The sequence below is a fragment of the Vidua chalybeata genome, chromosome 11, assembly GCF_026979565.1.
Source record: "Vidua chalybeata isolate OUT-0048 chromosome 11, bVidCha1 merged haplotype, whole genome shotgun sequence".
Classification (NCBI taxonomy): domain Eukaryota; kingdom Metazoa; phylum Chordata; class Aves; order Passeriformes; family Viduidae; genus Vidua; species Vidua chalybeata.
In genome coordinates this window covers 16,707,506-16,949,686 of record NC_071540.1, presented here as the reverse complement: position 1 = coordinate 16,949,686, position 242,181 = coordinate 16,707,506, and the positions used below count along the sequence as shown (strand labels likewise).

Sequence of the window (242,181 nt, the reverse complement as noted above, 5' to 3'; positions counted from 1 at the left end):
TAGGGATGCCACAGCATTTTCAGGCAAGATCTTGGCCATTTCTGCAAGGGCTGTGCCATGTTACAATGGCAGGTCCTGTATTCCAAATCCTGATTTGCAAACACTGACATTAAATTTCATGCAGATAGTTCTTCATCTCCCCTCCCTCCAATACTGGTATCTGGCACAAGGGAGTGAAAAGCACAGGTCTTTTAACAGACTAATCTATTCTATTGAGAGGGGGAAAAGTTTTCCATAATTTCAGTCAGCATTATGAATAGTTGAACAGTAATCAAAAATTAATTGATACTTTCACTCTATACTTGCAGAAACTACTGAAAAAAATTATTCTTGCCATGGGGTTGTGCACCAAATGCCACCAAAAATACTCCCTAGCTTCTTCTCCCTACACAGAAGAAGAAAACATCAATTGTGTCCAGCTCTTCTGTAGGAGCAATTTGGGAAGATCTTCCCAAAAGCAAACTAACAAGCCTTTAGCATGCTCAAAAGTACCAAAGGGTTTCAAACAAGTATGGCCTATCAGAAAAGAACTGAAGAACACATTCAAAATATACCACCACAAAAGGAAGAAACCCAATACCTGGGAAAGGTGTGGTTCATTTCAAATGCAAAACAAAAAGATGATCATTGCAATCTTATCACTGTTTGCTATTCTCTGAGTACTTTTCACATCTTTCCAGAAGTCTAACCTGGGAAAAGTTTCTCTATTTATAACGTGTGACTCCGTTACAAATTCACAGAACAACATCTAACAGGAGCCATGGTAGTAAATGAATGAGAATAGCAGAATATTTATTAATCACACCATGGTGTCTCTGCCATACATTATTTTTAGCTCTTCATCTTTAAAGTCTCCAATGTTTCATGTTGAAGCTGCTTTTGAAATTTTGTGAGCAGTGGCAAAAAGCAAGAGCCAAGCAGCCAATTTCCCCAGCTGCAGAAGCTAATAGCCAAACATCCATCCACACCACAGAGAGCTGAAGGGTGCAGGTGATCCTGGGCATTTTTCAAGCAGGAGATGGCAGTATTCACTTAACGTCAGCTGTCAGATCCAGGAGTCATCTGGGTCCATTGAGAGTGAATCCAAGTTCCAGCAAATACCAGCCCCAGCAGCCCCTCCTGGTTCTGCTTCGCTTGGCCAGGTACCAACAGTCTCCTCACCAGTCATTTGGCACAGCTTCAGCACAGGAACCACCCTTGAACAACCCAGAAGCCACACAGGCACAGAGCTGCTCATCTTTTTGGTATTTAGAGCTGTGCTGCAGTAGTTAAAACACTGCTGCAAAGAAAAACTTTGGTCTGGACATACTTGTGCTTGTGCCTCATTGGTGTTTTGGAAGGACAAATAAAACCTACCCATTCCCAACATTTCTTGCATGACCTTAGTCCTACCTGATAAAATGCTCTTAAAGCTGAGGAGTCATTATATAGCCAGAGAAAATATGTATGTTGAAGAGAGTCATAGCTGCAGTGGGGATCATAACACTGAATCCTGTAAATTGCTGGATGTAACGAAATCTCAGATGGAATAAGCAATCCTTAAAACCAAACCAATAAAAGAGTAACTCTTAGAAACACCAGCTGTTACTCAGCACGTTCACTAGACCCGAAATAAGAGCACTCAGACTTCCTCACGATCCCAACAGATCTGAGTTATCAGAATCAGCAGCTCTGCTGTCAAACAACCAAATCTCAAAAGTGAGAACTTCCAGGCAGACAACATAATTACCTGTAAGGATTATGGATCTCATAGCCACAGATAACTACCAGGTGACATCTCCAGTCCTTTTTTGTAGAAAAAAAAAAAAAAGCCTGTAGTTTTTTCTCTGAGGAAAATATATGCTGAGGACAGGTGTGGGAAAATTAGGTTTCTGAGTTAAAGAATCTGCCCCAGCAAAGCCTGTGTGTTTAAAAAGAAGAAGGTTAACCACTAGAATAAAATCTTCCTTCCTTTTTTCTTTTCAGTTTAACTTCCTTCTTAAAATTTTTAAAGACCCCTTGAATTGTTAAAATATCACAATTTATACTGAAAAGTGAGTTTTTCAGCTAGGAGTATAGTTTTACATTTTGGTCACAAATCCCTCAGAAAGGGAATTTATAATGTTCATGCTGACAGTCTCTTAATTACAGCATTGAAAAGTTCAACCCTGTCTTATATTTGGTAATGAAGTGTTGATTGCTTCCCCTGAAGAATAAAGCAAGGCATGAAAGAGAAGCACAGGACTGGCTAGGTGGCCTGCATATAATAAATAATGGTCACAAAACTGGTGCCACTTCCTCACAGGAGATACAAAGAAAAAACAGCTTTTGTGCAGAAGACAGAAATTGAACATCTTTACCCCATCAATTGTAAAAAATGCTAAAAAGTGATTAGGCAGGAGGAACAAATATTTTAGAGACTGTCACAGACATTTTGTAGCCAGAGGATTTACTAATCACCACAGTCTCTGCACTCCTTAGCAGGATGTATGTTAGCTCAGCTAGATTTTCTGGTTAGAGCTGCAAAACTATAACCAGATGTTTCATAAAGAAAACTTAATTTTTAAGGTTTGCCTTTATGAACTTTTCATCTGCATGGCTCAAGCTGATTTTAAACCTGTCAAGAGAACTCGCATACTTAAGGTTGAGGTAGCAACAACTGCTGCAGTCTGGAGGGAAGAGGGGAAGGATGTCCCTGCCAGTGACTGTTGTCACTGGCAGAGCAGTCCTGTGCCACCCCAGCTCCTCATGGCAATAGCTTCAGCTACTCTGGGAAGCTTTAATCATCTTTACTGGCTCAAAGGACCTTTGTAGCATGAAGCTGACCTTTGAGAGCAATGTTCAGCTGTAGCAGCACAATTCAAATAGTGAATTTTACAGATCCACCTTCAACACCATCACAGAGTGACAGGTCCAACACCCCCAGCACATCTCAGCATAACAGAGCTCAGGCTCCTTGAAGAGAATCTCTTGTAGAAAGTGTTCTAGTGTGTACTTGGCTCCATTCTTATCAGAGCTGCATTTTAATCTTGGTAAATTATTGTCACTTAATCATAATATTTAAAGTAAATATTGACTTAAAGTAAACTACTAAGGTCACTAGCAGAAAAGCTGACATGAAGGAAGGGAGGTTGTACTTGTAAGTGGCTGGCCTGTTGCCTGCTGAAATGTTTGTCTGAGTCCTCAAAAATTGAGCTACTCCTCAGTTCAATCACCCTGTCTCTTGTTATTTGCAAGATCTGCATTTAAAACATCTTCTGAGGAGTTACTGCCCATACATAAAATACAGTGCTGTCCCTTACAATTTCTGTAACAATTTGCATTTGTAGATGTCAAAACAATTAAAAAAAAAATAATGGAAATCATTATATCACATTTTCAAAGGCATCAGGCCCAGAGGGTGAGGAGGTTTGCCAAAGATCTCACAGATCTTGACTAGAACATTGCTTCCAGGTTTTATCCTAATGTCCTGGCTTTGGAATGGCATTTCCTCATAGCAAAGCTCGTTGTGCCAGAAGAAACCTTTTCATTTATCACAATTATACTTTCAAAAGTTTCAGTCAATTGAAAACTCTGCTGTGTGGTTTGGGATGCCCAATAAAAACCTTTTTAAAAACACATATGAAAATATTTGAAATAAGTGTTAAAGTGCATTTTTTTAGACACATACTAATGGGTTATTTACTCAGCATCTTGAACCAGTTTTGACCACAGAAAACACCAGTATGTTTAAAGGGCCTGCAATCCCACCTTCAGATGAAGAGTTAAATATTACAGTCACTACATCCACAGTGATAAAATGCCAGCAGCTCGTTACCAGTACTATCAATGAGTTGATACCAATGTTACAAGGCCTCAGCAGAAAAGGAAAACTGCAGAAAACTCTGCAGGGAACCAGAGAAATTTTTCTCCTGTGCTTTTTAAGCCAATTACATTAAAATATTTCATGAAAATAATGTGCTTTTGAGTGGGAAGGACTGGGGAAAAAACACGATTTGACAATAGTTTCAAATTAAGTGAGTTGTATCTCAGCAAGAAACATTCCAGTTCTCTCCCCCCCAGATCACTTTCAGCCTTTCTTTTCTTTCCCACTGCAGCGTAGCACCACGGGTGAGTTGAGGAGAGAAAAGGCTCTGTCACCATCTGCCTCAGCCTCCTGCTCCCACTCATTATCCCTGTACACTTGGACTCAGCCTTCAGCCACTGCTCTGACCCTGTCCCAGGGAGCCCCAGGGGGACTCAGTGTGAGCAGAACACCACCAAGGCTTCTCTCCATGGTCATTTTCCTTTTTCCTCCCATTCTGCTGAATCCTTCTTAACACTGATCTGACTACTGCTGGTGGAAGCTTTTCTGGGATCATAAAACAGAGATAGGCCAGGTCTTTCTCTGTTTTCTACATGGCTGATTGCAGGGATTTATTATTGTGCAAGGCCTTCCCTCAGGGCAAACAGGAAGGGAGGAGAAGTTCCTTGCATCTGTGCTCACTCATGCATAGACCAGCTTTAATCTGACACATGCTACATCAGAAAAGTTTAGAAAAGCCCTCTAGTTAATCAAAGCACAAGAATTCTCTGGGGATGGCGAGAGCACGCTGGTCCTAATGCAGATAAGCATGTAGTCATGTAAAAACACATGTCCAAATGCCACTAAAATCAAAATATGATTGAAAAATTAATTATATCCTTGAGTGATAATTTCTGAATGGGGATAGCATGAGAGATACTCTATAGGGATACACCTTCCAGATGCCTGTGCCTTGGAAAAGCGTCCATCTGGTTATATCTCCAGGATCAGCATATTTGTATAGAATGCAAATCACTCCTGCAACTGCTGTTATCTTTCTGCACTGTAGTCATAACTGAGTGAGTCATGTTAAAGGGTCAAAACCTTCTGTTCCACTTTTTGTGATAAGCATCTTTTCAACATGCAGTGTTAGAGATCCTGTTTGCCAACAGATCGAGGTAGGAGCCGGTACGGGGTGATCTACAACCATGATTTTTACTAAGAGATTTCTGAGTATCCTGGGGAGCAAATTTACCTTTGTAGCTTCAGAAGAGCCTTGGTTTAAAGGAGCAAAGGACAAATTTTCAGAAATGCAGGCAGATATCAACAACCCCATATGGCTGCTGATCTCAGATACACGTGTGTGTGCATGTATGTGTGTGTGTATAAAAATGAATATAGACAGAACCATATTATTTCACTTATCATATTAAAAAATAATCCTTTCACATCTCCATAGCGATTATATTTGTGCAAAATTCAGAAACTACACAATATGTTTGTAAACACTAGCTACTATACCTCTCAATCGCTAACATATGACTGAAAATCTGAACTTAGACACTCTATGAGATGCTTTAAAAATAGACACAAGATTTGAATTCTACAGAGAAAAAACAACAAAAAACAACCAATTTTCTTTCCATGGAAAATTTCTAACATCCTCTTCATTTAACAGGAGACAATGTCTGGAATAAAGAACCTAGCAAAGTGAATTTACAAGTGCTTATTTGGTCTGATCTCCAATTAAAAATATCCTGGTTAACTTCAGCTGAGCATCCAGGACTTATGTGTGCTTGTAATGATTGTAATAATGTCACACACACATACAAAAATTGTTTCTTCTTTTCCCCTTAGACTGGACTAGTAATTTTCTTATAGCACCCTCTCTTTCAAAAAAAAAGCTTTTAAAATTTCCTTTATGATTAAGAAAGTCTTTTTGTCCTGGAGCTAAGCTACAGAATATTTTACAGGAGAGAAGGCAAAGGCTGGAGCACTGAAGGCTCTGCCAGGTAATTTAAACCCAACTGTGTTCTCTCCAGAACCTTTCTGCCACACATGGGGAATTATTTAACCCCACTTTTGCCCTGCTGAGCCTCAAAGGCAGCAATACAGAGTTTACCTTTAATCCTGTGCAGAATAATGAGTGATGCACTGCTGAGATTAGTGAGGCAGCGTCAAACAGAGGTTTCCTCCTCTTTGTACTCCACCTGGCTAAAAGCACACTGTTAAGACTCCTTGAGCATACAAAAATCTCTAATCAAATTTTCAACAGCCTGTGCCTTTTAGTTAATTTAAAATTTAAAAGAAAAGAAGTTGTCACCTTTGATGACATTCACTTCTTTGCAAGGACAGATTTTGTTATGGCTGCTGCTAGCAGGAGGAAAAAAATAAAAGCAAAAAAAAGTTCTAAGAAAAAAGTGGAACACTAATTCTGAAATATGGCCCTTCCAGCCAGCAGGACTCTCTCCTCTTGTAGCACCCGCATGGGCTGAGCCCTTTTCACATCCCTTGCATCATGGGTTAATAGCCTGGCAATGTGTTGATACCCCCACCTGAGATCAGCAATTCTAACAGTTTCTGGTTGTCTTAGGCAAATATCAAGTTCTTTGCCTTCTGGTTTCTAAATTTTTGGGATGCCCTTTTTTTCTGATTTTTTTTCTGCATCCAAGGGGTTTATAAATTACTTTTTTTACAAACACTAAGAGTCTCAGGGACTCTGCTCATTGAGCTTTTAGGAAAATATCAAATATTTTTAATCCTTAGGAAGAAAAAAAACCCAAAACCCTGAGAACTGAAAAAAATCACATCTGTTTCATTTATGCATTTATATGCATAAATGATATGGATTTATAATATATATGCAAACATTCAGCTTGTGTTCAGCCATGTGCTGTCAGGAGAAAATGATTTAAGCATGGAATCTAGAATTTAAAAGTTAGACCAGAAAAGAAATCCTGGTTTTTATCCTGGAGGGAAACAGATTAGGAGAAGGTTCACTTTGTTAACAACTGATAATTGGCACTAATTTTATTTTTTTTTATTTTAAAAATAGTGGACATTGAAGCTGAATAATACCAGTTTTCAATTTATTTATATGCAAATAATAGTCAGGATGTATCATTAGATCTGTAGATAAATCTATTTAGAAATAAATACAATTTTAACAGCTTGAAATGCAACACAAATATTTATATCAAAACAGAGTTTGAATATGGCAAAACAGAGCTCATTTTTGAGACATTTTATCAAAACAAAACAAGACATGACACTATTTGACAAAAAAGAAAACACAGAAAACTAAAACTAAAAAGCCATGCAGGAATAAAACTGGAGAAGAGGTTCCTTATAGGACCTCTAAGGAAGAGTAAGAAAATCCTGCTCCCAGTTAGTGCCAGTCAGCAGCTTTCCCCTGGTCTGGCAGCACAGATGGAGGGAACACACAGAGCTGCTGACTTGATGACAGACATCTTCAGCAGGCTGAGAAGACCTTGGCCACTGCTGTGGCAGGAAAGCCTCAGTTACACAGCAAAAACATGAGCTAAAATTGCTTTTTTGATGATTTTTGTAGCATGACAACAGCCAGGCTTTAGCAGCAGTCACTGCAATAGCAGCAGTGCTGCAGCACTAATTTTGCTAAGAAAATTGCCAGACAAAAAAGGCAGCAAAAGAACATCCTTGATGCTACAGAAAGAATATAACAAAATGTTTCCAGCCTCCGACTACAGTGGACACCAGTGAGGTGCTTTGATGTCAGGGAGGAGATCAGTCAGCAGAATCAGAAGGGGCAGGGCTGCGGAAGGTGATGTCTTCAACCCCATGTCCACCTCTGCCCCGCTCTGCTTTTAGCTCCCTTCCTGTCAAGAGCAGCTTGCTACCCCCAAAAGATGAGAGATAAGGTCAATGGAAATGCAAGGTGTTGCCAGACCGTGGCTATTTTTTTTTTTTTTTTTCAAAGAGAGGAAATAATGTGTGCAGAGCAGCAGTGGTTCATATTGGGTCAGTCAGGAAGTGTGGGGCTGAGAATTTAAAAGATAGGCATTTTTGTTTTGTGGTTCTCTCAGAGAGAAAAAGCATACAAGAAAACTTTTTTTGGCTAAAAAATGCAAACTTTGAGTTCACCTACAGCTAGCTGAGGTATCAACATCATGTTTCACTCTGAAGAATGTCACTTTAAGTGGAATACTTTGCATCTATGGCTGCACTTATTACAGAAATGCTAAACAGCTAAAACCAGTGCTCCTTTGGATTGTAGCACAGATAACAGCAGAAGGAGGACAGGAACACAATGAGAGATTATTAACTCAATTCCCACAGGTGAAGAGCTGAGAAATAATTGGTTTCACACACATCTTCATCCAGCACTTGCTGTGGAAAAAGGCAGTCCCTTCTTCTGCTGTCCTCCTTTGCCTCTTGCCATCTCTGCCTCAGCTCGGCCCATGTAGATAAGAAAGAAATCTGAAAACACAAATCCAAAACTAACACTGTGACTACTGCAGGTAATGGAAAATAGAGGACCAGCTGGAGATATAGCTCTTTAAGTTACAAAACTGCTTTTAATTTGGCCTTTCATGGTCGTTACTTATTAGCAGTAAACGAGCTGATCATCTTTACTGCTGGAAATGGGCATGGAAAATTAATGCAACAGAACCACTCAGAAACTCACAAGAGTAGTCCTGGAGCAGCATAGTTGGCTGAAATACCTGGAATTCAATCTGCATGTTACACAGTTACATCTACCTTCTGATGAGGAAGCTGAAAATAGAGACTCTGTCATTAAGCGAAGCACTGTGTGTTTTGAAATTTGTTAAGGAAAAATGCAACCAGCCAGCAAACAACTGATTCTTGTGTTGACAAAGAGAAAAGGAAAAATCTGTTGTGCCAAGACATCTACAAACAACTTAAAATACATTAAGATATATCTCAGTTGATGTGACAAAAAAAAAAAAAAAAGGAAAAAATAGAGTAAGAAATTTGTCAATGATTCACTTAAAAAAAAAAAGGCATTTTGCAAACACAAAAAGAATCACCAAGCATGAGTTTTTTGAAAACCTCCATGATGATTAAAAAAATCCACACTAATAATTTCTGTTTAAACATTCCAGCAGAAAAGTTGAGAGCAGAGCTGCCTTGGAAATGCAATTTCTTGCTGACATATGTTTTACAGATATTTTTTAGACCTTCAGACATCATGGCGTTATTTATGTGTGTACTGAGAACAAATTTGCTGCCTTCCCAGGCTTGATCAAAAACAGTTTTTAATCACTCTATCAAAAATCAGGCACTGCAGAAAAATTTGGATCAGTTGAAAAGAAAAAAAAGCTGCAGTTGCTACTCAGTGTGTGTGGAGTCCCTGCACCACATTGGTTCAACACTACCTCCTTTTCATTTTTACTGTTAAAAGGAAAGATGAATGTCTGAGGGATAGGCTGGTCCTACCACCATAATAAATATGTTTTTTAATTAGTATTCCCTCTGACTAAAGGAAACCAGCAGTCTTTCTGGATATGTTTCAGTTGAGAAAAAACAAGGAAGAAATGGCCATACTTCTTATACCAAAGTACAAGGTTGGGTTACTGCAGATGAGAAGAGAGCCCTGGCAGAGTGACAATCCCAGCTGATTTACAGGAAATGCCTTTTTAAAGAAATGACAGACACATTTTTAGCAGCTGATTTGCAACAATTTGTTCAAAAAGATACCCTAAAATCCCAAACACAGCAAACAGATCTTCTTTACTCTGTAGGGCGTGTTGCAGCCTCTTGAGAGCAACGAGCAGAATAATAAACCAAAGGACATCAGCGAGGCTGTGCTGTGGTTTTGTAGCACCAGGTCACATCTCAAACCCCACCACCTGAGCTGCTGCTGTTGTGTGACCATGGCTGGGCCACCTGCACTCACACGAGAGCAGTCGTGGCTCCTTCGCTCGTTCACATCACCGCGGGCAGAAGCCAGAGCTGGGCCAAACAAAACTCTTGCAAAGCATCCAGGAGAAACCCTTGAACTCAATGGAAAGCAGTTGGCTGCTTGTTTTCCTTCCTTGTTTGCCCTCAGATTGTTTGGACTGCAAATATGGTGGAGGTTGATGTCACCAAGGGGACAGGGACAACTTTCTGCAGAAAGCACTGCACAGGCATCCCGAGAGAGCAGCAGCATTCCAAAACACTGAGCCTTTTTCAAGGGATCAGAACATCTCGTTGCAATGGGAGCTTCCCAATCCCTCCCCAGAGTCCCTGCATGGCAGCAGCTGGTCTGCACAGCCCGGAGTTTGCATGGCAGGACACACTTCCTGCTGGGACTGCAGCCGCACTCGGCTCTCCCCAGCCCTGCAGCCACTCCTTGGGGACTTCAGGCAAGTCACTCTGTGCCTCACCTTCCCCAGCTGCAAAACGGAGAGGAGGATACTTCACTTTGCTGAGATTTTGGATCAGGAATACAGGAGGCAGTGTTTTTGATACAGTATTTGTGGTACAATATCTATCAACAAGGCTCCACCACTAATGCAGCATTATCATTACAACTAACATTGCTATTGTTTTACTCCAAATGGAATCTGTGCTATCAGAAGTTATCTTGCTATATTTAAAAATTAAATCTGCATGAGTGTAGCACTGAATAAAACAATTTGTAATTCAGAGGCCATTATGCCAACCATACTTATTCATACCTCTATTTTTTCAGCTACCATATGATACAATCATGTTGGCAAAAAACAAATGTATTTTAAAGCGGCAGTTGTTGATGGCAACTTTAACACCTTCTATACTCCTTTCCCAAAGGCAAAAGATTATGTAATAAAAAGAAATATTACAGCACTAAGATTTGGAATTAGCATGATAAACTGAATTTTAAAACAATACTGGCCCTGTCCTGTACTTACAGATAACAGAACAGATGACTTATAGGTGCTGCCACTGAGAATATAACACAGAAGGAGACTGCCAAAGTAATATTCCTATTTATTTATGTCACATTACATTTATATATCCCTTCTGCCACACTTCCTCAAGCTAGAACGCTGTGGTGTGTGGACTGTGAGTCTCAGTCAGGAAACTTGCTCCAGTTCCTATTCCATTCCTCCTGCCTGAAGCCCTCAGCAAACCTTCCAGGAGCTCCTGGCTGCTGTGGTTTCAAGCCAGTGACCCAGGACACCACCAAGCATCTTTGCATGGTTCAGATTCCTAAAATTCTCCTTTCCCAGGACATTAAAATATCATCCATGCTATCTGGCACTTGCTTTGTTATTCATACCAGGGTTTGTGTGCATTCTTCTAGGACCATTTATGCCATCCTCCCTTTTAATGACAAACTAGTGATGGTTCAGTGAGTCCAAACGTAGCAGGTGTTTCCTTCACTAGGATCTGTTGCTGTGCAGTGCATTTCTACAAGCCATGCAGAAGGCATATCAGTCCACAGGGAGAGAGGAGAGATGCCTGTCTTCCTTATCTCTGGGAGCTGCAGGGCAGAGATGAAGGAGCAGCACAAGTTTCACTGGTCAATGGTACTAATTTCCATAAGCTGCAGTGTATAAAACTTATCATGTGTGGGCATGTGAACAGAGCACTAAACACAGGTAGGATCCCCATCCTGAGAATTACCCCTCCTCAGCCTCTTATCTGTCCCTCTGCTGTGTGTAATCCTCTTAGTTTGTTGCTCTGCTGCTTCTTCTGTGATACCACAATGCCACTCACTGCCCACATACAGTATTAACAGACTTTCTGCTCAGGATTCATTTAGGAGAAATGTTGCTCAGTGAAATTGGTCAAGTTTCTGGCTTGGCTTCTAAGTGCCTCTGCCCACTGGGTCTTTTCAACTGGTCCTTTTCAAAGGGGACTCATAAGTGAGCAACTAAATCTAACTGCATCAGCAAAGTCACCTCCAGACACACCAACAGCCATATGCCTTGCACTGATACAATTATACAATTTCAGTAGTTTGGATGTTTCAAAATTTAATAATTTTCCCAGTTTCCCAATTATTTTTCTCAGGTTTTATAATTGACCTCATCCACGCAGGCTACTTAGTGCCTGGTGATCTCTTTCTAGATAGTTTACAGCAAAGATGGATTAAAGATCAGTTTATCTATTAGCTCAGCTGTTTCAGCCTGCCAGCCTGACTTTCTCCCATAGACTGGCCAGTTTAGCAGCTTATCTTCTCAAATCTGCCCTTGCACATGTGACCCATATTTGCATATGGCACACATCCCATGGGACAGCACGTTTAGTCCTTTGCATGCTGTAGTTACTGTCCCTTGTACAATGAGCTTACTTGGGGTTTGGTAACTGCCACGAGAGCAGGCACACAGGTGTGCATCACACTGCAGACTTGCCCACAGAGACTGAACAGTAAGAACAGTCTTGTATTAAAATTAAGCCTAAATAAAATGAAAGCAAAAGTCTACAAATTTATAGCTGGAAATGGTACTGGGTATGAGAAACTCAGAGCACCGGAGTTTCTCAGAGCTGAGAAGCAGAGTCTATTCAGACTTTCTTGACAGCTAGAGCTATAATTTGATACTTTTATAAAATACAATTATTCCTAGTAACAGCAGTAAGAAGACCCTAATGCAAAAGAAATTTTTATTCTTACCATCAGGTTGGAACAGCCTTCTTTAATACCTATTCAAGGCAGGGCTCAAAGCTGTGTGTGGTCTTCAGGATGAGTAGTATTTTGCTAGGTGATGATTTGTTCTTGGCGAGTCTAGCTGATTAGCTTCCTGATAACCTTGGGTGGAGAACATTAGTGAAGAACAAAATGACATTATAAAGGAAAAAAAAACACTTAGCAAAGAGCAGACAAGGACTCCCTGCCTGGACACATGCAGATTGATGGCCTGGCTTGTTAGGTCTGTATTTCAAGACCGTTCCTAGAAAAGCTCAGGTTTATTATTGAACACGGCGTTGAATGTGACAAAGTCCAGCGACGATCAATTTTCGGTGGTATTACCGCGGAAAGGGTCATGACCATCAGCACTTGCCAAACTGCCTGCGAGCCCGCAGTGGCGGTCACTGATGGCACATGTCCTCTTCAAGCCCGAATGTGCCCAAACGCGGCTCATTTCCTTTCCTAGACGTGCCATGCGAGGGCAGCAGAGATTGCGGGACGGGAGCGTGTGCGGGCTCTGCGGGGACACCGCGGGAGCGATCCCCGGGTGCCCCAGCCGCCCCGGCCCCTGCCTCGCGAGCACAGGGACTCCTGCCATCGGTCCCGGACTCGCCACGGGATGCGGAGCCTGAGAGGAACCTGTGGCCAGAGAATCAGGTGATAAATAAGTCTCTCTTGAGATGATAGCACTTTTAAACTTTTGCGATGGAGTCACCATCCCTTGAGGGATTTACAAGGACAAGGTGAAGTGGGGGGCTTGGCAGTGCTGGGCTAATGTTTGGACTCGAGGTTCTTAGAGGACTTTTCCAACCTGATTCCAGGATACTCAGCCACCTACAGTGCAGAGAGGGGAGAGGATACAGAGCAGCCAAAGCCTGTGAGCGACTTTCACCTCTTAAGCAGAAAAAGATCAACACCGAGATTCCGGCTGCACCTGACTCTGATTTCCAAATCCAGGTCTGTTTGATTTGGTGACACTCAGCGAAGCAAACGCTGTCATCCCCACCCTGCGGAGCCAAACCCCAGCTCTGTCGTGCAGTCACCAAGAGGTGGAGCCGTGCACCAAATGCCAGCCACGAATAAACGGCGACCAAGGGCTTTTAGCTCTTTTTTTCTTCCACTTCAGCCGGGTTGATCCTAAGGCTCCATCCGAAGTCAGCTGATGTTTACAAGCAGCGATAAATCAAGCAGAAAGCGCTGACGGTAATGCTGCTCGTTATTGATCGGGCGCTGCAGGTGATGTTTAGGGGAGGGCTGGCCATTCCCACCATCCCCCGGGTAATAGGGTTGCTTCGGGATACAGTCAGGCACCAAGGACGGAGCTGGCGAGACAATGCTTTGGGCTTCTCTTCCCGTGTCTGTGTTGGGCTGTCCTGATTACCCTTGCACAGGCCCCTCGGTTCGGAGGATTAAAGAGGGCTGAGCAGTTTGAGTCAGGCAGGGCATGGAGAGGCTGATACAGATGCTTTTCTCTAAGCTGCCTCTCCACCCTATAATCTTTTCCCCCATCAGCTGAAACCTTCAGCTTTTCCTACAAGGGTACATTCTGCTTCCTTGCACCTCTTTGCCCAGGGACATGGTGGCTGCCAGGGTGGATGCCCCTCTTCAGCCAGAAGATGAGCCAAGCCTGTTTGCAGGAACTAGAGGGACAAAGCTTCCAAACATAAATCCCCTAAGTCTTTCAGCAGCTCAGGCAAGGATGGGTTGTTTAAAACTGCTCCAAGACAAGCACTGTGATTTGGTTTCATCTGGACCATTCCACATTGAAATAGCTGTTCCAATCCTGGTGTAATTTTCATGAAGGAAAATTTGAAAATCTGTGAGATCTTAATTTTGCAGGTACATTATTTCCCACTTAGAAATAAACATCTTGGGAAAATTCCCAAGAAGATCTGAATAATACAACTGTAACACTGATAGGCAACCCCTGTGATCATCTGTCTTTCATTGCCTGGGGTCTATTTAAGCTCTGAAGACCATCTGTGATGCACAAGGATGGCTACTGAACATCCCAATAAGAGAGTAGTGATTTATCTGGAAATACATCCTACAATAATCTTTTCTGGTATTTGCTGTAACAAAGGGAATATTGTCGTTGATTACCTCACTGATATGTAACTTTCTGCAGGCAAATCTTTCACAGTAAGGTTATAATAACATCACTCTTCAGCATCTCTGCCAGATACTCAACTCTTTATTTTCTGTTCTGTCATATAAGCTGAGTAATTTATATGCCTGTTCGATACAAAAGGTAGTTATTATATGTTTCAAGAAAGAGATTTGACAATATCTGCCTTGTAAGAAATACTGAGTCGTAGAGAGGCAAGGCAAAGGAAAATACTGTAAATCAAGAGGTGACAAGGCAGTTTTCAGATGGAAGATTAGAACACTGTTCAGGGTTCCACAAACAAATATGTTGAATTATAGACAAAAAGCCACTTTCTAGCATTTGTCCCCTGTTGCTGCAGTCCTTTTAGGGACATAAATCCCACTGAAGTCAAATCTTGTCTATAAACTAAATTCCAAAATGAATCCATAAGTACAGTCTGACATGGAAATGCTTATTATTAGTTTGATTTGTACAAGATGTATAGATATGATTTCAAATAAAAGCAACATTATGGAAAAAATTACGTCAATTGCAGTTTCGTCTGAATAAGGACTGCACAGTATGAATGTGTCCCAAAATAACACAGCTGCAGTGATCTAAGTGAAGCTTAGCTAACGTTCCCTGCTCTGTATTTTTACACAGGTAGTTCTGTGTGACTGCTTAACCCCAGCTCTAAAACAACATTGATTTGACAAATGGATGGGGGAGAGCCCCTTGCTCCACCCAGGGAGAAGGAGCAGTGGCTGCCTTCCAACCCATACCATGTTGCAAGTGGATGTGCTGTAACTGAGGGACTGAGAACCCTTTGCTGTTTGCTGGTGGTCTGATCACAGGTCTGCCTCCAGCCACCCAGGTCAGCAGCCAGGCACAAAATGTGGAGATTAAATACAGCAAGAGCACGAGGTGAGAAACCCATTTGGGTGTGGGACAGTGTGGCAATGCAGTGAGGGAGCTGCAGAAAGGTTCTGCCTGGGTCTGCTTTCCTGCAGATGACCAGGGTAGGTAACCCCAGCCCAGCAAGCAGGATTCACAACACAAACTATTAGGGGTTGGGTGCCAAAAACTAATCATGCAAACTGCCTTAATCCCCCTGAGGAGAATGCCTGAGTACCTTGGGAAAGAGCAGCTCGTCATGGGCAAACATCCAGTGTTGTCAGTCCAATGCTGAACTCCTCTTTAGAGACTCACAGGACAAGCCCACCCTGCTTCTGCCACTCTGTTCTGTCCTGCTTTTCAGGGCAGTGCTGCTCCACCAGTAGCCAGTTCCTGGGCCACTGGTCCATGGGGACTACCCTGCTGTCCCTGGACATCACCATGCAGCCCAGCAGCCCTTGGCAGCCACAGGGAGCAGGACTTATCCTAATCCTGAGCAGCTCCTGGCTTTTGCAACATCGCAGAGGAACAGGAGACCAAGGCATGGGAGGAGAAATTCATCCTCCTGCCAGCTTCCCCTTGAGCAGAGATGTCATTTTCTAGTCTAACACTGGAAATCCAGACCCCGATTCAGAGAGTAAGTGAGATTATTATTAGCTCTCAATTAAAACAGGAAGATCATTGCCACTGAAGATGGAAGGGGACATTCCCCATCTCAGAGCAGCCCACCTGGGAAAGGAAAAGCACCCTCACATTGCACTGGGGAGAGGAATGCTCATCACTGCTCTTTTGAGGCAGCAGCTCGGGTAGGAGCCTGGTGACAGCAGATGTGATCCTTCCTCTAGAGGAGCTGCTGAACTGTGAACGTGCAGAAGTGGATTTCCAAGCTGTGCAATACCTGCTGCCTTGAGTGACCTACTTTTTTGCACGCTATGTGAATAGGGTTAGGAAACAGTAAATTTGGTGCTAAAAACTGAAACATTTGGGTAGCAACAATTACCACATGTCTGGTGAATGCCATGGCAAACCTCAGTGCCCCTGACAGGGGTTCCTGGGCAGTACTACATTTCAGTCCCCTGCTTTGGGAACATATCCAGCAGGAACACAGTGCTTTGCTAAATTGAGCATAATCATTCAAATTCATTTATCAGATCCAACAGGAGTTTTGCTTATTACCATGAGTGGTAGTTTACCAAATGTACTGTTTTTAAGGTTATCTCTCAAATCACAAAAAATGAAAAGCATTTTCATGTTGAGCATCCAAGCAGTCCTGTGCATCCAGATAAGCAAAGCTGAGCAAGTGAGGCTGTCAGCAGAATGAACACACCAGCACATCCAGCTTTCCCAAAGGCCTTGCCACACAGCACAAATAGCACCAGCTATAAAATCCCACCCTACGCCATCATCACTCTTCACTGGGCCCTGTGCTAGCAGGTGTCTCATGATTCCTCCCTACCATTATTTCATTTCATCTGGGTCAGCAAATGCTCACTTATATCTGTACTCATTTATATTCATCCCTAGTTGAGTCTTCACTGAGATTTTAAGTATTTGTCACCCATACGGAGAGGAGAAATAAGTTAAGAAGTGAATCACTCATTTGGACTTTGCATTAGTTTCCCATGCCTGTGCTAAACGACTAATAACTGTTTCCAAAGTTGGGATTCAGTATGATATTTCAGTATGATAATTCAGTATGATATTTCAATATGATATGGTACTTTGACTGTATACAAATTTTAATTTTTTAACAAAATCTGATTTCTTGATACATTGGCTAATTAAACTAAACAGGTCTCTTCAAAATGAACCCCAGTTACCAGCAAGAAACTTAACCCTAATAGTTGCAACTCAAAAGCCTGGTGTGTTTTATCTCCCTTTTTTTCCCAGAATGAGATCCTGGCACCCTAATTCACAGGCACCAGAGCTGATCTCCACAGAGAGTCGCAATCAAGTCAACTCTTTCTTTGCAGCACAAAGGAAATCACATTTCTTTGAAATGCCGAGGAAATCTGAATGTGTGTTCCTGTTTAGCATGATTAAGGTGTCACATAGCACTCCCACGCACCCCGACACAGAGAACTTCTTGCCGGCTGCTGATGTCAAAGCAAATCAGCTGAAAACACAGAGGGGTTCTGAGAAACACAACTAGGGCACGCCAGGCAGGCTGGCAGTGAGCCACCCTGTGCCATAGGGACTGGGCAACCTCAGGGACCATCCCTGAGGCAGGGCACAGGATGGGGACAGCACAGGAGTCTCCCCTGCCCCCCTGAGCATGTTTCTAATACAGGCCTGGGGCACGGATCTTTCATCATGTAGAAATTTCTGTGTGTGAGCTGCTTGTTATAAAACCCTGATAATAACAGTGCATGTATCCATAGCAATTGGGAATCTCTCCAAGGGGTGCGCTGCTTTGCTTTTGGATTTTCCCAAAACCTTCTCTGTGTGTGCTCCATTTTGGTCCCAGTTATGCAGGACATATCTCTATCCCTGTTCTGTCTCTCATCACCCTGATGATTTCGGCTGCCATCCTCTTGCTTTTCTTCAGCTCTTTGTTCTGTATATTTTTGCTTGTGTCCTGTGGTTTGTCCACTATTAACATTAATAATTTAGGAAATTGTCTGCTTCTGCTGAAATCAATTCCTGTGTTACTGCTGCTAAGTGCTGGGCCTGGGCCCAAGTGCTGCTATGATGGGGACCAAACAAAGGAAACGAAATGAGAACAGAGGAAAACAGGCGCCTCATCCTTCTGCACCCTGTGAATTTAGGTGGGGATGCTCAAAGCCTAAGAAACACTAGCACCAAATTTCAGTTGACATCCTTTTTTTCCATAGGTCTCCCACATATGTGTTACCATCCTGGTGCTGGAAGAATTTGGCCTCAGTGCAGGAGCCCCACAAGGTCCATCCCCAAGGCAAAGCTGCTCAGACACAGGCAAAGGGGACTGACGGTGGAAAATCCATCACCCTGTGCCTCTACAGCTGCTCACCTAATGAAAACTGTAAAGAACCAAAGGGCTTGTGCAAAGCCAGTGACAGAAGTGGCTCTTTCTTAGTGCCATCAAACCTCCATCCCTCTGCCAGGGTCCATCTCCCAGAGCTACACCAACCTCATACAGAAGATGCCATCCTGACGGTGACTCACTCTGTGAGTGGCAGAGGAAGAAAAGCACCATGTGCCTCAAGGCTCAAGCTGGCGGGACCAAGTTCTCCTTTTTTCTTTCTCTGGCCCACACAGCTACGCTGCTGAGGGCCTCACGTGGGTAAACTGTCAACAGCAGAGGGCATGGACTCTGTCTTGGAGACACATTTTATGTTCTTCATCCCAGGACTTTAATAGCTCTGTGAGGGAGAGAGATAAATAACAAGATAATGAAAACAGTGATTTAGAGACCAGGTATGCAGACATTTTAACTAAGGGTGAGAGGATAAATTCATCTGGTATAACATCACCGAAGCTCAACTCTCATCTATGCTGTTGAGCCATGCAGCTGGGCTCCTCTGTCCTTCCTACAGCAGCATTTTAGCAGAAGGACTTTTTTACTGGGTTTTTTAAGTAGCTGGATTAAGACACCACTCCCAGACATAAGCAGGCTGCAGCTGTCCCCTGAGTGCAGGAGAGATTGGATGGCCAGAGGAGGGCTCGTGCCAGGGCTGGGACCCAGCTCCCACCAGGAGCTGCCAGCACCCCGCAGCTGAACCGAGCCCTGGCACACCCCGGGACCAGCAGGAGTCCTGGGAGCACGGGGACAACACCACCACACAAATCCCACTGGCACACCCGGGGAGTGGGCATGCCAGGAAGGGTGTGGACACCCATGCCTCCACTTGCCTCCTCCTCGAGGGCTTGGCTGATGTCCCCTGGGGACCACAGGTCTGGATGTTGGGGACCCAGTGCTTCACTCCTCAGCTGGATCCAAGGCATGTCCTTACTCTGTGCTGGCTGCCCACTCACACAGCCGATAGGCAGAGAATGTGAGGACACACTTCCCATACCCACCGGAGCTGGAGGTGCCTGGAGGCTGGGCAGGAATGCGGTGCCAGTCATGATGGGTTACAGCCAGAAGCAGTGCAGTCACGTAATTAAATAATGAGAGCAGATTAGGCAATCCCTGTGCTTCACGTTGACAGGGCTGGAGGAAAGAACAGAACATGTAATCAAATGAGGGGGGTTTCTTTTTTTCTCTATTTACTTTGAAAGAAAGACAATATTACAGCACTGTAAGAGGTGGCAGAGCATGCACTAATTGTGCTGCTGGGCATATTTCTCTCTTGCAGGTTTCAGGATAAGACTGAGATTTTTACTAAAGCCTAAGGGAGAAAAGAACTGGAGGAGCTGGCATTTGCTGGGAATTAAGCCCCCAATTCACTTAATGCTTATTCAATAGCTTCTGCCCTCCATTTGGCTAACCTGCCTAAGAACACATTCACTTCTTCACATCAGCAACCTGCAATCAGAAAAATCACCTGTAATCCAGCTCCCTCCAGGCACACACTGACAGCCACACAGTCTCAGTGACAGATCAGGCCAAATAAAAAGCACAAATCCACAATCTGCTATCAGGAGATGGCTAAGGCTTCCTTCTTTTGATGATTTCTGCCAAGATATTCCTGCTGAGTCACTGGGTTTGCAGAGCCATGTGCTGAAGGGAGCTGCCAGACCTGACCCAGGGGCTGCTGCTCCCTGCAGAGGCTGAACAGGAGCTGAAAGGAGCACCTGGGCACTTTCCTTGGGCTTTCCTGGCAAAGCTGCAAGCCAGGATTGGAGTGAAAATGTACTGAAGAAATCATCTGACTGGTACAGGAGGTGCTTTAGCTGGATTGCTTCACTGGCTTAACAGGCAACTAGACATCCACTTATTCAGCTCCCCGTTTCCCCAACCCAAGGATATAATTTGGTGACTCACCACCATTCAGGTACCAGTAATGACAGTTGGAGTTTTTCCCCAAACAACTGATTTCAGATACATAATTCATTTAGGTCGTGTTAAAAAAATATGCTTCTGATTTTTGTCTCTGTGGTGCTAAATACATCACGTAACGCCTTCTGCAGCAGCGACCTGGCTTACCCTGAATTTGGGAATCATCCAGCCGAGTGAGGCTCTCTGCTTTTTTGAGCCACCCTTCTGAAGTGATCTGCAGAGAAACGATCTGCCTGAAAAGTGACAACCCCAGATTGCTAATAAATGTCCCCAGGCTTTAGCAAACCTGCCAAAAACTCACTGGACTTAGCGCAGCATCTTTGGTTTAGTAAAGACCTCCTGCAACATGCAAGAGGGCAGGTACCCCGGGCTGCAAGGGGATTTGTGGTGTACAAGCAAAGAGACATTTTGTCCCATTTGGGAAATTGCTGGCTAAGCTATAGGTGACACCATTCCCTGGCAGTGTCATTCGTCCTGACACCTTTTCAGTGGGAAGGCAGCTCGTCACAGCCGAGATGTGTGTGGAGTTGCCTTATTTACTCTCTTGGGGTGGCATGAATCAGAGTTGAAAAGTGCAGTATGTTGAAGTCAACCCATATTCCCATGATGTGCGAGTGTGAGTCACTCAGCAGGGAGATTCTGCCAGGGTCCCTCCTGGACGACCCGGCTGTGTTAAACACGCCGGAAAATCCGCGGATAAAAAAATCCCCAGTGACGCACGGGAGCCGAGTAGGCTCCGTGCCTTTTTGGGGAAGCTTCTGAAACGCCGACGTTTCCTCTTGATCAATAATCTGGTTGGCAGAGCAGGGCTTTGAAGCAATCCAGAAAGCTCAGCTCTCTGCTCACACGGCCACTGCTGTTCCTCTCCGGGAAGATGACGCGCGGGGTAACCCCAGGCGCAGGCAGGGGAAGGATTTCTCTTGCACATCTATTTAAATCTCCTGGAAGAGCTGCTGCTTGCAGGAGAGATGATGCAAGATGTGAAAGGGCTTTCTAGGGATGGCAAGGAAAAATTTAAAAAAAGGACAAGTCCCATCCCAAGGTCTCACAGCTGATTTCAGGTTTTCCCCATCATCTCCTTTCTCCCTTCTGTCCTCATTAAATACCATTTGTGGACTTATCATGGGCTGCTTACTGCAGCAAGTCAGCTGGAACATTCAGACAGGGTTTTCTTGGCCTTACACCCATCACTCCTCTGATTCTCCACTTACCAGAGCTGATCCTCCTGTCCCTGCATCCACCACAGTGAGGACACCACTGTCTCGGCGATGTTTTCCATGCTGTTGTCCTGACTCAAAATACAAGGAAAAGCCACTGACAAGAATATTTCCAGATAAATATCTCATTAATTTAACCACAGGCAGCTGTGAGTCATTTCCCTTTGACTACACTCCTCTCCTGTGACCAGAAACCGGGTAGTGGAGGTCTGGTACTGTGTAAAATTCATAACTATTTTTGAAGGGATATCAATAAATTGATAATTATTCTCAAAAATTCAGGCCTAAAAATTTCCTTCATTTTCTCAAGAGATTTGCTATTAGTTAATGGCCTTTGCTCCTACCACAGCTGTAGGATAAAATTAAGCCATTTTACTGCGAAACTGTTGGACTTCCTTTAAAGACTCAAGCAGCAGGTTGGGCTTTCCTAGGACCACGGTTCTGCCTCCTGGTAAACTGTGTCTTTTTCCCTCAGAATAAAAGTGGCATGAGGAGATTTTCAGCCCTGGTCACCTGCTCTACTGCTGCCTCAGTGCCCTGGTTGGAGCACCAGGCTGGCTGCCTCGTGCCATTGGGATTTGGCAGCTCTGCTTTTCCCTTCCTTTCCTTCCCAGCAACTGGCTCGGCACAGCCACAGCGTGGCTCGGAGCCTGATGGATCACAGACCCCGAGCCTGAGCGCCAGCAGTGTCTCACATGCCAGATGTTTCTCTTTTAGACACATTGCTGCTTTTTTTTGCTTTCTTTTTTTCTGAAATAACAACAGCTTGACCAAGACCCAAACCCCCAGCTTCTAAAATCAAAGCCAGAGCTGTACCTTGGAGTGCAGACAGGCAAGGAGACAGTCCCTGGTGGGGTGGCACAGGGCTGGCCATGGTCACACGTGGAGTGATGCAGTGGCATCATGTGACACATTCCATCACTGGAGCCTTTAGGCCTGTACTCAATACCCACTTAAAAACACAAAACCAAACAAAGATTCCCAGACTGCTCTTTAATCACTGGGGTCTGCCTTAAAATGAGCTAGAAAATAACATTTTCCATCAGCTTTCGTGGGATTTGGGTTACGCTTTTTCACTGGAGATGAATTCACAGCAGGACAGAGCCCTCGGCCACCAGCCACCAACTTGCCTGCCACCATGTGGAGAGGCCTCTGGGGTCCTTATGGGCTGCCAGGACTGCTGTGGGAGCACTGGTCAGGGTGCTCACACTTGGCCAGCTATGGCATGGCTTCAGCTGAGCACAGCACTGAAATCAGGACTTTATTCAGACCCAAACCTCTTGCCAATTATTTTTCATCACTTCACTCACTGCTTGTTAGCCCTGGGTTCACCCTGGTGACTAATGACTGCTTTTGTCTGAATTCAGTGTATTTCTAGAGAATAACCAAACTTCAGGAGAAGCTTCCCATTTGTACTAATGAAGAGGAGGGAAAACGTGATGGTGGGGGAGGATAAACACTGCTGTCATGTCATGAATTTCCTTAATTCTTCTTGGGGGTGGTCTCTGACGCTGTGGGTACTCAAAGGATTTTAACCTGAATCATAGGAAAAAAAAACTATCCAGACCCAACCCATGCTGTGCTGGGACAACCTCCCAGCCAAGGAGTGGCCACAGATGGGTTTGTTTCATGCTGCATTTTAAGACATGGAGGAATGTAAAATATCCCACCCACCTGCTCCTCCACAGTCACCCCTCCAGCCACTTGCTGCCTTGAGGCCACACCACACCATGTGCCAGGAAAGGAAGGGTCCCCACATCAGGCTGGGCTCCCTGAGCACGGTGTCAGCCCAAACCAGACCCCAAAACCCAAAGCAACTTCACTCATGAGCTGCAGGAAGCCAAGAGTTCTGTTTGGCCGCCATGAAGACATTGGAGCCCATCAGTGGACAGCAGGTGACTTGTGGTGTGGCAATGGACAGTCACAGAGCCACCATGTCCCCATGTCCCTGCTGATGGCAGCTCTCCCTCATCATTCCCAGGATGAGCTGGCCCAGCAGTGGGGCAAAAAATGGACAATTTCACCAACTAACTTCCACATGGGACAGGGAGCAAGGTGCAGCTCAGAGCCCTTGGGCAGCAGGGCAGGAAGAAGAGGAGGAGGAGGAGGAGGAGGAGGAGGAGGAGGGGGAGGAAGGCCCAGGACCGCAGTGGCTGGTGCTGGAGCTCGGGCGGGTTTCCTTGGCAGCCGCAAGCTCAGGGCACTCACCATACCTAAGTGAAGATTTTGTCACCATGGAAACATTGATGTCATCAGCTCTGCAGCAGCCTCAACCTCAACTGCAACTTTTTTCTCTTTTTCTTCCCCCCCCCCCCCCCCCCCCCCCCCCCAGTTTGGGGTTTTTATTTATTTATTTGAGAGTTTCTCACAGGAGATGACCCTGGTGCTGGGCCTGCCAAAACATCCAGGGATGTTCACTAGCCCAGACCCTCCTCACGTCGTTTGGGGGTATTACCTCACTGGTAGCAATGGGATGGGGCTGCATTTTGGAAACACCCATGAGGACCGTGCTCTGCCCTCTGTGCACTGACCCATTTTCCCTGTCCTCATAAATCGACTGCATTTCCAAGAAAGGTGGTTTGGAAGTTCTCAAATGTGAAGGAGGTGACCTGGGCAGAGGCTTGGCACTCTGGGGTCCTGCAGCTCTCACTGTGCAGGAACACAAGCTCACTGTCACAGGCACTAAGGCAAAGCCACCACCACTCACTCTCCTGTCAGGAGGAGCCAGACAGACCCTCCAAGAGAGAATTCCACATCTCCATGAAGCATGTGATCCTGTGTGAACATCTGATGGCCATGCACGGCTCTTGGCTGTGCAGTGGAGCTTTGCCCTCAGTGCTCAGGGGAGGTTCCCCCAAGCTCTAAACCAAAAATCCCTCTGACAGTGACACCCAGCACATTTTCTGAAGGAAAGGAAAGGAGCATGGCATCTTTACCAGGCTTGAGCAAGGAGACTCAGCCCTCTGCCAGCCTCCATTCCAGGGATGGATTTCATCCTGTTAGCCACATCCACGATTCCCCCAGAGCCTCCTTTAACTTATCAGTTAATAGTGGACGGGTGCAGAAGTCTGGGTCAGACTGTTCCAGCCAAAAATACTCTACCGAGTTCACTGCAATGTTAAAACAAGAATTTCACCTCAGTGAGGGCAGGAGCAATGCTGTGTCTGAGCTCAGCTGTCCCTGCTGCCCCTCACACAGCCCTTCCCCCAAGTCACAGGGAGGTTTGTTCCAGCTGTAGCTGGGATTTTTATAAAGCTCTGATTTATTTTATTTTTTTTGTTGCTACAGTGGACAAATCCTGCTCCTAAGCTAGGTCATCGTGTAGAGCAGAATCTCTGTTCCTTACCATGAGGGGGATCTTGATGGGCCCCATCCAGGCACAGGGATGCTCCCCCAAACCTGCCACTGCTCATTCCATCTGTCAGGCCTGGAGACATGGAAGGGAGACAGCTGGTAAAACAAAATCAGAGAACATGAAGCCCTAGTCAATAGATAGGTTTACAATACCTTTTCTCTTTCATAAACAATCAACCACAGATTGTGTGCTTCTAACATTATGGCCCAAACTGAAATTTGAAGTGTTCTTGATAAATGTGTTTTTGCAACCTTCAGGGATCACAATCTCACCCTCTGCAGCAGTAAATAACAAACCTAGCCCCAAGATCATAAAGCACCTGGCAAATGAGTTGCTAACATTAATTATCTTTAATATCATCATAATAGGTAAAATATAGAAAGAAAAGTGCCCCTAAGCTAAGGTTTCAGTATTTCAAGATAAGGAGGTACAGTGCATACCAAAGACAGCAGCAATGCTTCTATTAAAGTGAGACAGTCAGTGGGTCTCTGACCTCAGATTCAAAGCAAACTTCACTTTTTAAAAGAACTTCTTTGTAATTTAATGCAAAGGCAGGGATTTCATAGCAAAGGCTTATTTAAAAACAGGAGATTCTGGGTGGGAGAGCCTGCTATGATTTAAAAGTATCTCAGTATCTACTGTGAACAACTCAACTTCAAATGTATGCTGCATAAGAATTAAAGGATTAATGTTTGATATCCTATCCCAGATGGAAGAAAAATTAACAAGAAACTGGGTCCTATGTCAACTGCCAGATCTGTGAAGCTAACTGGTGAATTTAGGTGCTGGGACCAATTTAATGGTCTGAACACAAACTGGGAGCTCTGGTCTTCTACACAGAGCTGTGTTTGGATCTTTGTAGAGATTGACAGGAAAAAGATATTTACATCAACAAGGTTCATCCATGGCCAGCAGATCTGTGAGGTTTGGGTATGTATTTAAAATCTGATGGGGCCTGGTGGAACATTAGAGAGGTATTACACTACTTGTTCTAGCTAGCTGGTGAAAAACATGAAAGTGAGATTACCTGAAAAAAAAGCAGGTATCGGGCTAGCAGAAAAAATACTTGCATGTTTGATATTACTGGCAAAAAGGCCATTCCAAGATCTGTTATTAATAAAAATGGCTAGTCTCAAATACTCAAGCTTTTCCCCTGTCAATAGAAAAGAAAATGGAAAAAAAATTGCATTGCAACATCTACTTAAAAGAAATATTTTGATATGTGTACTCCATTTAGTTGGAAAGAATCATTACAAATTCAAGAGACAGCAATATTACTGAGTGATGTGTTCTAATGGGCACAGCTGGTCGGTGTTACAGGGGCTGGGAGAGGTCAGCGCTGCCTTTAGCAGCACTTACTGCCCTACTGCTTACAGATCTTTGGAAAGTTTCAAGGATTAAAAATCTTTGTACATATGAGAGAGGAGGGTACTGCTGCTGCCAGCCATCAGGGCAGTGGAAATCCCAAAGAAGGCAACAGGAACTGTTTTCCAGAGCCAGCAGTCCTTGGCATCCCTGCTTTGCTTTTAGCTCATTACGATTTGATTCCCTTACTGCTTTTAGGGATTGCCAATCCAGAGCCCACTTTACTCCCAAAAGGACTTTACCTGAACAGAGGTTTGATGCTCTCTGGGAAGCACAAGAAGTGTCAGAGGCACTTCTTGTGCTCGGTGCTGGAGGGCTCAGAGATGGAGCCTCTCCAGGCCTTGGGGACCAGGCCAGGTCACAGCCCCAGGACAAGGCCCACCCGCTCTGGAGACAGGAGATCAGGACCCTGAGGAAGCTGCAGATCAGCCCCAGGGATGCTGCAGATTCCCCACAGCTGCCCAGTGCCACCACGTCCCACACCTCAGCCAGCGCTGGGCAAGGAGCCTCAGGTCACCAGGGATGGGACTTGTGTGCCTCCACCTGGATCCCATGAACAAGACATCCCAAGCTCTAACCTGGTAAAAATCCCACCAGACAATGCTTCAGCAGCTGTTTCAGCACTCCCCTATAAGCAAATCCATGCTGAATTGTGAGGATTTTAGGTATGTATTTCATTCTCTGAACAACAAATAAGCTGAGCCCACACAGCTGGGAAACTGGAGGCAAAGGTACTTTGTGAGATTCATCTCTGTGTTTGGTCTTCTGAAACTCAGAAGGTAGCTGTGAGCAGTGGAAGCAGCAATAGGAAGGCAGGACAACCACAGGCTTTTAATGAGGACAGGAGAAAATTGCTCCCAAAACTCGGCAGTGCTGAGGCTTTGTGCTCTTTGGACTTGCATCAGAGCTGCTGCATGAGTTCGGGTTGAAAGCCGAGAGCTGCAGGTTAGACCAGCCCCTGGCATTCCGAGTCCCTGGGAAGGTGGGCTGCAGGCACCTCCCAAACGGAACCAGGCAGCTTTTGAACGGCTCCATTAGCAGCAAGCAGCAGCTGGGCACAGGCAGAAAGGCATCATTATCCAGGGGAAACCACCAGCCAGCTACGAGGCCCAGCGCTCTGGTACAAAAAGCTCAGGAAAAGCAGAGTGCAAGCTCAGACACAGCATCTCTATTACAGCATGTCTAATCCTCACCTTCTGTAACCAACAGGAGAATCCTCACTCGGACACAGTCCTGAGACAGCCTCACCGTGCTGCTCTGTAATTGCCACAGGTCTGAGACCCAGGGCAGCTGCCCTGGCACAGTGATGACTCCAGCCAGGTGAGACAGATCCCGAGCACCATTTTACTTAACTCCACACTGACCACCTCCAATCTCAGACTTTGTTCAGCCTGCTGCCACAGCAGGGGGAGATTCTGCTGTTTCAGGAGTCAGGAGCAAGCATGAAGGAGGAGTTTCTCAGAGGCTGCAGCAGAAGGCAGGACCAGGGCAGGTGCTGAAGAAAGATCTCACACATGCCCGTTCCCTGCTCACTCCAAGTCACCACGTAGCATCTCAGCAAAGCTCTGTGGCTGCCCCCAGGGCTGATAATCCAGATGAGGTTGTGGAACCCAAACGTTGTTGCCAGTTCCCCCAAAGGCAGAGCCTGGGGAGCTCAGGGAGATGTCACTGTCCACAGCAGGAAAAGAAGCTGTATCCAACATATGCCTTCATCTCACCAAGGTCTAAAGCTCTCCTTCCTTGGGCAATTTTTCAGTCCCTCATGCAACATGCCGGGAATATTTCTGGCTCTTCTGGGTCCAGAAAGGTTTTGGAAGTCCTTGCTGTTGCCAGGGCAGAACAACCCATATGCAGTAGTGATTGCTCATGGGGAAACACCCAAAAAGCCCAACAGACTCAGCTACAGCTATGTGATTTCAGTGAAGGAAAAAAAAATAAAGGCAGGTTATTCTCTTTATCAAGGGCCATCCTGTGAGCACTTCTTAGCTTGGCTGGAAGCACAGTATAAACCCTTGTGTTTCTCCATGTCCTGAAGTATCTTTTGTAGAACAGAACAGAAATCCAGATAAAAGTGAGAGTACAGGAGCCAGGTAACACAGGTGATAAAGGTGGCTCTCAGAACACCTGCAGTGTTCTGAGGTTTCAAGTGGGACCCATTTGTTTGAAAGATGAAATTCAGTAGCTGTGCAGACAATGGAGGCAGTCTTGGAGCTCCAGCTGGGTCTCCTGCTGGCGTCCAGCCCACACCCTGCAGGGCTTCATCCAGGACAGCAGAACACAAACACAGCACATCCCTGCTTTTGGAGGCTGCCCTAAAATACACCTTAATGTACAGAAACCCTTCTTGAGCCTGGAGATGCCCCAGTGCTTCCCTCATTGCCTACATCAGGCAACCAGTGCAAGAAACCCTCTTCTGATGGCCACTGCAAGGACTCCTTTAGCCTTTCAAGGACTGGGGACAGGGCACAAAACAGGCTTGGGGAGCGATGCAAGAACAGGACACAGAGCTCAGCTGTCCTCCTCCTTCTCCTCCCTTCTCCATGGTGGTTCCTCGAGTCTGGGAGTGGGGGCAAACACCCTGGCTGCCTGCTGGTCCCCTGCTCTGGAGCCTGCACCTCCCACAGCATCCCCACATCACCGGCCACACAAAGGCTCCTTCAAAGAAAACACAAAGCACGCAGCTAAAAGATATTCACTTACAGTTTATTTTTGCCTGAAATTATTTCACATCTCTTTGTACACAGCTACAGAACAGTAGTAGTAAACCATTGGTAAAAGCAACAGTGCTAAGGAAAATGTTGGCATATTTTTTTCTTTTTTTTTTTTTCTTCTTCCTTCCCATACTGCATCTTCATACAGTGTGGGATTTGAAGGGGGGGAAAAAAACCTGACACACTATATGAGTTAAGACTCGATTTCTGTTTCATTATTAAAAAAAAAAAGAAAAAAAAGAAAAACAACATCATTTGGGATGGGGTTGTCTACACAGCAACAAACTTAAAAAAAAAAAAAAACCAAAAAACCTGAAAAAAAAAGCTTGGCTTTCCATTGAATAAGATTAAATATATATATATATATTTATATAAAAAATTACATTGGCTGTATGTGAAACCTTGAGGTGCTGAAGAATAAAATAAAAGTGTTAAACAGAGGAAAAAAACTTTTTTGTTTTTTGTCTGATTTTTTTTAAATAAGCAGCTCTGTACAATGAAGGCTCATTATGAAAAAAAAAAAGTCAACAGCATAGTTATAAAAGAAACCACAATTTTTAAAAAATCATCTTCTAAGCAACTGTGGAATTTGAAAAATGTAGCAGTCACATTTACAGACAGGTCAGAGCTATCGGATCAGCAACACCGCGATTTCCTCAGTCTCCCCAGAGGAACATGCAGAACAATGCGTGCACAGAACAGGGCAGGGACGGGGGGCACAGGACAGGGGAGGGAAGGAGGGGAGGGGGGAAAAAAAAAAAAAAACCAGAAAAAGCTGATGCACAAAGTGGAGGGAGAGTTTTTTTTCTCTTTTTGAAATATCGGACGTAAACAGAAAACAATGGAGGCAATTTGTAAAATCTACAGTTTGCAAACACGCCATTGGCAAAATAAATGTCTTGTCCCCATCTCCCGTATTTAAACCTGACATGGCTTAAAAGACTAAAGAAAGTTTTCAGACTTTGGAAGGAATTGTGACTTTTATTAATCCCTGCACCCCCTTCCCCAACAACCATGCCCCCCTTGATAAAGATTTTCCTTCCTATTTGATAACATTTGAGGCATTTTGAAATCAAAAAGACAACGCGATGAATGTTGACAAAGAGGGAGTATAATACAGTTTGCATTACTAAAAGGCAATTCTTCAAGGAGGACATTTCCTTAAAAAAAAATAATAATAACAACAAGACAGCAAACTAGTTTATACAGTACTATACGCAAAAAAAGGGTAAAAGAATTACAATTCATAAATAAAAGACAGGTCCCAGACCTGTTATTTGTGAACCATTTTCTTAAATAGGTGCATTATGTAAATCTTATGTACAACAAAATTACTTTGCATAACAACTGCAAGGACATGGAGGGAGGTGAAAATCATATTTGTTTTGGTTTTCTTCTCTTGAGATTTCTGAAGTTTGATTTTCTGGAGCAAAACTGGTGAAACAGGAGTTCTGGCTGGCTGAGTGCCAGCCAAGGAAACCCAGTTAAGTAAGGACAAAGGAATATTTTTTTTTTTCTCCACACGGCATAAAACACAAAGGCAAATAAAATCCACAAAGGTGTTTTTTTCCTCTTTATAATCCTCTTGCTGCTACAAAGTCCTTTTTTTGTTTGTTTGTTTCCTTTCTTTTCAATTTAAATTATGTTGATTCTGAAATCACAAAGCTGAAAGAATCCAATGGGGTCCAGGCTTGCCCCATCCTCCCAACACACACAACTCCACTCTGCTACCCCACAACCACAAGTCCTGCCACCAAGTCCCCAGACTCACTGCTCTACAGGAATTGGCCAAAAGTTATTTTCTGGTTTGTTTCAATCTGTCTGTTTTAAAAATCTTTTCCTTCTCACAAGAAGCAAAAGAGAAGAGTCGGAGGCAGGGAGAGTTCACCAGGCTTCGGTGTAGCGGACGTCCACCTCCTTTAGGTTGGGGAGTTTAGCCTGTGAGGAGAGGAAAGGTCAGAATTAACAACGTGTTCAGGGCTCAGGTAAAAAGTTCCTGTCAAATCTCTTGTGTAGGGTCATTCCCTGTACTTATCCAACAGAGCAGTGGTATCCCAATCAGGAGGAGGAATAGAGAAGGGAGGGGTGGAAAGAACTTCCTGGGGAAGGAGAGCACCTTGCCCCGCTGCTGTTGGTGTTGATGCTTGTGAAAAACCTTGTGTCCTGTGACTTTTTGTGTGACAGCAAGCCTGGGACCTGTGCAGCTCTGAATATTGTACTTGTATTTTGAATGTGGGCTCCCAAAAGAGGATGAAAGCACCTCCCCTTGGCTAGGAAAGCACAGAGCCGCACTGGTGGTGAGGATGACAGGCAGCCCAGGAGAGGTAAAGGGCAGACACAGCTTTCTGGCCTGGGAGCTCCTGTGTGGAAACAATCCCTGGACTTACTCAATTCAGAGGTTGTATCCAAATCTGGAGGAGGGCTACGGAGAGAGACAGAGCACCTCCCAGCAAACTGGGAGGATTGATCTGTGAACCACCAACTGCAGGAAGAGGCGTGACACCCTGGCCCAGTGCTGAGCTCAGCAGTGAGCTGCAGCAGGTGACTGTGGCAAAGGAACATGATGCTGAGCCCTCACAGACACATGCAACTAAGTCCCACCTGCTCTAAAACCCATGCACCATCCCCCAGGGTCCAGATCAGACCCTGATCTTCATTTTTTATGCAAATGCTTAGCAAAACATGCCTGTCCAACTTTCGCCATGAAGGCAGTGGACTCAAACTGCAGCAGAGAGACATTCCTCCTTCAGCCTCCACATTGCTCATTTTCCCCTTCATGTACTAAAAAAACTCGTGGAGCATTAGCAACTTTTGGTGTCTTTGTGGTCTCCCTTCCACAACTCCGCTGCTTTTGGCCATATCATTCCCGGATCACCCGGCACGAGGCAGACGGGGACCGGCTGTTTGGGCTGTTCCTACTCGTCGATCCCCCTTTCCACGCTCTCTGACCATAATTGCACGGCTAATTCTCTCAAAACAAATAAACACGTTTAATTAGGCCAGGGCATAATTGAGGACTTGGAAGTTTCTAGGAGTCATTATTACCTCACTCCTTGATTTATGTGCGCGCATATTTTGATAAGAGCTATTCATAATCCTACAGACACTGCCAGCAAATAATTTTTCAGTTAGGCAATAATGACTTCAGTAGTGGGTGTTTATTTATTGTCTGGTTCAGCCTGCCTGGTACATATGTGGGTGTCTGTGTGTGTGCAAGCGTGTTTAGTGGGGTGGGGGATGGAGCTGAGAGGAAATGTCATCATTGGCTTGTGCCCCAAATGCTCTTGCAGACCAATGTGAGAAGAAGGAAAGATTTGTATCAAAAATATGTTCTTTGAAGTCTGAGCTGTTCTTAACAAACCTACAGCCACGTGCCCCAGGGAGAGAAACTGCTACCTTTGAACACACACAGAGTCCTAAAATAATGGCCACCAAGATAAAACTCAATGGAAGAGGTGAAAGGGGAAAAAGTGATGCCTGCCTGTTTTCTCAGCTTTTTGAATTCTCTGCAATCATCAGGACTTTGCTCACAGGCAGTTTTGCTGTTTGCCCTGGCAAGTCACTTTCTTTTGTGGCTGCTAAGGACTATTAATGCCATACCAGAGCAGAGGGAACCAGTTAGGAAAATGTGAGTTTCAGTAAGGAGTGGCAAAGGGACTCAGAAGCAGGGGTGGGACCAGGGGAGCCTTTCAATAGATGTGATTTCAGAGCCCTGGGCCAAATACAGTATTGACCTTGATTGTCTGTAAATGCCTGGGGCCTGATACAAGCTCCATTGTGTGAACCCATCTGCAAGCCAGCTGTTAACTCCAAGGACTTCTTTGCATATACAATTGTGACACAAGTTTTTAAAACTTGATCTTGAAAACTCCATGCAAGCAGCATTGCAGCTGAGTCCCTGGGGGAGCCCTGGCTCCACAGTCACAACCAAAGATAGATGTTTGCAGAGAATTTTGAAAGCAGAGCAGTTACAGGACTTGCTTCAAGTTCCAAACTCAACCCAAGGTTGTGACCTTTTAAGTAAACGTGGCCCAATCTGTTTCAACATCCAAGACAAGCAAATGTCAAGTTTCATCTTGAGTCCTTGGGTGTCTAAGGTAAGATATTGGGAGATGCGGCTCACAAACCACCAGAATGAAGGCAAAGTCCACGTGAAGTCACGAAAGCCAACACATCTCAGGCAAGCTTTGAAACCACCTGGCGCTACATCCTGGTTCTTGACACCATTTTGCCTAAGTGGTTATAAACTCAGAGTAAAACCAGACATTGCATGTCAAATTTCAGAATTGAGCATCTATGCAGATGTTTCTGCTCAGAGCCTAATTCCAGTCCTAGAGGTGTCAAGATAAATTTGCATCTTCCTTGATGCTTTCAGTTCTCCATTTGCTTTCCAGATCAAAGTTTCACAATATGCTTCACTCAAGTTACTTTTGGTCCTGTTAATAGTACAGGATATGATGTGCACTAGATTGTACCTGTCTCAGAAACAATCAATTTATGAAACTTTTACTGATAAAGCTTTTACTGTTGATAGCTCAGGCAAAAAGACTGAGCAGCTGATTCTATCTTATACTTCTCCATTCAGTATATTAAATGCTTCCTGAATCCATTGAAGCCAGCAACCTCACAATGCTGCTTTCAGTCATTATATCTACAAAATAATCCACTTCACCCTTTTCAGATAACTTTCATGCTACCCACTCCACAGGGTCAGTTCTCCCTGCCCTAGGCATCACCACCATGTTCTTTCTACAGATACTTCTCATCTTTAGAGGATGCAATTCACAAATACCTTGAGATCTTCGTAGGTATCTGCTGAAAGTTTGGTGCTGTTCATATTTAAACTACACAGGCTCTTCATGGCTGAAAGAGAAAACACACAGATATTTATGATCATGCTGCATTTTCTTAAAATATCATGCTTGCAGTAGGCCAAAGCATAAACAAGACATGCCTATGTGCAGCACTCCCAGGAAAAAGCTGAATAGCATAAAATATAGAAATACAAATGGATAAACAGCTGTTTGGGCCCTCATCCAGGAAAAAGTCCCTATTTAGGAAGGGCCATTAAGCATATGCTTAAGACTGCTGACTTCAAAGGAGTTCAGTCAACTTCTCATAATCGGTTTCCTGCACATTATTCTGAACAGTGCCCGTTCTCAGTGCTCTGCCTGGTGCTCGCAGGGGCCGTGCTGATCTGGCAGTCCTCCCTCTCCTCCCCCATTCCCATTTTAGGCTCCAGTACTTAGCAGAATAGTTTCCTAAGATGAGCCATAACTACTGGCCTGTCTGGCACGTCTGCCTAGGATCAAGCCTATTAAAGTAGCCCTCCGAACCCAGCAGTGAGGTTTGTAATGCACTGCTGGGTGCAGGAGGGAGTTTCACTCCAGCACTGTCGAGCAGCTCTCAGTGCTCAGGGAATCCTGGACTCTGCCTTGTCTTGTTTAAACCAAGAACAGGGGGAGTGTCACCTCCCCAAAAACGAACAAAAAATGCCAGAAGGAGTATGGAACCTGCTGCACACAGCTGCTGAACTGACTGAGAAGCTGCCAGATGGCTTTGCAATCTTCCCCTCCTGTACAACAAAGGCAGGTCCCACCCAGAGGGGATACCCACAGGAATAAATCTGGGAAGTCCCTGGGCAACAGGTTACCACGTGAGATGGGGACAGGTGCTATCAGTGAAGCCAGAGGCAAGATTTAGTGTATGGCTCAGGAGGAAAAAGCCCACAGGAGGCAACCCAGTGCCATCGGGCTCAGGTCACCATCCCATAGCTGGACAGCTGCAGGACTGGGCAGGGAGGAGGGAAGATTAAACCCAAACCCAAACCCAGCCACCGCCTGTCCTAAACCCCTGCAGAAGCAGCGCTGTAGCACTGAGAGATCCACCTCCTGCCTGAACCCACACAAACTCCTCAGAACCCACCCAGGTGTCCCACACAGCCCCCGTCTGTCACTCACAGCTCAGTGCCAGCAGCCCGGCGTCCGTGACCGGGGTCTCGCACAGGTTGAGCACTTGCAGCATGGTGAGGTGCTCGGACAGGAGCCGCAGCCCCGCGTCGCCGAACTGCGGGGCACAAGCAGAGCTGGGTCACACACAGGCTGAGGCACCCGCACCTCGTGCAAGAACCTCAGTGCAAACAGGGCCGTGGAAATGGGGTTTGACCGAGCCCTCCATCGCTCACCGCCATGGCCAATGACAGCAGAGAAAGCGAAGAGTTTTATCTCTGTCTCGCAGGCAGGGAACGGAGGAATTAAGTGACTTGTGTGCACTTAACCACAGGCCATCACTTAATTAGACTGGTGCCTTTGAAGCCTGGACTTTGTATGAGTGGGCTCCCACCCAGGCTATACACGATGGTTATGGCAGCCTCAGACAGTTCCCAACCACATCACACAAAAAAAGCACAGTGCAAGTGGTATTAATTAGCTATTTTGGTCTCAAGAACAATGCACTATTGATTGGTAATTGTTCTATTGACCCACTTGGTTTCTGCTGTTTCTAAATTCTAGATTAATGGAAACCAGGATATAGCAAAATAAAATGGAATCTAAACCCCTTTTTTCCCCTTTTTTAATTAAAAAAAAAAAAAACCTGCACAAAAAGCAAGCTCATTTTGAACAAAATAGTATCAAAGATTCTCAGATGCAAAAGTTACATTGTTAAGACAAATCTGGAGGACATACAAAGAGTTAAAACAAGCAAGCAATTAGTTTCTACTTAATATTCCCCATACAAAAAAAATAGGATATTTCTAGAATATAAAGTAATTAGGAAAACAAAACAAAATATTTACATGATGTTTTGGTAAAAAATGCTGCTTTCTGTGGTTGCACTGACAATAATTGTATTTTCAGTGAGCACTATAAATAGGTGCTAACAGAAAATAGGGAAAACCTATTCAGTGGAGAACCTCAGAGAGCAAAACCAGCAGGGAAACATAGAAGAAAAAATTTAATTTTAGAAGTTCCTTCAATCAACAGCTGAATCATTTGTTCAGTTAACTTGGGTCTTTTTTTGCTTACAAAATAATTGCATTCTCATTATAATTTCCTTCTACTTATTCATTATCTGAGTTTCTATTTGTTGCTGTTGGGTTGATCAGCTTTCAAGCAATTCGCTGTCTGAAGACTGTGCTTTGCTTGACCATATGAGCTGCACAGCACCATTTTTTCATCCTAACTGGGTGAAAGCCGAAGCATTTCCCAGATGAACAGCAGCACAGGGTCTACTCAGCACACAGTACCAACCATGCCCAACTGGAACATTCAACCCAAGATAGTAGCAACACTTTTATAATTAAAAATAAAACAAAAATTTAAAATCAGAGAAAAAAAAAGGGGCAAAGAGAAAAAAAAAATCAGCTGCCAAGATGAGCTAAACCACAGGAAGGCCCTATAAAAATAGCAGGAGGACAAAGTCATTTAAGCAAGCCTCTTCACACACTCTTCTCATGCTGACGTAGTGTGGAATTTCGGAATTAGTCAGCACTGGCTCCTGCTCTGAGTCTCAGGCTGCAGAGCACTTACCTGAGTTGACCACAGGTTCAGCTGCTTGAGCGAAGGCAGTTTGATGAGGTGCTCAGCACAAGCACTTGTCACATTGGTAAAGGCCAGGCTGAGGTTTTCCAGATTCCCAAAAGATCCCGAGCTTAGCAGGCGGGCCAGGTCTGCATCCTGAAAGCAGACAGGAGATTGGGAAGAGAGATTGTGGATGCCCAGCCTGGAAGTGTGTGGTGTCACCGATACTGGTAACCAGAGCGAGTTGCACAACTGCTCCACTTGTTTACAGTAACAGAGAACCACACAGAGCAGTTTCTGTTTGTTTGGCAAGCAGCTGGGCTCTTGTGGCAGCGTTGCTTCACACACCCTGGGAAAAATTTGTCCAGACATTAGGACAAAAATGTCCTTTGCGTGTGTATCCTTATGAGACACAAAGGCTTCAGTGTCAAAGCAAATGCTGAACATCATGAAGATTTAATATCATGAAGATTTAACATCATGAAGATTTAACCACGAGGTCCAGGACCCACCTGTGCCCAGCACCATTACCTGGCCTCAGTGAAGTTAGTCTGGGTTTGCAGCAAGCTTAAATGCAATAGTGCTGGGTCTCTTTGAGACTTCCATGTCTAAAATCCAGAACTGGACATTATGAAGTTTGCCTTTGTAATGCAAAACTCTGTCCCCAGAGCAGATTCTGAGCATTCCAAATCTGAGCAGCACTCTAAATGTGACAGCCTGCTTCTGGTGTTGGAAACTGCTGCACAGACCCAAAAGCAGAATCGTGCCTTTAGTTGTGTAAACTCCAGTTGTGTTGACAGAGCAGGTGGAATGGCTCCCCACTCAACTGCCCAAAACCACTGTGCCACATGGCAAACATAAATCAAGTATTTAAATATGGAAAGACAAAGGTGTTTTTCTATTGACATTGATTAACTTACTGTGGACTTGGATGGCAGTGTTAACCTTGTGGGGCCACCTTTTCTTTGCTGTAAAAGAGAAGACATTTTGGTCAAACAAGCTGCCATTCTACATTTCAGACTCACTGAAGTACAGCAAGCTCCTCACTAGCGCTAACCCTGCTCCCATTTCGAAGCTTCCTGCCAGCCCTTCCACCTCATCCCTGCTTCCCCTGCCCTGAGTGTGCCTGCTGCTGCCCAGGGGACACCCACTAACCACAGCTAAGTGGGTCCTCATGCCATTTGTCTGCTTCAGCCTGCCAGCCTTTGGCTACTTTCACTTTAAAGAAAACACCTTTAAAATGCTGGGCAAAGTGAGCAAAGGGGGGCACAGCTGATAAAAACATTTGCTTGATTCCAAAAAAAGCATCTACTTTTCAGGCTGGGAGAAAGGGTTAAAGACAAATATAAGAGGGAAGAGGAAGTTTGTGGGTACGTTTGCCTAGGTGAAAAAGTGCTAATGCGAGCAGGTCCATTTTAAATCTCTAGGTCCTCTCTTTAAAATCAGGAAGAATCTTTTTCTTTAGGCTTTAGTTCTGAGAACTAGACCTAAAGACCATCTCAGTGAAATGCTGTGAATGCCAGAGCATTCAGAAATGCTGGCCAGCACCAGAACCATTTGCTACTCATATGTCAAAAGGTGGCAGAATTTGACAAGCTGACTTGTAAGATCTTGAGACAGCAAGGTTTCACCTTTATTCCTTCACACAGATCCTAAGCAGGTTATTGAATATCATTCATAAACATAGTATGGGATTAGTCACGTCAGTAAATATCACACAGTATATATATTCACAGTAAAATCCTCTGAGGACTGCTCCCATCCTGTTGTTAACTGGGAATTTCACACCCTGCTTGTCTTTCTTTTGTACCTCCATTTGTGGAGAGCACAGAGCCCAACGTGCTATGGCAATATGTGCAGGGTGACATACCAGCTCCTTTAACTCCCTCTGCCTCTCACACAGCTGTTCATACATTCTCTTTCCCACGTCTGTGCTTTCCAGGGTGGAGATGATCTGGAGCTGGGTGTCGTTATTGTCAATGATGTTGTATTCCAGCATCAAACACAAAATCTAGCAGCAGAACAAAAGGAGAGTGGTCAGTGCAGGGTTTTCATTCCATTTCTTTCAAATATCCTAATTACACTGGGCATGGTAGTTTAAATTCCTGGGTAAGTTTTTAGAGCATGCAATAAGGAGGTTAGATTAGAGGATATAATAGCAATATTTATGCCAATTCCATCACATGAAATTAATTTTTATTTGTAAAGAATGAAGTGTAATCTCCAAAAGCCAGCCTGTGTATCCTGCCCCCCCATTAGTGCTCACGCCTTCTGACTGAGAGGTGCAATTATTTGCATCAGACCTGGAGATGGCTCCATGCCCTCTCCAGAACAGGTACAATCGATCCAGTATTTCCAGGTCCACGGGCTGGGCTGGGCATTGGCAGAGCTGGGACATTGCACAGCAGCAGCAGCAGTGCCAAGCAGCTCCTCAAGGGCCAGATTTTCCATCCCTCAGTGCTGGGGCTTCTGTGCAAGCAGAACACGTGTGAGGTGCACCCAGCCCACGAGGCAGGATGGGTAAAGGACACAGAGGCTCCAAGAGAAGATGCTGGGAGCTCACTGCTGTGGGCCAGGACATCCCTCACCCCACTGGGAACACACCCAGCTCACCCTGGGGAAGGGACTGCCAGGAGCAAGTCAGATCCCAAGGGGATGATTCCAGTGGGTCACACAGATTTAGGACACAAGCTGCCCCTCCATGCTGCCTTTCCTTTTCAGCTATGTATCATGCCATTGCAATTAAAATGCAAAGCTTTTATTCCCTCCACAATTTCAATTATTTTTAATGAAGAAAAAAAAAATCCAGAAACATTATATTCAAATGCATGCAGCATGCTCCTTTATTTACTGGATTCAATTAGCATGTAAAAATCTAAGTCAATGAAAAACTGTAACTCCTTCCATCTATTCATCCACCCTCTTTCTGCTGATAATTACATTTATGAAGAACTTTATCTTAAGAAACCCAGAAAAATATGTATAAACTATTAGCACAACAAAAATAACAAATCATAAGCATAAAAAATGTGCATTAATGCAAGCAAATAAGGTTTTATATAGGCACTTCCTGTGCACTGCTCATTTTGCAGGTGGCAAGACAAGAATCAGGCATTTCATCATGGAAAAGTCTTGTGGTTGTGAATTGTGATCTCTCACCACAGCCTACCACCACGGCCACTTATTTCCCATCCTAACTTCTCCAGCTGCATTACAGCAAACAACCTCTTTGTCCAAAAATTCATGCACCCACCTTTCATTTCATTCACCCTCCTATCCACAGAACAACAATATTCTGTTCTCCTTAGTTCAGAGAAACACAACCACCCACTGCTGGTGTTTAACATAGCACAAACCTGACCCCTGCTAGAGCCAGTTCTGGGAAAGGCAGTGTGAACCTCAACACTGCCCATAAACCTCTACAACCACATGTTTTTAGGGCTTACCTCTACCATTGTCTGGTTACCCCTCAAAGCCAGCAGCATGCAAGGTCCCAATTTATTTTCAGCCAGCGAAAGCAGGAATTTCTTTGTTTTATAGCAGGATCCCATTAAAATATGAACCTATTCAAGAAACAGAGGTAAAATTAGGGGTGTAGGCTTAAGAAACACATATACCTCTGGAAGGGATATTGTTAAGCAGTCAAAAAGTGATAAATATTTGCAATTAACCTAAAGGAATGAAGGCTCTCTTTACAATTAGGGCTGCAGTGTCTCAACAGCTTTGCTGCTGAATGGAAGTGACTTTTCGAAGAAGGTGATGCCCAGCGAGATCTGAGGGAGTGGGAAGTTTTACTCCATAAAGGAGCCCAGCTGACAGCCTGATAGAGGCTCCCCAGAAAGCATCAGAGCAGCTGTGCAATTGCCCCCATTCCCAGTAACCTGATGAACCCAGCCCCGGGGGAACCACCGGGGATTTTGCTGTCGCATCTGTTTGCGCTTGGGTTTCTCTGGAAGTGCCAGCTGGGGAGCAGGGGCTGCGTGGGCCGGGTGTCTAGGTAAAAGGCAGTGCTGCTGGCAATCTGCTGGCCTTGGATCAGGGGTGGTGACAGACAAAATCACCTGTTCAGGAAGAACAGACAGGACATGACTGAGGAAGGAAGGAAGGAAGGAAGGACTGCTTTAAGAAAATCTGACAGTCCTGAGCACTAACTCAGACATGACTTCATGGGTTTTCATGCTCTTGGACCACTATCCTGCTTTCTCTTTTGCTCAGTTTTCCCTTAAAGGAAAGAACTGCTGAGAACATGCCCTGAGTGACACTCCTTCGAGTCCTTGAGCTGACAAAACTGTTGTGCAGACTCTCTGAAAGCTCCAGAAAGCACCATCTGATATCACATAGTAATGCCTATGGCAGGAATGCAAAGCCACTTGTACAAATCAAATATGTCTCTTCTCAGAAAATAAGTTGGTCATATTATTTCCAACGCAGAAGCCTTAGAGATTAAATGCAGGAAGTCTGGGTTCATAGAAGAAAGTCTTATTTCATAACCCAGATGTCTGATTCACCATTTGCCGCAGAGCACTACGTGAGAATTTGCATTTTCCAACAGCCTAGGCAGAAGAGCTCCATTATGTGGACTCAACATCAGCACAACCCTATAATAACCTTGTAAATACATTCTGCCCCTCCTGGGCTCATGCCCCCCTTGAGCCCCCCTGGCTCATGGCATTGCCTGCACTATGTTCAATACTGCTAAAATATCACAACCATGCCATGATCAGGTCAATTCTATGTGAATCATGGCTTCATTATCAGCAAGCTCTTTAGAAAAACAGAAAATCTTTTATTCCTTAAGCATCCATCAGCTTAGGTGGCCTTTAAAAATGTGAACCTCCAGGCCAAAAGAGATTTAATTTCATGCAGTTTTCATTAAGTTTTTTTAGAAGTTTTCTTGAGCAATGGAAAATACTGACACTGACAGTAAAGTAACATTAGGTGCATCTCAGAACAGGGTGTTTTTCCAACTTTATGGTTAGTCGTTAGAGCTCTTTAAGTATTTATCAACATCCTTGCAAAGGGCACAGAGTACTGCATATTAATGTGTGTTAGCATTGTGCTTTCTCATGCACGCCATCTCCTGATGCTCATAAATATCCTGAAGGCTCTCAGGAGAAATGATACAGTTCTGAAGAAATTTTCTTTTCAAAGATAAAAGACAGATGATCAGTGAAGAGGGGTGAAACCTTTTGTAAACACTCTTCTTCCATTATCAGTTTCAGAGCTAACTGATTGTCTGAATTTAAGGGTATAGACAGACATTGATGTTCTTTTCATCCCAAAATGTTCAGCATGTGGGAGATGCACAAAGCATAGAGAGTCACTTCACCATGTACCCAAAGCCAACTTCAACAGATGTTTTCCCCCTTACCAGGGAAAGGCAGTAATATAATTTCCACCTTACTTGGTTTGTGGAGAATTAATACAGCGAGAGACCTACGTGACTTGACCCAGGTTGCACAGGAAGACAGTGCTTAAATCTCATCACTGATTAAAACCTGTTATTTTCTGTCTAGCCCTTCTCAGAGTTACAAAAGAAACTGCTGAAAATGGAATGCTGGTTTCTAATTACACCTCTTCACAACAATGTAATTGGGCAGAGACACTGATAACACCTTTTATATCTATCCATCCATCCCTTGATTAAACAAATGTATCTGTTGGTTTTAAATTCCAGGGTAGCCTATAAATGTAAACTATAGGTGTGGATGTACAGAAGAGTCTGTCTCCCAGTTTTCCATGTTCCCTGAGAGAGTTTTTTATACAGACAGACAAAGACAGATATTTATAAATACAGAAATACATACATATGCACAAGCTTGGTTTGTGTATTACACTACCAGTGAGAAAACACACCAAGGTTCAAAAAGAGAACAGTAATGTGCTAACCAAACTGTGACTGCAAGGGAGGTCGATGGATTTGGTGGCAGAAAGTTCTGGATTTTCTGGTGAACACTCATGGTTAACAAAATCGTGATTTTGGTAATTTTTTGACAAAGACAAGTAACTGACCACCAGGCATTAGTTACTAATTGCAGAATTTCTAAACTCACATTACTGCAGACACCTACCATACTGGCAAAGAGCTCTCCATCATCATCACAGGCCACTCCCCCAGGGCTGTAGAGCTGGAACCAGCCGTCTTTGCCAGCCCTCACACTCAGCAAACACGAGTGGACCTGCCAAGAAGTGAACACATTGGGAAGGTTACAGTTCCTGCCAATAACCACCAGCATCTCCCACACTGGGCCAAAAGTAACTGCAAAACCAGGGACTGCTGGAAATCTCATGGTTAATATTCCAATCTACAGAGCTGCAGGCCAGTCTCCACTCCCAGAATCCATTTTTTCAGTATAACCAAGAGGGAAGCTGCTTCAGCCTTTACTGCATGGCCCTTTTCATTCCCTTTACACAAATCCAACATGAAATGGCTCAAATCTAGAGCAGCTCCTTTCACTTGGGAAAAAAAAAAAAACACCATCAAAAAACACACAAAAGAACCCCACAAATTTCTCAGCTTATGTCATTTTCCCCCTGTCCTCCCAGCATGTGTGTCTATACATCTGATGTGATCTGCATACCAAATGTGCTGGCTGATGGCTTGCTCATTCCAATCATTAACAATTCTTATAACTCCTGCTCTAATAATATTTGACCAGAGTCAGGGTGAAGGAAATCCACAGGGAAAACTCAACAGGGATACATAACACGGAAGCTGCACTGGAAAACTGGCACCAGTGAGCAACCATTAGTCTAAATTTGGCCCACTGTAGAGATTACTATATTTAGTCCCACAATTTAATAGAGAAGTCATAATTAAGCTTTATTTTTTCCTTTTCTTTTTTTTTCCTTCACTTGAAGAAACAGATGTTCCATTTCAATTTTTGAGGTGTGTGTGTGTGGGTGGTAAATTCTTTCCTTTGGGCACAGAACTCTAGGGACAGATGAAATCCTGGTGCCATTCTAGGACAAGAAGGTCTCTTCTGACACGGGTAACTGCTGCTCACAAGATCTAAACCCATGAGAATGAGGAGTTCTGGGCAGTGATGATACAGCTTCAACCACAGTTTGAGGGAGCTTTCTTGCCTTTATGCCAAAAGCAAGAATCACTGTGGGTGAGAGGCTCCCTGTGACTCAGCCAAAGCTGGTGATGCTGAGCAGGCTCTGAGTGCAGCAGGCACCACGAGGCTGCAGCAACACTCTCACCCCAGTAACACACTCCCACCCCTTTCTGCTGCCAATTCATGAGAATTACGGTCATTTGCACACAACAGAGCTGAAACACAGCTACACAAAACCTGCTATTTTGTAAGCTGTGTGGATCCATGGATTTTGCTTCCATTTTTTTTAGTATGGAAGATGAAAAGCTCTGAGTGATCCCCAGAGAGGGTGAAAATCTTGCTGGTCTGCAGTTTACTGCAGAACAAGGACATCAGCTGATGCCAGACAAGGAGGTGACAACACATAAACCTTACACATAAACCACCCTGAGTGGCCACTACTCCTTAGAGCCCTAGGCAGAGTAAAACCACACCGTGTTTTGGAACAAACTACTTAAGGAGAGATCTGAACATGTGCAGTTGCAATCCCTCCAACTAATGCTCTGTGTAAACTGCCAACAAACTCACTTCTTGCCTCGGGTCTTCTGCAAATCTCTGAATCACATATTTCAGCTCCCTGGAAAAAATAAGAGTAAGAAGGACAAGCTGCTGATTGCAGTATTTGCACAGGTATCACATTTCTCTTGAGTAACACCTAAAATTATATATATTAATGGACTTTAGAGAGAAACACGTTGAACTCCTTCCACAGAAAGGACATATAATGCCTAAAAGTGATTACCAAGGACAGTGTCTGCTCACAATAACCTAGAAAATGTATCAGAGATGTGCACTGACAAACTCCTTTGTAAATTCTATCAGCACCCAGTGGCTTTAGTCCTTGGGCTCCTGCTAGCACAATAAATTACAAAGAGAACTTTTTATTGCTAACAGAACATGCCTACAGCCCTTTACAGATAAAAACCATTAGAGACACAATACTGAATAATGCATCGCTGCTATTATTGACTAATACAAGAATTTATTCAATAAAACAAAGAAGCCCAGAAACTTACTTTGTGAATTTCTCATGTGCGAGAGCCCTGAAATTCAAAACAGAAGAGTATGAGGATCTGAGAGAAAGGAGAGAGGGGGGAAAAAAAGCCCAAAAAACCAAACAAGCACTTTTCAGTTCTTTCCAGATAATAAAAGGACTTGCTAAGCAACTGCAGCAAATAAGACAGAAAAAAAAGTTTCAAAAAATCAGATAAAGCCTCTTTCATTAACCTAGAGGGGAAAATTACTTGGAACAAATCTTGTAGCTTTTCTTGAGTCTGTCTTAGACAAGACTCTGACTAACGTCAGTAGGAGCTTTGGGTCAGAAGAAAGTAAAAGACTTACAATGCCATTATATAATTACAGAGTTTTGCCTACCTCCAAGAGCCAGGTGTATTCTTTAATTGCAAGGCAATTAGGGTATGGTCGCAGCTAATTAGCATCATACATGAGTAAAGCAATTAATGGTCATTTTGTGAAGTGCCTTGGATCAGGCTATGGTTTACAGCTCCCCCAAGACTCACGTTTGACTTAATGATGTCTCTGTTACCTATCTCCAAGCTCTCACTGTAGCCCAGGTAACCTGGCATGGAGGATTAGACCTCTGTGATTCAAGACATCAGGTCATCAGGGGATGTGACAAGCCAGCAAATTGTACAATTACAGGTTGCAATTTTTGTCCGTGGAGGTCTGCACTTTATAAACACCACTGTTCATTAACAGGCTTCCGAGGGAGCTCGGCTGATCCATAGGGCAGCTTCTCCATTTAATGCAGAACACAAATGACAGGAGTCTCTGTGACGCCAGTAAAGCATCCTCCCCCACTAAATCTCTCACTTTGCTCTCCTCCTCACCAGCTTTTCTCCCCTTCCTGTCTGCCTGTCTCTAGTTAACCGTATTTTCTTTTCAGGATCATCTGAGAGAAATGGGGAAGGAAGTCGAACGTGGGGAGGGCTTCACATCCCTCTGCATCAGCCAAAATCAACTTCAGTTTCTAAATCAATACTAGAGGCACAAAGCTCCTATTACCATCACTTTTTACTTGACGTATATTTCACCATAAAAAAACAGTAACAAGAACAAGCCAGTAAAAAGACAGTGCAAACTCACTCCTTGGGAAATGGGATAGGTTGAAGCAAGCTGGCCAGGGCTGGTCTCCAGTCATCATAGTCTGACCTGCAAAATGAACATTTTGTTAATAGGTTACCAGGTTTTAAGTATGGTTTGCCAACAGTTAGTTCAAGGAGTTAAAAGGTTTTTACTGTGGGCACCAACACCCTTTCTGGTTTACTGAAGCACTCTCAAAATCTACAGTGACATTTCCCTTTCCATTTCCAGCACATTCTCCATTGAGACACAATAAATCTGGTATTTACAGTAACCTCCAGAGAGGCCTTCTTTATGTCAACTTAAAGACATTTGCTGTTTATGAAACCTGTTGACATTTAATTACTAAGTAATACTTTCATCTAAGTTGGTAGAGCAATTACCAGGCCACTGCTATTTAAAGCTCTTCTCTACATTTAACTGGAAATTTTCTTTGCTATAAGACAGAAGCCCATTAGCAAAAACAGAGATGCCCCCAAATCCATTTCTGACACAAAACCCACCAGCCAAAGCCCAGACCCTGGCTCTCAGTCCCATTAGTACCAACGAGTACACACAGAAGTGAATCTCACATGGGCTGAAACACCTGGGGATGTCTGCAGAAACAACGCCTGCCACCTCCTCTTAGTGCTGCTACCTTTTGGATTTCAGTGTTAAAAACCAGAGTATTGGCTGCAGCTTACTGGAAACTTGGCACAAAAGTGTGGTGTGTCTTTGGGAAGGAACGAAGTGTAATGTTCTCAAATGGACAGTATCTACTGATAGCATTACAGACAGACAACATACGCACAGGAACTGTTCCAAAAGAATGCAGTTTTGCAAAGGGAAACTTCTAGCTCAGAGAAATTGAAGATGGATGCATTTCCAAAAGTCTCATCCATCTTTTGAACCACAAAACCCGGAAATGTCCATGAACTAGTAATACACATGATGTTGGGACAATCCACAAAGATGTGTTCACAGACAGAAAATTTAAATGCGTGAGCAGGGTTCTCTTAAGAAGCAACATGCAGAGAAGTTTTACCTGAATGGAGAATTGTGATGTAAAAATCAACCAGGGAAGCAGTTATCACTTGCCCAAGAGCAGTATGAGTTCAGGTTACACAAATGTGTGCTATGTCATGCAAGCAACCAACCCATGAGGACCACTGTGACCTGAAAGTGGTTTAGTGCATTAAAAACCAGAAGAGCACATGTGAAGTTACAGTAATCCAAAAAAGAAACCTCGTGCCCATGCCAGTTGTGCTAAAAGCCAGTGAACTTAATTTTCTCCTCCATGAAAAATTCTGTTCTACTAGGGCCAACTCTGAGACAAGGGGTGTCTCACAAACCTGAAGTGAGTGTGAGTCAGTGGCAGCAAGAGCACTTTGTGATCACCTATTCACAAGGTTCTTTCCAGAGACAACAAGTCCCTCACCTGCTTAGCCACTGAACAAATAAGGAAGATGATCAACTCTGTTTAATGTCTCAGAACAGCAAGACATGAAGCAGGACTTCATTACAGGGGTTGTTTTTCCATTTAGTCAGTGTAAAGTGAGTATCATGACACACCTAAGGATGGGGCTTGTCACATAAACTGAAATAATGGAAGGAAACCTATGACACAGCACCTCTAAGATGAGCTTTCTGCGTTCTTTCAACAAAGCTTTGATTAATTAAAGCTATCTACAAGATTATTCATTGTTTCTGACCTACAGACACATTGAATGGGTCAGTGACACAGAACTCTGGCCTGTGTTCAGGTTCAGCTAAAAGTCTCTTGTTAAAATGCCAGGTGTCTTGTAGGAAAGAACTGATGCAACCTATCTATAGCTGCAGCCCTGAGAAGTGCCACAGGTCTTACCACGTTTGTCAGGTGTGAGAACATAGTCCAGACATTTTGTTTTATTTAGATGTACATACCCTTTAGAAATTCCTAGCTGATTTTATTCTAAGAACAACACATTTTATTGGTAAATAAAAACAGCACTAAAAGCAGATTTTTAAGCAGGGGAGACTCAGAAGTGAAAACCTGAGTTAGAAAATCCAGAGGTGTTAAAGGTGCTTCATACCACATGAGATACAGCACCTACAAATCTTTTCTAACAGAAGGTTAACAGCTGAGAGCCACTTTGAGGCTTAGCTCCTGTGACATCCCAGGCTAAGTGTTACACCACTGAAGTTCCTTCTTGAGCAATCTGGAGAGTTGTGATTACTAATAATATGAACCAATCAACTTTTCATGGCTGAGCTTCAAAGGAAATTGCAAGAGTAAGAAAAAAGTTGTTTTGCAATGAAATGAAACTGCAGACAGAATGGGACAGTATCACTGACTTTTCTCAAAGCTGGGGAGCAGGGCAGGCCTGTGAGAGGGCAGTGAAAAGAAATCAGTCTGCTTCCCCAGCAGGAGAAGGAAGAAAGAAAGAAAGGAAGGAAACCATCTCCTATTGAAATATATAAAATTTGGTTGCATGAGTGGGACCTGAACATAAAATCTGCACAGCCTGTAATCCCTTCAATCTGAGCTAGGAAACATGAAACAAACACAGCGCAAGAATAAAACTAAACTACTTATTAAAAGCCCACAGTGTTTCTCCTCCTCCCACCTATTCCCTTTTCAAAAACATTTTCCTTCTGTCTGTGCTCATCTCATCTGCACTCTTCTTTCATTTCAGACAGTTCCTTTTTTCTTTTTCCTTTTTTTTTTTTTTTTCAGTCCATTCAAAGCTCCAGCACAAGACAGAAGTGTTTGAAGCATGGAAAGAAAGGGAGATGGATTAGTTCTGGCTGCAGTTAACAACCACTGCAATGAGCCAGACAAAGAGGCTGGGCCAGGAGAAGGAGGGAGCACAGAGCTACAGGGAGATCCTGGGACAGCGCCTGTGACAAACTCCCTTTGCAGCTCATCCAAGGGCGCTGGGCTCAACACTCATCACACAGCTCAGATCCCAGGACTGGCCTGATGAAAGGGGGAGAACGGCTCCCTGGCTCTGATTTTTGCAGGATTTGCAATTCTAGGTGAGCAGCACAGCAGCCAGGCTGCAGCCCGACCCGCGGGTTCCCAGAAGCGCATGGGGGTCGCGGGGCCAGGCGGTGACAGATCAGAGCCATCACCTGCCACTGCACACAGCCTCCCTCACCCTGAAACTGTCCCAGGGGACTGGCCAGGGCACAGAACAACCATATTAATTAAATAATCCCTGACTGCAGTGACTTTGCCTCTGGGCCATCATCGCTCTTGGCCTGCCAACATAATACATTTTCCTTCCCTGGGATCACCTTTCACCAAAATGAAAACCTGCCCGCACGTCATGTGCGGCACAAACAATCCAAAACACACGAGCAGCCCAGGGCAACCTCGATAAACATGACATAGGATAATCCACTTGGGATATTCAGAGCATGCCACTGACCTATTGGGGAATGCAGAGCAGCCAGGGGAAGCTCCAGTGGGTGCTCGTGTTTGGAAAGCTGTGGCTCTCATCTCTGAAACACTGCAAGCCCCAAGTCCTTGGGGTTTGGGGGAAATGAAGAGACAAGAGCAACTACTGGGAAGCAGCTTCTTCTCCAGACTGAGCAGACTGACAAGGTAACCTCTGTTGTCAGATATGTCAATATGACCATACCCCCAGACATGTACCTGATCCCTTCTTTCCCTGGCTCTAGGTTCAATTCCCTGAATTGTATGACATCAGGTTTAGCTCAGGGTGCCAGGACAGGCTAAGAAAAAGCCTCATCAGACCTCTTGTCAATACAAGGCACAAACTTCCTATCTGCAAAACACTGAGGTGCCTTTTCATGCTCAACCTTCTTTTGAGATGGGCTTGTTTGGCTTTTTCAAAGGAAGAACATTTAGCACTATTGCAACCCTAGAAAGGTTCTGCCCTGACTGCTGAGAACAGAAATGGGCTCCACTGCTCACAGTTGGCATGGAAGCATCAGGAAACAGCAACACAAGGTTGCCCAAAACAGGTTGTGACACTGGCCCCAGAGAGGGGTACAAGAGTCTGGACATCTGGACGGACCCTTGCCACTACAGGCAGCCATGGAAACAAAAAAATAACACAGACAAAGGGTAACAGTTTATGATACAACACCAACAGAGCTTCCCCAAGAGGGGTCTCACAACCAGCTGACGTAGATTTCACTGCAGACAGTTTAAGGGTCTTCCCACCCCCTAGAACCAGTGGGGTCCTTCAGGTGGAAGAAAACTTTGAAGTTCTCCAGCCCAAGGAGTGGACACATGGCCCCTTCTACTGCAACTTTCTTTAACCATGGTTGTTCTATTCAAGTACAACTCTGTACTGTACAAGACATTCCCAAATGCATGGAAACATTAACATGCAAGTAGGAGCTGGGCAATGCCGAGCTGTTCTCAGAGCCTCTAATTTAATATGATGAACAAAAATTTTTCAATTAACTTAGTGCATTTTCTACGCACCAGTTTAAAACTTGTAGCGTTCAGGAGACACTGGCTGCTGTCAGTAACACTATCAGAGTCCAGAATGAGTTACAGAATATTGACACAGAAGTTTGATCCACTTTTGACTGCAGGACCAAAATACTGTGTTACCCTAGAGACTGTGTCTCCTTTAAAATCTGCCCAGACTTTGGGTCATCTGCCAAGATCTTCAAAATCATGATTTTCTATTTCCCTTTAGTATGCAAGAATTGTGTTTTGTTACTCAAGTACATTAGAAAAAGGGTCAAAGATGTTCTAGGTGCTGTAAGAGCCCCACAGACAAACTTTCTAAACTGCCCTTTTAGCTTTCTGTGCAAAAAGTGAAGTATTACAGAGATTGTTAAATAACATCTTCATTGCTATTAGAAGTGAGTGTTTCTCCCAAAAAGTAAGCACTGTGTAAGAGTTAGGTGAACAATAAAATGTCCTCTGTTGAGAATTCTTATTTGCTAGACTTCCAATAATTAAAATTTGCCTAAATAAATTACTCCCTGCTGCCCTAAGTTAATTATGTAAAAAAGATATCATCCGTGGTGACTCTCTTGTTTTGATGATGATACTGAGTCAGACACCTAAAAGAACAATCAAACTCAATGCTAAGCAACTTATTTATGTTTGGCTTACCATTGCTACTAATAAGAACATTATTTTACTGAATGCCCGCTGAGAGCTCAGCTCCTGGATAACAGTTGTTTTATAATTAATGTTTTCTTCCTACTGGCATGTTCTTCAACTCTCTTTCTTCATATTCTCAGATTTTCAAAGTACAGTAATAGTATTTCATGCAACAGAAACCCTTTGTTCAGAAAGAGCTAGAGCATGAAAGTAATCAGCATCACAACAGCATTATCTTGTATTTTTGGTAATAACTACAAGTCCTTCTAAAATGCTTTTCCATCACTGGTTTCAGCATTAAAAAAAAAAAACAACATTGAAAATCTTTACCTATAGTTTACAAATAAGGAAAATGAGGCATTTAAAAGTGACTTATCTAAGACCTCCCAGTGAGCCAGTGGCAGAATGAGGAGCAAGCAGATTCTGCATTACTGCTTTCAGGCACCCAAAAGATCAAGGGATGAACAGGAATGGAAGGGAACTCAAATGAGTGGAGCTACAGCCAGAGCTCTGCCTTAGGAGCTGCCCTATATTCTCACAGGTTGTGATTTCCCAAGCAGGGTGTGGGCTCTGGCACTCTGAGGAGAGTTGCAGTTTTATGTTATCACTGGTCCCTCACTGTGCACACATCCTGTGGGTTTCACCTTTCAGAACTCCTGTTGTACAAGCAGAAAAAGGGCCCAAAGCTGCCCCACACCTACAACACCTCTAACAGTAAAACATTCCCATTTTCATTGCTGCTGCTGAACAACTTGATTTTTAAAAAGATAGGAAACACATCAAAAAAAATAGATTATTTTAAGGTATGGAGTGAAACGAGCTCTTTGTGTAGCAAATTAAATGGGAATTGGGACCTGGCATATCAAATGTTTAAAAGTGGAGAGACTGTGAGGAAGAACATGCCCATTTGTGAATTTGTTTATAAGTGTGTGTCAGCTGCATGATGAAACCAAAACCGTCAATGCTTAGTGAGTCAGCATCCAAACCAGCATCAGGACTGGGAGAGTGCTCAGTGTTTATGGAAAACAGGGAGAGTCAAGGGGACAGGAATAAATACATGACATGTTTAATGTAGCACCTGGGTGCGTGGAGACTTAGAAGCCCCCAGATGAAGCAAACTCAGATGCTGTGCTTTTTTTAATGCAATCATTTTTAAAGGCAGAAGAACCTAGGCCACAGGGGAAAAAAAATATACAAAATTAGCCTTCACAGCAACTTCCTGCTCAAGAATCTAATGGGAACAATATCTGGTGTTGACTTGTCCTGTCTCCAGTTTTGAATGAATGCTTAAGCAACTGCAAGTCAGCTGTGTAGTGAGTGGAAAAGTGATGCTGCAAATTTGTACTATGTATTTTGAAAAAAAAGAAACTGTGGGACAAAAACCTTCACAAAATCCTCCACCACAGCACTTTGACTTCATTTTATTCCTTGAGAGTGTACCCCCCGATGTGCATTTGTCTGCAGTGTAGGCACATGCTCACGGTTTACAGAACAGTCCAGATTTCACCCACGTCTTGGATTCTAGAAAGTTCAACTATGACTTCATTAGGCCTTACACTGTTTAAAAATAATTAATATAGAAGTTTAACAGTTTGCCACAAAACATACTGCAACTCAGAGCTAGCTGTCAAAGTCAACAAAGTTGTTTTATCGCACTTCAATTACAAGTTCCCATTCTGCAGCCCACCTTTTCTGTTATTCCTTTTCCTTTATTTATCCTTTATTAAAACAAAGCCTTTCCTGAAGGACATTTTCCTTTATATTCCTATTTAAGATATTCAGGAGATTTGCCTGCCAGTTGCAGGCAAATGTTGCCACCATTTTGTGGCAAAGACTTATTTGAACACCCGGGGTCTAATACAGGTCTGCTGTACCAAAGCAACTGGACAGAGACTCCACTCTAACACAAACAAATCTGAATAACTCATAAAACTTCTACAAGCACAAGACAGGAGCACATCTAAGTGAACAACAATGACAGTATCCAACTCCTGCAAACGTCAGGGTAGTGGTGCTGCCTATCACTGCACAGACCTGCCTGTTCTGGCTCTGTCTCAGGCAATCCCCAGAGCCCTAGAGGAGACAAATAGGTTTTTTTTGTTTATTTTTGGTGGCCAAGAACAAAAAGAGAAACCACTGGCACCAACATCCCATCTTCTGTAAAATGCCTGAGGCTCAATGTACAAATAAGCTTTCCATTTTCATCTTCCTACTAATGCTATTTTTAGAACATCTTGGCAGTGCCAGATGCCTCTTTCAAAGGCTGGACTCTCCAGAGCTGGAGTTAAGATTTATAACCATGTGCTGGCTCAGCACAGATGTTGAAGACAACAGGCCTGTGGGAAAAGCCCCCCCCCCCCCGCCCAACGTTAAGATGACATTGTTCTAAAAGCTGTTCAAAATAGTCACTCACAGCATCTTGAGTATTTCCACGTAGCAGCCCAGGATCCTGTCTGCCTGGGCACTGAGCTCGATGCTCATGGTGCTGCAGGTGGGGCTGACCATCAGGCAGTCGATGAGGTTGGGCTCGCTGTCGTTGCCAACGCCGGCTGTCATCTTCTGGTTGGCCGTGTTGTTGCGCTCCACCTCCACGTGGATCTCGTTGGAAGTGACAATAACTGGTTTGAGACGGGATTCAGTCAAGGTGGCCTCCTGAGAGACCAGGTCAGGACTCGTGTGAAGAAGGCGGAGGGGGAGATTGGGCTTTCGGTCACACTGCTGCTGGCAGCCATTCCGAATTTCCTTCAGGCTTGGCGAGTTGTCCCGACTGAATTTCAGAAAGAAACAAATCACTTCAGTAGCCAGACATACCAGCAGAGAGCAGGAGAGAGAGTGCAACACTGAGAAGCCACGATTTTTTGCAATTTCCCACTGCACTTCACCCCAGCCCACCGGATGGCTTTCTTCTGTGCAATCGGATTACTAAAATCAATTAAAAACATTAAAAGGCTCCAACAGGACTGCTCTGCAGCCCCTATTTGACAAAGACTTGAGCTTTTCATTACTCTAATTGACAGACCGGTTTAGTCTAAAGGTGAACTTTCCTGTCCAAGTCGTGCAAAGCTGTAACAGAATCCATGCCCAAGTATGTATCTGGCTATAGTACATGCCCAGACATTTGTCTGCAGCCCTCGTGTCTGGAATTTGTGTTGGACACTGAGCAGCCCCTGTCCGTGCTCTACCATGAGGAAAGTCAGATAGGCATAAACAAACAGGAAACATAGCAGAGGGGAACCCTTAGTGTCTACTGGAAACTGGCTCGTGTGTCAAGAACTGCGGCGTCTATTTTGCAGCGAGGAGGAATCAGATTTTCCACAATAACGGAGACAGCCTTGTGAAACCAGCTCGGGTTCAAAGCTCCAGATACACAGGGATTTACACAGAACCTTTCCTTCAAGGTCTCACTCCTGCCCTTCCTCATTCCCTTGGTGAGCACCAGGGAAGGAAGGTTCAGCTTCTCTCAGGTTTTCAAGCACACCCATCTCACGCTGATCCTGTCTGTGAAGAACACGTGGTCAGCTGGGAATTCATACTGACCTGTTGATGAATTCCTCATAACAGGAATAAATGGCAGCTAAGCACACAGCTACGAGATTTGGCAGGACCCTGGGATGTGGGCATTGTCCCGTTGGACCATGCATGCTGGGAAACAAAAAACAAGATTATGTCATTGCGAGCAAGATTCCTGTGGGCAAAACCAGTCAGACAGAATGTGGTGACAGACCTGGATAGGCATCCTTGGGGGATCTTCAGAAGGGCCATAACAGAGAGATATTTTAACCCTGTAAATCCAGTGGCCCTACTTATGAACAAGGGTAAGCTGAATCATTGATTTAATTGATGTGGTATCCCTGAAGTCCTCCCCAAATCTCACACCTGAGTGGGCATGATGAGCTTGGAAGTTAATTTGAATCATTCTGCAGAGGCTTTGAGTCTAAACATACGTGAAGAACATACACACAGCAAAGTCCATCAGCTTGCAGTGCAGAATTAGGCAGAAAACCCTAGACTTATCTGAGAACTAGCGTTTTGAAAAAGAGCCTTCAGCAACACTGCCTGATGGGCTTTTGATTTATTTGCTTATTTGCCAGTACCAAAAAGCACCAGCTACTGTTAACAACCAGTAAAGCAGGGCTGGGAGAAGTAACACACCAAAGCATTGACACAGGATTGGAAATACACCATAAATTAAATGTAACTAACCTGTGAATAAACTTCTTCACCACCTCCATTCCAGCATTCAGCTCATTCAGAGACAGAATGTACTCCTGAGTAAAGAGGCGCAACCGAGGGCACTTCCCAAAATCCTGTCCAAGAAGGGGAGACTCAGTGAAGATGGTGAATGCACATGGAAACTGTAGGTTTTCAAAAGAATCCAGCTCAAGCACAACTGAATTCACATTGCTATAATGCTGACAAGCTTCAAGAGAAGAGCATCTCTGTACACTGAAGTAATGCTCTCCCCACTAATAATGACAGCGTTTCCAATCTCTCCTTTATACCCACTTTGAAAACAAGGTTCTGTATAATGAACCAAACAGCTAAAAACCAAAACATCTCACCTATACTTACGTTTGTTTTGCAGTTTTCACTTAATATTTTGATTTTGAGATACATTTTTTGTTTGGCGCTTTTGTTTCCACTCCTAACTGCAGATTTTTAGAAATAAAACTCAAAAAAATATTGTATTTCCATTTTTGGCATGGGTATCTATTCTGGTTTTAGAGAAAATTATTTTGACATGCTATCAATACGCAATCAAGTACAAAACCAGAGATCAGTTTTTTCTCCACGGATTTTACTCCAGCTATGCTGTGAATTTGACAGGTGAGCTCAAGAGTCACTTTCTTTAAATCCTGCAGTCAGAGAGGCACCTGCTAACTGAAATCCTGCATCCCCTCACATCACCTGCTATTTTTAGATGTGAAAGGAGTAAATTCTGCTGTCTGGTGAGTGTTATTCCACAGCACATTTCCTCACATTTACACAGGTGTAACCTTATTACACAGGTGTTGCAGAACTACAGAGTTGAATTTCCAAGTGGGGAACAAGGTCCACTGAGGACAAACAAGCACTCCCAACTATTCCTCCAGCAGCTGCCTGTGGAAGTTATCCTGAAAAAAATACATGGCAACTGAAATGTTAAAGAAATGCCACAAATGGTAATGAACTAGTGGTGGTCTGCAAAAGGGATGATAAACTCCCAGAGCACTGAAACCTTCTGCTAAATCATTTTGGTTTCAGGCACTTCTGTAGAACAACCTGTATTAATACCAGGTAAGTTTTACAGCCAGAGAAAATGACCAAAAACTTGACAACAAGTTTAGGCTGAGCAATGTCTCTTTCAAGCCCTAAATGTCACTGCTGGTACTGAATGGCTGCCTGGTAACTTCACCCAGCAAAGGGACCGTGGGCAATTCCACATCATTACAATTAACATCATTAAACTTTTAACAGCTCCTTCTGGCAACTTGATCCAAGGGGCAGGATCAAGGAGACCATGTGTGCTTCATAGAACATTTAATTAATTTCATGAACATGCCTTGCAAGACAGCTTTTGCAACTGCAATTTGCTTATGAAAGTTTTCAGCCTTCTAGGTGTCCTAACTGAAGCTGGACTCAAAGTCCAAGAGATCATAAAGAGGATGTCACTGCCAACCTCTGTAAAATAAAATATCTCTCTAAATTTAATATATCACATACCAAGCACAGAACAATACACACCACCATCACTGTTTGCTCAAAAAAAATAAAAAGAAAAAAGAAGGAAGGGTTTATATTCAAACATTTGGGCTGAGCCTACAAACAGCTAAAACCCAAATGTCTGGGAGGTTGCTGAGCACTCCTCAAATAACTCAGCACACAACAGCCTCCAGTCCTGCATGTAACCAGTATTATCACCAAGACAAAAACCCACCTTGGTTCTTCTGAGATCTTAAAATCAGAGATAAATGAGACACTCTTTCCCCATTTTATAGGTAGAAAACAGGGGAGCAAAACTTGTTGGGAATTTTCAAAGGCCACAGAACAAACTGGAGGCAAAGGTGGGAAGAGCCAGCTCAGTCTCCTGCCCCAAGGACTGCACAGGGCCTCCTGAGGTGATGAAGTTTAGTGTCCCCCTAAAGAATAACTTAATTTATGTGCACACACACACACACACACACACATTCTCTAAAGCACTATTCAGTACAGAAGTCCCCAGAGAGTGGTAAAGTGCCCAAATCCACTCCAATTAATACCTGACACCATAAATTCTCCAACTACACACTGCGGTACAGACATGTTGATTTTCAATCTGCAAATGTTAAGTATGGTAAATATACCCAATTCTCTGAAGCTAACCAAATACAAGCATTATACTATGCATTTAGATTTTATTTGAGACCCCTCAAGAGCTCTGGATGCTTTAAAAAAAATCAGTCTGGAATCCAAGAATAACATTTACAGAATATTTCACTGAACACTACAGAATATTCAAAAATGTTTACATGTCTGCAGAGTGCTGGCACAGAGCCAGGAATATGACCTTTTTACCATCTTGGGCTTTCTACCTAGTTCTGTAAACTCAGGGAGTTAAATAATAAGATTGGGAAAATAAGAAATATGAAGTGTTTTCTACTGGGTTCATGCTAATCACAGCATGACAATGGATGATCTCTAAAATTATATGTTAGTGAAAAGAAGTTGATTATGAAGTTACAGAGGTTCATCCTTGAGATCACAGCCAAATCAACTGCCTTAAATATTTGATTTTATTTATTTGTTATTCTTTGCCACTGCATTGTGAAGTAAGACTTCTTCACATAACTTCAAAACATTGGCAGGAAACTTAGTATGCCACAAAAGCTGGAGAGCTGGTAAATACCCCAGACCTCTATTAGGAAAGTAATATGGACCATGTTAGAACATTTTCAGAAATTGGGGGAATCTGGTCTACAGGGTAGAAAGCAAAGCAGGGCATATATTTCAAACACTGACAAGGAATTGATCAGCAATGAGAAGAGAGAAAGCCTGGGTAAGAACAGCCATAAAAAGACAGAGTACCTAAATCCTGTAATGAGGAAACCAAGGTAAGAACTCACTGGACATGGCCCAAAGAAAAAAGGAAACCAACAGGGCTGGTGGTGTCTTACAGAAAAAGTGTTGAGGGCTGAGCTCAAAATGAACAAAGTTCCCATTCTGCTTTTGTTATTTATTTGATTTTAAACTGTTTTAACTGCAAGGATGGCATGCAGGGAGTAAATAAGGAGCCAAGGGCCAGGTGGGAATGAGCTGGAGCTGCATATGCTGGCACTGCTGCCAAAAGAAACATCCCTCAAAAGATGGCTTTGCTTAGATGCTTTTGAGGATCCCACAGAAAGCTTATTAGCTCTGCACTGATGAAGTAACACACAATTACATGCAGCATTCAACACTTTGGGGGGCAGATTTAGATACACCAGCACATGACAGGCAATAGAGCAGCTGCTGATCACCAAAGGTGTGGCAGTAAAACTTCTCCAAACTGCTGGAGCTCCCGTGGCACGTGCACTCACCATGTTGTGTTTGAGAATCCTCTGCACCACTGGGGTGAACACCTCGATCACCACCATGGACCGCGGGCGCTCTCGGCAGTGCTGGAAGGAGCAACAGGTCATGGTGTGAGCTGCAGGAATCATGGAGATGGGCATCCCCTGGCTTCACACCCCATGCATGGATTACCCCAAGGTAAACAACATCCAGGGGCTAAATTAATCTTTCCTGAGATTAAGCCACTCCTAACACTGCTCATTCCTATGGATTTGCTGGCATCTAGTAGAAGATTCCCATGGGAGCTCACAAACTGCAGATTCCCATTCTTCCCAAAACTCACTGCAATGTATCATTTTGGGGTCTTATTGCCAATAGTTTTAAAAGGAAAGGGGCTGTGGACAGGAAGATATGATCATACAGGCACTGTAATGCCACAAACCTCCTTTCTCTGGGATACCACAAACCTGTGGTGGATCTTGGAAGGTACCAACAACCCACTCTCCCATCACAGGATGAAATATATAATCATAATGTATCAGAGTAATTTAGGTTGGGAAAGAGCTGTGAAAGTTATCTGGTCCAAACTCCTGCTCAAGACAGGGTCGATTTTGAAGATAAATTCTCCTTCTCATTACCCTGTCCACTTCTGTTCTGGGAAGTCCATAACCTGTTTCCCTTCCTGCAACTATACACACCCATCACACACATTTACAGAAAATTGGGTGCCCATCTCTGAGAAAGGTCTAAGGCAAAAAATCCCAAATCAGGAATAAAAATGCCTCAAGTCTGAGGCTACTGATGACCTAAGAGTGCTTATAAAATTTCAAGTCAGAGGAGTTTTCTGTAACTTGACTCCATTTCTGTAGGAAGAAGAAGCTGATGAATAACTCTGGATGGGAATTACAAGCAGCATTCAGAATGTTTGACAAATACATACTTAGTCATCAGCAAACAAATTTAAGCAGACTCAAAACTGAAACACACAGAGGTCTCAAGGAAAAGCAGTATTTTAAAATCTAAAAGGTCTGCAATCCAAAGTACTCTGAAGTTTATGGATAAAGGATACAAACTGCAGCAGAAGCATGGATTTACCAGAGAAATGGATGAGTCCTTATGATCTTCCCACTGCCATGACCCAATGACAAAATACCATAAGGGCTGAGTTACACACACCTGAACACAGTGGCTCCAGTGATTTCTGCATTAGCTGAACACAGCATGCAGTAGGACACCTCTTGTACCCAGACTGAGCTGTGGGAGTCTCAAAATTTTAACTCTCACACAGTATCAGGACAAAACACTCTGATACACTAAGCATATGATTGTATTTATCATAATGGTGCTGTTCACCATTCCAGTATCATTGCTTGCTGACCAAAAACTGAACTCAATCTGGGCAGGAGGTAAGAAGTTAAAGAAAAAAAAAACAACCTCCCATTCTGATGATACCTTGCAGAAGAATTCACAGAGGTCAGGAGGAGGATGGTTGTTTTCCAGCAAAGGTGCAATTGCCTTTAAAAAGAAAGGGAGAAAAAAGAGAAAAATGTGCATTTCAAGGCAGCAACTGGAGAAAGCATATTGCAGGGAAGTATTTTTCTTGGGGGGATAAAAGCTCACTTTTAGAAAAGGACAAAAGCATCAATAGAGAAATTAGAGGTGGGCCATGTATTTATTTTACAAGTAAGCTCAAGCACACCTCTGCTATGAATCCTCAGGAAAACTCTGCTTTTAACTACATCAGTGGAAATATGTAAAACGGGCAAAGGAGTACAATATTTATAATGGTTTAAATGGAAATAGGAGCAGACATTTTTGCTTTAGGATGTAATAAAGCAAGGATGAATCTGGCTCACTATTTCACCATTCACTATCTCCCTAAAAGAAAAAAACTGAACATCACCACACACACATACCCTTTGTGAAGGAGTTCAACCTCTTTTTTTGTGAAAAAGAGTTCACTAAAAGCAACCTAGCACTGCTCTTACCTGGGAAGACCCTATTTATCAAAATCAAGCATCTAACTTTGTAAAAGCTGAGATCAACCATTCCTTTGTTGCTACAAAAACCAATGTGCTTGTGCTGGGTAAACACATTGGAGATCATACCTGCCACTGAGGGGGTAATGAACTTATGCTGCTGTTACTTCCTTTGTAAACTAGAAAATGGTACCAGAATAATATATTCTATGTGGTGGTGCCTTCAGGCTTTTCCACTCTTCAGTTACAGGGATTCCCAGTGCCCATTTCAATGTAAAGCACTAAACATAGCAGCCAGAACATTTTGTATTAAGCAACTGAACACCAGATATTTTATCTGGATGGCACCTGGGGTTTTACTAAGGCAGCCTGCTTTGGTTTTTGCTCTCCCTCTCATGTCCTTACTCAGCCCTGTGAGCCTGCTTGCAGTAGCTGTGTTTCACAGTCACACATTCAGGTCAAGATTAGTGTGGATTTTAACAACAAAACCCAAGCAAACTGCAAAGCTCTGTTTGGTTACATGTCAGAACTATGATACTCATCATATGCCACCCTTCTGCAACTGTTCACTCCTCCTCTGGCAGTGGCCCAGCCACAGGGGACTGATGGAGAACACAACCCCATCCATGAGCCCAGAACATCCTCACTCCCCCATCCAACAGCTGAGCTCTTTCCCAAACCCATCTTTGGGATTGTTTCCTTCAGGATAACAACAACAGAGATAGTCAAGCAGGTTATGGCTCTGCCTCTGTGGTCAGTGTGGAAGACTGACAGCCTGAAAGGACCTTTTCCTGTGTTTTCCTTACGAGTGCCGTGGCCAAAAGCAGCCACGTGCTGTGCCACATTGCCCAGCCGTGGCGACACGTGCGTCCCCACCCTGAGCAGGAAGGGATTGGTTGGGATGTTGACCTGCCCCAGCACCATCCAGACAAGGAAAGCTGGTCCCAAGCATTGTGTACTTTCCACATGCTACATAAACACACAGTATTAGCAATTCTTTCCAGGAATAGCCCAGGTTATCTGGGTAATGGCAGTGAGCTCTGAATGCCCAGGAACTGCCAGCTCCTTAATGGCTTGGGCACAACCTACACGAGGGCAGGACTTGAACTGAAGAAGCCAGAACAGAGGAACAACACAGGCTGAAAGGACCTTTGGAGGCCACCAGGTTCACCTTCCCTGCTCACAGATGGGCCACCTTCCATATTTTATTAAAAATTCCTTCCCCCAAAAACAAACAGCTGTAACTGGGGGCTTGAACTACCCTTGGCACTAAAGTTAAATGAAAGTTATAGCAAAAATAAGTAAATGCTACTTCAGAAACTTCCCTCAGTGGCTGATTTCAGCTAAAAGGGTATCTTAAACACAGCAGTTAAACACAATTAACACCTACTAGCAGCTACCTGCCACCTTGTCATTTTGCAGAAAGAGTTACAGGGATGTGATACAATCAGGTGGTGGTGAGGCTCTAGATTAGATTACTGTGAAAATCTGGAAATTACCCAAGAATGAAATTAAATCACAGTGATAAGGAACCAAGTTCCACCTCTCTGATAAACTGTTGAGATCTTATAGTTTGTTTCACAAGCAACAGAGCTGCCATTTGATTCACTTATTTCTATGTCTAAATAAATGTGACCTACAAAAAAGAAAAAAGTTGAAGAGGATATTTTTACAAGTAAGTTAGCAGGGATTTAAACTGGAATGACACAAGAGCAATCCCTTGCTCACATACCCTCAGCAATGGAGACATTCTGTATATGGTAGCATCAGCCCCTCAGGAAACTACTTAGCCTAAGGGTTTTATAGGGCACATCTGGAAATGATGGAGTTTGACTATTTAAAGTACATCTACAGATATGGATATTGCTGTGTAGCCTCCTAAGGAGGCCATTTGGAGACACTGTTAACACTCAGCATGCTGTGCTCTCTCACACAGACTGATGAGAAAGCTTTATTGTAATTCATCTATGAAACAAGAATAGAAAATTGACAAAGCCACACAAAAAACAGACAAATGGTTTTCATTCCTGCCTAAGCTCAGCAGCATTGGTGGAAAGGCTTTCACATTCGCCCTACTTCAGTGGGGCAGAGACAGGCACTAAGAGAACTGTTATCAAACAATATAGATTTGTCCTCAGCTTTTGACAGAAAGATACTCACCACAATAATGCTCTCATGGTCTTGAGTGGTTAGGTTGTTGTTCTGAAAGAGTTGAATAGAAGAAAGATGAGTGAAGGAAGAGCACTCTTGAGTTGGTACATCAGCACACACAGTCCCCAGCTACCACCAGACACAAGGAGAAAGGCTCAAGACTCAAGTGGTTATTTTCTGAATAAAAACCATGGCATTAAAATCACCCTCCTAAAGGAGATGGTGCAGTGCCTGCTGTGAGGACTGGTGCAAGCTTTCATTGCTCCTTCAGTTCAGCACACTAACACCAGGATGCCAGAGGTCTCAATCAGTTGAGAAAGTAAAGCTAGCAATACATTTCTTTAAAATGTTTTCTTAGGACAAGCTGTATATATAATAATTTCTGTCTCTACAGAAATTATTAAAAGGATTGTTGTGGTGGGGTTTTTTTGTGGCCAGTTTTCCCAAAATTCTTTCTTTAAAGATGGTACCAGGAAAAGCCAGTAAATTGACTGGAAGTCACCTATGCTACCACCTATGCAGAAGAGTTTGCTCTGTGCTTTTTCAGCAGCATGATCCATCCAGAGCTTACAGTGGTGTGAGTTGCTAAGATTTTTGCCTACTGCAAGAAAAAATAATAGTGGATTTTTTTGCTTATATAAATCTTTCTGCTATCACATCAGAACTAAGACAAGAAGAGCCTGCTTGGCATTACATTTCCTGTCCATGAAAAGTTAAATATTTGAAGCAGATGTTGTAGGAGGAAGATAGATAATTCTCAAGAAATACACTTTTCTTTACCAGAATTAGTAAAAATAAAATAGCTACACAATTAATTTATTGGTCTGTGTATATATATAGATACAAAAATTATTGGTCATGGAAGCAAAGCCAATGGAATAGAAGTCAAAGGGAGCTTTACCACTTTAGATTTAAGGCATGAGTTAAACCCATGTAAATTTACCATAATTAAAAAAACCAAAGAAACAAAAAGCCAACCAACCAAAAAAACCAAACCAACAAACACAAGATTAACAGGGCTTGTTTTTTTCCTAGAAATCTACGTAAGATGGGTCAAATTTTCCTTCTCCCCAGCAAGTGCAAACTCCACTCAAGTGAGCAGAAGTCACGAGCAGACTCGCAGGCAGAATTTTGACAGCCCAAGTTAAAATAAAACCCACCCCCAAACTTTTAACTGTTTGTCTCTCATCTGAGAGCAACAGGAGCCCTGCTGAGGTACCTCTGAGAGCAGCTTGGAGACAATCTCCAGGGGTGCCTGGTGGATGGAGTCGTCCTGCAGCGGGGACGTCAGTGCCATGTCCACCAGCGTCCGGATCTCCTTCAGCACTACCTCCCAGCGGCTGGGGTTACTCAGCACCTTCTTGTACTTGTAAATCTTCTTCTGCAAGACACATGAAAGGGCCACACTGACACCACCAGAAACCCCTTGAATGCAGCCGTGCCTCCTGCTGCCCAAGGGGGCTGCTCTGTATGTCGAGTTCTGCCTTTTCTGGTGGCTGAAAAGCTGTACTTGAAACATTTAAATGGACAAGAAAACCTTTTATGTCAAAACCAGTTTCTTCTGTGGAAGCAATGAGAAACCATGATTCTTTTCATTTCAAAATGAGGGTTTTTTTAACTCCAAAGCATCTTTCTTTTCATCATCTCCTCTCACAAACATCTTCTTCCTCAGGCTAACAACAGATACCTGCTATTGAACTGTTTCTAAAGCTTAAGCTCTTTTTAAGAGACTCATTAAGCAAGGGAGGGAGAGAGAGAGGCCATCAAAACATCACTCTTATAGATCCTTTATTCTGAATGTGAATTCACATTCAGAATGCATTTCAATCAATTTTACCAAAGCAAAAAAAAGCCTCATAGACCAAGAGGCATTTTTTTTGTCTTGAAGGAGCCTGAAAAGTCATGATGCCACCCTCCAGCTGTAACAGAAGCCAACTTGTTAAGTCTCTAGATCTCAAGAACAACATTCCTGATTGCCTAACCCCATCTGCCCCAGTTCCCTGCATGCCCCTGACCGTGTCCAAGCTATTTCATCAACTGCCCCATCCACAGACCAGCTGGATAAGCAGAGGACAACTCTTACTCCTCAGCAGCCATGTGACCACAAACTACTGGGACAGAGGCTGCTTTATATTATGAAAAGCAATCTTTAGAGAAAACCCAGCCACCTGAATTTCCAAAAGTGGCTTGGTGGCACTCTACAAGTTCAAGGAAATTATGATTTCCTTCTCAAATGTCACTTCTGAAAACAACATGAAGGGCACATGAGAGCCAGGAGGGGCTCCAGAAGAGCCTGGAGGCAGTGCCAGAGGCAGGGAAGGAACTCTGCACCGAGGGACAGCAACTTGAGGGACCCCACTTGTGTTTAGTTCACATGCCCTTCCACTCCCCTCTCTGCACGAGCCTGGTCCTCTGCAAAAAGGGATGTTGAGAAGTCTGGACACATGCTCAGGTTTATTTAACAGCACCGGCTGGGCACTCATGTTTACATGAAAACATCAGAGTTTTGCACTAAAATTGGATCTTGCATTCCTCAGCAGCATTTCCATGAAAATCACATACACTGCCCATTTTGGGCAGCTTTGCAGATTTCAGCTGCATGCTTTGGGCTATACATGAGTGTTAACACAGGCAGGGGACTGCAAAGGGCCTGTGTGCTTTGTTTTGCTTTGGAGCTTTGTGGCTCCTGGCGTTTTCCCCCGCGCTGGCCCAGGGCAGCCCCAGCAGGAACCACCTGACCACGCTGGCTCTCTGCTTATCAGCCACTTCCTTCCCACCCTGGAGCAGATCTACTGCCCAGCAGCAAACAGTCACCTCTGAACCCCCACCTGAAACACAAGAGAAGAGAACAATGCAGAAAAATACAGATTTCATATGCACTGGGTTTGTCAGCATTGTTAGAGGGGGGAGAGGAGAGTGGCACTAGGCTGACATGTCAAGGCTGATAAAGCAATCCAATTATCTTTTTAATTAAATTCATGCCAAGTACAAAAGCACACTGGCAGTCTAGTTCACACTTCCAGTGCATTTTAAGCCACTGAAAAGCTAAAGGAACATAAAAACATGCTGCAGACATTATCAAATATGGCTGGGATTTCAAAACTGCACGAAAATCTTTGTTCTTCTGAGAGCCTTGGGACAGAGCAAATCCAACGGTGAATTTAAGCTACCAGCACTACTTCTACATCACAGATTTCTTGGACTCTTTAGGAAACTTCAATCATAGAATTTAATTTCTCTTATTCATGTAGTGCCTTTATTTAGGGTCTTTTTGTTAGACCCATTCCAGCACTAAATCTAAGACAACCAGACATTTTTTTTAAACTGGAAACAACTCCTTTCTGACTAATTAGACAGTTTTTAAACTGGAAACAATGCCATTCTGACTAGTTGAGGACACTAAACCAAGCTGGCTCAAAAGATACAATTTCCAATGCTGAAACTGACCCCTTGGCCCTGTACTGTGGAGAAGTCAAACTCAAAGCAGAATTAGAAGCTGACAAAATGTGGGGACAGGGGGAGGATGAGAGTTAGATCACTGGGTTATTGCATCCCTGCCTCTCTGGGCTGCCCCTTTTTGGGTGAGTTACAACTTGTTTTCAGAGCAGCTCCTTCAGCCTAAGGGGAAGCTGCTGAAGGAAACTCTTGCCCAACAGGACACTGCTCAGACAACTCCACCACAAATATCCTTCTTTTGCTGTCAAATCCAGTCTTGCTTGGAGTGAGGGAGGAGGAAGGGAGTTTTTCTTTCCCTTTTAGAGATGTCCATTACAAGTGAAAATTCTGATGTTGCTGACGTACATCAGAGGGGAGGCAGCAGGAGCTTTACCCGCTGCCATGCAGGGAAGACCAACCAAAGCTCCTGCAGGGCAGGCAGGCAGGGACTCAAAGGGAGCATCAGGGAACAGCCACCTTTGCAGACACACCGAGCCTGCTGCAAGCACAGAATCCAAATTTATCAGTGTGTGCTTCACATTTCCAGCACAAAGGATTGAGTGGCACTGACAGACTGAGCTGCAGCCTGCGAATGACATTACAGGAGTCTTGAATGATGGTGGGAAAGCAGCAGAAAATAAATAAATAAATAGAGAAGCCATCCCCAAGAGGGTTGAACTCTGCTGTCCTGAACCTTTGGCCATGGTTACAGTGCTGTTTTTCTCAGCAGAATGCTTTTCACTGGTGAGTGCCTTGCTGAAAGCCTCAATTAAAGCCTGAAACCTATCAGTGGGTTACAGAAGCAATTTGCTGTGTCTCAGCAAGCACTTAGGCAACACTGAGCCATCTGCTCCATTCTACCTGTGCTGGCTCCAGAGAAGGGAGTAACAATCACTCACAAGCTGAAAAACAAAGCTGCCTGGTAAAGACCCACATGGAGAACAAGAATGTCAGTCCAAGGGTTCATTCCCCCTGGATGTAGGTGTAAAAGATACCTTCAAGTTGCTGAAAAAATTCACACAACATTTATCATTAATAGCCTGAACAAGAAAAATACCAGGGTAGGAATCCAGTTCCTAGGGGGATTTCACTAAAAAGCAGCAGCTCCTGTGAAAATTTATGTGAGTGAAAATAAGACATGCCAACTTGGAATTTGACCCTCCTAGTTACTGACCAGCCAGAGCTACACAGCCAGTGTCACTCCAAAATCTTGCAATGCTGACTTTCAATGGAAAACCACTGAATTTGTTAAGTACCCAGAAGAAGCAGGATGAGGAGAATAAGTGACACTGACAGGGAACCCTTCATTCTTAAATCACTCTAATTAATTAAGTCTTGCAGAAACTCCAAGACCTAAGTCTCAATCCTCTTTTACAGGAGGAAAGAACTCAAGTCCACACATGAAAAATTACTTTTCTAGAGTTATTAAGCTAGGATATGTGACAAAAATCCATAAGCAGTCGCTTTTACCATCAGTGCTCAAAAGCCTTTGAACACTGCTGTGAACAGGATGTTCAAGAGAGCCTAGGAAACTTTCAGCTTTTTTAAAGTAAGATCATCGTATATTTTTCTATCCTATAATAGCCTCATTTTGTAGCCCTTGCTCATACACCACTTTCTTGGACAAGAATGATAATACTGATGTAGTCAACAGCTAAGAAAAATGGACTCTAATGCACAAATCAGCCAGGATGGAACATTTGCCTTATTCAGCCCTAGCAAGACCTTTCATGTTAGGAACATCTTAAAGTAGCCACCACACCTGATCCAAAAAGGGAAAAATGAAGTTAGCCTTTTTGATGACAAAATTTCATCCTTGCTTTGCCACTGCCAGCCAGAGAACGTTCTGTACTCTCAGGAACCTGTCTTCCCATTAGCAAATACTATTTCATTACATAAAGAAAATTAATGGCCATCCCCAATGCTGAAGAGCCTGCTAAATTCTAGCTCTCTTCCCCCTTTACCACATGCAGCCTGCAAAGGATGGCTTGAGTCTTTAGCAGAGAAACTACTGCAGGAACAGGACAGGCTGGAGCTCCTGCAGGAACGGGACAGGCTGGAGCTCCTGCAGGAACGGGACAGGCTGGAGCTCCTGCAGGAACGGGACAGGCTGGAGCTCCTGCAGGAACGGGACAGGCTGGAGCTCCTATAGGGACAGGCTGGAGCCTGGGACAGGCTGGAGCTCCTGCAGGAACGGGACAGGCTGGAGCTCCTGCAGGAACGGGACAGGCTGGAGCTCCTAAAGGAACGGGACAGGCTGGAGCTCCTATAGGGACAGGCTGGAGCTCCTGCAGGAACGGGACAGGCTGGAGCTCCTGCAGGAACGGGACAGGCTGGAGCTCCTGCAGGAACGGGACAGGCTGGAGCTCCTGCAGGAACGGGACAGGCTGGAGCTCCTGCAGGAACGGGCGCTGCCCTGGAGGGCTGTGGGTGCCAGCAATTGTTTATTTCTTGCTGAGCAACGAGAGCAGCTCCAGCAAGAGGGAAAAGGTCAGGCTCCCGCACAAAGGTCCCCCCAGCTCTCTGCGGGGACGGATGACACGGGCTAGTGTTACACTTGATGTTGACAGTGGTTATGTAAAATGGAGGTGCCTCTTGCTAGATGCAAATCTGCAGAGATAAAAACAACACAGAGAGCAGACTCTGGAAAGGTTTTCTCCACTACAGCAGAACATTTTGTTCAAATGCTGCGTAACAAGGAACAGGAAGAGTTGCTGGCGATGTCCAACACACGTGTTGGCCTGTCCTACAAAGCCCAGGTGCACCATGTATTCTGCAGCATCACCTGCTGGCATTTTGACCTTTAACTCATTATCTTCATGAAAACAAAGAGGGCACGGCATCCCAAAAGTCAGCCACACCCGTATTCTGCTTTTAATATTAGCAGGTATCACTTACTTCATGGTATTCTGAAAAATACCTAAGGTTAACTTGCTGCTAACAGAGTTTTCCCTGCTAGTCGGAGATGGACTCAAATCACCAGCTGAATCCACTGAAAGCTTTTGGAACTACAGTCCTACCTGCAACATATACCAATATGCAAAGAAAAAAGAAAAAAAAAACAAACTTACCTGAAAAGACTAAGTCTATAGAAAGTCCCAATCCAGGCAAAGGGCTGGGATGAGATTATGGAAACTTTTCTAAATCAGGGACTTCAAACTGCTCGTGCTGCAGTAATCAAACTCATCCTGAACTTCTGAAAGTTCTGTACAGAAAAACTAATGTGCTGCTCTCTAAAATAGCGATATGCTGCCAAACAGCAGCAGCAAACTTTTGCTCTCCACCATATTTTCAGGTCACAGCATATTTTGCATATTTCATTCTACCCAGTGCAAAGTGCTGTAGTGCATCAAGTTCTCTGCTTCAGTTGCTTCTCTGAATGCAATTGCCTTGGTTGAGGCTCACTTTCCCATAAATTCCTTGCCACAGGCCAGAGAAATGGAGGGAAATATTATAGGATAAGCTCTTCTGACTCTCACTCAGGATCTAAATAACACTTCATTTTTTGCCAACTCATATAAAAAAGATCCTGGTAAAATCACCATTATTTATTACACTGAGACTGGCACCTGTGAATCTGTGGCCTGAGTAAATTCACCCAGTGACATTCTCTGCCCCAAGCAGCTCGCAGTCTAGATGATTAAAAGCAAGAAGGAGAGAAAGACCAAGAAAACCAAGGTGATTTCCTTGAGGTCATATGGCAAGCCAGGAACAGAGCAGAACTGAAGTGTTCTGAGCCTCAGGCCTCCAAGGCAATTGCTGGATCCTGATATCCCAAGGAGAAACACCACTGGCAGGCACTGTGCCTGCAGCAACTTGAATGTTAACACCCTGCTGCTGTGCTTCCCCATCTCACCATCTCCGGCCACCACCTCTTCCAGTCTACCCTGATTCACCTGTTTTTTTCCACCAGTGTCTGCCACCTTGCTCCAGATCTCACCAAGCCAGGCAAGAACCCCCCAAGGCTCAGGTCAGCTCTGTCCCAGAGCTGCCAGAGTTCACTGGGTTCAGCAAGGGGTGACGTGGGTTCAGCTGTTACTGATGCACGAGCTGGAACAACCACACAGGCACTTCCCCCAGGCGCAGCGTTTGTCCTTTGCTCAGGTACCACTGGGACAGTACCACTGCAAAGGGAAAGAATGCTGAAATAAACACAATTTTAAAAGCATGGAACAGAGATAAATCGCATTCCTGCTTGATCCAAGAGAAGTGCAAAGTGGACACGGGACAAAGGGGGGATGACAGGGCAGGCTCCTCAGTCGCCTCTCAGCATGACACTGGGCAGCTGCAACATTAATGCACTGAACAACTTGCTCCCGAAGCATATTATATATCTTATCTACATATATATATAGCTCCACCTCCTTTGCACACAGCTGTCAACTGACTGCCCATCCTTATGGGCTTCTGCTCTCTGATGTGCTCAACACTGCTGCAAAGATATCCTTCAGTAACAACAGGGGATGAGAGGATGGAACAGGAAGGATTTTCTAGCCAAGGGAAAGGAAGAAAACGAAAACCATTAAATTCATGAGCTCCACTGAAGACAAACCTGCATGCAAATGCAGTGTGTGTGTGTGCCTCCAAAAACTGAAAGCAACTCAAAAATTGTGGCTTTCTTCTAGCCTCCCTAAGCAGGGAGGGAAGAGGTCATCCTTGGCAGAACTCCCCACTACCAAGAAAAGAAGCTGTGCTTTGTTTCTGCTGGTGCCTTGTCTTCCCTCCAATCCCTGCACAGCCCTCGAGTCTCTGTAAGATGCAGGAACACAGCTGGTTGAGCCAAACCCAGCTCTACCTCATTCCTGCATCTGAGATGCCGTAAACCCAGCTAGAAAACGCAAAAAGCCAACGGTAGCTCCAGCTGCACTTTGCCTGGGCTAATGTGGTTACTCTTGTAATCAGACCTGTCCACAGGGGAGACATTTTTTGGCATGGCTGATGCTGATGCATTCCCCGAAACCCTCCATCCCTGCTTCCATTTCCTTTTGGCAAACGCTCCCATTCTTCAGGCCCCAGTTCCAGCACCAGCTTTACACTTCAGGCTGGCAAAACATCAGCTTTCATCCTGCACACAGCAACTGCTGTTCCGTATTTTTCGTACCAGAGCCAAGTTGGGGTTTGTTTTTAATGTTGCTTTGGCTATGCGGAATTTCACTATGACTGCAGATACTCCAGCAGAAGTACAAGCCACTCCCTGCTTGCAAAAAGCATTGGTAGAGACCAAGCTGGTATCTTGGGTTGAAAATTCCATGTGACATCTCCCCAAGTGAAGAAATATTCTAAAATATGTTGCCCATGAGCATTTGGGTGTTTTGGTTTGATTTTTTTTACTACGCCAAAGTCACACAACATTTTTTCCTCCTTATCTTGGGCAGGAGAATGAACTTCAGAACAGTTTATCAACACAATTGTCCCAGACATACAGGAAAGGTTTGCCCTAACTGCAGGCTGGTGAGGAGGAAGTTTAAACCTGAGTTTAAACCCTCCTGAGTTACTTAGGTATCTTCTGCAGAATGAGTGGGAAAAATTTTCATAGAGAGTTTGCTAGCCTCACACAACAGGGCAGGAGCCAGACACGCTGCTCGAGCTACAGGACTTGAACAACCTCTGACTCATTAGCAGAGGGAACGTTTCAAACATGTTCAGACACAACTGTCTGTCTCCTCTTCTTGCAGGACCTCACTGCTCCCTGCAGTTGGCCCTTTTCTCCAGAGCAGCAAGTGCCCCACATGGCCACTGCCTGTACATCAGGATCTCAGTGTTCTGGCAAAACCCACAGTTTCCAGAGAGGTGTGAGTCTCATCTGCTCCTGTATTTGCAGCGTGACCCAGAGTCGGAAAAATTATGTCCAATTAAAAAAAAAAAAAAAACCCAAAAAACCAAAATCAAACAAACAAAAAACGAAAACCAAACAAAAACAAACCTTAAAAAAAAGCAGGCTACTAGAAAAAAGCAGGAATATGTGTACCATACACGCTCCACGCTTTCTGAAGCCTTCAGCAGACTAACTGCATTGAGTGCACAGGGGCAAAAAAGTAGTATTGAATAACTAAAGCACAGCAGACACAGTGTGACTGTGGATTTTGACATGCAGCAAACAAAGCACAGATGACACAAGGCACTGTGACATAAAGTGCCATCTAGGTGTGGTCCTTGCTGTGTGCTTCTCTGTGCAGAGACCTACAGTTACTGACTGCATTATAAATGCCTCTGACACCCAGCTGAACTGATCCAGGTTCCTAATTCTTTTTATCTTCATGTCCTTTATGTTCTACACACGATGGCTGTGTCTGTGGAGCCTTGGCATCCACCAGCTCTCAGCCCGTGGTGGGAATAAATGACTTGGCCACTGCAGAGAAAAGATACTGTGTAGGAAAAAAAAAAGAGCATGCACAATCTTATCATCACTGCACTTTGACCAGGTCTGGCAAAGCACAAAGCTGTGCACAAGGCCACCATGGAGCACAGCCAGGCATACCTGCTGTGCAGAGCCCCCTGCTCTGGCACTGCACCCTTCAGATCCCGCTCAGGCACGAGAGAGCTGGTCATCAACGGGAAAACAGGACGTGGTGGCCTCCTCTGCAAGGCTGCACAGCACATGCCAGTAATTTCAGGCATGTGAGGACCCTGATCAGAAGAACTGCCACCTGAGAAACCACCTCCAACTGGAAGTAAGCAGCTACTATCGCTACACATTGTAGTAACTGCTAACAAAAGATAACCGCAGAAAGATAATCTATCCCCCCTTCATTTTCTGGGAAATTGCAGTAAGCTGAGGTAGCACCAAGTAGCACACAAAGCAATTATTTCTTCCCAGATATGCAAAATGGATTAAAAAGCCACGTCATCCCTTTTCCCTATTACTCTCTATTGCTGGCAGTGGACATCCTCAGCTTTTTCTGCTCTCCTCCCCTCTGACCAGTCAGCAAAACCTTCCAAATGGGCGTTTACCCACCTGTTTCACTTTCTCCTCCTTGGCAAATGTATTATTTTGCTGATTTTCTGGCTCCTCAACACCATAAATGGCTTTGAAATTGGCTTCTCTCTTGTGCACCTGCATCATCAATGTCGTCAGCAAGAGAGATGTGCACGGCTCGAGGAACATATTTGTGTCAGAAAGCTGCTGCAGAGCCTTAGGGAGAGCAGGGACTGGATGCTGATGTGATGCTTGCAAGCATCTTAAAAGGGACTTCAGAAAAGCAGGGTATTTCTTTATGGGCTTTGGAGTACTGAATTTTCCAGTTTCTCACAGGGAGATGCCCAATTTCACGAGCAGCATTTGCATTTGAAACATTGCCATCATTTTGTTCCATGTTTTTATATTGCATCTTATTGTGCCACATCAGCACAAACCCCCAAACCTCCTGCAAGTCTTCAGCCTACCAAAATGCCCCATGATTTCTGCAATTTCCTTGTTTTCCTCCTCCTCTGTACAAGTGCCATGTGCTGTGCAAGACTGAATGAAGACTCACAGCTTTCAGCTTTCTGATCCAAAGATTCACAACCTTGCTGAGAACCAGAGATCACTGGGGTGCTCCCAGAACCACTGCCCACCTCCTGTTCAGAATCACTCACAACATCCCTTCTGTCCCTGATGGATCTCCCCTCTGCTCACACAGCCCAATCCAGGATTCCACTCTTAAGTAAGACAGTAAAGAGCACCAGAGACCAGGCAATGGGAAATAGCTGCAATGCAATGGCTTCTGAATGAAGAGAGGGGAATGAAGGACATAGTTGCTTTTGGATACTTTTTTTTCTAATTTTAAACCCATCAGTGTTCTAGGAAAAAAGACAAGGAGCTGTGATAGACTAGATGAACATGAGGCTTACAGCAAGAGCTAGGGCAGATGACACAGGCTGTGACACTTGCAATATACTGTTTTACAGTTTTCTTTGGGTATTAGCAGCAGTTTTATAATCCCCTAATACATCATGTATACAATAATATAAGGACAAAACTGTGCAAGAAATGAAAGAGAAATTTAAAACAACACCTAGATCCCCTTTGCTCCTTCAGGATCATGGAGGTCTTCTGACACCAAGAGTTCTCATGAGATCCAGAATGCAGAACTGGGCCCCATGGCAGCAGCTTAACAAGGCACTTAGCATGTGACATCTCCCAGAGTTAGGTTTTCACACCCAATGCATCATGCCAGGAGAATAATTACACTCCTGGGAAAGCCTACCAGTCTTGTCCTGTCTCCACAAGAGATCTCCTAAAACCAGGTATTTCTGCAGCCAGAAACCTGAACAAGAGAATAATTTTGGTGCAGCTCTATATTATGACAACTATAGATGAGAAGTTGCAATTTGGTGAAATTCTTGGTCACCATGACCTCAAAATTCTGAATTGCAAAGGATTAGTCATAAGGTCAGGCCTGGAATAATGCAGAGGAGCAATTCACCGGCACAAAACCCGAGGATCTCTCTTGGCCAGCAGCTCAGCATTCCTGAGAAACAACATATTCTAGCAATTGTATCTGCTCCTCTTCAGAGCTGAGACCCAAGCACACAATAACAAGCTGACCTGTTTATTCAGCTGTTTTTGACACCCCTCTATCTTCAGACCTAATATTAGTTTGAATAGGATAGCATCCAAGTCTAGAGGGGAAAATTTAGAACTGGTCCTGACTTAGCTAAAGCAAGATAGAAAATAACTATCTAGTTTCTACTCAAATTTCACTTCTAGGCCATTAATTGGCTTGAGTTCTGCCTCCTTAGAAAAGGCCATTTTGGCAATACAGGAGGCAGCTAGGGGTGCACAAAGCACAGGTGCCTATGGCTGGATGAGGGCAGGGCAGCTCAGAGCAGCAGCTCAGATCCAGGCTGGCACCCCAGTGTGCTGCTGAGAGCCTCCTTGGGTTGGACAAAGTGCTGTGCTGACATGGATATGCAGCTCTCAGATTTGAAGTGATTCATGTGAAGCCAACACAGAGCACAGCCCGTGCTCAGCTGCCACTGCTGCAGATGGACTTTCTGGGAGGAACCTGCTCCAGTGGCCCCCCAAGAAGAGTGAGGTTATTTTGCCAGTGCAAAGGCAGTGAAAGCTTAAAAAAAAAAATCTATCCACTCCACCTGTTCCAGTTCTTAAAACATTACCGGCATTTCATAAAATTAATAGAAGAAAAAACTTTCTGTCAACATCTTGTCTGTTTTTCATCTATCCATTTCCACCTCCCAAGTGAGATCTGTGCCTTTCTGCTGTGGCAGCACAGCTACCTCTAGCAAAATGAGATCCCAGAAACAGAAAACAAGGCCAAGAATTTTCAAGTGACTTCTGATAACAGATGGCCTGAGACTGTCAAACTTGTGCTGGAAAATGAGAGAAGCAACAGACTTCATGTGAAGGTATCTCAAGCCAAAAAGAAAGCAAAAAAGAAGACAAAAAGACATCCCCCCCCAGCTTAACTACAAAAATTAAATGTTATGGAAATAAAAGGCTGTTAAGTATGACAAGATTTCCATTATGTTGCTCCTGAATTTGCAATGAAGTTGTTCAGATAACAGACAGGGTGGTCTTATCAATCACTAGATGAACAGTAAGCACACACAGCTGCATTTCATGTTACCTTTCACATAGAAAAGAAGAACAAACCATGACAGCAAGCATCAACTTCACCATGAGAAGAGTCATCAAAAACTGAAAAATGGTCTCAGTATGTTCACCAGAAAGCTCAAACTGGTACCAGTGTCACTTCTTGGCAACACAGATCCATTTACACAGCCCTTGGACCCCACATCTGTTCCCTACGAAGTCTGGCCTAGGACAGCACCATGATGCAGAGACAAGGCAGGATATCTTAAAAAACTGTTCAAGGTCTCCCACAACTGGTACCCAAGCATTTCAGAGGAAGAGTACAGCTACCAGCCAGAAAGTTGTGGGCTGCCTTTTATCTGTCCAAGCAATAAATCTGCTTGTCCAAAACTAGTGTGTCATCGAAGCCCATAGTGCTCCCAAAGCCCTGGGGCTTTGAAAGGCAAAACATAATTCCACATCTTCTGTTCCCATCATTATATTGACTTGCACACAGACACAAAAGGAAAAAGAAAAAAAAAAAGCCATTCTTGGCCTAATTGTATCATAAGTATTTATTGTTTTACCTTAAAGTAAAAGAAACTGAAAACTTCTCTGTTCTGTGGAAATACCTCAGTGTTTCAGCTAAAGAAAGCAAAGAAAAAGCCAAGAGAGTTATGGTTTAGTGTGCTGGGTAACCACCAAGGAGAGGCCTAAAGTCCACAACTACCACTCCAAAGAACTGCTGAGCTCTTCAAATAGAATTTTCACTATGTAGTAGAGCATGAGGCTATGGAATTGTCACAGGGTACCAAATCTTCCTCTCTCAGATCATAAATTAGGTCACTAAACACACTGGCCCTTTTAACTGTATCCAATGTGATTTTTTCCCAGATCTCACAGTTTTAAGGCAAGATTTACTGAGATTTAAGGCTGTAAATTTCTTTAATGTCATCATTTAAATTCTGTATAACCCTCACTCCTGTATCAGCACTATTTTTAATCATTACCATGGTGACAAAGCCGTAAAGGTGCTTTGCACAAGGAAGGCTTTACCACACTTTCGAGAACAGTTGCTCTTAACTCAATTTTTTGCAGTTTTAAATTTCAAAGAGTAACTCACTCTGAACATTCACCGTTTGATACAAAAACTGATACTCACCCATGGCTATTGCATAAAAAAACCCTAATTAACAAGAAATTCATAACCTGGTCACAGTAAAGACCAGAGAGCATATCATCATTCAGGTCAAGTATGACTTTATTTGACAGTCAATCCCTTTGCAATTAATAGGGCTGCTTGTGCATGGAAGTATCTGTTTCCTGAAGACACAGATAGAACAATCCCTATGAGAACCAGGGAAGTATTAATCCAAAATTAAAGTTTTTGAACAAAGGCCAACATCACTTGTTTTAGTATTCAATGCAAAACGTTTGCAAATCCCAAATGACAACATTGTTCCAGTTTCCTATTTCATGGGATTCAAAGCATGGAGTCTGGGCTGAAAATGAATTTTAAAACAAAAGGTAATGTGACTGCTGACTGCAGGTCAGCAGTGTGCACGTGTGCTGGGCTGCATGAGCACAGACAGCAGGGTGGGGAGGGGGCTGCTCCCCTCAGCCCAGCACTCCTGGGTTCATGTGCCTGGTTTGGGGCTCCACAGGCTCTCAGCAACCTCCTATCACCTCAAAAGAAACCTTGCACTGCGTGAGGACAAGCGTGGCGTGGGTGGAGAGATGACCAGATGATGTTCAAAGGTCCCTTCCAACCCAAACAATCCCACAATTAACACATTTGCACTGTCCCTGCTAAGAGATGTGTAAACTCCCTAACCAAGCAGCAGCACTCATTAGGGGACACACGGGCACTGGTTAAAAGCATCAGTGGGAAAGACGAGGTACAGGCAAGCCTTTCTGTAAGATCCAGGTCAGAAGCACACAAAGCTCAGTTTGAGTCATGCTTCATGCTCTCCTGCAGACCTGGCTCTGCTCTTTCTGTGTTGTGTCAATTCAGGACATTTCCCCAAAGGCTGTCAACTGACATGTTTGACTGCTGCATCACCCAGCTGACCAGAAAACATGAGCAACTCACCCCACAATGAGGACAGTGTTCAGGGCTTACTATCAAGCACCATAAAAAAATGCCCTGCATGAACTTAGGTGAATTCCCACTACAAAAATGTAAATGTAAACCTGTACTCCTGGGGAAAAAAAACCTCACTGATGTCTTTCTAACTGAAATGCAACATGGCACTAAATTAGTCAAGTGTACCTTTTAATGATTAGTACTTTCAGCATGTGGTGTAATGGGGCTACAGGTTTTCCACAGAGGATGGTACCTCTCAGTGTTCAGCACTACAAATGCACACAAAGTGCATTTAGCCCAAAGAGTGCAACACATAAACAAGCAACAAGGTAGATGGATGCTGGCTGGGAAAATACCAAGAGTATGTATTTGCTTATTTGTGTGTGTCCCAAAATTACTAACCCCAGTATCTCTCAAAGCCAAGTTTAGCTGTATCTATCCCCTACAGAAGTGGTTGGTTACCATTGTATCTGCCCTGGATCCAGCCAAGGCAATGAACTGCATGAGTCTCTTTTGTATAGCCACAGAAAGTGTTGTTATCTTTATTGATACACTGTTATGACTTATCAGTTTCCACATACCAAAGATTATGTATCATGGTTTCAATCCAACCTCCTCGGTTGAGAGGAACTTTCCTTACACAATGGATTAATGATTTATGTTTGAGGAGCTGGAGAGTTGTTAACATGTTCTGTTTATTCCCTGGACAAAGACAGTTTGGCTTAGCTAGAACTCAAAGGAAATCAGGATTTCTAAAAATAGGCTGAGGTGGCCAATAATCCTTTAGGAGTTGTGATACCCACTGATATCCAGATTAAATGAGGAATTATGAGTAACCCTTAGTGGGAGGGTTTGAAATGGAAAACCCAAAGAGAAGATGACTACATAAGGAACACTTGCGCTGTCCCTACACCCTGCTGACTTCAATGAGCACAATATTCAAGGAAAAAGACACAACTAAAAAGCTCTGTCAGCATCTTGACAGCTAGTTAGCTGGATGACACATAAAACCCCTTGGAGCTGGATCTAAAACATGGATAATTACGTGTTTGATTCTCTTTTATTTCTGTTAATCTGCACCATCTCTTTTATTATTCTCTGGGTCGCAGGAAGAAATTATTCTTGACTTTTATTTCCCTGTTTGTCTCTAGAACAAAAATAATTTCCAGGATGCCAGTTGGCAAATTGAATTCCCACAGCATGTTAAACCTTAAAACTGCACCACATCAAAGCTCTCTCACAGACCTTAGCACCTTCCTACAAAACCAAAGTATGTGCCTGAACCTAAAGAGCTTCCCCAAATATTTGAGACGCAGCTATTCACTGTTCCTTCCCATTTCCCATGTAGCTCAGGGTACATGCAGCATCTCCCAAGGCTTTAAGCACAGGAAAAAGGGTCAAAAGGACACTGACAGAATATGAATCTGCTCCCATAACTGTAATTTAAGAGGGGGCAATCTCCACTGCTGGAAATTCTCAGAATATCAGCTTGCTGTCTGTACAGTGGATTCCTCCAGCCCTGTTTGGGCAGGGCAGGAGAAAATCAAACTTAAATCTAGTGCCAAGTACACTGGGCTTCAGCTGGGCTTCCTAAATGCTCCCACCACACAAGTACAAACAATAGCAAGATCATCTCTGTTGAATATTTTCCCCGGAACAACTGTTACAGCTATCTGCACCAGTTTGTATCTGTGTTCTACATCCCACAGAAATGTTTTGACCTATTATTTGTAAGACCACTGGACAACTATATCATTCATCAGCACAACCACCCAATTATAATACAGCTGTGGCGATCTCTCTGCCATCTGGTGCTTTGTGTAAATGCCCCATTCCAGAAGAAATGTTTCCTGTTTTTTGTGGGTTCCCTCACTACCTGCTTAATCATCAAACCATACAAATTATGGAGTGAGATGAACCTCGGCACCTGGCTCTTAAAGTCATAGGCTACAGTGCCAGTCAAGTGATAAATTTCACTAAGGCAGACACAACTGCTCTCCCTCACTTCCCTTCTACACTGACAGCTTCTCCTGGTTCTTCAGCCCATTGGGATCTCACTATAGCCTGCCAAAGAGCAGAAAGTTACCAGGTGCTCTTCCTCTAACTATTAAGCAACAAAAAACAAAAACTAAATTACCTCCATTTTAGCAAAGAGGAATTTCATAGTGCCAAGTACCTGGGCAGTGACTAAACCCTGTCACTGCTCTTATGGGAAAACACTATTTGCTATTCTTGGTAAAGGGAAGGGCTTTCAAATCAAGATAATGTTTCACTTGTTTTTCAGAAACAAATTTAATGGGGGTGGGGAGGGAAGCAGGGAAGCAAAAATAAATTCTACTTTGCACCAAGTTAAATTACTCAGAGTTTCCCAAAATGAGAGGCTTGGGTCAGAAGCACTGGAAAGTTTAAGAAATGCTCCTTTAAAAACAACTCCCACAGAGCAAAGCTCCTTCTTCATGACTGAAAGGCATGTAAGCAAGCCAGGTCACTCTGTCTAGCCTGGCTTGCTTGCTTTCTTTTTTTTTTTTTTTTTTTTTAATAATTTATTTGGTGGGTTGAATGATAGGGCCATGTTGCATCTTTACCACATCTTACTCGACATTTTCCAGAGTTGCACCTCCAACCTGAATTCTCCCCTCACTGCAGGAACAAAGTTGGTATGAGCCAGCAGCACTTTGGTACCACAACCACCCTGGCTGGGGGTGAGGTAGAAAAAGAAATTCCATCATCATTTCTATCCATGCTTTCTCTGATCATTCCTGCCCGCCAAAGCAGGAGAGACAATAATGGCCACATGGAGATAATGCCTCTGCATGTTTTAAGTGCTCTGTTATCCTCAGGAGTTGCAAAGAAATCAAGGCTGGCTGGGTATTGTGTTAATGATACTGTCAAGAGGCCAAAATAAAATGCTACACCACAACCCAGCCTTCTGCTATCAGCACTACTGTCCCACTCTCGTATGGGCAGTCAGGGTAACAGGCTGGAGAATATGCCAGTGGTCTGGGAAAGGAGATCTCAACACTTGGCTTTTGCTGATAAGAACCTGGAGCTGCTCAGAACACCATTCTGCCAGATGCTGATGGTTACACAAAGCACACCAACACTGTAGCTTTGTCCCACAACTATTTTGCAACTATCAAATACACCTACAACAAAACCAGTTTGGTGGGAGGGACTTCCGTATATTTTTCCATGTGGTTGCTGTCAGCAGGCTGAAATCTTGATAAGCTGCACAGCCAACTTGGCTGACTTCACTGAAACCCTGCTGAAGACAAGTCCTGAGCTGAAAAGCTGCTGCTTGTGTTGCCCACTGCAAGGCAAGGGAGGACAACCATACTCAGCATCTGGCCAAAACTTTCCAACTGCATCAAAGATCCATACAGATTCCATCCAAAGGTCAGCAGCTACTGTTTTTGATGAGGAATGTGCTGCTTTGGAGAGACAATGCTGTCACTGTGATCCACTTTCCCTACTCAGGGCAATCAGTCCATTGTTCCCACTGAAAATGAGAAAGGGCTTGAGGTCTCTGAAATGGAAATTGCCTTTAATTCCAAATCATCCTAAAGTATAAACATAGACTGATGCACAACTGATTGATGTTACACATACAATAAATAACTCTAAAAGACACTTTTTCTCCCTAGCTTCTCAGAAAAATCAAAACCAACCAAACAAAAAACCTCAAAATAGCCCAAGAGTCCAGAGGATATAATGAGGTGTACTCACTATAGCATATTACACTTCACAGTAACTGTGAACTAATTAAACTAAAACCATCCCATCTCTGTTCTGTTTAAATGTGAATTAACTGCCTATCTACTTTTTGAAACCAGTCACATGTTGATAAAGCTGGGCTGTGTAACAATTTGTCCACTTCCTTCGTGACACAGACACATTAAAACTGCAGACATGATCAGATTTAGGGCTTCTGTAAGAACATACCTTATCCATTCAGGGCTTTGACAATGAACAAACAGGGAATTCTAAAAAGTACTCTTGAAGGCAGAGAATGAAGATGAAGTACAGAACTTACCTTCCACTGCAAAGAATGGAACCACTGATCCCTCAGGTAACTGTTTGCAGCCTGCAATAAAGAAAAGTTACAGACAGAATTATTAATTTCTATCAGTCCTTCAGGTCACTCAGGTACTTTATATTATAACCAGTTTATTTTCAAAGAAAGCAGTGATAGAAAGATCTTGCTGCACTATAAAACACTGAACCAAAATCTTACAAAATATGAACCCCCTATGAAATGCTGTCCAGCCCAAAGACTGAAATGTGAATTCAATCAGGTGTGGGTCAGATCTATAATGCCTGTGGGGCATTTGCCTCTGTCATTAATCACTGAAAGCAGAGTAGGAAGATGGGCTGACATTTTAATAGGAGGGGTGGGTTTTTTCCATACTCTGGTTTCTTTTCCTGTCCCGCTCCTCAGCTGGCCCCAAAGCAATTCAAATAATGTCTTAGCTTTTTCAGTGATATTAAAACAGTGAAAGGCACAGCACACACTGATGTGCAGATACATGCACAGACTGTTTGCAGCAACAGCATAAATGTTGCAATAATCACTCCCAGCCATCACCCATTTTTGTCCATATTAAGCACAGCTGCCAGAAATTCCCAGTGTGAAGCCAGGTCGTAGCCAATGGAGGAATAGTTCAACACTCCCAAAGGTCAAAAGGCTTGGTATCAAAAAATATAAAGGCATGTACAGTGACGTAAATATGCATGCCTTAACAAGGTGACATAAGTCTGAAATATTTGAGTGGGCAGAGATGCCCTTTGGCCTTTCCAGTTCCCCCTTAGCGCTGCCTATGGGCAATTTTTACCCACATTTCAAAATGTTTTACAAAAACACTGAAAATTACAGGTTAGCCTGTAAATCTATGTTAAAAAAAAAAAAAAAAAAAAAAAAGAGAGGTTCTTTGCCAATCAAAAAGCACATACTTCTTGCAAATTAGAGCATCACTTATCAAGTTACACTCCTCAACAACTTTTCAGGTAAGTATTCAAAATCAACACTACAGAACGTATTTAATCTCCCAGCACTCATTCAGCTCACTGATAATGGCAGGAATACCAGAAGTAAAAATGCTGTATGGTTACCAAAAATGTGTTTAATCTCAAGGTCAGCTACTGATGGTTCAGTGACATAAATTTGGACTGATTATTCTGAATTAAATGGAATGATATCCTTTTATATATGCATTACATATTATTTATATCTTAATGAGAATCAACTGCTCCTCCAGTAGATGTCAAGGTAATAAAGCAGGAATAAATATATTCTAAATAATCTTGGCTGACCACAGAATTTATCAAAAACCTTCAATTTCAAGAAGAATGCTGACATATCAGAATATGAAACTGCTACCAATGTAATAAAAAAACTTCCTCTTGTATTTTCTTCTCTTTGCATGCAATAAAAAATTTTAAAAACATTTGGAGTGCAGATCTGCAGGATATTTCGGTCAGCCAATATTTAATGATTTTCTGTTATTTACACATTTATTTCTGTTATTTACATATTTACTTTATGTATATGTGATCATTATAACACAAGACAGACTTTTTACCTGTATGTTATAGAATTAAAATTCAATATACTTTATACTGTATTTTAGTACAATGAAAAGGTCAAAAACAATTTGCCACCAAAAGGCAGAAGAATGTTTTTAACATAATTAAAAAGACATGAAGGAAATATACTTAGATATTTCTTATCTTTGCCCAGAGAGAATGCTCTAAAACCTAAACAGACTTATCTGAAAAATTTAATTTCAAACTGAACCTTTTCTTTTCCAAGGAGACAACTGGTTCATGCAAGAGAACAAAAAACTCCTCTCCAAATTCTAGCATCAAATCCCTTTAAAGAATAAGTAGAACTGTAGGTTTTTGTAGGCTTCATGTATACTAAGCAATTGTACCAATAATACTGCAAGGTACACATCCACTACATCCTTGAAAAAATTAGGAAGACTGAGTTTATAGGAACTATACAAACTAAGATGCTGCTATTTAAATCAATATAATCAAAACTATTCTAGAGGAAGGAAGTACTTCACTCAAAGAGGCAAAATATCAACCTGATTCAGTCCCTAGTCAGAAAGAAAGACCAAATGCTGAAGCCCTAAACTGAGATCTGTTAATTATTCTCCTACTTTAATGATGTCTGAAGTACAGACTGTAAGACCACTGCAAATAATTGAAGAATATTATGTGTAGGTAGATTCTGGAAGTGACTGGAGCCCTAGCTATTAGTGAGGACAACAGCATCATGCAGAGCAGGAGGCACAAGTGGACTGCAAATACAGGGGGAGAAAAGAAATGAAGAATGCTGCAAAACAAAAAAACCAAAACTGGCAAAGGAAAGACTTGTACAACTCTATGGCAGCAATATACAAAAGGCATTTTAGAAATAAAATTAGCAAAGTGACTAAGTTCCAAGTGTGGGACCAACCACTGTCTACACACAGAGTTAATTATTGTAGAGAAGTGATCAAGCAAATTGGCACCTGGCTCTAGGTTAGGAGTCTGAACCCTCTAAACACTCAAGAGCTCAGGCTGTTACTCAAGACCACTTCCCAGGAAAATCAAGGCAAAGAAGACAAAGTGCACAGAAAATAGAAAAACAAACCTTTAGAGAATCCCCATACTTGTTCTAGTGACCCAGACTCAGTGGTAAGAGAAGCTTGGAAGGCCAATGGCCATTTCACCAGCGTTTTTAGGTGAAATTCACATTCAGCACAGACTGAATGCTTTACCCCAAGCACCCTTATCCTGAGGGAGCTGTCTGACACCAGCATCTGCAGGGACTAATCCTCCCCTGCACCCTTCCGGCCACCTGACCCCAGCAAAACCACAGCACCCTGCAGGAAATGCTGGATCTTTTGCAAAGGGAAACAAAGATCTCACTCTTGCACAGCATCCCTTGGTCCTCCCTCCTCATTTTCAGGCTTACACTGAGAAGGCACTACAGGGAGCATTTCTTTCTTACCAAAGGAACAGTGAGCTCATAGCATGCCAGGATGAAAAAAGAGCCACCAGGCTCTTGTGGGTGCTCAGCTGCCCAGCCAGCTCTGCAGGCATTGACTTACTCGAGCATTCGGGTTCTCGTGAGTAACACTTCTGAAGTTTAAGCAAAGAGCACCAAAGTGTAAAGCAGTGGAGGGAACCACAATTCACTTATGGGGCTGCACACAGACATCTACAGTTTATCTGATGTGCATGGACAGAACCCAGGCTTTCTGCACTGAAGTCATCACTTCCTGGGAACTGACACCTACAGTTTTTTACTGCAGCTAAGGGCATGGTTTACTCTATTTGTTCAGCTCTAGGGTACAATAAAAAGGAGAAAATGAGACAGAAAATACTTCAAACCAGGCTTTCCTTAGCCATTCTGACCACACAAGGAAAGCTTTTTTATTTTCAGCCTTGCCCTTGCAGTGAGTCCAGTTCTACCCCACTCTTTTGACAGCTACCTTTCCAACTTAGAATTCAACTGGAAATGTTTTGCCTGCTGTTGTCTCAAACAGTAAATGAGACAGGACTGAAGTACAATGAAGACTCTATAATTCTTCACTGTACTTCAATACAACTTTACATATAGACGTATGCAGAATAATAGTTTAGCCCCTTGTGTGTTCATTACGCTTAGGCCCCAGCTCTGCAAATAATTTTGTTTTCAAATGCAGTGGCTTTAACGGGGTAGTGGGTGACACACGGTCCAGCTGAGCTTCCTGCACAATCAAGACCTCACACTGTTTCTGTATAACCACAACATAGTAAAAAAATACTTTAGAAAACAGGAAAATGTGGGAGTAAAACTCTTAAAAGGCGCAAGAAGATTAAACTACTTGAAGCTTATTTATTACTCCAATGAGGAAGAAGAATATCTACTTCAAGAACATCTACTGTTGGCAGTATTTTTTTTAAGATTAACTGATCCTGGAACTGTGTTCTGAAGGATTTTATATTCTTATTTTTGGGGTGTAAAGGTTCAATCAGAGAGGAAAAGCCACCTGGGATCAGTTGTAGTACAAACTTCACTCATAGGACTAAAGTCTCCTACTTTAAAAAGACAGCTCACAGGAGAAAAACATTGCAAGAGATTAAATGCCTGCATATGCAAAGCTTTGGTCAACATGAGTGAATTTATACCTCTGCTGAAAAAGGATGTATTTGCTCTGCACCCCAACTACTTCATTTCTTAGTCAGTGAGTAGGAATACAAGCTCATCATTAAAAAGCAGTGAACGATATAATGGCAAGTTTTTCTTTTTGCTCACAAAAGTAGGAAACTGAACACTTGCTTCATGCCAGTGTTACAGCCCCTGCAATAATTTGTACCCAGGCAAGGAGGAGACTAAATAGGAACCTGCATGTTACTGAGAAACAGAACACCTGAAACTCTGCAAGAAACAGAGCACTCTAAAAATTATGGTGAAGACTTCTGCCATTCCTTTAGCAGTAAATTACCACCACAACATCCCTTGCTACTGGCATGTGTGTTATTCAGAAGAATACAAGAACAGGCTTGTCCATGCAGCAAACTGTTCCCAAGTTTCTCCTTGCAACAGCATCCTTCACACGTATGCTTCTAGGGGATTCTGCCATCTGAATGGATGTGGCAATAAGTGGGATTTGATGACCCAGATTTTGGCTTTGATTCTTCCCAAGTTTATTCTGTGATTCTCTCTCTCCCTCGCTTGCTTTCTGGTCAGCAGGATAGGGATTTTGCTGTGCTTTTTTTCCAGCTGATATTCATTACTGGGACTGGCTTCTCTGCCCCCATTTATTATCAGCCACGAGAACAGAGAAGTGACCCCAGGCTGCAGGAAGCCAGGCCCCACACAACTGTACAAAACCTTCACATTGCTGATGCAAATCCCACTGCTGCACCTCTGACTTGGGCAGACCTGCAAGGGAAACCTGCCACTCTCCTGGCTTAACCCAGGGTACGGACAGAGTTGCTGGGAATTGCTAGAAATGCCCTTTTCCTCCTTAAAATATTCCCTACCTCTGCTGGGTTGTGGTCCTTGAATGACCTCTCCACACCGACAGCACTGGCTGGACTGGCACTTAAAACAAAAGGCAGGTTCTCCAAGGAGACTAAAATAAAGTGTTACTAAAAACCCAGTGGAAACATTTACCGTGGGGACTCCCTGGCACAAACAGCGTGGTCAGGCACCGAGCTGAACGTGTGACTGTTGTGCTTGTCAAGGCTTCCTGCTCTGTTTGTTTTTCCTTCTGACTGCACTCGATTGCCAAGAAATGAATAAAACAACACAAGCAACAGGGATGGAAGTGGTGGCTTTAAGGCTAAAAGAAAGGACTCCACAGGAAAGCAAAGCAGTACTGTTGTGACTAAAATACCAAAGCCTTTTTCCTGGGACTCTTCCTACATTTGGTGCTCAGCAGCTCATGAAATTATACTGTAAGGGATATACTGTAAGGGGTTTTTTTCAATCTCTTTCAAAAGGTTCTTCCAGTTATTTCACTATCAAGGGTAGCATCCTCCTCATAATCATCCACACATCACAATAATCACACCTTGTGCTTCACAAAGGGAAAGCAGAAGAGCAAAAGCCCAGCTCAAGGAGGCCCTGCTATCTCTGATACTAAAGAGTTCACATTCATCAAAAGCTAAATTTAGCTCCTATTTCCTGGCCTGAAGAACTCGTGGCCTAATGAGCCAGCTTCAGCAACACCTTCTTTCCAACTGGAGAGAAGAAAAGAAAAAAAATCTGAGATTTTGATTGCTGCTCATGGAAAGAACCAGGGACCCCCATCATTTGGCAGGGGGAAAGAAAACACAAGCCCTCAGCATGTCTAGAAAACTGACACTCCATGATCCCCAGAGACCTGACTGCCCATGACTCCCACATGGGACAATGGGAATCCCCAAGCACCAGGCAGTGAAACACTCAGATAGCCGTGCTTATTCAACAAACACTGAGTGGGAAGAGCTCCACACATGAAAACGACTTTTAAATGTGAGCCCAGCCAGGATTAAGCTGTTTGCTGCCTGAGAACAGGTCTTCCTCTGAAACCCAGGTAGACACGTCCTGTTATCGTGATCCGATTTCCTAAGAGGAGCTGCATCACCTCCGGCACTGCCTGTCAGATTTCATGTGCTAAAATAGGTTGGGATGGTCAGTGTTGCTATGGGAGGGCTTGGGATGATGTAAGGAAAGGTAATGGCACTCTTCCCTCTCTGACTCATTACTGTGCACTAATAAGCCAGAAATAGAGCCTGGTGACAGCAGACAGAGGGCATGAAAACTTGAACATGGACAGGGGCTCTCCTGTGGCATCTCGCACAGAATTGTTTAGGTTAGAAAATACCTCCAAGATCAAATGCAGCACTGCCAAGCTCATCATTAAGCCATGTCCCCAGGTTCCACATCTACATCTTTTAAATACCTCCAGAGCTGGTGACTCAATCACTTCCCTGGGCAGCCTGTGCCCTGAGAACACTTTTGGTGAAGAATTTTTTCCTAATAGCCAATTCCAAACCTGCAGAGCCTTTCCCTCACCAAGCAGGTCACCTTGTCACAAGGACAAGGGCAGGTTGGTCAAGCAGGACCAGCCTTTCATAAATCCACACTGCTTTCAATGAAACAAATTGGAATCTTAAATTCTTCTCAAAAATGAAAAATTGGGAAAGCCTGTGATTCATAGTACTAAACTGCTTCATTTTATATCAAATCATGTCAATAATATCCCATGGTATTAAAGAATTTACAATGCAGCATGTGCAAAAACATAGATCAAAATATAAAATTTTTATTCATCAGAAATATTAAATAAGTTTGGGGTAGTCAAAACAGTTCATTTAGACATTTTTACATATATATACACATACACTTTATTTAAAGGCTTTGGAAAAAAATAAAAATACAGATTTCACCAAAAGTGCACTTCAGAAGAAACAGTACTGGGAACATGTTTTGGACTAGTTTGACTTGTTCCACTATCATACACTTCCTGATATTAGAGCTGGACATTACATCAGAGCATGCTGCTGCTCAGATTAACAGAGCAGAATGATTTCATAAAACACTGGAAGTCACGATTTCCCAGAGATGTACTGAAGCCTCTCGCAAATCTGGAAATAACTGAGCTATGCAAGGGCTACATTCTCAGCTCCTCAGTTGAAGTGTCTTTTGGATACCTCTACTCTTTGTTACATCTACTAGAAAATTTCTGCTGAACTCAACTACTTCATAAATCCAGCTTTTTCAACTTGATTTCTTCAGCAGACTAAACATAACTTTGAGAACTGTTTTGGATTTGTGAATACACATTACAACTGTATAAGGGAAATCTAATTTTACTCCCTCCAATGTGACCACATCTGATGAATCAAGATACTACCAAGGACCAAGTCATATTAAAAACATTTTTTAAAGTTTGTATTTCCAATTACGTTGAAATTCCCATAGTTATAATGTAATCTGACCCAGGGTGCTCAGCCAGGCAGCAATAAACACAAGTCCAGCTCAGTCCACTTCTCTGTGAGTTCCTACGAGGTTACATAAAGACACCAATCTTTCTGAAGAAAATACCTAAGTATCCATGCTAAGATGTAGCTGTTTCACAAACATAATTATTTATGTGTTTGGTTTGTTGGGTTCACTGGTTTTTTCTTTTTCCTTTTTTTTTTTTTTTTTAAGAGACAAATGTCAGGTTGCTCCAGATTACAGCCTGTCTACCCTACCAATTTCCTTTCCACTCAGCAGGAAGCTGTGGGTTCAAGTTTTATCTTGTAAAGATCCAAAAAGGCAGCTGCCATAAACTACAGTATAAAGACTTGGAAATAAAATTTGGAAAGGCAGGTGTAACTATTTCATCTGTTGAAATTGATATAACCTTAAATGCCAGCACCACTAGAGAAATTTATGGAAAAAGCAGAATCAAAATTATCATGAGAAAATCATCCAACTTGAGAAATTTAGACAACTTTCTGTCTAATTAAGTCCATTAATACATTGGCCAAGGAAGATTTCAATAATGAGGGCCCTAATCTAGCTGTTGGGAAATCTTGTCTTCCTACCTTCCCCTTACAGTCCTACCTGGATGAAATACATATACACCATAGTCATGGCTGTATAATCAACTGAAAAAGTAAAATCCCAAAGGGTAACAGATAAACTATCTTCAAAACAATGTTGAGAAACATGAGAGAGAACCATGCAAGAGTTAAGTTGAAGCCAGATTGGTATTTTTAAGTTATGACCTTTCAAAGTTCTTTGGGGGCAACGCAGCTTTTCCTACTTACTCCAGAGTATTTCCAAAGCTCTGTGCTGTGGAGTGCTTTTCTGTCACTAAAACTTGCAGTGACCTAAGGGGGCCTATAAAGCCTCAAGTGATGAAGAAATCTGGAATAATGTCAACACAGTCTTCTGTTTGAAAACAATACTTCAGAGAACCAGTATTATATAGACATCTATACAAATATACTGGCATATTTCAGTGAAGATTTAATATTTTTTTAATATTAAAAAAAAAAATCTGTCAGTTCCAGTGCAAGTTCTGGGTTTCCTATATGAATTCAAGGATGAAACTTAACTTTTTTTTCATGCAGGAATAGGACTGTATGTGAAAATACAATAATTCCAGGCCCATATCAATGTGCCTTTACAAAGAGCACCACTCTGCTGCACAAATTCAGCAAGAAGGTTTAATCACTGTGGCCCAAAATTTCCATTCTGACTGTTGAAAACCACAAAGAGCTTCAGAGCTATCACCCTGAGCAAATTTTCTCGTGGTTAGATAATTTCACAGCACCAAGATCTCTGCCTTTTCCGAGTCCATCTACTTAAGATTTCATGAACAGGAAACAAATTTGGAGATTCACAGTCAGAGAGAAAGAAAGTTGTACTTTTATGTTTACTGTACCTGCAGTAGGACAGTACCCCCTGGGATTGTGAGCTGTAAACAGTACTTAGGGGCATTCTCCCAGGAGAGCAGTTGAACATCTTCAATAGCACTGTAGGAAATGGAGTTTTCCATGTACCCAGTTGGCTGCAAGAAAACAAAGGAGAAGGGAAAAAAAATGTTTACTTAGCCATCATTAGTTTCACAACTTCCAAATAAGAACGGCACTGTGAAAATCACTCTTGGTGTTGAAAATATCTGCAAAATCTAATTGAAAAGCAAACTTCCTACCCAGGTCATTCAAGAGAGAGACCCATGCAGCCACCTTCCTCCAACTCGTTCAAGTGTTAAGATGACTCACATAAAACCAAAACCAGGCCCGTCCGTGCCTGAAATACACAAATGTCGACCTGTCCTGGACCCAAAAATCAATGGAACCTAATTCCAGGTTGAACTGAGCTATGAAGGGGTCTGTCCATGCACATGGTCTCAATGCATGAAGAAGCACCTCAATCACACAGACAGATCAGCCCTGTCCTATAACAAAGCTGCTTTATGCTACACATTCTCCAGCTGCAATTTTGATCAACCACATCACCAAGATCAGATTCCTTCACTTGACAGTGGTTCTTGGGGCTCCAAAGATACAGCCCTCAAGTTTCAGAGTCAAGCAAAAGCAAAGCAACCAACGTACTCATCTTGGCCTATAGGTAAGTACTGGTTTCCTGAAGCAAGTGCTGGTGTCTGTTCAAAATGAAACTCACCATTAAGGCACAAATAAGTAACTGCATTTTACAATTAAATGTACAATACAAACTGATAGTTGCAGGAAAACAAGCTTAAACATGAAACTCCTTGTTAGTATCCCTGTAATTCTTAGGCGTTACAGAACTCCAATTATCTTTGAGATAAGATTAAATATAAATGCATCTATGCAAGCACACATGAAATTATGTCTTTAAGTAAATACACAGTGCTATAGCTGTGTATCTATTGAGTATGCGTACATACTCTGTACTTTATGCAAGTTATTTTTAAAGTAATTGAATATTTAACAGAGGTCCTCCAAAGACATCATTTACTTTGCTGTGCTACAGCATAAGTGAACTGCTCAGTACTGCCGTGGCAGAGAAACTATTTTCATACAAAAATAATTAATCCCACCTCATGGATAAACCATAGACTTGACCATGTCTTTCAAGAGAACAGAGCTCATTACATTTATGAATTATTTTCTCACTATTACTGATTTACATATAACTTCAACTTCTCAAACTCACTCCCACTGTGCCCAATACATAAGTTATTTTTAACTGACGGTCCTGAAATAACGAAGGCAATGGAGAAACCACTTCTATTTCAGGGTCAAACAAGGCCAACTCCTAAAATCACAACACAGGATTCCTGGGGGCGAGTGTGAAATAAGCAAATTGCATTTGGAATGTCTCTTCTTCTAATTGGTACAACTTTCTTCCATAAGTTAAGTAGGTGGTGCATCTGGAAACGGTACTTTGGAGTTCTACACTTCATACATGTTTCTAAGCCCATAAACGTCATCCACCAAAAATGCAGTGACAGCCCTGTCACCCACCTTTGCTGCTAACAAGAATTCAGCTGTCTTTTCAGCGAGAAAAACCCAGCCAGCCACAGAACTGAACCTCAATATCTTTTTCCCTAACGGTTGTTGCAGCAGCGCTCATTTTGCACCAGCCCTGGGTGAAAACAATTTTCACTGTGTCTTTAACGAAAACCTTGTTATGCAGGAAGTATGATAAACTTCTGCTTATTCATTTACCCACAATATTGTTCTACACTAGTGACTGGAATCCCAGTGGCTTAATACTGATACTGTACGTCATGCGTTGCCTTCTGGAGAGTAATTATCTCGTTCTCACAGGAAGCCAAAGGCCCAAGATCCTTTGGTAATCAGCATTACAACACTCAGGGAAAAATATCAAAACAGCCAACATAAAAATCTAGTATGCTCAGGGGGCAAAGTTATCAAAAACATGCTCTGAAAGACTGGAGAAGGGAGAAATCCAGAACCAGTTAATGCAAATATAAAATGAACTTAATCAAAGCAATTTAAATTTCTCTTTTAAAAAGGTGATGACTGCCTTTAATACCCTCCATTAACTTCAAAGAGGATTTGAGGAATTCTCACAGAAGCTATTTCAAAGAGAAGCTTCTCCTATACCTTAAATCATCCACTTAAACAGCAGTAAAGACAGCTGAGCCAGTGAAGCACAGCTCTGTAGCCATACACAAGGATTTCATCCCAGGCATACACCTCTTCTCACAGCACAGTCCTTTTCCTTAAGGAGAACGGAGGAGCAGAGTTCTGCATTTTGCCACGGATGGGAAGACTACCTAAACCATAGGATGGAATTATGCAGACGATCAATCACTCTAAATGAAAGCCAATGAGGTACTTTATGTAGCATTCATATATGATCCCATGTCCACACCTTCTATCTAGCCATATTACACACATACAGTTGTTTGCTATCTTACTCAAAAAATGAGTAGCCTGAATCTACTTCAATCCCTGTAAGCATCATCATATGCATTGCTTCTGCTTTCACTAAAACACTATCTTTTAAGAAGTGAAATATTTTCAGTTCTGAAAACACTAGTTATAGGCAACTTCACCTCTGTTTCACAACGGAGAGAGTTTAAAGCAGAGTAATTTATCACTGTATAGAGCCCCTTAAAATTTTGCTGTCCAACACTTGCTCCCACATCAGGGCTGGGCAGAAATGCCCTGAAGCACCAGAACAGAGCTGTCATCAGACTTGAGCTCACAGAGCTGTGGTACTCCTCACAGAGACCATGACACCCACAAGTGGAAGGTCAGTCCCACACCAAGGTGTCCTTTCCCTAATCTCTCCACACACACAGATACAAGGACAGAGCTGTGTTCCTCAGCAGTGTTTTCTCAAGACCAAGCACAGTTCAGCCATTTATCAGGAAATGGCCTGAGGTAAAACCACAGCCTGAGTCACTGGTTTCTCTTAAAACACAGGTTATTCTGACATTCAGGTATGTGAACGTCAATCACAGTGAATCATTGTGGTTGATAAATAAGCAGTGCAAGTGCTGCACATTCTCATGTTGCAGCTGGTCTTGCTTGCACCCACCCCCCAGAAGCTGCATCCTCACCCCCAGGTCTCTCCATGGGAAAGTCAAATCAGAACAACACGCAGGGCCAGAAATGTGGATTCAGAGGTTTGAGAATACCAATAATAAGATAGATCCTCAGCGGGTCACCACGAAGCATCTGGCATGAATACTAGTCTTAAGCAGCATTCCCACCTCCATCCACCCACTTTGTCTCTGCCCGTACAAATATTTGTCTGGCTGTGGCGTCAGGCAGATCAGGGAACCCATCCAGCTTTTGCCAGATTACTTTTGAGCTCCTTCAGCCCCATTTCTAACACGAAACAGAAAATTGTATGTTACTATAACTTAGGGGCAGCACATCATTTGGAAGGGGGAGCTGAGGACCTGAATACTTCAGTTTAATTATTGGTATCAGACAGTCTAAAGCCACAGCATCTTGAGCAGCAGTATGTCAAGTTCAGTTGAAAATGCCTTTACTTAAGAAAATAGTCATTCTTGTTTTTAGAGTTGTCATTTTTGAAAGGAGATTTATATTTCCTGGCAAAGTCTGAAATCTGTGAAATGAAGCAAGATAATGAACTTCTCTACCTCACTCTACAAAATTAATCCTGACTTAAGAAAGTCTGGCCAGAGAATCTACATATGTCAGCTTATAGATTTACAGGTGCAGTTTGAACTTCTGGCTGTTTGCTGTTGAATATGTTCAGAAAAAACTGTAAGAGATTCGTAAATGAAAATGCAATTTCTTACAACAAACAAAAACCCCATAAAGAAACATTTTTCTCTTCCCAGTAGCCTTTAGCCCCCTAACAAAACATGCAACTTCTCCACTGGGAAATCAGGCATGTTTTAACTTGGTCTTTTTTCAGTTCCACAAAGATTTATTAATCATACAGCTCTGAAACTTTGCACCAGAACAGGCACACACCAAAACCTACTACAAATCAAATCTTAGGGGAATCCAGTGCCCCCAATACTGGAAGAACATGTAGGTTCCTGCGTAAGCCTGGTTTTCTCTTGTGCTTCTGGGAAAAGTCAGCAGCAGCAAACTACTCAATAATGCAAAAATCTGCCCACTTGTTTCCATGGGAAATTCTAAAAGGGAAAGAATAAACATGACGTCCATTGTTAACAGGAGGCTTGTATGCACTTACTCATATAATGCACTAAATCTTCAGCTGTATATTTTACAAATAAAGCACCTAGAAAAGATGAATTCTACAAATAGAGATGGTTATTTGCATTAAAACATACTTAGACTGACAACTCCCACCGACACAACAACAATGGAGAATGATTTTTCCAATTAAATACTCCAGATGGTGGGGGGAAATGGGCTATTCCAGACCCTCTCTCTTCCACTGTCAGGTGTTTATTTCTCTTTTGGCTGCTCTTAAGAATGAGCCATGCTCCTGCTGTAGCCCAGGATGCTGAGCATGCTGTGTCACATATAAGTTTTCCATACTCAAGTAAGATTCAGACCTGCTAAATAACACATAGGAAGAGCTGATTGCTCTCAAAACTTTGATGGGGGTGGAGACTATTCAGTTGATACTGAAGGGTAATGGACTCTGAAACTGCTGAAAACAATGGCTGATTTAAAATAAATCTCTGTTACAAGACATCCATAGCTCCAGAGAACGTCCCTGCAACAACAGATATTTCAGATAAGGGCAATTAACATATTTGCCCATTAACTACAGAACCTATCAGAAGACATTTATCAAGTTCAGCAATTAGCAGTACTATACCACAATATGCAGTACAGTACAATTTGTCTTTTTCTTGACATGGAAGAATTTACTGCCACGCTCACTTGCCAGGATGACTTGGGAGAGTCAATGTTAATCTCATGGAGATTGACCTGAGAACAAAACAGACAAAAGGACTAACAGCAAGAAGACGCCAAACTCTGCCCCAAAACTACACAAAGGTATTTCTGAGCTTTCTTGGAACAACATTCTCGTCTTATCCATCGGACTTCCTGGTCTCCCAACCTGCCCATCATAACCATTCCCTCCCCATTCCTCCAGGTAAGTAGGTGGTTTTATGTGTTGGACCACAAGAAAAGATTCCACCTGCTCTGTGTAGTGAAATGGGTGCTCAATCCAAGGACCCATGGGGTCTCCCCATGGGGCAAATCTAAATTATTTCTGCTTGGAGCTGCACTGTCCCTAAGTATCTTCACGGTGGGTATCGATGCTTGGTGGGGTTTTGATTGGTTGGTTTTTAAATTTTTTGGTACATGAAAACAAACTGGGACACTGTGACCCAAATCTTCAGTGAGGTTCCATGTCAGTCAAAGTTGAGGGTGTATTAGTTCAGTGACAATAGGAAAAAAAGGGAGGGGGTTTTGCAGCACAGTTCTCTGCGTGTGGGTGACTGTGTGTATAAACACCCATGCACGTCTGTGTGTGTATAAATGTACACACACACCTGCCTGCCTTTATAGCCACACAGTGATAAAAGACTGCAGGAATATATCCCACATTCTCTACACAAAAACACAGCAGCAACTGTCATATACTCAGTGCAAAGTAGCTCAGGTGCAGTGACAAGATTTAATTGAGGAAGACCAGATCCTCCACAGAGCTGGTCATCCAAAATAAATCAGTGGAGCTTCACTGATTTACACAAGCTGGGAATCTTCACTCAGAAATCCAACAGAAGTTCAACCAAATCTAGCTCAGCAGCAAAAATGTGCATAAATCTCTTCCTTCCTCTAAATATTTAAGACAACCAAGACTGGAGGCTGTTGCATTAATTAACCTTACAAAACTGATAAAAATATAAGAGCTGCCAGTAAGAAACAGCTTACCCCACACTGTGCAGAAAAAAAAAAAACTTCCAATCTGCAGTGGGGCTGAAATATCAGTTCTGTGGAGATTTAGCAAAGGGACAGGCCAAAACTGTCCATCAAAGAGCTGACAAGAAAAAACTACTCTCAATATTAGGCTATATGAGCTTAAAATATGTAAAACCTGTGCGGCAGACACCAGCAGTGGGAAGAACTTCAAATTAATTCAGATCTGAAGCAAGTTAAAAGCACAGAAGTTCATTATTAAGAAAAAGAGAAAATAAGGTCATGTAATGGAATGTGTAACATGACAGGAGAGTCAAATAAGAAGGAAAAATGTATTATTTAGCTGAAATTCATACTTTTTTTTTTTTTTTTTTTTTTTTTTTTTTAAACAAGGACATTCTTGTATTCTGTTGTCAAACCCAAGTGACGGAGCACTTCTGAAGATTTGCTTATTTCAATTTCTGGGAGTAAAGTAAGACATATCTTGAAGACTTCCCAAAGAGGCCCGTTATCAATATGGCCTTGTCTAAGCAGCCTGTAAGAAATCAACCCTTTCTCTTTGGCCAGCTTAACATGACAAAGGGAATTCCTCCTGAGACTGCCAGTAGCACTGAATGTTAAATTGGTTGCCATGCTGATGTCCAAAAAGCTCTAAGGTTAAGCCTATCTAAGAAACCTTGTATGCTGCTTTCAGACCTCTGCTAATAGGGATGACCACAGTGATGGCCAGGTGACCACAGCTCACCACTGACATAGTGGCCAAATGTGCCAAATCACTGCCAAAGGCCAGAAATCAGGAGTGGAAAGGGAAGAATTGTGTTTGATACAGTGAGATTTTCACAGACACTGGCCTGACTGCCCTGCCAGGTGGAGCATCTCTGCTTGGAGCAGCAACTCTCCAAGTGTGCACTGAAGACTTCAACACCTCCCAAGGAATGTGAAGAACTCAAAGAGCAGAATTACTATCCCCCACTTTCCAACCAAGAGGAGGAAAATCTCAGTTAAAGTTGCAGCTGCACCATGCTCTTGATCACACCTGAGGGAACATGAGAAGCCTGAGAGATGTGGGAGAAGAACTCAGACTTCCTGACTCCAACCATGTGAATCAGCTTCAAAAACATCCTCCTCCAAAATTGGGTCACCAATTCACAAGAATGACCACTCCTTAGAAGGGTTCATGTTCTCCATATTTTTGCATTTATCACTGCAGTCTCCTTTGGGAAGAAATACTCCCCAGCCTTGACAAGATGGGTATGTTATTTATCCAACTTTCTTGAAATTACTTCTGCAAAGAAGGGACACCACCAGCCAAAATACAGCAGGTACTCACAGGAGCAGCAGCAAGAGAAGCAAGGACTTCTTGCAGAAAGACTAAACACACACCTACTTCTGTAAGACAGTTGTTAGAGGAATATTGAAAAATCCCTAACTTTTGCCCAGAATATGATATATCTACCAAGTGCTAAATAGATCTTAGGTCACTATAGCAACGATGATTTAACAGAAAACAAAACCACATCCTTGTTCAAGGCTGCTCTCTATTATCAATTCTCTTTCAACAAATCAGCTGTGTCACACTCCATGAAATGCATCAAGTGCTGCTAAATGAGAGACGGGAGAGGGTTCCATGTAAGGATTTCAGACCACGCAGACACAATGTCTGCTAGATTAAAATGCCACCCTTTAAGGACTGCTTTAACCAGGGGCAGCCCTGACAGCTGGGAATGAAAGGTCATCAGCTGGTTTCAAATACAAAAGTGGCACCTGGATAATCAGTCTGTTGAATAACTGGAAGCTGCTGTGTCACGTGAACAGGAGACCTCTGTGCAGCTGGGTTTTTCAGAACTGGTTTAGGTACTGGCAAGAGCATGTTCCTAATGCAGATCATCCTTGCACTTGCAGTGGTTTTTACTTCTGGTTTACAGATCCCCAAAGGCCTGCTCTTCACTATCTCTGTTAGGTCAACAAAAGGTGAAGAAGGAAACCACATTTGTTATCAGTAGGGTCACATCTGCTGGTACAAGGATCTGCTCCTCCCATGGAAAACTGTAGGGCTTTACACACCAAAAAGGCTGAAGGCAGCTGTGAGGGAAGCAACATTCACCTCTGTCACCTGGGAATATGAAGTCGAACCTGAAAGGCCATCCAAGTGTAAATTACTGAATTTGTAAGAAGCTGGATCCAGGATCTCAGGTCCCATTAGAAATACAGAATCTGAATCATGGAGTCTGTAATATTGACAGTTCTCACCACCTCCTCAATGCTCATACCAGCTCATTTCTTACTATACTTTATTTACAAGAAATTAAATTGTTGCAAAATTAAACATAGCATAAATAAAATATAAATTAAGATCTGTTTTTCATTTCAAGAAGCATTCTGCAACATTACTTATCATGCCCATGCCTTCTACCTGTCGAACAGTGAATCCCTTAGACACTGTAATAATCGAACAATTTCCATTAACAAATTTTTCCTTTTCTTTTTAATGCACCCTTAACCTTGCAGTTCCCAGGAAACCATATCCAATCTCAATTTGATGAACAAGTACAGAACAGGGAGTGCAGTAACCCAACTAAGCTTCTAATTCCCCATAGGGAATGCTCTTATCTCATAGTTTTTGGAGAAAATATGAACAGCTCTTGAGTTCCCAGGAAAAATATTAATACAGTTCTGTGCTGTAATAGAGAAGAGAAAGTACACGCAGCAGAGCCTTCAAGAAAGCCATAGATACCCTGCTAATGACAGTCTCACTAAACTCACACTGTTATTAGGAAAAAAAAACAACAGGCACCTCCTGGGGATGAGTCAGAGCCATTTGGAATCACCTTCTGCTACAGGAGGAGGTGGGAAAATGTGCTTAAAGTGACAGTGCTTTGTCTGACCCGTTTTACCTCCTACAATAACTTGGACGGGTCTACTTAATTTTAAGTGAGATTCATCTCTCATGTCTGCAGCAGTGATTTCCCCCCAGTTCTGTGTCTCTCAGCACTACTGAATGACACGACTGGAAAGTGCCCTTTCCTTCCCTCCAGCAGGAACTCTCCTGGAACCACCCGGTACCTCCTCCACTGCTGTCTCCCTCATTGTTTAACATCTGACTGGCTGTTTGTACTGGGAGGGAGTGTTGCTATTTAAAGAGAGCTGACTGAAGTATGTGCAATACCTCTGAGGAAGGGAGACAGTGAGGGAATGGAGAAGGAGAGGGCAACTGCAGTGAAATACCAGAGTAAATATTGAAGAAAAGTGTCAGTTGACTGAGAAATGCATAATGGAGAGGACACAGAACACCAGCTAGAACCTAAATTACCTTTTTAAGTTCTCTTACTGTGCAAAAAGATACAATGCAAAGGATACCATGCAAGGCAAAGTGCGACTTTGGTTTAAGAAATAAAGTAATTAAATATTTAGCTAAAATCACAAAGGCATTGTGCTCATAGAGAATGAAGTGGTATGAAAGTGGCATACCCAACTAGCAAACTTTTTGTTTCAATACAACATTTAATAATCTAGCAAGTTACTTTTTCAAGAAAGGTGTCCTTATCATCATCTCCACAGACACACTTTGAAAAGCAGAACAGAGAGCAGCCCTACAATTAGGCACTATGAAACTGGCAAACCCTTTCATCTGGGTGGCTCCTGAAAGGCTGGAGAAGAATTCCAAGGAATTGCAATAGTTCCCCCAGGGATCCCTGTGCACACAGCTTTGAAGAGATGCCTCCCAGCCAAGCCCTGTTTATCAGGAGCTAATGCATCACGCACTGCTCTTCTGTCTCACAGTGTGCTTTGGAAAACTAAGCCACCTTAGTCCTCCAACAGCATTTTCTGTTCCAACAGGATGATTCAGCCCTCAACAAGACACACTCACTTGTTTCCTCTGCATGCTGTGACACAGGGCCCACTCGTGGGCAACTAAATAGATGTACCTGTCCTCCTTGCTACTGCTTGAGAGACGAGCCAGGGGCTCCCACAACACACCAGACCATGTAGGTGCATCTCTGGGTGATACAATTTTGGAAAAACCCAGTTACTTGCACAGACAGCAGCTAGTGATGCACCTCTGAAGGTGAAAAGAAATACAAGTGTTTCCCAGGCTGCAGGAAAAAGCAGCTTTCTGAATTTCCTATGCCTGTCTACTTGGCCTTACTTATATTCCTAGACCATAAAAAAGCCGCAATGCTGTTGGGGAAAAATTGTGTAGCACACAATCAATCAACACAGAGATGGCCTATACACTTGAGAGTTACACATTCAGCAGAAAAACACCCTCCCAAAACAGCATCTTTGCATACTAGATTAGGGTGACTTCCCCCTGCTCCCCCCTTCCAGTTTCACATCAAAAATCAGTTTTGAAATAACTCCAGCCTTTAAGACAAGCTGAACTTTCAGGCTGTGTCAGCAAAATGGCTGCAAGTTTCACTCCCACCTTTGGCAACTATGTTTTGGTTTTCAAGCTCAATTACATTGTCAGGTCTGTGCATAATTCTGCAGCAACATCTTTGTCATCTATCAGAATTACTGCATTAATTTGTTTACTACCTATAAATGAAATACCTAATTTCTAGAAAAGCTTCAATATTGCAAACACAAGTTTGTAAGACTGAGTTTTCCAGTCAGGGAAGAAAGCGCACTTGTTCACGGCTTTGACCTCAATGAACAGTTACTACTATTAGCCTAGGAAATTTCCACCAAGGAAATCTGAATGTCATTAGGGAACTGCTTGCCCAAAATTAAACTGGCCACAGTTTTTCCAACAGAAAGCTAACAGAAAGCCAATACTACTGAAGTACATTAGCATTTCCTGGTAAATCTGAATTCAATCCATCAGTCTTACAGCGACCAGTGAGAATTATGATGTGGACTCTAAACACTGATGAAAACAGGAGTTGCTTCCCCTTGGTGACAGTCTGGTTTCAGCAGAATACAAAAGCTTCCAAACTAGATGTATGTTTGAACTCTACACCTGAACACACATCCTGCATTTTGCCCACTACTGCTTACATCAGCTTTACTCAAAGCAGGAATGGAAAAAAGGGATAAGCGTTCCTGCCCTCCTCTGTGTAATTAAAATCCACAAATGCCACCACGTCACTGTATGACACCATTGCTGCACAGCTCACAACCTTAACAGTGACCCAGGAATTGCCTTGGCTACATGTTCCTACAGCACTAACAGACTCTCATGGCACTATTACATTGAAAAATGTGGCTTACCCGCAAATCAACCTGAGCAGAATGAGCATGAAGGGCTGAAAATCAAGAATAACTAGCACCATTTTCCTCCTTACATCTTTCCAGATACCTTTTACAGAAGAATGCTTTATATAGAGATTTGTTTATTAACTTCCCCAGAGACAAAGAAACAGGTCAAATAAATATAATGCTTCCTAAAATAAGGCACAGCATCCATGTTTAACCTCTGAAAAAGGCCCAAGTGCTCAGCAAGCTTCAGCTAGATGTTATCAAGTCATTTTAAGGAAGTATTATTATTGGAAAGGAAATACAAAGCTTGCAAAATAAAGTAACCTCTGTCTTTATCCTACATCCTACTGAAAAAGACCTTTTTGCTTTCTGTTTCTGAAAAATATGTAATTTTAAAATACAGATATTTGAGTATCGAACCAGATTCTGTTCTTGTTTTCTTGCAACAAATTACCAGGTCTTACTGGAAATTAATAAAACAGAAACCAAAACCAAATTCAACATTGTAAACAGCATAGCAGATGACTTCCAAATAATGCAACATTTTCAAGATTTTGGATCCCTAAATTCAACTCAAAAGTTCAGACAACTGAGGAAAATGCTTCTCTGCTTCAGATTTAAGTTCAGAACCTTAACCTCAAATTTTGCTCTTTGGAAAGCAAAAAAAAAAAAAGTAAAAAAAAAGTCAGACTCAGATCTGAAGTACCGATAGAAAGTTTCAGTTTGACCCACATCCTAACACCTCCGCAGCTAATCCTAATAATTTTCTGCCAGCACCACTCTCGAAGCACAGATCAAAGGTTTTACTGTACATTTGGAGCCATTCCTGATGCAAGGATTAGGCATGAAGAAGAAGCATCTTATTTTCAAAGGTGCAACTGCCTGTGAGTGTATCTAGTGCATATCAGAGCATTACGAGCTCAGCCACAAACCCCAGTGCCAGACAAACCACACCTCTGAAATTCTTGTCTTGTCTCCCATATTCTTTTTATCTCATCTAAGCTCACTGTCTCTACATGCCTACTCACCAGGAAGATATACCTAGTCATCAGCCTCCCTATTATTTTGTTTTTATTAATATTTTAATGAAATTGTTTCCATTTCTTTCCAGTATATTGTTCATTTGCGAGGTTGTGACATGGAGCTGGAAACTGTAGGTGCCACTGAATTCTAACAGCACTTATAAAAACACGGCCCTCACATCTAACCCTGGCAGTAATCTAGCACTAGATTAAGGATATTATTGTCTCTAGAAATATTACATCCAGCTCTAAGTATACAGCTCCAGATGCATGCAAGAGTCAACAACATTGCAGAGAGAAAACTGGCTTCAGGATGAATACAAGTCCTGGTACTTTCAAGAACAAAGGCTTCATCATGAAGACTCAAACTGGTTATTTCAGTAGCTGCATTAGGTTTTACTCATGTGAAGAAAGGGAAACAACTCTGTCCTTCAGTAACTATGAGCACCTTGGGCAAGTCATTAGGAAAACTGTTGGTGAACTCAATTTAGAAGCCCAGGTACTACAGACACATTTTGAGACAAGCAACCAGTGGCTGTAACAACCTTTATCACATGAGTAAAGAACTGAGACTCAACCCCTAAACTTGTCATTTGTTCCCTCACACATTCATGAACAGAATGAAAAGCTTGTGAGCTGCAAATTACAAGTCAATGCCAAACTTGCTGGATGAGGTTTTGAAGACGTCAGACTAGACAATCACAATGTTTCTTCTCAGGCGTTAAAAACTACGGTCCCTGACTAATGCTGCACCCATTCAGTTTTCCTAGCAGGAAAAAATCATCCTAGAACAAAGAAGAATGGCAACTGTATTGTCCTTGCTGAGAATGAAGTAGCACAGGCTTGCAACACTGCCATGACAAATAAACAGAGCTATTGACAAGGCACGTTATGAGAACTATCCATCAACATTAGAAAAGCATAAATAGCCATGGCAGACCATTAAAATGGTGGATCAGAAGAGATGAAGATGACATTTTTCGTGCCAAAAAATGTTTAAGGCATATACATAGGTGCAAAAATTCATCCATTTCACTAGCAGGATAAATACAACCCTTGATCCTATTGGTCCTCTTTCCAGCATTCAAACCTGCTCTGAGCATCTGCAGTTCACAGGTGCTGAAGGTTTAGGGAAAAAAAAGAAAGCCCACAATGACCAAAGCTTTATGGAATTTACTTGTCACCCTAATAATCCACATCACACAATTGCTCTCCACAACATCTAATTAAAATGCCTTCAAAATGACAGTTCTACAGGAATCTTGGATGCAAGTTATCAGACCATTCCCAGAAATTACTCCAGCCCTGTCAGACACAGATGATCAGCAGCTTCTCTGCCATTATACTTGAAATTTGGACTCCTTGAAATCTCAGTCATCTCACTAATCATTTTACTCAATTAATGACATTCATTAGTATGGACTGACATTATATGGAGACAGAAATCAGTAGCTAAACCATCAGCATGTCTTTAAGAAGGCTGAGACTGAACCAGGCTGAGGATGGAGATGATTCAGGTGATGCTCTATGACAGTTCTGTCTTGACCTATAACAAAGTCTAATGCTCTCCACAAATGAAAACATCAAAGGTGTGAATTCAGACTACAGACATAATTCAAAAGGCAAAAAGATGTCCCTCTGAGTTATGTAAATAATAAAGCAAATGTAGTACAGCCAAATGCAACTGCATCATGGAAAGTAAGTACATACTCCTGCATCTCTTCCTTTTTCTTCTGAATGGCCCCAAAATGCTCTAGAGATATCATTAAAAACCAAAAGAAACCAAAGAATTTTATAAATCTGAGTCTTTGCTTCTCCAATTCATGAGCAATCAAATGAAGCCCAGGAAAATCCAGCGCTCAGTGAATCAAACACTAAGATTCAAATCAGGTGTCATGGTTTCTGTACTGTATTCTAGTCCTGGCATTTCAGCATGACACCAGAGCCAAACCCAGACAATTCACTGCCCAGAAAACAGACATTCATGTGGCAAAAAACTGCACTTCTGATCTAACTTGTTCATCTGGCCAGGCTTGTGCACATCGTGCTAACATTCAGTGTCAGCCAGGTACAGGCTCCTCTATGCTCATGTTTTGATTCTAACAGAAAAAGCTTTGAGAATGCAGGACCTCAAAGTGTTGACATCAAGTGGGTTTTAGCAGAAATTAAAATGGGGATTGCAGAACTGGCAGACAGCAGCAGCAGAAGTCATCTCTCCCAGTGTCAACAGGAATCCCGCTCTCTCCCTGGAACCCAGGTTCACTGGAATGCCTGAGACAAAACTAACTCCATGCTGAAGTCTGTATTTATAAACTGTTAGAAATACCCTATGGAAATATTTTTCTTAGAAGGTTTTTTTGCATGGGTTTTTTTTCTTTTTTTTTTTGTTTTGTTTGCTTTTTACTATTAATTAGTGCTGTATAATGCGCCAGGGACCCACAGCTATTGGCAATCACAACTGAGGGGACACAGTCACTCTGCTGCTCTCACTACAGCTCTGCAGTTCTCAAAACACAAAACCTTACTACATGAACCTGTCGGTTTTTACAAGTCTCTTCTTTCACTACTGTTTATCTAAAACAATATTTAGAGACGAGTTTACCACCATCCATCAGAAATGGTAAAAGCAGAGGCTGAAAAAAGCACAAACTCCCCCAGTCAAATAAAAAAAATCGCTACGTTGTTCTTTTTCTTTCTAGCAAAATCTCTAGCAAACAGAACAGTAAATTTGCAAACCCAGTGAGACTGATCAGAAATTACATCTTCTCAGATGCTGGCAAGAGCTCATCAATGACATGCAATAATATCTCTACTATGGGAAGAAGGAAATCTACGACAACTTTCTACAGCCACTGTTCAAATATAAGCCTTTAAATTTCTGAATAGAGCAAGAACACTGAAAAACTGAAAGCACTGATCTGGCAAACATAATGGCAGGTCTTTTGTGCTCTCATTCTACAACACTGCCCTTTATAATTTGTGCATAACTCATTCACAGAAACCCAGGAGTAAAATCACCATATGGTGAGAAGGAGGAGAATTGAAAATGGTTTATTTCTCAGTGTTTTAATCCCCTTTTGTGAAAGCAATGTGTTTCTATAATGCTAAATAACAAATTATGTGTCTGCAGAATCAGGCTCCTATTTCAATACTGAAAACAGAAAACTCAAGTCTTCCTGCTCTACTAAAATTCTTTGCAAATTATTCTCAAAGAGCAAATGAGATTTCTCATTCCAGTTGTATTCCAACACAATCAAGACTTACTCCTTCCAGCTCAGAACCTGTAACACTCTTTCATTTTAGCGACTATTAGAAATTAGAGGATGTCTATATTTTATCTGGCAGTCAAGAAAGCCTTTGAAGTTTGATGTCTACAATGTCAAAAGACAAGTAACGACAGAACTTGATTTGTGCAGATGAGAAACTATTTAAAAATCAGCATGGAAATTTCAGCAACACTCAGTCAGGATCTGGCCTCTCTGAATGTGTTCCAGCAAATGCTTCCGCTACTAACCAGAATGTGCCTGTACACAAGGGTGTGAGTTAGAGATAGTGACCTTAAATACACACAAGGGGAGTTTAACATCCACTCTCTGCATGCTTAAAAAGAACAAGGAGAGAAGCACAGCATTCTTTTCAGATTTTGCTGTGCATTTCTGGACACCCTTTCTGAACACTCGCCCCTCAAATTCGGGTTTGCTGTGCTTGGCAGTCTCCTTTGTGTCTTTTGCAACACTGCACACACACAAATTGCCTGTGGTTTCATGCTTTGCTTCCCATTTAAAACTAACACTTAAACAGTAGCTTTATTTTTGTCAAATAAAAGGTTTTTTTTCTTTTTCCCTCTGAATTCTGACAGCTATTTCTCTTTTCAACCTGAGGGAAAAATAATTTTTACAAGTGACACAAATCATTCTTAGGAGTAGTATCTTCTCTTTATTGCTTTGATTCACTAACTTTCATTCATGTTATTCTTCAGCTTTTTGTGCTGTCACAAAAGCAATGACAGCAGGCAGCAAAATGTTAATTTTTGGACTATAAGCTCTTACAACACATATATGCTGGAGACTCCAAACTACAAAGAAAAGAGCTTAAGATAAGGAACACATAACCAAAAAAAAGACCATATAACATAACCAAATACATAACAGTACATAATCAAAAAGAACCACTTTTCCCCAATTCTTATGTTGAGGGGGATAAAAAAAAAGAAGTCAGATAATTTCTCTATATGGCTGCAATCCATCTCCTCCTGCAGGCAAGATGAGTTTTATCATTATCCACTGAACACCAGACAAAGCCTGGACAACAGATGACGCCTATATGGTTGACGCTCTGGTTGGGGACAAGAGAGCCTCTGTGCTTGGGCTGTTAACAGCAGCTGACTGTTCATTCAGCTTTTGACTTTCTCAGCAAGCTCAGGTGCCAGGGAACCACAGAAAGCATCCCAGAGAGGAGAGAGCTGTCACAGCCCGGCCTCACAACTCTGGCCACCGCTCAGCCCTGCAGGCAAGTCCCCCTCCGGGGAGAAAACCCGTACTTCTCACACACCCACCAACTCTCCACATTCCAGCAGTATCAGCTCCTTGGCCAACAAAGCAGCCAAGAGTGGAGGGAGAGCTGTATTTACTACTCTGTATCAGGGCCGTGATGCGCGACTCTTGAAGCCGTTTGTCCACAGTGACGTGCTCTGCCTTCCCCCCCCCAAGATTATGAAACCACTTTCAACCCCAGAGCTTCCTCCCTCACACGGCCTTCCAGAGCTGGACTCTGCCACAAGCACTCCCTAATTGCTTCAGCAGAAGCTCAAAGACGTCAGCAACTGGACTTTCTGCTCCTTATTCCCTGAGAAAGCAGAGAAAAATCTGCGGAGAGCAAGCCTCCGGCTGCAGGTTTGGTGTTAAAAGCCTGCTTTTGGCCAGCCATGCAGGGAAGATGAAGGCTGGCCCCGCGTGCTCCGAGCGGTGCTCCCTGACCGGGGCTCAGCAAGGGCGACTCCAGCCAGCGCACCGAGAGTGCTTCTGTAATCTCACCGACATCTGACATCTGCAGCTCAGCTCGGCCCAGGGAGGGAGGCAGACCTGCCAGGCAGTCAAAACGGAAAAATCAGAACTGCTTTAATTGCACGATGAGGGAGAGGAGCTCATCAGCTCCTAAGTTGACCAGCATGTTACTGCCCTTCTAGCAACTTTGCCCCAGCTTCCAGAAATCTGTTCTGATGATTTTAACAGGCTGCTTTGACCTTTAAGGCTCTTGAAGGTTTCTAGGTTTTATGCGCCTTCCTTTAGGCCGTGCCGTAGGCCTGGTAATGTATCACTGTCTACCTGAAGATTTTCTTGTTTAGCTCATTTTGAAATAGCTCATACTCAGAATCTGCCTTCTGTCGTCAAAGAGTATCTTTTATTTTTGGCCAAAGGAAACCAAGTATGTCAAATAAAAAAAAAAAAAAAAAAAAAGAATTACTCAAACCCACTTTCTGCCACAGAGAACTAGCTGCTTCACTTTACTTTCTATAGAGGAGCAAAAAAGGCATAGCCCCAAACTTGAAGAATCTGTCAAACTAAAATCATCTCACACATAAGATGCCTTATCACAAAGTAGCACACAACAGCTGAGCTTATTTTCTCAAACTGCCTAAATTAACTTGGCAAAAGCAAGGACAGCACCACTGACAACGTGGTATGGTACAAGCTTACGCTACGTGCCAGTTTTACAAAGCGACCATTCAGCCTGTGACTTCCACATCCTTGCAGGCACAACCAAGCTCAAGATTCTCAAATAACATTGTCTCCTTACCAGCAAAGAGAACCTTTTCCTAATAAATCACAGAGGCTCCTGGGATGCTGTCACAGCACAGCCAGGGTAGTAAAGTGCAGATACCACCACTATCCTGGACACAGGGCAACCAGCTCACACACACACCCTGCCCACCACTAATGCCAACATTTCTGTAGGCCACTTATGTCAGCAAGCAGAATCCCTTGTTTCGACCAATTTTAAGTTGAAACAACATTAATAGCTCATTTAGCTCAATCAGTCCATAAACTGTACTGGTGCCAGCTTTTGAGGAAGCACAGGCAACACCCTGGGATCACAGGAGATGCACATCCCAAGCACCAGCGTGCCCATCAGTACTGACTGTGGGTGCTTCACACAGCAAGAGTTTGCAAGATGTATCACTGTGAATTACATTAAATGGACCAATTCAGGAGGAACATGTCCCCTAGGCCAGGGGACAGCATTCAACTCCTGCTCTTGATATGAAAGCTCTTGTTATGAACACAGCACTGAGGCTTTGCAAAGTGACAGCTGGTTATCAACGAACAGAAGGAAGGCAACGTCATTCAGCCTCAAAATCTTGTTGCCTATCCCACTTAATTTCTTTATTCTAAAATCTTGGAACACAGCAAATAGAAACCTTTGCTTCTGTATGAAAAAGCCTGGTAAAAAACACTGTCTAGCACAACCATGCTAGGCATGGATTGACACGAGCAAAATCAGAATGAAGGCCAAAGGAAAGATTGGGTCAGGAGTGTTGAGGCACCTCTGACCTCACAGGCTGTCCCCAGTGAGCAAGGGATGGGATGTGTAGTAGTGGGAGTCTGTATTGTTGATACTCCAGCTCTGTAGATAAACAGAAATCTGATTCTGGAAGAAGATAAGCAAACATCTTTCATCAGGGCTAAAACAGATATTTCAGAGCAATGTGCAACTGCCACTGATCCCTATCAGAAAGCTACCTTTTGATTTCAATTTCAGAGAAAAGATCAGCTTACACATTGCAAAATGGTACAAACCACCCTCCACTTACACAAGCAAAGCCTTGGCTAACCACATGTGGGATTATTTACCTACGTCACAGATCTGTATGTCAGCAAAGCCACTATTTCACCAATCAATTTCAGAAAAAAAAGGCCAAAAATGAAACTCAACATGGCTGCTCTCTGTTTCCCAACTGTCCTACTGCCAGCCCTAGAGAAAATGAGAGGTGTCACAGGCCATCAAAGGAAATACAAAACCCAAAAGAAAACACAAACCTAACTTACATGCAATAGCAATCTCCAGATCTACAAATTATAACAAAATCTGAATGGCTTAAAAGGAAATTACATACAACATCCATTCAGTTAGGATAAGAAATGCAAGACAAATCTTCCAGAAACAGATGGATGTGCAGTTACTCAGCATGTAGAGCAAGGGCAGGCAAGAAGTCAGCAATGGTGGGCACTTCTACCAAAGGTAAGGATACTTAGCCCACTGAGACTCAGAAACCCTTGCTTCCCCTTGGGGTTCAGTCACTGTCAGGCTGGGTATTTGCTTTGTTTCTCTGTGTCACAGGTTTCCCATCTCCTTATATGAAGGAATTTTCTTTGCAAGGCACTTGGAGATCCACAGATGAAAGGCACAGTAGCAGAACTAGGTCAGACAATGCTGATGTACACAATTAACTCTGCAATTTACATGGCTGGAAAGTGTAATTAAAACTCTACATCACTTTTCTCAAAGGTTCAAAATAAGACAGGGTGGGTTTGATTCCAAACTGTAAGACATACATTTGCACTTTGGTTTACATAGCTGCGTAAGAGCTTTTTTAAAGTAAATGCTGCATTTCAGAAGAAAGCAGAGGACAAATCCAGGGATTAGCTAGAAGCCACGTCATTTCCTATGATATATCTATTACTTTACCAAAACCTTTAAAAAAAAAAAAAACACCACACACCAACATGAACTTCCTGTACTCTGACCACTGAATGAGCAAGCACAGTTACACTTCAAGAGATCCTCTGAGTAGCTGTACTATTGCACAAGCCACTGCACACAGCACCCAAAACCTAAATCCCAAGCTGTTGGTTTCTTCCAGTGCTACCTTGCCGTACATCTGAAAATATGGTTGCATGTATTTAGACCAGGCCAAATGCTTTCTCTTGAAAGATATACACAATCTGTTGGCTTTACAGTGGCGTGTAGTGTAATGCAACACACCCATTTTCTTCCTTTCTCTCCTTAAAGAACCAAATCCCACAGGTTTCCCTGATTTCAATTACTAGCACAAAAACCACCATCACAGTTGGCAGCAGCCGGCACCTTTTCAAAGGGCATCTGTGGAGAAACCCAGAAATGACTGGCACGGGATCTCTTAGAGGTGGTCTCGCCACAGGGGCAGAGCACTGCAAGGAAACCTTTTTTCCAGCCCTCTGCCCTCGCTGCACGCCGATGACCTCACTCGCAAGGCTGCCTGCGGAGCACCTCCGCCAGCCGTAATTCCAGCCGGAGGAACATACCAGCCACTCATAACCAAAATTATCAGGTTCCATCTCCAACACAGCAGCCAACACCGCCTTTGAAGTGGAAACTGAAGCCCAGGGCTTTCTGACTGTGTGATGAGGGTGCGGATAAACAGAGGCAGCCTTGGTTTCCTGGAAGAGGGGAGAGGAATGAGGGAAGCAATGCATAGCTGGGGAGGTCTGATGTTTGATTCAGCTCAGCTGAGGTCTCCCCTTCTTGCATACCTTTGCACACAGGGAGCTGGTGTGTTTACTGAGGGCTCTGGTTGCTCCTTGGAGGTACAACAGGGACTGGCAGCTCCTGTTCAGGAAGTGGCCAAGAAATGTGGCCGCTCACAGGGGCAAATGTTCCTTCACCCACGCTTCTGCAGAAGACATGGTCTCCTCATCTGTTCCTCCCCTCCCAGCTCCCCAGATTCCAGAGGGACAGGACACAACAAATGGAGCAGAAACTGATGTTACTATCTTTTTGTAAAGCTGGTTGTAGCACTTGAGGCACAGTACAAACTATGTTTCTAGACAACAATTTAAAACACAAAGAAGGTAAGTAAATCCCAGTGAATCCTCTCAGAAATTATTAATACCAGTAGGTTGGATTTACTGTGTGAAATACACACATCAAACTGTGAAGCAACACCCAGCCAAAGCTCTTTTATCATGTCTGTTACACACAGAAAACATAGATAAGGGACATTTTACAGACTGCAATGTGATGAAAATGTAGGAAAAGGACACAGGTAAATGCATCATGTTTCCTTCTACCCAAAGGGTTAATGCTAGTCTGGATGACCTCCAATTGCATCAAGATGATAAACTCAAAATGAAAAGGCAAAGTCTCTGTTGGAGCCCTAAATGTTAAGGGTTTTTTTGTCTCCTCTATCTCAAATATGTCAGCTGTTACTGGAATTTATTGGTTAAATGGCCACAGAGAACATTTAAGTAAGAAGCAGCAACATAACCACAAGGGAATTTATTTTATGATTTGCAACGAGGTGCAAATCCTGCCAACCACTTTAAACAATCAAATCAAACCTCATTTCCCCTCCCTGGAAGGACAAAGAGTATATAAATCTAGAAGAAACTGAAAAGGCCTGTTTTGCTTCTGATCCACATAAACATTCCTGGTACCAACTTTAATGGGTTATGGTATCATCCCCACTCTTTTTTCAGGAAAACTAAGGTATGACACAAATAATCTCTTCTTACAGAGCAAATCATTAAGAAGATTAAAGACATGGCTTACTCACAGGTCCCCAAGGTGCTGCAAGAGCCTTTCCCAAAATGTTTTGTCCCCAAGAGCCCAGAAGTCCAGTGCCATTTGGGACACAACAGGATAAAGTGGCCTTTGCAGAAGGCTCAGGTCTTGTGTATACCCTAGATATCTCTAAGTTTATAAATTGTCCCTCATTCTTAGCTACTGAATCACATCCTTTGTAACGACTGTTCCACAAAAAAGTTTTGCATCTAAGACTGCAAACCACTCTTTTTTGCTCCCTATTTCAAAGAACTAAAATGAAACTGAAATGAAAGTGACAGAACAAGGTTTTTCCCAAAGGGCTGGCACTGGGGAAATGAAAAACAACCTGTTTGAGAAGCAGTCATACACACCAGCTCCAAATGCCATCACTGAAATCCTCCTTTTGCGTGTTTGGCATCTGTCAGAGAATAAAATGGGGAAAATAAAAAAGCTCCGTCTTTAAAGGACAGTGCACTCTCCCAAGACTTCTTATGGCCTGCCTCTTGTTAAAATGTTTATTTGAATTTATATATTTAGATGGGTTGTAAATACAAAGGCTCCCTTCCTCATGCCAATCTTTCATGGAGACCGCTGGTTACATCTGCTAGTATTTATATGAGAAAGAACAACAAAAAATTTGCAGCTCTTGCAAACAAGGATAACCCACACATTATCATGTATGCAACTGTGGTGCACTTCCACATTCCTCGTGGAGGAGATGAAAGGGCACCAGGCTGCCAAAAGCACCACACAAGACCAGCTACTGTGAGCGGCTCCAACATCAAGAAGTCTCTGGTGTCCCAGCAGCTTCCCTGAGTGCTGGAGCCTGTGCTGCAGCCCACTGTGGCTTGGTCCCAGGAGCCAACAGGCAATAAAAGTGGTACTCTGCTTCACACACAGCCAAACCAGGGCTCTCTCTCTCAATGTCCTCCTCTTGACTCAGGGCAAAGTGAGGGATACGTTGATCTGCTGCCATTTACACCAGCAACTGGCCTGGGCAGAGGCACAGCATCAGGAGGGATATCAGGGAAGGCTGCAGCAATCCTGGGGTCACACCCTGAGTCATAACTTAAGAAAGCTACCTGATGTCCTGAACACTGATTTTAATTCAAGGAAAAGGATGTATCAGTACAAGGCTTCTTGCATTCATGCAAATCCTCACAGCAGAGCCTACACTCAGGACTCCTGTCTCTGCCAGACCTTTACTGCTGTACCAAAAAGGCAAGTCTGGAAGGCAAAACTATAAACTGGGAAGCACCAGCATGTGAGTCTACAGCTGCAGTGAGGAACCAGCTGACCATCCCCACACACATCTGAATTAGCAGGTTCAGTAGTGAACACAACAAAGATGGGCGCTTCCCTTTTGTGCAATTCTGATCTACAAATATCTGTCACCAATAAGGTTATCCCAAAGAAATAATTTTATCTGAGAAAGGAGAAAAAAAATAAAAATCAGACAGCAGACACATTTTCTCCTCCAGCTGAGCCAGAAAGAAAAAGGTGAGCCCATATACAGAACTGAAAAGCAGAACTCCTGCACCAAGTCTGGTTGCTGAGGAACAGTGGAATCGCTCATAAAGTGGCTGTTCCAACAAAGGGGCTCCAAAGTGTGGTCACTGTATATTTACACAGTTGCTTTATCTGCTGTAGCTAACACAGCATGTTTGCTTCTGTTTTTAAAAGTACGAAGTACCTGCAGAGAGGAGCACCAGAGCAAAGATAAATTAAATAAATGAATAGAAACCTAAAGAGAAGACTCACCAAGAAGGAGTCTTTCACTTCACCGATGAAAACAGGCACTGCAGCGTGCCTTGAACAGAGATGGGCAGGTGAGCCCACAAATCCTACTGATCCTCTAAGAAATGACCAATTTTCCCAGCAAAAATTCAGGCCTGAGACATGTTTGATACGTTTTTCCATCTAGCCCTACATTTTTGGGACACTTGTGTTATGAATCGCTGCTGTCTCAAGAGGTCAGCACCAAGATGAGAGAAATGATCTGAAGGTCAGCACTGCCAGTGAGCAAACAAAGGCAGAGAGACACGGACCAGGAGGAAGAGACATCTCAGGGCTCCCACTCCTGCACAGCTGCTGCCTCCACCCAAAATCAATTGTTGTGTGATTGGAAACGGCCAAGTGCCTGCTCTGAGGGCCAGGCAGTAAATGCACAGCATGGGTGTTGCTTCCTGACCAACCTGTGGTAAAAGTTGATTGGAGATTAGTGTTGCTGTCCTTGCTGTCAGCCTCTAGCTAAAGTGTTTACTAACTTTTCTGTGCAAAAGATAAACGAGTCCAAAATCTATGTGTCAAAAATCCCAGTAGGAATAGCAAGATATTGACAAAGAATAATCAAATGAGGAACAAGTGTGACAGATGAGACATTTCAGGATATCAGATTTCTAAGGCTTGCAATTAACCAAAACGTCATCACAACTCCTAAATCAACTTTGGTCAGAAAACCTTTCAGCCTGTAAAAGAAGAAAAGGGGGATAAAAGGGAAGTAGAGAAGAATAAGGAAGCTACCTCACTGTAACAGCCAGTTAAATTGAGTACATGCAATCTTGTAAAACAAAGACTAAAGAGTCAAAAAGAAAGCAAAAGACTCATCTGTACTTAATGCACAGAGCCATGTTCCACTCAGATCTAGTAAATACTTGATATATGACCAAGTTTCTTGCAGTCAAACATTTTTGGGATTTCCCACTACTTCTTGGTGACTAGACATTCATGCTCATTTCAGCCAACACGACCCAGCCATCTAGGATACAGACTCCTGAAATCCCCGTCACAGTGGCTCCTCTGAAAACAACTCTTAAGTATCTTAACCCAGTGATCCAGCACTGGAGTCACCCAACCAGCCTGTGCTTTCAGTGCTTATCTTCCAGAGTATCAGTTTCCCCTCAATTAAACCAGGCCATTAAAACTTAACTGTAAAAGGAGCTATTCATTAAAGTTTTGTCACATCCTTGGATGAAAATGCCCAAAACAGATGTGAAGAGTTACAAGATTTGCACTCACAACCAAACCAAAAATGAACATAAACAATTATGGTACATTTGCACGCAGCATGGGAGATCCCCCCTCCTCCCATTTCCCTTCATGCTCCAGTGCTCTCTTTTCAGAGGATGGCAGCTGTTAGGAAAACAATGAGGGAATAGAGCATACGAGAATATTTACATCAAGAACATAAGATTAGACCTCAGCAAGCAATTTTCTCTCCTATTTACACAGGCCAAATACTCATGCATATATATATATATACACACACACTCATATATATATATGTACAAATACATGTACACAAAGCATTCTGAAATAAGAAAGGATCTTCTTCACGATTTGCATCCTTGCAATCATAAAAGCACAGATTACTCTTAGTCAAATATTGTTAGAAACTACTAGATGTTCAAGTTCCACACCAAACAGTAAAATGATTATAGCCTCCACCCAACTCCTGTACTGGTAAAGCACGTCATAATAAAGGCCACACACCCCAGGTGTTTGGGAAACAGTGAGTAATTCTTCCCCAAATTTATTTCTACTATACTTCATCCAAAGTCAATGTTCAGAACCGGATAAAAGTTAGTGGAAATGGTAAAAATATGGACATTCTTTTGAACTAGAAGCATACAAAGTATTATTAACAAAACTCACTACTGGAGAGTTATGTGAAAATAAACTATTAAATAAATCTAATTTTTTACTGACATGTCATGACAATTTGTTGTACTTCAAAGGACTCAATTCAGTATGCCCCTAACTATCATGAAGTAATTTTTCTCCCACAGCAAATGTACTTTACAATTACATTTACTGGAAAACATGCCTATTTCTAAAACACTAACACCTTCTTTTAATGACAACAGAAGTTACAATCCCCAAATTTCCTGACAAACTTGAGCAAAGTACATCTTTGGCAACTGTAGAGAACATCATGCATTTCTGTTCATGCCCTTCAATCTTCCCTACCCCTTGCTTGGTGCTTTGCAGATTATTCACACCAGCATTTGCTGGAGTCAAACATAATCCACACACTGAAACAGAGGTACCAGTAACTTGCTTGTGTATAATCTTTGTGCCAATCCAAGAACCTCCCCTAGACATGGGCACACGCTGCAATGCCCAAATTCATCTCCATCTGCCCTGAAGTGGTTAATGGTGTGTGACATGGAGCGAGGAGGGCGGGAGGAGGGGACTGGACTGGGAGCGATGGGGTATTTTGAGTGTAGCTGACTGAGGAGTTGAACAGTCCCAGGACAGGAGTTTGCTGGGAGATCTGTTACGCAGGTTGTGACCTTCATCAGCCTGGACTTTTATCAAAAATCATTTTATGAGCATGTCAGAATGCCACACCACATTGCAGCATTCACATCAAGTCCATTCTCTTTACTGCTCTCACTCTCTCAAAAACTGAAACTTCAGACAGTGCTGGAAAGACTATGAACACATCCACAGCCCAGCACACACTGGTATACAGAAAACAAATTTTTGTTCCTACTTCCAGGAAAAGGTTCCCAGAGTTCCCAGATGACAGTATCATAGAATCATTTAAGTTGGCAAAGACCTTCAAGATCATTGAGTAAACCCATTAACCCAGCACTGCCTATGCCACCACTAAGCCATGTCAGGTGCCACATCAACACATCATTTAAATCCCTCCAGGAACGATGGCTCCACCATTTCCCTGGGCAGTCTCTTCCAGTGCTTGACAACTCTTCCAGTCAAATCTTTCCTAATTTCAAACCCAAACCTACCCTGGCACAATTTGAGGTCATTTCTTCCTGTCCTACCACTTGTTAACTGGGAGATTGACCACCACCTGTCCAGCTTACTGAGGGTGTACTTGATTCCCCCAACCAGATGATGGATAAAAACACTAAAGAGACCTGACCCAAATACCAGAGAGCCCCAGAGAACATCACTAGTGACCAGTCCCAAGTGGATTTAGCTTCATTCACCTGCTGTCCTGTGCTTGTTGTGTGATGGCACTGGGGATGGGCTGCTCCATGAGCTTCCCCAGCACCAAGGTCAGACTGACAGGCCTGTAGTTCCTTTAATCCCCTTTCTGGCCATTCTTGTAGATGGGTGGCACAATCAGACATGCACACTCCTGCATCAAAAAAGCCCAAAGGGCTTGCTTGTGTACCTAGATCAGGTCAAAGACACAGTACTTGCTGCCCAAGCACTTTTTACTGGTGTGCCTAGGCCATGGGTGGCCCTTCAGAAGCCAATTTGTCTATCTGCAGTAATTAACAGCTCTTCTGTGCTCCTTTGGTTTTCCACTCATCAGAGCCCTACCCAGCGAGGCAGCAGTTCCTGGCAGCCAGTGCTGGCACTGAAAGCAAATAATACAGATGCCAGTTTCTCAGCTCAGTGAAAGATGGTGAGAGAGCCAGATAAATTGAGCTGTCTTTCTCTGGATGTTCCCCTGCAAGGTTTCCTACCACCACAGGTCTGCTGCCACCAGGCAAACTATTCCACCTCAGCAGAATACTTCTACAAAATAAATAAAAGCACTTCTGTGTGGAATAAACTTTATAACATTGCCTCATCACAGACACTCAGCCAGGGAGAGATCCACCACACATTCCCTTTCCACATGTCTGCAGATATTTGTATCAGCTGATGAGGAATATTTGGGGCTTAAACCCCGTAAATATCTGCTGATTCTCCCCAAATGGCTCAGAACTGTCATTTGGGGAAAGGCAACAAAAAAAATCTCCCTTCTCAACGTGCTTTTACTGGCCAATCCTTTACCTGTTTATGGTAAAAACCCTTGTGTGGTACACGGCACCAGGCTTGGAAAGGCAGTGCAGCATCCAAGTTAGCAAGTCAGTGAGCTCAAATATGGTATTATGTGTGTCAGACTCACTTATTAGTGCAACTTCGCTGATCTCGGTGTAGGTGCTCTCACCGGAGTTTGCAACAATTAGCAATTAGTTTCCAAAGAATGGTGGGAAGTAACTCCTCCCGAGGAAGTTAGATCTGTAACAGTTATCACCACTCCAGAAACTGCAAGTACATTTCTCTTTTGCTAAGAAGTAGAACTGGTTAGCAGTGTCTGGCAATATCCTTGTTAAGAAAAATTAAGATTTAAAAAGCAAAATTTTTACCTTTTTATCTAAAAGGCTAATACAACATGTCAGTTGGTCCTGGGCATCGTGTAGGATATTTTAGGGTGAGTCTACAACTGTCATTATGACTTATAGCTACAGAGGCTGTCAGAATCCACTTTTCTCCACTCCAGCCCAGAGAAAAGCCCTTAGCCTGACATGAGCTCAGGGAGATGTTCTCTGGGATACAAGGTCATGGACCCACCTTTACATTTTACTTTCATAACTCAAGGCTTGACAGAACAGCAACCCTGAAAGCAGATCTGACATCAACAAGTTAATCTTCTCTAATTGCAGTGTTGCCTTCAAAATTTAATATATTACCTGATGAAGGAGAAAAAAAAAAAAAAAAACACAACCAAGAAGCCTTCTCACACGCACACAGATTGCACCACACCTTTCCCAGGAGCTGGGAGGAGACGAGCATTTTAATGTATCTGGTGTTTCAGCATGCAATTGAAAAGTCCTGTCTTTCTGGAGCAGACTGGCAGGTGGTTTGGCAGTTCCACACCTCTCCTTGCTATTTGAGTACCAATGGAGAAGTGACAGAGAAAGGAGCAGAGCCCTCTGTTTCAGCTTCCAGTCATCCTTGGTTAAACTTCTTTCCTTTTTTTTGTTTTTAAGAAGAGAATTCAAGCAAAGCTTTAGTTCTAAAAATTCCCAATAATAAACTGTAGTTATCAAAGAACTCTAGTTAATCTATAATCTTTACAGGAACAGTGTGGCAAGAACATGCACCTATAATGAAGTTCATACAGATGAATTTGTCCTAATGCAGCCAGAACTGGATGAACATGAGGTAACCAAAGCCCCCATCACTGCCAAAAAGCTTAGCACTGAGATTCACTGGGCTATTAAAACAGGTTTATTTTTAAAGAAAATTTGGTGCTTGGAAAATGAATGTGGTAAGGTCCTTTTCTATAGCTTATGTGAGCCAGCACAACATAAAATAAACCTCTGGCCAAGAAGCCAGCCTTGAAGTTCTTTATTTAACCTACAGCCAGTGAAAATGGACTGCTTCTCTTGGGCAAAGTTGTGACCTAACCCATTTCTGCTTTACCACTGCCCCCTCAGCTGGGCTACTTCAACCATTTGCAGGCCTGGAAGGTAAAGGGGTGATTAGAGAACTGATCCAGGCCAAAAACAATCCCCCCTCCTCGCTTTTTCCAGCACTGATGAATTTCTTGACCTCTCTCACCAGGCTGCCTGTAAACAGCTGGACCACCCAAGCAAAGGGTGGTGTGGGGGCGGGAATGACAGGACAGGAGGCTTGAGGAGCTCCAGCCAGCTCTTACACAGAGACAACTTCCCAGCTGACAGCCTTTGTCAGTGCAGCAATGGCCTTTTCCACCAGCTCATTTTCTTTCCCAAAACTTGATTCACCATTGGCAGTGTGCTCCCTCGCACAGCTGTGAAGAGCTTTGCTTAGGTAGATGATGAAAATAAAGCTAAAGCTGAAATCAGAGTACAGAATCACAGAACCATTTAGGTTGGAAAAGACCCCTAAAATCATAGAGTCAAACCATAAACCTCCATACACACTCTGGAAAAGCAGTTGTTTTCCTCTCTGGTCAGGCCTGGCTGGGAAACAATTTCAAGCAGCAGTGACCAATTTCAGTGTTTTGTCCATTCCAAACCAGCAACAGCTGAAAACACAGGACCTGTGTTACTCAAGTGATAAAAGATGAGTAAACTGTATTGAAATATTGTTGTTGGGTTAGTCAACCCAGGTCAAACCTGGAGCAGTGTGAACATAAGAGCCTCCTTAAAACTGCTGTTGGAGCAACTTATTGCAAAACTAAAAATTCCAGGGGAATCTGTGCCCACACCTGCCCACTTTTTAGAGACAGCACTGCTCTGGCTCCCACCAGTCAGGTACCTGTGTACAAAGCAGATACAGTGTCTGTATTTCATAAAGGCCATTTAGACTGTTTCAAGTGTAGCCAAGGGAGCTGCTCTCCTCCTATTGCCGATGCTTATCTCTGTCCAAACCAAAAACACAGTGTTAAATTTAACTGTTGTTCAAAAGCACATTTTAGCATCCGAACAGGAAACTGGAATAGTTTTGAAACACTTGTCTTACTTGTCTCTTTTAACAGAGAGCAGTTCTCAGTCCTTAGTAGCACAAGTAACATCTCCATAAGCTGCTCAGTGTTCCCACAGACACACATACATGCTGCTCTGTTCACAACCACCCAGCCAAATTTCAAGAGTGTGAAAGCAAAGCACATCCAGCAATTGTTTCCATTCAAAATGCCTTCTGTGATCCAAATTTGGGGGTGGTGCACATGGAGGAGATGAGGTTTCCAAATAAGGATGTCAAAATAGAGGCTAAATTTGAGAAACATCAAGCATTCTGCAGTGTTCTTCATCAGCATCTCCCAAGGGCTCCACTCCACCAAAAAAATGTGTGTTTGTGGGAGAACAACTTCAGCTTTTGGCCAAGAAGATCACCAGCTTTAGCACACTAGAACCACAAGCTGTAACACTTTATCAGTTGTTCTGTATCAGCACATTTAGTTTCAAAAGTCTCTGCACTTCCATATTTGTATAAAGTCTTTGCATTATTTAATAGAGAACCCTGAATGCACACATGCAACTATTGCCTGCCGACCTACAACGAACTTGTAGACATGTTGATTTTATCTGTTTAACAGATTAGGTTTGCACTGACAGATGGACAATGCTACTGTTAGATTAATTAAAAATTAATACCATTAATGTTAGATGAGCATGAAACAAATTACCTTTCAGGTAATATACTTCTAAATAGGGGGAAAAAGAAAGCAGTTAATGAAGTTTGAAGGTAATAGCTCCTAGTGCCTTTAAATGTATTTACCTGCAATTTTTCTTTTTTCTTCTGTTTTTCCTCTGGCAATGCTTTCACTAGACCAGACTCTTATCTATTTTATTTGTGTTAACTAACTGCTAGCATACTTACTCAAATTTACAGAACATAATGGCAAGCCAAATCATTTCAAATGTCCCTTTCATAGAATATAATGTACCGGTGAAGATTTACAGAACTATTATCTTCTCCATTTTCTACCATTAGTTTTTTGTTAGCAAGAAGTCAAATGAGTATTTCCTTCACTTTCTGCTAACTGGCATTCTTACAAAGCCCATAGATCAGTTCTCATTCTCCTTACATTTCTGAGGCAGAAGATTTAGGCTTTTGGGTAACATGCAGCTGGTAAATTTTTCTGACATCACTACCCACACAAATTTGTGAAGGCGCCCATTGAACCATTGTTTGAAAGCAAGTCTTCAAAATTACTAACCAGGGTAAAAATTCTGCAGTGCCAAGAAGTCAAGCTGAGCTACTCATTTCTAGTATCCACAATTCAATTAGCTGCAAATACCACAGCAGCAGCAAACCAGAGTTTCAATTTCTGCTGGCACATAACTCTATAAACTCAGTTCAGTGAACAGATTTAAAACAAGTAACCTCTCCACAGCATAAATCAGATACCAGTACTTAGAAATATCTTCCCAAAAGAAACATATACAGGATGAGAGAGAGATTAGGAGTATTTTTAAGATGTGTTATTTTAAATCTGAACTATAAGATCAATTGCTATTGCAATTATTAGTTTCACATTTTTATATCCAACAATAAAAGACTAAGTATGTCATAATAGAAGAAAATTCTGTCTCCACAGTACCCAAATATCAGAAATCTGATATCCACTGCAAGCCTACAATGTAAAGAAACTAAAGAATAAAACATTCCAGTGGTCATGCTGGGCAAATAAACCCAAAGCAATAAGGACCCGAGTCATTAAAAAGGATGTGCCTGACTTCAGTGGCAGCACTTACAGGCATAAACCTCAGCCATATATATAAAGAGCTGTCAGAGGGCACACATTTGCACACATTTTACTGTTTATGATGATCAAGATAAACTGGAAATGGATGCAGAGTTCTGCATATTTTAACCCCAGCTCTAAAATTAACTCAAATATCATGTTTTGAGTTCAAGATGGTAAAAGACCTTGCAGGCCACAAGCTGAAGAGTAGGTTACTGGAAGGCAGAGAACAAGCAGAATATGGGTAACTGCATGGAGTGTGGCAGTTCTGATAGCCTCATAAAATTTTATGTGTCGGGATGTTCAATGAAATTTAAAGGAACTTCTGCAATCAATTTCAGTAGCAAGCACAAGTGACAGGCTACCACAGTTTGGCATCACTTGAACATCTACAACACAACCAGTTTTTTATAGGTCCATGTATAATTCTAGTATTTTGAGGTTCTGATCAAAATGGGTCAATTTCTCAGCATTACTCAGCACTGCATTAAATTAAATACATTTAAAATTAGTGACAGGTTTTTTAAAGTGCATTTTCAGGTAATTCTTTTGCCCCATGGTTGCATAAACTCATCCACGTTTCTTCTCTGAGGGCAAAAAAGGTGAAGGAAAGGGAAGAGCTCTCAACTGTGTTTCTGGAGTATTTCTTTCCCTAACTACTGCTTTTCTTTTGACTTTCTCTGGCTTGCACTGCTACATCCCCACCTCTGAGACAGAGTACCAGAGCACTGGAAGCTCCTGGCCCAAATGTTCACCCACATAGACCAAAGCAAGATCTTGGTACCCTCTCCATGGGACAAGCTCTGCTGGTAACACTGGGCATGGAGGGCATCTGAAACACTTGTCACATGGATGCTTCCTCTGGTCTCCTCAGCTGCTGAACTACTTATTAACTTTGCTGCGTTCAACCTGCGCCACATTTTGACAAAGTAAGAGAAAAGCTGTTAAACAATCACTTTTGACACGAGGTGCCTGGCATCCCTGTGGGAGACAGACTGACAAAGCCTGTTTCCACTCTGGTAGTCACAGCAGAATTTAGACTGGTGGCTTGTTTCAAAGGTGAACTTGAACAGATACGGGCAGGTGAAAGGTGTCACGATGAGGTCACCACCCAATTTCACCACAGGACAGCCCCCGCCTAGAGAAAATCCAGCTGACATCCTCAGTCCCATCTGGACTCAGTCTTGCATCCCAGAAGTGATATTTGAACCTCCATCACCACTTTGCTCTTTGGCCTCTGATCTAAGTCCTCCAAGAATACTGATAATTGCTGCGGAACCGTGATTATCTGATGGTCTGAAGTTTTAGATGGCCCAAATACTTGGGGACACATTCACAGAGGGATAGAGGTGATACAACTGTGCAGTATTTAACTTCCAGGCACACAGCTCCCCATAAAATCCACCAGCAGCAGGCCAGGACTTTGCCACCTGGTCATAGCACAGTCACCTCTCACCAAAAGGTGCTTGTGAGAAGAAGAGGTATTTCCAGAGAGAAGAACCTGCATCAGATGCAACCTGAGCTACAAAGATGTGAGAACACACTGGGTTTTTCTCCTGTGAAATCAGTTAATTCACTTGATTTTTTAACATCTTCTGGGTAGTTAGAGGGGAGGCTAAAAATAAGAAAAAAATTCTAAAAGAAGCACAAAAATAAACCCCAACTTTACTGGGTTCTGAGATACACCAGACAGGCAGTATCAATGCCAGCAGAGATCAATACTCCCACAAAACAGTGTTATGCTATGCCTAGAAAGCAGAGGGAGCAGGAAGGGATATCTAGCACAAAACCCCCCAAGTCTCTTCAAGAATAGCTGTGAGAGCAGCAGTGATGACTGCAGCATACGTACAAGTAATTACTGTCAGGACTCCATCTGCATCAAAAGTTTGGCCACTGTTTTACTAGCAGAACAATCTCCAAGTTAAAACTGAATTTTGAGTTATGAGCCAGTACCTCCCTGTAATTCTCCTTTCTCCTTCCTGTACAACCACAGCACTTAACCAAGGATTTTTTTTGTTTGTTTGTTTCTTTTTCTTATCCTGCAGGAGAATTTTGATTCAACCAAGAAATTTAACTCAGAGGCATAAGTAATATTATTTTCACCGCAAACCATCCCACTTTTCATTTTTATACTATTTTGTGGCAACACTTTAGTGTTCCAAATAAATATAAATAAAACAAGATAAAAAGGAAAGCAAACAAACACGCAGTGTAGGTTGCCCTCACCCAGACAGGGATGAAAAGAACAAAAGCAAGCCCTGCACAGCTGTAAAGTCAGGTTTTTTAAGTTTAAACATGGAGCTTCTGGTCCAAGCTTGCTCTGTCCCATTTCCTACCTTTTATAAAGTTCTTAATAGTGTACAAATGAGATCATACAGGAGGAACTAATTAACTGTACTTTCTCTCTGCTGCTTACCTTGCAATAACTTAGCTATGTAGAAATGTCCTCATGCACAGACTCCAGACTCAGCCTCCCTCAGTCCACAAGAATACCCTGACCAAACTAAATACTTTTTTTAGATGACATTTTTCCCCAGCATCCACTGCTAGAATTGCCCTCTGGCAGAGAGGGAATAGAAGAAACTCCTACTGGTGAGCTCAAATGTCCAGCACTGTCCATCAGTGCACCTCTAGCAAAGCATCTCAGAAACACAAACACAGTGATTTCCCCTGTAATAATTTTCCAGCCTCCAGCTGGAATTCACAGTTCTTCTGGGCAGAAAGAAATACCGTGTATGTTAGTTCCACTACAAAATCCCATAAACTACATTCAAATAAAAATAAAATTCAAAAAAAGAACCAGGCAGTAAAAACCAAGGCACAAAAAGTAAGCTTTCAGCTTTGAAGAGACTTTTATCACACTCCAGTTGCAAGGTCCTCATTCCTCCTTCTGTTCCAGAATGATTTTCTAGGCCAGAACTACAGTAACCCTGTCCAGAGTCAATCCTGGAAACTGTGTACCACAAATTCAAAGAACAGGCTACAGCTACTGAAGAAGTTTAGACAGCTCCTGGAAAGGGACCATTTTGCTATTGTATTTCCACTCCCAGCATGGGGCTTGGTGTTTGATGTGGCAGATTTCAAATGAATATGTGAATACTGACAAGGAGAAGCTGGATTTAATACAAGACATTATTAATTGGTGCTTTTTTGTTGTTGTTATTTTTAATTAGCTTTTCCTCCTTGAAATTCCAGCTGACTGTATTGTTACAGTTTAGGTAAGATTTCTTTTTGGACACAGGAACAAGCCAGGTTCTGTGGAGTAAAAATAAGTAATGCTACAGGTTCCACCTGTAAAGGCTTTTCTTTATCGTATTTGTGAGCTCAAACTGTAACTTGGGTTTCATCTTCATCCTGTAACTCATCAACCACTTCCTGCTGAACCAGCCTCTGCTCAGCCAGTTCCCTCACATGGCTCCTGATGTCTCACAGCACAGTCACTCCTCTCTCCTCCGAGCTCTACGACATGCGTGTGCTCATTTTTAGTGACTCTTGCACTGAAGACAAGCCCAGTGCAACAACACTGGGTGAGTAATACTTCCATAATCTACTGTGCAAAGAGTTAAAGATTAATACTGATTTACAGGAGATGAAATAAAGGTGGAAAGGGAAAATAAATACCATTCTGACAACCACGCATGGGGTCGGCTGTAAATCAGAAATTCCTGGCCTATCACTCAGCCACGCACAGTTATTACTGTAAGACATGCAAACATGACTTATGTCCTAAGAGATCAACTGCAAGGGACCAACAGTAAACACCCACTCAAAGGTTTCATGATCAAGAAGAATTAATAACTGATTAACCCAATATTGATTAGTTAGAAAGGTGAACAGAGTTGCTGCCTATTTTTGAGGAACCATGACTAATCTTACATCTTGAGGACTTGATATTAGCTCGTGCATCTCAACAGCACCTCCTTCACCCCTCTGGCATTGTTTTTTATTGAAATCATACCCCAATTCTGGTTCATCTAAAATTAAATCAAACAGGAAATAATGAACGTGTGTCTGTAACAGGCCCTTCAGTGCCTGAGGAGCACCAGTTGGAGTTAAAAGCAATCACCAAGGTTGGAGCTTTTTGGGATCCAATTCCACCCTGTATGAGCATTGCTTATACAAAAGGCTAATTTAAGAGGAAACCACCAAATTCAGTGAGTGCCAGACCCATGACGAAGTCAGGATTTGGGTGGTAGAGAGTCAAATCTAAGACAGCACATGGGGTGAGGGCCCAGACAACATTGCCCATTTGTTTTTCAACTTCCTGTCAAGTTTCCTTGCAGACCAATGGCAATTAATCATATTCTGAGATGTCAGGTAAAACCTGGTCAGTAATCAATATAATACAGGAATACAGTATGTCTGAAAAGGATTGAACAGGTTTTTGTTCAATTCTCATGAACAAAAAGAACCCTACTGTGTTTTCATTTCACAGGCTGGTTTACTAATTATAAGTGTATCCTACAGAGATGCTAAGTTAGTGTGGCTTTTCCAGTAAGTTAGGAATAATCTGGACTATCTTCTATTCTGATCAGAGAACTGTCCAAGAAGTTGAAACACAGTTATTTATGTGGCACAACCTTATCCAAGGACACATATTCTTCTAGAAGGAAACAGCCAACGTCAAAACTCAAGTGGAAAAAATGCAATGTCAGCACCATATTGTTTCCTGACCTGTTCTAAATTAGGTGATGTGATATTTTCATCTGGGATACACCTAAATTGTGCAATTACCACAACACCTCACCTAAGTAAGGGAGGACGCCCACTCAAGGTCTATTGCTGTTCCAAGATGAAGGGAAGAAAAGGGCAGCATATTATTCCACCAGCACTACCATCCTTCACAGTTTCCTCATGCCTTACCATAAATACAACACCTGAAACTAAGGATGTGCATTCAGACTAGGCCTGGAAGGGAGTGTGAGCAGCTGGAGAAAAGCTGGGCTCAATGGTACCAAAGTGTGCAGTGAGAAGCAGCAGCAGGATTAAAATAATAATGAAACACTACGAGGCCATTGTACCAAACTGACCATTACAAGGGATTAAGAAACCTCACTGCAAGCCTTGGCCTGAACTGACCACGGCATCATTTCCCCACTGCCTGCAAAAATCCTGGCACAGGCACCTTGGTGCTCTGCACCTGTAGCCAGCAGCCCCAGGACTGGGGCTCACCCTGTGATACAGGGAATACAAATAGAAACTGTTGAAACATTCTCATTTACTGTACTGCACTGAAGACAAGTGACCCTATCTCAGAAGTGCATGAAAATCTCAAAGGCTCCAGGGACAAGTGAATTAGTTATTTCTAGCACGCAGGTCTGTCTCACTTTACTCTATTGTTGCAGGAGTTGGACAACAAAAGCACCACTGTGCTGCCAAACCTGTACACCACACATTAAAGAAAGCCAAAGCTTTAGCAAAATAATTTTGTGGGAGGCTGAGGGATTATGAAACCACTCCAGTTTTGAGATCTTCCCAACAGTCCAAAAAAAACATGCAATGAATGTTAGATTTTTCAATTGTCTGTAAAATATGATTGTTCAGTGTACAGAACATACAAAAATGGATTATTTATGGAGACAATGTATGTAAACAAAAACATGTGTTTAAAACAAACAAGAGCAGCTAAAAAGAGGTTTTTATTTTTGAAAAGTCCTGTCTCCCTGTCATTTTGACTTGTGCTCCAAAAATCCCATTTGCATGGCTTCCATGGTAACTCTGCAGTTCTGCTCGTTTTTTACAAAAAATTACCCAAAAGCCACAAAAAGAGCATCCACTGAAGGTTTATGCTAAGGCCAGTCTCAAAAGCCATGAAGGAAAAGAAAGAAAAAAAAGAGCAGAAGAAAACCAGCTAAGTCCAGGACCAGACAACTTTCTATTTTTTTGACATCACCAGTGAAAACTGTAAGAACAAACAAGATTTTAGAGCTAATAATCTCTTCTCGTGGTCAACACACACAGCCAGAGCCTCCTGCTAAGGAGTTCTGGTCACCTGTCACACATCTGAGAACACCAGCAGCAGGAGACTCACATCACACACGGGGCAGGACCGGATCTGCTGTTCAGATTCAAACCCCACTGAAATGAAGGCTGTGAGCTGGCAGATAAAACCCTGGGGCTTTGGAACAGGCTTTCAAAGACTGGGAGAGCCCTGTGGGAGATCCCTCATTCACAGCACACAGAAAGGTGAAAAGGTCTTTGGCCACAGGTAAACTACAAGCAAAGTTACACTTCTTCTGCCTTTTATGTCTCCCCATTTAAACTAGATAATTGTTTTAAACGGCCTCTCAGTTGCAAGTTGGGTTCAAAGTTTGGTCACTATGCTCAGATAGTAAATCAAATGCCTCAACCATGTTATTCTTAGCATGTGTTTTCACATAATTATTTCTTTGGTAAAGACAGCACTACCACAGAGAGCCCTTCTGGCCATAACACAAACACCACTTGCCTCTTTTTTCCAAAGAGGTGGCTCCTCTTTGACAGTTTTCAATGCAGGATCACATCAAATAAGCAAAAAAGCTTTAAAAGCAAGGACACCGGTATGTACTGCAAGCACCCCTCGTTTAATGGCCCTTTGTTGGGAGCAGCACTAATTCACTTCACTAAATAACTTCCCAGCATTTTGACAAAGTTTATGGTACAACTGTATTTATAATTCTGTTAACAAAAACACAGCCAAGACTCCCAGGACACCACTCCAAAACATACCATGTAGTAATTTATGCTCCCCAACAGCCAGCCTTCCCATGTTTGCTTAGGAGAAATTCTATAGGACGTTTTAAATATTACTAATTTGAACTTACAAAAACTGCACTCAAAAAGGAGCCCACCCAGAAGCCATGGGGAGAAACACCTGCCAAAGGACTGTCATCATCTCACAGTGCCCCTATCAACATTTCTGAGATCTGCCCAGGAGAAAATTTCCTCCTCTGCTGAGGAGGAAATCTTTATTTCTAAGCTAGTTTTACATATATTCTAGGCTATGTCCTTGCATTTCTTCACAGCATCCACTAACAAGGCACTGAAGATAGTAAATCTTGAGTTTCAAGACCTTGCTTTGTTGTCTTTTTAATATCTGCACTTGTTAAAAAAAAAAAAAAACAACCCAAAACAAAACCCCACAAGTAGAAGAGCTACTATCAGAGAAGATAAAGAAAAGTGATTAATCACTAAAAAAAAACATTGGCCTTGTTGGGAAACATGCTTGAGGCAAAAGAGGCAAATTTTCAGAGGCTAGTTGGGCAACGGGTGGAAGTTTCCAAAGCCTGAACCAAGAGCTGTTATTAAGATGTTTGATTTCCAGGGTGTCAGTGCAGAAAAGGCAGCAATTCAGCTGCAAGTTTCTGAACTCATGGTCAGCAGAGCGACTGCTGAAGGTAAAATGAAGCCACATGAGCAGGACCTGCAGATTTGTACCACAGCCAGAAAGGGGAGAAAGGAGGGAGGGAAGCAGCAGAGATCACATTTCAGCCCTTAAGCATCTCATCTCTTTGACCCTCTGCCTGATTCCAAGCTCAAATACAGTTCTGACGTCCAAGGTGTCACCCTATCTCCAATTAATCAAAGGAGAGTTCTGTTTAAGTAGCCCCTTCTCAGGAATCCCATGGCCTGGTTTGGAATTTGATCTCTGTCGTAGCTGTCAACAGATCCACTTCTTGCTTCTCCCTTGCTTTTGTTTTTTTCTGAGGCAGCTCAGTGAGACTGAAAGGAAACATGCATGGACTGGGCAAGGGGATACTGGGGCTTTTTGCAAGAATGAAGCATCACTTTTCCTACAGCGAGTAGGGACTGGCTCTGCAGAACTTCTAAAGAGATGTTAAACCCTCTGAAGTTACCACTTAAGACCATGCATTATTCTTAAAAATTGAGGAAATGTAAAACTTAATTAAACCTGACAGTCAAATAGCTACCAGGATCTGTTTCATGAAGCCCAGTGTTTTCTGATTTGGGATTTTTAAAAATTGTTTGTCAATCCATTAACAAACCTTCCTGCAGTGCCCCCATGAGCGTAAAGAATCTGATCTTTAAACAAACTGCCTGGAGAGACCAGTTTGATAAGCAGTGAAGAAATAATTATGCCATTCAGAAATCAATTTATTCTCAGGCAGAAATGTATTGCAGCAATTATCTTAAATATGGGGTGAAGTCCATGCAAAGTCACTAAGCCAGACTTTAACATAACCTTTTTCCAGTGAAGTATGAGAGAGATGACAGCCTTCTCATCTCTGCATATGAGATTAAGAGTGAGACTGGCATATCTTTTTCACTGACTTTTGATCAAAACATGTCTAACTGTGTAGAGAGAGGTCTCTGCTCCCTGATAGCTACAGCTTGGAAAAAACATCTTTAGGAAATCAATGCCCAGCCTTTTCAACACACACCTAACCTTTGTCCTGTCATTCACTGCCTCGGCATCTTAGATAAACACCATTTCTTTCCTCACAGGATACGCCCATCACAGGCAAACTGCTAAAACAAAACCTTCAGAGCCTGGAGTTAGGAGGATTATTCGAATTTTTTTCTGCACCAGAAAAGCAGGAACTCCCCCAGTTTTTCCCAAATAGTCTTCCACCCAAAATATCTCAGGGTGATTCTAAATATATTCACTGTGTTAAGCATCACAGCACTTTGCAGTCTAATCCTGCAAAATGCCAAGGGCTTCCTCTAAAGGCTGAGTACCCTCAACTCCTACCCATTCACAAGGGAATATGAGAAGTATAAATCTTGCAATTTAAACTGAGAACCAAGAGCTAAAAATTAACCATACAGTAAATAAAATTATTTCATAAAAAATCTGCAGGCTGATCACATGCTTAATCAAAATATGCAGCTGCACAAATCAAGCAGGTGCAGAAGAGTGATGGGACTGGGTGGCAATTTTGGGGGGATATAACTCTGTTGTTTATAGTACAGAGTAACAGGCTTAAAACAAACCATGAAATCCCCAGGTTCTCAGTCCCTGACATGTGAGAGAAACCCAGCCTTAGCTGTAAGTGTTCAGCTCAGTACCAGTAACTCCCCATTTGATGTTTCTGGTTGTTTTTATTTGCCTATTGAGGCAGAATCCTCACAACTGGACAAAGTAAGATAGAAAAAAGATAAAGAAGGCAGCACTGATCCTAGAAATAATGTATTCAGGCCTGGTTATGGTCAACTACTGAGATTAATGAGATAAGATTCATCCCTCTGTTCCAAGCTCATCTTAGTCCCGGGTTTGAATCTGGAGAGGTGCCCTTCTAATTAAAAGCCTGAGCAACATCTGATCTCCAGTTGAAAGAAAATGCAAAACACAATAGAGGTTTTGCACAGGAGAGGAACTGCCTACTGCAGTTCATTCAAGTGAAGACTAAATAAGAGGTGTGGTTGATGGGGGCTTTTTCTTCTTTTTTTTTTTTTTTTTTTTTTTTTTTAAGTCAGTGAAAAAAGAGATGGCTGTGAATAAGGTTACTGGCAATCTTTCAGTTTGAATCTACTTATCTACTTCCTGGATATTTTGACTAATAAACCTTTCACCTTGCACATCTCTCACAAGAGTTCACAAAGCAGAAAGCCAAGACGCACAAAATGAGTAAATGAGTTATATGAAAGGACTAACTCCACTTCCCCTCTCCTGACATCTGTCACTTGCAAGCACACACTCATCCATGTGCAAGCATCCACACTCATCCACATTCAGCTGGCAACCAGTCTCCTTTTCTTAGCTGTCCACAGAGGAGAACATAATCCCACACCTTCACACAGATTTTAACTACATTAGAGTATTTCTTAACTATATTAGAATATTTCAGTTCCCTCTCCTAGTGATTTTTATTTGCAGTATTTTCACTCCCATATTTAATTTCCCCTATGGAAACACTTTCTGTTTTGTAAAAGAAACAAAGAATTGACAGAAGAATTTCTGACCAGTTCATACCTGAGAAAAAGTTTAATAGCTTCTCCAACTTTATTTTGCTCTACTATTTCTTTCTGGTGATAGTTTTGCTTTTTCTGCTATTTGATCACTATTTATTAGGTGATTAAGCATGGAGATATTCCTTTCATTTTATAGATGCCAAATCCAAGATATTAAAAAGTTATTTAATGTTAATTTTATAGCCAAGAACTCTTTAAATCTTGCGGATTCCTCCTCTTATTTTTTTCACTCACCTTGCAGAATGTTAATGTACATGTAGCCACACTCTTTTCATCTCAATGCATATTGCACAGGGAGGTCTGGAAGCCAAAAACCCCCAACTTCTTCTACAGTGTTTGTCATGGTCAAACTGTACATGCAGAAAGCAGCCTCTCCCTGCTCCTGATCTCTCAAAGGATATCTACTACAGCAGCAACAACCCACTGGGAAATACAGAGTTAAATTTTTGTTAAAACAAGGCATTCCCTTCCACAAAGCTGATTCATGTGCTGAAAACCCAAAGCCAAGACACTGAGAATGGGAAGTAGAATTACAGAACGTGCGTCAGTGATTCTGGGTTCCCCTTTTCAATCTTGTTGCTGAATTGCTGTAGCTTGCACGTTCTCAGGACACAAACTTGAGTAACAGCAAGAAAGCCATTCTCTCAATCCACTGAGCTGAAGAACTGCCATCATTTTTGGTGGAATTTCCCTAATCAGCTGGTTCAGTGAAAAGAAAAAAGGCTACTGTGGCCAGTGAGGAACAAGACACTCTGCAGCATTTTAATAAGTTAAGCCATTATGACTTGCTCAGCAGAAACGTCAAGGGGTTTTGTTTGCTTAAAAGCAAACAGTTAAAGTAGCTGTTACAGTATTTGCAGTGACTCTTTCCCCAGACTCAGAGCTATTAATGACTGTAATTCTGACTGGAGTGCGATTTAGCAATAGTCACGTTGACCCTGTGCAACGTATCATGGGACCATGCAGCTCCAACACGCTCAGCAAATATTAACCTGGTTATTCCCGAGGACACAATTTTTATTTCTGTTTTTCAGGTGAGGAAACCAAGACTGAAAGAGCATCAAAAGCTAGACAGGGAGAACTAGCTGTGGGAAATAGCAGCACTCTCGCTGATGAAACATTTGTTCAGTAATAGAAATGTCATATTTTGATTGCAGGACGGCAATTTGCTTAAATCAGCCGTAGTATTTCAGCGGGACTCTCATTGTGCATGGCTTGTGCAAACCAATACTAAAGGTCAGTGTACTTAACAGCTACATAAAGTTAACATTGTTTATTGAATGCTACTGGCCTAATACAGTAAAAAACCCACACAAATAAAGACACAAGGATTTGGTCAGGATGACCACAAGTACAGCAAAAGTCTGTTCAGGGTGAAAGAGAATGAATGCCCTCAATTCTTTAAATAATATAGTGCCAATGAATGTCTGCAATTCTGGTCAGACCCAGCTCCTCATGTGCAGTAAAACTCTTCGTGAGGAAAAAATGCCTTCGTTTTCAGAAGGTTCCCGTCCCGCTGTTTTTACTCCTGTGCTGGTGTTTGTAAAAACCCAGAGAAACAGAACAAAAGTCTGGCTCAGTGAAACGGAGAAAACATCATGCCTGACATCACATTCATCCTGGGAGTTAAAGGAACTTTTCCAACCAGAATTACTCTGTTTTCATTCTTAGTGGAGGTCCTTCCTAACCAGGTAATTTCAGGTAAATCTTGCTTTCTTAGCCTCCCTCTGACATTGAAAGGTGCACTATTAATTTCTCCATAGCTGTAAACTAGGGGGTTTCCAAGCCATTCCCCTGCTTGGAAATGGAGACCTACCAATACAACTCTTTAGGAAACTGCCAACAACAATGCTAATGAAATGGAAGAGACACTTGTGTGGTACCATATGGAAATTAATAACAATATATTCATCAGACAAGCTGAAAACCTGCTTTCTAAAATTCTCTGACCTTCAAAGATAGAGAGACTACAAACAAGCAGCAACAAGAAAGTAGTAAAACACAGGTCTGACAAGTGAGGTGTTTTAGCAGCATTGGAGATAGAGATGCTGACTGATGCTGACCTATTTTCCTGGCCTTTATTATCCATTTATATGTGACTGGGAAACCACATTAATAATGACATCTAAGACACAGACAGAGGATCAGAAAACACCTTCACCCATGACTTAAGAAATATCCTTTCATTAGAAATTTCTTGGTGAATGAAACTGAAAAAAAGAAAAGGCTGAATGAGGCACTACAGTTGAACATTAAACCTTATTTTCCAGTAGCACATAGTTAAATGCTTTATTCCATGTTTGTACAAGGATCTGAAGATATAAACCTGTCACCAAGTATTAGAAACATTATTTCTCAAAAAACCTTAATGATGTAGGGAGTGTCCAATTTCTTGAGCACTTCCAGGAGGGAATATGCCTTTAAGAACAGCTCATCAGTTACTTTTCTTTTTAAATCTTTGTATGACTTGAAAACAATTTGACTTGAAAAACCTTAAATCGCCAAAAGTGTCTGTAATAAAAACTGTCTTGCTATTTTAAGAGAAGGTTGTATCAGGCTTAGAAATGTCTGTATTCAAAACAATCTTTTTTTTTTTTCTAATATTCAATATTCATTCTGTTCCTTTGTTTAACTTGAACTTCTAAAGTTCTTCCTCTGACAGAGACTTTGGATTTGGATAACAGTACGCGGCTCCACTTCCCCACCAAAGATACACAGATAATACTGACCAATTAAAAAGTGCATCATGAGAAACCACGTCATGATTTAGCTTCACTGGGATAATAGTCCACAACAAGTAACTCAAGAAGTGTCAGAACTGTACCAGAGTCATAATGAGTGCTAGAAAATGCCCCTTTGTGTGACTCCATACCAATAAACAATTTGCCATTTGACATGTAATATACACAAAACTTCTAAAATACTTCAGAAATATTCTTCCTTGTAAATTACACTTCCCAGCAGAAAAACAAAGCACTCTCCAATAATAACAACTGTTAGAAATCATGCTCCTCAGTGTACACATTACTTACACACGAAGTACAAGTCCTAAAGTCTTACGGTTTAATCCAAAGGCCACTGCAGCCAACCCAAACATCCCCCACTTTAATTAGGTTTGCATCCAGCTCCTACACTGCAGTTGTGCGTGGCTGCAGCTCAGGACCAACTCATAAGGATCCTGTAGGCATTTACCACCACAGACAGCTCTGTCATGATGAAATGAGTGTTTGCCAAATCACTTCCTAGTGCACGTCTACCTGCCCTGATTGCTTTTTGGCTCCCACCCTGCCCATTGCAGAGCACTCCATTCCCAGCAGGATTTCAGGGTATGCAGTATTTTGCAGTATCAAGATCTACAAGTCCTGGCTATTGATTCCCCAGGATCTTAAATTCATTTTTAATGTGCATGACACCTACAATTTCATTTCCACCTGGGACTGCCAGAAAGCAAAGTCTGACACGAGCAACATCCTCAGCAAGCTTATTTTCTAAACACCAAATAAAAACAAGCAAAATGAAAACACTACAATTCAAATAAACTAACAAAACTATTTTCTCATAATCTTAGGAGCCTTTTGTCTGCAGGACAAATTAATCGCCTTAATATTTTCAGTTTACATTTTTATAATTCAAAACATGTTGCTTTTGTTTGGCAAGCTTTACACATCCAGTTCAGTAAGCCATCAGTCACATCCAGGCTGGGGCTTCCTAGCGGGTGGCTGCTCTTACTTGCATTACTTAAATTCCCTTCCATTGACCTGAACATCACACAAAATGATACTAAACCATTTTACAAATGTAAAATTGCAAGGAGAACCATCCAAAATTCATGGGGGTCTTTTTGTATCTACTCCAAGACATTTGAATGGTTGCAGCAGAGCTTTTTAAACAAACAAGCAAATATTTTACAGGCTAACTGACCACATTAAGTACAGTGAAAATGAACTGGTTTGAGAAAACTGCTGCTAGCACATAGTGGAGACTTTCTGTTTGCACATTAGCAGTCACTGCTAAACTCTCAACGGAGCAAATTAGATTAATGTGCATTCGTTTGACAGTTTAGAACAAACATCTACAGTTTCTCAAAAAACAAATCAGACCAAAAAAAAAAGAAAAAAACTTCACCTCCAGTTTTTCTGTTGCACTCCAAGCCTACAGCAGAGGTGTTGCTATGCTGCCAGTGACCCCCAGCCCGAGGCAGTGGCTCTGCAGGCAGGGGAGGCCAACAGGGTATCGGTGTCACAGTTTACTATCACCCAGATGACTACATGTGTAAGAAGCACATTCTTCCCATCACTGCACTTACTCCATAAGGAAACCAGAAAGGGCACCAGGCCAAAGTCTGGTAGTTAAGCAGACACACTATCAGGTTTCCCACATTCAAAAAATCTTGCTGCCAGGGAAGCATGAAAACTGCTTCCTCCAGGCTGGGTGGCAGACAGAAAATTAAGCAAAACCTAGGCAAGACCAATGCCCTGCTGATCTGCATAGGGCTTTTAAGATTTTTATCCAGCTGAAGTCCAGCTTTCAAAACACAGGAGTTTCCTCTTATCACCCAACAGCTCTTTCATTTTCAGCTTCAGTTCTTTTATCATAGTTCCCTGACAGAGCTTTATCTCAAATCATCCCTTTGTGAAAGCCATAAGATCTCCTGAGCAGTTTTTATCTATCTGCAAACACACATATGAAGGCTGTGCCCACTGCAGCCTTTCTCCCAGCATCTTGGCTGAACTGTTTCCAGTGACAAGCTCTGAGTAGCACTGATAGAAAGAAAACCTCCCACAGCCTAACACATACCTCCTGCTCTGGCAAACTCACTCCCAGTTCCTCTAGGGCAGAGAATAACTTTAGGTCCTTCCTGACACGACAAAGAAGCAAACCTAGTTTGTTACGTCCAGGTGATTTCTGATGCGGGGTAGAGGGTGGAGATCTTGATGTTTAAGGGTGAGGGTGTTACAGCAATTCAGCAGCAGACCAGAGTGAGTAAGAAATTGGTTTCCTGATCCCATGCCAGGGAGCTCAGCAGGTCAGCCCTGATGGAAAGGTCACTCTATAAAACAACCAGGTCCAGTCCTTGTGCAAGGAGCCAACAGACAGAGCTGGGAGACCTCTGCCACGAGTTCAGACAAGGTCCACACTTGGGGAAAACAGCCCTGCCCAGTGCACAAGCAAGGGAAGCTTAGGGTGACTGCTCAGCCCTTGCCTGATGTTCCACACAGAGAGCAGAACAGTCCTGAACATCCACGAGGGGAGCACCAAGCATCAGTCATCTGCACACCAAAGCTCTGCTCAGCAATGAGAGAGTTACAAGACAAGGGCTGAAATCTTTATTTAATGGCATTTCTGTGCAAAGGAACTCATTTATTTGATGTCCCTGGTATCCAATGCTGCATAACAAGTTGGTAATCGCAGGTCCCACTGCTACCACAGCATATGAATGAGCTGGTAATCAACTAGCTCAAGTGAGAGAATTCAATATGAAAACTGAAGTTATTTTTATGCATATGGCTGTGTTGGCTACTTCTGAAAGGCAAATTTTGTGCTCTCTGGCCCCATGGCAGGCTCCACTAGTTACCCATTTCATGTTTATGCAGAATCCAGACAGAAATACACACTGGCTAAAAGACCAGAGGGAAACAAAACTGATTAATGAAAATAAAGTAATCCTACCAGCCTTGGTAACAGGCAATATCCTACCCCCCAGTTTAAAAAGGAACTTTCTTTTACTCTACAGAAAAGTACTGAGTGGCCAAAACAATTGGAGTGGGGATCCCAAAAACCTGAACTGAGGCCAACACAGAACATGCTGGAAACACTCATTCCCTTCTGTAAGGCAGTACTGCCTGAAATGCCTACAGACTCATGCATCCTGTCTGCCCTGATCACTGTCTGGACCAAGGATGATCAACTACACCAAAACACCCAGATCACACGAATTTCAAGGGCCCAGTGCAAAGCCTGATAAGCCAAAGGAAAGCTTCGTATCAATTTCAGTGGAAGCTGGGTCTAAAGAAGGGTTGGACAACAGATACAGTGTAATTAAACTTATCTGAACTCGGCCAGTCAGAAAAAAGTTCAACCAGCAGGCCTCAAACCCACTGATATTCTGCAAAGAATTTGTGTCACGTACCATTGAGTCTCCTTTGGCCCAGCAAATGAACTATTGTTGAAAATAACACCACCTTGATAATACTTTTTTCCCCACCTAAGCTGTAGTGCCATCAGAACGTTCAATGACATGAGGTGGGTTGCCCATCCAGTCACAGTCTGCTTGCACAGGGGTCCAGCTTCACTGGAGTGCTTCAAGACAAAAGAGACCAGTGCTTGCATAAGGAAAGACAAAAGACAGCCCTTTATCCCAAAACTTAGTCCTGATGCTGTTTTTGGGGCTACCAGGTTCGTCCTATCAATAATTCCCTGACATCTAGGCAGAAGTATTTGCGTAAGAGCACCACGGAATATTTCCTTTGGTTGCCACCTAATTGTTGACACAATGTATGCCTCCAAATAAATCGTGCTCCAGCGTGGTTGTGCATCCTGACCCAACAAAAGGAATCCCAGGGAAGAATCCCAGTGCTGGAGAACATCACTGGTGTTTTAAAAGGCACCAAGTCCCAAGGAAAGCAGTTGCTTCAGCTGCACGGATGTCACACAAGCCTCTGTTTAAATACTGCAAAGTGGTAATCTCCTGCTTTTGCTACTTTGAAACTGAGGAGGCAAAGGAAAATATTTGAATGTGCAGTCCTGAGGTCAGAGCTGAAGTTTGATTTGGGTTGGTTTGGATTAAGGAGAAACGTCCAAGAACAACTCACTGATTTACTTTATTTCAGGACTTGGCACACAGCTTGGACCAAGTTCAAAACCCAGTGACACTGTGCCAGAAAATGCTACAGAAAGAGCAGAGATAGGAGACATCTGGACTGTGTTAGAAACTTAGAGCCATAAAGTCCTTTAAAAATATTCGCTGCTCATGTTGGGACTACTCTTGTTTTTGTTTCAAACAATCCAAATGTTAAAACTGTGCTTCAAATTAAAAGGGAAAAAAAAAACCACAACACCAACAAAAACCCAAAGCCTCCCCTCCCCCAAGAAGAACAACCTAAGCCAATTACAAAAGTAAAAACAAGATTATTTTAATGACCTCAGAAGAAAAATGAACACTCCTACAGTGAAAGCAGTAATTCCCAATAGCAGTCCATCAATGCTCCTACAGTGAAAGTGATAATTTTCAATATTATTGCATCACTGCAAACTTCTCACGCAAGTAGGACAGCAAATGTGTCCTATAAAAACACAGCCTCTCTGATTATTTAGTATTTCTGCTTTGACACTGTTTTAGCCTATCCAAGGCACACTGAAAACAGTGGCATTACCCAAAAATCTTCTTGTGGTCTGGGTTCTAGGATGTAACTGGAAAAAAATATTTTTAAATGGTCACTTAATTGTTTCCATCTTAATTCCACGCATTTGGCGGCAGTCATGCTGATCACTTCATAGTTCCTTAAACGCAATGTAATCAGTTATGCACTCCCTTTCCAGAAAGGCCCTTACAAAAATGAATGGAAGGAGATGCATTTGGGAAAAGAAACAGCTATTGTCAATGTTTGGTAGTAGGAGAAATACAGCACAAATTATTCACAGAGCTCTATCAGAAAGCCAGGCGGTTTTATAAATGGATTTGTCTCAAAAATTCCAATTGATGCTGCCTAATTGATTAAGCCTTGAAATAAATCCCTGAGTGGGAGCGGACAGGATCCCCAGCCCTTTGCCTGGTGGGCTGTGAGTCAGGGGCAGAGCTGGAGGAGCAGAGGAGCCCTCGGCCCCGCTGGGCTGACCATCCTCGTGGGGAAGGACACTGCAGCCCTGGCCCCAGGCAAATCAACCATTTTGCTTTTATTCAACACTTTCCCCACCTGCAGCTTTCCCAAGTGGAGCTGCATGACAGCAGATGACCGTGAAGTGCTGGGGTTCACAGCACATGACATGCACAAGGCTGCACCTCCACTCACTGCAGAGCATCCCTTTTTTCCCCTCTCCCCTCTCTGAGGGTGACTTGACACACCAAGGTCTTTAACAGTGCTGAGACCTTTTAAGATCTCACAAAACACAAGTCAGGCTAGAAGGAATTTCTCTGCAAAGAAATGGCATTTCCCAAAGCTTGTAGCATGTGAAGAATCCATTTTAGCTTAAAAAAAAAAATTTTCCTTAAAAGGCATAGCAATTCTAGCCTAACCTGCCTTCCAATACAAGTTCAAGCAGGACAGTTATGAGCAAATAACAAGCAAAACCAGAGTACCAAGAGAAGAGTGTGCACAGCTGAATTCAAGACTATGACCAAAGCTGAGGCTCAACTATTACTCAAGCAGGTTTGAGTGGCAGGTCCTTAAATTACTCCCCAAGAGTGAAAACTTCTGGTAAGGGTGGATTTCATCTACAAACATAGTTCCTACCACTTGTCAGGGATACACTTTAAAAAATAAAAGGTCAGCCAGCACTTCATGTATTCCATATTCTTGATTATTTATACCAATTAATAGGACATGGTATCCCATTCTTCCAAGCACATGCCTTGGCACAGCAAGGACTATTCTGCATTCAGCAACGTGCATCATTTCCGGCAGCCCAGCTCCAGGAATAGAAAACCAAGGAAAGCAAGACAGGCAGATAAACAAATCACTGGGATACCTGAAAACCCTGGAGATACTGTAGCTATTGTCATTTACACCTAAGCTCCTCTGAGGCATTCTGACAATGCCAAATGTAGATGAAAGTAAAGAATTAATGGGCTTCTTGGAAGCCAAAAGAATTCACAGAATTATGCTCGTAAGCAAAACAAACAATCCAGAGGCTAAATCCTGCAAAGGACATTTTTGCTTGCACTGAACATTGCCCCATTCAACACTGCACACTCTGTTTGTTGACTACACCACATTTGTTCAGTGCTCAATGACACACCTCACTGAAGATTATTAGTTGTGTCATCTGCAAATTCCTTGGTATTTCATGGGTCTGATGTTGCTTCTATCGTTTGAAGTCATTTGCACCAGCTTCTAAACTTCTACCAAACCTGTATCACAGCATTTCACATGCAGAACAGGAGACAGAATTGTCAGCTCTCATTCAAAATATTTTATTTCAGAAGACAAAGAGTACAGGAGCATAGAAAGAACAGGAATACAGAAACAACAGAAAAAAAATACCTGCTAAAGACAGTACTTTATAGAGTAACATCTCTGCTACCAATTAACCTCAGCTGTGATGGTCATGCAACAACACCAAGGCAGAAAAGTCTTTCCAACCCAGTGGAGTTGGGCCAAATACAAAATCATTTTCCCCCATCATCCAACAACAAACAAACCCTTTTTACTGCAGATAATATTCTTCTCCTACTTCCCCATAATAACTCATAAAGCCAAATCAAGGAGGACAGATGCAGGCCTGAGCTATAAAATCCAGATTTCATTTCCTATTGCTCCCCTCCCCCAGGAGCTCAGGGGTGTTTAGATTCTGGGCTGTGGTTTAAGTCCATCTGTGTTCTTCAAGTATAAACATCTTCATTGAAACCAGACTCATCCTGCACAGCCATTCATTTAGTGAGCTCATCTGTGAGAGACATGGGCTGGCACATTTCTATGACAACCAAAAAAAAAAAAAAACACCAAAAAAACCCCAAAACACCATCAGCTTGGCACAAATCAAACAGCTTTTTAAAATCCTATTGTTCCTGAGGCTGCTTTATTTTCCCCTAGCACCTATAGCTATCTTGGACATACTGCCCAGAACATCAACCCTCCCCTAACCTGGGCCTCTTTCCATAGGAAAACAGAAGCATTTTGTAAGATTTGCATGTGAGGAGGAATGCTCAAAGAATAAAAGATCAAAGCAAAGGAAGTTCTGTCCTATCAGTTCTCAACTGAGCTAGACATACATATACATCTTAAAGACACAGTTCAAAGAGGGACCTAAAAACCTGTAAAAATGTTTCCCCCCAAAAAAATAATCTCTTTAATAATGAGTCCAATTTGATTGTTTTGTTTAAATATCTTGCTTTGGGTTAACTCTTGATAAGAAAAATTAGAAGTATCATTTTCTCTCCTAGAAGAACAAGCTTCACCATTTGAAAATATGCTCTTTTCCCTCAATATGGCTTTTTGCTTTAACACTAAGCCATCCTAGACATAAGCTTCAGCTCAAGCAACTGATACCCTTTCTTAAAGCACTACTTATTTAGAAGTCCACACACTAAAGCAGCTCAGTGTCAGAAAAATAAAGCAGAACTTTCTCTGACATACACTGCCAGTTCATGCAGAATTCATATTGTCCTTATGGTTGTTATTGCATCCCCTCAAATCACTCATTGGCAGCTTGCACAATTCATTAATTGTAAGTAGTTCGGATTGTTTTTACTAGTATGGCACAGATTCCCAACAAGAGAGAAAGATGCTATGAGTAAAAACAATGGAATGGACTCCCATCTAGATATGCCAAGCCACAAATATAACGCCAAAAAAATAATTTCTTTTTTTTTTTTTTTTTTCTCTCCTTTGCTCCACCTCAATTTTATGAGATTCAGTCTCAGGCTGGACTTTGTTGAGATAGGCAACTTTTTGTGGCTTCTGCTAAGACCCCACCTGTTTGCAACACCTAGAGCCATGTGATCACAGAAATCACAGGAATCAAGAGACCGATTTTTCTTTTTTTGGGTCACAGAAACCTCAAGTGCAACTTTGCCTACTATGGTCAATCCTTTCTCCTGGCATCATTAAAGGTTTCCCAGTCACAGATAGACTGTATTCATCAACTCGATGATTTTCATCTCTACAGAGTTTTGACTTGATCTTTTTACTCACAAGTCATCTTGTTTAATTTGCTTCAGACATTTTTCCACACACAATTCAGAGTAAAGATACACTGCCAGGCAAAGTACTGAAATGTTCCCAAAGGCACAGATGAAGGAAAACTCAGTTATTAATGGATATGAAAGGTACCTGCCACAGATGAAGAGCACAGCTATCACAGTATGGCTGTTCATGCTAGGTGTGAGCTCCAGTCATGCAACTGCAACCACTGTGACCTCCTGGTGGAATTAGATGGTAGAGAGACAGTGTCTAAGTCCAACCCTAAGGTCTCACTGCCAAAACTCTACACAGCAGTAGCACATAAAGCCACAGAAATGGGCATTTCCTTTCACTGACCAGCTCTGCTTGGCCAACAATCAAATACAAAGATGTAAGATACAACCTTTCCACTCAGTCAATCAAGATGCAGGACTCTTGATTTTGGCTAATTTCTAGTCAAAAGAAGAGTGCATAATTTCTTTTCAACAAGCTATGTAAGTGGTAAACTGTATTTTTCTATGCAATGTTTGCCATGCCATAAAACTAATAAAAACTCAGTCTGAAGCACAGCCTAAGAGGTCACACGATAAACTGTGGCAAATGCCACAAGACCCCCTCTGTACTAGCTCTCACCTAAGCCTGCAGTGGGCAACAGAGTCAGAAAAACAGGCACTTGGGCAAAACCAGAATCACAGTACAGCTGATTCCGTGTGATATCACACACAGCAAGACTGATTTCCATAAGTGTAGCACATTCTCTTCTCCAGTTTAAATCTGCAAATGGTGGGCTGCAGTGTTTATGTTCTGCTGCCTACACATGGCATCAGATCTACCCACTAGGAACACATTGCTGTCTGCAGGAGAACAGCACCCATCCCTTCCAGAACAGACCACACAGTATCGTTGTATTTCCAGGTCTCTGCAGGGGTATCCTATGCCACATCCTCTCTCTATTAAATATAAAGATATGCTTCTACTGCTGTGGGCAATGCAATGGCTGCAGATGGTGATCTGCTACCAACAGGAACCACCCATCCTTCTGCTGCACTGCACTGAAGAACCCAGCAGCAAACAGCTCCCTCCTCGTCTCAACTGCTCACATTTCTGTGCACTCATATGCACATCTTTACACAGCTGACTTTGCCCCCACAGCTGATAGGTAATGGGGCAAGTGAAAATTTGAATTACACAGCAATGGGATTAATACAGGGCAAATATGATGGACAACACACACAACCTCTTTCTACAAAGGTCAAGATTTACTTGCAACCAGAGAGATCCTGGTTTTTTCCGACACAGATGAGACTTTCAGTTCCCTGATGAGGAAATGAAGTGATGTGACATTAAGCAGCTCATGAATCTCTTCAATTAATGCATTCTGCACAACGGAGACTTCCAGGGAATTATCTGCAGCCACAGCAGTGCCTCATTCCCATTGCTGCGTCCCTGGGAATGAGTCACTTCAATTCCCATATTCTTGCTGCAGGCAGAGAGCTCAGGACTATTCCCTGCCTTCGTCAGGCAAATTGCTGGACTCAAACACTGAAACTACTGGCACAGAACTTTAATTAAGGTTACCTTGTTTTCTGAAACTATGGGAGTATATTTACCATCAGCTCCCCACTCTTGATGTTGATTAGAGCTCATGCTAAGGTAACATTTCCATCCCACCACCTTCAGTGAGCAACTGAATAATGTGCCAAACAACCATGCAGAGGAGAGTAAAGAGGAAAAACAGAGTTCTGATACAGGTGGAATGCCTTACTACTCCCCATGATATGATGGGTCAGGAAGATCAGCTTCATCTGCAGCAGGGCTCTCCCAAGTCACCAAACTCTTTATGGCAATACCAAGCCAATTTAAAAGGAGATTTTTATCAACATTAAACTAGCTTGGAGAATATAGGGACATGACCGTGGCTGGTTTTACACATTAAGGAATACTGCAATTTTAATTAAAAATAAAAAATCCCCAGAAGAGACACAAAATCTGTGTTACAAGTGTTTGCAAAATTGAGAAAGTCTTTGCTGAATACAGCTAGTAATCTGTGTTTCATGTGATTTGCAAACTAGAAACACTAGAATTTTAGGCCAGGAGGGTGTCATTGACTAATGGGGGTTCTCCCTTCCCTCTGGAGTGTAGGCTTATAGAAGAGTAAAATCATGTTCTCCAGGCAAGTTTATATGAAATGATTTATCTCTAACCAGCTGCAGTCAGACATCTGCTTGTTTTTATTTCACTACAGAGAGATTCACACCCCCCCTTATCTCCAGAGGCAGCCAAGATTATATCCAATTGTAAAGAGAAACCGCCAGCAATTATCAAAACTAAAATTTAAGAAGTCAAGTAACACAGAGGCCACAGATGCACCTAAGCCCCACCTAAGGCTGAAGAAGTCCCATTTAATGAACAGTCTATTGACTTTAAGGCAGAGACATCACCTCTGTATCCCGTGGTTTACACACAGATCTGCCCAAATACATTGAGGTATTTCTTTGTTTTGAGAATCCCTCACACATTCCACATGGGATCACACAGACAGTCCTCATGTGGTCAAATAAAGTTTGTGAACCCATGCCTTTATAGCTTTTCCATATTAATCTGCACTCTGGGCATATATCCAATTAAAGCCTCATGTATAGATCACTAGGTTACTAACTGGCTTGCATACTGGGGGGAAGGGAAATAACAAGCTCATGACTGCACAATTTAACACTGCCTCTGCTTTCACTTTTACATGCACCAGTCTTTTTTAATCTAGTCTTACCATAAATAAAGTGTAATGACGCTTGCTGAAGAGCAGCTCGGGTCCCTGCATGCTGGAACACACAGTAGCTGATGCAGAATGCATCTACATTAAGCCTAACTCCAGTGCAAAGCAGACAAGGTCTTTTCACAAACACACTACAAAAACAGGAAGCAAAGGGGGAAAACTTCACAGTGTTTGGAAACAGCAGAGCATTGTTTGTACAAGTATTTCTTACAATTCCAAAATACAAAAACGGGTAACATGAAATCTGAGCACAGCAAGAGCCTTAGATCAGACACAAAGGTCTCAAGACAGAAGCACTCAGAAGATCTCCAGGTACAGACTGTACAGGCAAGAAGATGCACAGGGTAAGTTTGTTCTCTTATTTCTGCTAAGAAAATCTGACAAGTAGAGACACAACCTCCCAAACCGTTGACGTTAAACCTAGATAATGTTACACAGCACTACATCTTTATCTCAATTAAAGCGGGTATGATAAATGAAGGGGCATTAGGAAACACATAAGCCACCAAACATAAACATTCCCTCCATTTTTTAACTGTGTTCAAAAGGGAAGGTACAATGGCACAGGCCTCACGCGTTGCGGGCTATCACTGCCCCGTGTTGTCCCTGTAGACAACATCCCTTTGAGATGAGTCAAAACGTCCAGTCACAAGCACACTGCAGCCAGCGACTCGGAGACCTCCCCTTTCAGCTGGAGCACAGAGACCCATCAGACCCCTACCCTGAAGCTGCTTTAATTCTCTCCTCCCATCACCTCCTTTCTCCTTCAAGCCCACTCAGGCTGTGCTGCAGTACCATGAGCACACAATACAGCAGATAATTAGTGCTGCCTCAATCCCGACTCATCCCAGGTTTAAAACTGACCAACCTACACTCCAATCCACAGGCACAGGGCAGCAGAGGACCTGCTCCTGTATTTGGGTAAGCACCACCAAGGGCTCGGCACTTTCCCGTGCTGTCTACCTGCACGAGCCTGATCCACAGTCAACTCCCACAACAGATTATATGATTTCACCATATTTAAAGTACATTAGTCAACCCAAGTCACCAGGGACATTTGAAATCACTTACAATAAATCAGAAGATTAGTATCAAGGGAGGCAGTGACATAGCACCAAAAGAAGTGTACGCTAGTGTTAGTCAAGAAGCCATTAGAAACATCTCCCAGTGTCAACAAATTTTTCACTATAAACACCACAGAAAGAAGACATTGCAGTCTTCAGGGCAAATGCTGGGCTGTGAAGGCAAAGTGGTTACCTGGAAGGGGTATGTCAATATTTAATACCAAAGTGCATGTCCGGTCCTGCACATTTCATTTAATTTCAAGCTTTTCCAGCCTTATTTCCTGTTTCATTCACAGCAATCACAGAAGATTAATTACCCAAACTTAGGAAATGTGTTTTCAGTCAGACAAGAAATGTTGACCGTGTCTCTACTTCCACCTTCAGTAACAAAGTTCTGTGCCAACACAAGTTTTATGCTTGCTGCAATGTCCACATTATTTGACTGCAAAGCAGATGGGATTTTCAGTGCCAAGACTCCATTCAAAACATTTGCTCCTCTGGGAGAGGATGAGCCTGTTCCATGGCTCTGGATGTCAGGCTAATTTTAATTAAAAATTAAAAATCTTTCCTCAAAAGTCACTATAACAGCATTGACAAAGAAAAAAAAAAAAAACAAACACCAAAACAAACAAAAAAAAAGAAAAAACTTGGAGGATCTGAAAGAAACACAAAGAATAGAAAGAAAAACTAAAGTAATGCTGCATAATATCTTTCATCAGCTCTCTTCCCTTCCATATAGGGGCTGCATTTCATACCAAACATGATAGGGAATACTACTTCAAGCCCTTACTACACAGCTGGAGTGGCTATTCCTTTAGTATGGAATATCTGAAGAATTACCAGTGTTCCTGCACTGAAAGAATAAGCTGAAGCTCCTTTTCAAATTCAATAATTGTGCCACTATAACCTATTTACTAAAGGCAGAAGTTTACAGCAATTGCATAGATTTTCTTCTGGTTTAAACAATGACTGAACAACATCTGTGACATGACGTTGTTTTCTCTTCCTCCAGACACCCAAATAAACCTCTCTGTTCTACGTTCCTGTGGATAAGGAACACGACTGCTTCACTGAACATGATTAATCTTCCACAAGGAATCAACAGGTACTCAAACTGCAGGCATTTCACTGCTGAGCAGCAAGACAAGGACGCAGATAGATCTCATTCAACACAGTCCATTGAAGGAGATGGAAATCTCTGCTGTGAAAGTAAATGCTGTTCTTCAAGAACCACTGGGCCTTTCACAGTTTCGTTCCCCTCCTCCCACCTTCTTTCTCAGAGCCAGGCCACTGAGCAAACTGTTCAGATGACAGAGCACCAGAGGCAGGCACACGCTCACTCTCCTCGCTGACATCCAGCGCCCTGCCTGGCGTCACCAGCCACGGCAGAGAAACCCCTCCTTGTGCAGCCACCCCTTCCAGCTGCCAGCAACAACACTCACACCCCCAGCCACAACAACTGCGTGGCCACCAGGAAAAAACGTCTGAAGAACTGCATTATCTTCCACAGATCCTCTATTTAAGAGTCCACGTGAAGTTCAACTTTCAGTTTCCTACCTTCTTACAGCTTACATTATACCAAAGAGAAACATGGTGTTCTAAGATGCCTCTGCAAGCATATTCTTCTCAAGGGATTCCTAAATTTATGAGCTCAACATCAAGAAGTCTGTATAGTAAATCCAAGGTTTGAGAAGGAAGAGAGAACTGCCAATCTTTTCACAAAAAGGAATCGCAATACCCTGCTTCTTTAACAATTTTGCAAGCTCATTCTCATCCTGAAAATTTCAGTGCAGTCAAGGTTTCCCTGACTTACTCTTTATTTCTGAATTCAGTCTTAACAGCCTCTGAAGCAAGAGCAAAGTGGTAGGTTGTCAGAAGTGACTATTAGGAGAATACACAAAGCACACATGCTGCAGAAAGCAAAGACTTGAACTGATTGGCACCTGGCTCCCCGGCAGATATTTTCTTTGCAGGAAGATTGAAGGGTAGCAAGAAGAGCACGACACTCTGGGCCACGTTCTGCTGTCAGTCACTCTCCCACGCTTCCACTGATTTTTAATGACATTTACAACCATTAAGAAAATTAATAGCCATCAAAATCAGGAGGGAAGATGCAGCCTAGCAGACAAAGCAAAGGAAAATCATTTCTGCTCCAGCTCCCACCAGTGATTTATCAGGAGCATTAGGGCAAGGCACTACTGGTCCTTGGTGTCCAACCTTAGGCCCTCCACAGTGAACCACAGATGCACACACCAACTAAGAAGGAACTGCAAACTAAGCATGAACCAACAGTGGCAAAAATGTCAGATCTACATTTATCTCATTGTTTTCCCCACATATGAAAATACTGACCCATAAAGCACTTGGAGATGGTTGAAGCACAGTGAATTTGAAACCCAAGGATTACTAGAATGAAGATATACTGTCATCCAAAAATCATTTTTTCACTGTTTTAAAGGCCAAAAATAATCCCTCTTCTTTTTTGTTCAAAGGTCAAACGGACAGTCATATTTATGGAAAAAACCCACACACCCTTAGTATTTTGATTAAAAAGCTGGAGTCCACTTGGCAAGTTTCTAAACCTTTTTTTTTTCAAAGCAGTCTCTACTTTACTGTTAATAATGCCCATCCCTGGAAATGGATAACTAAGTCATTCAGCTTTATTCTAGACAGCAAAAACAGCCTGCTCACAATACTCACTAGATTTATTACAGCAGCAAACAAGAAACTCTCATGGTACAGCAGAATCCCATGACAGCAGGAACCAGCCATGGTAAGAGGCACCTGCCAATCTCAAACAGCCAAAACAAACAGCCAAAACACTGGGAAGTAACAAAAAAAGCAGTATCACAGCTTCGTCATTGAGAAATACCTGCTCAGTACTGTTTGAAATGTACTGCAGGGAATGCACCATGGGGTATCTTTAGGAGATTGAGGGGGAAAAGAGGTGTTATTTTAAAAATTGTTGGAACTGTCTCACTGCAAATGCAATTACCTAACATTGCTCAGTTGATGTTAATTGTCCATACATAAATAAAAAACGAGGCCACGTTTTTGTTTTCAAAATTCTTGCCTTACCTTTGGGTTTGCATCATCAGAAATCTCATACATAAAATATGCATGGACGTTCACACACTTCAAAGTATGTAGAACTTATTTCTAAGAAAAAAAATACTATTTCTGATTCTCATCTGCTAATACAGTTTCTCTTTAGGTCTAAGAAAAACATTATGCAAAATATAAATGCAAAATAATTGTATTTGGGAATACAATTATCTATTCTCAACAAAATCCTCTGATTTAGCTTAATCTCAGCTTTCTTCAGGCAACACTTACTGTACCACATGTGACATCTTTGAAAACAAAATCTTACAAAACCTAAATCCATTTCTGTGTGCTAATAAGGTTTAAGTTTTAAATTTTTCAAAAGGAGAAAAATATTTCATTTTATTTAGCCTTTCTTTAAGCACTAGAAATCCAAGAAAGAAAAGTTCCTTAGTGACAGTGCCAAGCATTCAACAGTCCCATTCTTAATATCAAGAAATTAGTGATCTGGAGTTTAAGAAGCATTAGATAACCATTTTTTAGTCATCTTTTCTGAAGTCCTGGTAATTACTCTTTTAATCAATGAAAGCAATTATTCCTTTTAAATTTTTCATCCAATGAGAAAATCATGCAATCCCTCAGTCACAGGAATAAGAACTTGAGGGAAGCTGCAGCATACTTTGAACAGCGCAAGAACTCTTACCCATGAAACAAGCTGATATTCTGAGCAGACATGTGGGGGAGGTGCTCCAAGGGCCCAGAAGAGCTTTACTCCATTTTAAACCTCTCACTTTGCCACGGCCTGGGAAGTAAAAGTGGCCACAGGTGCAAATATCAAGCAAGGTTACAGCAGAAGCAGCAGCACCATCTTCCTACGCCTTCAAGGAATTGGGAGCAGCTGCCCCTGTGGAGGATCCACCCCTCCTGCAAACTCCAGCCACAACCACATACCACAGCAGCATTTCAGCAAATTTTGAGTCCAAATGGGGGAAAAGAGAGCTACTTGCAGCAAGCAGCATTTTTTTCTTATTAAAACTCTATTGTCTGAGGAAGGGAGACAGGACAGAGCTGGCACATGTTCCACAGAGCAGCAGTGATGGTTGGAGCATTCTGAGTGATGTTTTCCCCATAGATGAATGTTAAAAACTCACTTTCCACCAGAACAACATTGGCATAAAATGGATGACAGAGCAACAGCTTCTACACCAGTTCTGCCTAACAGGAAATTTTCCAGCAACCCTCTCACTCATGGAAGAGCCATTCCAGCCACTGCAGGTCACTCAGCACCTTGAGATCTGCCAAGCAGAGGGAGAAAATGGGGCTCTGAGAGCTGGACAAGGCTAAGAGGAGAATCAGCCATGCCCCCCAGCCAGCAGCCAAGAGCGAGCTGCACGGTGATCCCTCGCTGAACCTTCCTGGCTCTCCGAACAGCACATCCTGCCATTCACGTTACAGGCAATGAATGGTAATCCCTCTCCTCAAATTACCCTCCTGGTTTCAACAGAGCGAGACCAAGAATGTACGTGACTGAGTGTACTTCCAGTTCAGATTTAAGTAATTGCAACTTGACAGGTTTCTTAAGCTCAGTTAGTAATGGCACACATCTAGCAGAAACACTCAAATCCAGAAACAACACATGCCTTTCTATTAAGTTTCTCAAAAAAATACTTAATATTATTTAAAAGCTTACTAAAAACTCAGATTAAAGTAGGAGAACATAGCCTTCACCATACCCTCATGCCCTGGACACCACAGTCTGTGCCTGGCAGGTTACCTCTTGTATTTCCCACTCTACTGGCCCTGTCCCATCAGTCATGGGACAGCCCAAGTGACAAAGCCAACAAATCACTTTAAGTACTGAAAATGGCAGCACTGGTAACAACAAATGTCCACAAATCCTGGAACATGAGTCCCCTCTTCCAAAACCTAGAGAGTATTGTTAAATGCTCCTGATTTTTAAGCCTATGAAGTAAAGGCCTTTTAACTTTGCATCTGGTTCTGACTTCTTCATGTTTTCCTCAACAACCACAAGAGCTAAAACTTCATTCACCATTGACGTGATCAGTTAAAATGTATGCTTTTCAATTGTCTTTTCCCTTTCCTGGTGTTGTCCCTGCATTCTTAAATATTGTGCAAAACAGGAAAATTTTACGCAATGATTAAATAATACATTTTTTTTGGCACAAATTCCACCCTACCATGTTTCCCGCTCTCTTCTTCCTCAACAGTCTGGCGGACTGTGCACTGAAACACATCACCTCCCTGATCCAGTGAAAAGACAGACAACAAATCTGCAAAAGGTTCAAACAGAGAGAGCGCTCCCCAGCCAGCTCACAGAGATTTTTCTCAGCCTGACCCTGCAAACTGTTAAGTGCTTACAGAAGATGGATTGACAGGGTATGGCACAGATGCAGAAATGAATGGCACAGGCCAGGGCTGACTCAGCCAGCACTGCTGCCAATGACGCTGCATCGGCAGACGGTGCAAAAAAAAAAGTTATTTTATTGAGTGCACATACATGCACAAGCTCTCTGAATGGATTATACATGCTGAAGTATCAATCATCTTCCAACACCTGGCTGTTTGTGGAATCAAGCACTATGTTATCTAGGAACACACAGAACAAAACTGATGCAACTAGCACTGCTCAAAACACCAATAAACAAGCCACAATCTACCCATGCAACCCACAATCTAATTACTTCTAAAGACTCCAAAAGGCTTGAACTATTTGAGGTAGGTCTCTTTTCTCATAAATCCTGTATGAGGAGATGAGTAAAACCCTATTAGGTTAGCCATACTTATTAACATAGAAGGAAATTGTATCATGTTAAACTCATCTGGTACTCAAAAGTACCGACAAATTATATGCAATAAATTGAACAGTTAAAAAAAAAAAAAAAATCACTCTTTTTTATGTACTAAATCTACCAGCTTTTTCCTCCAAAAAGGCCCCTCAGTGCACACAGGTCTGTGAATGATTTTGGGAAGACCAAGGCTTCAGCCTCTGTTCTCCCACAGCTAACAAAGCAAGGCCAACCTTTCACACTGATGCAGATGGGACTCTCAGCATAGCCTCTCACCTCTGAAAAACCAAACATTCTTGTTGAGTTTCACAGAATCGTGGTTTGGGTTGGAAGGGACCTTTAAGGATCACCTTGCTCCATGCCCTGCCATGGGCAGGGACATCTTCCACTAGGCCAGGCTGCTCCAAGCCCTGTCCAACCTGGCCTTGGACACTCCCAGGGACTGGGCAGCCACAGCTCCTCTGGGCAGCACATCCTTTCCAAGAAGGACTTCACCCCACCTTGGAGGATCCATCAGACTCTTCCTATCACTTCTATAATCACAGTTATAATGTTCCACTACCAAAAAAAAAAAAAAAAAAAAAAAAAAAAAAAGTATTATTCAGAGCTCCACCAAGGCCCAGCCCTGTGAGGGATGCTGAGCTCTTCCAGGCCCTGCTTTGATGCAGGATCAGGTCCCACTGAGGACCAGAGGCAATTTACAGTCTCTCCCATGGGGAATATTACCACCACGTAGTTACTAACACCACATCTTTACTCCCCAGCCAAAACGAAAAATGAGGCACAAGTATTTCTGAGTATCCTTTTTATTTATGTTCCTGAACATGTAAAATTTACTGGCTGGGTGCTAACACTAATAGCCTTGAGAGCTCTCACTCTGTCAATGAATATAGCTTCTGTTTTCATATTTTATATACGCTCTGTGACATATAAACACATACCTTAACACTACTGACTTATAAATATGCTTTTTAACCACTGCAGGAACTATATATGCAAAGGTATGTTTGATAGGCATTAAACAACTTTAAAGAGATATCGTTTTAGTTTTCTTATGTTGAACTACTAACTAATATAGCAATAAAATAAGTTTGTCACAGCAAAGCAATATTCCATTAAATCACCAGGTCTTCAGAAAAATTTGGGGTTTGTTCATGCAGGCACATGCCTGCCTTCACTTGTAAAAGAGGATCTCAGTTTCATCAGTACAGATAACATGGAACAATTTGTTCTCAATTTGCAGAGAATTCTAAATTGTCATGGCCTTTATGCAAATTATGACACTCAGTGCTCTTTCTGTTGCACCTGAGCCAAATACCTGAGAGACAGCAGCAACCCAGAACAGGTAAATATATGTACACCTAAAACCTACAGGTACCACTTCTCATCAAATGAAAGCCATCATCTGCAACAGTAACCACGAGAAATATTAAATATAAATAGTAATTTATCCTTCCATTATTATAACAAATCAAAAAATTATCTAAAATTACTTCATTATTTATGTGTTCATACTTATACATGTAATGATGGCAGACACACCAATCTAGTTTAAAGCCAAATTTTCAGAGCCTCATCAACAGGACTTAAAGACAGCACTTGGTTTACTGAACTGTTTATTATTATTATTATAAATTCATATTAATTCTACTTGCAATCTGGATAATACTACAATATTCCTTTTGCAGGACAGCTTTAAAAAATTCTTCTAGGATTGTTTTGAACCTTTTGAGCTCTGCATAATAGTTCCCACTTGAGCTAATTGTTTTTAAAGGGAAATTTAATTTTTAAAAGTGTGTTTTTCTAACTAATGGGAATCTGTGCTAAAGTAAACAATGAGTCCACCTTGATAGGAATTTTTGCTCTATCTTTATCAAAATAAGGAAAGAAAGACATGTAATAGCATGCTGAAACACATGCAGTAGCAGAATTGTTGAATTTTAAAAAACAATTAGAAGACAATTTTCTATTCCACTTCTGTTTGAAATAGATCATCCTGCCCTGCCTCATTTAATATTAACTGGGTATGTTCTAGTCTCTAGAAGAAAACACAAATGCAGTTCCCTAATCCACTTGCATTCTTGTTTCAAAGGCATTTACAATTAGCCAGCCTGTCAATAAACTATTGTCCTCACACATCACGTCTGTTCAGCAACATGTTTAAAAGAAACTCGAGTCTTTCCAGGATTGCCACCAGCTTTGAACAAAACATTTACATTACACCCAACCCACCTGCCAAGGCAAAACCGAGAAATGTGAAATGGGCATGAGAAACCAAAGTTTCCACCTCCTTGAGGGATATTAATGAATAACTTCATGGTTTCAACGAAGCCTTATCTTCCCAGAAGGGAATTAGAGAGGTCATCTCTAGCCAGAGACAATGAATCACTTATTTATTCTTTCCTTGTCTGCTGTACATACATATGTATCACAAGTCTTCTCTGCAACCCAGGACTTTCAAACTCATTGTCCTCAACATCTACTCCCCATTTCCCCATTGGTGCAAGAGAAAGAATGAAAGAGAAAAGAAAGAGACAGGAAAGATACAACGCAGAAGGATATGAAAGACACAGAACAGTCATGATGCCTATGCTTAAAGTACAGAAGATCAAATTTTACATTTCTCTTGAAAAAAGGGTTACTCCTAACCCCACCCTGTCCCTCCCAAAAAAAAAAAAAGTAAGAAATACTACATTTCACTTGGTTATTGTATTTGTTTTTACTATCACTGCCCCTCAAGCTGTGCAAGGAGAGATTTCACTGGTGAAAAAAAAAAAAAAATTAGTAAGGGTGCTACATTTGAGTTTGGTAGGTGTTTATAAAATAAACATTATTCCTCCCATGGGGAAGAAAGTCAAATTCATCCCCAGGCAAGCTGCTGTCTGACAAACAAAGTTTCAAAGTGTCAAAATTTCCTACTGGGACTTTAGCATTTACAGTAACAAAACAAAACAGAAAAAAGGCTAGAGATCTGTATTTACTTTCTCCAAAAAACCCTTAACCAGAATGAAACCCTGGACATGATGCGAGTGAAACCATAATGGTGACACTGTGCTATATTTAAGCAATTCTTTGAGAAATAAGAGCATGACATAAACAATGGAAACACACATAAATCAGATAAATCAGAAGTCCTAACACCTACAGTTATGGGACTGTCCACAAATTAATACCTTTCCGCATTTGTTAACTGGGTGCATATACCAATTCAGAATACACTTATTTTATTATTATTATTATTTGATTAACATGGACTTATTTTAATTGAAAGTCACTTGTCATCATGTCAAAAAAGGCACTTCATAAAGAACATTATTGTCTTTTCTACCTAAATTTTGCTAAAATAAGATGGCCTAACAGTTGCTCCATTGCGTTCTTGCATAGCACTTCTGCTACCAAAAACTATCTTGTCAGCACAAAAATTGTAGCTGCCTAAATAAACAACAAAACTAGTTATCTCTCAAAAAAAGTAGGTTGAGTCTCATTATTCAGACTTATATATGTGGGCACATACCATGTCTATTCATGGAATAAACTATAGATGAATAATCCATAAAAAACTAATACTAACTTCTATATTGCAGCCCAGGGACTGACAAGTAAGAGCTTGTGGGGAGAAGAATTTAATTCTAATCTGTATCTCAAGTGACAATAAAAAGGATATAAAGTGCCTAGAATCAACAAATAACTTATCCTCTGTACTTAGGGACACAATTTGCCAGATCTGGATTTAGCTGTCATTACAACTTTTGCTTTCAAATGCAAAACAGAGTGATGTTATTTTCCCGTTCAATTTTATTCATGTTATATAGAATGCAGTAAAACTCGTCATGCCAGAGGATTTGCAAAGGGATGATGTGAAGGTTAATTACTGGCTGCTCATAAAGCATCCTGCCTGTCGAAAGCCCCATGTGTAAAAATGACCTTGTTATCAAAGCTGTTGAGTGCTCCCAATGGCCACTTTCAATAGACAAAATGTATATTTTTTCTGTAGCTCTTGAAAACCAAATTAGTTGCATTCAAATATCTACCTCTGGTTAGAGGAGGTTTTGGCATTGTGTCTGTACCCCATTTCTGCAGGGAGTGGGGGTTAAACTACCACGAATTTTGCTTAAATCTCACCTTTCCAGCTCCAAATGAAAACAACTAAAATGCAGGTATCACAGAACCAACGTCTGAAAGATACCTGCTAAACCTACCCACAGAGTCAGGCAACAAGTGAATGCAGATCTTACCCTTGTGCCCTAATTACCCCCTGGAAACCAAAAACACTACTTGAAACAATAAAGCACAGCTATTTCTGTGATCAACAGTATTTGTAGGGTGAGTTAGCATTGGGAAAAATTTATAAGAAGACCAAGCACGAAGAGCACTGCTCAACAAAATGGAGCCTGCAATGCTACGCACAATGCTTTAGTATCTTCTTGCTATTTATACACATAAAATAATTAGGAATGAGAACACCTCAATAGTAATTAAAGCACAGTCCCATAGGACTTCAGAAATCTTTTCAGAGATGGTTTCTCTGGTGACAGCTTTGCCAGCGAGCAGAGTTTGACGTGTCCTGTAAAAATACAACTTCATGCCTGGTACTGCCACATTGCAGAGAACAACATCTGAAGCGTGATCATGCCTCTCTCTACCCGTATCCTCCTCCTCGGCTTGGAAATAATCAGCTATGGATACTGCCAGGAAAATGCCTCATCTCCACTAATATTCAACTCCCCCTCTACAATGATGGTATCTTAACAAAATGAAGAACTGCAAAAACTTCTCGTGCTTGTGTCTTTCAGGAGCTTTCTCCAACAGTGCTTGTCCAAATCTTCCTTCTCCCTTTAAGCAGTAGTTCTATCAAAGAAAGGAAATATTTCCTTTGAAGCATCCTCGAGAGCCCAGTGGAAACAGCAAGCAGAGATGTCATTGTGGCACAAAAAAGAGCTCTGTGAGAACAGGCAGCTGGCCTACCTGAAGGTTAAAGTAGCTCCCACTGAAAACCTGCTCTGAATACTTCAGAGCAGAGCATGATGCAGGAGAGGCATTTACACACACTATGTCTGTGTACCAAGGTGTGAAAAAACCCAACCTCCGAGCACAGGCTGGATGAAATCCACTGAAATACACCATTAACAGAAATCTACACAAAAGCCAATCCACTCTCTCGTATCAGTGTCCTATAGGAAGGCCAGAATGAAGCCATTGAGAAAAATGAGACATTTACAGATAATTCAAAAAAAAGACAGGATCCAAGTACCGACTGATTAAAGATCAGTGTAAAACATGTTCTGTTAATCGCTTATTAGATAAAAATCTGTGTAATCACTCTATATTCTCCACAAATATTCATATAATATTGGCCATTAAATTTTAAGTTGGATATGAAAATATAAATCATATTTTTCAAGACTGCATCCGTCTGTAGTACATCTTCTGTAACGCTGATATCACCACCTCGCATTTTTTTCTCTTGCATCATTTTCCAGCAGGAAGAAAAACCCTGAAGGAATCTCCATATTTTCCAATCACGTTGCCTGTATCCGGGCAGGTTATGTGACCGCCAAACCAGAGCCCCCAGAGCAGGCCTGAACCACAGCAAAGTCCGCGCACAACCCGAGCCTTCGCTCTCGAATTAAAAGCATCCTCCACCTCCCTCACCTCCAACTTGGCCAAGGTGCCAGCAGGTATCTGCCGACTTTGGTTTCGGATACAAAGGGCTCGGTATGGTGACTGTATATCGGGGTCATGTTAAGAGGGAAGGAATTATTTTTTTAAATAAAGGTTAAAAAAATCAACAACAATAATAACAGTAATAATAGCCTTGCTCGGAAAATAATAACTAAAAAAAAAAAAAAAAAAAAGACCAACACCGAAACTGCAAAAATAAACATCCATAGGATTACGAACAAGGGAAAAAAAAAAAAAATCCTTTCAGGATTTTCGCCGGCATTCCGGAACCCAGTCGAGCCGATCCCCCCCTCGCCCACCGGCGGCCCCGGGGGTTCCAGCCAGGTCCGGCCGCTCGGGGGCAGCGGGCGCGGGCATCCCCCGGCCCCGCGCACCGCGGATGCCCCGCGGCCGCTCCGCGCCCGCCCCCGCGGCGGGGCCGCTGGACCCGGGCGGGCTCTTACCGTGGCCGAGGCGACGCTGTTGTCCGCCAGAGTCAAGTGGTGCGGCTCCCACCGCCGCAGGAACTTGGAGGTGAGGATCTTGCTGAGAAACGTCCGGGGGTGCCGGATGACACACACCTGGATGTCCCCCTCCTGCAGCAGCTTGTACCTCATGCCGTTGCAGTGGAGCAGGGCTCTCCGGCACGGCGCGGCACCCATTTTATTCCCCTCGGGAGCGGACATCTCGCCCAGCAGCGGCTTGCTCTCCTCGGGCAGCCTGCGGTCGCTGCCCCCGCCGGAGCCGCCGGTGCGATCCATGGCAGCCCCGCGGGCCGGGTCTGGGGTGGCGCTCGGCCGCCCGCGGGGACCGGTCTCTACGACGGGTAGAGACGGGTACAACCAAAGAAAATAAAATTCAAAATAAAAACAACAACAAAAAAAAAAATCCAACCCCACGCGGCAGATTAAAAAAAAAAAATTGCACGCTGTAGAAAAAAAAAATAAAAACAAAACAACAAAACCTGTCGGGGAAGATGGGGTAGGGACTGAGCCGCACCGAGGGGAGAAGGGGGAAAGGGAAGCGATAAAATCCTTATTCAAACTTCCCAATCCGCCCCCGGCGGGTCACAGCGCCGCGTCCATGCTGCCGGGCGGGCGCCGGCCGAGCGGAGGGTCGGCTCCCGCGGGGGCGGCGGACAAAAGCCGGCGGTGGTGGCGGCGGTGGCGGCGGCGCGGGGAGCTCCTTTCGGCGGCGGCGGGGGCTGCGGGGCGTCCGGCAGCGGCTCCTTCCTTCCCCCCGGGGCGTGTGCGCGGGAGCGTGCGGCGGCGCGCGTGCATGTATGTATGTATGTATGTGGGTGCGGGAGCGCGCCCGTGGGAGCGGGTGTGAGCGTGTGTGTGTGCGAGCGTGCCTGCCTCTGTGTGTGCGTGTCTGTGTGTGCGGGTCCCCACGCGCGCCGCCGCCGCCGCGGCAGAAGCAGCAGCAGCAGCAGCACCAGCAGGAGGAGGAGGAGGAGGCTGAGGAGGCGGCGGGAGCGGCGGGCGCTGCCGACACAGCCCCTCTGCCGGAGCGGCTCCGCGCGCCGCGATTGGCCCCGCCGCCGTCACGTGCCGCCCTGCCTGACGTCAATGGCCGCGGAGCCGCTCCGGGCAGCGGCGGCCGCGGGAGGTGCGCGGGAAGCGCCGCGCCCCTCGCGGAGCCGCGGGCTTGTTCGGGCTGGGGAAGACCTGTGAGATCATCGGCTCCGACCCGCGAGCGAACGCCGCCTCGTCAGCTAGCCCGCGGCACCGAGTGCCGTGTCCTGTCTTCTCCTTAAACACCTCCAGGGACGGTGATTCCAGCGCCTCCCTGGGCAGCCCGTTCCGATGTCCAATCACCGTTTTTGTGAAGAAATCCCTCCTAACGTCCAGCCTAAACGTCGCCCAGCGCGGCTCATCGGGGCATGAGGCTGGGCAGGGCTGGAGGTGTGCGGGCACCGCCAGGCCCCTGCACCATGCGGGGAACCCCCAGGTGGAAGCTGCGGGAAGGGGGAGACCCAGTGCGGTCAGTGTCGCCTTCCCGCAGCGCTCGCAGGAGCCCGGGCAGGGCGCAGGGGTTGTGACCACCTCTCCTTGGAGGTGACAAATCGCAGTCGTAGGCTGAGTTTTGAGCATCCTCACTCCAGCGTTAAGCTCTTGTACAACCCCTGCAGAGAGTGGCCATGGCCGTGCCAGGCTGCTGGCACTCCAGCAGTGATATTCCCTTTCCTCTGGCTTTATGGGGAAACTGGGAACGGCTGCGCTCCCCAATGCACCAGCCCTTGGAAGCCCGGGGAGAGAGCAGCGCCTTCTCACACTCTGCTGAGCAGGGTGTGGAGTGTCCTCTGATCGTCGGCAAAGCAGCACAATCCTTTATCAAGAAAAAAAGAAGGCATTGAAAAAAACAACTCCCTTCTAAGCCCTCTAAACCCCTTAACAGATGAGGGATGCTGTGTGCAATATGGATGCCATGCCCAGAGAAATTATACCATCGACATTGCTTTTTTTCTCAGTGGTAGAACTCAGATCCTGTTTCCAAATCCTCATTTGCACAACCAGGTTAGGAAATACATTTTATGTAATGCATGCACATGCCATTGAACTGCAGGACCCCTCACAATGAGTATTACCAAGGTCTAGAATTTAGAAGGAATTTACAGGGCTGTTTTAGATCGTGCTTGCAACATATTCAGAGAAAGAATAAATCTTTATACTTGAAATACTTAAAAGTGTAAGCTCACCTCTGACTGAGGGAGGTTGAGAAAGGGTCTGCCCTGTGATGAGACAATTTTTCCAGAGTGTGTGCCCTGACTTGTTTTCTGGTGGCATCTCCCTGTGCAATAGTTCTCGGATAGGTCACCATGCCAAGAGAGGTGCCAGCAGTTGTGGGCAGTGTCACCAGCCCGCCCCAGAGAAAGCTCTTTCACCTGATCTACTCGCATCACGAGTCACACACAGATTTTCTGTTGGAGAGGCAAGCTGCTACTGGAAGGGCTTGGAAGCCTTTGCCATAAAACCTTTTGTAGTGGCTGCTGTCAAAGACAATACATGACTGGCTGGACCACAATCACAGCGAGCATGTCCATCACGTGTGTTGTTACAGCGCTGTTCTGTTGAAATAGGCTTGCATTTGACAGGAGAATTGCTGTCTAAACACTTTGAGAAAGGAAGGTTTTTTTAACCTATCAATTACTAGCAAATTTGAGGAATACTTTTGTTGCATGTCAGCATCAAAATTATTTATAAAAGCAAGGAAGTCTCCAGAGTACTCCCAAGTATCAGTTGATAAAACTATGCAGAATTATGCAACTTGGCAAAGGTTAGAAGAAAGCTATTCATTTAATGACATAAATAATACAGCCAACAGGAAGACAAAAATCTCTTTTATAGAGGTTCAAATTGTCAGTATCTCATAGTCCTGGTAACCACTTACCTCCTGAACTTAAGCAAAGTGACTGGTCATTGTGCAGTAAACGTTACAGGCATTTCCCACAGAGCTTTGTACACCATATTCTGTGAGGGATGAATGACACAGGCAGTTACCCTGAAACAAACCCAGATCTACTCATACCTCTAAATATGGATGGAACGGCAATAAAAATCATAATAAAAATTACTTGCAAACCAAAGTAGGAAAGAACAGCTTTGTTTAAATGCAAGTTTTCACTGCAGGAACTGTCTGTTTTCAGGAGTTCACAGGCTGCCTGGTACATAGGAGGCCTGTTCTTGTTTGACCCCAGGCACTGTTCTGGTACAAATGATAATTGTGTCGATAGTAGGACTATTCGCATACCCTCACCTGCACCAACACTTCACTCAGAAATAAAAGCAGTGGGACTATTCCAGTGAAAGTCTGTGCAAATGAGCCACCTGCTCAAACCACTGCTTTAAATCTACCATAGTCTCTCTCTGAGAGCTGCTCCACAAAGGGAGGACATTATGTAAGAGTCTGGTGTCCTTAAGTGAATTTCCTGGCAAATTAGAGCAGTTGTTTTCCACTTGTGTTCCACAGAAGGCAGCGAAAAATAAAGGCTGGTCTATAGTGATCAACCCACGAGTTACCTGAAAGGATCCAAGTCTGGAAATCCACCATTCCCAAAGTGTTGAAACCCACTGAGACACTGCAAAAGCCACTCCTAGCAACACCTGTCAAGGACAGAGATCCAAATGCTGTGCATTTGCAGCTCCCCCTGAATCCCCACTCCCAGGCTGCAGGTGTTCTCTCTGAAGTAAACTCAGCACAGCACGATAAGATCAAGACATGAAATCTCACATTGCCTGCCAGAACAGGGCAACCCAAAACCCTGTCTAGACAGGTGAAATTGAAACAGGCTGCTGGCTGCCCAGCTCACCAAAATGCACATTAGCCATCCAACCCACAATAAGTAGCCCGTGTGTGACCCAGGGCTGAACACGTTAAAATGAACACCCTTCCTCATATCTCCTATCAATTATAGCAAACAGAAGTTGGATCAGTTGCAATCCTGGCTTTTTTGTTCTTCCAGACTTCCTCTTCTGGCTCCATGCAGCACAACAGACATCTCAGGTATACATGCTTGGCAGTATTTCAAGGTGGTGTTTGGGGAATTGCTGCGTGTTTTCTTTTTTCCCCCCAAATGAACAAATCCAACCAGAAATTTATTGTGAATATGAGACAATCATTCATTTAAATAATAAACACTGAGCAAATAAAAAGCACATCAGTGAAAATATACCTCTAGCTACTCATAAGGTGCTTCTGGGCATGATATCAGTTTTGAATAATTCAAGAATTTGAGAGAAATACTCCATTTCTGTGCTACAAGAGAAACACAACCTCTGAAAGTGAAAATTGAAGAGTTTATTCATTATTGTTGATACTACTATCAAATTCAGGGCCTCTAGGTACAGATGAAATTTGAATAGGGAAGGAGATAGAGAGAGATTTGTTCTACTCTGCAGAAATATCAGGGCAATTGGACCAAAACTGAAAAGTGGGGCTGGCAAGGAACTGAGCAGAGGTAAAGATGTTTTCTCTAGAAGAGAGAACATTGACAGAGGGCAATTCAGACCCACCTGCCAGTTCTGTACTCCTGGACTCTGCCCACTCCTGGACTCTGCCCTTTCATTTGCACTTCTTTGTATCTTGCCCTCTTTTTATTATTCACTGCCATTTCATAATAGGCTTTGTAAACAGAAGCATCGCTTCCTGAAAGACACTGTAGCCTGGAAACCTGGGATATACCCACCATGGATACACCCACTGGAGCTAAACCTACCAGTTTAAAGTAGATATGACTTCTGGGTCAGCAACAGACTTTTTTTCCCCTTTTCCAAAACCAATTCAGTTGTGACATATATTATTCAGAATATTCATCTGCTCAGTTGCATGTCTGTAAAATCAGGAAAGAGCATTAACACAATCACTTGCAAATACCTGGGATTCCAGTCTTAAGAAAAAACTGCTACTTTTTATGCATTTCCAGCAATTGGTCTCTTGGAGATCTACACTCAGTTCCATCAGGTGTTCTGCAGAGGTCATTTCTGGTTGCTAACACAGGAGCAGTCTCCTGACATACCTTCTTAAGCTTAGTAACACCCACCTACAACCATGTCTTAAAAACAAAAGAAATGTGCTATTCTGAAGGAAAAGAAAGCAGCAATTTGTGTCAAGTGCTCAGTGCCACTAGCACAGGTTTCATAGGGGTGAGGGGCTTGGAGCATTCATGAGAAAACACTTGAGATGCCAAAACCTATGCAGGAAAAAAAATATTGATTGAAGTCACCTTGTCTGAGTGTAAACCCATACAGCGGATACCTGTCAAGCCATGAGGGAGCTAACACAGCAGCTGTGGCAAGGGCCAGACACAGACAATTAGATGCCTCAACAGGGGATGTGTTGACCACTGTCCCCACAGGGGCTTTGCAGATTTGTTGTATGCTCTAAAAGAGAAAACATAAAAAAGAAATAATAATCACTTAGTACACTATTAATTACTCCTGGTTCATTTTACATTGTTACAACATCAACACATGACTTGGCAAACTCTTTTCCCAGTCAATCAAAAAGGGAAGAAAAGACAAATCTCCTTTTACTGTCTCTCACTGAAATTTTCTGTCACAGGGTGTAAGGGCCTACCACAGTCATGCTTTCTGTAACAAAAAAAACCCCACTTGTCTGCTTAGCACATCCTTGGGAGTTTTCTGTTCAGAGATGTGAGATTGTGGTTTTTCCAAGCAGAGCAACAAGGACCAGGAATTCCCAAATTGTATTCAATATCCGTTTAGACTCTTACACAGCAGCTGCTCCTCTCATGTTTGGATCCTCGATGCATATTAGAGATAATGGAGCTTTCTTCCCTTATTCACAGAGGTGCTGCCTGGATTATGGAATTCACTAGTCAATGCTTGCAAATTGCCACTGTTGACTCAGAGCAAATTCCTGCTATTGGACTCTCTAGTCAGCTCATTTTCATAACAATGCTGTATTGTTAAAAATACTTTTAAGCTACTCTTTAGAGAAACTGGGGAATACAACACATTCAAGCAAACACCTAAAACATCAAAGAGATGCAGTCTCAGTAATGCTAGAAATCCTGCATTTGAAGTGTGTTTAAATTAATCAGTGTGATGGTGTTAAGAGGATTCAGTAAGTCATAAAACTTTGGGCAACTGAATTGCTTCCCAAAAGGGGTGACTGACATTTAAACCTAAATAGATAAAGATTAAAGGAAGCCATCCTGCAAGAAGTAGCTGCCCCTGAGGAAAGGAAAGGAAGGCCTTGATTAGGGCACCATTGATCAGAGGTGCATAAAATAAAGATTGGATTTGCAAGGAGCTCTTTCTTTTTCCCAAATTTCTCCTTACCCACTCCTGAGACTAACAGTAATTGTGAAAGACACCTCACAGAGGAGTAGTAAGTGGGAAATCAGACTCTGCTGTGAGCTTGCAATTCTCTGACATCTCTGGCATTCAGATTTCTACTATTCTCCAAATTACTCAGTCTCTGGGTTCTTGCTTTCCCAGTGGATGCACATTACAGCACAGGGCTGACTGCGAGCAGTGCAGACCCTGGGGACAAATATATCTTTGATTCCTCACTGACATAATGCACACTCTTGAGTGCATGATGCAGAAATACTTTTTTTTCTGCCTGTCATCATCAGATGCTCTGATGTAGGGGGATGTAGGATGAAGCTGGTGGTACCAATTGCTAGAAGGAGCCTGCCATCTGCTGATCTGAGCAGCACTCCAGTCTGACTTTTCCCAGATCTGATTTAGTGGGATGAAGCACTATACAAAGTAGGTTAAATGTATCTGAAATGAAGCAGAATTAAGAGTTTCTGTGGTGAAGGGATTAATTTAAATGGAAAGAGGAAGTCCCAACTCTTACAATATCAGATCTAAATCTGAATTGGACAAGTAGAAATAAAGAGGCAAATAAAACCAATTAGTCAGTAGGAAAGCGATAAGCAGAAGATACAGAGAGGAAAGTGCCTGAAATTTCTTTTCTTGCTTTGCTTCTCCCATCCAGATAATACAGGTAAGGTATCTCTCACCTTCACCCTTCCAGCTTACAGCAGTTCTAAACTTCTTCTTTATGGCCTTCTTCCAGGGCCACCCACATGCCCAGGCATAGAAAAAACCCTGGAAAAGGTGAGCTCTCATCAGGCTGCCATCTCCATTTACTTTCATGCTTACTGTGATCAGGGTGTATGTAAAAAATTATCATTTGGCAGGACGCAGTGAAAAGTCACCATTTCCATTACACTGCATTATTGTTCCCACCTCCAGCTAATATTTCCTATTTCATCAATAGATTACATCCTCCTAGCCATTCCAAGCTGCAAGTGCTAATCAGTTTGAAATGCTCTATTAGCTCATGACACATATAAAACATCACTGTAAGACAAGCAAGCAGAAAAAGTCAAAGGGAAGTATGGGGTATGATGCAGAGCTCTGAGCTTGTCACAATAAGGTGAAGTTTCCCCAAAACAGAGGAAGAACAGCTAAGAAAGAAAAAAGTAGTCCCCAGATTAGGGAAGTGTATCTTATCTCACTGAACCAACAAATGGGGAAGTGAAATTAGAAGTGGATGAACTGCTGAAAGGCTTGGAATATTTTTTTAAAGACCAAGGGGAGGAAAAAAAAGCAGAATAGGGAAAAAGCATCAAGTATTAGCAGGATTAGTATCACAGGTTCTCCAGCGAAGAGGTGCCATAGAAAGAGTAGATAAAACATCCTTAATTAATGCTTTTATAATGAAATTTCTGTGTTACAATCCCTTCAAAACAATGTTACACAAACGGCAGCTGAAACTCTCTTACTTTTCCACAGTCCTTTCCTTACCTTAATATGAGCTGGGCTATAAAGTGAAGTGTAAACTCCCATCTGATGATAATGTACATCTTCCTGTGCTGGAGACTTTGTTGTGCTAAGAACATTGTAAATACATCTAACACAAACCCTGGCCTAAGAAGTGTAAGCAAACAGATACAAAGGACAGGGAGGTGCATCAATTTAATGTGGTTATCTTTCATGCTTATAGATTCACAGATACAGCTAAAGGAACACTTGGGTCATTACATACCTTGTCATTTTTACCTGCCCATCAGCAAAGCATAGATAATTTCTTGGAACTATAATATCCTTGAAGCCCTTACAATCCAAAAGGCAACAGAAAATAGAAAAATAACAGTCATTTGCTTAGGACAGTACCCAGGTGAAATGCAACAGAGCAAGAAGATGACAAATCCAGAAAATTCTCTGAAAAGAACAGGTGGTCAGTAATAGACAGGCTGTACCATATACACAGAAGAAATGCATCACACATCATAAGCAAAAAAAAAAAAAAAAGTCATTTAAAAAAGGAAACAATGTATGCCTGTAGCTTTAATAGTGCCCAAGGCTGCAGCTGACCATTAAAATCAGAGTTTCTGAGCTACTACAACATTACATAATGGAGGTGTTTTCTATGATCTATAAATTTCTTCCAGTATATAAGGTTATTTTTTCAAAACATGAAAAAGATAAACTGAAAAGAGTACATTTGGATTAAGGTCTTCACTAATGTTATAAAAAGCTTTAAGATAAAAATGCAGAATGAGACATTGCAGGAAAACATCAGCTATCCAGCACCAGCTCTTGAGCCTCTACTAAGACCTTGAGAGCATTAGGGATGGTACAGCTGTTGCTGCAAAACATCTTGTGGATTGGTTAACTCCACCAGCAAATTGCACCAAGGCAGATATCAATTTACATCTGTTTACCACAGCCACACAGGTGATGGGAGCAAAGGGAGTGGATGCAACGTGGGCAGCGTGAGCAGGGTTGGGTTATCATTATCAACAGCAGGAGAATAAAGGCATTCTGTGTGTTCCAGGCCTTGTTTGTGAGTGCAGGCAGCTGGGGTTTGTCCTGCTGTCAAGAGCAAAGATCACAACAGTCCTAAACACTATCTGAATTAAACAGTGAAACAAGAACCAAAAAAAATGTTGGGTGAAGTTAGCAGGATTGGGACAGTGGGTAGGAAGGTGTAAGCAGGGATGATGGGGCTGAGTTGTCGTGTTTAGAGGCCTCATAGTAGGTAACTTACACCGCACTGCAACCATAATGAAGATACAGGTGAGTCCCATGGTTCAAGGTCATCTCAGGAAATTACAGTTAGCTCAGCAGTAGTTTTTAATGAGAAATCCTGCATGTGGACCTGAAAAGACAGATATTTGTCCACTTTAATTCATGCAGCTGTTTCAGTTAACTTACATCTATGGCTAAAATGCCTCCTTAACTGCGTGTGGGAGCTAATGCTCCATGCTTGGAGGATGATGGGCATTGAAGGAAAAGTGCATTTAATACATCAAGAACTGTGAAGCTGGGTTCTGGGAATAATTCTTCCCATGACTGTACACAGGGATTCAGTTTGCTCTCATATCTTTAAGCAAGAGAAAAGGAAGTCATGGCTGTCCAGAACAATCAAAAGTGGGAGTTTAGGGATGCAAGTTCCAGGAACCATTCCTTGCCTGGGAACAGGGGATAATTTTGGGATTGACTGCTATGCTGCTTTCACACTGATTTTTGATTATGAATTTGTATGGGTTCACACTTGTTATGCAGCAGTAGTTGACCTTTCCTAGGACAAGCCAATTGGTCTGCAAGAGTGAATAAAGAGATATTATCACCTTTAAAAGCTGCTGCTGCTGCCACTGCTTTTCCAAAATACTCTCCTGTGGGCATTAAAGTGATGTTTTCATTTATCCACCAATAAAAACACAGCCTTAACCCATCTGCCTGTCCCTCTGTGTATATATCTGGGTAATTTAATAAATGCTTCTGGGTGTTGATTTACGTCATTGTATCTGCATATAAGCCTGCCTCTGTGAGTATGCTGCTGGTTGTCTCTGAGCATTCATTGTCTGCCTTGTGTGTGTATGTCTGTGTGTCTGAATGTGGTTTTGTTTAAAATTTTTCCCTAGAAAAAACAAGAAGTCAGATGTTTCATGAGGTTGTTTGTTAAAATCAAGAGAAGGAAGGAGGAGACAGTAAGGGATAATTTAGAGAGAAACAGAGGTAGATTTGGCTACAGTTAATCATCTGCCTCAGTCTTCTCCGGAGGAGATGGGGGACTTCATTCCAGACATTAAAATGTCTCAGGGGAGGATCATATAGATCATGCTGGAAGAGAAATTGAAAGACTAAATTATCCAAAGGCTCAGAAAGCAATGGAGCCAGACGTCATCTGATCCCAAAGCAAGGATAAAAGCAGGGAGAGAGAACCTTCACAAGATATGCCCAGGATTCCCAGAGAAACTATGGGTAGAGATAGGGAAAATGATTTCTAACTGTTCTCAGTGAGGCAGATTTCTAAGATACCAGATTAAGGTATCTGGTGTCCTGGTACCCTGGTTCCAGCTCTAATTCCAGCTCACAGAGAAAGGTATTATTCTGAGGCAGAATGCAGAACAAAAGAATATTAAAATGGAAGTAAATGCAAAATTTCACAACATGCCAGAATCCCCTGAAAAATAAGTCTGAATAATGGCCCAGGAACACTTTCATAACACGAGTCCCCTCAAACCAACAGCAAAAGGGGTAGGATGGATTTTCCAGCTCTGGTGCCCAGATCACTTTGCACACACAGCTTGTTTTCCTGCACTTAATCATGGGCCTGACTCACCACCCCTTCTCTGCACTATTCACTATTCTCCCAGTTCAGCTGCAGTGTAAACAACTGAACCAGCAGCACCTCACCAGGGGAAACACAGGGAAGCAGCAGTGGCCCTGTCCACGCACTGTGACATTCTATGTTTCAAACAAGAGGAAGGCAATTCCTGTTTTGGAAGCTGTTACACACCCCAAGACCACAGATACCATCATGATATACCAGAATCGGAAGTCTTCAGCATTGGCAGCCAGTGGCCTTTGTCAGGCAGACACTGTGAACACAACATTTTTGTACATGAAAATACTGGGTTTGTTACCTACGTCCTCCATGACATTTGGCTGCGATCCAGTACAGTTCCTGAGAAATACCTGGGAAGTTTTCTATATATCTTTTGTTTGCAGAGGGACTCCCACACAGCACAACTCTTCCCTATAGTGCTGTTAAACACAAGTAACATCAACTCTGATTGTTGCATACGTTTCCTAGAAGAGGTAAAACAAACTGAAGAAATTAGAACTTACATTCCCATGTATGATCCTTCAAATGAAAACTACCAAATTAAAATCTTATTTGCAACAAAATAATGTCTTTCTTACAGAGAAAAGCACAACTCAGACCTTGAGACACTTGGACACTTGCAAAATAAATTCCTAGTAAATTCATAACAGGAATTCCTAATAAATTCATAGGCCTTTGACAATCTTGTTCACACTTGCTCTTTTCAGGAAGTTTTCCCCATATTTCCAGACATATTTCCTCTTTATCTTCCATAAAGTAATTTCTTTCCACAGCACACTACAGCAGCTCCTACATTCTTCTCCAGCCCCTAAGTTTTTCTCCATCCTGTCTGGGGTGCAGGTGGTGACCCTTCTGCAGGGTCCAACTGTGCCCACAGCCCCAGCCCATCAAACCCAGGCCATTCCAGCACTTTGCTCCGTGCATTACGAGGGGATGTGTCAGCCAGGGCTATTGTTTGGAACAGGAAGCAAGTTTGGCCGCCTCTGTAATTTAGATTGTAGGCAATAAGCAGGGGTGTGGTGTGCAAAGCAAACAAGGCAGGATTAACAGCTTTTTTAACTTCTGGACAAGGAATTGGTGGCCCACAGGATCCTGTCCCATACTGGCTACGGCTTCCCCTCGTGACCACAGCCAGGAGTGAAAAACCAGAGTGTCCTCCAGGCTTTCAACTGGAGAGCAAAGATAAAAGTCCAGGCCCCATGTTCTGACAGAACTTTAGGAGCTAAACATCTTGAAATGAGATTATGAGAGAAAATTAAGAACAGTCTTCTCCTTTCAATAGGTCTTTAAAAACAATAACCAGGCTTTACTGTAAATTCATTTATTTTCTCTCAGTGTGCCAATTCCCAAGCTGATATATCTCCTCTGTGTACCAGGGATATATATAGATCTAAATGTGACAAAAAGACAGAAAGATTTTATTTATTTTGCGTAAAGACAGCAATGTGGGGTGTTCTTTTTTCCAGGAAAAACTCACATCAGAGAGTGAGTTACACATCTTGTTAAAGAAATACTACGAAGTAAATAAAATCCAAATTATATTTAGCTCATAGGAGGTGACAAATACTAGTCAGGTTGACTATTGCCTTGCTGGAAGTCAGTCAAAAACCACTGTCAAATAAAGCACAAAAACAGAGAAAACAGAAGAGTCTGTATTCTTGCATTTGCTAAAGTGAGCAACATTTTGCTGTTTATTGCCAGCATGTTTTTTAACCTAGTTTTAAGTACAAGGAAAGGTACTTAAATCCTGGCCTGTATTCTGCTGAAATCACTTAAAGGGCCTAGTTTGGATCTCCAGAACAGTCTGAAAACCCCTCACTCAATGCAAAGGATCATCCATGGCAAACTCAAAACCTGTGTCCACTGTCCTGCCAGGTCACGGCTGCTGTGGCACCAACACGTCCTTCTGTACCTTACCAGGGACAAGTGTCCACATCATTCCCCACTGCAGCAGCTGTGGATAGGGCAGGTTGCATGAGGCAGGGGCAAACAGAGGAAACTCAGGGCTTCCTTGCAAAAACCCAAGCCTGTGACAAAACAGGCCTAGACATCACTGTGACAGTGTGTATTGGCTCAGAGTAAACTCAAAGCAAGCAAGAGGCAGCCATAAGCATTCAGATCCCTGGATCCAGACATTTATTTAATCCATAAGACCTCTCATGCAGAACTGAGCTTTGTGGGGATGTCCTAGATCCATCGGGTGATCAAACATGCTCTAATTTGCTCCCAAGGCAGAAGTGCCTCCTCTCACTGAGCACTCCCCACCCTCTCACAGCTCCCTTCTGGGTCAGCCCTCCCCACAGGCGAGTGGGTGCAGGAGGATCATCATTCTTTCCTGGCACAGCAGCTAATCCACCCAGCCTGACTGCAGAGAGATAGCTGAGTACTATGTGGGGGAAGATTTTTTAACCTATTCTTGCCTTGTTCCGTGTTAGGAAGCCACAAACTCTCTCACATAAAGGCAGCTGATAAAGTTGCCACCTCTATCTAGAAAGGACACCTAACCAGAGCAACTGGAATTTAACTTCAAGAGTTAAAAGAATTTTGAAGCAGTCATTTATGCACATAAAATTGTTGGATTGGGGCCTTTATGCACATAAATGACTGCTTGAATTTTTTTTTTTAACTCTATCAAATGAACATATAATTATCAAAAGATTCCCCCACCTTTTCTTGATTGTTGGGGTTATTAAGTGAAAGCAAAGGTTTAAACTGCTCCCAGTGACAAAAGGGCCTGCAGAAAGCTGCTGCCTGTCCTTAGACTTTGCTATGCTAAAGTCACTGTCTGCAGTCAGAGTTCCTTCCTTGAGCACTTGAGCACTGTGAAGCCTTGAGGGGACACCGCCTTTGCCTAGAGATAGATTTTGGGTGAGATTTTGGAAGAATGGTTTGCATACAAGTAGCAATGTGATCACCACTGGAATGCTGGTTTCCTGCTAGACACACACAGAGATTTTGTGACCCTGTGTTCTTTTACAAAAGACAAGTGACCTGCAAAACCCCAGCATTTCATATCTCAAAGTGCTGTGGCAATAGAGCCTACATAACAATAATGACTCACTGGGAAACAGAAGGATCAAGCTCCAGGAATCTCCTCCTCACTACAGACCTGCAAATACACTGGAATGATTTGCATTGCACAGCTTGCCTTGCAGAATCCACAGATAAAAATCAGGCTTGGCATGGCTAGGATATCTGAGCAATATTTAGCAGCAGAACAATGAGCCAGCTGGGAAAGCATGTATTTATCCAAATTCAAGTGGGCAAGTAATTTTGGGCAATGTGGTTACTTAGGGATTGCCTGCACAGGGAAGTTGAGACAAAGCAAACTAAAGTTTGAATGCATGGCATGTAAACCCATTCCAGAAAATGGTGGTGCAAACAGTCCAGGTTTTCTCAGGGTAGTGCATGAGAAATGCCTGTGATTTTTTTGGTGGCACCAGAGCAGAGGTCCCCAAATATCTGGGGAGCTGACACAGCTGCTTCTTTCTTCTGCCTGTGGCCTGACACTGGCTTTGCAAAGTGACTGGAGAATTGCCTGTTCCCTCACTCATTGCAAAAGTTACTGCCTCTGTAACAGGAACTGGACAAGCCAACCTTCCTCAGCTCTTCAAACCCTCCAGCCCCTCTTTGCTGGTGTAATTACATGCAGCAATGTGAAAGCTACACCAAAGCTGGGATGAAAAAGCAAGACAAAAGTAAGCCTGCACAGATCTCTCAGTATAAGCCACCAGGCACAAATGAAGCATGGATTCAGGTCCTAACCACTCTTCATTCCCCAAAGTCACGTGTCTGGGTGACAGTCTCTTCCTCCAGCATGGCAACACAAACAGTGGTGATCTTGGGGAAAGCAAAGACAGAGGTAGTCCCAGGGGTGCTTACTGTTTGTAAGTACAACTCCCTTTTAACAGGAAAAAAAAAAAAAGAAAGAAAGGAAGAAAAGACAAGAATAGGGAGCCACAGAAAGGGAGCAGACCCCACCAGATGTACACAGAGCTAAAAGCCCTGATCAGACTTCCCTGTCTCTGACCCTCAGATACACGACCTGACTTGCTAATACTGAAAGAGCACCAGGGGAAGTGGGATTTGGCACCGTGTGCAAGCAGTGGGGAGCTCAGTCCATAGTGCATGCCCAAGTCCATGTGTGTTTTCAACGCCTTGGCACCTCTGGGAAGCTGTGGCCCTGGCTGTGTTAGCTCTGGGTGCAGGCTGGGCTTGGCCAGCACCACCTGCCAGCAGGTGGGATGCAGCCCACCACCAGAGGGGCATGTGGGATTCTCCTGCACTGCTCACCCACCATCCCATTTTGGGAGCCAGGCCACTTCTGCCTGTAACAGCAGCCACATACAGAGTTTTTTGCACTGAGTGGCTACTGTGGGTTCGTTTCCCTGTGGGTGCAGGCAGCTCCTTTCTGGACAGAGTCACGATGATGCTGATGTGGCAGAACAACTCCACTGCCACATGGGAGGGCTGCATGCTGCAGCAGGAGGACTTGGAGAGTGTAAGCTGGAACCCAAGAAGTTTCATGAGTCACCATTGCTCCTAAATTCCCTATCCCTTGAGGATGCTTCAGGCTTGATGCACGCCTTAGGTGACCCCTACTAGGAGTGTAGGCACTGGTGAGCCCCAGGACAGCCATGAACAAAATGGCATTCAAGCATGACCTATCTCATGGTTATCACTCATGGTGAGAATAAGTTTACATACAATTTGCATAAAACTTTGGGTGGGGAGCCTCAGAGAAGGTTATGGTGCCACTTGTCACCAAGCAGCTTCATGAAGGCAAATTGAAACATGAATCTACTGAAGAGGCTTTCCTAGAAAGGGAAGGAACTCATTCCTCTTGCCATCAGAGGTGCAGGGGCATTCACAGGACGTTCATTTTCCTGGAGAATATAGTTTCTGAAGAGGATTAAGATGACCAGAAAAGCAAAGAAAGTGAGTAGGGAGGCCTAAAGGTACGGGAGTAGATTCATCTTGTTCATACTTCCTTCTTCCAGCAGCACTGTTGTGCACCGAGGCATTAAAGGTGAGATCTCTTTGCATCATACTGGGCCCTGTGGCAGAGGAGATACCCGTCTGTCCCTGCAGCTACGGGGGAGTTTCAGAGCAGGAGTGGTGCAAAAAATTACACTTATCTCACAGTCAGCTGACAGCAGAAGCTCCAAGCAAAGCCCTTCCAGTCGTGATGGTGTCAGCCACCTCCCTGAGCAGCCTTTTCTCCCTCCCCCATGTCTACACACCATCGAGATAATGCTGCTCCCCAAAAAAACCTCTGGAGCTACTGCAGGGGCTCTAACAGCCTCGTTCAGGAGGGGTGAGAGCCTCAGTCATCAAGGGTCAGCACTGAGGGCCAGTCAGCTCCGTGCTCCCCTGACAGGAGCAGCTCCTCCAAGGTATGACCTGGCTTTGAAGCCAAGAGCTCAGAGGATCATCCTGAACAACTTTCTGGCATATTCAAAGATCTGCCTCTCTCACCTGCCAGTCACACGGGTGTGCAAAGGGCAAGGACAGGAACTGGAGCCACCAGGGACCAATTCTCCATCCTCTTGCTGGACCATTTGTCTTCACTTCTGCTGGGTTTCTCACAAACTTGCTCTCCAGCACTCTCACCTGCAGCTCACACACTGACACACTGGTATGTTACCCCAGCTAACCAAAGCAAGGACGATTAACTGAGGGAAACAGATAAAACTTTAGGCACTTTTCTGATACCAAACAACAACTTTTCGGCATGAAGAAAATTCAAACTCAAATTCAAAAAATTCAAAAATACCATAATTTCAAGTTACTAGGACCTCTTTTTTTTAAAAGAAAGAAACAAATGTTTAAGGTTTGAGGCCTCCAATATAAACAGAAACAGATCATATTTACGAGATTAGGCTTTCGTATTTTTAGGTAATATTGTGAATTTGATAACATCCATGATTTAATAGGACTGCAGTGCAGAAACACTAAATCTGCTTTGTGCTTTGCACAAATCACTTAATCACTCTGATTCATGACATCCAGCACTAATGAGAAGAGTCTCTTCCACTAAACTTATCACACATGCAAGCTTTGTTTTGCCAATCAGGGCTGTGCCAGGAAAGTGCAAATACCCAAAGATTATAGGCAATGGTAACGGGTGTAGTAATAAGGATGATCTTGATAATTATGTACCTTCAAAAGAGAGGAGAAACTTGTTCTGACTTGCAAATGGAATAAACCTGTCATAGCTCTGATAGGAGTCACCCAGGCTGGCAAGAACTAGGGATTCTTTTTTTTCAGGTCTCTTTAATAAACTAGTACCGTGGGGGAGTGGTGGAAGATTCTGTGAGAAGCTCTGCTGAGAACACACTCCCTTGGTCCTCTGAATTTTCAGATTTCCCAATCTGTTCTGCTTTTAACCATGCGCCATTCTAGGTCCAAGCAACACTTCCCTGTCTAGCAGTCTGCTACATTCACAGGTGCCTCACAATGTCAGGGCAAAGACTTTGCAAATAAAAGCCTAAGGATAGCTCTAAATATTTGTTGGATTGGGGCCTTACTTTGACATCTTAGTGCTGCTCATAATCCAGGGTCTGCCCCAAGAGTGACACTGGCATCGCATGTTGGAAACATGGTGTTGATTCAGCCCAAGAAATTTTGTGGAATATTCCTTCCTTCCCAATTTCTCTGAACCCAACAAAGGGATAGAGGTGCCGGTGGCTGTTATGATGGTTGTTTCCTCTAGTAAACAACATCATTCTAATGTTCTCCAACTCAGTAACTGTCTTTTCCCAATGGTTAAATGCAGTCATAGAGAAAGAGAGGACATCTCTCCATTTAACCACAAATTCAAGGCACATCCAGAGAACTGAATGTACCAGGGAAATCCTGTAGGAAGATGTTCTCTCACCACACCACCAATAAGACTGAAAAAGTGGAAACAGAGGAGACTTCTCACTCAAATTCACTTCTACAGATATGAAAAAATTTGGAATAATATTATACCTTTCTTTTCAAACTCAAGGATAAAGTAGGCAACAGCTATGCTACCCCTAAGTTATTCTCAGCATCTATTTAGGCAAGAAAAAGTTAATCTTTAGGACCTTTATAACATTGTGTTTGTTCAAAGAAAAACAAATCCAAGGAGCATCTGTCATCTCAGAGCAGGGTCTGAGGGTGGTGCCATTTTAATTACATCAGCTCCAAGGAACAGATTGGATTGAAGGAAAAAAAAAAAAAAAAGAGCCTGGAAAGCTGGAGCAGTTGATGGCAGGTAAATAGGTAAATTGTTAGATTTTGGGTTATGCCAACCACCAGACTAATATCTCAAGGATGTTTAACACCATTCGGCACAAAGAAAAAAGTTGGGAAAAGGTGTAAACATTGAACTGAGTTGTGGTGCACTTGATCCTGAGGCTACATCTCCAAATGGAGACAAATGCAACATGTCTGTGTTTAAAGCCACTTTTCCAACACAGGAGGATGCTACAATGGCACAGTGTTACACCTGTACCAAGGAGTGAGTCCAGCACACCTCTCTGAGCAGGGACTGTTTAACCTTCACCACTGCTCACACCTGAAGGGTTTGTCTCTGAATGTTCTTCCTCAGCCCTTTGCTCTCTCATTTCTTAACATGGGGGTTACACACTGCAAACCAGTTTTGTTTTCATTTTAGCTTTCACGACTTTCCTGTTATCTTTAAACAAGTAGAAGGTAGTGAGGGGCTTTCTTTGTTACTTTTCATTGAAATATTCACATTAAGATGGGAAATTCCAGAGAGCAGTTAAGAATGGAGAAGGCAGGATTACCACACATCGAAGGGAAGTAGCATTTGATAACTCCTTCGTTTTACATGTATGTGATTCACAAACTGCTTCATGAAAATGGAAAAGTGATCGAGGAACTGAGGAATCGCTCAGGTCAGGACAAAAAAAAAAAATAAACTAATAGCAACAACCTAATTTCCATGAAAATGGGCTGGTCTCCAAAGCATCTGCCAAAACACCGTGGTGCTTGCAGCTTTCCTTTGTTTGCTCTTCAAAGCAGGTAGAGCCAGAAACATTCCCGTGCCTCATGCCAAGCTGTAAGATGTGGTACACGACTTTCAGATGAGGGAATTTCACATTTCTCCCTGAATATTTCACACTACTACAGCAAGGAGAAAAGCACAGACGCAGCTGAAATGAGGAGGAGATTAATTGAAAGGCTAAAAATGGATTCTTCGGCATTACTCTGTAGTATGGGGAACTGAGAAGGCAATTAAAACCAACATGAAAGGAGATTTAATTGCAAATCAGCAAAGCCTGCTGAAGCACAGATAGCAAGAGGCAAAGAATCACCCTGCCTGAAGCCCAAGCCCTTCGCAGAGGAGAGCATTGCCCTCAGCTCCACGGGCAGCTGATGGCGAGAGATAGGCCCTTCCCGAGCTCTGAGGGTGCAGTCCCCGGGGAGCGTCTCCCTCTGCCCCGGCTGCCGTGATTCAGCCTTACACACAGCCACAGCAAGGGAACAAATGCGGGACAAACGCACCCGGCCCTTCCGCGGGGAGCAGCAGCACAGCCCAGCCTCCATCCTGCCGGGTCACGGCCTCCAGCGCTGAGGGAAAAACCGAGGCGAGGTGCAAAGAGCCCCGGCCGCCTCGCTCTGCCCCATTGTTTCTGTGCGTGGGCTTGTAAATCGGAGCTGTACGGACTCCCAACACCTTCCCCGAGGACGGGCAGTGGGGAGCCGGGAGAAGGGGGAGAGGGAGGCCCGGCAGCTGATGAGGACACAGCGGGAGGACAGGCGGGACTGGTTTGGAGGGGGTGGGCAGCGCACGTGGGAATGGAACGAGGCAGGGTGGGAACACCCTCAGCCCGTCTCTTTGGTCAGGCAGCTTTTAGCATTTCAAAGCGTCTCTTTCCTTTGTGACTCCAACCGCTGACTAAAACAGGCAAGCAGGTATTTACAGGATCAGCCAAGCCCCTCCTGCCTAGGTGGCCTGAAAGGCATCATTGCTGTGTCCTGCAAGCAAATCGCGGTATCTCCTTCAAAGGCTTTCCTGCTGCCGGGGCGGGATTATGGAAAAGGAGAGCAGCGCCGGCTGTGGAAAATGGGAAATGGGAAATGTCAGGGCCCTGCTGCTTGCTGGTAAGGTGAACCCTGGACTCGCTTCGGGAGGCGTCCCTGGGTGCTCTCCTGGGTGGCAGAGTCCAGATAGGCACAGTGACAAGGGGACAGGCGTGCCTGGGTGCTCTCCTGGGTGGCAGAGTCCGAGCAGGCACGGTGACAAACAAGGGGACGCGTCCAGCCCCCTTCTGAGCAAAGCACCCCAAGCCAAAAAGCAGCCCACGATCGCAGGCACCTGATGTGCTGCTTGTTCCAGAGGCACAGGGTGGGGTACAAGGAGGGGAATCTGCTTTCCTCTTCAACACAGAAAACATCAAAGCTGTCCTACAAAATTAAAAGCTTCTGGACGGGCTCTTGGTGTATTTTAAAATGCAAAACGGACTCATTTCAAAGCACTTTTTCCAAAGGTCTTTCGTGAATGTACATCACATGCAATGGAAAAACACTGCATGCCTGGCATTTAATATTTTTCACCTGTGACCTAGGATTGATGTCTGTGTAACTCCCTAATTTAATCCAATGACATGTCTCAGCAAGAAAAAAACCCTTTCAGAGTTTGAAAAGGAGTTGGAAAAAAAATAAAGTCACGCTCAACACTTCCCCTTCCCTGGAGAGATAGGAGTGCTGCTTGCCCTTTCCTGACGATAAGCATATCCTGGTGGTTAAAAATACATTTTGCTCTTACCGTAAATTCTCCATTAGCCAACTCCTTCAGCCCAGCCCACAGTGTTGGGGTTCATGATTCCTTAGAGGCCACACGTGACAGAGCTTGGCATGTGTGCGCCCAAACGCACTCAGGAAAAAGCAAAAGTAACAGCTCTGATCCTGCTGCCAGTGGCTTCACCTGGAGCAGAGAAATCTGTGGAGTGGCAAAAACATTCAGCTCAAATGACTTGTACCAAGACCCCATGGACCCTGCATTAATTTTCTGACTTTACAGCTGCTTCCAGACAAAAAGTTACGAGTTGTATTGAATTCTGAACAGCAATTAATTCTTCTGTTAATTTTCCTGTTTCCAGTGAAACAGGAAATGATCCCTTTGATCATTGTGCAAAGGGACAACTCAGTAAAATGGAGCTTAGTGAACAGCAGGGTCTGGCTGCTTGATTTGAGATTCTGAAGGCCAGAAACCTGTTCTTCACCTGGAAAACTCAGCCTGTTGAAAGATGGCTCCAAAACTTGGGCTATGCAAAGGACACAAATACCACCTCATACCAAGGAGGCAGCAGCCCTGGGAAGAGCCTGGCTCAGCAAAGCTGGGGCTGCTCACACACCCAGATGCCTCTACAGCAGCTCCAACCTGCAGGGATCCTTTGCCAACTGCATGCCTCTCCTAGCATATTCCTGCCAGGAGAAAGCTGATGGGACACTCCTCTCTCAGGCTGAGGTAGAAGCTGGTGAACAACTGTGACTCCCTGTGAAACAAATCACCAGAGTCACAAGTCGGGTTGCGTAAACTTAATACTTTGCCTTCTTGGCAAGTATCTTGCAGTTAAGGAGGCACAGAGAGGCCTTGCTCCCAGGCATCAAGAGCTTCAGCTGAAAATCCTGTTTGAGGAACCACTTCTGGATTTCTTCTGTGAGACTTAAGGAAAAAGAATTTGAGGGGTTAAAAAGAGGCAGAAATGGGAACTTCAAAAGTTATATCACCTCTGTGCATAAGAGGTAAAGGAAACCAGGCAGCAGCCCTCTTCCTTTTCTGTTAGGATTCCAGGCTGTGGAATAAAGATAAATCCAAGTTCACCCTCCTGTCTTTGTTTCCAAGACTCAGTAAGACAGGGGAGATATGGCAGAGCTCATCTACACAGCCATAACCATAGGAACACCAGCAACAAGGGTAAATCAACACGAGATTCCCTATCATCAGTCTGTGTTTACACTGGAGGCCTCAGGCTCCCTGCACCAACCTGGCTGGCAGTCCTGGACCTTGCTATGGTTGTGGAACTTAAGTAAGGAAAGGGAATTATGAAACAAATATTAATTTTTCTGTCCTAGTCCTAGTTCTGTCCTACCATCTCTTTTAGAACATTTTTTTACAGCACCTGGTTTCTGCACTCTGGTTTGAAGCCGTGCTACTGCCTTCCCCATTCACTCCCCTTGCCCAAGCTGCTCCAAACCCCAGCTTTTCCTTGACTCCTACCTTGCATTTGGCCTTGCCTCAGTCCTTTTGTTTAGAAAAAGGTAGAAAGAGCTCTGGGTGTTTTCCTGAAAATCAAACCCAGGGGAGGCAGCCCCAGCAGAGGCAAGGTACCCCAATGCCAGTACCCCAATGCAGGCAGCAGCACAGCACAGAGGTAGAATATTGCTCAACTGGAGTTGCAGCTGCTTGGCATCTTAGAAATGTGCAGGTCTCTGAACTTGCAGGGGTTGCGTCTGCACGCTGTGACACAGCCAAGGCTCGGAATATCAGGCAGCCCTGGAAGGAGCTGTTTGTACCTGCCCTTGGGAGCAGTTATGCTTCACATATTTTTCTCCTCTGCTTTGAAAGGTCACATGGAAGAGCAGTATTTGTGAAGGGGACGAGTGAAGGTGACTGCTGGGGAGAACGGACACCTTGAAACAACCACAAGAGCTTTTCCAGGTGAGCAGAAGCTCCTTCCCACTCCCATTTTTCCTGGGGTGGCCACTGACAACATCCACAGCCCAGCAACAACAAGTATTTACTGCCTGGGCAGAGCCAGGGAGGGACTGATCCCACCTCCTGCCATTTCCTCATTGCCTTTCCTCCTCCATTTATTTCCTTTGGGTTTTCCCTTTGATTAAACTTCTGGCATGTTGGAATGTTTAATAATAAAACAGATAACTCATGGGAGATGATATTTATAAAATCTACTTTTTTTTTTTTTTCACTTTTTGTAAGACCTTGAGAGAAAATCTTGAACTACGTTCTTCCTTTTAAAATAAAAAAAAAAAAGCAGAAGGTGCAGTTAACAAGTTTTCAAACAATCAATGTTTTATTTGGTTAATTTATTAAACACCTTTAAGACAATTAATTTTGGTCTGTACCCTTCTATAAAATGATTCAAGTTCTGAACAAACCTCCGATACATAAAGCAAAGTTACTTTTACCATACGCAAATTTCAGATCAAAATACAACACTCTGTTTTCTTACATTTATAAAACCCGGTCAAATACAAACGACATTAAAAAAGATAAAACACTTTCACTGATCCTTGGTACAATATTACAGCACAATTTGCACAGTGGCAACTAAGTCCTCAAAGCACAAGTCAAATACTTTAAAAAGGGAGCCTCCCTTTAGTTACCCAATGTTCTACTGAACACGTAAACAAAGCGAGTGCTACTGAATCCAGGAAAATTCCCGTGTCCCTTTTCATACCATGTGTGAGCCACAAAGCAATTCTGCAAGGGAAGCTACTGGTGAGTAACCAAAGAGCTTTCCTACTTTGCTGTTACCAGTTTTTGTGCAACTACTCCATGAAAATGAACGAATGGAGGTGGACCAGACTCTGCACTGGGCAATTTATGGCAACTAAAGTAAACCAAGAAATTAGTGTTTTTCTAAAAACAGACCATAAAACTATTAAAAAAAAAAAACAAACAAATTATCATGGGTACAACTGGAGTAACTGCCTTTTGCTTCACCTTCAAGACATCTAATGAAGACACAGAGTGTTTTCAATTTTTGAGTTTGTTCAATTGCAAAACCCAGTGTTTCAGCAATGGGTCAAAATGCCATTAGAATTGCACATTTTTTTTCAATTACAGAATGCATGGTTGCATGAAACGCTCATTTGGTGCTACACCTGAAAGCCTGCACTTACACTAACCTGTGAACATGAGGGATCTCCTATGAAACACAAACAAGAACAAAAATTAAAACTACAAACATAAAATTATAAAACTCAAGTCTCAGTTGATAGACATTCCTGGGAAGGTCCTACTTAGCAAACCTTGCAGCAACACCTCGAGAAGAGAAAGTAAAACCAGAAAAATGGATAGGTCTGATGTGTCCCCTCGGGCTATGCTTTGCACAGGCAGTCAGGGCAGTCATACCACAGTGCAACTAAAGGGTTTTTGCCTGAAGTTCTGCAACCCCTTCATTTCCCCCACCCCCAAACCACTGATTTTACTCACAGTTCAATTGTAACTTCAGTTATTCAGTCTCATCTAATGTGAAAACGTGTACATAATTAAATGGAAAAATACACAAATGGATCTAACTTTCCTCTCTCCTCCCTCCCCAAACTCATGTGAAACCCACAAGGACACCACACACTCCAAAACTTTTCCTATCTGTTAATGTTCACATAATCCTGACAGAACAGAGAACTGCAAACTGCACAAATAATACATAGTTAAATAATGCTAAAGTGTAAACAATACAGGATGGACATGGTTTAATAAAACCCTAGTGAGGTACAGCAAAAACTTAATTTCCTAATTTAGTGTTTTAAGTGCAATTGAAACACCGCTGTACCACCCTTCTGCAAACACATCTCTCCAGAATTAAGCTGCACTACTAGGCTTATTTCCTTAAAGCTACATACCCATGCTATAACTCATTATATTGACTTAATGCAAATATTTGTGGGGAAAATTAATTTACAGGGTTAATTAAATTTTTTTTTACTATTCAAAAGGAATGATAGTAAAGGGATCAACCATGGAAAATGTGGTAATACATGTTTTTTTAAAAGATTTCCAATAATTCTAACACAAAACAGCAAGTATATTTTGAAAAATGCATAGAAACCCTGTCAATACAAAAATCCCCACTGAAATTACACAACTAAGCAATTTTAATCTAAATATTTTATGTGCTTTTCCTATAAAGGCCACTTTGACGTACAAATACAAAAAAATTTACATTTTTCCCCAAAATAAATTATTTGTTCCTCAATTAAAAATACTGAATATGGAAGCATAACAACCCTCTCTCATGCCAGCTGCTCATCTGCAGTGGCTATTCCTGAAGAAGAAAATCTCCTAATATTTTCAGTTACCAAAAGAAATAAGAAATGGCTTCAGCCTGTGGTCTGCTTAGCACTAGGAAAAACCTGGGGGAGGGAATGGAACAGGCTGAGCCCCTTACACTGCGTGTGCTGGGGAGGGAATGGATGTACACAGAGACAGCTTTCCTGCTTGTCTCCCAGGCTATGCACCAAAATCCCTGTTTGGAACCAGAGAAAGATATCGAGGTCAATCTGAATTAAAGAGAGACAAAATAGTAAAGGGGATTAGGAGGCAGAAACTGTATGAGGTCCAGAGTGGGTTAAGGAAATGAAGAATTCATGATCACCTGGGAGAGGAGAGCTCCTCACAGGAGGCAGAACCAGGAAAAACTGTACCCGTTTTTTAACAGGGGGAAGAAGAGGAACACAAGGAACAAATTTCATTGGAAAAATGAAGCAATGGGAGAACAAACAACCTTTACCAGCAGTCCTGACCACATGGGCATTTATCGCTGAATTGCCACAGAAGCAAAAAAACCAAACCCACACAGAAGCAGCAGAAATGAAAACGTACTTGGACTGATGGGAGACATCACAGGGATTCTTTACTGTAAGCACCAGATCCACAACTGACTGACACAGGGAAAGCAAGACAACACCAACCCAGGGGGCACAGCAAACCCCAAACTCCTGACATGCTCTAGGGCAGGGAGGTGCAAACATGGTGAAGTGGCCCCAGAGGGTAAAGCCACACTGGTGGGGTACAGGACAAGCTCCAGTTGACAACACCATGGGACAACAGGAGGGACACACATGGAGATCACATCATTCCGAGCCAAAACACCCAACAACCTGACCTAGCTAAACTGCTGGGTCAGGCAAGGGGCAGGAGCAAAAGCAGTGAACTAGAGTTGATCTGGATATGAGATTCTTGGGCAGCCATTGAGTACAAGCTCTCCTAACCTTGGACCAAGGACTGGGTTTGGAAGGACACAGGAGCTGCACTTCTGTATCACAAGGAATTCAGCTCTCTGGTGTGCTGTATTGCATAGTTTGTTTGAGGTCAAAGAGCATTTATGTCTTATTTTTCCCCATTTTAAACAGAAGTAACTCAACATACTCCAATCAGAGCATTCCAAACCCTGCCCCCAAGTGATTAATTAATTAATTTCCAAAGATTTTGGGGTGGACACATAAAAGCTAAAACTCCATTCCCACACAAAGCACAGAAGGACCCACAGAACATGTACACACACATTAAAAGCCTGTAACAGTAACCACACCTGTAATACAGGAGTCAGAGCAGGACAGCTTCATGATGGGGATAACCCTTGCTGTCCAGCTGCATGCCACAGATAGTAAAGAAGAGGTGAGTGCTTTTACCTCACCACACCAATGTGGCTTTTGTAGAAAAGGTGGCAATATATTCCGACAATATCCTGGTAATTATCAAGATCTTAGAATTTGACAGAACATTGAACCTTTAGGAGAATGGCAGCAATGTGACATCACATTCCAATACCCTCCTATTACTTGGTTCATGGACTACAGATATCATAATTGGATTATTCAATAGTTGTTTCACTCTCTTAAGATATAAGAGTATTTGTACTGTACAAAGTCAGACTAAGTACACTAGTTATCATTCTTAAAACACATATTCATTTTTTTAACCCAATCCCACAAGATTCATGGAACTCAATAAATATGGTTTACTGAGGGAAAACTCTGAAGATAGAGCATCTAATGTGAAGAAATTTTAGTTTTTGTTTCTGAAGGTAAAAGTAAAACAATTCCAGCTTATCAGAGTCCCACTCTGGATTATGAAGCAGTGGGCATACGAACTGGGATGCAGTTTCACATCTCTGGTTTCTCAAAAAAAGAAAAAAGGAAAAACAGGTGGCCAGAAGCTCCCCGGCTCTTTAGGCCAGTACCTGTGGTTCCACACTGCAGACATAGCTCCAGAACCCACAGTTCCATAGCTCCAGAAGTTTCAGATTTAAATATAACAAATGCAAAATAGCGGATCTCCTATAACAGCCCATAAATCTTTATATCATAAGGGACAGTGTGGACTCATCCTTACCTGTGCAGCAGGGAGCAGCTGCAAGGCAAGGAATGATGCTGCTCCTCAGCCTTCCCTAGAATGAGAGGATCAGGAATTTGCAAGCTCAGTAGAGTTTCTCCATGGCCCCTCATTTATCAGCTGTTTTTCAGAAGCACTGCAGGTAACACAGTTACTCCTGTGAGGCCACCAACCGGTGGCTCCTCTGCACTGACAGCCTGGGTGAGTCCGGATGGTCCAGAGGGCAGCACCCAATGTGTGAAGGAGGAGAAGGACAAGGCAGTCTCTGGACTCTTTTCAAAAGGCTAAAGGGCTCTTAGATTAACATGACTGAGAAATGCTACAGCACTGGGACTGCAGAACCTAGGAGAAGACAATAAATAACCTGCTGTCTGGAGATGGGATAAATTCAAACATCAACCCTTGATCCTTCCTGCTGCTTCAGACAGGGCAGGAGTAGGACTTTATGTGCTTCAGAGAAAGAAAAACCTTCCTGTAGCAGAGTTATCAAATGCCTAAACCAAACTGATGATACAGATCAAACAAAAATAAAGACAGCACAAAAAGGACAACAAAAAAGTTCCTATGAAGAAGTAAAATTCAGCTCTCTCCTCCATGGCTTGTGTCTACAAGAGCCTCTCCTCGAAGTGTCCAAGCCAATGTCACTGCAATGGCAGCACTTGGAGCTTCCCTCCTCCTTCCTCCTGAGCACCAAACCCTGGGGGGCTGAGCAGGAGGGGTCTGAGACAAAGCCTACACTGGGCACAACATCCCAGTGATCTGCCAGCCACATGGGTCAGCGTGTCCCAGACACACAGCCACGTCCTGGGACCAAGCCTGGGAAGATTAATATTTATGGAATAGCCACCATGATGCTAATGGAAGGCTCTGGAATTAGCAGCTAATTGGTACAGTCTGCAGAGTTAATGAATAGCTCCTTGTTTCACCCCTACTATTTGTGCATGGCTACTAAAATGTTTGCTACATTGAATTCCAAGTTAGTATGAGCTACTCCTCAAAATTTTAGAGGAACATATTCTCCGTGAAGCATTTCTTGGTTTTACCTTTACAAAGAAAGGAAAAAGGGAGCATTTTCCCATTACATTTTGTATTATTAAGGCCTTTGACAGTTTGGAAGCCGTCTTTATGAAAAGGGATGCTTTTCAAAATAGAGATGGAATACTCAAAGAAAAACTCCACAGAACAAACACAAGCTGATTACCAGCTTATATTGGTACTTTTAGAAGTCAAGCACAGTGTAAGGAATTCAAAACTATGTCAAAATAGCACCTTTAGGAGCAGAAGAAAAGACACTTTTTTAAAAACTTTTTCAATCTAAGCAAAACCCCATATACCTGAAGATCAGAAAGAAATGGTCAATGACATAAGTTCAGGTATGGAAGGTGAGTATTGATTTGAACAGTTTTTCCTCTGTAGGTGATTAAATGGGGAACTCCACAGGAAAATATCTAATTAGACATTACAGCAAAATCAGTGAATCTCTCTATTGAGATAATGTATCAAGTTCACAGGCAAAACAGTGAGAGCAGAGGCAGAGAGAAAACTATCTGATCTGTCCTTAAAAAAGCAGAGACTTATATTTTTTAAACAGATCTCTTCCTATTTAAAAATCATCAGGACAGCGTTTCAATTGCTACTCCCATTTCCAAGTATAATAGTTACTATCAAGTAATAGAAATTTTTATTTACTCTTTACAGCAGCTGCAGGTCAACCTTGGTCTTTTTGTACAGAACCATTAATTTAAAATGAAATTAAGCTGTCCTTGGGCAATGGTACCATTCTGTCCTGCTTCTTGTCTGCTTTTAGGTTTTTTTTAATTGAAGGACAAAATGTGATTTAAAACAAAACAAAAAATATCTGACAAAGTGCAAAGAAAGAAAAAATGAGGTAGCTGGGAATAGGGGCTTTTCCCCCCAGGACAAGGGGCCAGACTTCCAGGCACAGTGACACACATGAGGGACTGGGCTACACCTGCTCTACCTGCAGGTTTGCTTACAGGTGTTCAGGTGATCTGTGACCTGCGAGCATCAGTTTTACAAGCTCCATGAAAAGTTATTTCATTGTGTACTAAGCACTGTCCCCACACACACTGATGTGCAGAGATGTGCAAAAGTCACAGAGAGCAAGTTGGTGTGGCCACCCTCTGACCCATAGGAGTTGTGCTCCCACGCCCATGGGCACAGGCCATGTGTTCAGAGGGAGAGTGAAAGCAAAATCCTGTTAATAACAGCAAAAGAGAAAAAAACTGAGGCCAGAGGAAACATCGTACATGGAACACCCAGGACCTGGCCCTGATGGGCTTTGGGGTCCAAACACTGAGGGCAGTCAGTGGTGGCAAGTCCATGAATTCTGTACCAAACCCAGCCTCTTGCCCCATCTGACACTCACAGCAAGGCTTGTGCCGTGTAAGGAGAATCTTGTACTGAACCTTCTCCACCCCTCAGCACTGTAAAGGAGCTTCCAGGAGCCCCCCAGAACACAGCTTGCTGTTTACATCATGTAACCAAGATAGGACAGAACACTCACCATGCATTGCAAAATGCACTCTCAGACTCTTAAATACAAACGTGTTTCAATTGCAAGAAGCAAACCACTCAGGTTTTGGAAATCAAGGATTTAAAAAAAAAAAAAAGTTTAAAATTGACTTAGCAGGTGTTTCCCCAAGCAAACAAAAGCTAGAACAGACTTCATGTTCTCTAAGCAGCCCAAAGGAGTCCTTTGGACTAGTTTAAGACCAGCTCTGAAAGGGTTTGAAAGTATTTCTTAAAAGGGCACTCCATGGCTTCCCTTCAGAAAGAAGGTATAGCAAGAGCTTTACAGAATGTCAGCTGTGTTTAACTTGATCACCTCAGCAGACACCCCTGTGTACTGCTTTATTCACTCAAATAAGCAGGCTTTGCTTTTTAAGACATAAAAACAGTGAAACAAGTGACAGGTATGATAATGCTTTTCTGCTATCATTTGTAAATTAAGAAAGCAGATTAATAAACCCACAGCTTTTGCATGTGAGGTCATTCAGGAGAGAACCTCAAGCACAGCCAAGGATCAGGTTTTTGTAGCATGCTGCCTATTGCAGATGGAAATTTAAACTTTCCAAAATGGCTTTTGCTTTCATCAGGTACACATTTGTTCCACAGGTTTTTTTTTTTTTTCTGTTCTGAAATTGGCAGAGGTGGCAGCCCAATAACAGAATGCACAGAAATGACACTTGTGAAACAAGTGCACAGCTGGTGGCAGGAGGTCGGTCAGGCTCTGACAGGGTTTAGAACTACAGATAAAAGAACCTTGCCCTTGATAAAAACTGAGGTTGTCTCAGCATTAACTCAAAAGAAATGGAGAAAAGTCAAATAAATTAAAAAAAAAAATTAAATAAGTGCCTAAGGTGGTCATTCAAAACCATCCAGTATTAAAAAAAAAACAATTAATTTCATGCTTTATCAATAAAGTAACACTAATTACATAGGGTATGCTTCTTTCTATTACTGTAATCAGACCCATCAGCTTTTACCAGGGCTCAGAACAGCCTCATTTCATTATGCAAATTCAAGGACACAGGTAGGCAGTGGCATGAGCAGCTTCATGTACTGAAGTGCTCTGGCAGGTGTTCTTTGCTCACAGAAACCCTGCAAAACTGCTGGGCATCAAGATTTAGCCTTTTTCCATTGAAAAGCTCCAATCTTCCAGCTCACTTTTCAAGATATTTCAATAGATTATTTCAAATAACCTCCAAATATTATTCTATATAAGTCCTTTATGTATTGCAAATACTTTTATAACCAAAAAGCAGCTACCTAGAATAAGTAATTGTAAAAAATATTATTCAGATTTTGTATCACCAATAAATATTCAACATAATCACCTGTTGGTAGTAGCTCATAGTTTAATTCTCTTGTTGCCCTTTATCCTTTTGAGCAGGTGTTTATCTAGCTGAATGGCTTTAGTCTATGTTTTTAGGTAACCTATTAATTAAAAATTTGAGAGAATTGATTGCTGGAGAACAGCAGCAGTCAGACTGCAGAGTCACACTGGGCATGGCTGGTCAGAGGCGTCACCTTAAACCCTGGCTGCAATCCTTCCTATAGCAAGGAATTTCCCAGGGAAAAAAAGAAAAAAAAACCAAACCCACACCAAAACCCATAAGGATGATGGAGAGCAGGTACCAAACTTATTAATAAACTTCAGAGCACACAGAGGTGACCCCCACTAAAATGAGCAGAGTTTCCCCCAAACCCTACTGCCTTTAGCTTTTACTGGCTCACCTTCCCATGCCCTGTGCTTTTCTCTCACAGACCATGTGCCCTGGAAACACAGCTCCAAGAAAAAACAAGGAAGAGCATCAGAAATGGCAAATGTCAAAAGGCTGCAGCAGTGACGACTGAAACACAGGCCTGTACTCAGTCCTAAACGGGAAAAGGAAATACTCCTTTGGGAAGATGGAAATAGCAGCTTCTACCAACACGGATGCAATCAACACCCCTCCCACCCACCTGAAGTAGCCGTTTAAGTACTCCAAAGAGCTAAAGAGAACACAACCCTCAAATCCTCAGTGCCAAATTAAAGGCAGAAAGGATCCATTTAACACTAAATTAAATATAATTCCTTGGAAAGCATTGCTGTGAGTGGCACCAAACCACACCTTAGTTACAATGTTCAGTCTGCCTGTGTCCCTGGGCACAGCCACATTTCCCGAGGCACAGTTTCATTCTGCAGGTCGATAAATGCAAACAAATTGCACTTAATCTAAACAGTTCTAATTTTAAATACTAAAGCCTGTTGCCAGCTGCCTTTTATTATATATTTGCATGGCACCAGTGCTCTAATAAAGAGCAAAGTGTCCATATGCATCACATGGAGTATGATGGCAAGGCAGCTGTGAAGAGTAACTCAAACCTGCAGAACTGTATTTAAAAAAAAAAAAAGTAGATTTATGTTGCTTTCAATAGCATTCATTTTAAAAAAAGAACCACTGCTCTTTTTTGGAACACAGTGAATTTTAAGCATATCTGTATTTTAGTAGAGCAGTTGAATTATTGTTATACACAGAACAACCCAAAAGTTTGGCACTTGTAACAACTTGGATTTGTTATTGCATCCTCCACTCTGCATGGCACATGCATAATAGCAGAGCCCCTGCACAGCATTTATGGAACAAACAGAGAAACTGCAGTTAAAACAGGGGAAAACCTCCCCAAACCCCTCAGTCCTGTACTTGTGCATTTACTGAGTTCATTCAGGCACCAGAAATATTGCAAAGCAACCAAGCTGCCTGGTGTATTCTGGAGGGGGAGTTCCTAAGCCAGGCGGTTCAGTAGCTTTGATAAAAACTTATTTTCATCAAGATCTCTGCTCCTGAAGGCAGGCTGCGTGTCAGGCACGTGCTGTGCAGTCAAACACCAGGGACACAGCCTGCCCACAGCTATCAGTGAGCTGATTTTGAGCTTCTTCTGGTTTCAGATTCACCTCTGTCCTTTTGTGCAATTTTGTATTAATTTGCCTTCAATTTAAAGATGAAGTACCTTCAAAGCTACAGAAATTCCACTTGACCAGAAGCAGCTGGGCTGACACAGCACTTTCACAATAACTAAAATTTAAGGATTAGCTGACAAAATATTTAAGGACAACCAAACCTTGCTATGGTACAACAAAACAGAAGACTCTTCAGGATGCCTCTTCTTCAAGTATAAAACCAGCAAGGGAGAGGATCTGAAATCCAACCCTGACTCTTTAGGAATACGAGCATTTGTCAAGGCCAGGTAAGGAACAGAGCCAGGCCAGGCATGTGCCTCCTCAGAAACTCAAGGGATTTATTTTATGAGAGCAACAGCACTTTATACCTTTGCTTCTGTAATCTCTCTCTGCTGTGCAGAGCAGCCACAAGCCTACAAGTGTAAAACAAGCACAAAGGACACTGCTGTGTGCTTACAGTAGCATATACTTTCCCCCCCACTTTTCCCCTAAAATTGACAATTCCAAAATTTTTCCAAAATTATCTGTGGCACATGAAAAAAAGGAAGAAGAAACTTTTCTTGGGGGAATTGTGGGAAGAGATGGAGTAAAGGGAGAAAAAAGCCACCACTCGTTCCATCCACAATTCCTACCCTGTATTTGGTGATCTTCTGCTTTCAGTAGCTGGGGTTGGTCCAATTCCTCACCAGGGAGAGGAAAATGGATGCAGTGACCCAGCCCAAGTGCCTCAAGCTCAAGGTGGCCCAGCCAGTCCTCATCCTGCACAGACAGCTGGCCAGGACACACATGCAAACAGTCACCTGTGGAGGACCTGGCTGAACATCAGTGTCAGCTCATAAGCTGGGAGGAATTAAGGCCACTGTGCTAAGCAAGGACAACTTAAACAAGTTTCTAAGCTGCCAAACCACCTAAAACCCCTGGACTGCAACTCAGAAAAACTCCTGAGTTGTTTCTCATGTGGTTCAGCCATCATGTGCAGCGGTACACAGTGCCAGGAGAGCAGGGACAGCTGAGTGGTGGCATTTACCAGTGAACCCAGTTCAATCTACAGCTGTTTGCACATTCAACACTCAGCAAACTGGTGACCTCCCTCCTCTCAGCACCTCTGGTACCATCACAGCCTCCCTCCCCCTTCTGAAGTCAACCATCCCTCAGTAAAGAGAAAGTGAAGTCAGAGGTGAGCTCTGCCTCTTCACTCCTACACCATCACTGGTACAATCCCTGCAGAAAGGGGAGCCTTCGCTTCAAAGCCTTGCTCCAAATTCAGAGGGAAATCGAACCTGGTTATTGCACAATCCAAGGGATGCACTCACAGATCAGAGCTGGACAGACAGACAGACAGGAAGACACATCCCTTCCCTCCTGCATACACAGAGGCTAGAACAGCTCCTCTATCAGTCCCACAGACAATGCAGATGGGGAATGGTCCCATCCTCTTAGGCAATGCCAAGGAAACCAGTTTTGGCATCTCAGGAGTGCCTAAATCTTGAGCACGCACCTGAAACCCCTGGAGAGCATCCCTGGAGACTTGGTCCCCAGCCACATGGAACGTGACACGACTACAATGTGCTCAGAAATTCAGTTTGTGACTGGTTCAGGTACAGAGGCTTAAACTTCTTGGTCAAATCTCACTGAGTGCATTTGCAACATGCTCCAATCACCAGCAGATTTGTTTGGTTTATTTATGTTTTCTTTAAAAAAACAAACTAATAACACCTAGTGTTAATCCTACTCTAAGTGTAAACATTTGGTTCAGTAACTTGAACTGCAAAACACTGCTAGAGTATTTACTTGGATTTATCATGTGCATTAATCACTTACGTTTTCTGGATGCTGAATGCCCTCAAGTATACTGGGAAGCTACAGGGACTCGGGAGATAGCAGCTGGCAATATTCTGAATAACATTTTCTGAAGTTTTCCAAGCCACTTAGAAAACTGAGCTCAAAGTGAAACACATACTTAGGAACATTCATCACTTTTGAATATGGGATCTTGGCACTTTGTCTGAGGAAAAAAAATTGATCCATGTAAGATTTTTCAAAAAGGGGAAGTTTTACATAACTAACAGCACTTGATTTATTTCACAAGTCAGCCAAGGATGGAAATAGTGGTTCACATTTCTGTGGTAAAGCATTATATATAAATTTAAAATCTGAAGACATATATATACACACACCAAGTTTACTGCAATGCATAAATATATAAACTTTTTAATATGCCAACTAATATAGGTCAGAAAATTGATGTATGAAGTTCAAGTTTTGCAGCACTTCAGCATTGTAAAAAATAAAAATAAAAAAAAGGTCAATGGGTTGGCTGCTGCCCTTTTCCCCACCCTCCCACACTCCTCTGCTCAGTAATCAGAGTGATTCCAACCCCACATCAGTGCTATGGAAGGACTGAGCAGAAGTAAGTTTCAGAATGGCTCTTCAAGGACTATTTAGTGAAATACCAATATTTTAGGATCATATTTCAACATATGTAAAATTATTTCAATAAAGATGACAAAGGTTTACACTAACACAACTGAGGGCAGAGTTTGGCTTGTCTGAGGTCCACAAAGTTGCAGAGTGGATAGTCTTGTATGTAGTTATAATACTGGTTGTACAAAGTCTCTTTTTCTGAAGGGCAGGAGGTACTATTTCTATTTTCCATCTCTCCCATTTTATTCCTTTTAAATAAATACAGGTTATGTCCCGCCCATCACAACAACAATGAAATCAAAAATTGAGGTAAAACTGTTCTACCAGCTGATCTTGACTACAAACAAAAGTCAATAAAATATCACTACTGATGTGAACAAGGCTTAGTAAGAAATAAAATGCAAGATACTAAGTTCTTAACTATAACCACACCATAAAACCCAGCTTTCAAAGTCAGATAGCAGTAAACAAGACTGTACTGTAGCACAGAAATCATTAGTAAACCAACTTTTGATCCCAATTTAAAGTCACTGTACGAATTTTCCTTAACTCTTAATCCAAACCCCATGTTTTTTTGCAAAATAAATATATCCTTGTCATATTTCACCTTTGTTGTAAGAGACATAAAATGCACCTTTCTACAATCCTCAGTCTTAAAAACCATTCTTAGCTTGCAAGCAATCTGAAGTAAAAAGGAACACAATCTATTTAGTTTGTCCTTTTACTCTTACCAAAAGCAGCAATCATCACTAACTGTTCCAAACATGTCTTCCCTTTTCACTTCAAGGAAAACAGCCACCAAAGCCCACCTAGAAGCGCATGCCACCCACCTGCAGACCAGTTCATCAGGCTACTCGAATGACAGCGTAGGAAAAAACTGTTTACTTCTTTGTGGTGTACTGAATCCATTTTCTGGGGTGTATCCATTTCAGATTAGTCCATTTTATATATATTAAAAATATTTGTCAGAATGAAACCGTCGCAAATGAATGAAAAACTGTATGTACACACCTCCACCATTTTTTAGGCACAGACCTTATCTTTTGAGAAAGGACTAGAAATAAAAGGTGCAACGACCAACACCTCCTGTGGCCTCAGGCTCCAACAGCAGCACACCAGGGAGGTTGGTTATCATGTAGCTTCTGTGTATTACAGCTATACAGTTCCAGATAGCACATGGATTTGTATCAGTTCCCCGCAGGGGAAATGCACCTGAAAGCTTTTTTTTTTTTTGCTTTTCAATAAGCTTCGCCAAAGGAAACCGATTCCCACCAGTTTCACACACAAAAATCCTCCTTCAATAACAGGGTTTAAACTCCAAATGGTTACGACTGAAGGTGTTTCCTTGATCTCCCCTTTTATTTTCCCCCTTCTCTCCTCTTTAATGTGTACTTAAGTTATTTGTTCCCGAAACAAGTACTGAGACTCAAGCTTTGTAAGCATTTAAAACAAAAACAGTTACCATACCAAAGCACAGCATACAGTGTAATTTTCAGCTGTAATTTCTCAGCTTTTCCTTTAAATAGAGCTAGATTATGGTGGACTGCACAGAACTCTTCCAGTCTCCTCCCCTGGCAGCACGTGGATCATGGAGAAGGTACGCGGATGCGGAACAACCCCTGCTGCAGCTGCAGCCGGAAGAGTTTGCAGTTGGCGATCCGCAGCGCTGCGCAGCCTGTCCGGCGCAGGTCCGAGGGGAACAGCGGCTTTGTGCGCTGCCAGGTGCCCGTGCTTCTCTTAAATTCCCTAACATAGTCATAGTTTGTACCTGAATTAACGAAAAAAGAGATGAAATGCTTAAAACTCATTGCAGCTGCCACCACGTTTAAGCTCTAGTAAGGCAAATACATGAATGAGAGCATGCACCGGAACACAAATCAGTGTCTGGATGGGTGGTTGAAATTATCGTCAAAAAGGAACTACTATGACATTTCAGACCTACTTAAACCCACCAAATTTGGAATTTTGTTTGCTTATATTTTGGAGGAAGCCCTGCTACACACTCGTATATGTACACATGGCCACAAAAGTTCCAAATCTCTTTTACAGAGCGTGGCCAGACACTGGCAGCTGCAAATCGAGTATGTTTGATCTATTTGATTGGGATTGAGAGCCAAGAGTCACTATCACATCCATATGAACCACTGGACAATGCCCCTAGAATGCAGAACTGCCTGTTTCCCACTGCAAAGAGAGGTGCTACTCAGGCACTAACAGGACCTCAGGCACTAACAGGTCTTCTTAGATAAAAGCAGTAACACACTCTTAGTCTTGATCTCTTGTGGTCTTCAAACTAATCAAGCAAATCAAGACAATGCTCATGGCACTGAACTTGTTACTGAAGAAGTCCAAAACCAGCCGGTGTGTATGTCCAGCATAATCCCATAATCCCCCTGACCCACAGTTACAGAACAGTGTCCCAGCCTCTTATTCTTAAAATGTTCAGTCTCTTCAGTGCTAAGTATTCAAAATATTGGAAGGAAATGAGCATAAAGAGGTTTTTAGTCCTGGCTCTGACCTGTATCGAGATCTCCAATCACGTATATGCTGGCTCCGATAGGCACAGCTCCATACACAAAAGAAGAGCTAGTTGGGATACATAGGTTCTGGTCATTTAGATAAATCCACCTGTAAAAATAACAATTAAAAAACAGGATTTGATTTTTAGTGAGCACATTTAAAAAAAATCCAGAGTCTTTTTGCAGCTGTAATCTTTGATTCAAAAGCAGAGTGTACATATTAATTTGTTATGTAAAGAGAACATTGTATAGTTTGGGATAGTCCTGGTTTCTCCCAGCCAGGAAAAGCAGCTAGTACTGCTGTATCCTAAAGTTACTTAATTTCAGAATTGCTCCACTCATCTGTGTAATCTACCTATAATAAATTACTCTTGCAGCCACACAGTGTGACCTTCTGGAAGAGAGCAGGCATGTTAGAGAGCCAACTATGCCAGTTAATCTTCTCTACAGAGAAAATTTTAGGCAGTTTTAAAAATAGTCTTTAAATTGTCTTTAAAATAACACATATAAGTTTTAATGATCCAGAGTAAGGGAAAAAACAAATTGCTATAGCAGAACCTTGTTATTAAGCAGTGTCTCCCCCATATAATTCTTTAACTTCTTTATTAGTGCTTTATCAGGAACAACAAATCCTTGCCTGCTATGAAGAATGCAGCACTTGGCAATGCTTAACTTCAAACAAGGGATAGAAGACTGGAAATCAAAGTGGTAATGGAATTTGGAAAAGAAATGTCCTTTATCTGGAATTGCCACAGATCGTTCCAATCTCATATCAGGCTCTTTTCAATCCCTTTCCAGCTCCTACAGTAATCTTAAAATTCCCCTGTGTTCACTGTAAGCACAGGCTCATTTCAACACTACATCAGCCTGATCTTTCCACCAAGTGAAAAGCAGTTTTCCTTGTTGAAGCCTTTGGAAAACAGGTGGGGATGTACTCCTCATTCACGTGGGATGCTGGTTTATAAAGAGGTCTCAAGAGTTATCAGCATACTCTCTGTGAACCACAGAGAACTCACAGTTCTGAAACAAATTCCTACAAAATGTTGCTGCACCTTTGCAGATGCTGTCACAGTTACCACACACAGACCCTGACATGTACAAATCAAGGCCATTTTAGGGGACTGCTCTTACACTTTTCATTAAATAATTTACAGAGAACATGAAGGTCTGAGAAACCTTTGAAAATCATCCCATATATTTTCACAGCCATACCAGGTTAATTTGAAGGAAAAAGTTAGAAAATGCCCTCCCAGATACTGCTGATCTTTGAAAATTCTGCATCATCTGAACTCTTGATTCAAAAGTAAACCACTTTTCTGGCACTGAAGGAGATGCTGCTCCGTATCAATTATCTTGGAGACAGAAATCAATTTTTAAAGGGCAAATGAAAGGATTGGCTGCCCATTATTTTGTCTGTGCTGTACACTGAAGGATTAACGTTCTGCACAATGCAAGGAAATGGTTTGTAGCTGTCACAGAGGAGGACAGATGAACTAAGGAGAGAAAAGGAGAAGTTCTCTACACTGGTTCAGAAACTCTCACAGATCAAAACAACTTGCACCATATTTCATTAGCTTCCTTCCCTTACTAGAGAAGGAGAAGGGCACAGTATTTTCACTGCTTTTTAGCAGCAAGTGACCTAGAATTCTGAAAACTGAGCAAGTGGCAGAGAAATGCAGAAGAAAGTACTGGATTTTTTTTTTTTTTAATTCTAACTATAGGATCAGGTTAAAGAAGGGAAAAAACTCAAATCAGGAGCTTATCTGCACTAGATACTCTGGGTTTTGGAGTTGAAATAAAAAAACCTAAACCCACAGGTGAGACACAAGCATTTTCCTACTATGCACCACCAAAGGACAGTATTAAAGTTTCTGTAGCGGCTTGTGAAAATTCATCCTCAGGCTTTCTCAACATGTATGCTTTAAAAAACAGGCACCACTTTTCAGGAACACTCACAGCAGCTTTAGCAGTTAAAACTAGGAAGGAACAAAGACAGGAAGGGCAAGGGGTCATGTTTCATCAGAATTTGACTAAGCTCCAGCTTAATGTGGGTTGTGCCTTCTGTTTGAACAGTATGGAAAAAACACCATGACCAAAAATTCACAATCTTCAGGAATCTGAAAACAGTCCTTGGAACAGAACTCTTGCGTACTTCCCTGGGATGGCTCCACTCAAACCAAGTCCAAGAGGAGCAGGGGGAAGGCAAGTCCTGCTGCAACCACAGGCAGAAGTGATGGCTCTGAAACTGGAACAGGCTTCCACCCAATTTAAACAAAGAAAGGAAAGAATCTTGATTTCTTTCAGTCTTAAAGTGAGACAAACAAAATGACCCATCCACACTGCTGTAGCTAACGAGTGGGAAGGGGGTAACTGCTTTATTTCCAAGTGGGAAGTAAATAAAGATGTGATACAGAGCCAACATATTCCAGACATGTCACCTCAAGATCACCCCAAGAAAGGAAGCTTGGAAATGAATGAAAATCCATGTTCCCCTCATCTGACAGTGCTATCAATCAGTGTTCTCATTACATTTGCATAAGCACTTGCTTTTAATGAAATTCCTGCACACTGACTGGAAGAATTTCACATCCTATGTTACAAGACTATTTAGTTCACTAGTTATATGCTGCTGAAAGCTCTTCCTTATTTTCATGATGTTCCAGTAGCAAAAAGAACATTGTAAAGGATATTTTACCAAAGTACTGCTGCTGAAAATTCTCTCTCACTTTTATTCCCCCCTAGTACCTGCAAATTTTCATAATTCCTTTTTGAATCATGAGAAGAAGGAAGAAATCCTACCCCACTTACAGACCACCAGGGAAAGGCAGCAGTGGCCATACACCAGCAGATCTTGCAAAGAATCCTGAAGTCAATTTGGGCTGTATTGAATATTTCCAACCATCCACATTGAAAAGAAAAAACTCGAGTGTGTACAGACATCATCCAATTCTCCACTCACCTACATGGTGCAAAAAGTGCATTATAAATTATGAACTCTGATAGAAAGTCTGACTGATCAAGGACTTGAGTATGTATTTAAGACTTCCTGCTTTTTATGGAGTAGAGCAACACTGGATTATTGGGTGAAGGATACCTTCACATTTCCATCTTCCATTTTCACATTCATTAAATATGTTTTTAGTTTGATCGATATTTAAAAAAACAGGATACAATGCACACAAAGCTCAATCTATAGCCTTTGAAAAAAAATCTACATCCTGCAAAAACCCTGCAGTCTGACATACAGCTTTTTCTATCTTTGGGTTCACTTAAATCCACTCATGCACATGACTCTAAAGACAGCCTGACAAAATATTTATTAATTGAAAAATCTCAGTTACAGCAGCACTTCAAGTATGAGAATTATTTCCTACATTACCCTGTTCACATTTCATGTGGATGCTACTATTTTGTCTCACTTCATTTATTCTATTACTTGTTTATACAGCACAGCTTAACAGGAGTCTCAATGTTTATTTTTTTGCTAGTGTGAAGATCTCAGCATATCCCCAGTCTTTGAAAAGTCTGCGTCATGGCTAAGAATAACAATTTTGAAAGACTCTGCACTGTGAGTTATTTTGGAGTAAGTTACTGTCAAAGTAAACAATATTAAACAAGTCCAGTCCTTTAATCCAATTCAAGCCAGAATTATGGCAGCTTACATGAATTAATATGTTTATATACTGATGTGAGTACATCCTTAGACATTCACTCTGGGGTAAAACCTGTAACTCAGACACTCGGGCTCTGGGTGCCTGGCATGATGATCGACCTTGTGCTCTGGCAATGAGGCCTGAGGCCCACATGGAAATTTGTGCAATGACACAGGTGTGCAATGCTGCACGTACCCCAGAACCAACACCATCCCACAGCTGAACTCACAGTCCAGAGAGCTCTCTGCATCCACAGACAAAGTGAACATAATGGAGTTCTCCACTTAAAAACAGCTGGAAAAGCCCAGCTCATTACGAAATATGCAACATTGGCAAGTAACTTTTAAAAAATCACTGTGAATTTTGGTTTCAGACTGCTAGAATTGATCTGCTACACAGATCTCTGAGGGTACTGAAACTTGGCATAACTGACAGACCCTGGAGCTGAGTGCTGGAACATAACACAGAGACACTGCACCCTCTTCTGGCTACAGCACCCCTGGGCTGAGCTGGGGCCTTCCAAACCCTGGAACACCATCCCCAGGCAGCAGCTGCCACCATCCCAGCCTTCCCTGGTCCCCAGTCTCCACAGAAACGCCCACAGGCTGCGCCCTGCCTGCAGGTTCATGCTGAATTAAATTTCCAAGCTCAGACTGGGCAGTGGCAGAGCCGAAAGGCAAAGTCTGGTATCTCAGCTGCGCTCCCCATGTGCCTCCTCCATCAGCTCCATCAGTCACCTCTGCTGCCTCCCCACCCCGTGCCAGCCCTCACACCACACAGCCAGCACTCAGAGCAGTTGGGCAGCTGCAGTTTTATCACTGTTCCACTGGAATCCTGCAAGGCCTGGGGCATGCCAGCGAGCAAAGACACAAACCCATCCCAGTGTGGCAGCCGTGGGTGCTGCAGTCAGCAGGTGGCACCACGGCCTCACCCAGGCTGGGCCCTCCCAGCTCCCCAAACTCCACTGCATGGAAGCTCAACCTGCATCAACCACTGAAACAGGTTTGCAGCCACTGCAGAGGAATCATGACCTTCTGAAGAACAGAATCAGGCTGGAAATATTTCAAGTAATTCCACTGAAAATAGCAAGTAGGATAGAGGGGAGCACTTCTTTCCACAGTTCTTTCCCTTTCAAAGACCTCTTGCAAAACATTAACAAGCTTCTACCATTTCCCCAGCCTCTAGAAGGCTAGCAAACACTAAGGGAGCATCAGCAGCAACAGCCCCTCTGATCTGTCTGCTTCTTTTAACCAATTTAAAGGATGTTTTTCTTCAGCTTCATTTGATTATAGCTAGTTTAGACATCACTTTGAACAACAGAGAAGACCTCTTCATACAGAAATTAAAGTCTCTTTACAACCATATCTTGCAAGAAAATTATATAATGAATTTACATCTACTGTTCTATTTTTGTGTCCTTTTATACAGGTCACTGTCATAAATCAGTCTTGATCTTCTAATAAAGACATGCTAATCTCCTTCACTTGTCAACAAGTCTTGAAACATCTGACCACAAAGTCTTTCTAAAATTTATGAAAGAAGAATAATCCAATTTACAGTTATATGCAAGAAAAAACTCACTGGAGGAACCAAGCTTGTCAGTTATGACTGGAGAAAAGGGTGACTAAACAAAAAATTCAGTGTAAGGTAACATTTTGAATGGTTACCACATATAGTAAGGTGGATTCCACTACCAGAGCCAAGAGATAAGAAATGAAGTAATTGGAAGCAAACTCAAAACAAACAGAAGGAGATGAGCCATGCAGTGTGGGGAGGTGCCTGTGGGATGTATAGCATCCATAGTGTCTTTCCTATGGCAAAAGCCTACATGGGTGCCATCAGCTATAAATGCTTGGAACAGAAATGCATGAAATTTCTTATCTCTAGTTTAGGAATTCCCTAAGCTGCAAATCTTTGGAGATAGGATTGGATCATGAAGAAATATCCCTGTACATACATAGATTCCTCCATAGAACCATGGAATCATTTAGGTTGGAAGAGACCTGTACTGAGCACTCAACAGAGAGCTGTGGGCACAAGTAGGGGTGGGGGCAGCAGCATCCTGCACTTGGGGAAATTGCAGAGTGCAGGGGAAGAACCACAAACTCCCTGTGTGACCAAGGTGCTTCTCCTGTCCAGGGGCACTTAAGACCCACACGGTGGCTCCAGGGCTTTAGGCTTGGCATGTCAGAGGGAAAAGTGGAGTGGATGGGCCTTCAGTAACAGCCAAACTGGGTGACAAAAAGTGAAATGAGCAACAGACACATGGCACAGACCTCACGTGATTCAGAGTGCAGGAACAAGGGGTGAGGGAGCAGGAAGATGACTGGATATCAAGTTATTTTCTATGTTTAGAGCTGCAGCCAGTTACCTTTTAAACTCATCATGATAAAATTCTGATTTGCATGTCACCATCTCGCTGGCTTGGCTGTCGTCACGACTCCTGACCCCACCAAATACATAAAGCTCAGAGGCAACTCCACAGGCCACTGCCCCAAATCTGAAAATCCAAACGAGGAAAAAATATTAATGCAGTGTATCAAAACCCTTTTGCATACCCGTCTGAACTTTATCCATCTTTTCCTCTATTATTTATTTATACACACAGATGCCTTAAATATCCAACAAGATGAGTCATGGATATTAATTGTAAGCACCTAATTCAGATCACAAAAAAAAAAAAAAAACCCACCCAAAAAAACCCAGTAAAAATATTTCTCTCTAAAAGTATTCTGAAGTTCCAATTGAACTATAATTTCTTGTTTTCACTTTGCATCAGGGAACTAGTGCTTGTAACACCAGGGCTGTGTTTCTACAACATCTGTATTTATTGCTTGGATGCTTGTCTTTACTCAACCACATGTTAACTACAGGCCACCATGACTCAGAAAGACCTGGTGAAGTTCATAGGCCATCTTTCCCAGATTAATCAGAAAAAGGACACTTTCCTCCCATCAGAGGGTTGGAAAAGCAATCTAGTCCCCCTACTTCCATTTTCCCTCACCTCCTCTCTTTGAGAGGACAGATTGCTGTCCACTGCTGAGTCCTGGGGTCGTAACACTCCACAGATTCAAAGAGTTTTCCATAGGAGCCTCCACCCATTGCATAGATTTTCTTCTTCATAGCTGCATAGCAGCCAATCTTATGGAAAAAAAAGAAAAATATATCTGAAATGACACACAAATGCACAGTATTGAGAGCTCAAAGGTGCCTATACACACACACACAGAGGCATTTGGGTTGCCTATACCCCATGTCAAACATGCGAGGCATAAAAATGCTCAGCCAGTTTTGTTTTGGTGTATGAAGACAAAAGAAGCTGCTCATTCTCATTTCATTTTGAGACTATTTGCTACAGCTTCTACTTGAAGCAAAAGATTAAAATACATATTTTTATGCACACACACACACATATATATATATATATATACACATACATATATCTGCATTGACTATTTAACAAGCAGCAACACAATAATATAAGATGTAATTTTTACCTTTCTAACCATGGTCAAGTCTGGCTGCTTGGTCCAGGTCCGGCTATAAATATCATAGCTCTCCATAGAGATCAGCTCCCTTTCACCATCCTCACCTCCCAGAATATACAGAATCCCATCAATCTCTACCACACCAAAATTATGTCGTGCCTAAGGAACATCAATAAAGTCAACATTGAAAAACATAACCGCCATTGTGAATAAATGAACACAATCTTATTTTTCAGAGTATCTGTCTGGAAAGTGCTATTGGTATTATGCCTGGCTTTTGTTTTCTTTTGTTTTTTTTTTAATGGTAAAGTCCTAAACACCAGCATAAGATTATTAATTTAATCAACTAAACAAAACAAAGGGTATCAAAAGGAAAAAAAAAAAAAAAAAAAAAAAAAAAAGCAGAGCAGCAGAACCCAAAGAGATCACATAGAAAACTAAGAACAGAGCTTGGCCATATTTCAGTTCCCATAGTGGTGGTCTCCACAATGAAGCTGTTGCTTTCTGGTCTCTCGAGCAGCAAAGCCCGGACCCATTCCCTGTGCAAAGGCAGCTCTTCTATTTTGTATGTATGAGCCCAGCTACCCCTCAGTCTCACAGCAAACATATCACAAGCAGGAAATTTAATGCATCATAACTAAAACCTACATGCCTTTGTCAACCAGAGATTGCAAAGAGGAAATTCCTGTGGTAAACAACTTCTTAATAAACACCCTGTGCTGATTTACAAAGATAAAAACACAGGTGTATTAAGGATATATGTTTACAAATAACAAACTGTTACTTTTTGATGGAATGTAATTATGAAGAAGGAAGCATTAACTCAAACCAAACCTAAATATGTCTGTGCAAGCCAAGTTCTGTATGTTGGCCAGTCCTCTGTCCATCTTTTCTGCACAGTCCGATCCCTTTGTCCATCTCAGAGGTCTCTTGTTTTAGAAGGCCAGTACACGCAGAACATTAAGTATACTACAGGACTGATTCATTATGAAATTCCTGACATTTTGTAGTTCATCTTACAGTTAGCTCTTCACCAATTGTTTAGTTTTTCCAGATCCAGCAGTCAGCATCAGACCACAAGAACAACAGGATATAAACCGAAGTCAGTTTGTAGCATGATTTTGAATGTGTAAGATGCAAGCGACTGGAGATTCAGAATAAAATTTTGCAGAAGAAAAGGAACATTTTGCCAAAGTAAAAACTTAAATCCCAACAGTTAGATAGAGATCTTGCCTCATGCATTGGTGGTAAGGAACTCCATGAATTGGTGTCTGGATCATATTTCTCTCCAGAGCTTAGCGTTCCCTTGTTTTCATCCTGACCACCAAGCACAAATAAAAATCCTTCTGTAAAACAAAATGTAACATCATCTTAAGAACAGGACTTTCAAGAAGAGGACTCACACCTGCACACTGAGCAAAACAACATGACTGGTGAGCTGTATTCTGGAATTCACCAAGAGATCCAGACCAGTCACAGGTCAGACTCTGGACTGGAGAAGGTAAAGCACATACTTACATCTGACTCAAGTCTGCCCCTGCAGATACCCTTCAACATATTCAGTGATGCAGCAACTAGAATTTACTTAAAACATTAAATACTCCTGGAGAGACAGATGTAGCAGATTCCCACAAAATGTTGCAGGAATAGTGATTTTAAGACACTCAGATGACAGGGATTTTCACAGAATCAAGTACAGTTTTGGGCAGACAAAGGGGAAGCATGAAATAACCCCAGTGCAGTCAGTCTTGAAGAAAATATATTATTATAAGCTGTATCTCAGATTTTGAGGCACTGGTAAGTTTTCATAACACTGACTTTACAAAGATGAAGTTCCCCTTTACCTGCTGACAATACTCCATGATTGATCCTTGGAATACTCATAGGAGCAAGTTCAATCCAGAGCTGTCTATTGGGATCATAAAGAGGACACATACACCGCATCACTGAGGTTGGTTTCCGTGATCTGAACACAGGGTGGGGAGGGAACAAACAGAAACAGAAAGACAAAGACAGAGTTTTACGAATTCACTGTTAACACCTTGTGTCCAAAGCTGGCTTGTTCTTGTTTTCGTGTATATTCATCACATGGCATTTCCCTGGTAAGGAGAAGACCCCCAAACCAAACATGTAAATTGAGTTTGTACAGACTTGGAGACATAAAAAGCTGATTGACTTAATTTCTACTGTATATGCCTGTAACCTTTTTTATGAACTTTGAATAAGCTAAGAAGAACTGATAGAGAGTATTAGTAATGTCTGAGTAAAGTGATTCACAAACTGACATGCTAAATGTTATCTGAGTGGTTTACTATGCTTCTATAAAGAGCTAACATCTAAATGCTAAATTTATTTAAACAAGACTGAAACCTCCCTTCTCCTGCAGGGGGTACTTAAGAAACAAAAGGGATCCTTGTGTGGAACAGGAATTTTCACCTTATCTCAGATGCACCAGTAAAGACTTTTTTTTTTTGAAACCACATCTATTATAAACAAAACTGTTTAAAGCACATGTTCATTACTTCTAAGTTTTGTTATAGATGCTTTTCAGATCATCAGAAACGATTCTGTGTTTAAGTCTACTCAGTTTAAAAAAAAACTAGCCAACACTTACTGAACAAACAACCCTACTCAAAGTTTACTACATTTTGAATGTCAGAAACAAAATAACTATTTATTGCTGAATCACCCCCAAAGGTATTTTAGGTGTGTCTGACCAACTAAAACAAACTCAAATGCTAGAGAGTATCAAGTAATAGGTGCACACATTCTCTGCACTCTGTGTTTTCAGAGAGCCATGAGTGCTGGCACGGGGACCAGCTGTCATGGATGGCACTGCACACTTACACTCTCTCTTCCCCCCCAACAGTCACGATGCACTCGGAGTAGCCCCGGGGCTTGAAGGAGGCCAGCATGGCCTCTCCCTGCTGCGGGGGTGTCAGGGGGATGTTGTTGCACTCCTTGACGATCTCGCGGACCAGCGGCTCGCTCATCATCTGCTCGCGCAGATACGCCGCGTCCAGCCCCGACACCCACACTGCCGACATCACATCCTTCATGTGGACCTGGGGAGGCAGCAGGGACACAAAATCACCCCCAGCACGGAGGCACCCGGACATGCAGATGCTTCTGTGCTTAGCAAATACTTGAGGGTTTTAGATACTGGCAAGTAATAAATTATACAAGACAGTGTTAGTAAGAAAATGCACCAAGTCCTCCAAGTTTCTCTATAAACATGCTACTTGCTTTCCCATCATCTAAACAATATTATATCATCAAATGTCAAAATGGTGCTTTTTTTTCTTAGTGCCTATTAAATAATGAAGGCAGCAGATAATATACCATCCACACAGCTTTCACCCTTTTACTGCAAATGCCGTGGTCTGCGTTTCAGGCAAAATTCAATAAGTCTATAAGATTAGTCATGAAAAAAACAGATCTATTTCAAGTTCCCACTGATTAGAATGAACACTCCGATTTGCGCCATGTTCAAAATACAAACATTTGGATGTCCTGACCTTTCTGGATTCTGAATCATGAGAAATCCACCTAATCACCGCTTCAAAGACGTATCTTTCGTTTCCAACATTGAGCTTTTCCATCGACAGCACTTCTTTCAGTTTTTGAGGAGTCAGTTCCAAGAATTCCTCTGTGCTGCTGACATCTCGAAAATGAGTTTCCAGATACTCTGAGGCAAGGTAGTGAACATGATGCAAACAATAGTGCAGTGCAAAGTCCCGAATACCAATACAGTTCTCAGCAGCTATGCAACCTTCTAAAAACTCACAGCAGAGAGTTTTTAAGTCTGTAAGCAGCAGGAGATCAGCTGCCTGTACCACATCTTGGATAGTTTCTTCATTTAGCCTGATCTGCAAGAATTAATTTAGAAGTTATAGCTACTATCACTCATTTGTTCCATGACATGCCCGCATTCATTACACTCATTCCCAGTAGCTGAAAAATGGAGTATTAATGCCAGTGTAAGAATCAGGAGAAACTGATATGACTGCTAACCATTAATTAATGAACACAGGGTTGGAAAGGCATTTGCTTGACAGAAGGTGTGGAGCAGAAATTTTGATAAGTTCCTGAAGTAACCAACCATAAAATTGTTCATCTCATCCAGGAACCTAAAATGAGTTTTGCTGTAATAAATAAATAATTTTTTTAAAGACACATGCAGGAATGAATTACAGGCCAAACCTGCCTTTTCTTTTTCTGCTGAGACCTAAACTTGTTCAGCAATCTCAGTCTGATTCCCAATAAACTAGACACACCAACTTTAATTCCTGCTAAGGCTCCTGGCAGGCAGATCTGACAAGAGGCCAGAGAGCTGGGCACGAGGGGCAGGGAGGGAAGGTGCCTGGTGTACTCCTGGATTACACTGAGGTGTAATCCTCACTGATGGGGTCTCCATCTCTGTGGCTACCAAAGCAGTCCTCTGTCACAGCTGACAAACACTGCCTGTTTTAAAGCAGGTTACTGAAGGTAGCCACCAATTTTAATACAAGCATTTGACATTGACTCTAAATTTTAAAGTTCTCCCCTGCTGCACAAGAAGAGGAGACAACTCCTGCAGAGCCTACTGCCTCTACTTCATATGCACAGGCCCACTCTGCAGAAGCTTTATCACAAAACTTTACACATCTTTCAGGATAGCAGTGTTAAAATTCAAGTTATTTTGCCAAATAGTCCACGTGAGGTTTAGGGTTTTTTTAATACCATACCTGCCCACTGAAGATGTAGTCTAGTATCTCTTTCATGATATCAACAGATATCCCTTCAAGTTCAATCTTGTACGTTGAGCCATCATCCTTTGGAGGATTGTAATTCAATTTTGTTCTAAGAGAAGAGAAAAGGAAAAGAGCGAAGTTCAAAATCTGGGCATTGCTTGCTGTCAGTTTCTGAAGAATCTGAGATCTCAGAATATGGATGTCTTCAGTCATGACAGAGATGTTAAAACCTAAAATGTGATGGAAAAACTGTCCCTTGAATTAGCGCGTAGGTATGGCCTCTGATACTGCTCATCACGTTTCCAAACTGAACAAATCTCTCAGCCTTACAAACTACCCGGGCCATCAAAGATCCAAAGTATGTTTTCTCCCAGCTCATTCATCACAAGCATTCAAAAATTTCACTCAGACCTTCCAACGGAACAGCAGCTCTGCTGACAGATGAAACACAAGAATTTGCTTTGATAAAGGTGGGAAAAAACCTAAAGCAAAACAAAACCAAAGCTTTTTTTACCAATGAAGAAATAATTAGAGTTAGCAGATGTGATCAGAATATTCACTGGCAGCACAAGCATTTGGATTGCATTACCATTTTGTGTAGTTTATGATGTTATCAGCCTAATGCTGCGCTTGGCTGTAACCAAGCCATGCACTCACAGTTGCAGGGAACAGCCCATGTGCTGCTCAGCAGAGCTTTAAATATTCATCTACATCAGTGGACACTTCACTTACAAGCCATTTCTTTAAACATACCAGGAGCACTGTGATGTGCCTGTGAATAGAATGGTGGAGGCTAGGGGAAAAGGTGAGGAAGTAATAATAGCACAGCAGACACTTTGCCTTTTAGCAGCTGTCAGTGCAAACACTTCTTCCAGGAGAGACAACTTTAAGTGTTCAAAAGGGAGCAGCATCCACCAGTTTGGTGCCAACAGCCACAAGAGCTAATAAAATATCAGTTTTTAACATATTTTTCCACAATTTGGTCAATGAAGAACACATTATATAAAGACAAGAAAATTTGTTTCCCTACTTCTGTGTATATATAGTGACCTACATCTATACCACAGCACACAAAAATAAAAGCTTTTAAAACTTTTTAACACTCCTTTGAATATATTCTTAGATAGAATCAGTTTCTTAATGTGAAAAGCTGTGGCTTTGCTAAGCTGAAAGTGTCCAGCCTCCTGCTATCCACACTCATGCTAAGCAAATACATAAATAGGTCTTAGCTAAGGGCAGATTCTGCCTCACTTACTCATATCGGAATAAATTAAGTTTCTCACAAAATAAGCTGTAACTCACATCAAATAAAACCTTAGTCTGTAAGAAGCTATTTTTAAGTGTGAATAAGGGGTAATTTTAGCCCTTTAGTTCATCATACTTGTGGTCCTGTCTTCACATCCCTTTTCTACTCTGCAGAACACCCAGAGATAGCAGTGCCCATGCACCAGGGCTGGAGCTGCTTCACCCTGTCTGTACAGCACCTGGGACAAGTTACAATACAAATAACAACAACAACGTGGCGTGGGTTAGGAAATTGTTTATTTCCTAATACCTGGAAGGAGATTAGGAAAATTATGTGACTCCCATTAAAGCACATGCTGCAACAGCAGGCACTGATTTACAGCTTGTCAGCTGAAAACTCCTGCCCCAAATGTACATTTCCAGCAGAATGTACAACGTGTTCCCCAACCCGAGCCATCCTTGCCCTTGTGCAAATGTGCATTTTCCATGTCTACAAGCTCCAAATGAGCCACAGAGCATATACACACAGGGCAACATGCTTCTTTACACACATTTTCAATCTATCCAAACTACCTCCATTTACACTTGAGTTCTGGGATTCTTGGTTTGTAACAAAAGGCACTTCTGGATTCCTAGGATGAAACTGTGTTTTCTTTTAATTTAACATAAAATGTATCAAGGTTCACAGTGTCTGGCTTCCTTCAGTAAAAAAGACGGTTGGATGATCCCTGGATCTCACGAGTCAGGTAGCTCTAAGTAGCTGTTATGATCAAATACACAGCAGCATCTACACAGAACCTGGGGTGTCCAACACATTGAGGGGCTTAAAACAGGTCCAAGGCATATAATAAGCATGTTGATGCCAGCACTAATGGGGAGATTAGGGAAAGGACTCGTGCTATTTATCACTAACTTTCATCTTAGCATCACCTGTACACACCCAAGCTAAATCACCTTATTGCATGGACTTTACACTGACGCCTCCTGGTAACAAGAAAGTGTTGTTCTGAGTTTTTGGGTCTTATCGGGGTAGATGTTCTAATCACTGTGTACTTTTTCAGACATCAACAGTTTGTGAGTTGTAAAGAAATGACCTAGGCCCTAATGCAAGGCCAAAACATGAAGCCAAAGCAGAAAAATAACCTTGAGAACAAATCAAATTACTTCAAAGTTACAGACACTCATATCTAGGCAAACCTTATGCAAATGCTTCCCAGTTCAGATTAAGTTTTGTTCCTATCATCTGTCATGGGAAGCAATAGTGGTGCATCTGTCACATGATTTTAATTTGTTGGTTAATAAAATATAAGGTTATTTATTTCAGCACAAGTACTTCTGAGCTATGCCAAGAGAGCAATTCCCAAAGGCAGCTGGAGGTACTCCTTGTCACTCACATCAAAACTGCAGGACAGCTACTGGCTGTTGGGAAGAAGGGAGGAAAAATATGATGGAAGGACATATTATAACCAGGTTTGGGGCTGGAAAAGTGTAAGAAAAAAAAATCATGAGTCCAAATGGAAAGAAAGCTGAAGGAGGAGAGAAAAGTAGGAGGTGTGCAAGCAGAGGGCGAGGAGCCACATCTCCTCTTGCATCACCCAGCACCAGCTGTGACCTGCACCCACACCTCGCCTGCAAACTGAGGCCTGGGCATCCCTGTCATAACACCAGAGACAGAAGGAGAAAGTTTCCAAACATATTTGTTCCCAGTTCAGAAAGACAATGGGCAGCACATGGAGAAATACTTAACCCTTGCCCACTATCAAATTTCACTTTAGAAAGTAAGTTACCAGCTATGCTTAAGCAGAGGCTTTCCATTCTGTCAGCATCCCAGAAGGACGATGCCTTCTTTATGCCACGCTCCTCCTCAGGGTGATTTATTCAGCCTGTGATTTGTGTGGCTGAGAGCTGGAAGTGGCAACCAGCAGCCCAAGGTGCAGAGATAGGCCAGCTGCAGCACAGCTGCTTCTAACACAGGCATGTGACAGCTTCCTGCTGCGGACAACATTTCTAATTACTTCAAAAGCACTCCAAGCTGCCAAACCACAGCTGAAAAAGCTGCCTCAGTCGTCCTTAATTCAGATGGAAGACCAGAACATCGAGATCTAGAAGGAAATAACCCTCCCAGCCAACCAAAGCCCCCGCGAGTTGGGAGCAGAGCACAGGCAAGACAGAGCTGGAGGAAGTGAAACAAGGCAACTTCTTCATCCTGTTTTCTCAAGAAAATTACATTTTGAGCAACTTGACTCTGTACACGTTTTAAAACAGTAATTTCCATTTTTTAATTAAGATCAGGATTGTAAGTTGAAATTGCTTCCAGTAACATAAAACTGTTCTATAAATGCTCAACATCCATCCCAACATCTTGTGCCTCGTCAGAAAACTGCTGGCACACACAACACCTTGAGCCAGTGGCATAAGAACAAATGGGTTGATGTTGTGTTTTGATGTTGTCTGTGTGACAAATTTAGAATCTGCTGTTCCACATCACTTAAGGAATACAATCCTAATGAGTCATCTGAAATGCTCTACATGAGGCAGAATGAGGATAAAAATTCCAGTACCTCTTCTGTATATGTAAGCAGTATAAGCAAGGTGAATCCTCAAAATGAAAACACAGGCTCAAGAACTGATGTTGATACTGCTGGGAACAACAATTTACCTCTAATGACATAAAACAGATTCAAGTAATAAAAAAAAAAAAAAAAACACAAGCAAAAAGCAAACCAACAGGTAAATTAAGATTGTCCACAGATCTTGTTAAAATTAGGATGGAACTTCCAACTTACTGTTACTTTAAAAGAGCAGAACAAATCAAAGCACAACCAATGCTTCTGACCTTACAGTCAATCCCTGCGAAAGCACTGTTGTGGGATAGTTAAGATTTATAAGAAGCAGATTGAAAAAAAAAAAAAAATCCATGTGTCTGAAAACTTGGTTTCCTTACATTTTACAGTGGAAACTTTATAGGAGGGAAATAATCGCTTTTAAATAAATCGCTTTTAAATCGCTTTTAAAAAACTAGACAAAACAACAAACAAAATGAAAATTCAAATTAAGGAATTGGCCACCACCAACACCACTTGCTTTCCTTAGTCAGACATAATTTTGTGGGAATATTTTCATCTTTGAAATCTCTGCCTTATCTCTAAACTACTAAGAAAAGACAGCTGAAGTGTTTTTACAATGGTCACATAAGTTATACAGAGAACAAGAGCACAACTCTTGGAAAGCTTTAATCCTTAGAGTGCTGGTATATTGGAACCTAAACAAGAAAACACCTGTCTGCAAAGACTGTGCCTACGAGAATGCTCCAGACCACATTCACCACAAGCAGGTTGTTGATATTTACAGTGAACAGCCATCAAAAAATCTGGGAAACAAGAGACAGACGCTTTGGGTTTGATGCTTGCAACACAAAACTTTTACCTGCTCTCACATCACCACGGTGCAAATGCAGTTTGCTGACCTACTTACACTGCAGGGTGTCAGGAACCAGACAAGAGGGAGACACTTGTCTTTTGGAAAGGAGCTGTCTTCCCAAATTAATGATTTTGCTCCAGATTAGCCATTAAGGGCTGGTTTATACATGCTTTGCCAGTATTGCCACACTAGCAAACTTTAATATTCAAGTAGCAAAGCTGTCCTTTGAAACTGAAGGGCAGTAAAATTGGGGTTTGATGATTTATCCTTTACCTGCACCAGTGTTTTGTCCTTCTCCAGAGAGCAGCAGCATTTTAAAATGAAGTTGGACCTCCAACAAATGGTTCCAGCAAAGACATGCACCAAACCTAAAACATGCTCACAAGGATGACTCAGTCTCAAAAATGACAAGTGAGTACTTGGAGATTTTGCATCACTAAGGAGAAAACAAAAAATCTGCTTTTGATGCAAACATAAGGTCAGTTTAGTCTCCTGGTCTGGGCTTCTTTATGTAGGTTTTAGTCTTTCAAGTAGAAGCTTTCCATGGCAAATCTAATTAAGTCCTAGTTAGGACTGACCATTTTAATGGTGAAGTTTTTAATTTGTCTGCCTTTATCCCTGCAACGTTTTCTCCCATAAAGGCTGGTCTTTCTACGTGCAAAAAAACTCCTTAATAATCACATTATTAAACAGGTCAAACATAAAAACATGATGCAGCAGTTCACTCCACCCACTGCCATCCTCCAAAAAGATATTTTACAACCAAATCAGAAGGTTTTCTTTGAGGTCGCACCCTGGCCTTTAGCACCACACATAAAAGTCAGTCTTCACCACACCCTGCAAAGGGTGCCAGCTCTCAGAGCATTTTGGCTGTGCCTCTGCTATGTCTCTCTCCTTAAGATTATCTCTAACTCCAACTTCAGATCTCAAGGCAAAGGAGTCCATTTAACAGCTCAGCACAAAAAACTTGCAGAAGTTGCTTTGTTTTCTTTAAGAGAAACAAAAACTATGACGTATAACTTAATTTTTTCAACTATTGAAAAGTTTAAGTCAGGCAAAAATGTAGCTTTCTCCCTTTCCATAAGAAAAGGAACAAGGCAATTCCTTCAACAGCAGCACAGGGCATATGTACAGGACTCATGGGCTTTGCTCAATGAAGAGCTTGTTTACCATGAAAATCTGAAATTACCCTGATTACACTGAGCTCATCCAGAGCTAGATTGTAATCTAAATTGGAAATCTACCCTGTATTAGAGTGTCTTGCCTAAACATGTGAGTTAGCCCTAAGTAGACAGAACACACACTCAACAAACTGTGCCCAAGGACGGACCCTGGCAGTTCTCAGCAGCACCAAGGACCTGACGTTTCATTTCACTTTGGGTTTCTTTAGTCAGCACAGAAATCAACCAGTCAACTGCACCAGCTGAGCTTGCAAACAAGTCAAACACAAGCGGTGCAGATCAGCTGCTGGGCACCTGTGGGTCTGCACCCCCTGCATGGCACCAAGCTCAGCCCAGGCTCACCTGTGAGGTGGTGGAGCACACCTGGTTCAGCAGTCGCTGCTCATCTGTGACACAAACACCTGCTGGCTTTAGAAAGGTGGTTTGGGTTTGGTTTTGGTTTTCTTCTGCTCCACTTGACACTCAAGTCCACTCAGTGAACTGATGATTCCCAGCAGTGTCACACTTTTTAGGTAGCAGTTTGGAACCAGGACTTCCTCAGAAAAACAAGGGAGGACATTTTTGAAAGAGAGATTTAAGCCAAGAAATGAAGAGCATCTTACTTGAAATATGTCTTCTTTCAGATTAACTCTACTTTTAAACTTGTTAAAAATGCTTTTTTAGAAGAAACAAGTACAGTGTTATACAGTACCTGTGCTGCTAAATTTGCTGTTAAATATATTTAAGAAACGCCATGCTGTGTAGCATGTGTCTAATAACCCAAATATTCCTGTATTATTATTTATTTTATTTTATTTTATTTTATTACTGTAAATATTATTATTTAATGAACACAAATAGATCTGCTGGGAAAATTTGGATTAACCAGGTTTTTATACCTCACTTATCCTTACAGCACATGGGAGGAATAAGCAACAGAGTTGGAGAAAGATTTTCATAATTAATGGTAAGTATGAAGTCAAATGGACAAAATTATAAGTGCATGAGTAGTGTTGTGGAACAGCTGGAAGATGTTTGGAATCCAACTGAGGGAAGCACTGGAATTCTGGATATGCCCAGAGCTGGAAAACACAGATCTGCAAGACTTTCGCAGAAAGCAATGCCACAGCCAAGAGGAAAAAGGAACCAGGAACAACACGGATTTCATCAGCACAGAAGCCTCCAACACAGAGCACTCCCCATGTCCATAAACAAGAGCTGCACCAGGCAGCCCACATCGTCCAGGGGATGTAAACCAACATGCCTGAGGACATAAACCAGCCACCAACCACATGGGATTAAGGACATACTTCCTTGATAGGGGCAAGGACTTTCACAGCTGTGCATAAGCAGTGATTTATTTTGGTTTTTTTGGACATATTAAGCCATGGAAAAGATAAAATATGAGAGGCAAAGACAGGAGTGGAGACTCCCCTGTGCATGGATAGCACTACCAGCACAGAGAGAAACTTCTGTACAATATTCAGAATAAGAGTCTGAAGAGAGTGAGGAAACAAATCCTTTCAAACCATTAATTACTGTTCATATTTGCCAGTCCACCCCAGGAATAAGTTCCTTTAGTAACTGCAGACGAGACCAACACAAACAAAACAGGTTCAAAGAATTAAAAAAGAACACCACCAAAAAAACCAAAACACAAGTGAAGCATTTCTGACTCATCAGCTCCAGACACATCAGCCCTGTTCCAGCCACAAATCAAGGGAAAAAAAAAGAATAAAAAAGCCTCTTTTAATAATAAAAGTTTTGCCAAACAAGGCAATTAATGCAAGTGTAAAGGCAACCTACAGAGTATAAATTACCCAGACATCCCAAGCAGCCCCATGCTGCCACACCTTCCATCCCAGCTCATCTCTTACGTCAGGCACACAGATGAGCTGCGTGTCTCCAGATACAAAGAAAGGACAAGAAATTTCATCTCTAGTTCTCCTGGGTAAACAAGATGCTCTGATTCCCAGTTCTCCCTCTGCCTGACGTGTAGCAGCAGCCCAACTGTATTTTTTTACTATTTTGGGCTGGGTAAGAGCCTTATGGCTTCTTCCCTTCAGGCGATCTCTAGGGGCTTGTTGGAGCAGGAATATAATTAACAACTCCCCATTCAAGCCTGGTATAGTGACTTCTAAATCCCTTTTCAAACCATAAACTTTTAACATACCTGTATCACTGTTGCCCCTCAACTGCTTATCCAAACATAACATGCATGTAGGCACTTCTGAGTTGTGCCAGGCAGAGAGTTTCTGGCCAAGGCAACTATTTTGATTTATTGCCTCTCAAAGCCACAGAGACTTTACAACTCAGCTACCACTAAAACATAATAGATAGCATTTCAATTTAATTTTCTTTTAATCAAAACCAAAACAAAACAATGCCAAATGTAAAAAACAGAGTCTGGAAGCAAATTCCAGCCTGATCTGTTCCTGACTTCCTACTCCCAGGGCAGCCTCCAAAGCTCCCAGGAGACTGCCAGAAACAAACTTCTCAAAAGAAACCTTGAAGACAACAATGGCTTTAGAGCCCTCCTTGACAGTGCAGTTACCACAACACCACCCTGCACACCCAGTGAAGAGGGAACAAGCCCTGGCACAATTACAGCATGATTTGGCTAAAGCAGAGCTTGGGAGCAGGGAGTTCTGACAACCAAACAGCTCCCACCTCCAGCTGCCATTTGTGTTCATGACTTCAGTATTCATCCTAAATTGAAGAAAAGTTTTAAAACACTATAAAAGATCTCTATAAATGTCAGTAAAGACCAAAAAGGTACCAGGAAATAAGCAGCAGAAGCTCCTGGCATGTGTTGGCTCCTACTTGACCTTGTTCTACAATATTTATTGTCCAACAGGTGTAACAAGAAGTGCCCAGTGGCACCTCTAGGGTGCAGGAGGGACATCCTGTCCCAGCTCCCACACCAGCACTCATGGATGCTCCCAGACATACTCACACAGGGATGGAGTCTCAGCAGGCTCCCCTTGTGACAACTGCAAATGCTCTAAGTGCCAGCACACAGAGGAAAGGGCAGGAGGTCAGTGATGGGGGCCATGTCCCTCCACATCTCCATGGAAATCTATTTCAGCATTGGCTGTGGCTCTGCAGGGTCTTACAAGGTCTGCAATGTTTCAGAGATGTCAGAAGGTTGAACAGGACAAGTGAGAAGATGCAAAGGCTGTCAGGTTATTTCTGACCAAAACCCATTTACAAGCAGTACAGCTATTTATAAGTACGTAAAAATAACGTGAACTTAACCTCACATTTACATTCGTGTTTAGTTATATTATGCTCCTCTGAAAAAAGATTTAAATATGATTATTGGTCCATTACTGAGTTTGAAAAGCCTTGGGGAACAGTATAGAACACATACGGCCATCTGTAATCTGCTCATGCAGAAGGGTGAAAATCAAAGACAAAACTTGCTGAGGTAACAAAAATGTCTTAATTCAATTTGTAATGCAGCAGCACAATCCCTGCATGTAACAACATTAAATTTGTCTAAGAATATGGGCTTAAATATCCTCTTTGTTGAGGTAGTTCCCACGTGCTCCCTGTGATCCAGGCAAGCAGACAGTAAATGAGCAAAATAGAAAGAGGTGCAAGTTTCAGCTGGCCAGGAACGACTCATGCCAGACAGTGACAGATCTGTTCGGATGGGAACATCTGCTGCTACTGCTCAGGATACCAGGAATGCTCGGACCAAATCTATCCTATAAAAGGTTGGTGGATCTATGCCACGACTCAGGCCAAACTTACTAGTGCAAGCATGGTTTGTTCAGGGAAAAGCCCTCTCACGCCAATGTAATTTACATCAAGCCCTCAAACGAAATAAATTAAACCAGGGCAATGGATCTACACTAAGGCAATTGCCAGGACAAAGAATGCTACCAAAAAAAGGGAAGGTTTGTTACAGAAGAGAAAACCAAGAGCTAACCTGGCTTGAATATAACTGCTCTGAGATGCACAGCAGCATCACCTTGAGCCAAAACCACACTTTGTCCTGTGGCGGTTTCTTCCTGAGGAACCCTCCTTTTCTCAGGCTCAGGAACATACCACAAGATGTTAGAGATATGCAGGGAGACTTCTGTGCTTTGTAAATGGCAGGATTTGCTCCAGGGGAACACAGAGGGATTAGATAAACCTGTACATATAAAGGAATTTTGTAGGAATTCACACAACCACCCTAGACCTCACTGGCCTGAGAGAGCTACAGACCACTTGGCATTAAGCAGCTGAGGCAAAACCTCAAGAATCAAACTACCACAAAAATTAAAATTCTTACTGGTCCCACAGACTGAAAATTTTAAAATGAAACAGGCTTTTTTTATTTTTCTGTACTTGCAGAAGCCATCCTATGGATCAAACAGGCAAGTGGACATATAACAATAACACCAATAAAACTTCCATTGTGTTTCTGTGCCCTGTCATGCCTTTTTTTCTCTCCCCACTGAAGCTGCTATCTTTGAGCTGCATGGATAATCCAGTTGCCAAATAACTAGTGGGAAAACACATCACTATAATTTACAAGTGTCCTACTCATAACCAGTCAGCCAAACAGCTTCCATGCAAAACTAAAAAACAGGTAACGCTCCTCTCTCTGTGGCTGCACAAATCCTTCAGCACACACAGACTGCTCACACCCAACCACCCCCTCACAAAGTCCATGCCTACTTATTTTCCTACTCACACCCTAAACTAGGCATTCATGCAAACCCTACAGTTTCTGAACTCGCCCACCAACTTGCCCACAGCCACAGCACATAATGAGACAGCCAGACACTGAAAACACCACATCAACTCATACTTCCACTGCTTCACTTCAAGTTTCACATAAATGCTTATTTTTATTCCATGTTTTCCTTCTGAAATTACTTAATGGATTTTTCTGAGCTTTATATTGGAATTTTTCAAATGAGAGCAATCTGAATCAATTGGCATTTGGAGACTGTAACAGCCTGTGGTACCAGAGCTTTGGAATCAGCTACCCTTAAAATACAGGGACAGGAAATTCTTGTGTCTCCTGCAATAGCTGTTTATATAGAGGCCTAAACTGATTTGCACAGACTAGGTACAAGGTGGAGATTAATTTCAACTTCAAAAAAAAGCCACTGTGTTTCCTTGGCTGGAAATAGAATGCTTCAACATTGGCAACCTACCTGACCAATTCTACCCAATGTGAAGACCAGCTGGACTAAGAGAGAGATCCTGGAGTGATAAAAAGAAGAGAGACAGGCAGCAAGTAAAAATTAGGCTCTGCAAAGGTAGGTAATACAAATGTGTTTCCTAATATGCCATACGAGAACTAGGTATTTTTAATTCTTTACATCTTGAAAACCTGAGGAGAAGACATGAGTAAGCTTAAAAAAAAACCAAAAAAACCTCACATTTAATCATATTTATATATTAATGCAAGTAACCTACTTTCACACATAGTTAATGAGTTCCTTCATGAGATTTGAACCTGAACAATTCTGAGTTTAAAAAAACCACAACTCTAATGACTACCAGTTTAGTTGCTAATGTAGTTGTGTCTGGAGCTCTTATTCCTCACACACAATTAACCCATGTTTCCCAATACATTTTTTAAAGATTAACAAAATGCAAAACTTAAAGATGAAATTCTGTGAAAAGGCACTTCTCCATAGGATAATCTACAGTATCTTTTAGTTAACCATTTCTTTCACAGTAAAAAAATAGACATTTTCTGTAAACTCATCCTGCTGTAGCAGTAGAACAGCAGTTTTTCCTAGGACATGACCTCTTTCCACCTACAGCAACTCTTCTGAAACCTAGTGTCAGGCATATGGTCATCTAAAATATGATGCCCAATGACCTAAAAAGCATTCAGGCATTTTGAAGAGTATGAATCAATGGCTCATTTCTATTTCACATCTTTGATTTCCTTCACCACTGTCTTCCAAACCTGCTTCTCAAGACAAGCAGTGACAAAAAATTATTAGTAGTACATAGGCTCCACCATGACCTTTTTGCAAATTCTTGATGATCTTCCTTCTATGAGCATTTTATTTCATTTTATATCTCAGTTCTGCTAGCTTGGTGCAGAGAACTGTTTACTTAAGTCTGTGCATGATCACTGCTATTTAAAAGTTATTCACCAGCCTCATATTCTATTTATTATTAGTTTATTTTTGTACTTGAAAGTGTTAAAGTTGCACTACAATGGCCACCCAAAATAATGTATTGCCTAAAAGCAGATGCTATGACACTGCACAAGATTGCATTTTTTCAAATTGTAGCATAAAGAATTCCCATCCTCACCTACCAAAAAAATGCAAATTTTATGACAAGTTCACAGGAAGCAGCAGCTGGAAGAAATGTCCAAACAGTAAAAAAAGTCTGCTAAAGAGTCATGATAATCCTGTGCTTAAATGGTACTGAAAGTCTGCTCCTACTTTACATATGAGGACAAAACAAATGCCTTTATTCCTTGCAAATGAGTGGACTTAAAAACCCTTTGAAATTAACCACTTGTATGTTTTGTTTACCCGCTCTGACATGCAGACATGTACCATAACATCTCGTGGAGGGTATATTCTTTTCACTTGCTGTCACTGGACTTGTCAGCACTGAGTGTGCTGGGGCTCAGCCTGGTGTCAGCAGGACTTTCCACGACCTGGGTTTCCCTGCACAGCTGCTTGCCAGGCACCTCAGAAACCATGACTGTGCTAATGCAGCTCGTCCTCCCCAGCACTGGCTGTCAGTGGCACAGTTCTGACTGCACATGCTGGTGACACCCCTGCCAAGAGCTGCCAGCGATCCTGGCACGGCCAGGCTTTGTCACTCTGGCAATTTCCAAGTGATGTTCTTAGATGTTGTGGGGGCACAAGCGATGGGGAGACAAACCTGTATTTTTATTTTTTAATTTAGAAGCTAATGTACTTCAGACCTCATGATCACCACCTGGAGCCCTGTCTTGCCAGAAGGCATTAAAGGAGGAAAAAAATGATGCTGAAGTGCTGACTCGGTGCGGCCGAGGGACACGCAGAGCCCAGCACCTCACAATGTCCCTGGGATGCTGCCCCTCGGCCGGACACCTCCCTCATCATCCTCACTGTTCACTCTTCAGGGCTTACTTGTTCACACCGGGCGCCTGGCAGCAATGAAGTTGTTGGGGGGATTTTTTCCCCTGGTGGGTGACACAGCCTCTCAGAGCTGGAAAAGCAGCGCAGTGATGCCGAGAACACGACGGCTCCTGCGGAAGGGCCCGGCGGCACCGGCCGGAGGCAGGGAAGGAGGGAAGGAGGTGGCCCAGCAGCTGCTCCCACAGAACCACAGAATAGCTGGTGGTGGAAGGGAGCTCTGGAGATCACCCAGTCCAGCTCCTCTGGCAAGGCAGGAACAGGACAGGAGCTCCTACCTGGAGCAGGTGACACGGGAACGCGTCCAGCTGGGGTTTGAATGTCTCTGGAGAGGGAGACTCCAACACCCGCCCTGAGCGCTCGGGCCAACTCCGGGCCGAGGCGCAGCCGGAGTCCGCAGACCCCCCCGCCGGCCTTCCCCGGCTCCTTCGTCCTCACAGGCGGCGGATCCCGCTCCTTACATAACCCCGGCCCCGCTCCCCGCAGCGCGGCCCCTCCGAGCGGCCGCCCGGGGGCTGCGGGCCCGGCCGTACCTGATGTAGGGGCTGGCGGCCGCCAGGATGTTCTTCTGCACCGGGATCTCCTCGCCCTCCAGCACCAGGTGCGCGTCGCAGAACCGCGTCTCCTCCCGGAACGAGCTGAGCGCCCGCAGCAGCCGCGCCGGGTGCTGCGGGTCCGACACGGCGCTCGGGCCCGACATGGTGCTGCTGCCGCCGCCGAGCCGGGCCGGGCCGGCTCAGTCCCTGCCCTCACACCATGGCTGAGCGCCCGCCCGCCGCTGACATCATCTCCCGGCATCATCTCCCCGCGCCGCCCCGCGGGGGCGGCCCGGCCCGGCGGCCCTCGGGCACCGCGGCCCCTCCGCGGGCGGGGCGGGGACGGCCCGCGGAAATCTCGGCTTTGTCTCCTCACGGCTTTGGAATGTCACTGAAGGAGGTCCAGAGAAGGGAAGGGAGCTGGGGAAGGGGCTGGAGCGCCAGGAGGGAGCTGGGAGGTGGGGGCTCAGCGTGGAGAAAAGAGGTTCAGGGGGGACCTTCTGGCTCTCCACACCTCCCTGACAGGAGGATGGAGCCGCGGGGGGGTCAGAGTCTTGCCCAGGCAACGAGTGACAGGACTACGGGAAATAGCCCTAAGCTGCACCAGGGGAGGTTTAGGCTGGACATTAGGCGAAATTTCTTCCCGGAAAGGGCGATCAGACATCGGAACGGACTGCCCAGAGAGGTGATAAAATCACCGTCCGTGGAGATGTCTAAGGAAAAGACTGGAAGTGGCACTCCCATGGTCTGGGTGACACGGTGATGTTTGGTCATAGGTTGGACTCGATGATCCCAGAGGTCTTTTCCAAACTAATTGATTCTGTGATCCTGTAAAACTGGCCTTTTATTTATTTATTTGTTCCCTTATATGAGCTGGAGGGGAATGTTACAGGTGTAGACACAAGGAAAAGTAAGACAATGAGAATTAAATACAGCAAGACTCATTGTGGCAGTGTCCCTTTCCACAGCTGCCCACTGGAAATGTGGCCTTTTCCAGCAAAAAAGATCTTTAGAACAGTTCACATGGTAAATTTTAGGCCGTTTATTATCATGCTTAATTGCACATTAAGAGATTACTTGATTCCATCTGCTTCCTTAACAGCATCCAACATTAAAGTAGTGAAACTATTTGCACTGAGTGAAAGTGTTTCACAAACTGTGATCTGCTCTAAAACAGACACCCAGCTGGTGTGTAGTGAGCACAGCAGCTCACTATGCTCCCTGTGCTGACAGGCACAGCAGCACTGGGATCTCCCAAATGGATGTCATGCTGCCCATCCCTTCACTGGGAAAATAACATTTTCAGAGGGTCTGATCTAGTAAAGCTGTGGTGGGTCACGTGCTTTTGTTACTTCTATTACTTCACTTTCAGTGAAATGTAACAAAATTCTATCATTCATTCATTTTGATGGTGTCTCCAAATAATTTTACCACTCGGAAAATGAAGCGGGGTACCTGGAAACGACCCCGTAGGAAATTAATGCCTTGTTCTTTCCAAGCTGGACACAATGCTGGTTTGTTGTGCCGATGGAGACTGCAGCTGGGACATCATCACACATCACCCAGCAGTCCTGCACCCAGGGCCCAGGTGAAGAGTGTGCTCAGCCTTGCTGGAGCCAGGCTTTAGAACCCTTGCTGGAGTGCTCCCTGACTGGAGGGGGGTCACAGGGAGGAGCACCGTGCTGCAGCTTTGTTGTGCAGCTCTGAACAAGAGTTTTAGGAGCAGAGGGTGTAGGACAGAAGGCCTAAACCCACAGCAATGTGCATAAAACTCCAGCAGCTCTGCAACACTTGCTGTCGTACATACCCATTTACAAATATTAGAAGGCCACTTTTTTGTTGCCTGGGTGTAATTATGCAGGATGTCAGGTTTGGGTTGAGGATCCAGAGGACACATTCTCAGCTCTCTTTGAGGGTAATGAAGGCAGAGAGCACACTGCTCCTTGGCTGCAGGGGAAAGATGTATTTTGCTTGTCATTAATACTCAGGTAATTGCAGACCCAAGGGAGCAGTGGTTTAAATTATTGCGAAAGCTGTCATTGAGTGGCCTGGTTATTTGAAAAGAAAGGCACTGGTGTGTTCTCCTGCCACCTGCACAGATTGGTACAGAGGAAAACATTGTTGCCTTTCTGGTTTTTAACGCGTCCTCATAAACACTGTTTCTGCTTCCTCCTGCTGCCTATGTGGGGCAATGGGACAAGGTGTAACAGATAATATCCAGTTCCAGAGAACAAATTCATTGTTATACCTTGTTATTTGTTCCATTTAATGAAAGAATTAACAAAAAACCCCAACAAACCAAAACAACAACACACCAAACCACTCTATCAAGGTCCATCTGTAGCTTCTCTGAGGTAATTAATTATATGTATGCATACCCGTGGCCTTATTCTCTCACTCAACTATGTATTTTCTTTTAATGGAGATACTTATCTTTACTATTTTTTATTTGCAGTCACTCCATCTAGATTTGTGTTAAACCATTATTCTAATAATTCCATGAATTTTGTTGGGCTAATTTATGACTTAAATTGGCACAAAAGAAGAATCAAACCTTTCTGGCCCTTGAGATTTCATTCACAGCGAAGGGTGTCAGAAGCAAACCAAATGACACTCATTACCACGTGCCATGTTACCACATCAAAAAAACCCTATGAGCCTTGCAGCCACTTGGCAAAGCATATCAGCATTTCCCCTTGCTTCTGTCAGCCTGGAAATGATAGTGTGTTACCATATTCAGGGTAAATGTTTCATCAGATTGGTATTGCAACCACTAAAAACATCCTTGAACAAATTTGTGATTAGCTGTATGGTTTTATTCCTGTTGTCTCTGCTGCAGGAGGATACTGGGATTAGCAAATGCAGATTTACATCACTGTTTTTCTCCTCAGGTTAACTACAAACTTAATTAAATCCTGCAAAGTACTGACCAAGGGAATAGGGCACATCTCATTTAAAAAATCACACCCATTCTATCATTTATTTTCTGCATTATTTCTACACGAATGTAAATAACACATTTGCTTTCTGAGACTACAGGTTGTTTTTATGATGAGTGTATCCCCTATCCTGTCATCTCTACGGGTAAAAATTGTCCCCTCATAAGTGAACTAACTCCTATCCAAACCTATGATTATCCCAAAACAACCCTGTGAGTACTACAGAAGAAATTCTAGAGACAAACACTTAGAAGAAAATCTGTAACAATGGTTAGACTTTTGATGCATTGCCACCTTGTAATTCTAGAAATGTATTTGTGGACCTTTGTTAAATCCAAACTTTTTCATATGAAAAGAAACAATGCCAGAGCTGATGTCTTTTGCCAATATCACAAGTCAGTCTTCTCTTCCAGTACTGGTTCCATATTATTTACAAAAATTGAATTAAATTTCTTCTTTAGAAGATAAATTTCTATTAAATACTAATGGTAATTTTGCCTTGAAAACACTAAAAGTGACTATTTCTGCAGACACACCTTACTGGAGTGTTTATTTCCATTTTATGGAACGTGTAAGCATTTGAATGCCCAAACCTGCATATTTTAACTAGATATGACCACAGTGTTGGGGGTTTTTTTTGGTATTAAAAATAGCCTGTATATCTTTAGCCTAACAAAGTGCAAAGACTTCAGAAGAGGAACAGAGGTCTGGTTGTTACAGAGCAGACAGGAACTATGGATGATGTTGGTTCAGTTCCTGCTCTGCCACAAACACCTTAGGTAATCCCAAACAGGTCACCAAGCACAGATTCTCATGTGGTAGGGAGGTAGTAAATGACAACAATTTCATTCTGTTTCCTTCCTATGAAACACTATGAGCAGCACAGGCACTGAGGGGATGTGTGTGTCAAAGTCAGAGGCATCTGAGCTGTGTGGTGATACAGACAGACCAGATGAACACCTGAAATGGATGGATGTGCACCTGGTTATCTCCATCAGTAAAGATGCCTCCAACAGCAAAGATATCTACAATGAGAAAATAAAATTCAAAGCAAAAAAAGCTCGCACTTAAAGAAAAGTCAAGATCAGGAATACAGTCAGGCAAAAAATGCCATTTCTGTAACATAACCCATCACACTGTGCTTGGCACTTGAACTTTATGTTGAAATGTTCATTTTAATTGTGGCTGTGAGTGAGGGTTGTGCAATTTTATTAGGAAGCATCTGGTACAGGCAAGGATAAACACATGTGAGAACATGGATACTCCTAAGCAGACATAAAGCAAATGCTTAGTAATGGCAATAACAGATTCTAGTTTCAGCTACTGTGGGGTTCAGATGAGGCCTAAATTAGATCTTTCACTCTTTCCCTAAACTGTTTGTTGCACATGTGTGTCTGAGTTCTGCTAGAAATACACTGCCCTCGTTCACATATATACTGCTCTTAACAGAGACTAGTGGCAATAGCAAATACTACAGTTCTTCTTCTTATCTTTAATACAATGTAATCATCTAATTACATGAAATGCAATGGCAGATATTCTGCCCAAGGAAAACTGATTTAAATACAAACTGCTTAAGATTGAATGTCACTAAAGTACAATTGAATGCTACACATAACCATGTACTCTATTTCAATAAAGTTACTTGGTTTTGTCGACATAAAAGTGAAAAATACACCATGAAATTATTAGAAAAGCTGGGGGGAGGATTAGGTTCTGGATAAGAAAAATGTAGCACCTCAGCATAATACTTTGGTTATGGCAGAGTTTAAGAAATCAAGCACCAAGAGAATATATCACCATGAATTATTGGTATCATGGTATCACCATGATACCAATGGTATCACCAGTTTAACATGAGGTTTTCTGGCTGGAGACAACTTTCATTGTCAGCTGCAGTCTTGCAAGAGCCCATGGAAGTTACATGACCTGCAGACATGTGTGACTCATGCCCTGTGTCATGCTATGAATACCGTACTCAGTACATTTACAGTACTCAGAAAGCTTTGTTCTACTCAAACAAAGCATTTCCTGTTACCTTTCTCTCTGATCCCTTGCCCCACAAGCTGTATTCAACATTAGCACCTCATATTGATAATTCTTCTTTTGGAATAGTGATATACCAGTTGTGTCACCCTGAATTTTTAAGATTTTCTAAAGTCTTCTGAGTTTACATTCTTGTAGGAAACTTTCTCACACAACTTTCTGTAAATAACCTGTTGTTTTGCATTCCTTCACAGAGGTGGAGAAATTTGATGTACTGGTTGTTTGTCCAGTGTCATTGGAGAGGTGGCACATTCACCCTCCAATCCACTGGCACCTTTTGAGAACTATGAATTATTAGAGTCAGAGGAAATAAATTAGTCTCTTCATCGTGACCATAGCTGTGGTGCATTGTTTTTCCTTGTGACCTCTGGTGACATAGTTGTGCACACAATGATTTGTAATAAAGTAATTTCTGTCTCTTTTAAGAGATTATATGTAGATGTTGAGGAGGTTATAATTAGTCATTTCTTATCATAAGAGAGGCTGTTCCTGAAGGATATCACCCCAAATTCAGTAGAAGGTTATGTCAGTCTGTGCAATACAACAGATAGATTTTACTCAGTCTCAGTTTTCATGTCTTGCTGTGGTATAAATATTCCATGCAGGTCCATATGCATTTCCACATTTACTATGGCTCGACCCAGCTCTGTGAAAGTTTTAGCATCCAAGACAAGTAGGAAGGGTGGATCCTTTGGATCAGTCTTCACAACACAGGTCAGAACAACACCTGTGACATACAAATGAAGAATTAGAAACATAGAAAAGTTTCACTAAGCAGAAAAGATAACCCCATCTCAAAGTGGAAGCATCAACCCAACTTTCTTGACTAAGAATATTGAAACTTGTAAGATTTAATACAAAACTCGTGTAACCCCAGCTTTCAGAACGTTGTCATTATTTTACCATCGTCCTCTTCTTTTGCACCAGGTCTGGGAACAAAAACGGGCTCGGATGGCCAGCAGTCATCCTCTCTCCACTGGAGCATTTCCTTTGTCTGGGTATTAAATTTTGCAATCTACATGGTTGTAACAAGAAAAGAAAAATGTCAGTGACCCTGACAGTGGCTTTTTCAAAGGTACAACATGAACAGACTGCTGACAGGGGGGACCAATGCTAAGACTTAAGGCAGGTATCATCACAAGAAAAAAAAACAGGAAAATATTACATTTTGGAGTCACATTTTATGGCAGCATAATCACACAATGTTCTTTTAATTTCATTTCATTAGATTACAATTGCACCTTTCATTTACAGGTGTTTAATAGTTCACAAATGCTAACAGGCCACAAGAGATCCTTCACTGTAAGTAATGCCCCTCACTGCAGAGAGTCCAAGACACAGAATATTTAAGTGACTTGTTCCAAACCACTGAGATTCTGTAGTAAAGCAGGAAACGGGATTTAAACTTGCCATTTTCTAATCCTGTGAGTTATTCTCCTTTTATTGCTACTTCCATATTCCTCAAGGCCTTCTATTGTGCAGTAGGGTACATATGTCAGAAGAAAGGCTGTTCCTAGTGAGGTGTAAAGATCAAACCAGTGAGGCAGACACTGGTGTTCACTGAAGGAACAGAGTGTGGATTTTCATCCCACTGAGTGGCCAAACCAATGGCCAGAGGGGATGCCTGGCATTTTCAGTTCAATTCCATTAAGGCCTTTTCTCTACCCATAGAGATGTAGTTATATTCTTTTCCATTTTGATCTTTAGCCAAAAAATACGTTTACACAGAAGTGAAACTATTCAAATTACTGGAGGAAGAATTAGAAAGAATTCTTTCTTCTAGCCAAGATGACAGCACTTTCACTGACAGACTTTACCTAAGGATTAGGTTGTTGTGCTTGCATTCATTAAATTGCAACTGATGTGAAAAAAGATCCTCCTACCATTATTTTTTATTATATTTGAGTCAAGCAGAGATTATCTACACTGTAAATAATGAACGTGCAAATTTGTTTGAGTTATTGTCAGATGTGTTGCAATAAATTTTCCTGCATCATGCAGAAATCCAGTTTTATTTTGTAATCAGTTGTGGTAATTATATGCAAGAACCAACAGTGACTGCAATTTGTGCTGCCTTGTAGTCACAGAGCAAGAATTGTAAAGAGTGAGTTTGTCCATATAATACTCATACATTTAAATCTTTAATTTACCTTAATTTTATTTAATCTTTAAATCTTAATTAAATACTTTCCCTATTAATCTATTTGTACTCCAGACTGTCTTCTCGCATCATGCACATATAAACAAAGCATTTGCTACCTCTAATAGAGAACTAGCCAGCAAGATATAAAGCTTCCCCAGAATTAGATATTGTTTTAATATTTAAAATTTATTAGGTAGTATTGCAATATCTTATTTTTCTGCTAGGCTTCCTAAAGGGAAAAAAATATTAAATATATACATGTAAATAATACTTCTTTTTCCTACTCTCTCCTTTGTAGTTCCTGGCACATCACAGAAGGTTCAGTCCAATTTAGCAGAAAAGTGAGGGTCTCAGTAGCTATTCAAGAGACTTTCATGGAACATAAAGCTGGAGTAAGAAGCCTGAGATTATGAATACTTTATGAGGGAAATGGTGCAGCATTAATTTATTCTTATGTGAATTTAGGCATTTCATGTTTCTTTGCATGTGAATGGCCCAGCAATGGGAAAACATTGACTTTATAAATATTAATTATACCTTTGTAGGAACTGGACTCCACTGGACTCGTGTTGCAAAGACATACTTGTATTTTTTGCTATTGTAGTCATAGTTGATGCGAGGCAGTTCTATCCCTGTGTAAAATAAAGTTCAAGACTTAGGAACAAGACAAGAGAAAACCTCAAATGTACATCTATATAGACAGACCAATCTTCAGGAAATTTTGCCCTGTAAAAAACCTTGGAATTACTTAATAAAAGTGTTGTATAGACTTGGAATGTCTGAATTTCTAAGAATCTGAAGATGGGTACTAACACAAGTAAGCCAGGGCTGTTAGTTCAAAAGGCAACAATTTTTTATGCTTAGGGATTCATTAGACTGGAATTTATGAGTGTTTTTCTGGTTTGGGTTTTTTTTCTTTTTTTATAAATACATGACGTGAACAACTGGGATAGAATTGGAGGCTACCATTCTAAGAAATTACTTTCACCTTAGGTAATTTTGTATTTACATAATCCTGCTATTATGCCCTGATAAGAGGTTAAAAATACTCTTTCGAAGGCAATCTTTATAAAATGCAGCTAAACTTGAAGTACTACTCATAACAGACTTATTTAACTAAAATTACACTTTTAACAAGTAGATTTGCAAGCCATATTAATATCAGACTTGGAATCCAGTATTAATACAAAACTGGTGTAGCATCAGATATTTAAAGGATCTATCTCACCTTCACATAGTATTTCAGGTTGGCAATAGATGCTTCCATCTTTCTGCTTTACAGCAGTTGCAGTAGAGGGAAGTGTGACTAAATTAGAATCCACTACAGCATCCTGAAAGAGAAAAATGCTGGAAATGTCATGGATCTCTAAAACTGTGCTTCTAAGTTAGATTTTTCATCAGGTTTGATATTAATATTTACAATTTGCAGATTAAATAAATAAGCTTTGAAAAGATCCTTCTTATGGCATTTTAGATTCTGAGGTTTTCATTAGAAATCTTGTTGCACTCAGAGTATTTTAATATAACATAGAATAATTATTTTTAATCCCACTGAGTCCTTAGAAATGTTTAGATACACATGGCTGTGGTACAGAAGTACCATAAATTTGAGAATTTAACAAATGAAGATGAGTTTCAAGGAACATGGTGCCAGTTTTTCACCGAAAGTCACCAACGTTAGGTTTCTGCACCTGCTAAAAATCAAGTGCAAAAATAGGCGTGATATACTCTATAATGTCCTACTGCTGAATTCTTAAGATTGCAGAACAGCTGGTGTGATCCAATACATCCTTTGTCATTGCTGCAGAGCTGTTTCTGAGAAAAGAACAGAGCAGCAATGTTCTAGGATGTAGAAAGAAAAAGTAATATCCATTCCAAAGGCATCAGGCAGAAACTTGCCCAAGTTGCCGGGCAGTATAAAATCTTCCCTGCAAACAATGATGTAAAGTGATGCTTTAAATTAAACTAAAAGATAAAATCTTTTCTCTTCCTCTATATATCACACTTAAATGACATCTTCTAGTTTTAATTGAACCATTGCACCAGTTGGGAGCATGCACGTATTGTATGTGGGTTTCCAGTGAAGTGTAAGAAACAGATTGTGCAAAATCTCATGCCTGCCATTGCAGTAAACAGCCAAGTGGGTCTATCTGCTTCTGTTTGATGGCATTTAAGAAATAATCTCATTGGGAAGAAAATGACATGTTATTCACAGCCCTGTTCTCCAGAGTGGATGGTGTCAGAACCAGGATGCAATCCACACAACCACGTCCAGCTGCCCACTGCCATTTCCCACAGGACGTACAAAACCCAAACCTCCTGCACTCTTTGGGAAATTTACACATAAGGGCTGGCAACTAATAATACACCCATTATTCACACTGATGTATTTTAAATTACCAATCAAAAAACAGGTTAAAAAGTAAATTTCTTTCTACCTTGTCACACTGCAGAGGAACCACAAATCTTCTGCAGGTTGGTATGGAGGTAAGTTTGACATTCTTTTCAAAGTCTTTACTCAGGTTTTTTAAATAAAACATGTCATATAAGCTATTGTCTGTATAGGCAATAATATCAAAAATAATGTGGCCATCCTCTTCATAAGCATTTATATGGTGAAAAAACACCAAAGCATCAGTGTAAAACTTGGTGGACACTTCTTTTTTAGTCTTCCTGTCTATAAAGTGAAACCAAGTCTGAAAGAGAGAAAACATTATTTAAAACCATTCAGAATCAGCAAATAGTTATTTAGAAAACTGTTTTCTAATGGTAACCACCAACATTCTAATCACTGTGTATTTGTACTGACGGATATTAAGAACTCAGGGTTTGCTGCTAGCGGACAAGGGGTTCCAACCTGAAGAAAATGTTTCACACTCCAAATGAGTGTGGAAAAGCTTTAAGCTCATTTTACTGTTGCAAATTACTATTTAGGCTAGGCTGAGGATTGACGTTTTCCAGAAAAACCTGGAAAATCCCCTGCTCTCTTTTTAAGTTAAATAAATCTGCCTTGGTTGAGAGTTTCTGTGGTGGTGGTGCCTTGCACCTCAGCAAGTCTCATGTTTTGATGCCCAGAGCATGTGGAAATAAGATCCTCGGAAAACAATTTTTCCCTCAGTTTCCACTGAAAGACTCTTCCAGTGAAAAATTCTTCTTTTGTTCAGTGCAGGCTTTTCCACCAGTGGGGCTCTCCAGCACATGCAAAGCACCTGGAGCAGATCTCACCCACCACAGACAGAATTTTGTTTGGACCAGGAGCAACTGGATCTGTCTCAGACGCTAGTGCAAATTGGAATTTCTCTGCTAGCACACATTCCTGGTATTTCTAGGAATGCCAAATTATTCTCTCTCTCAAGAGGTTCAGCCTCAGATATTTATTTGAGAAATTTCTGGATATGGGAGATAGTATTCCAAAACATACAGCTTCTAAAAAAAATGTGCAACGTGAAAGTCAAGGTTTGGGGGAAAAAAAAAAAAAAAAGAGTGACTACTGAAATGAATGAACCAGATGAAAAACAGAACAGCGTGGAAGAGGTCACTGGCCTGCCTGATTCCATTGCTCAGAAGCAGGAAAAGTACCTTATCATCCTTATTAAAGGCAAGGCAGGAAGCCCAGGTGACACCTCGGATGTAAGCAGTTGCCATTTTGAGAATATCCAGTCTGAAGGGCTGCTCTATGAAGATAATGTAGTTCTCTGTGATTCCAAAGCTGTGGTAGTAGCTGGGGTGGAGCAGAGTGCGAGAAGGGATGGAGCAAACCACTTCCAGCTGCTTGAAACAAGATTTCTTCTTTCCTTGTTCTGAAGATTAATGATAAAAATTAAAATTCTATTTCTAATGAATTCCATTCTAAACTTGTGCTTGGATTTCTCCCAGGCAGGGAAGAACTGGTTCCTCTCAGTTTTATTTGCATTTTCCTGTTAAGAAAGTGTTTGTTTACTCCTGTAAAATTAACATAGAACTTTGCATGCAGGAAGCAATACAGTGAAGTCACACTGCTGGATCCATTCAGGCACGGTCCCCTTGTCCTGGGATTTGATTCCACTGATTACTGTCTTCAGAAACTCCAGCATGGAGGAGAAATATGTTTAATTAAATCAGCAGCTTTAAAAAGGGGTTCAAATGCCCCTGTGTTTTTTAACTTCTAAGGAGATGTTCCCAAACTTGAGCCCCAGCTAGAAATTGCAAACTGGTCTTTCAGCTGTGAAAGGCCTCGATTGTTCAAGAAGGGACAGGCAACACAATAGCAGCTGATTTTCAACAACACACACCTAAAAAAGGTCTTGAAGGAAAAAGAACAAGGGATTTGCTCTGTGAACAATGCACAGCATTTCAGCAAGGGCCAGTATTGGCCAGGTTAGACAGGAATTAACTCTATATTAGGTTTTATTTGGTATCATGCTTCCACTATAATCATAGTATCATCATTTGAAGAGAAATTTCATTTACAAAGAAATAAAAATTTACAACTTCAAATTATGTGCACTGCCCTGTAGAGAAAATTGGTTTAGAATCTTCATCTAAAAGTAAGGTTCTTCCTACTGAAACACCCTGTTTACACAGTACTCAAGAAGAGCCTTTGTAACAGCACATGCCCAGACAGGCTAAGCAGTTAATATAAAGTTCACAATAAGTTGAAATTAAGAAAATGAACACCATTGCTTACTAGAACAGCTGTATCACCACCCTTACCCTTTGAAGAAAAGAAATTGCTAACAAGTTTCTAGAAAATACCAATTACACATATATCTTACCTGGTACAGAGGAAGGAATCTTAAATAGAAGGTATTTTGTTCTCCCTTTATCAACTATTGAAGTGCCCATGTTGAGAACATTTCCAGCACTGTCATAGTGTGGGTGAGAAGTTGCCAAATTTACAGATACATATTTGTTGTAGTCAACCTAGAAAATGTTGCAATAAGAGATTTGAGAGATGCGTAAGAGAATGAAAATTGGTCTCAGCTAACACCACAAAACCAGCAGATTTTTAGCCCCTTTTACAAATGGCTTTGAAATTTAAATAATTAAACGACAATACTTGTGTAGTTATTCAAATGATCTCCTTATTCAAGGCTAAATCAAGTTACAGAATCTGAATTAGAGCCACCTCTCCCTTGAAGCCACATAACATCAGGGAGGATTAGCTAAGCAAGTTATTCTGCAAATGCCCATTTCACCCTGAAAGCACTTTATTTAACAGAGCTGTCTGGCAATCCGCTGGAGCTAAAAGATTTCTATTTTACCTAAAGTTTGGAAATTGGACTCAAACTGTACTGTGGGCTAGAAAAAAAAGTTCATTGTATATATTTCAATATCTCAAGTTCTCATTTTAATAATTGATAATTGATAATTTTAATTAATTAAAATCTTATATAAGGTCTTTGAATAGTAGTCATATAACTGACCTACTGATTTTTTAATTACGTAAATAATTTTATAACTACAGATACATAATAATGGCAATCACCCAAAATAATCATGTAACTGTGCTATTATTCCTGCAACCTTCCTAGATTATGTACAAGTGAAATTGCTCAAAGCCCAGCTTTTCCCAAACTAAAGACTTAAATTTTAACTCAGGAGTTCTTTCTTAAAAGACATCTTTTATCTTCTGGTGTCTTCACTATTTCACTTTACCACAATTTCAAAGGTAAGGCAACAGTAGAAGAAGAGTATTTTGTGTCCTGAACATGTTAAAGCATCCTTATGAGTCAGCCTGAAATTTATTTATCAGCAGACAAAGAACCAGAATGACAGATGGTGGTTTGTACCTTCTCCAACGTCTCCAGAGTCTGTGGATTAATTTTCCTGATGAAGTTAGTCTCACCAGTAGCATAAAAATCATCCCCAGCTTTCATAATGTTGATCAGACAGTTGTCTGTGAACTCAGGAATGGTGTGAGACAAATAGGAGAATGCCCTGTCCAGAGGGAAATTTCATTAGAGCCACAGAAGGCAGAGCTGCCTTTTCCCCACGTGCAGCACAAGTGACCCTGCAGTGCCACCAACCTGGGGCTGCCTCTCCCTGCTGTGCCCACTCCTGGCAGCTCCCTGCAAAGGGTGGGAAAGCAGAGGAGATGGACTTCTCCAATGCCCTTGGCGTGGGTGAGGGGTAAGGACATGCAAGTAACTGTTTTTGACACACAAATGAGCATCCAGGCCCATTCCCACTGTCAGCTCTAGGACGTGCACTGGTTTAGCAGGACGGCTTAATTATCCACTCTCCTCTGCCTGTCTTGGGAAAATTTGGCCTAGCAGTTCCTACCTAAAAGCTGGTAGGTTTTTCAGCCTCATCAAACAGATGAATTCATAGACTGCCCAATGGAATATTTTTGTTACCAGTGTTATTCCACATCACAATTATGATTTCAAAGATGTAACATCACATAGGCTTGACAGTTTCCTTTATCAGCGTATGATTTCATCACAGTCACTAGAAGCCAAGACAAAGTTGCTGTAACCCTTTTGAACTTAAAATGCCAGAGTTACTCTATTGCTATTGGAAGAGGGAAAAAAAAATCTCATCTCAGGGGAGCAATTTACAACATATCAGCTCTTTTGCAATAACTGTCTGTGTATGTGTCCTTACCAAATATCAGGTTCAAGGTCACCAGAAGAAGTTCAGTGGCAAGAAGGAGAGAAGGGTGACCTATCTGCACTTATTTATGAATCCCTACAGCCAATTTTACAAGACCAAGGATAACATGATGGCCTACACCTCACCTTTCTGTTAAACCACATTTAATCAAAAAGTTTTTCTAATTTTTTGTAGCTATTGATGCTTCTCTTTTTTTTTTTTTTTTTTTTGTTGAATAGACTTTGTATTAATACCTTCCCCATCTCTAAATGTTTTCCTTTCTTGCTGCTTCTTCCCTTACAGAGTATCAAAATATTTCACTAACTGGAGAAAGAAAGGGTTTGTTTTCTATATAATCTACTTGTGTTACTGAATAAAGCAGCAAATATTGGTGATAAAATGAATTTAAGATACTTGCCTTAGACTAACCCATAGGCAGTTCATATCTCTTGGCCTTTTCAATATTTAGCAATTGTAAATTTACAAATCAACTGCTGTATTTGTACATATGTGTCAAAGGTAAACAGAAAGACATCTGTGCTGAAGAGAGAAGTAGATAGAAGAATCTTCTTGGGAAAAACATTGCTTACTTGGCAAATATGTTTTTGCATGGATCTGGATAAACCATAGTCCCAAACTCAGACACCATGATTCTGTTTGCTTCTATGTTACAGTTGTACGTGTCACTTCGGAGATATTTACTTCTGTAGTAAACTTCACCTGAGGAAGAACAAACAGGTCTCAATCACATTTTATACTTAGTCCTTCAAAAAATTAGCACAGGTAGAGCCAGAGTTTCTCAAGCAGCTAACAATAGTTTGGAATGAAACCAACAATATCCCCAACTGCCTGTTTTAAAGGCTTTATGGCTGCTGAGATTGGTAACAATTTGTCAAGATTTCCTGACTCCCACTACTAATACTGGAGAACTTTTGAGGGGAAAGGAGGGGTTTGGATAAACTGTTCCAGAAAATAAAACTATGTGTGCAAAAATGATTAATTATACAATCCATTTACGGGTGGTGAAAAATCTCTTGTATTGGCAAACTTTAGTCATGGGAGTAACAGATTGCTTGATGGAATCAACACTTTAATGAATACTTGAACTAACTGAGCTCTGTTTGCTTTAGGTAAGTAAGATATACTGGCAATTTAAAGAACACTGATTATTTCTTTATAAGTTATTTTGTTATGGATGTAGAGCTGGACAGGCTAGAGATCCTGCAATGGCATTAAATGCTTCCAATCATAGAAATGGGAACTAAAAAGTAAATACTAGGATTAGAGGATAACAGGAGTAAATCCCTTTTTTTTTAATAGATACATATTTTTTGCCACAAGAATCCAGGTGTAAACCATCCTGTCTCACACTGTGTAACAGCTGAATAGGTGAAAAATGTTTTAACTGAAAAAAAAAATTGAATTGTTTAGGGTAGATAGCTGCCTGTTCTTCCTCCATAAGGATGACAAGCAAGAGGAGGGACTGTAGGGTGTCAAATACACTGAGGTTTGACATGTGCAGTGACACAGTGGCCCAGTTTCTCTCCTGGCAGCTGTTAGAGCTGCAACCAAATCCCAAAAGGGGAGTGCTGGTCCTCCCTGAAACTGGGCTGTTCATCCACAGCAGAAGAGCCTCTAGGCACCACAGCCCTTGTACTGATCCATGGGAAACAACAGAGGTTTTCTTGGCCCGGGTGGAAGGTGAAGGCTGCCCTGCAGTGACCTGCTCAGGACTGGGTTTGTGCTGTGCTGGGGTGACAACAGCACTGAACTTCAGCACTGCAGAAGGAAGGACAAGTAACATCTCCCTGCAAACAGCCCTGCAGAGACATTCCAGCTGCTGCTGTGAAGGGTGAGGTGTCAGGGAGTGTGTGGAGAGACTTCCCCCATAGCAGTTCCCCCTCACACAGCACTCTGCAGACAAAACCCACAAGACCCCAACCCAACCAGGAACAGAATTAGCAACGTAAGGCACCAAAATGTGGGTTGTTGAGTTCCTTTCAATCCAATGTGCAACAACTTACCATTTTTAAACGTAAAGCTGTGCAGCAGAGCCAGGCCATCAAACCAGTGGTTGTACTTGGTGTCCCCTATGGTGTGCATCCCTGGGCCATTTCGGAGCAGCATCCCTTGCAACCATGTGGGCAGCTGCCCTATAAACAGAAAGGAGTTACTAGTGCCCATTCATTTAGGCAAGGAGAATGTTGCAGGATAGTTTTCCTAAAGGTAGAGGCTTCATGTAGTCAGACAGACTGTAGGTGTGTTGAGATTTGCAGTACCATATAATTATATTGGAGTTTGGGTTAACTAATATTTCCCCTATTCAAAAATGTGGCACTAGTGACATTCTGCATGACTATTGCTATCGGAGATTACTAAAATAAAATGAGATTGCTGGAATGTAATTTGTTAAGTATCAGGAAGTAAATAAAATTGGACCTTTCCTTGCTGCATTCATATTTTACAGTGATATATTTAAACCCTTCTACTCGTGCCAGAAAAAGCTCGAGCTTATCAGAAATAAACATATTTTATTGGTTATATGATTTGCATTGGCTTTCAGCACATCAGCTTAGACTTCAGGCTAAATTAATTCCACTAAAATTTCATTAATTAGATTACACAGCATAATATAGTGTCATTTGGGAAGTGCTTTTGTGACACTAGTCATAATGTAGTGTTTTGTACACAAATAAAGTATAGGATAAAGTAAAGCATAGTACTGGAAATGTATAAGTGCTGTTGAGACTTGAATCATAATTGCTTCTCATCAAATCCCTGCGAGAAATGCATCACCTACCACTTAAATAACAGAACAATAACAATTAAAGAATGTCAATAGGTTTAAAGAGATTAAAAAAGGCATATCAGATATTAAATAAAAAGCTTGACTTGCTTCTTTGTGCATATGACTCTTGAGGGAACATTTAGGTTCACATACTTCTTCTCCACACAATTCCTGCACTGGGTATTGCCTTTGCGTAAAAAGCTCTTCAGAACTTATATTTCTCCTTATCATTTAGTTTGTGATTCCACACTGATTATGATGACACACTTTCTTGTGAAAACCCCTTTACAAAAGCTAGAAATGTCCTCCTATGCACCTTAAAAATTAACTCGTTCCAACCCCTGCTTTGGGCAGGTCTGCTAGACCAGGTTGCTCAAAATGCCATCCATCCTGGCCCTGAGCAATAATTCCAGAGATGGGGCAGAATCATTAGAGCATAACTCTATTAGGGTTACAGTTCTGGAAAACATGAGGTACATAAAAAATTGACACAATGGAAGAACTTTCATCATCATCATTATTGTTGTTGTTGTTGTTATTTTCTAGAAGAGCCTGGAAAACCAAACCTTACTTCCCTTTCTAACACAAGAAATTCCAAGGCAATAACTATTGTATATTTTTATATATGATAGTTTTGCTGGGAAAGGTAAGAAAGGGAAAATGATCTTTTTAAAGCACTGTGGCCTTAATTCAGCTTCTGAAATTTCTGGTGCAATTCCATATAATTTCAGGAGGAAAAAGGAGCAAAGGGTCAACTAGTGAGGTTTTCAGATAATTCATCTTAGATGGAATTAAGCATTCCTGGAAATCACACTGGGTACCAAATCAACATCCAAAAGTGCTTATACAGCTTTAAAAATGTGGACTTTATTCTTTTCTGTAATGGATGAGGACACAATAGTGACACAGTGAAATCCCCAAATATTTGGACATTTATTAACTATGGTAACAATAGAATCTCCGAAAATCAGAAAATCATACATGGGTTAAATTGCAGCTGATGTCAGAAGCAGTGTACAGATTGAGTAACAAGGAGCCAAAATACTGGCAGAGCTCAGGACTACCAAAATATTTGAAGGGGTCGTGGTTCTCTTTTCTTTAGCAAAGAAGGAATGTCTTGCATTATAACTTTACCTTCTGAAATATGCAGCCTTCGTTCAAATAAACTATTGCATAATACAGATCAGATCTGATAAGTTGTTTGTTTGCAAATAACTTCAAATGTTTTATAATAAGTTGTTATCTTGGAAAAAGAAATTGAAAGGCATAAACCCATAAAAGCATGAAATAATTCAAAGGCACTAAAACAAAGCACTTTGTCTGACTTGACACAAAATCTTTTCCAATTCAGCCACGAAACTGAACAGCAACAAAGCCCCGCAAATTTTAAGTTTTGTACTTGGGAATGGCAGATTCCTACCATTTCTTGGACTACATATCACAAACAACAGAGCCAAGATTTACTAAGAAGGGGCTCCCAGTAACAAACCTCTCCTGTAGCTGTAGGGAAAAAAAGTCTTCTGTAAAGTAAAAGAAATCGGGAAAAACAACGGGTTGGTCGAGTGTCATCCCAAGCCTAGAGAGCCACTTTAAACTGCGTCACCGAAGGATAGTCCGCAGTTTCTCCTGGGTTATCTTCTTTTTAACGCTACCCTGTGGCATCCTGTCCTGCTACTTTGCCACTTAGGAGTGCCACCAGTGAAGAGCCCCGATTTTAGAGCCCGTCCCCAGGAGCCCCGGGAGAGCGGAGGGCAGGGAAGGGTTACAGAGGAGAAAGCGAAAGTGGGAGCAGAGCCATGGGGGAGGGGGCGTCCGAGATCCCGGGCTCTCCCTCAGCACCAGCTTCAGTGAGTCCTGTTCAAACAGACTTTCGAAAAGTACACAGAAATGCTCATGGAATGAGAAAAATCCCGCAGTAGGGTCACAAATATTATCTGAGATCAGTCCTTTAAACAAAATTCCCTTGCACCTCTCTCTCAGTTTCCCTTTCGGGTGAAGAAGAGTCGCAGTTTTTACGGATCGGAAAACACCAAAATAGCGGCTGGTTTTACAAGAGATTTTCTTTCACTTACCCTGCACCTCAGCTTTTATGGGCTCTGGGTGCTCTTCCTTATTCCTGCCAAATAGCGTATCCATCTCCGATGAAATCCCCCGCGCCCGCGCTCCGCCCGGCCGCTCCTGCAGGCGCCGTTGTCCCCCCCAGTCTGGGCTGAGAGCGGCTCTTTCCTGTTACATATAAAGATAAGGTCAAAGTGCAGCGCGAGCTGGTGGCCGATGGCTTATAGATTGACTATTTATAATAGCTGATCTTTAATCCCTAGAACATACACTCTAATTCGTGCGCATTCGTATTAAAATTAACTCTTTCGCTAGCTCGAAGGGGAAGTAAATGCGTTGACTCTGCTGTTTGCTCCTTAGGAACCCGGCAGAGGGAGGCAGGCACACCCAGGGGACAGCTGGAGTGGCTGAAACATCACCTGCATCTTTCCAGGTAACTGTTAAACACTGCTAGGGATGCTTGTCCCATTGTCTGGTAGGGAGAGGAAAAGAAATCTCTGCTCACTGTTTTGGATTTGGCATTTTGGGAATGACAAGGGATGCTTGTCCCATTGTCTGGTATGGAGAGGAAAAGAAAAGAAGTCTCTGCTCACTGTTTTGGATTTGGCATTTGGGAATGACTTCAGAGCAAGGGATCATCCTTTTCTTTTCATTCTTTGATTTTAAACTGGGCTGTTCTGTAAATTAGCAAATTATCACCACAGAATAGTCATGTGGTGTATTTCTTTATGTGCAAGCTGTTCCAGAGTCAATTGAATGGCACATCTTTGAACTAAATATCTTATCACTCTACCATATTCTCCCATATGTGACCCAAATCCACCTATGAAAGTATGGCAGGATTCCATAAAACTAAGGCAGTTTTTTAACTTCATGCTTTTGTTTCTAGATAAGGTACTTAACTGAGTTCAATGTTGTTAATTTTAAAATCCTCTGGAAGGAGAATTATTTCAATATAAAGCATGTGATTGCAGAGTAAATCTTAGGCTCCATTGACCATGAAGGATAAAGAAAATCGTTGCACAATTATATATTATGCAATTTCATATGGGTTACCCTAAAATCCGATTTTTTTCAGCTGAATCACCATTGTTCTCAAAATGTTTAACATCACTTCTTAAGACTGACTGATCTCTTAGAACTATAACAATTATTTTATTCAAAACACAGTTTTTGCTATAGACTTTTCTGACACATTTATTATACATTGTTCCTCTTCTCCAAACCTCCTGTCTGTTTGATGGCTGATCTTCACTCCGGGAGATCATCAGGACAGCGTGCCTTGGTCTCTTTTTGGAAAGCACTGACAGAAGCAGATGATAACAAAATAAAAACCCAGATTAGAAGAGAAAATATAAGGTCTTTTTTTGAATTAGTAATACCAATACTAATACTAAAGAGCAGAATTGAGCCACAAGGCTGTAGGAGATGAAGGGGATCAAAATCCACAAATATATGGAGATACAAACACATAGACATGCATATCCACCATACATATGCATGTGGGTACTTGGACGTGTGTGAGAGTGTGTGTGTGCATTGAGATGTTGATTTACTTTATACACAAAGCCAAGTAAGGGGTTTTTCAGCAATGTTAGGGACTAAAAAGGATCTGGCAAAAAACCAAAGCTGCCCAACTCTACTCTTGCTAAGCCATGGGGACTTCTTCTCTCTCCACAATGTTCAGTTTTGCTGTAATATGTTTGTTTCAGTGCATCCTCATCCATTTATGTCTGCACTCTTACTGCTGTAGTTTTAATTATCTGACCTGTGAGATGTCTAATCTGTAGTGATATTAAGATTTCCATGGAGCAAGTAAGCAATAAAAAGATTAATTCAAACCTCTTCTGCCTCCTCCACACCAAGTGTTCATGTAGGTTAAGGGTCAGCCATGATGAAATAATTGGAAGCCTTGTTAAAAGTTGTCTGAATGGAAGAACAAGGAGCTGCAGATATCCAACAGCTTCTGAAATCAACCTAAATGTGCTTGGTAGCTAATTTTAAGTGTCTGTGACTGAAAGTTTTGTCTCGTATGTTGTACAACTTAAATAAACAAGCTTTATGGAAATAGTTTTTCCTGCTTGTCAGTAAAAAATACTTCATTTACCAGCAAAAATTTTTTTGCTGTTTTCATCACACTAATGACAAATAAGCAGTTTAGTACAGTATGTGGAGATTAATTTTTTTGCCAACTGTGTGATTTCCCCTCTTTTTACAGTGAAATGGCAAAATATCAAAGCATTGATTTGCAATTATAATGTGTAATTATAAACAGCAGAGGATGTGGATTAGGTGATTTTTCTAATTTTATTATTTCACAATGTTCCTTCTCGTTGCAAAACCCTTCAAATATAAACCTTCCCCCAACCAAAATTCCCATTTCTCTCCAGAGTCTCCTCTCTGTATTCACCCCTCATGACAAGTCACCAGCTCCCCACCACATGCAGATTTGTTTCACTGTATTTCTCTCTGTGCTAAACAACTATGCTGAAGGCCACAAGCTGTTTCCTCTTGGGCCCTTTCTCACTTTCACTTTCCTCCAGTCTCTGCATGTCCTGAGCTTCTCTCCCAGCCTTTAAAAGGGCCATGAAGACATTTTTGGAGGCTGGAGGTTGCATTTTGGGTGTGGTTAATCTAAACACAGCCTTCCAAGGCAGCAGAGCTTGTTAACTGCATTTCTAGTACAACAATAATGACATTGACGTGTGCCTACCTTTGTACTTTTGGTTCACTTAG

At 42.4% G+C, this 242,181-nt stretch overlaps 3 protein-coding genes across 4 annotated transcripts; all 3 read right to left on the bottom strand.

Annotated features, from left to right (window-relative positions):
- Positions 1–28,888: 28,888 nt before the first annotated feature.
- CMIP (c-Maf inducing protein) lies at positions 28,889–159,411 on the bottom strand. Of its 2 annotated transcripts, none has more exons than XM_053952618.1 (21): positions 158,413–159,411; positions 90,276–90,401; positions 81,404–81,454; positions 63,555–63,716; positions 62,345–62,386; positions 59,640–59,720; positions 58,232–58,312; positions 54,900–55,003; positions 54,234–54,338; positions 53,110–53,463; positions 45,644–45,709; positions 44,554–44,580; positions 44,066–44,114; positions 42,509–42,616; positions 39,884–40,000; positions 38,308–38,448; positions 37,358–37,405; positions 36,447–36,593; positions 34,878–34,983; positions 33,710–33,780; positions 28,889–30,855 (listed from the first exon to the last, which is right to left on the bottom strand). In XM_053952618.1, the coding sequence occupies exons 1-21, from the start codon at positions 158,707–158,709 to the stop codon at positions 30,802–30,804; spliced, it is 2,337 nt and encodes a 778-aa protein (XP_053808593.1). In that variant the 5' UTR covers positions 158,710–159,411; the 3' UTR covers positions 28,889–30,801. The 2 variants fall into 2 exon arrangements, with proteins under 2 accessions (XP_053808593.1, XP_053808594.1); XM_053952619.1 differs by having other exon boundaries at positions 59,658–59,720.
- Positions 159,412–192,648: 33,237 nt separating this feature from the next.
- GAN (gigaxonin) lies at positions 192,649–221,088 on the bottom strand. The gene is made up of 11 exons (XM_053953253.1): positions 220,893–221,088; positions 207,426–207,540; positions 206,217–206,567; positions 205,546–205,763; positions 204,543–204,664; positions 203,925–204,044; positions 202,708–202,850; positions 202,215–202,351; positions 201,582–201,710; positions 195,557–195,666; positions 192,649–194,806 (listed from the first exon to the last, which is right to left on the bottom strand). Exons 1-11 carry the CDS (start codon positions 221,057–221,059, stop codon positions 194,625–194,627), a joined length of 1,794 nt encoding a protein of 597 aa, XP_053809228.1. The 5' UTR covers positions 221,060–221,088; the 3' UTR covers positions 192,649–194,624.
- A 2,759-nt stretch (positions 221,089–223,847) lies between these two features.
- On the bottom strand, positions 223,848–239,599 carry BCO1 (beta-carotene oxygenase 1). Its single transcript, XM_053953214.1, has 11 exons — positions 239,460–239,599; positions 236,624–236,752; positions 235,190–235,319; positions 233,795–233,942; positions 232,778–232,925; positions 231,603–231,823; positions 230,462–230,719; positions 229,252–229,354; positions 228,561–228,655; positions 226,784–226,895; positions 223,848–226,607 (listed from the first exon to the last, which is right to left on the bottom strand). The coding sequence occupies exons 1-11, from the start codon at positions 239,521–239,523 to the stop codon at positions 226,435–226,437; spliced, it is 1,581 nt and encodes a 526-aa protein (XP_053809189.1). The 5' UTR covers positions 239,524–239,599; the 3' UTR covers positions 223,848–226,434.
- Positions 239,600–242,181: the final 2,582 nt, after the last annotated feature.

What these genes read in the sequence shown, in the direction of transcription:
- CMIP (XM_053952618.1), bottom strand. Translation starts at nt 158,709, where the DNA reads ATGGATCGCACCGGCGGCTCCGGCGGGGGCAGCGACCGCAGGCTGCCC. An exon ending in GAGAGCTCTTTGCCAGTATG is followed by an intron (nt 40,001 to 42,508) that starts GTAGGTGTCTGC and finishes TTTCTTGAATAG; the next exon opens with GTTCATATTTTAATGGGATC. An exon ending in AGAGGGAGTTAAAGGAGCTG is followed by an intron (nt 37,406 to 38,307) that starts GTATGTCACCCT and finishes TCTCTTTTACAG; the next exon opens with CAAAGAAAAGGTGGCCCCAC.
- GAN (XM_053953253.1), bottom strand. Translation starts at nt 221,059, where the DNA reads ATGTCGGGCCCGAGCGCCGTGTCGGACCCGCAGCACCCGGCGCGGCTG. An exon ending in GTTGGGGGGGAAGAGAGAGT is followed by an intron (nt 204,665 to 205,545) that starts GTAAGTGTGCAG and finishes CCCTGTGTTCAG; the next exon opens with ATCACGGAAACCAACCTCAG. An exon ending in ACTTGACCATGGTTAGAAAG is followed by an intron (nt 202,352 to 202,707) that starts GTAAAAATTACA and finishes TTTTTCCATAAG; the next exon opens with ATTGGCTGCTATGCAGCTAT.
- BCO1 (XM_053953214.1), bottom strand. Translation starts at nt 239,523, where the DNA reads ATGGATACGCTATTTGGCAGGAATAAGGAAGAGCACCCAGAGCCCATA. An exon ending in TGCAAAAACATATTTGCCAA is followed by an intron (nt 233,943 to 235,189) that starts GTAAGCAATGTT and finishes CCCTCTGGACAG; the next exon opens with GGCATTCTCCTATTTGTCTC. An exon ending in CCTTTAATAAGGATGATAAG is followed by an intron (nt 230,720 to 231,602) that starts GTACTTTTCCTG and finishes TCTCTCTTTCAG; the next exon opens with ACTTGGTTTCACTTTATAGA.